Genomic DNA, 288358 nt, shown 5'->3' on the forward strand with positions numbered 1-288358 from the left:
TTTAAAGTGCTAGCTTCAAAATGTTATAGGAGTTTATCAGTAGTTTCATATTGCAATATATGCCTCTTGCGGACTGGATTACGAACGTGGTTGAGTGGAAAGTTACCCAGGGCCTCAAATCCTCCAAGTTCTCTCCATGTCATTTTTATATTTTTATCCATATAATTGGATTCATTTGCATTCAAGAAAAAAAACATTCAGGCCTCATTATCTCTGCACATGTAAGGTGCAACCTCAGGCTCTTTGGACAGAAGTTAGCCAAGCTGGAGAAAGATTTGAAAACGTTATAACTTAAAAATAAGACAGTTTGAAAAGAAACAACGACTCTGTCATCATTATTCAACCTGCTCTAGAAAACTGGGCACAAGCTTCTGAAACATGGAATGCTGTTCCAACCGAGGAACTGGACAGTAAAAATGTTGGATGTGACAAAAGCAGATGACTGAAAAACAGCAGCTGAAATTCTTTACGTGCAGACACATTAGACTTTTTTTTAGCATCTTAGTCTTAATAGGCCAAGGGTGTCAAAATAATTTTTCTTCTCTTGCCACATACACTTCAATTTGATCTCAAGGGGTAATAGCGTAATAACCAATAAATGACTACAATGTCATTTATTTACATCCTTTATTTCCATAGAGGTACACGTACATTATAAAAAATACATTTAAAGAATTATCCTTTTACAAAACATTTTATAGTAAAGAACTCATAGTTCTGGATTTCTGTGTTGTGTCTAGGGATTAGCATCATTAAGGTTTTGAAATGGTGCCGGTGCTTAAAGAATGGAAAACATACAAACTTGACGTGCAAGTTGAACAGAATATTAACTTGAATAACATAAATACAACTAAGAAATAAATTAACCAGTATAAAATAAAATTCACAACAAACTGTCATAATTATCATAATAAAAAACAACAGAACACAGAGAACATGGCAAAATCCCAAGAGGCTGGGACTCTCCTCTCCGGGGATGCTGCTAACTCCACTAAGATGTGCTTGGCGTGGGGTCTTGCAGGCTATCAAAGACGGTACATTTCTCTGCTTTTAAAAAAATTTATCTGTGCCGCACAATATCGCCCTCGAGCACTTGTTGCATGTTGCCCAGTCTGCATTTTTTGAGGTGAAGTGCAGCCAAACTTTTGAGCGTTTGGCCTTTTGAAGGTTCTTGCGTGACGTCACGTGTTGCATCAGCACAGCAATAGAGCTAAAGGGAGGTGATATAAAATTCAGTGGCACGAAATGAAGCACCTAAATCTGCATTGCTTTTCGGTCTGGTTACTACCGTTTGCATCAGCATTGGTGCCATTATGGTAACGAGTATCGGTACCCCTCCCTAGTTGTGTCATGCCCACAGCTCTTACTAAAACTGTGCCAGTATAATGGAAATTTTGGATTAACGGTTACCAATTAACAGTTCTATGCCATTGGCAAATTCAGCCTGTGGGCCAGATTGGACCCTCTGGCAGTTCATGGGCCGTAATGTGACACCCCAGATCTGGACGTTATATCTGCACTGCATGATCTCAAACTGGAGTCACGATACTTACTATTGTTATTCCAAGCTTCTAATTCAGGTTTCATGCATGATTACCCAACACTGGCATACATTTATTATACTCTGCCAAGAGGATTTTTCATAATTTGCTTTGCTTTTACCACCACTGCTTTGAGAAATTTATTTATACTGCAAGGCACACAGTCAGATTTTTATGTGTGTGTGTGTGTGTGTGTGTGTGTGTGTGTGTGTGTGTGTGTGGTGGGAGGGGTGGACAGGGATGGACAGGAATGGACACTGAGGGAATCAACCCAGTGCACTTACATTCCCAGAGCATCTCCTCTAACCTAATCCACAAAGTACACTGATATGTGTGTATGGAATGTAATTTTCAACGTAATGTCATTTGCAATATAATTTGAAACACTCTGCAATAAGGTCAAAGCAGAATCATTCACTTCTCCCTAGAAATTATTTTTCTCTCTAATAAAGTGAAACCCTTGTGAATCAAGTGATATGAAGTGGTTTCTTGACGTTCGGGGGATTTTTCCACCTGTAAGCGACTTAATGGGACATGCTCAGCTCTGTCTTCTGCCAGGTCATCCTCGCAAAACTCCCTCTTCTGGACAGATATCTGGCTCTTCTCCCTTGAAGAGTTTGATACTGCTTCGCTTCTACTCCTTTCATCAATGCCACTGATATTCAGCTCTAATTACAGAGATATGTTATATAAAATTTGTTTGGACAATCTTTTCAAAGGCTATACTGTGGGGAATTGCTGCACCACATACCAGCATCGCAATGTTCAAATGAAAGAAAAATGTATTTGTTTAAGTCATTTTTATTACTAATCTTAGAAGTTGTTACTTCAAACAATGTGTTTGCCAGCTGAAAGATGTCCACACTGAAATTATTCTAATATGGTTCTCTTTTATTGATTTGCTATCCTTTTATAATCCCAAAGTGGGAAATCGTTTCTCTGCGTTTAACCCATCCACCTTGTACACACAGTAGTGCACTCAGAGCAATGGGCAGCAACGTGTTAAATATATATTAATTAGGACAAATATCAGGATTATCTGTTGCTAAAACTAGAAAATATTTAGTAAATCTGGCTTTGATGGAAGAATGACAATATTTGCAACCTTAAAAAGTATGAATGAATGTTTTATTTTGAGTGATTAATCCTGCCATCCAAATTCATCACCATTAATTTAATGAATTATTTCATTAAATTAATGAATTATTTCCTTAGGAATCAATGTTATTTAGTGCTTCAAATTCCAACCCCACTCAGTACCTTTGTATTGAATCATGCCACCTCTATAATTTGTTCTGTATACTGTCTGAACGAAGACATTAAGACAGGGGGATTTTTTTAACTCATCTGTTTATTTTTCATTTTTAAGTTTAAAATTCTACATAATTAAGGGCGTTCCCGCTTAGAGTGACAGGCGGTAGCCTGAGCTAACATGGCAGTGGAAGGTATATATGACCTGGCCAGAATGAACTTTGTTCTTGTTCGTGCTCACCTCAAGAACAAGAACAGATGTCTTGCTTCTCTTGGAGTATGTAACGAGCTTAAGACTACTGCTCAACTGGAGAAAGTTCTATCTACAGTATACCAAAGTCAATGTTGAATTTAGTCACAGAGTCCAGCGTTGGTAAAAGAGAGAGGTGAAGCTTGACTAGATGACTTAGATGACAGAACAATGCTAAACAACTCACCTACTCGCTGAGCTATTAATTCAGCGAGGTAAGTAGTCCACATGCCTACCTCTACAACCCACTGAATACTAGTGCTAACATTGCTAAGTAACATTGCTTACCTTTCTTACCATATGTAATTTTACCCATTAACTTTGGTCATTAACTGTTTATTTAGAGGTTCCTTAGGAATACAACTGCTGTGCCTAGAGATGCTAGTGACTAAGCCAGGTATGTCAGGGACCACTTAACAAGTCGCTAGCCTTGACATGTCAGTCTTGGATGTTAGTGACAACTGAACATATCCAATGTACTGCCGAGGGATGTATGTGACTTGCTTTGCTTGATAACTTGTGATAGGCTTGGCTTGTTACAGTCCAAACACCGTAAAGGACTACCACAGTTTGCTCGCTATTGGGGTGTCATGTGATTTAGAAGTCCCACCCACCCACCCACCCACCCACGCCATTTAAGTGAACTCTGTGTTTTACTTGAATCATCTGACATATGAAACATATGACTTGAAGGCTCTGCTATGTTCTGCCTCCACTCTGCTTCACATCAGCTGTAAATACTGTACTTTTTTGACAGTTATATTATAGTTTTGGGATAACAACACATATATAAAAGAAATGAAATGTGATTTCATGAGACTATATTGACTGCCTGCTAATATGTAAACCAGCTCCATCTCCGCCATATTCGAATGCATGAATAAATAAAATCCAATATATCTAAATGTGCTGTCGAGCATGTCATCAATCTCATCATCCTTTGAGATTTTGGTCTTTTCATAGTTTGGAGCTTGTTTTTATTTATTTTTTCCTGTGAATATGTCTCCGTGCTGTGTAATGACTCCTGAATTTGCACCCAAACCGCTCTCCAAGCTTTCATTTCTAATCAAATCAAAATCAACTTTATTTGAACAAATATAAAACAAGCCCACAGAACCCTTCCCTTTCCCATACACATGCACACACACACGAAGGAGCACAGGGACAGAAAGAGCACTGATAAAATGAGTAACATGGCTGACCACAGATGGCCTAGTGAGGACCAGAGGACCGTCCATGCTAGGAGTCAATCACAGCACCCAACCGAAGGGACACATGGCAGGGACCATCCTGGCCCAGGCTGACAGAGGAGTCCATGCCACAACCATAGGCAGTGACCAGCCCCCCTGTATCCCACCGAGCCAGGACCACTGTGTAAACAAATAAAATTGAATAAATAAAAGTATAAATATATACACTGAATAGACCAATAGTTGGATACTTCTCTCTTTCTGGTCTTTGTCACGTGCAAGTAATTGTAAAGGATTTATTAGTTTTTTTTGGGAAGACCAGAAAGGAGAGCATTACAAGAGGCACTAATTCTTGAGGTGGTAAAATCTAGTTTTTACTACATTTTTAATGTGAGGGATAAAACCAAGCTCAGAGTCAAGAATAAGGCCCAGGTTTTGTACTTGTTGCAAGGGAGGCAAAGCCATTGTATGTAATTTTGGTAAAGGTTTTGAGCCTCAGGGCCACTAATTAAAACCTCAGTTTTGTCCTGGTTGACCTGCAGGAGGTTTTCCACGCGATTCACGTCTTGATATCTAAAATACAGTGAAAAAGGACATCAATCGGTCCAGTATCATTAGCATAACTATGAAAACCTATTCCGTATCTCCTGATGACTTCGCCAAGTGGCAGCATGTACAAATTAAAAAGTGTTGGACCTAAAATTGAGCCTTGGGAAACACCACAATCGAGTTTGTATCTCTCAGAAGAGGAGTGTTAATGTATAGACACATGAAATTGCCTGCCAGTGAGGTAGGATTTAAACCAGTTTAAAACAGTACATGAGAGGCCGATCATGTTGTGCAGTCTGCTTAAAAGAACATTGTGGTCTACTGTGTCAAATGCGGCACTCCATTAGAGTCCATTAGAACCAGGACAGAGAGTTTCCTATTGTCCATGTCACAGCCTTCAGAATTCTCGGGTGAGAAAGAGAAGAATGTTGAAGCGTAAAGTACAAATTGGTTAAAAATATTAACAGTAATATCGCGCTGCTTTATTGCTAAGTAGCAGGTACTCCCTGTATATTTTTAATTGTTAGGTAATTGTCCTCCCTCAATAGGGTGCCAGATTGTAGTCTATCCCAGAGCAGCTGTAGGTTATTCTCGGTCTTAATTCAGTTACTCATCTATGAGCTTTCATTCTGGATTTCCCACCAGCACTTTTAATTGAATGTCAGTCACAAGTAAGAGGTACTGTCTTAGTGTGTAGGGTAGCTTTTAATCAGAGAGCGATTTGCCCCTGGGAGGCCGGGTCAAAGCAATTAACTGAGGACAGAAAACGAAGGGTCGTGAGTAGCACAGCCTAAAGTGCTCTGTCATAGCAGCCTTGTGGACCAGAACAGCTGTCATAGCTGGAATAAGACACAGGTTGAATAACTACTATTTGCTGAGTAATTTCTGTTGCTTTCCAATTTATTTACTAATGGCTTTCACCTTATTTTACAGTTCTGAGTTTGGTCACACTGGTCACCCTTGAGAACTGTAAATTTGTGGTTTGCTTGGATTTGATTCATTCAGTGGAGGAAGACAGATGTTTTACTTAATATACCAAAACAACAGAGTAAGAATTTCAACATACAAGCAAAAACCTTAATCATCATCTTTATGACTATGGCCCAGACATAGTTACCCCACGATTACTCAGGGCTTGATATGACACATAGTTATATCATATGCAGAACTTCTCAGATGACAATGCAATTGTGGGGTGTATCAGGGATGGACCAGAGCTTGAGTACAAGAATCTGGAAAACAACTTTGTCTCATGGTGCGGAGCGGACCACCTTCTGATCAATACAGTTACAACCAAAGAGATGGTAGCGGGGAGTCTGTACAGGTGGTTCAGACCTCTAAGCACCTGGACTACATCTGGATCACAAACTGGACTAAAAGCAGTATCCAAAAAATGACAGAGCCCTGTATCTTCCAAACACAAGCCCCTTATGTTGGTTCGTTGCCTGGACTTAAGGCATGTAATTCCAGTCTTAAGACTCATCTCCCTGTTAATTCGGCCAGCCATACTGTTTGCACTGCTTCATTGTTGCTGGTATTGTGTGTTAATTGAATTGGCGCAGACTATGCATCCATCTCAAAGTAACACAGAATGTGTCAGAGCTACTAGAAGTCGCTCTACAATTTCACCGGGTGTTTCCTTGACAACCTAATGTTATTGTTTACCAGTTCTCTCATTCTCACATCCCAGCTCATCAGACATCTTGTACGGTCCTGCAGTCATTTGAGGTCGGTGCATGACACTTGTAGGAGCAGAGGAGCCTCTTTGAGGAAATTGGCTTCTTTTCTTACTAGGATGCTGGTTAGAGATTTTAGCGTGCTCTCCACCTCTAGTGCCTCAGTCATTTTGGTCCTTGGCCTATGTGCATGCACAAAACCACCTCTCTCATGCCATAGACTGGGAGTGCATCGGACATGCTGAACTGGTCTAATGACTCAAGGTGAAGAGCTTGTCTGCCAGGTGCAGTGATGAGTGTCAAAGCTTCAGATAACAGATTTAAGGGCCCCCATTTTCACAGGTACATACGCATTAACCCTGGAATTTGCTTTGTATTCCAGGTGTAATTTAAAAATATGGATGAGGTTTCTGTCAAGCTGCACATTGGCTGACAGGGATATTACTGTACTAAATATACAGTGGCGGATGCACTAGTTTGTTAATGGTGTATCTGACCGTACCGCTTAATCCTGCACTAGGGTCGCGGGGGTTGCTGGCGCCTATCCCAGCTGGCATTGGGTGAGAGGTGGGGTACACTGTATCGCAGGGCTGAGACGTACAACCATTCACACTCACACTCACACCTAGGGTCAATTTAGAGTCACCAATTAGCCTAACGAGCATGTCTTTGAAGGTGGGAGGAAGCCGTAGTAAACCGGAGAGAACCCACACGAACACAGGGAGAACATGCAAACTCCACCCAGAAAGGCCCGAGCTGGACTTGAACCCAGACCTTTTTGCTGGGAGGCATCAGCGTTAACCACCACTGTGCCACCCACATGAACTGAATCTTAAAATATTATTTTTATTTGCAAGGTCAACACATTAGTGCCCGTATGCTGTAAGATGAGTGGAAAATTCACCTGTAAATTCAGACAATTCTATTTTATTGTGTTTACCATCCAAATCATTTTAAATTGTATCAAGGATTTTCAGAATCCAGAGCCTAAAACCCCCAGAGCATTTTGTATATTCAATATTTTTTAGACCTATTCATACTTCATATCTTATACTGTTACTTCATTGCATGCTCATTTGTGTTTTTTCTCTGTTGCTGTATTGATGATCATGGGTAAAGAATTTCCCATGGGATCAATAAAGTATCTATCTATCCATCTTGAGGGATCAAGATTGCGAAGAAGATCTTACTTTCAAAACAAAGTTAATGGAAAACATTCATGCAAACGGAGATGAGAAATATCTTTCATGATGATCGTATTACTGGGTGCAGAGTTTCGCACAGTCACAGGGGCACATCCCAACCTCCGCGCAGCCCAAATGTATTGCAACAATTTGCAAATGTGTTTAGTTTTTGTGACACCACAATAAACATCCACTTTGCGCAGTGGTGGCGGTAATATTCAGATTATTCATTTAAATAAATGGACCAGTAACAAACTGCAGAAATAAAAGCAGTCCTCCAGTGGAGATGGTGCTTTAAAATGGCTTTCACTTCTTTCTAAATTTACACTTGCTGAAAATGAACATTTTAAGGGTTGAGGTGAGATTTTATATTTTTACATATATATATATATATATATTGCAAGTAATGGTACAAGACATGAAGAGGGCCATGAGTGTACTCATACCATATAACACTTTTCTACCCACCCTGCCAGGAGCAACCATAGACTGTATATAAATATGGACAACATAGTGGAGTGGTTAGCATGACAACTTGCAGTGATCATGATGTCACATCCTTTTTCAAATCAATTAACTAACTAACTGTACTTTCATGTTTTAATTTGGCCCGTCCACCAACATGAAGGAGGTGGTGCTCATGACCTATACTTCACCCAGTCACTTTTCGGGAGCTCTGCCTGCTTTGGCTTGAAGCTGTTGGCCTTCCATCCTTATACTGTCTACAGAAGCAACCTGCTTCTTGCCCGAGGGCCCTGGAGGTAGACAGAAATTGAACAGCCAGCCTGAACACTATTGGATGGCCCTCCACCACCTGGGCCACAGCCACTTGCTCTTCTATGGCAAGTTAGAGTTAGGGTTCGGGTTAACCAGTTGGTAATTGGTAAGGTCTTGCTTTAGTGTGTGAATATGTTCAATTCTCAAGTGGCTCAAGTGACCATTGCACCATCATCAGTAATGGTCACAATCACCACAGACAGAAATAATGTTGTTGACTGGAGGTGGACTGCAGTAATTTGTCTTTCAACCATTTTGATTTCAAGGACTGCATCTTCACATTATTACTGTAATCATTTTTGCCGCTCTTTCTCACCTTGAGGTGCAATTCATTGATAGCCATAATGCTGCTGCCTGTCTGATGTTTTGAAATGAAATCTCTGGTAATAAATAATTAATAAAATAATAATTATAATATAATACATACAAAAAAATACATTTCACCAGTTCCATGAGTGAATACTCAGAAAGAGCATATCTTTTTCTGAGTTTCGCCACACACAACTGATGCAGAATAAAAAATGTTAAATTTATTGCAACGCCTTTCACCTCACGGCTTCATTATGTTTATACAGACTATCTCAACAGGCATCCTGTATAAGCTGCGTTTATATTTGCCTATTGTGACCATCAAAAGAAGATCTGAGCTGTACTGGACACTCCAACTTTTTACACTTTTGTAGTATTAATTCCACTTACTAACCTCGAAGTTGCGATTTAAGTAAAAAATATGCAAGCTACAGCCCAGAGTCAGTGTGGGGAATATCAACACAGACATAGTATTTAAAAGTCCACACTATCAGTAATCATGAAATCGTACCATACATAAAAGACTCAATGCAAACAAATTACTTGAGTTAGTATATACTAAATGATTCATTGATTTATTATCGCTTGATTTTTTTGGAACCGTGTTAAATGTAATGACCTTCAGTTATTTGTGTTTCCTGCTTTACTTTAGTTCCCATTTGTGACTGTGTGATTGATTTCTCCTTGTGTCTTTAGTCTGTGTGCTCCTCCCCCAGTAGTCTCTCCTGAGCCTCGTTATCTCATCAGCCCATTGTGGTTATATATAGTCCCTTGTCCTTTGCCAGTTTGTCTGGCTTTTCCCAATGTGTGCAATCCTGTGTTCTCCAGCTGATTCAAGTTGTGTGTGTCTTCATCTTCCTCCCTAGCTTTTTCTACCTGCTTTCTGACCTGTTTCTCCCTGGATGTTTTCAGTTTCATATTTCTGATGACTTCTTTTAGGTTTTATATTTTTCTGACTAACTTTTTCCTCCGTTGTACCATCTTTTTGTGGGACTCTACTTAGAGTCCAACAAACTGTGTTCTCTATGTTGGATTGCCCTTTAGTAGACTCTAGAATTATCATTCCAAGTCCCCGCTGCACATTCTCTTTCTAAATTTGTCGTGCTGCATGTGCCATTTATTGTCTGTCCCCTTTTTTGCACCGTGATGGAGAACTTTATTCTGAGAAAGCTAATTTTTATCATGACCCTTTTTGACAAGAATAAATGAATTTAGGGTTATCCAGGGCTACCCCATGCTAGCTTACTGTTGGTGACCGCTCCTGAGTCAATTGGTCACCTTCCTGCTAGCGGTCCTTCATTTCCACTTCAGTTCCTTGTTGTAAAAGTTCGACACTATAGTGGAGTTGACAAGCCATTTTTTTTTTCAAACCAGGAAGAATCATGTTTTTTGAAGAAATTATCTTTATTTGTAAAGTGATTGCAACTGAGAGGAGTATAAAATGGCATGAGAAGTACTTGAAGAAATGTACTTGGTTGTACCACATTACTTTGCTGTGAACACTTGGTGCTTTATCAGCTGTAGCTATACGACACTCCATCACTTTGAGTGGCATCACAATCGCAAGTGCACCCGATGTTTGTGTGATATGCAAAATGATGAGGGCCAACCAGGTGGATCCTCTCACTGTAGCCGCTCTGAGCTGTGATCACTTTGCATTATTGCATTTCATTGCAAAATTCCTGTGTCTGTCATCACCTTCCAGTTTAGTGTGTGAACAGACAACTGGTTATGGTTGATTTCTATTTTGCGTTTCTTTTATATACAAATTTTAGTATGAAACTCTGGAGATTTAATGTAAGAGTAGCCTTTGGTTGCATAAGTGTTTTCTAAAGCCTAACAGGAGTTTGTTCAGGTTAATGAAGCAAAGACTCATAATGTGAGGAGGGCAGTTGTTTCCATTAAATTAAATACCAAAGTTCTGTACACCACATAATAATAATAATTATAATAATAATAATAATAATAAAACATGTTTTGGCATGATTATCATTGATTTAAATAAAATGGTTCATTACTTGAACACAATACTGCTCTGACCTCAAACACACAAAACATAACGTACAGAGAGCAAGGAAACGTGTACTTGTGCACATGAAGCTAACAAGGTAACACTTTCTATGAAGGTTGTATTTATAATGCCCTATGAATGCACTCATAATATTTTATAAGATGTCTTTAAAGCATTATAATCGCTCGAAATGTCTGCGTTTATTCAATGCCATCAGATATTATTTTAATATCGTTTTTATTAATATTATTATTATTGTTGTAGAAATGTCATTCCTTAGTCCATGACCCCTGACCTCTGACCCCATCCACCCACTTCCCTCCCCAGCTCCTCCCACTGTCGTAAAGCATTGACTGTATGTACTAGTCGTAAAGCGGCTTTTCTTTCCTTTCTTTCCTTCGCTGAGTCCTCTCCAGGACAGGTAGCTTGTCTCTCTGTCCTGCTAGTGTTTTGTGAGCTAATGCCTTACTTTGCTTACATGAAGCACATCGTTTACATATTAAAGCAATGATTTCGAATGGTTTCAATCATTAAACGCAAGAATATGAATACGATCTAATTTGTGAATTAAAACTAGCCGTGTCTGGTAACTTTTGTGTAGCTAGCTTAAGCCACCTACGGGTAATCTGCACTGCCTGTATGACATGCGGTAACATAATGTCTCATTAGGCTGCTTTAAACAAACAAACGTGATCTGTTTTTTGTGTTTTCAATCAAACCTTTCTGCATAAAAAACAAACCAGCTAGAGCACTAAAGATTTGCCTCTGTTCTTCTTATAGTTGCTGTCAAACCATCTCCTGACCTTTGACCCTGAATCACCTCACCAACCCAAAGGCACTTTTAAGATCCACATTTCTAGGACCACTGTGCCACTTTTGTGGCCTGTTTCACGTGTTTCATGTGTTTGTGTAATGTGCTCAGAGCATTGATAATCATTCTGATCATGTGTGTTGGTTTAAATGAAAATAAAGTGAACTAAATGCATTCCTTTTGTCTTTACTGTCCAGGCTCTCATTTCATTGTGCCTCATATTTGTTTATAATCTTATATCTACAACACCTCATTTGCCTCATTTGCTCTACTTTACTTAAAGCTGACAAATTACACCAATGATATTAACATAGTCATTTATAATATTGTGCATATGAGGTAAAGATGCCAGACTCAGTGCTTAGTTCATTGCACCTTTTAATTACGCATAGTAACTTATATCTGTTAATAATAGTGTCATATTCTTGTCACTTTACTTAAACTGACAAATAGCGCTTATGATACTGCATAGCTGTTTATATCTGTGCTGTAGAGAGATGTATACATTATTATAACTTTATTACATATACTTATAGCTGCAGATATAAAGGACTATAGTAGAAGTCAAAACTCATTATGCATCACTATACACATTTAGCAAAGCAAAGTAGTATGATGCATCATAAAATTAACAAGTGACTAGGCAGATATTGACATATTTATAATGCACTATTCAGATTAAAATTATAATCATTCATAACCAGTTGTCATAATGCATCATGAAGTTGGTTATGACGACTTGTGAATATGTATAGATGGTAATAATGACCATTATAATGCTTTATAGGCACCTTTTCAAATATTATGAGTGCATTCATAGGGCATTATAAATACAACCTTCATAGAAAGTGTTACCGCTAACGAATCTATGCTTTTACCTGGGTGCACCTCTGAAAACATGAAGAACCTGGCACCCCATAGTAGAAGGTGCTTCAGTGAACAGTGTGACACACAAAACATTTCTCCTGTAATAAATATATATTCATTTATTTTAAATGTAACCTCATTGTTGTTCACTCATTCCTGTGGATAATTTGCACCTGAAGAAGTCACTTTGTTCTACCTGGACGACTGAGAAACTTCAGATGCTGTTTTCTTGTCTCAGGTTGCAGACATTAAAAGTCAATGCACCAGTTTATTAAAAAGGGGAATAAAAGTAAAAAGTATAAAAGCTTCTTCCAACTGAAATGCACTACTCAAAGTAAGAGATTTATGCAAGGACACAAAACTAATTTGTGTGACTATTTCAGAGTCTCTGCACTGGACTTGTTGGCATACTTTTAACTGCAACAATTAACTCTTCGCCCTTCACTGTGACCACAAGTAGCACAGTGCCTTGACTAAGTGCTGAATGATGCACATTGGATTCAAATTGATTTGCATCCTTCCTTCCCCAGTAACTTCAAAATGTGTTGACAAGTTTCTTGAGACAGACTCTCAACCGTGGTTGCCATCTTGTCTCACATCTTTGTCCTTTGTTTATGTTTCTCCTTTTTAAACCCGACATCTTTTTCTGTTGCCAGTGTTCAAGAATAGCCCCCCCCCCCCGATATGTGTCTTCCAAGTATAGCTCTGCCTGACTCATTTGAAAGTCAAATGCTTGCCTTCACTTTTCCCACCACCCTTCAAGTGAGCTGCGGTGGCTGAAAACACTTAATCAAGCCTCTGCCACAGTGCAGCAATCAGAGATAACAGAGCAGGAATATGGGTCATCCCATGCTCTGCTCGGAGTTTACCAAGTGCCAGCAGATACACACTAATGATGGAGCCCCCGCCTTCACTGTTGTTGTCATGGATATGTTTCTGTCAGGTGTCTGACTGGGGTTATCGCACCATATCGAAGAAAGCGTAAAAAAAAAGCAGAAATGCTGCAGCGTGTGGTAGGAAAACTTGTTACTTACATAACTTGTTATGTACTTTTTTTTTATGGGCACTTAATAAACTTGGTGGGAAGGAACAAGTGGGACACATGCGGTGTGTAAAAGTGTTGAAACATTAAACAAACTGTATTGTGGAAGATTCCTTTTTAAATACTAAACCTGTTTTGAAATGTGCTTTTATTAAGACATCCATATGCTTTATTTTCCCCCAGGCCCTAAGGGTTGAGTTAAACTAGAAAATGGTCTATGCCAATTGTTTCTCTCTTTTTTTTTTTTTTTTTTTTTTACCTGGCCACTTTTAAGCAGATGGATCCCTCCATATGAGCTTGGTTCTGCTCAAGGTTTCATCCTGTTAAAGGGGGGTTTTTCTTTGCCACCGTTTTGAGACAATTTGCATTCATCTCATCTACTACCACTTGTCCTCACTAGGGTCGCGGGGGTCGCTGGAGCTTATCCAAGCTGTCATCAGGCGAGAGGTGGGGTACACCCTGGACAGGTCGCCGGTCTATCACAGGGCTAACACAAATAACCATTCATACTCATACCTAGGGTCAGTTTATAATCACCAATTAACCTAACGAGCATGTCTTTGGAGGTGTGAGGAAATCGGAGTACCCGGAGAAATAATAATATTACAAAGTGGTTTCAGAGAAATCTAGTAGATGGATTTTCTTTTTTCCCCCCTTGAAGATGGGAGGATTCCTCTTGGTTTAAATTCAGCTCTTGCGTATAATTACTTTCATTTTGACTTGACATAATTCACTTTGGCTCCCTTCTGCTCAGGAGGTAGCTAGCTCCAGCTAGTTGCTAGCAAGTACAATCTACACACCTTTTTCTTCAGTTTGATTTTCAACAGATGGTGTTTAATATGGGAATATTTTTTGCTCAAATGAACTGCCTGAGGGAGCTGATGGAAATGTCATATACAGTAGTTGCAGGTTGTAAAAACCAAGAGTCCCTAAACCTGCTTACCTGCTCTAAAGTACAGTGGTTAAGTGCAGGGTTAGAAGATACTAATAATTGGGTTTTGAAGCTAGATTTCGATACTGTTAAACTAAAAATGACCATACCATTTACATTTACAAAATGAAATGTAAAATCCCCAAAGTTAAGACAAATCACATGTTTTCTGTCTTTTGTCTCTGTGCAGTCAGACTGTGTCTATACTAATGTTAATGTAGTGCTAACGTAGCCATCAGGGAGTAACATTGGAAGAAGTGAAGTTATGGGAGGACAGACTGCTTTTCAAGTCCCAGCAACAATAGCAGTAGTGAGTTATTGACTGAAGTGCTGTTTAAATCAATTCAAAGCTTCACTTGTTAATAAAGAAATGAACGTTCAAGGCATCAGCTCAGCTTAAATGCTTTAGAAGTGGCTGTCAGCATTTCAGCATTAATGTCAGACACCAACCGCTCTTGTCCCTTTTTAAAATTACACAGTGTGACAATACAGAATTAGCTTGGAATTAAAATGAGTGCGCAGGGTGGCCTACATACACACTCTAGACCAGTGCTTAGCCTCACTCTAATGAACTGAATGTATGGTGTGCCAGGACTGTACTGCATCAGCAGTGAGGTGTCTTATCTTTTTACACACTAGCTATTTGAGGCCTAACATTTAAGAGTAACTACTAGAGATGGGATTTGCGGCTCATTGAAGGGAGCCAGATCTTGTAGATGTGTTCCTTTCAAAGAGCTCTTCAAAAGACTGGGTCATATTTATTTTTAAGATGCCAGTCGGAATGATTCTGATCCAACTCTTACCCTTTTACAGTGCTTATTTCAAGGACAAAATCAGAGCCCCAAATTTATACGTCTCACCAGTACAGTACACACTCCATACTCTCTTGTAGTCTGTCTATATTAAAATTTATGTATAGACGGTTGCTTTATTTTTGTACCTTAAAAATTTGGAAAACCTTTGTGTTGTCCAGATTCGGGTTCACATCATGCTTGGCTCGCAAATGTGTTTCAGTTCCCGTGCAGTTCAATGGATTCCATTCGTTCCAACGTCATGACTCTAGTAAGTACATTAAAGCATAGGCCTAGATGAGGCATGTACTGAATAATGATGGTTAAGTAGAAAATAATGTGAAGACTAGCATATTTTCATTTTGTCATTGATTTTTAGACTACACATGACATGTAAGCACCTAAGGGCATCATAAAACTTTCTGATGCATCTATTAATTCCATATTTTTGGTCTCTGCTAGAATATATTTATTGTAGTTTGACTTTAACTTTGAAGGTATGCAGTCAGTATTCCAGCAAGAATTTTTATTTGTATATCCATGCATTATTTTTTTTGTTTGTTTGTTTGTTTTTTTTTGTAATGGGTGGCTGACGCTCCACCCAATTGTCATATTTGAGAAAATATAAAACACACAAAGAAAGAAGCAAAGCTGGTGCATCACACTAAGAGGAAAATATCTGTTGTATTTTGTATTTATTATTGTATTTTGTATTTTTTCTTTTCACCAACAAAGAGCTACCACACAGTGAAATTGAATATGTCAATGTGACCCCCCTTTTTTTTGTTTTGTCCAAGGGCTGTTCAAATAGGAATGGCTCTCTGTTCCACCATCCCTCCATGCTTCTTTCTGTCCTTGTTAAACACCATAGGCCATCCATTAGGGCGTGAAAGCCCGTAGAGATGCTTTGGGATCCAGATTCAAGGTCTATAAGAGCAAAAAATATCTGCTTCAGTAGGAGCGGCGGGTGATGTCCCCTGCTTCGTCTTTGAGGACATACCCCAGGGTGCTGCTGTGCTCTGACAGAAGCAGAGACAGGTATAATGGACAGTTTTTCTTTTTTCTTTCTTTTCTTTTTTTTTAACACCATAACTTGGGTTGCAGATGTGAAAAACTTCGTGTGTCTTATTGCTCAACTATCTTCCACCCTTTTTATTGCATATAAATAAAAAGTTTGTTATCATACAAAGCTGATCGTGCTTTATCTCAAGAACTCAAGGCAATGTGCTTGATCTGCCAAAGAAACCCATCACATGTCATATTTTATGCACCTTAGCAGGACTATTTCAACAATCTTTAATGAGCAACGTGAATCTTGAGATAAAAACAACATTCAGACCTATGTTGTTATAAATTAGTATTGAGCATATTTAGTGTGACATGAACACAAAATATATCCTTGCCAGGTGGATGGTGAAGGAGGAGAGTGGGGAATAGGAAACAGGTTAACCAGCACTTGGGACAGGGCTGGACTTGAGCTTCTGGTTAGTATACATATGGATTATCCTTTACGCTTCAGTCACTGTGTTGCTGCTTGGTAAGTTGGACTGCGGTTCATTCAAGCATGGCAAGCGGTTAGTGGATATTCTGTGTTATCTCTGCATACATTTGAAGTATTTGATTTTGACTTTCACAAACAGCAAAATTTAATATTTTTGCCTTTTCCCTTGAAGGCATTTGGATTTGAAAAGAGAATTTAGTTTTATAATATTCACATTGATTTTTGCAATTCACAGGCTCTTTTGTTGTGTAGACAGGCCTCATATTAAGGCGTACAAAAGTAGTTTCGTGACTGACTGACAGCTGTTATCGTGTTGCCCAGGTGTTTTTTTTTTTTTTTTTTTTTTTTGCATGCATTGTTCATTCATAAAAGAACCTGTGTGTGCTAAGTCATCATTGTATTGTATTACATTTTACATTGTTTCCATCTCATTGAAAGCAGAGCCAGAAGTGACTATAGGTTCTTTCGCACCTAGGTTTCCTTTTGTCCTGGAAAATCTTATCACAAAGGGCCAGCTAAGAACACAGGCATCAACACATCCAGGACGCACTGAGGGGATGTTTGGCTGCTGGGGCTTGGTAAGTAGAGTTGACCAAGAACTGTTAGCGGTTCAATCTCTGGAACATTCCACCTGCCAAACTGCTCTCAAGCAAGACACTGAACCCCCACTTGCTCCCAGTTCAGTATAGTCACAGCTCTGGGGGAAAAGCTATTCCTCAGGCTGTTGGTCCTTGTCTGAAGGTTTCTGAAGTGCCTACCTGAGGGCAAGAGAGAAAACAGTCCATATGCAGGGTGGGAGTCCTTCAGAATGCTGCAAGCTTGATACAGATGGTGCTTCTTCTGGATGTGTTTAATGGTAGGGAGTGCAGTTTGTGTGATGTGATGGGCAGTTTTCACCTCCCACTGCAGTCCTTTACACCCTACTATGGAGAAGTTCCTATGCCAGAGTGTGAAAGTCGGATGGTTCTTCTTCAGTCTTCTCGGGAAGAAGAGGAGCTTTCTTGACCAGGATGGTCTTGGTCTCCAAGATGTGGGTCCCCAGGAACTTGAAGCTGGAGACACACTCAATGGCTGCTTTTATTGTATTGACATTTATACCTAATCTGTCATTGATGGCATCACAGCAGAGAAGCAGATCACCATGTATCCCAACCAGAAGCCATGGATGAACAGTGACGTCCTGATAAAGGCCCAAACACTGCCTTCAAATTGAAGATCCACAGACCTACAGCACAAAAAGGGACCTCAAAAAGGCCTAACACTGCTAAAACATGAAAAAATGGGTCACTTCTTCAACTCCGACCCCAGACGCATGTGGCAAGGCATCAAGGTCATCACCGACCACAAACCCTGCAACCTCACCCACAGCAATGGACATGTCCTTACTGAACGAGCTTAACAACTTTTATGCTTGCTTTGAGAAGGACAATGGAGACACCAAGACAACACTCCCTGCAGAACCCCTCACACTCTCTCTGACTGGTCCTGACACACCTGAAGGACTCCCTACAATCCACACTGGATCCACACAAGTTTGTCTACTGCAACAATGTGACCAGGTGCTGTACCTCTTCCCTATAGGCTGGCTCAATGTTGTTGGTGATGAAGCCAATTACTATGGTGCCCTGAGAACTTGATGATGGAGTTGGATCAATGCATAGGACTGCACCCACTGAGTGCAATTTTAATTGCCTCCTGTGTAGCAGGGCCTGTTTTGGTGTGTTTTTTGTTGTTTTATCTTTAAGGTACCTTAGCTGGGAGGTGGACCCTAGTTAGGCAAACTGGGTGCACCTGACCTGTCTCCCAGTGTGCGGCCTATTTAAGACCAGACAGGAAACCAAGGAACTTAACAAAATAGACATAGTGACATAATCACAACACATTGTTTTCCCTGTCATGGTGTGCAGACACAAACAGCTGTTTCAGTTCTGATACAGCGATGGCAATCCATTAGTGACAGCAGCTGTTACATTATAATGTAAATTATATTGGTAGTTATTGCTGATCCAACGTCCATGTGCCATTGTTCTGTATGAACAAAAAAGTAAAATGTCTTTATTGACGATGGAACAGGTGATGGAATGGCAAGATGAGAAGTGTACACACTTTTTGATCTTGCTATACAAAGCTGTTGCTCCTTGAATGTTGAACCAAACACAATACTCATTAACCTCAGTCTCTACCATTTGAAAAGCGAGAACACAGTTGCCTTGTAACAAATATTCACTGAAGTCAGCTGCTTGGCAGGCCAACAATCATTTCCAATAAAATGTCCATAAAATAATGCCATCATTGTGCCTGAAATTCAAATAACTAAAATTGCAAAAACTCAACATTTCCCTCAAGTGACACTTTTGGGACAAACATTGTTAACAGAAAGCAGACCAGCTTGCTTGGGAAGGTGAACTGGGGGCAGCTGGGTCTACAGCCACGGAGGGCTTCTGCAAACTCAGCAGAGTGTTTGTGAAGCTCGTGCATTTGCTTTGACGCCCAACATAGCAGCCTGTTACATTTACTCAGTAAGTGAATCAGAAAAGAACACACTGTCAAGCAGCTCAGCTTGACTCCTTAATCTATCTCATTTTTCAGCGAACTAAGAAAGGGGCTTGGTCCATCAAAATAACTATTTTCTTATCAGCTGTCTTTTTATGGACCTCTGCTCACTTATAAATGGTAACAAGTATTAAACATCTTCGTACTGTATCTTCCTCCTCTGCGCCACGGAGCTCTACTGGTGGTCGAAAACCATTAAAAGCACACCAGAGAGACACACTGTTAACTGGATGACATATTCCTCCATTAAAATGAACACACACAGTGAAGTTTAGTCTGGACTACTGTGCCCCGGTCTGATAGTGGCTGAAGTTGGAGCTCAACTTGCCCCTAGAGTTTCTACTAAACCTGATATAAGTAAATGCTAAATGTGAATTCCAGTGTTTTATTTTTATGACTGCAAATATGGAGGAACCTGTGTTTTGAAAGTAACAGAATGGACTTGTTTAGCAGATTATCCAACCTTTTATTCATTTTAGAATAGCATAAATGCATCTTTCTGCTCCACCACAAAGTTTAATACTGGTAACAGTTGGCACAGAAACAGCCAAGACATCTGAGAGACGGCAAATGAATATTGGTTCTCGTTGTTTCCAGCTAAATATCAGCCAAAGACACCACTCAATTCTCAGTTCCCTTTGTTACTTTCCATTTAATTTTTTGTCTTTTCTTCTGTGTTCATTTGTGGCTTTCCCACTGTGACCTTACAATCTACGGCACTTTGCACCCGTAACTGTGGTTTTGCTACACTGCACTAATGTGTTCCCTGCCCCTTGCTACTGTACTCACCCAGAGAGGAAAAGGAGAGCTCCTTTGCAAGTCATAAATATTGTTAAGTAATTTCGAAAAGGTTATTTAGTGACTTTCGTGTTAGCACGGGTTGAAAATTGGAGTGGTTGACATTTTTGAGATGGCCTAATGAGTACACATGGAAACACTTCCAAGCGGGCAAGCAAATTATGCTGTGTACATCATTACACGTAATGCAGGAAATATTTGGGAGAAAAGGTTTTTTATTTTTGCCTCTTGTCTGTAAAAGGTTGAGATTTGCATATAAATTGACCATTTTATTTCTCCGACTGCAGCCATTGCAGCCTTTATTTAATTTGTGGTCATTTTAATGAGTTCTGCTGGTATGGCACAATGTGGGACTACTTAGACAGTATATTTGAATACACGTTGTCTGTTTAGCCTTTTTTTCTTGATTAAACTACTGCATACCAACTTTTGTGGAAAAAGCAAAACAAAAAACATTGCAGGTTTTCTGTTTTCTACGCAAAGACTTCCAATAGACACTGTTCTACAGATAACTGAGCATGAAATGTTTGCTTTACGCTACAGTGGGTGCAGAATGGAAAGAATGAAGTAACAATGACGAAATTTAACCCACTATATTTCACAATACGGAGAACATCACACTTAAGCAATGATCCTGTATGAGTACTGTCAGTAATATTAATCACAATGCACATAAGAGGGAGAGCTGTACATAACCTCCACCTATAACCATGGACTTTAAGTCACAACTGAAACAATGAGACTTGGATAAATGCACCCAGCTTAAGCAACTGGGTGACGGAATGTAATGTGCGATTGCAGCTGAGGATAACTGATCTAGAGTCATCCTTTTATAGGAGTCATAAGGTCACACAAATGAATGGCAATCAAAATGTACTACAACAACACTGTCAACATTGTCAGAGGCATTTGGTTTATAAAGTGTATACAAAATGAATGATTTCATTCTTCTTCTCAAAGGTTCCCAAACACGTTTGATCCTAGAAGGAGCCAGATGAGGTGGCTTTGGAAAGAATATTTAGAAATCAATCAGGCAATGCAAAGAGGCAAAGGGAATCCTACTAAGACCCAGGACACACTGTAGAGATTGCATATTGTTTTCCATCATCCTTAAGAATTCCTCTGGGTGTTGAGAACTACCTTGCTGACTTATTTACCCTTTGTGGCAAAGATGTGCATCGACTGCATCTTAACAGGAGAGAATAACTGACACAAAAATCCTGCTAAATGCAGATATACACCCTGAAATGTGTTGTTTGCATCACCAAATTATCTTTACATGGTTTAGAACAGTAGGTGCAAAGAAACTAGTGTATTTAGAATAAAATAGGTGACAGACGCCACATGCCAACAAAGACAGAGCAAGTTGTTTTGTTGGCAAATCCTCTTATGAAACACTGGCAAGTGAGAAAAAGAATAACAATATGGCCTTGAAAATCTCTGATGCCCCTCTGTGAAATCTACTGTTAAAGGACAAATGAGGCTGTGCTCTCCCACACTGGACACTTATCAAATCCCTTGACCTTGCATACCAAAATATTTGGGCATGCGTGACACATCTCCTTGTGTTCTATGGTAACATGAAAAGTGGCAGAATGGAAGGTCTCCCTAAACAATTATGCGGCATACAGAGTTTGTATAATGAGCAATCCATAATTTACTTTACTTTGGTAAAACCACACTGTATGAACTCAGGTAAAGGCCCCTGAGACACAGAATGGAACGAACTGAGCTGGTGCATTAACAGATGTTAAGAAGAAATTCCTTCCCCAGAGCTCAATGAAAAGTAACAGCATTGTAATCATTCATGCTGGTAAAATTAAAGCTCTCTGCGTTTGACCAGCAGAGTGCTCATGATCCAAAGGGATATGGAGGGGAATAAGACACTCACAAAATTCAAATACATGTCATGACTGTAGTAGTAAATCTCTGTGATAACAAAGGATGACGGTTTGATTTAGTTTCTATAACTGGAACGTGAGTGTATTCCAAGATTTATGTACATATGGTAAGATGGCTAAAATGACTTCCTGCACAGAGATTTGCCAATAAAATGGAATTGAACCTGCCTTAGGGAACAAGGTCAGAGAAGTCAGAACTAATGGAATACGACATTTCCTTCATGTACCGGAGTGCTTGGCTATGTCCTCGTCAACAAAGGAGTTTTGGGTGACTTCCCAGATTCAGCCATTCCTTACAATCTGTGGAAAAAATCTGTTCTTGCACCTTGCTTGGTATGAAGGTCCAGCCAGGATTACCTTGCTTACAAATCAGGGCTTATATTTCCTGAAATACTTGCAGACTCACTTGGGCTGCCTCGATTCATATTCATTCACACATTTTCTGTAACTGCTTGTCTTCTGGAGGGTCGTGGAGGGGCTAGCCCTGGACAACCATTCACAGACAGCCATTCATACTCACACCTATGACCAATTCAGAATCACCAATGAACCTAATGAAATGGTGGGAGGAAGCCAGAGAACCCAAAGAGAACACACTAAGAACATGCAAACTCTACACACCAAGCCGATGGATTCAATTCATTTCAAATATCTGGTCTTTGAGATTTAGGTTCTGAAACTTAAATGATGCTGGCAGGACCTTCACACCAGCCAGTGACACAGTGGCTGACGTTGTTCTCAAGGAATGGTATTTGTAGCCCCTGACGCTAACATTAGCTAGCATGCAACTGACTGATATGAAACTGACATCTTCCGTTCTCACTTAGTAATAGACACTTTGTTATAAGTTGCTGTAACCTAGAAATGCGCAAAAAATTGCAATAAAAAAAAAATGGTAATGGAAACGTACATTTCAAAACACCTCAAATATTGCTAAAAAAATGTGCGCTCTCATGAGGTGGTTTTTCAAATGTATCGATATAAAAGTGTTTCACAACAGTGTAATAGAAACACCTTTTTTTGCATTTCCCCTTCACTGGCATCACCGGAAATGACGTAGGAGGTCATGTGACCACTTCATTTGAAATCCATTTCCTCAAAGTGAAGTTTTGGGTTATTGCGAGTCAAGGCTTTACATTCACAAAACACCTTTCAATGGAAACGCGTACAAGTCACACTCGTATTTTATCCAAATTTCAGAAATATCACTTTTTAAATTTTTCCTTTTTAAGCTGTCTTCTTGTGTTGTTCAAGAAAACATTTTGCACTACCACCACCTCTTTTTTTTCTTGTTTCTCCCAACTAATAGCTGGCATTTTCAGATTTACACACTTTGTTCTCTTTTTAATAAGTAGAATGAATGCACAATAAAATTCTAGCATTTAAATCCATCTGGCTTAATTGTTGCCTTTCATGCTTCTTCTCTAAGGAAGTGATATCATTAAACCATTTGAACGTATATATTTTGCCAATACAAAGTCCAATGTCAATTCTTTTTTTGTTTGTTTGTTTGCTCTGTAAGTACCCCGGAGGAGAAGAGCATTCTTAAAGAATGAAAGAGCTGATGAAATAACAATAGTCTAAGTTGGTTAGCTTTACACATAAGAAAAAGAGATACTGACCAACACCCACACTGCAAATCAAGAACATTGGTTTTAATTAACTCTGAGAGGAATTGTAAAGGCCTTCAGAGAGGCATGCAAAATGATTAGATGGCCCCGTTCATTCCTTTTTTAAAAATCACTCCTGAACTATTGCGTTTGCCACAGCTTTCTAGAACTTAACAAGATCAGGTGTCAGGTTTCATCATGTAAGATCCAATCTTGATTTTGAGTTGAAAGTACAGAACGGAAAATACTAAGCTAGAGAGAGGGATATCTCTCAGCGTGGAGAAAGGCTCTAAATCTTGAATCTTAGGGCTCCATCTGCTTCCATCAAGTTTTGCTTAGAGCCTTTTATTGCTAATGCACAGTGTAGAAACATGTTTCTCTGTCTGTTGAAATTCTTCTTTTGTCATCCACCAAATGCATAACAATATAAATTTCACACTTAGTACCTCTGGTCTCAGGGTATAAGGTGTGAACAGTCTGTGTTGGGGTGGGTGGAGTCCTTGCTGATGGAGGCAGCTCGTCCGCAAACTTGGAAATAAAAAAGATGGCGTTATTCTTTTGGGAGGTGTTTATCACTGAAGGCTGAATGTCCTGAAATGTGTGTAGCAGTTGTTAAGGTCATCCAGCAGGCTGTCTTAGGAGCTAATGGTGCTGGTGGTGGTCCTGTAGTCTGTGGTGTGCTGCAGGCTTTGCCACATCTGCCCAGTCAGTTGTAGAAGAGTCAAAGGCAGGTGTTTTGTAAGCACATCACATTATTCTATGGATCTCATAGATAATGGGAGAGCATTCCATAATTTGGGGGCAACAGCTTGAAAAGCCCTCATTTTGCCATGGGTCTTTGGGACTCTAAGTAATTATGGTCCACTGACCTTAGAGCTCAATGGGTGTGTAGGAAAGGAGGAGGTCAACAACAGATCTCAAAAAAATCAGATCTCTTGTTACTTCTGGTTAAAAGATGAACGGCTGCAGTTTGGAGAGTTTGGAGACGGTTCACGGAGGATTGATTTAGACAGATTATGCAGGTCTTTAGAAAGAGTTGTGACACCAAACTGAACAAGCAGGACTGAGAAGACGTCTACATTCTGAATATTTCAAATGTGACCAATCAGGCATATATAGCATTTTACAATTAAATCAATGTCCTCAAAGCAAGAGACTAGCAGTGGTGTGATGAGGAGGCCTGATGCTCTCAAAACTCAAGTTGATCTAATCTCAACTTTGAGGTAATGGTCAATGAATGAATAAATGCCTATATTGTCACTGCATGGCAATGAAATTTCCATTTCACGCACATAATCTCATTAAAACCAGACATTCAAGCTATTTTATTTCGTGTGGGTCTTTAGAGATGTGCATTGTTTCCAGAGGGCATGAGTAAGTAGAGGGGATGAGAAGAGTTTTGACCATAACGATGTTAACATGTGCATACATTGTGATGGATCTATGATGCAGTAACATTTTCAGTTAAGTTGGAGTAAATGAGCGAGTGATTGCAATTTATGGCTTATCTGTCTCTTATTTAATCTTTCCATTATCCAGGCTCAATGGGGACACTTTCTGCACTGCTTGCTTCCTTGGGGGGTGGTTTTGATATTTATATAAGGATCTGCTCGTTGACACAAAGACTCATCAAAGACATGATAATGATGTTCAGTCATATCATGTTTGGTGTAGACTAGGTTCAGTTTAAACATAAGACTTAGGTAACATCTGGACTTGTTGGAGAAGTGAACGCTTGACAAAAATAATCACTCCTCACTCCTAATCACATGTGCCATGGTTCAGCCACAGCTGTTGAATCCGGCTTACCTGCTGACTCCGAGATGGCAGATGGAGCCCATGATGAAACAACTGCAGATGATGGCAGCTCAACTGAGAGTGCCATAGCTTCAATAGTGGCCAAAATGTGCTGGCCCTAATCAGATAACGGTAGCCTTTCCTGCCAATGGTCAGTGCCTCTGTCCTGTGTTAATTTTATTTTATTTTTTGTCATACATTTAAGATCAAGCCAAACAACTGAACAGGTTGATGCAATGCATTCTTTTGTTGTTGTGTAATACTTATCAATCACTACTGCATAAGGGTTTACTGTGTTCTGACTCCGGTGGGCTCTTAGATAGGATTACCTTTGTACATTCTTGACTTCTTTCTCAGGATTTGAGTGGCCATGCAGTCTCATCCCGCTTTTTGGTGAATGGTGCTAATTAGCAGTGTTGACAGATGGCAAACGACAAAATAACGTATTGCTGCTTCAAAATTATCATATTTTGACCCAAACTATCGCATGCACTAAAACAACTTGAAAGTTCTTGAAAGAACTTGCAGTTCTACACACAAAGAACAGTTTTGTTTTTAAATGCACTAAGGAATAAACACACAGGGGTTGCTTTGTTTTCTTACCTCTGTCCATGTCTGCTCTGCAGGGCTCTTTCCTTTTAGTACTTCTTTCCTCAGAGTACCAACTCATGTGATTGTTCACGTAAATCAAACATAAATGGATGAACATATCATCTGAAGCTGCACTGGCACCGCAAGAAAGATTCTTTTCTCTTTTGGTTACATGGGAATGCCAAAACATCGCATATTTGGTCTTTTTTAAAAGTATATTTTGTGCAGGCCCTAAACCTCATCATATAGATATGTTAATTATCATATTTCTGGCAACACTGTTAATTAGAAAAAACTGACATGACATGACTTCAATTCACAAGGACGATGGAGTTCAAAAACTTGGCAGTTTAAATACATGTCATAAACACTGAGATGAAGCTCGTTTTTACATGATATATTCACTTTTATTCATTTAGAATTATTTTTCTTATTTATGTACTTGATATTTTGACTACTTTTTTATCTCCTATGTGCTACTGTCTTTAAACTGTCTGTTCAGTTAATGCTGCAGATTTCCCCTCTGTGGGATAAATAAATGGTTATCTTTTCACAACGGTAATAAATAATAAATCCAGTAACACAATAACCTGCTTCGTGCTACGACAGCTTACCAAGCGGACGCTTTAAATGAGGCGATTCTGTTGAAATAAACGGTTTTCTTTTTGTGTGTGTCATTTTACATTTCCATTTTACTTACAACTGACTCACATCATAGTGGAGTCCACAAAATGGTACATACAAAGGAGATCTGGAATACCCAGTTTAAAGCGTATAATTTAAAGGAATAATGATAGCAAACACTTCTCAACATTTCTGCAGATTAGCAGTTGTACCCTTTACATCAACAAGACTTAGACTGGGGGATTCACTGTCATTATATTTTTGTAAAATCTTATAAATAAAATGCCACCCAGTTATATTAAAACACACTTTTTTTTATTTTTCTTTTTTTTACTCCAGAGTTGCGATTTATTGCGAAGCTGTGTCAGAGTCAGGAATAGCAGCCTCTGTGTGTACATGAGGGCCACACAACAGTGGCCTTGTTGCATGTTATTGATGGCTTATTATCAGTGCTCCAGTCATTATAAGATTTAGCTGTGTAGGCATGGAGCTCAACTCCTCATTAATTCACTTCGCTCCCCGATCCATGCTGCGCTTTTGTTGGGAATGTTTTGACAAGATATGGATCTCAGAGGCGAAGACAAAGGCTTTCAGAAACGGATTTCAGGAATGACTGACTTAATTATGATAATAATTATAGCAGTGATGAATATTCAATCAGTTCAGCTGGTGCTCTATGAAAACCCCTGTGACGCCTCACTGATCTGTGTGTGTGAGGAAGAGGTACTGTAGCCACTGTCAGCTGATTTACCATTATTTACATAAAAAGGGAAGTTCTGCTTTGCCGCCGTGTTTTTCTGTGTAGCACTGTACGACCGCACTTGTTACTGAAGCCAATTTGAGAGACACATTCAGAATAATTAGGGACACATGCATTCATTTGGATGTTAATTTTATACCTACAAAGGAGAAAAACAATTGGTAAAAAAAAGTTTCCTGAATTTGTCCTTGATCCAACGCGTGTTTATACATAAACTTGGTATACATGTGTTTTCTCTGAGCCTCTTCTGTTCTGTTCTTTCCACCTGACAGACTGGGTACACCACATGCATTGTAGGCGCATTCTTCAGTCATCTGTTTGATGTTTGTCTGGTGGACACTGTTTTTTTTTTGTTGTTGTTTTTTTGTTTTTTTCTACGCATGAGGCCTTTCAAAGCAGTTCTGACCGGCGGAAGGGCAGGAGGCAGCTCTGCAAGGCAAACAAATACGCACGACCGTTGGAAAATCTGACAAGGTTGTCCATTAAATCTGAGATGGAGGCAGTGAATACAAACATGTTTAGGGCAGATACTGCAACGTCACGTTTCAAATGCAGCAGTCAGGGTGGCAAGCGTCTCCTCGAAAGAGTCAGACTCAGCTCAATTTTTTATTTTTTTTCAGTTTAAGCTGACGTAATGCCTGTACCCTATTTATGAACAGGGGCAAGCTTGGTAGGAGGAGGTCCGGGTAGATGGTTGGCTTACAAAGTCCTCAGATCCATCAGATCTACTCTGACTGAAATGGATGCTGCATGGTTGTGCTTTATTTCTCTTGCATCAAATTTTGTAGAACTACAGTTGAGATTTTTTTTAGAATATATTAAATCATCAAGTCCTCGTTCTAAGACTGTTATTTACTCTCTTAGTTACAGCTTTTATGCGGCAGAAGAAAACATCAAGTTCAGTTTTTAATACACAATAACACTTCTCAACCTCAAAAAATGTCCTCTTAATCCATTAAGGCATAAATAACCAGCTGTCTAAGTGACTATTTTGTGGAAATCGGGGGGAAAAATGTCTAAAAAGAAGTTAAATATAAAAAGAAAACACTGAAATTTATTTTTATTTATTTGTAGGTAAGCCAATGACCTTTTTTAACCTTAACCAAGTGCTGCGAGAGAGAGAAAAAAAAAACAGACGTCTTTGCTTTTTTTTTTTTGTTTATTAAAATGATCTCACAGATGTCACACAACTTTGGTAAAGATTTCGCGGATACCAGCACACAGTGACAAGGTCCGTTAAAAATCAGCTTGTCTATCAGGAAAGAAAGTGGGTGAACACTTTTTCTTTTAAATTTAAGTCCGCAAAAATACGAAAATGTTACACAAACACCCCAAACTTGACTTTTTCCATAATACAACATAACCTCTCTGAAGCAGCAGGATTACAAATGCTCTCTGAGTGACTAAAATCCCAGTGAAGCCTAATGTGACGCTGAATGTACTGGGCTGTTTGGGATTTAAGCATCACTCCGCACCTCATCCGACAAATTCTTTGTAATCTTTTCTCCGAGGAGCTGTTACGTCCTCAAACACCCGTGCTCTTGGATTCAGGTGTATTTTGCAATCATGCTATATGAATGGAAATGAATGTGTGAAATGAATGTGGATAGAATGCACAACACTGGTAAATAACAGACTCCCTGCATGGTAAGAGGCGGGTACGCGGCGTATAGCCTGCTGAGCCATCATCGTGTCCTGCCTGCATGACTAGGCTAATGTGATCATAATTGGCTTTGAGTGTGCCTCTCCAGCTTCTACTCATAAAGGATGCTTATTGGTTGCTTTTTAAGGAAAAACAGCTTATCCTCAGTGTGAATGGGTAATTAAATTGCTGGTAATTATGTATTGATCTGGGGCTTAAATGTTGTCAGCGCTGGTGTGTTCATCAGGGTTGTCCGTCACTCGCGCTGCTTATGAGGGGAAGAGAAGCCAGTGATACTGAAAAAGAGGAGAGGGGGGAGGAAAGGGGGCAACTCAGAAGGAACAAGCATGCTAGAAAAAGAGAGGCATATATATTTTACCTTGAACCTAAGGGTTAGAAATCTCTTGTGCTCACATAGGCGCTGCAGTTTCCTCAAATAATCCACTCATTGACTGTAAATCAGGCAGAGATTACCCCGAGGTTAGTTAGCCTGTTAGCTCCATGAACGACCATGGAACTGTCATGAGCGTTATCCGCCCCCCTTTTTTTTCCTTTTTACCTCTTCTCCCAGTGCATGCTGGGACAAACCCACCTCTTTGTGACCCTGAAAAAGAAAAAGACAGGTAAAGAAACTGAAGTGAAAGGAGAGGGAGATCATTGCTAAAACAGTTTCTGACTAAAATTGGTTATCTGGTCTCAGACACTGTCATTGGAACAACCGTTATGAGGGCATTTAGATTATTGATTATTATATTTCTCACCTTGACAGTCAAATCCACCACGCGGCCATCTATTTAGTTTATAGTGGCTTACAATGTAATGATTTTCATCATGTCTATACACTCTAGGCTCTCTAGTGTCTGACTTTAGACAGGAGTCAATAAATGCTAATAAATAATGGACACCTCAGCGTGGGGAATAACCGTACTATACTGAATATGAGTAAGTAATAACAGGAGACTGCTGAATTGTCTGCGCTCAAGAAAAAAAGCTCTCAAGGAGGACGTCAGGACGAACAAAGTACAACCTATAGAATCTTTTTTTAAAAAGTATTAAAAAAGGAGTGAATCCAATATTGTAACCGATTGCCCTGTGTATTTAGTAGATCTGCTCCCCTCAGGGCAGCCTTCGGGGAGATAGTTGGTTCGCGACCTCCCGCTTTTGCCCACTTAATTTTTTTACCGGTGCCGTGTCGTACCACACTGTGATGCAGCTGGTTAGGATAGTCTGCATCATTTACCAGAATCTGAGGAGAGAGGCGGTTCTTCTTTAGTATCCCCAGAAATGAGAGTTGCTGGTGGGTCGCCTTTACCAGGTTGGAGGTGTTCAAAGACCAAGAGAGGTTCTTGGGAGTTTATATGACACTACGGAGTTGTTCCAGCTTTAGCTGATAAACTGTTTGCTCACTGCTCTTACATCCATTGAGCAGACAAACAACAGCACCGTCGTCAACTGTTTTGTCGGGTTTGTTTAGAGGGCTAATTATCTCGCTGAGTTGGACTGACGTGTATCGTGTACGCAGATAGTTGGACTTGATAACAAGCAGTGGTGTAAATGCATTTTTCACAGTAGACAATCTGGCCTTCAGCACGTGACTGCATTGTGAATTCTTCTGCAATGTAGAAAAATAAAACGGGCACCCTATAGGTAACCTCTGGTCTCAGCACAACACATTAAACACATGGGGGCCTCCTCGCTGTAGCCTGTGACTACCATGTGGTGCAAGGACAAAGCATTGTATTCGCTCAATAGACGGAAATGATTTCCATTAAAATATAATCAGAAATCTAACTGTTATGAACGTCATCTGTTCACACATGCTCCCCTCAATAACAGTGACTGTTTGTCTTTGTTGCCTATACTGATATCCACTGACTCCATTCACACTGGATCTATGAGGTGAACATTTTTTTTTTCTCTCAGGGAGAAATAACTCCGTGGTAGCTGTCTTATAGCTGCTGGTTTCTTTAGGTGGAGTGGAAGTCTCTCCCTCCCCCTATGTCTCCTTTTCTTTGCCTTGCCTCTGTTTGTTATTGATGCAGACAGTTGTAGACGTGGCCGCTGTGCCTTTCTTGCCTAGTGCGCCATTGATCTGTGTTTAGAACCTCTTTTGGAACCAACTTAAAGGAACACTGAGAGGGCTAAAACGTCTCATTCTAATTAGCTTAAATGCCTCAGACGGGAATCTTACGTATTTTCTTTTTTTGAGACTGCAGAGGTATATTTGCGTGAACTATCTGTAAATACAGCTAGAATATCACAAGCATTGTGCATATGTAGTATTGGCGATGAAAGCCGACTTACTACTGTCCATTTTGATGTACTGTCATTTACCATTGGAGGAACATGGCGTTCTCGTAATTTGTGTCAACAGCGCACAAGCAATATGTGCTCATTTCACAGTGTTTTATGGGACTGGTGAAAAAGCTAATAAGCCACGCTGTCTCTTATTTCACTCTGACGCATACTTATAGCAGCGCATGTTGTGACTTTTGTGCACAGCCTTTGAGCTACACTGAAGTCATTATAATGATTCCAAACAAGGCTTTTAGCCCCCGTTAAATTACTGTAAAGGAGCTGTAAGTGTCCCGGTGCAAATGGAACTGTAGACAAAAGGCTGTTTCATTTAGTTAATGCACATTTCACGACCAAACTGTCAAAATACAATTTGAGCCGACAGATAATGGAAGAAAATAAATGGGAATGCGTTGGACGGAGGAATGTTCAAGATCACGAAAACAAGATGGGACACGACCAGACGTACGGAGTCTCACATGTAGTCAACAAAGCGAGACAATAAATGAAGGGGTGATGAGATAAACAAATGCAGTATCAGTCAGCAGCCTAGACAGGAGTGATTATGGTTGTCAGTAGGATGACGCTAATAAATGCAAGTCCTACAGCACCGGGAGTAGCAGTTCACAGAGACGGAGGAATTTCATGCACTCTGACCTCAAGGCTTGGTCTTTGTTGTGGCCCGCGTGCAGTGATTTGTTTTTGTTGTGGTGTTCTAAACTTTAGACAGCCCTCCTACCGGAGAAATGCAAAAGTGCCCTACACTTCAGTGATATACCACACAGTAACTGTAATGATGTGAATATGTTGCTTGATTATGATAGAACTGAGACTGAAAGCATTTGGTGCGTTTGGAAAGACTGCTGCCAAGACAAAAGATAAGAACTCATCTCACAGTCTGTTTGGCTCTGCAAAATGTGAACGGACTTTGCCAATCTAAGAAATTGTCAAGTGCTTCTCAGAAGAATTTCCACCATATGTGATTCAGATTAGATTCAGATTTATGCAATATTTTGACTGCATATTTGGATGGTCAGAGGTAATGGTGACCCTCCATTCATCTTTACACTGTACATAATGATCAAATGGTGTGTCATTTCTCATTTAAACCATAGACCATTTGGGTCACCTAAACATTTTTCAAAAAACAACTACGATATATAAACAAATACCAACTGGGTTCCAGTATGTTTGGGGTCCCAGTGATGTCTTATGTTTATTTAGCACCAATGTCTAGAGGAGAATATTCTAGGCTCTTGGTATTTTACTGAGGGAAGTGACAAAAACATCTCAATTCCCAGAGCTTGACGGTGAAGAAAAAAACGGGGAAGGTATATGCAGTTTCACCACTTGACAGTTTTTGTCCTCTAAGACTTTCCGCCATGCTGACAGCACTGTGGCGAAGATGCATTGCCCCGATCCTATGCTACTCTGCTGCAATCCATCAGAGGTGAAGGGGATAGAGTTCAGTTTGTCACTCTGTTTCTATTGATCCGTCGTCTTCAGTACAGAGTCGATTGGCTGTCAGGGTATCAGTGTCTGTGACCTGCTGACACACTGGCCTCTGTGGGGCAAAGAAACAATTGAATGAACCACTTAACAACGTGGTGCCGGGATGGAAATAGAAAAAAAGAGCTCAGTAATTGAAAGGCGTGACTAATTTTGTGGTCACCACATCTAATCTTGTTACTGTCATTCAAATGACCTGTGTGAGGCTTCACGAAATTAGCTGTTGGTGATTGATGTCCACCCCAACCATGTCCTGACAATGAAGCCATGAATCATGGCGGGATTGTGTAATTGTCATCCATTTGTACTTATGTGCGATCACGTTTGTCAAACACGGCACCCTCTAATTAATGCGTGTTAGCTTGTACTGTCATTTCGCACAGTGACCTCCACGCAGAAGGTCTCCCGTACAGAACAAAGCCAGTTCGTTTGTGTGATTATTTCATCTTTAATTGGCATTAAAATGCTTTTGATTTGAACATGCAAACACATCTGTTGCAGTACCTCTAGCGACATAAAGGAAAATGACTGAAGTCACATACCAAGAGGAGGTGGAGAAACCTGGGGTTAGGAGTTTTACTCTGAGACCAGTTCAACATACAGACCCACTCCCTTGACCCTGCAATTAGTGGACAACCCTTCTTGCGGCCTCAGCCACAGCCGCCCCAAGGACATGAGGGATGACCCTGAGTCACACAGCAATCGACACAATTAATGAGAAAGGGGGCTGTCTGAACTGTCATCAAGTAATGAGATGAGATGGATCAGGATCTGATTCAGGTGGTGACTGCTTTGTCAGGCACATAGTAGATTAAACTGAACAAATATACCAGAGGAAAAAAGGCTTAGTTGGCTACCACTGCTTTAGTGTCAATGCATTGTAGACTTTTCTACACTGTAGAAACAAAATTGAAGAAATCCAAACCAGCTTCATGAGGTCATCAGGTGGACTTTCCAATCCTTGCTCATCTCATCTTATCTTATCCCAGTTTTAGTTTAGGCCAGAGTAGACTGGTCATTGCCCTCCAACCCTCCGTCACTCTGCCTCTTTTCTCAAACGACCAAGAAGCAGAGCCTGGAGGTGAGTTAAACACAATCGCGACCCCACCGAGCTCAAATCAAATGTCACTGCACATTGTTGTGGTAGCCGCACTGGTAAAGTGTGTCTTAACTGAGTAACACTGTCAAAGTCAAAGCCGCCTGGGGAGTCGTCAGTGTTCAGTTTCAACACAGCATTTGAAGGTTTCTTGCACAAATACTTGAGATGTTCTAGATTTCCCAACCTCTGTGCTTGAACATAATTACATTTTTCCGGTTGTAATGTGAAATGTTACAGCAGTTCAATGGGCATATTTGCTGCTTCCCAGAATTATATGAGCACAATATTGATGCTTTCAAAGGTGGCACCTTTCAATTGAAAACCAGTCCAGGTGGCAACCTCATTCTGTCTAAGATTGTACCAATTTCTTCAAGACTAGCACTGGTTACTGTAAAGAATGTGGAGTTTTTTCAAACTGCATATTATTTTATGTGTTATTTTGCAGTTCAGACTGTGCTGTCTGTTGACAAACACATTTACACCAATCAGCCACAACATTAGAACCACTAACAGGAGAATTACATAACATTGATTATCTTCTGGCAAACTTTAGGACCTAGCATTCATGTGGGTGTTACTTAGACATGTAGCACAAGGTGTTGATCTGTTTGGGATCTAGTGAAATTGGTCAGGTCAAGTATCTGTAAGATGATCCACAGAGGCCCCTCCCCTCAACCCATAAAAACCAAAGACCCCATTAACAGCAAGATCCATGTCCATTCTCTGATGTGTCACAACTGTTTTGGAGGCACAAGGGAGACATTATTAGGAAGGTGGTTATAATGTTATGCCTGATCGGTGTGCGTATGTTTTGAAATGTTGTTCAAATAAATATTTTCTTTTTAAATAACATGCTATTCACTTGTTAAATAATTCAACAGCCTATTTAGTAGCTGTCACCTTTAAAATGTTGCCAGGAAAGATAATACTGCTACTATACCACCCAGGTGGGATATTTAAGTAACACAAAAAGGAAATATACTCATATACTTAACATTTTAAATTGAAGTCTCCCATAACATACAACTTTTTTCTGATAAAGATACCTGTAACCTGTGACAGTAGGTAAAAAAGGTAAGTGATGCCAGCATTAGCAGCTAATGTGAGCTGACCCAAATCCCAACGATTAGCTAGTGGATTTTGATCTAGAAACTGAGGAAAACACTTACTAGTGTAGCAAGGAGCCAAAGAAACAGGGCTTCCAATGTCTGACTGTCTATGTTTATGACTGGTGTGGTAGTGGACGTAATTTATGTGGCATTTCTGATTTAGCATTAAAAAGAAAAGAATGAGAGTAGGGCGGTCATAGCAACTTTCCCAAAATGTGTTCACAAATTTCAAATTGGAAACACCATGAACACGTAAATAATAACAAATCAATCCAGCATCCAAAAGTGATGCTAACAGTTCTTGGGGGAAACAATTTGCGATCGTGCTAGCAAGTTGGGGACATAAGCTTGTAAACTATTGCCCTGCTCAGGTCAGTGTAAGTGTCCGTCCAGTTTTCTCTCGGTGATCTCATCAGTTTTATCATCTGATGTCAACGATGAATCGCTCACACATGCTCTTTCATTCAGATGAGCAATTACTGAAGGAGTGCAGCCAACATCATTGACACAAAGTGATGAATTAACGGACCAGATGACAGCCACTGCCTAAATCAGTCAATATGCCACCCCTGGGAGATGGAGAGACATCCGTCTTCTCATGACGGCTGACTTATTTACTGATCACTGACCACTTGATCCTGAGGGAAAATGTGTTGATTTGCTATGGAGGAAGAGACAGAGACCCACTGTGGCATGCAAATGAGACTGAGAAATGATACAGGGATACTGGGGATATTCAGTTAGAATGTGGTTATCCTAAATCCCAGAGAGAGGGGAATCCTCTGATACTTCCACTCCATCTCAAATATTTCATTCTCACTGGTATAAAGTTAAGGATAGCTGGTTTTATGTGGAGCACCCTTTTGAAAACACATATTTTTCTAGCAGAAAAGGTACAAAGAGGGGTGAAAAATCTGATCATGACTCACGAGAATTACAGTCATTTCATAGGGTATGTTGAGAACCATCAGTGAAACAGAAATTTAACATCTGACACGAGGATGGGGTAAATTTGTGTCGGCTGAAGTCTCCATTATAGTCCCTCTTACATTATTTCTCTGTCTTTGCGTGGCCTCCATTACAATAAATCTTTCAAAGTATGAAGCAGAGAATCAAGCAAACTAGCAAAAAGAATGTGCAGACAGACTGAGTTCTGCTGATTTTTACACCTGTTCCCACTTGGCCAATCACTGCTGAGTGTTGTCATCCATACAAAGCCCCTCTTTGTACAGATATTATTATGAAGATTTTTGCATCTTTCTCATGTCTAATTGTAGTTGCACTGTTACTGATATCCTCTGAGTTGACTTCTGTGGCACTGGCTAAAGTTTATAAAATGTACTTTACCATTTCACTCAGATCTGTGTTGGGGGATTAAAAATCCTGCACATTTAAGGAACTTACTTAGAAACTGACTTCCACATCCTTGTTATACTTTCTCCTCATGAAAGACATTTGGAAACGTACCTGCAAGTTTAAAATATGATGTTCGGTCTCAAGGAACAGATACAATTAGTATATCTCACTATGTGAGATATTCCACAAAAAAACAAACACAAAATATTTGTTATTTTCCATGAACTGATGTTGAGAGGCTTTTTTTTTTTTTTTTTGATCAGACTAAGACATCACTCGGATTAGCTATATTGACTTGATTACGTTATTAGCTTTCATTACTTCTGATTCATTAAGGATAAAAACTGCTATGAAATCTTAACTCTTTTTTAATCATTTAATCTCTTAAACCATTTTTATTGCTGTTTTTTTTTTTGGAAATGGATATTTCTGTCCTTGATGACTCAAGAGGGTAGTAAGTTATTTTGACAGTGCTCTGTTGACCTATTACAATATATATTTTCTTCTTAATTTGGAACGTTATGTGATTGACTTTGTTACAAAAAACTAACCTAGCCAAAATTATGGCCAATGGAAGATGAACAATTTGCCCAAAATGTCCCTAATGATGAGGGTTAAGTAAGTAGTAGTATATATTGTGTGTGTGTGTGTGTGTGTGTGTGTGTGTGTGTGTGTATACAGTATAATTATATTATGTGTATGTTTATATAAACCTTTGTATATTCTTTTTTTCTGTATAGTTTGTACAGTTTACTTTCACTTTGGATACTGTTTTTATGTACTTTTGTTATTTTTTTGACCCCTTTTGCTGACTGTAATTCCTCCTGTCACTGTGCAATGACGCTACAGAATTTCCCACGGGATAAGTAAAGAATATACATCCATCTTACTATCTATCTATAAAACAATACACAACAGTTAAGCCGTTGGGAGTATTTCCTTTGGACTGTTTTGGAAGCGCTTGTCTTCTTTTTCATTCTAAAAATGTGTGGGACATGAAGACAATCTAATCTAACCTAGTCTTTATTGCATTGCGATGGATCTGGTAGTACGATACAATGCACAGATGAGGCACATTTTTACAACCACTCACAAACTGAGCAAATACTGCTGATTCTCTTCATGTCGAGGTGTGGGCTATATTAGCAGATGGGGAAAAAACCCACACAAAGAATTTCAGGCTGCTTCCCACTGCAAGCAATGGCGAGTGCTTGCACCAATGGATCATGAAACGGTGAAGTGCCGGAGCAATTCATATCCTCTGCAGCCGCAGCTTGCAAACGAGGGAACTTGAGGGACCTGATGCAAACATCTTTGGAGCCAGTCCGTGCTTTGGTGAGTTAACCTTTAGAGAGGTAGTTGTAATGTTTTGGCTTATGTGCAAAAGCAGCTCAGTGCAAATACCTTTCGTTGTGGTATCTTAAACAGTCTGCTTTATATTCAACACTTTTCTGTGGCAGACGGAAATGTCACAGCTTGATCTCAAGATCCAAAATTGTTCTGAAATGACAGTGTGTGCGTGGCCACATAGAAATACCATCATCTGAGTCAATTCCATAGCGTTTTGTTTTTGGGTTGCAACTAGGCATTATGTATTCTGGATTTAAAGTGTCATTTTCTCCCACTGTATCACTTGTGAAAGGATTTTCCAGCATTAGGTCGCTTGAAAAAATAATAATAAAAAAAGGAATATAGCTTCATCATAATTTCTCAGCCTGCATCACCAAACCAAATAAGAATGATGATCTAGTTAACTGTACCTCTTAGGCATATCTTACAGAGAAAGAAAAGTTTCTACAATCTTTTTGACGCTGTCTCTATAAAAGATGCTTTTCAGGCCGCTGTCAGATTATCCCATTGGACATTTGTCCACATAAGCAGATTTTCAATAGCAGCCCTGATTTCCTGTAAAACACAATGGAATATTTTCAGCATCTTTTGGGTAAATTTCTCCCGCTTTGTACAGCTGGCGGTTGTCTCCTTGGGTCTAAACGCTGACGGGGCACTCCACAAAGGCTCTACTGTAAGTGGCAAAATCTGTACATGCTTCAAAAAGGAAAAAAAAAATAATAATAATCACATGGGGACATGTGGGGAACGCAAAGGCTGATGAACAGCTGTGCCGCAATAGAGGTAAACGTAATTGCTGACAAGTGGACATACCGTGGGATACTGGCAAACCATTTTATCAGCGCACATGTGCTCCTCAGATAAGGAAATGTGAGAGACTGTGTCATAATTCACGCTATAGGCCGGCGGCAGTCATAGCGCCAGGTGCAAGTATTGTGTGTCTTATCGTCCTTACAGGAACACGATAAATTAAAAAGAAAAAAAAATGCCATTAGTTCATAGACAAACAGCCGCCAGCTATGGTGCGCGTCCCGTCCTCTGGCTGCCATCCACAGTCCAAATCTGAATGACAAATGACATCATTTGTCATTGCCTGAAAATGACACATATAGGATGAGCAGCATGGGCTGTCAGTGGCGCACAATGACTGTATGCTATGTATGTATGGCTATTTGCCTTTACTCCATATTAGGTTTAGCCTGACATTCTAATATGTGCTACTATTTTCACCTATTTGGTTGCACCGATGTTGCAGTGCAAACTGTTGTTTGCTTAAGTTGCTCTGAAAAGCTAGCTGCTGGCTAACTCCACCCGATACTTCAAACGCTGCAAAATTAAAGACAAACAGAGTGGACTCCCAACAGAGGTCCGCTTGTCAGATTCTCACAGGGCATAGATGTCAGTGTGGATCTACTTGTTCTCTTTGCTGGCGACTGAAGCCAGCGTTTTCTAAGACAGCTGGAGGTTGCCATCAGATTAACAGCGAGGGGAGACGGCAACTGCATGAGAACGTGTGAGGATTTGTCCAGTTCGTGTGGCTGCTGTTGTAGGAGACGTCGTTAAGCCACGGGATGACTCACACTGATCACGACATTTTGTTAAATAACGTTTGTGGTGTTTCTTGCTCACAAGCTGCTGCAAGTACTTTTGGATATGTGTCTGAGAGGCGTCAAACTGTGACGAAGGAAATATAAAGGGCCAGTATTCAGTCTGATTAAACAACTGTGACAAAGTAGGTTTGCGTGCTTTGTGTACTCACCACATGTCCCTTATTTGTATCAGTTTACCACATTATTTTCATTTTGTCATAATTTACCGTTCCTGCCGTAACATTTCACCACTTACTATCCCGGGTTTGTTTGTGTTCGTGTTATGTTACAGTTTACACCAAAGCACGTGAGTAAATTAAAATAGACACACAGTCAATAGCAGTGGCATTTTTGTCCTGGAAATTCTGTTGGTGCCATGCAGAAAAATCTTACGATGCAGTCCAGAAATGCCATAATCAGTGCAGTCAGTTGTTTAAGTTGAATGCTTCCATGTTTATGCAGAGGTGGACCTTGTAGACCATGTTTGACCCTGATTTGACCCAGGGCGCTGCCTTGATCTTCTCTGATTGGCTGAGTGAAAACCACATGGTGCTGGGATGCAATTCAAAATGTGTGCAGAAGTTAGTAATTTTGGTTCCTCACCCTGTGAAGGGTTTTGCTTTATTGTTGCCAATCCTATCAATTCCTTTAACAGAGCTGAGCATTATAAATGAGGGACCTGTCCAGACAACTGGTTGTCCTACCAAACTCTGGTTGAGCATCTTTCTAGAAAGCTAAAAAAAATTCCTTCATATAGTGTAATATGTTGCAGTTTGAAAACAGTCTGCCGTACTATCCACACTGGATTCAGGCGTCACCCTGCATGGATGCACATAGTGCTCATAACGTCCCTAAATCACTGACACTATCCACCACGGCGTTATTCCATTCATTACACAGCACAGCTGCCATGCTCATTACTGTAAGCTATATGAAGAGGCTGGATCGGTCATCACTGGCAGTAACGATGACATAAGATCACTGGAGGCACTGTGGCTTTAAATGTTTCTTTTACCAGCCCCGAAGTGGGAACATTTAGTTTATATCTTGATACTTCTGCGTACACTCTGAGATAAATTAAAGACAGAGGCACACGCTTGTCAGCAGGCAAGGCCGCCCCGAGGTCTGACAAACTTTAAAGTACAGTGATGGCAATGGGCTTAGTTCCCAGTCACAGTGGGAGACCTCCTTCCACTTGAAACAACTCGGCACATTCAGTTCAGTTACATGTTGAATGAGTAAAAGAAAGTAAGACATAATACTATGTTGCCAGACTTGCCTTAACTATTGGGGGTAAATATTTAAATGAAAGAGCTTCCCCTGGCATCACATTATTTCATTTTTTCTTACTGTGATGTGAACGTGAGTTAACTTAGCTAGGAGGTCAGTGCGTCTAGCTCTGTTGTCCCCAATCATGCCAAGTGTGGAGTTTGTAGGCCCTCGGTGGACTTTAGAATCACTTCTAACATAGTGAAGAAGAGGGCTGCTGAATTAAATATGTATTGATTTCATATTTTGTTTAAAAGAAGCATCGATAGGATGTATATTTGTGTCATGTTAACACTGTTTTTTATTTCATCATGATAGTTCTGAACGTCTTTGTTACATTAATACTTTGCTATATGTGCAAACTGGAATTTGGTTGTAAAGGATTCAAATGCTGAGTCAAGGTTAATGAGGAACAACAGGAGTTTAGAAATGCTGTGCTCATGAATCCTCCAATACAGCAAATCTATTCGCTGATATTTAGCTGTAAATGCTGCTTAAAGCACTTTCCACATTACTACAATGTGGTTTTAAATCTTTTTGATCCTGACATTGTGTGTGTGGAGTCCTGAGTTTTTTTAACAGCTCAGAAACTAACTTCACTCTGATTCTTGTATTGATACCATGAGAACTGCCCGGCTGCAAATTCCAAATAAGTCAGTTTGAATTTGTGTTTGTGCAATAGATTAATGTCCATTAGAATACATGAGTAAGATGCATCCAGAATAACTACTTAACATTGATTGTCTGTGAATGGCTTGATGAGACACAAATTTTAACGTCATGCTCATGCGTGACATTAAAAAGTGTCCTTATGTTTCATGCTTTTTGTCATTTTCCTGATTTTTCACCTCCCTTTTGCACTTGAAACTATTATTCAATGTCATATGGCATTTGGCGATGTCTCAAGAAAGATGCTGGAGCTTGTATTTAACACTGATGATATTCCCATAAATCAAGAGGATGTAAAAGCCTTTCAGCCTAAAAGCTGAAAAGAAATGTTAGATTAAATACCTGTAAAGCCACATAAATGTAAATTTTGAGAAATAACTTTAAATTCCTCAGGTTGTTAAAACCTACATCATAACACAACTGACATGTCCACACTGTCTTCAGACTTAGTTAATCATCCCAAACTAATACATTTCATGGTTTCCAACAGTGGACTGCAAAGATAAGGGGGAAAAATAGCATATTTCAACTGTTTATTTAAATTGTACATTGTGTTTTCTTTCTCTTTTTTTTTTTTAAATTCTTTTCAATTTCGGGATATGTCGGATGTCTTTTCAATTTACTTTACAGCCAGAAAGGTTAGAAACAGTGCAACTCAATGGATTACAAACCATTCCTTTACATATCCAACCAGATACAGTTCCTGTATTCAAAACCAGCTCTGTACCCTTAGTACATTTGCAATGCAAAACTATAAATGTCTTAATCTAATTCAAAACGTTAGAGTTTTGTTCTTGTTTCCTAATAGAAATGCCTGGATTTCATTTAATTTCTGTCATACTGTTTTTCTTCCTTCTTGAAAATCACTTCATGTTATCATGTTGTGCTCCATTGAGCTATTCTGTGTTATGTTACAATGCCATTTCCTTCTTATGGTGTAGCTGGTTTAAAGTGAAAAGAAAATACTCGAGTGTCTGATAAATTGAACTTAAGTCCACTGCTTGATTAAATGCGCAGGCAACACGATGATCCAACAGACTGAAGTCAAGAATCGCATGCCTCACATCAGTTGTTCGTTAACTATCAATTTACCATCCTGTCACTGATATTCCGGTGTTCTCTAGCTGTAATATAATAAAAGTGAGTTCTCCTGCTATTTGAAGGCAGAAGATGAATCAGCCAGCAGTCTTGGAAAGCATCCTCTAAACACGTCCAGAGACGCAACGTATACACATATATATGGAGAGCCACATATTATGAAACCAAGCTCGGCCACAGCCCTGATAGGCTACTTTGTTGCTGTGAACGCTAAACACCGCTAAGCACACGCTAATCCTGGCCGGTCCTTAATCTCCTGCAGACAGCACAGCACTGGCTGCACGACCGTGCCAAAGAGACCCTTTACGCGCAATCATCGCTGTAATCTCGCTGTCTGCGTAAAGGCGCTGCACTCCTGGCTGACCTAACTGTCTCCGGCTCTCCTCTCGGTGGGCTCTGTGATACTTCGTGGTGTTTGTGCCATCTAGGGTTATCCGCCGCTCCATTGCAGTCTTTCTGGCGCAGGGTGTTCGCGCCTCTCCATCTGCTCGCTCTTGGACAGCGGTATAACTCCCGAACCACTGAAAACAAAACCTAACTTTTATTTTTTATTTTCTTCGGATGCACCACCGCCTCCTTTTCGGCGCTGATTTGGATACGCGTCCAGGAGTCACCGAGAAGCAAACATTTACAAGGACATGGACACACGAAACTACGGCACCGCGGGGAGAAAACAGGAAAAAAAGACACCAGTCTGTGCCGCGTAACTACACTCTCGCATGGAAATATACAGACGAGCCCGCACGGCAGCGAGCTAGTTATTTTTACTTGAAGGGAAACTACAAAAATGCTGTGAAGCTCGGTGTCGCAGCTTGGCTCCCGGCAAAAGCGCAGGTTCTCCACAGCTTCTGCTGGTAAATAAAAAAAAAAAAAAAATTGTCAAGAGCGAAAGAAGAAGCGATATGCGGCTGGACAGGCAGTTGGTTTTGCACTTCGTCTTCTGGAATTAGTGGAAGAATGGGAAGGGAGCGGCTGTAGCCTCGATCCAAGGGGGGAAACAGAATATATTGTATAAAGCCTGCGGTGGCACACAATGGATAGTTATCCGACGGTACAGGTAAGAAATAATCTTAACTGTCTGGTATGTGCCGGACTTGTGGCCGTCGTGCACCCCGGAGAGATTAGATCTGCGCTTATAGTTTATTGCGTGGCTTTTTCATACATCTGTGCTTCATGTTTTAGTTACAGTTCGTTCTCTAATCTGTCAACACTAATGCACCGCTTTTGATTTAAATACAACTGATCTAACGACCCGGCGGCTTTAGAGCCGCACATCATAATGACAAGGCGGTGTGTTAATGGGATGAAGGGTGGCTCACACTCTCGGACAATTACAGGTATCCACGGAAAGTAACCTGGTCGGTGGAGATTTCAGTTGGTCGCGGATGTTTTTTTTTTTTTTTTTAAAAAAGGTTTATTGTGAAGGGAAAGGGATGCTGCGTTTGCACGTAGATCAAGAAAGCTTGGGGGGGTAGTTGTGTCCGTCGCATACTAATCCTCGGTGTGTATAAACGTGCGCGTTGTGTGGGTCTGCCAATCCAGTGTTTTTGTATGTGTGTGTATGTGTGAGTGAGTGAGAGAGAGCGTGAGACGGGGAGAGAGAGAGAAAGAGGGAGGGAGGGGAGGGAGAGATTAGACTATCTTTTCAAAATGTTCCCCTGTGATTACAGTGGGTTGAGACGTTTATTAAACTCCCTTTAAGTTGCACGAATAGTCTGCTGAACCTCCAGAGGAGAAGACCGAGGCTTTTTATCACGCGTTCAGCGTGTGCCATCAATTCTATTAAACTCCCTTCACCTCCTGAGAAAATATTGGTTTGTGCGCGCACTCAAACGCGTCTGGTTAAGGGATCGATGGCCGCCATGAGGCACCAACGCCAACACCCACTGTAATCACCTCCCTCTCGTGGATTACACGCCGCTTGCGGGATCGCAAAACAGGAGAGAAAAGAAAAAAATAAAAAATAAAAAAAATAAAAAAAACGTGCCCGGAGGGTGGTTGACTGCTGCTCGGCCGGTGGAGGCTGATCAGCACCACGGACAGCGCAGGGCAAGTCAAGCTGCGGCAGAAGGGAGTTCTCACTCCCACCGTGGGGCTTTTATCGACATTTCAATAGCTGTTCTTTCCTAAAAATAATAATAAAAAGACGTAGGTAAAGGATTTGACTGAAGTATGCCAAGAGGCTTTCCTTGAGCAAAAGAACAAACAAAATATACTCTATTGGACAGATTCAACAGTCTTTATCACGCAAACCGAATTATTCTGACGCAAAATGACTCACTGACAAGTGCACTCCAAATTCAAGCCGTAGTATTATTTCCAGAGCCACTCTAATTTCTTTCAGCAGATCTTCCTATGCAAGCCTGCAATGAAAGTGTCTGAGGGGAAAAAACACGGAAATAGCTCATCTAAAAGGAGAATAACACGACAAATACTTTGTTTTGTCTTTTGCACCATTTATCTATCGGTGTCCATCCAACACATACTTGAAGTGCTTGATCTCCATTTACTACAGTTTATTGAAGCTCCTGCAGTTTTGGTCTTTCTAGTTTTGCAGAAAATAACAGGTCATATGTAAAGCTTAAAAATGCAATAACTGATGCAGAGAGCCAAAGCAAATCTGAAGTAGCTAAGTAAACCCCATCCGAAAATCCCGCTGACACTAATGCACAATCTGCACTAACAGAAACAGCTGGTCTTTAAAAATCCAGCTGTGACACAGAGCGTTTCCCCATAGTATGGCGGCGCCTTCGGGTCACGTGACTAAATAAGGCATAGGCTTGAAAAAAAAATCATCCAGTATTGTTGTCTATTCAGAACTCTTTTATTTATTTATTATTTTTTGACAACACAATTTCACAATAGCTTTAGAGATCATAGGTGTAATGGCTGTAGAAAGCAATGCTGGTTTATGTAAATGGATAATACCGAATTACTATGCAATACAGTTTTTTTCTTCTTTCATGTGAGTCTTTGGCTTTTTTTTGTGCAGTTTTAGTTCCCCACAGTGTTAACACTGCGTATGGACAGAAATCACACGCTTTTGTCTTCTGACAAGGAATTAGTGAGAGACTCATCACCTGTTAAAGTTGTTAGCAAATGCACTTAGCTAAAAGTTTTTTTATTTATTCATTTATGGAATGGTGTGATCCACTTCCTTTATGTTATATTTTGATCTCTACCAGATTCTATTGTTCCAGATTCTATAAATATAAATAAATGCTACACTGTCATAATATATATGATGATGATAAGTTTATATCGTGAATTGACACGCAGTGTTTCTGGTCCCCTGGTATTTATACTGTTGGTTCAACATTCACCTTATTTTTCATCTCTGTTTTGGTCTCCACCAGTTCCTAAGGGAGATGCATGTGAATTCTAGCCTAGCTTGTAGCCTTGTGCAAAAACCGAAATGTTACCACGAGACTTGTTGAAATGTTAGAACCAAAGACACCAAAAGCAATCACATATCATCCACTCGCTGATTTTCTTCCTACTAGCCTTCACTTTGTTACTCATTCACAACGCTTGGAGCAAAGGGAAACTTACACCACCTCTTTTGTTGTACCGGACTTGTTGTTTCCACATTCTGGGAAGTAAAAGCAAGTTTATTGTCACGGGGATGAGGAGATTTGCACAATCCTTTGTTTGAGGCTTCACCTATTGTATTTTTGAGAACAAGCATCTGCTGTGTTGCTTTGACTTCTATCATTCTTTTTTTTTTTTTTTTTTTTAAATCTGTCTCTTTAGACTCCTCTTACATTATGGAAGTAAAATACTACATTGCTGGGGTACAACTTTATATTATATTTCCTCGAGAAATCTACTTCTATATTCTGCAGCCACTACAATTAATACGTGCATAATGTTTCCTGAAATTAAATTTCATTTTATGATTGTCATGACCTGATTCTACTTAAACTAGCACTGCAAATTCCCAGGCAATATAGCTTTTGTGCTCAGTACATTACTAATCGTGTTTAATTTGAATTATTGCAGCAGCTTTATGACCTGCTGGCCATTAGCTGTTTTAGGCTTTTTGTGTGTTTTGCCTGCTAAATATGGCCTTTGGTCCTCTTTAAACTAGGCGTGCTTTCTGTTCCAACCAGAAAACAACAGGAGCAGGAACTGCTCAAATTATATTTCCCTCTGTTTGCATTCGTTGTTATTCATGCCGTTTTTGTTTCTCATTGCTAGCAGTCACAACAGTGCTGTCATCGGGGCTCATCTGATATCTTGGTATCGCTAGCATTTATTGTCTGTCAATGCTTGATGCCGGAGTGATGCTGGAGGGTTAATGCCTTCCGTCGAGACTGCTTGGTGAAATTGATAGCCTCGCTGTGACAGATGAGATAACCTGCAATCGCAGGCAAACGCAATTTACGGGTGCAGCAGATGGATGCTAAGGACGCACTCAGAAGTAGGGCAGTTTTACCTTGGGGAATAGCTCGACGTGCACAGAAGGCTCCCGCAGAACGTTCGAAAGTTGTTGTTTTGCAATGGAAATCATGAGAGGGAGAGGCGCGAGGAGCGAGAAGGGGAGGACTATTTTATTAAACTCTGCTCTCTGTGAAATAATAGAGGGGGGATCAATTCCTGCCAAGGCCTGATTCCTGTGGAATAGCTCGGATGGAACGCAACTGCAGTTCAAAAATTAAGTGGAAAATGACTTGGGATTTAGCCTTAAACCCTCGGTGGTGTCCACGCGCGGCTAGAAACCCAGAGCTTGGTCCCTTTCCAGAAAACTCTCCCCTACGACTTCGCTCGCTCACCTTCGCCAGCAGAATGGGCTCAGAAAACACAACAAATAAATAAATCCGAAGTGAACGCGAGGCGAGGCAAGGACGGGCCGGCATGCAAGCAGTCAGATGCGTTTGAAGTGTCGTGAGATAATGAATATACGGCAAAGCGCTACTTGGGAATAGAGCGCAGCTGCGGGGCATTTTCATGGGCTTCTTCACCTCAAATTGCCATGCATTACAGGGAGACATTTCCCTAATGAATTTAATCATCGCTCGCTGTTGTCACTGAGTTGGTCTTTTGTTTGCATGCATGCCTGGCGACCGCGGCCCAGCTGCTTGAGTGCAACATATGTAACGAGTGAAGCCGACAATTGATGCTGTGTTTAACGACATCAGCTGTATGGGTGGAGAACTCAGATGTAGCTCCAGAGAACGTATTATTACTCCCACCCTTAGGCAGCACGCCACTCAGATATTTAAACGCACTGCGACCTAACATCCAGTGGTTCAGCTCATCCCAAGCCATCTGAGTTTGGTTTAGTGTGGGTGATTGTGGAGGCCAGGTCACCATGCAGCACTCCGCCAGTGCTTCTCATAGAGGTCGGGGTATGTTTAAGCTCACTGACTCTCCCGCTAATCTTAACCCAGATCCGACAGTGTGCCTCTGCAGGGTGCAGTGTTAAGTGTTGTGTTGATTTCTGAACATGCCAGACAGCCCGTCCTCAACGCTTCCTCTCCATTGTCTCCCTCTGAGTGGTGTTTTGGTTGGTTCTTTGCTGACCACTGATTCACACAGTCTCCTCAGAACAGTCTGCTGCTTGAACTCTGAGACGCATCGGCACAGACTCTAATCTGAGCTGCTGTTAATTGTCGATTTCCGAGGCTGGGAACTCAAACTTCTCTGTAGCAGTAACTTTTAGTGTTCTTTTCTGGTGTACTCATGAGTAAAAGCTACAAACAACACTTCTACTGACCTCCATGTTCTATAGTCATGATGGACTGTTTCTCTTTATACTTCAACAGTTAACACTATAATTTGATTTACTGGAGTTGCTGAATAGGGACATTTGCTGTATCCTTACACCACCCCAGCAAAACCCGGCTGATGCTCTCAAATACATTATGACACAGAAACACAAATGTAATCAACTTGCAAAGCTTAAGTGCACATTTGTCTCCTTAAGGGAGTCTGTCTTGTCTCAAGTCCTTATTGTTTCTTAGCCCAACAGGTTTCATTCCTATTCTGACTGCAGTCACCGTTTTTATCTCATACTTTATCATAGTACTAAATCATTCAATGTGTAGACGTGTGCAACATGCTTTTACTGACTTGCATTAGATATATGCATGACGCTAAATAATAATTGCCCTGGTCTTTGGTCAAAGTCGATTTATTTAATGTTTAAAAAGGAGGACTGGTTTCGAAAACTAATGCCGATTCAGGGCTCGCAGGGAATTCTGAGATGCTCACACAACAGCTGCGTGTACAGAGATGCACATTCACATAAAAAGACAAACCTCAGGCGTGGATGTTCTGAAAAGGACAATTTGAACCGGTGGCTTTCAGCGTTTAAAAATTTGGAGGATTTTGTGCCAAATGCCTCCAGATTGTCAAGTGTGGGTTCTGGAGCTTCCCACCAGCGGAACTTGAATGGAATAACCCTGAAGCCTTTTTTTTTTTTTTTTTTTTTTTCAAATTCCATCTGTAGCTTTGCTTTCATGTGCAGTAAGTCACATAACAAGCAGCAGCAGAGTGTAAGTGTGAGCCACCTCCATGTTTGCTGCAATATAATATGAATACAAGCTATGTTGGGTAGATAAAATACAGCTGGACTCAATTCATGCTGTATGTTTTATTAATCTCTGCAGGTTTAATGATGTCTAGACATTAGGTCAGATTAACAATACATGTAATATGGGTAAATGTCTTGTGGAGGTGAAGACTGTAATCAGCGTTGGCTGTAGATCGTGGGGTCCTTCAATTCCTTTAATTGCAAACGCATGAAGTAAAGTATCCTTCATGTACCAAGGCTGCAGTATTTAATGCAGAAGTGTAGTTATCTTCCCTTTCACAACGCTGAAAGTGATATAGTTGCCTCTCATGCACGTAGGTAGGTTAGTTGTATATTATTTGCTGCGACCCTACTAAAAACTGGGTTAGATGGCTACAGATCATGACACATTCAACAAAGAAGCTTCCTGCTACAATCATCAGTCCAATGGGGAGTTGATTATTTTCAGATCAGCTGATGCCAAGTTCAGTATGGTCGTTGTTTTCTTATTATCTTACGGCTGTAATGTTCTCCCTGCACAAAAAACACAATTTTCTGCTGGACATTTCTCATTCCGGCTCCTTGAGATTCAGCCTGGGGAAGTGAACAAGGACACTTAGTGTTTTTCAAAAGTTTCCCAAGTGTCTGGTATCCTTGGTGCAGAACGTGCTTCTTCGTGGGCTGCTGTTAGTGACTCAATATTTATATATATCTATATGTTCTTATATCTATATGCTCCTTCAGTTGTTTTAGAGGAACAAATATTTAGTGATCACGCTTGCATGCATGTGACCTTTCAGTATTTACTTACACAGTATGTCATATTGTGTTAGCATCTCATAAGACGAATATTGGAGGTCTTAGCAATATAAAATGCTCAAGAATGTGACGATGAGCTGTCTCAGTGTAAAACTACCTCTATAATGCATAGGACGGCTGAGAGTATGCCCAGAAAATAAATAAGAACAGAACTGCTGCACACACACTTCCCTTTGCCTTTGGGCAGCAGCTTAACTTTTTCAAAAAGACCCGTTTTGGCTGCTCTTAGTCCACCTGCCTGCACTGTGGCTTCTCCTCTCTGGTCACAGCAGGAAGCGCTTGACTTCAGAGAATATCAAAGTGAGCTGCAGAGTCTGGAGGGCGCGGGACCTACAGTCAGGTCCATAAATACTGGGACATCGACACAATTCTCATCTTTTTTGGCTCTATACACCACCAAAATGGATTTGAAATGAAACAAAAACCAAGATGTGCTTCAGCTGCAGACTCCCAGCTTTAGTTTGAGGCTATTTACATCCAAACCGGGTGAACAGTGTAGGAACTACAACAGGTTGCTAATGTGTCCCATTACAACAACTTATACAATCATAAATCACACTTTCACTTTTTAATACTTGGTTGCAAATCCTTTGCAGTCAATTACAGCCTGAAGTCTGGAACGCATAGACATCACCAGACGCTGGGTTTCATCCCTGGTGATGCAGTTGCCTCTACTGCAACTGTCTTTACTTCCTGCTTGTTCTTGGGGCATTTCCCCTTCAGTTTTGTCTTCTGAAAGTGAAATGCATGCTCATGTCAGCAGTCACATCATCAATAAATACAAGGGAACTAGGTCCATTGGAGGTCATGCATCCCCACGTCATGACACTACCACCACCATGCTTCACTGATGGGGTGGTATGTTTTGGATCAAGTCGGTCTTTGTGTCATCCGTCCGTATGATGTTGTTCCAGAACTGTAAAGTTCTCTGTATTCACTCTGGTGAAGTCTCCTCTTGATTGTTGACTTTGACACACATACACCTGCCTCCTGAAGAGTGTGCTTGATCTGGTCAACTGTTGTGAAAGGGTTTTTCTTCACCAGGGAAAGAATTATTCGGTCATCCACCACAGTTGTTTTCCATGGTCTTCCAGAGCTTTTTGGTGTTGCTGAGTTCACCGGTGCATCCTTTCTTCCTAAGAATGTTCCAAACAGTCTATTTAGCCACACCTCATGTTTTTTGCTATGTCTCCGACAGGTTTGTTTAGATTTTTCATCCTAATGATGTTTATATCGCTGATAGTGACAGCTCTTTGGATCTCATGTTGAGAGCAACAGCAACATATTCCAAATGCACTTGAAATGAACTCTAGACCTTTTATCTGCACATTTACAAACTGTTGTAGTTCCTACACCGTTCACCTGATTTGGATGTAAATCCCCTCAAATTAAAGCTTGAAGTCTGCAGTTAAAGCACATCTTGCTTGTTTAATTTAAAATCCATTTGTGGTGCTGTATAGAGCCAAAAAGATGAGAATTGTGTTGATATTCCAGCATTTATGGACCTGGGTGATATTAGACAGGCGACGGCTCCCTTCCTCTGTGAAACACAATTCAGAACATTAGGATGTCGCCACCGACTGACCAATGCGACCGTGGGGACACAGGACGGGGGTGGTGACTATGGATGTGAAACTTGAGACTTCAAGTCGGTAGTGGGGCATTTGGCGGGGCAGAGATTGTGGAAGCAGTGCTGACGACAGTATGTCTGGTGTACGGCTCAGACGCTTGTCACTATCAAGACAAAGCACTTAAAATACATGATTTATGCCGTGGGTCAGATTACAATTTACAGGGCCTACATTCATCAAAATTCATCATATCCTCGCCTCGCCGTGTTTCATCTCCTTTCCATTATTTAATTTCCAGATTCAGTACGGCGTTCTAGTTTCACTGTGTCCCTTTTCTCCTCTCCCACATGAATTCTCTGTTGTTGTTGTCGTTGCACTTTTGAATACAGCAGCACCCGTCATTTAATGGCAGGTTCATTTATCAGCAGTCAGCAGTTCCAGCGCACTGATGCTACCGGATTTTTCTTCTCTTCTTTTACATTTATTTATTTTACATACGTAAAAAGCCTCTGAGCGGAGGATTTCCAGGGATACGCTGCGTCTCATACAGGACAGAAGTATACTTTGTGTTCTTTAAGGGAGATGGGACAGTGTGTGTGAATATGAATAATGAAGTACTGTAGATCTGAGGTTTATAAAGACATTAGATTGTTACATGCTGAGTCTGTTCTGCAAATGACACTCCCCAGTTGACTGTGACATGGATTGCTGTCAACAGAGTTTCGGGGTGTAATGTACCCTCGCCTGTTACAGTAAATTGCAGCTCACAGGCTCCATGTATCACAGCCTCGCAGGGGAAAGGTGTAAGGAACGTGTGCCAGCGTGCCTGCTATAGCTGTGATTCGCCCTGATGCAGGACACCGTTCTCGCTAGTAAGAGCTGCGGCTATGCTGGTTAGTTTCTCACGGTCCACTATGATTTTGCCAAAGGGACAGATGCGTGGACCTCAAAGCATCCTAGAGTTACATCCTAGAGATTAAGCACTAGGTTTTGAGCAGGCAAGGTTAGTCGAACCCAAACGGCATCAAATCAAGGTCTTCTCAACTGTAACACAGTCTTCCTTACCTGCTGTGCTTAACGTTTGCAAGCAAAATGCCTCACAGTTAAAAAGGTGTAAGTTGTCTTAAGAGTGCATACAGTACGAGTACTTTAGAATTGCCAGTCGGCACTTATGTGGCCCTCCACAGGGCTGCAACAGATCCTCCTCCTGCCCTCTCCCAGAAGGGTGCCCCCCACTCGTGACGTAGTGAATACGACGGTGCCTCCAGAGTGTCATGTGTTACAATCACTGATTGTACGGTTGTAAAGCAAAGCAGCTGTTTCTCACCCGTTGTGTTGTCCATAATGGCCCACACTTGTTAAATCCCTGAGAGGCGAACGAGCAGAACGCTTCTTCGCCCACTCACTTCATTTGTGAATGGAAAAAAAGGGTTGAGAAGATAAAAAAAAAAAAGTTAAGGAGCTGAAATCGAAATTGATCACATCATACAGGGACTGCAAAATTAGCCACCACTGGACAATAAACTCAAACATGCAGCCATTAAAGTCATAAGGAACCTCAAATAAGAGAACAGTTTGACTTGATTTTAGTTTCGTGCACATTGTTTCATGAAGCAATGCAGTGGTGGTAGAAGGTGTTGGCTTTACCTGTTGTGGGAACACACAATCAGTAGACAATCATTATTACACTTTCCAGGATGTGTTTATTTATTTTTTTTTTATTTCCCTAGCCTCCAGGATTAAAGATGAAAAAAAAAATAATATAGCAGAATGTTGTTAATGAGCAAACCGCTTGTTAGCTTGGGAACTGACTGGCCTGCAGTAACATTTATTTGCTTCCAGTGTGTTTTCTCTGGGAGATAGTTTGAAATAATCCTGATGAATCTGCTTGTGTCTACGTGCACATATTGGTCACAGTGCGGGTGGTAATTAACTCAAAGTACATCCTCTGTGGGGCATTCCCCACTCACCGCTGTCACTTGTGCAACTGCAGTCTTTCAAAATATCCCATACACCGGTTGAACATCCCGCATTGCTGTGACATCCCCAGTCTTCTTTCTCCAAATATGTAGCTCCAAATTCTCTCACAGCCGCCCACATCTCTCCCCATTTGCAGCGTGAGAAAACACAGCCGTTGCTGAAGTTATCACTGACAGCATGACAGCAGCTCCTTCAGGACGGCTCTTCTTACTCGCTCATGTGCACTGGGCCCCAAGGTTTAGCAACAAAAACTGTTTAGCTCCAGAGATCTAAAATGGAGAGCTCCTCATGCCGCCGTTGAGTGATAACATTCAGGCTCTGCTGGGGATGTCGCCGCTGTAAAGAAGCTGTAATTTAGAGAGGGGTTGGAAGAGCTTATCTTCCTAAGCCCCTGAGCAAAATAAAGAAATAGTGAGGGGAAACACACACATGGAAGACAGAAGCAATGAGTCATTGTTGTCGCAAAACAGTAAAAAGAGTAAAATCTCTGCCTGGATGAAAGTTCTGTGGTCGAAAAGAGAGACATATTGATTGTTATTCACAGGATTTTATGGTAAGACACTGAGAGGCACGCAAAATGGGACCAAAAGGTCAATTGCTACTACACAATGGTGACTGTTTTTTATTCTGCTGCGAGGGCTGTAGCAGCAGGAAATGAAAGAAGTAGAAAAGAGATTTGATATTTGGCTTGTCTCGCAATGACAAAACTGTTGTGCTGCCGGGGAACCGCTGAAAACTCTGTGTCGCAAAAGCAACATTATTCTTTCCATGTTCTCCCTCGGTTTCATTTTATCCTTTTTGAATGCAGCTTAGACCACATACATCCTTGAGCGCTACCGGAAGCCTCACAAGGTCTGTGCGTGCGTTCGCGCAGAAACACTATCACCATCAACATGTACAACTCGTAAGGGTGCAGCTTCAAGTGCTCATCATAATTGGCTCTCGAGATTTCAGTTCCAGAGTCATTTATGCCCTGTTATAAATTGCAGTCATTAGGCTGAAAATGTCCCATTCCTGCATTAAAGCTGAAGTTTCCTCTCAGCAACGTCTCAGATAAATTGATAGCAGGTCTTTTAATCTCACTGTGCTCCTTTCGGATCCTCCCCGATGATTGCTCTGGTGATGGGTTCTTTGCAAAGCACTGTCCTTGTCCCACTGCAGCGAGTTTACATCTCTTAGTCAGCATGAACCCACGGTATGCGCACATTGTTCCCACGGCGCTGCTTTCGAACATCAACCTTTTCTTTTGCTTGTTTATGAGACATTCGGTTGGGAGAAATTGCAGAGGATTAGACTGATGCGCTTTTTCGCCATGAAAATTCTGCATTACAACAACACACATCAGTGCAGTTAGTTTTTCCAATTGTGGCTGGAGGTTACCGATAGTCCTGCCCTTATCCGTGCTCACTATAAAGCAAAAAGGAAATTTGTGCCTGGTGGATATTTTGGTCATGACTACAAAAAATGCTCTGACACTACCGTCCACCCAAACCTCCTCCTTGGGAGCTCCTCAGGAGATTGGGGTGGATGGACGGGTCCTTTTCTGGGTGACCATGACTCATTTGTACACCGACTTTAACAAAGTCAAAATTACATGGTCAAAGCTTTTTATATATATATATAGGTATAAATGACATCTTTTCAGTCAAGTGATTCAGTTGGTCATAGGAATTATGATGGGAGGAAAGGAGGAAGTTGTAATTATAGATTAGAAGTCTAAATAAGGACTTACAGCTATTTGAATCACCTGACTGAAAACATGGCACATTTCTCTGAAAAAAAAAAATTATATATATATATATATAAAGTTTTACCTGTGACTTACCTTTGTCTCAGACCATTTGTTCATCTACTACTGTCACGTCCTTTGTGATTTCTTCACCAGTTTACGACCAGTGACCGACTCTCCTCAAAGCACCAGATGCATTTAGATCCACCTACACATGACTTACTTTATGTATGTTGTACCAGTGAGCCAGAATTGAGGCTGTGGGACAGCAGAAAGTTCCCCAAAACAAACGTTTTTTAAAACAGAAAAAGATAACTCACCCAGGCAAAACAACAATTTACCTATTGAATAAGTACACTGATTGAGATATTCTGTTTAATTTCATCCTTCCTAGCACTTGCAGCACAGAGATGTCCTGAAAACTGCATGTGGTTATGTAAATCTCACTCAGGTATTAGCCGACATTGTTGCTATAACATGAATGCAGACATTAAGCTCCCCACAACTGCAACTAAGATGTGTCGGGCTGCATGGCTTGTGTTCCACATGATTATATGAAGTGGTGTAATTGTGCTGTAATTAGTTATAATAAGCTGCTGGCAAGCACATTCTGGGATGCAGGGAAAACTGCCAAAAATAGGAAAATTAGGTGTGAGCTGAGAAATGTAACGCCTTGGGCCTCTGATGATCATTTTGTGCATCTGCAAATTCTAACACAAAACAGCATGTTTTACTGACGGTGTAAAATAAAAAAAATAAAAAACTAAGAAAAAAACAAGAATAAAAAGCAAAACACATCCTTCAGTGCTGGAGCCCAGCGTGTGAGACTGGATACCCAGTGTATCCCTGCTAATATCTTCTGATGAACTCGTGCTCGTGATCTTTCTCATCCAGCCTGCGCACTTTGCCGTGATGGCACTGAACTGTTGTTGTTGAGCTGTTGGTGTTTTGCTCGGAACCAATAACCAGTGCCAGTGTTATGTTTTTGCTTCTGCTGGTGGAACAAACAAAGGCAAAAAAGGAAAAGGAAAGAAAAAAGACACACAGCCTGAGGTGATGAGCCCGTATAATCCCACAGCAGGACGTCCTTTAGATGTCAATAGCTGCGACACAGCTTCAGTGTGTTGCTTATATGAAGTGGGTTCTAAACTAGAGATGCAAAGAGATGGACAGAGTCTCTCAAACTCAAAGATGGTGTAATCATTTCGATAAATGACCACCAAATGAATATTTAACAGTGTTAAATATACTGCTTTACAGCAACAGCTAAGAGTAGCCGTCAGTTCTTCCCAGTACACAGGCCACAGAGAGTCCAAATCTGTTTCCTGACTTCCTTGCCGTAGTGTCCTTGCCCTTTTTCTGGTGCTAAAAGCTCAACAGTGTAGTGCTTTATAGCGCTTTCCAAAATTCACTGGTCAGATGGAGCGGGCTGAGAGGTGGCCATGACGTAGTTTTCTTGCTGCTAATGTGAAGGACTCAGCTTGAAATTCCACCACTTTGCACGGATACACACTACCACCCAAAACCCTGCCTCTTTAAGAGCTGACACGGCAGCATTCAACTAACAACGCATTAGGTCTTCAAGCTCTGATTTATTAGTGAAAAGGGGCCACATGCCCTCACGCTGTGTCACTACCCCCACCCCTTCTGGAACTAAGGGACTGTTCACACCTTGCATTTAGATCTGATCTGGGCGATGTGAGGTAAAGACAGTTGTCAACACCCGCAGGATGCATTGAGAATACATTTGAGAGATCAAATCTCTGAGCACATTTAGAGCTGGTCTGCTTGGTCAAATGTGTCCACATTCCTTTGCGGATGTGACCGCAATGCGTCCTAGGTCACACAAGTATTTAACATGAGTGTGATTCTGGGTTAATTACTGATGTGCTCATGTTGATGTACGAGGAGCTGGATGCGGTTAAGTAGCTTCTTTCTGTATTGATTTTCCTTTATTACCAGAGATAACGTTGCATATGGAAATTTCCAGGGTTGGAGTTATAATCCGAGTTTTGTGCAGAGTCATGACACACGCACATAAAACAGCACTGTTATCGGTTCTGGAGCAGCTGGAGTGATCCATTAGAGACGGACGCTGTTAAAATATTCTACTGCATCTAAGCACTTATTTGCATACGGAGCTTAAAACCGAGATCTGGGGAATCCAATTGCAAGTGGCCAGATGTACATAAGTACAGATGTGAACACACCGACCCAGAACACATTTAGGATGTATTTGAGTGATCCAATCTCAGACCACATTTGTAGGTGGTCTGGGAAACATTTGACAACATTCCTTTGGTAGTGTGAACACACAATGTATCCTGGGTCACATTAAAGACCGCCTTTCTCGACAGGGGTGCGGCTGTGCAAGGCTAAAGTCTTTTAAAATATCCCATCCTTGTAACTAAACAAATAATAAATAGATCTAAACAAGAATTAACAAATGGAAGTATGTGCTAATTCTTGTATTCTGTCATCAAATAATGCAACGGCATGTGGTTAATTACCGATGTGATCGTGCTGATGTATAAGAAGCTGCTTGGAGTTAAGTGTATTTTCTCAGTTATCAATGTCTCTATTCACCCTTATTACCAGAGAATTTTTCTTTCACTGCTTCTAAGAACTCAGCGGTGAAATTACAGTGCGTAAGGAAGTGTTCAGGGTTCGGTTATAATCTGAGCTTTGTGCAGGTATCAGAAAATAACTAACGCCAGGGCGGAGATCAATAATGAATAGCAACTTAACATGTGTGCTTTCAGTGAGTGAGAGAGAGACTTCAGAGCTTGTTCCAGCTTATGTATCGTTTCCCCGCGATGCACACACAACAAACTCGACAATAGAGATCCATTAGAGACAGCAGATGCCATAATATTCTACTCCGCCTGAAATGTTGTTGCCTTTATTTGCATACAGAACGCAAGGACTGGGATCAGATGCCAGGTTGGGGACACATGTGGGGGCGCATTTTAATGCCAGATGTGAATATAGGTACTTTAAGCTGGCCACTTGTGATCAGATTGCCCAGATTGGAACCACTACTGCCACCATTTGAAAAATTATTTTAACACTAAAATATAATCCCCTAAACATTTTGAACAGAAAAAAAGAAAACTGAAATGATAAAACAACATATACACCGATCAGGCATAACATTATGACCACTGACAGGAGAAGTAACATTTGGATGATATTTAGACATGTTAGCCACCTAGACCAGACCAGGAACCCCCACCCCACAGCAATGACACTCCTTGATGGCAGCAGCCATCCCCAGCAGGATGCAGCCTGACACAGACACACACACAAAAACGGTTTAGGAACAACTCAAAAACCATGACTATGACCACAAACATTGACGTGACTTCCAATTTCACTAGATCCCAAACTGATCAAGTATCTGTGGGACGATCCACAGATACTCTCCCCGCTCTCCCCTCAACCCACAGGACTCAGAGACCCCCACTAACATTGTGTTGACAGACACTACATTACACCCTCAAAAGGTCCATGTCCATTCTGTGATGAGTCACAGTTGTTTTGGAGACGGAAGAGAGACCTACATAATATTAAGAAGGTGGTCATAATGTTATGCCTGATTGGTGTGTACTGTATGTATATTCTATATATGAAAAACTTGAATGAGAAATATTAGACTGGCTAGTGCTGGGAACATCTCACTCAACTCCTTAAGTCACATGATCATCATCATCTGACACATCTGCATGAAACAAATACAGTATAAAATGAACATGAAACCAACATATTGAAGGGTAATAACCCCTCTGTTTTTTTCAGCAGTTGAGAGACCACAAGTGAAAACATATTATGTGTGCAAATTATGGTTTTGTTCCACCTGTATTGGGGACAAGGTTCTTCAGCCTGTATTCATACGTTGTCATTGTGCCAGGGCACAATACTATAGTAGTCATGTTGATTCAGAATTAACAGAGGACAAATGATAGCAAGGAAATACTTAGCTCGGTCCAGTCTGTCCTTGGCAAACAGATCACCCTTTTACATTTTTCTTGACAAATGAGGTTTGTGCGGTTGGGATGGATACATACTTTATGCATTTCTGTCATAGCTGTGATTCATTTAATATTTTTTTTTTCCCCCAACAGCCTTGAGCTTTGTATAGGATTGAGCTATTCTCTCTGAAATCACCCTGTGAACATACCAGGAGATAATCAGTGAACAATGCCCTGCAGGACCCAGGCTGAGCTCCACTTGGTCCGCATGATTCAGCTTCACTGAAAGGCAAATTATCCCGCAAACTGTTGCTTCATTCTTCTGCTCGAGTAAATTGCTTCTCCTCCTGCTAGCCACAATAGCTGTCTCACTGACAGGGACTCTGCATACGGGCAAGTCAAAAGAAAAAACGTGTCACTCAATCCATCCATCATGCAGCTCATTTGAGAGGAACAATTTTTTGCCAGCACGCTCTTCGCTGCGCTGCGCTGCATGTGGGGCGGCCCTGTGGCGTCAACTAGCCCTCGCAAACAAGGCACCCGCTGATCTTAGGCAAGCTCCAATTCTGGTCTGTGAAGCCAGGCTTTCATCCACAAGTGATGCTAAAGGAGCCCCATGCATCAGTCATCAGGGAGCACCAAGTTGTCTCAGTCACAACAAGGGACGCCAGTTGATCAAGTAAAGTCCTCTTCACTAATGCCAGCAGCAGTTCTTTTATATTTTCAAATAAGCCCTACATCACACTGAAAGATTTCCCCAGCAGACGTGTCCCCCCCCCCCCTCAAAAGTAGCTACCCAACTACAGCTGCATTGGTACTGATTTGGTAAGAGGAGAGGAGCTAGGTCATGTTTGAGAAAAACATCACCTCTCCATGGAAGCTCCAGCTCCGATAAACAATTCCTGTTTGTTGCATTATGGGAAATCTATGCACCAGAGTTTTTGACCGTACAACGCATAAAACTTAAAACATTTTCTCTTCTGGTACATTTCCCGGGACCTTTTCTTTAAAATAGTGTCTCTTGTGAAACCCTCAACATTTTGGAAGTGCAATACTGAGTCACCGGTTTGCCTTTAGTCTTTTATGGCGGTTTAGACACAGAATGTAATTGCTGGCTTAATGACTTATGTTGATCCTTTCATTAGAAAAGCTACCATCAGTCAAATTAGACCAATCCAGACATGGCCCTGAAGCAGAGCACAGCCCTCGCTTCTGACTAATACCATTTTAAAATGTGTATAAGTTTTTAATCCCAACATTCATTGACCCTGTTTGATGGATGATGCTCTGAAAATTACTCTTCCAAACACATTAATCAAGGTCAAAATGATCAGTACGCCCAAGCTAAGAAAGACACAGTGTAAAACTAAAGCTTGATTTATGGTTTCTAGATGTAGCTGATGGTTTCTAGCCTATTCAAAAGCACCAACATGCCCAAAATGTTAGGTCAATATTTTGTTTGTACTTTCACAACTGGATACGCTAGTGTGGTGTAAAAAAAAAAAAAAAAAAAAAAAGAGAACAATTCAGAAAACAAACCACAGCAACGAAACATTACAGCTGTTGAGCTAATATGAAGCAAATTGACAATGTCATGTAGTCCACCGGAGGGCAGACACGATAAGACACAAACGCACCGTCTTAGAAAGAGCAACTAAATAAATACAGTTTGATTTTCTTCAAATCAACATTAAAAAACACACCAAAAATGATTTACTTATCTAACTCGAAAATGCCAAATTGCACATGAAACTGTCATCTAACTGTGTTCATAGTAATCTGTCACTTCACGGTTCTAGGTATGACACATCCCTAGACATTAGCGTATAGACTCAGCTGTGATTGGTCCAAAATACCTCTGCATGTTTACTGGTCTCAGAGGCTAACATGAGCTGAGTAGTTGGCAACTGCTGTTTTAGTGGCTCAATTAGAACAATGCTGACACACAAGTGTCGACTCCGATTAGGCCTGTTTCAAGAGTATAAACCAAGCTCAAGGCTTCAGTCAACCCATGACATTTAAATGTGGTTACACTAGTACTGTTCAGTAATAAAGTTTGATGGTGTAACTACAAAATTAGCCAATATTTTAATATTGTTTAATCCTGAATATATTTCATAGTGGCATACCTTCTGAAACAAGATATACTGTACCACAGTCATATAGTTGGGTTGTTCACTTAAAACATAAATGAATGTGTGTATATTTTTTTAAATGTACCAACAATTAGGTAGGGTTTTCTACAGAAACAGATGGAGAGAGTACCAGAAGGATTAAACACACAAAAAAACAAATGCTATATATGTAGACCGACTAGTTTTAGTGGCAGTTTCTCTGCTGGATGAAATGATCGGCTGCCTCATTTTGGAATGAGTCGGTGACGGGTTAAAGCCATTAGAAGAGCTTTACTTTTCCTTGATGAGTAGTGTTTTCCAGCAGCCACAATAAACCCAGAGCATAGTGGCTGAATACTGTTCTGCGATAAAACTGGATGTACTCCGAGGTTCTGTGACACTGACAGCCTAGCCGGTAACTGGCTAATAAATATTACACAGCTCCAGATCTTCCCAGACATGGCCACGGGAACACACAGCGTCTTTGTGCCGAGGCCTGAATTGATAACTGTGGTAGTTTGGCTTCTGACAAGCCCGATGTTCAGCTATCTCAATGGCCCCCTTCTTTCACTGACTCTCCCCCAGCGTCTGCTCCGGTACCCTTCAACGTGCTTAATGCCCCTGGCATTTATGAATGGGTAGAATGCCCTTTTAGATTTGGTTGCAAGCATTTGATTATTTTTATTTAGTGGCAGTAAGAAAGACGCAAGAAACACATAATACATAAATAAAGAGTTACGAGGGTAGTACTGGTGAGATATCATTATCATATCAGCCTTACTGCTTTCTTTTACTAACTGTGAACGCTATACGGCACACCCAACAGATGTTACATCACCAAGATATTTCCCTTCACTTAGTCTCAAGTGACTGTGTAAACACTGTGTTGGGGTGATAATTTAAAGGTAGGAGGAACAGGCCTGGAGTGTTCTTTATAATAGCTCTGTGAACAGCTGTTTGGAGAAAAACACAACACATTTCCTCACATTCAAGTGAACAGGTCCAGCGGTGCTGATGAAACAAAAGAGAAGCCCCAGATCTCCTGCTGCATCAATTTGAGAAGCCGGATTATGATTAGAAGTCAAATGAGTTTTCGCAGGGTAGATTGAGCTCAATTATCTGCATTAATGGAACTTACTGGTGACGGTGGAAATGGGAAATGAGATGGATTAAAATTGGCCTTTGGCAGGTGCATAGCAAATTATCTCACAATGGTATGGTAGCAGCTGAAGCACGGATCACCGTGTCCTGGTTAGAAAAAGGTTTTTGGAGCACAGTATGTCCTCTTTGTCACCTTTGGCCATAAAACGCTGTTACACTCAACGGAGCATGTTTGAAGTAATATGTGAATACGCAAAGCCGCAGGGCCAGTTTTTTGGAGTGCATTATCTGGATTTGCTGAAAGTGGGTTTAAATGAATTAATGTTTTGCTTTGAAATAACAAATATTAGCAGTATGTTAAGCTACCGTCTATGTATAGCTTGCCATGTAGCTTGTTTTTAGATACAAAAGAGTAGCTGTAACTATCTCCAATTAAGAGAAGCCAATGCTCAACCAGTTACTTTTAAAGTAGCTTCCCAACGCTGGCTGTCACCTTAAAATTACATGAAGTATTTGTCATTTGTAAATGAGTGTAAAGTAGTGTCATTGCATCATTGTTTGACGTATTAATGCACCTCAAAGGTTGCAACTCTACCTGGGTCTCATGTTAAAACTGTGAGCCTGAAACTGGAGCTAAAGCAGCTTAAGGTCTTAAGGTCAGATCCAAATATATTTTTAATAGTTTACTATTAAAATAACAGTGGCTAAAATATATATTTTCATCCAAGCGGAACGATACAATAAGAAATTCCAACCATGTTTTTAGGAAATTACTGAAATGTGGATCAATTTTATTTTTGTGGGTTCTTTTACCCTTTTTTTGTCTTCAGCAAGTGTAATACAAGTACACTCAGGATGAGATCAGAATACTGATCTGGCATTACTCAACCTAACAAAGGTCTATGTCTGTCTACCATTATGTAAAAGTAGTTTTAAGTATGTTTCAGCAGAGAAGTGGACAGTGGCTGTGAAACATGCCTGGGGTTTATAGGAATTTATTTTGTCAGAGCTGTTGTTAGGTGTTGTCAGGGGGGCTTTGAGTTTACGGTGGCTTCCCTGGAGCTCGGTTTATACCTCGCTCAGTGCCATTTCCTGCCATGACCTTCAGCAAAAAACCCACCAGAATCTTCAGAGTTCATTTCACATATGTCACTACGCGCTGCCATGCAAGGAATGCATGTCTCTGCCTGAAGTCTGTGGGCGGTGGTGTGTCTCTGATTGGCTGGATGGGGTGTGTGGGAATGGAGAAAGATAAAAGGGAGGTTGAAGCAGTGCAAATCTCTTTAAAAGCTAGAGATTTAAAATGAGTATAGGAATGTAACCAAAAAACACGAATTCTCAGCCAGGTACATTTCCTATTGCCTCAGAGTGTGTTTTATTTTATTTTTTTTTCTGCTATGTCACTGACAGTTTCTACCCTAAGGTCCATTAGAATAATGGGCCTTACATGAAAACCTTAGATGACCTGAAATGCTGTATTTCAAAAACAGAAGCAGACAATAGAACTAAGCATATCATCCCCATAGCACTAAGTAAAGTTAATTGATTATTCTAAACTGGTGAAGACCTATCCAGGACATACCCCAATTCTTGCCCAATGTCAGTTACGAAAGGCTCCAGCCCCCAGATAATTATCACTTCCCCAACTATTGTTTGCGTTCTGTTTTTCCACTAGCATTTCTCAGCTCTGGCAATGTAGAATGTTATACATCATTTGGGGTTTCAAGAAGTACTCATGCACAGTTAGTACCTTGATGGTGGTCAGAGGAACCTAATAAATAAATGGCTGTAGCTGGGGGTCAAGAGAAGAATTTACTGTAGCCACATATAAGAAGGTCCACCTGAACAAATCAATAACAATTTATTCTATGCTTAGGATTTTGGCACTGCTTCACCATGCAATTAATGGTAGTCTGACTGTGACGCAGTATGGTATGTAGCTCTCTTCAAAGATACCATACACTGCCTCAGAACACAGGAGTTGTTGGTGTCCCACCGCCTTGAATAGTTAGCTTGTTTGTGTCATTGCGTGACGTTGCTGTGTTAACCAGTTAGTTCTGATCCAAATCAATGCGTAAAAACAGCAGCCACGCAGCTGCAGACCAGCATCTCCCAGGTTGTGGAAGGTAAAATGACTGCTTCTTTCAATGAGCCTGGTGGCTGCGAGGGCAGCACAGATCGATATAACAGCTTCAGTTCGCCATCATAAATATAGCATATACAATTAAACTGACATTGATTTTTTTTTTTTTAGGTACGCCTTGTTTTAAGTGGCTAAAACGCATCTACAGTTCTTTACACGACTTCCGTGCCAATACTCAAGCTATCCCTTTAGCTCTCCTGTTACTATCATTCCGCCAAGCAGGAAATTTGTCTCGGAAAATTCAGCCAACACTTTTAATTAAACATATCCAAAGATTTGTGTTGTTGGGTACTTAGTGGATCCGATACCTTATGGGAGCGCTGTGTCCCACATGAAGTACACACCCGGAGACAACAGTTGGAATCTTAAAAGCCAATTTGGAGGACGGCCAGGTCACTGCAGGAGCCAAGGTGACCCGCCCTTAAGTGTCTTTTTGATACTGATTCTGTTGATAACTTTCTGCTAAGTGAGGAGAACAAAAGAACATGACTCTCCTGTTGGCTACTTTGCAAACAGACACCATTTGAATTGCGCATCACAAGACTGGTATTGAATTAAACTGCAAATGAGCCACGATTTTCCAAACTGCCAGTCCCACAAATTTGTTCTTGTTTGGTGGAGATTTGGCAGTGATTTGGAAAAAAATTAAAAGAAAAGAAAGAAAGTAATGGTGCCGATGATCACACACAGATCAAGGTGTGCATGTGCACCTGGACTGCTTCAGTGTGGAAAACAATCACACTAATAGCTATATGCATATGGCTATATATGGTGATATCATTAGCATCTTCATTTAACCGTAGAATGGAGATTGCTACTCCCCAAGAGCCCAAGTGAGTGTTTCCATTATGTTTACTACAGTGGTAATAAGAGGTATTACAAGGATGTCAAATGTCAAGGTATTCTGTGTTCAAAAACGGGTCAGCTACCTGGATTCAAAGTAATCTGTAGCTCTCTCTTCTGATTAATGGTTAAAGTAAACACACCACTGCTAAAGAGACTCTTTAAATGTCAGTCAGCTTGGGCCCACTACTTCAACCTGATGCTGTGTGTTAGCGCTGTGCATAGCTGCATGTCCACTCAGAAGGGATAACATTGATTTTTTTTCCCTTTGGATAACAAGGCTCTACTGACTTGGGTGCTTGTCTGAGTTCGATTCCTTCCTCTCTCTGTTGGTTGTCGGTTTACATCTCGGAGACGCACATCAAAAATTCTAAATGTCTTTGCGGCGGATGTCTTTAAAGACAGAGGACTCGAGAACTGGCGCTGTTCACTGCAGGTTGATTAATAACAAAGTCCCCTACGACAAACCAGATCTTCAATCAAGGAGACTTGTCGAGACAGTATAAACCGGGAGACACGCTTTGATTGATTAAATTCAGACCTTTTACCAGCAAACTGAGTTTTCGATGGGGTTTTCACAGTTAAGGAGGGAGTGGTAGTGGCAGCCAGCAATACTTCATAGCATCTCAAGGCAGGCATTTTAATTCTCTGTGACGCGACTCTGCAGACGAATTCGTGCAGTTTAGCAATGCAAATAACCTAATTATTTGTTTTCAGCATCTACACTGAACAGATGCAAATGTTTGTATCTGTTCATATATAACTATATTATCCATGCTATATTTGCATACTGTCTGAATCGTAATCATAATATACTCTATGTTATGATCAAATCCAGGGGACTTGTGGAGTGTGAACATGTGATGTAATTGTCCAAAACTGTTAAATACGCAACATTCAGTGCAGTATCCAAACAGTTGCTGTCTGTTTGCGCCTGCACACATTCCCACTTCACCAGCTCCTGGGCGGAGCTGAGGGCAGGTGGTTAGAGAAGAAGCTTTGGGACCTCTTCTATGTCCACGAGGTACTTTAAGCAAGCACCAAAAAAAAGAAAAAAAAAAAGAAAACGTTGCATGTATGACTTTTTTTTATTGTCATATCTACACAGATCAGGCATAACATTATGACCACCTTCCTAACATTGTGTAGGTCTCCCTTGTGCCTCTAAAACAGTTGTGACTCGTCAGATAATTTACTGAGGGTGTCCTGTGGTGTCTGGAAACATGATGTCGTTAGTGGGGGTCTTTGGGTCCTATGGGTTGAGGGGAGGGGCCTCTGTGGATCATCCCACAGATACTTGATCAGTTTGGGATCTAGTGAATTTGGAGGCCGGGTCAACACCTTCTGCTGTTCTTTATGTTTTTTTAGGTGTTCCTAAACTGTTTTGTGTGTGTGTGTGTGTGTGTGTGTGTGTGTGTGTGTGTGTGTGTGTGTGTGTGTGTGTGTGTTTGTGTGTGTGTGTGTGTGTGTGTGTGTCCCGTTGCATCCTGCAGGGGATGTCTGCTGCCATCAAGGAGTGATTAACCCATTTAATGCTTTATATTCCTCTCAGCTCCATGGTACAATCCAAAGCATGAAGAAGCAATCACATGTGAGTGAACATTTAGCTCAACAATGACAGGACAGGTGTCTTTTTTTGTTCTGGTCACAGAATCAATTTTGGTTTTCTAAAACCACATTCAGATTCATAAATGCCTGCTGAAGAGCAATTTGTAGCTGAGACAGTGACTGATTTTGGGCGGAGCAATAAATGACATTATCATCAGCATAAAAATGATAGCCTTATGGGACACCTGTTGGTAATGAGTGGTGGAGATGTAATGCTTTCAGCTAGATAATTTGAAGAAGGTCACTGCTACTTAGATCACATTTTTGAAACTATCTTTTGAACTGTCTTTTCTTTCATCAACATTTTTCCACTTCAGCCAAACCTCTAATGTGTTATTAGCGATTATGATTATTACTTTAATTAAAGGACTGCCTATCTTTCTTGCCTTGCTGCTTTGGAGCTACACTTTTTCTAGGAAGTGGAACAATATGAGTACAGAGACACACTAAGACATTTCAAGCACCTTAGATATCAATATTCAGTGTAAGGAAAATACTCAAGTTGATAGTCATGCACTGGCCGAGTACTCACAGTTGCTTTATACCTAAAGATAGTCTATACACCAGACTGCTGACTGGCTCACAGCACTCATCTTCCACCAGCAGAGAGACCAGGCGTGTCACCCAGCAGAGTGGTGTCATCTGTCTGTTTCCCAGCATGCCCAGCACTCAAATCCACTGCCAGTTTCCGCAGCCTGGATGTAGGCAGTTATAAATAATTGAGGGCTGTGTGCATTGGGAATACATGTACCAAAAACAATGGAGGAGCTGCTCTGTTTAGGCCATGCCAAGCAACATCTTGTCATTACACATTAACGAGGAGCACGGCTCATAACCTGCTCTTATCCTTTGAAAGCCGGTTTATTTTTTCATGAGCGCCGGGCCTGGAGTTTTTGTTTTTTTTAAAACATGGATTGTCTTTGAGGAGATTTTTATTTTCTTTCTGAAGTTATGAAGTGACTGGAAGCCTTCATGAGAAAGTGGCTGATATCATAATAAAAGGGTCAGCTTACAAGCATGCAACTTTTATGGCTTTATTCCAGGCCTGAATAGAAAATATACTGTTTAGAGTGCACGGTGAGTTCAGAAGCAGAGGGAGAGCTTTTTCACATAAGACTATTAAAAAAATAAAGCAGAGTCCACACACTGAGGAATAGGAAGGCACGGTTGCAATATTTCAGGACTCTCTTGAATGGAGCGATGCCTGTTTGCACAGGAAGGAGCTGTTAAACAAATGAATGGAACCCAGTTGATGTGTCATGAATGATCTGTCTCCGCTTAGCTTTTTTCTAATGACTCATTACAGACTCATTATAAGACTACATGCCCAGTGTTTGGTGTCGCCGAGGCTCTGACTACATTCCCCACAAAATCTACGTCCATTTCAACTACACTTTGTGGAAGGCAGCAAAGAAATACAAAATGGTGGCTTCATTATTTGTCACGTGCATGTGTACAGCTACGAAATTGGAACAACATAAAGTGACAATTCCTAAGAACTAAATGAAATAAGGTAAAGAATAAAACATATGAGCTGTAAATAAAAATGGAGGAGGAACTGCTCCTCAAAATTGAAGCCAAAGTAAGTGGAGCTCCCCCTGGTATCTGGTCGCAGTATAGGTCATAAGCTCCACCCCCTTCATGTTAGTGGATGGAACTTGGGTCAAACCGAAATGTTAAAATGCACATCAAACATTTTTTTTTTCCAAGGATAGTATCTGTCATTTTAGGTGGTTAATATAATCTTGATGCATGTTCAACCGTCCTTTTTTCTGATTGTTATGACATCATGATGACTGCAGGTTGCCATGCTTGGCCTGCACAACCGCTATGTAATTTAAATTTTATATATTCTTACATTAAATATTCTTTTTATTTTTAGTTATGATCATGCTTACATTTGGTGGTTACTGCATGTCAGTTTATATCTCTGTGTAGCTAACTGACAGTAAAGAAAAACATGCTTTCCAGATGGAAATGCCTTCCCACCTCTGATGATCGACAGGCGATAGCATCCTCTCTCAAGCTGCTGCAGCCTTTTTTTTTTTACAATAAATCTGCCAATTCAGAGTTGCCTTTGTTTAATAAAAAACATCGGGGCATGAAGTATCACGTGTGAGACAGACATTTCAATAAGTTCAGGCTCACCTGCCATACATGACATGTCTCAAGTTGTAAATAAAACCATTTATTTGGTTTAAACATTACATTATCTTCAAACACGTTCCACCCTCACCCCACTCAAAAAAAAAAAAAGAAAATATGCCAATCTCCTAAGCAAAAAGCAATTGGGAAGTTGTTGTTTTCTCTTTCTTCTGATAGCAAGGGTGAATTATGGGAACGTCCCAGGAGAAACGACAAAATGGAAGCGTAACAGTAGAAGGCTTTTAAATGAGGGAGGAAAAGTGAGAGTCTTTGCTGGTATGGATGGTCTCTCATGAGTTCCATTACCTCGTGTCACAGTTGATGTTAATGGGCTGCTGTTGCCCAAGGACACTCATCAGTTCATCTGAACTGAATAAGAGTGGATGAAGGTTTAGCATTTGGAAAAAAAAAAAAGGTTATGGTGTAGAATTCGGTTTATTACACAAAATGAATCAGTCATTAATCGTAATCTGTTTTAGAAAAGGGGGAGTCTTTGAGAACAAGACGGTCAATGTTATTCACTTCACCTTTTTTCGCCTTTTGTTTGTTATAATCTTCCCACAGACAGAACCACAATCTGACACAATCTCAGTAAATATTCTTAAACAAAGAACAATAGTGAGCATGCTCGCATGTGTGAGTGTGTGTGTGCATGCCACCTGCATGCCAGGAAGAATGTCTGACAGATTCCTGGAAAAAAAGAAAAAGAAAAAACTTTTGTTGTCTATTTTGCCTAGACGCAAGGGCCGTGAACATCCACTAGTGATGGATTCGTCTATGGTTCCCTCACTTTGAATGAATCAGCCCGATCAACAGTTCCCATCCATTAACAGTACTACAAATCCGCACGATGAAAAGACTCATTTCCCCTGTGGGGTTGGTGGTTTTGTCCCAGTATTGAATCTTCTTCAGAGGTCTTGGATTGAATTAGTGTGACTGCCCTGTGGTTAGTGTACTCTGAAAACCCTTGCCTCATTCGAATTTTTTATTGTATGACAAAAGGGCCCTTTTGTAGCTCAGGTCATTGTCTGCATATGTGGTACATTTTTAACCCTGTCATAGATTTGACTCTTTTTTTAAACACTGTAGTGCTATACAGTCAAACTATAACTATCTAGTAATTTCCCATTATCACCCATGCTTTGAAACCTCAAATCTGAAGGCCTCAAACCTGGTCTCAGTCAGTCCCCAGTGGTTCTGTCAGACTGTCCTCAGACATTACATCAGCAGCAAGAATGGCACCGTGTGTCAGCCATTCACCAGACAGAGACCTCAGGTGTTTTCTGTGGTGCTCATCTTCACATGCAATCAAATCAAGTTATTCCATTTCCTCCTTTTACAAGTTCCATTATTCTTTGCACTGTATTCATTTGTGCTCGCCTCTGTGAAAGCCTCAATCATTTCAATCAATATTTTCACAGTTTTTTTTTTTTTTTTTTTGAAAATATTCCAGTAGGGTACGAAGGGCGGCGTATCAAAGAAACCCACAGCAGCACAATGACCTAGTACGGCTGATGCTGTGGGAGCAGGAAAATGTATAATAGCTGCATGTGTGCATAATAGCTCCTCCTCCTCAGTCAAATTACATACGTCCGTTTCACAGCTTGTTTGTTTCTTGCAGCTATATTATTAAGGGAAGCATCATTCCGAAAGCAAAACACCAAAATATCAGACTGTGCAATCACCCCAGCATGCAGCCAACTGACAAAGAAATAAACACGCATTAAATATTCTCTTTAAAAATGATCCTGTTTATTATCAGCCGCTACGGCTCGGATGGCATTGATTTCACCTTGTGAGCCACTGTGTGTTTGTGCATGTGTTTGTGTCATCGTGGCAAAATGCGGTCCTACTTTCCACTGTGTTCCTACATTACCTCAAATGACTGAAGTATCGATATTTTGATTTTAGTGCATAAAGATCTGGTATTTGGAAGTATCGATATTTTAGTATCGTCCTGCACGTCACTGGTGCATGATGTGGTCATGACACGTTACAGACGTGCGCTTCAGATAAAAATCAAGGCCGAATTTGACGGAGGACATCGTGCACAAACACACAAAACTATAATAAATACACCTAACTAGCACATATGACAAAGAAATGTAGCACACCTTTACATGTGAAAAGCTGCCAACAAAAAAATAGTTGACTTTTTTTTATTAGTTTGCTTTACAAATAACTGAAATAAATAAATAATTGATAATTGCGCGATTAATCAGTACATTAACTAAGTGATTAACTAATCATCTTTGTCTCTAATGGGATTAATTAGTCATTAACTGACATGGAGGACCTGGATCTAGATAAACAGCAGTATGCAGGTGGACGGAACTAATTAGGCGTTGCAGGATAATTAAAACAGGGGCAAATTGAGTCATAACTTCACTGAATCAAGTCTTGAATTCTTTAAAAGGAAGAGAATGTTAAAGAATGTGAAGTATCTTGCTGTTTAACTTTCAGTCATACTTTTATAGTCTTTTTTATAGTTTGGTCAATGACTACCTTTATCATTCAGTTATGTACAATGACAATAAAGGCATTATTTTCTATTCTGTTCTACACTAGTTTGAGGACATTTATCATTTACCAAGTCCAGGATCTGCAGACTTGCAAGTTTGAACACGTTTGATTCTAAAGTAAGGACTCTGGAGGATGGAAGGCTCATTCTGCAACTGCAGCACACTTGAAGATACATTCTGGGATAACTGGCTGCATCAAGCTCCCACAGCGTACCTCCCGATGCAGCCTCGATGAAATAGACAGGCCAAGTACACATCAGAGTATTTGGACCGTTCTTGTTTGGATGGCTACTTTGAACTGGACTGTGGACGTTTCACATCACATCACATACGTCCCATAGACTTCATACACAGAAAATAAATAAATAAAGTTGTCAAGGTCCATAAACTAAACCTTCATCAATTAAAAATTCATAAGAAACAGTAGAGATAAGATAAATGCCCAACGTTTCCAGTGAGGTCAGAAAAAGAAATTAACTGAAAAGTTTAAAACTTTTGTAAAATAAAATAATAAAAAAAACTTGTAATACCTTAATCTTAGTACTTAGTACCCAGCAAAGAATAACTTGCTAAAGTAAGATAGCTAACATGTCAGATGGTTAACATTATTAAAAACCACCTTGTCTGTGCAGCAATGACACTGAGAGAAGGAGAGAAGTGACATAATCTTGTTCACTATATGAGATAATTAAATTTCAACAATTTGATATTCTGATGTCATCAGTGTTCACAAGAGATAATAAGCATGGTCTAATAACGGAATTGTGCTATATGCAATGAATATTTTCTATTATCCACTATTGTTTGTTCAGCTTTAACACCTCTACACAAAGCTAAATGACGTTGTAACATTAACGCAACAGACTTTGAAATTTTACTCACATATTTCCTGAGCACTTGCTGAGTGTGGGACTTTTTGCTCTGTTTTCAATCATCTTCTTTTTTCAGGTTAACACTCAGAGATAATGGCACAATGGAGCCTGACTTCAAATCTGTGGGAGGCGCTATGGACACTTAGCATGGAGGTTAAGAAGGATGAAAAGGAGCTGAGGCAGCCCAGCTGGAGTCTTAACTGCTGCAAAAGTTCACATTTAGAGGTAGCTGCAATTTTAAACAAAGTTCAGTCTGGTTATTGCTCGCCTGCAGACAGGCAACATGATATACGGCCCTCAGCTTGCATTGCTCAGATACAATGCAGAGTAAAAAATAGCCCCTATCTGTCTAGACTGTGCTTGAAAATGCTCCATGTAGCCACATAGCCTCTATGGGCACTTAGGCGTACCGGCTCCATGCAGCTTTTTTTTTATTTCGGATTGTTCCATAGTGAATGTGAGACCTCAAGGGCAGACAGTGAGCATTTTATTCAACTATTGCAGACAATCTGGCTCGTTTAGAGCCGTTTATGTGCTCTTTTATAGTCAGCAGATGTCTAATTGAGGTTAAAGGAACTATGGATGAATAAACTTAGCCTTCAGGGGGAACACACATCTCTGGACTGGGATTTCACTGCTAGACGTAGCTTGTTGGATCTGCGCAAGAGCGAACTGGTGTATGTTTAATTCAAGAGTGACCACATGCGCTTATGGAATGCAACTGAGCAGTGTAACAAAAGCTTTTGTTTCTCCACTGCCAGTTTATTCCACCATGGAGGTCGACTCAAGGTTTTTGAGTTCCGCAGTAGGCCGTGCAGAATTTGAAAGATGTTCGCTTGTACAACAAAGGAATGAGCTCGTAAGCTCTTACTAAGTGATTGTGATTGTGTAACATGTGAGTCAGACTCACTAGCATGTGCCCTGTTGAGTGCTCGTCTACATTCAGTGTTTCGCCGCAACATGAATTCTGTCTATTGTTGCAGACATTTTTTCATTTGCTGCGTGCAGCCTTTTCACAGATTTTGGTAGGACATTTAAAAGCACGCTGTTTTACACTGAGTTCATGAGAATGACTTCATCATGCACATTGGTGGAAAAGAAGATTTCAACTAACACTAAGAGAATCCTCTTGTGAAAATGCAGTACTAAACTATACCACTGTCTACAACAGCGCTTGACTTTAAATGTGATTTGTGTGTGTTAGTGACAAAATATAAAAAACCTATAAGGTATTGCTTCACTTGCAGAATCATGTTTTTGTTTGCGTCATCTAAAGACCCCTTCATGGTCTATGTCGACGTGACGTCACGGCATTAGTTGGCATTTAGTAGATATAATAAGCTTGAGGCAAACACTCAGTGCGTTTACATGCACGTGAAAAAACTTATTATTGCCTTACTATAACAGGAGAACTTAAGTGTATGTAAAAACGTTACTCCGTTTAAAATCGGAGTTGATATTATCCGATTGAGAGACCCAGATAATGCCATCGGAATCGCAGTTTTCATCGGATAATGCGTGTGCGCATGCTCCACAACCGCTGCGCTGGCGTGTGACCCCGGAACAAAAGTCCAAGAAAGCCGATCGCAGAAGAAAAAGCAGAGAAACGGAGCCGCCTGAGGGATAGCGCGGATCTTACCTGCACCAGAAGTAGCGCGAACATTACGTACGAGATTAAAAAATGTACTATTATCCGTCTGGTTGTTGTTTGAAAAGCCGGTCTGCTGTATGAACGACTCTTGTTTATTATATCACGTTATTATATCACACGTACGTATCCCGCTGAAAAGACACGTATCGCCACCTAGTGTGGAAGACGAGAACAGTTATCCGATTTTCTTGCGCTGCATGTAAACTGGGACAAGGACTGTAGTCAGAAATTTTGAGCATAGCTCGATTAAGCTTGCATGTAAACGCACCGACTGTCACTGCCAGCCACTGCCAGTCCTAGAGACTTTGGTTGAACGCGATTAAAAGAAGGATTGGGGGAGACGATCATCAACAACGCTCGCGTTTGCAGCGCGCACTTGATATCAGGTAAGATCAATGTGTAATGCATCCTGAGTTTGAGTCTGGGTGACCTTATAGGTTAGACTAAATTGTGACTGAAATTACGTTTAATTAATCTAGGGTGACCCGTATCCTGTTTTTCACAAACTCATCTGAGTTTGTGAAAAACAGGAACCTTCAGTGAAGCACACAGACACACACACGGAAACGCAATGTGAATTCGATGTGAACATGTTGAGCCTCTGGCAGAAGAAAATTGTTCAAAGTTTGAGTTTGACAGATTTGTAGGTCTCAAAAATAGGACAAGCGGTGGAAAAGAGGACGTTTGGTCACCCTAGTTAATCATTATTTGGGGGATTCTTGTTAAAGAGTCATGCTAATGCTAACCGCTAGCTAACGCTATGGTGGTTATGTGTTTGAAAGGTGTCCAAAAAAGCGTTGAATAAGGTCAGCTGGACTTGTAGAATTTCTTGAAGACGTTTCGCCACTCATCCGAGTAGCTTCTTCAGTTCTCGGTACTCGGATGAGTGGCGAAACGTCTTCAAGAAATTCTACAAGTCCAGCTGACGTTATTCAACGCTTTTTTTGGATTACCATGACCTGGATGACTGAGAACCTTCACACCTTGACTTGTTTCTGTAATTTCAGAGTAATTAGTTACATTATAATATTACTGTCTTTGAATTGTAACGCATTACATTACTTTTGCATTGGTTTTAAGTTACTTTTACTAATAGTTTTGCAATGCACTACAGTAATTGCATTACTTTTGTAATGTGGTACTCCCAACACTGCCATTGAGTGAGAGTGTATTAGTAGCTGAATGTAGTCCCATCAAAATAACAATTACAGTCTCGGGTCCCGAGTGTATTAGTAGACTATATGTGTTTTCCTCATCCATTCTTGCCCACACAGTCTGTTGACATGTTGTTTCGCCTCCAGCTAAGCCCTGCCCCTTAAAATATGTCTCACTGTTTACAAGCTGTGAAGGGGTTATAGTATACTTTTGACTGAAGCATGTCTATAACTTGTGAACGCTGCTCCAACTGTAGTTAAAGATGCAGTGTGTCACCACTTCCTGCCACAACCCTGATTGTCTTGGACCACTGTGGAAGTTTACAAAATGATGATAAGTAACTGAGAGCTGCTTTGCTTTGCCTTCCTCTCCTCTGTAGAATGGTTGGGCTTCTGAATCTTTTGTTGAAACACAAATGTCCTCCGGATCTTTCAGAACAGTGCAGTTTACTGCAGAATATCTCAGTTCATGGTTTGAAACATATAGTCACAAAATTAGAATAGCTAAGGTAAAACCTAAACAAGCATTGACATAACGAGAAGTATATGACAGAGGCATAGTTTATGACCAGGGTTGATGGACGGCTGTCACATGTTGCAAGCCAGTCTCTGTCATGGTTTCAGTTGGTTCAGACTCCGCAGAGCTGACTTTATTGGCGTCGAAGTCGTCCGCTGTGGGATAAATTGTCAGGAAGGCTGTGTTGTGGCAAATATCCACCCTCTGCTGTTCTTCAAATTTCCAATATTTACTGTCAGTTTCCACAAATTCACACAGGCAAGTCGCAGCCGCTAGAGAACACTAATACTGTGGAAAGCAAAGGAAATGAAATGGGAAAAGAAAATACTTTGTTTTTGGTTAAAAACAAATGCCAAACATATTAATTTTTTTCTTCAGAAAATGAACTTTTGTTTCAGTTTTGCATATTATTTTTTAGATTCTAGATTGCATTTTAGATTACATTGCAGAAAGACTCAGCTTCCTTCTTTGTCCAGACCAAAGACAACTCAGGTTAACTGGAGACTTAAGTGTATGGGTTAGCTCTCCGGCACCATGGCATCTTGTCCATGGGGACCCAGTCTTCTTGCTCTGCTCAGTGCGATCTCCAGCCTCAATGACCTGCAGAGGATGAGTGTTTAGATAATGGATGAGTGTTTTCAAGGTTAATTAAAGACGAGCAAGTCTATATGAAGGCTGGTTTTCCTCAAGGTAAAGTGGAGCCAAACCAATCATCATTGTCAAACCGTGGCCTGCCTGAGCATTCTCAGGCTGTAATTTGGTTCTTAAAGGATTAAAAGGTCAGAGATATGGCTTGGTGGTAATCCAGTAGCATTCTTGTGCCGCAATTGTAAAGCGAATTCTCAAAGGTGCACACCATTAGTTAGAGGAGATGTTGAGACATCTGACGCTTGATGTTAATGTTTACTTCACTGCTGTATATTCAGCCTGTTGCCTCTCCACACATGCTACAACCATTATAAACCAGAATTCCCTTATAATTAAGTTTGGACCTTTCCTCTGTTAGCGTCAATGGATGCCTTTTCAGATGAGCGTGCATTGCAGTAGTACATTTGTTGTATTTAAGGACTGTCTTTCACATGATCTTCACCTTAAGTGAAGTATTTCCACACACTTGATGAACTGCTGCCAGTTTGCTGAAATGACTGACTGGGCTCCTCACCTGTCTTCTCCGAGGTGTCCATGTTGTTACTGTCACGTGATGGGCAACTAGTCAACCTCCCGCTTAAAGCGTCACAGTACAGCAGTAAAGTCGACTAGTCAATTACAAGCCCTGATTCATTTAAAGATTTAGAAGGACAGAAAAGATTAGAGGCAAACTCTTCCCAAATTTAATCCCAGAAACACACAAATGGCAAGGGTACATCTATGAGCCAGTTGAGCTGAAAAACATCCCGAAGCAAAATGGACGTCTTAACTCCACTGTATCACAGTTTAGGGAGTCATGACTGTTTTGCTGTGAGCAACTAATTCAGAAGGACATATGCAGTGTGTACGTTTTCCATGGTAGAGTTGTCGTGCACATATATGGATATACAGATGATAGAAGCCGTACTTAGCTCGGGTAGTTAAAGCGCATTAATTCATTTTTGGCCACTTGCACGCTGACAAATTAAGCTCTCATGTTCGTTCAGAGTTGGGTTTTTGTCAACTTGGTGGATGTAACTCCAGTCACAGTTTTAATTTTAACTTTAATTTCCGCCATCCGTCTGAACTCCCAGGAGAAATATCTTGCTTTTCAGACGCTAAGTGTTCCACTGTGTTCACCTGATAGTTGCTAATTTTTTTTCTGTCTGCTGTTAGGCACTCGACTGTCTGGTGTCGATGGCTTTATCTGGGCTTTTCTTTGAATATGACTTTCTGTCGGAAACAAGGCTGTTAAACCAAAGCAATGAGCTGAAAGATGCTATAACTCTTTGTAAAACTGAAGGTAATTCTCTGCATTTGTCCCAAGCAAATTTTTTTCATATGATGTTTCAGAAAATTGTTTATTTCTGACAATGTTTTAGTAGCCACAAGTGAGTATAAAATAAATCCTGTGTCTGCTTCTCCATGGTTCTCCAGTGTGCCACAGGAATAATTCATGTTTTTAGAGCATTTTGCGAAGGGAACAAAGTCAGTCATAGATGAACCATTTGGTTTAAGTGAGTCTAATCACAATATAGTTTAACTTAAAATCCCCTGCTCCCAGGATGTCTGGTACAGCTAAACAGTGTGACTGTGGGAAATGTAGCGACAGATGCTGTTCATGTGGGTGGTGTGCTTATGGTTTGCCAAATAATCTTTCACTTCAGCGAGTGAGAAGTGAGAGGAAGCATCATGTCGAGTGTCCTTTAAAAGCAACTGAAAACTGGGAACTTGTATTTAAATAATCTAGTGTATAATTCAATGAAGTGGTGTTTGTGAGTATTTCAGGATATGTTTATGCCTTTAGGAAATGTCGGATTTTGACTGCACAGCTCCGAATTTGTTTGTGGGTATTTTTGCTTTGAGTCTGTTTTCTTGGAGGCAGCACCACTTGTGCTCTCTGGTTAACAAATGATGCAACAAGTTATTCTTAGGAAAACACAATGAGAAAATTCACCGGCCCACGTAGCAGATGTGCATAAATTCCGCAAGTGTATATGGCTCCATACTGTCATTCACTCCCCAGAGTGAAGTAACTGCTTCAGTGCCAGCCACATGCATAAGCAATGCTTTATGCACTGGCAAAAGGTCAGAAGGTACAAGGAAGCAGCCTGCAGAAGGAGTCTGATGTGAAGGGCAGTCACTGCTGGGTTCAGTTGGTTTTGGCATGTCTTTTAAGGCAAACTGTCATAGGAGAAAACAGACAATACAGCTAAAGGCAAAGAGCAACTGTGCAGAAAGAGTCCTTTCTTGTTTATGAATTATTATGTTTACAGGCATTCTATTCATTAGCCTCCCTCCCAATGTTTCTTGCAATATGTGAAGCTTGAACAGCATTGCTCTGTTTGTTTTATACAAAAGACACCTTTCAAGATTCCAAATATGACTGAGTAGGTGGACAAACCTAACAACGGACCGGCCACACTGATGGACTGGCGTTGCCATACATAGTACCACGCGAAAACCACGTACAAAGAAGTCTGAACGGAAAACTTCCAGTGTCTCTGTAACTTTCGTTTTATGTAAAGGTCAAATGCAAAGCTGCAGTGGGCGAGGAAAAACATTGTCATGTCGTCAACATATGCAGCAGATCAACAGGGTTTCCTGCACATGGCAGATTGTTATTCGGGTCACGCCAGCAGTATCTGTAAAGAATTATCCAAGGTTGCCGAGCCAATATGTTCACACTGTGCTGTTTCCATGCCAGATCCTGATGTATGGGATTGTCTCAGCTCTGTTGTTTGAGAATGTTCATATTTAGAGAAATTGTACAATACGTAGTAAGGGATAAAATCAACACAATGTAGACATTAGATGCCTGCTGCAGTAATCGATTAAGGGCCATGTATTGAGTGTGCTCATGTCCTAATGTTCTAACAAAATAGTTTTTTGTTATAGTCAGTAAAGAAAAGAGGCCACTATCCTGGCAAAGAGCGGATAATTCCTTCCTCCCTGCACGTTGGAAGAGGCTAATGTGCATTGTATACACAGAGATAACACAGCAGAGCATGAGATTTGGCCAATAATTGACTTCCAGAGGTTGTTAAGAATTTGATATATAGCATCACATGACACACACCACCAACAGATGTAGAATCACTGATGGAGTGATTCCAGTGGAAGTTCATCAATTTCAAATGAGACGGTCCATTGTGGTACATCATATTATTGGAAAATGCATCAAAGCAGGGTGACTGAGATTCCTGCATGCAGTAAAGCCAGAACAGCGTTTGTTACTTTCAGAAACGTTGTGGCTTAAAGATGTTAGGGGGGGAACTGGATTGAGTACTGTATGTGGTTTTGCCCTCTAAGATACCAGTATGCCTCAGGCTTTATGTAACCATTTTAATTTTTTTGATAACCATAGCAAGCAACCAACAGATCCCCGAGGGCGCGCAGCAGCTACATTAGAAATAGAGGATTTTCAATCTTTGAAGATGCTAATGATGTGCCTTTGGGAGAAACCAACATGTGTACAATTTAGATGACAGGTAGCTACCAAGGTAGCTCTACACCAGCACATTATGCTGTGAGACATGTTGCCTTTGAGAGCACAGTCTTTACTCTAGGAGATGAAGCGCAGTAGCAGTTTGCTTCATCAGCTGGGCTCACTTAAATTCATTTCTCCCGTGTTCCCCTGATTTAGATTACATGGTACAAAGAGGAAACATGGAGAAATATATGCATGTTCCTATAATTAAATGTTTACCGCTATTTTGAGAAAACTGTATCGAAAGTGATTCCAAGACACTTTCATATCCTGTGCCAGGTGAAACTATTAATAAAGCAATAAGCATTGGTTTAGTTGTGTTACACTGTATGTTAAAAAAAAATAAAAATAAATAAATTAAATTAGCTGAAACTTGAAATACCATAAGTAACAAATACCACAATATCCAAGCAAATCCACCACAATAGGTGTTAATGTGTTATTCGGGTCATGCGAGTAGAATCTCTAAAGAATTGTCCAAGGTTGCAGAGCCAGTGTTTACACTCTGCTGTTTTCATGCCAGATCCTGATGTATTTGATTCTCTCAGCTCTGTGTATACTACAATATTAAACTTCAGCTAGACTTTAGGACCATAGGACATCCATAAATTATGATGTGCACACCCTATAGACAGCAAAACCCCCAACTCCCGTTGCCAGTATCTTTGACGCTAGGGCTGCACGATTCTGGAAAAAATGTGAATCATGATTTTTTTTTTTGTTTAGAATTGAGATCATGATTTTTTACATTTTTTTACAAAATGTTTCTAGCACTGACGAACTTTAACTCTGTGGGTGACTCTCGCCACTACCACCTGGAGTTTCCTCGCCATCCATTTAAACTCTCTTTACCGCTGACTTCTCTCTGCTTCTCTCACTGTTTCCACACACTCCGCTCTAGGCGGGCTTCCTCCACTGACGGAATCACGTGTTGTGACGCTTTACCATAGGTTGAGGGAGGAGTCAGCGGCAGTGCTGCCTTTAGGGGCGCTTGAAAAAATCCAGGAAGGAATGGGAGCATTTGTTTGTGATGCCACGCTTGAAATAAAATGCTTAAGAATCGTTGTGTTTCGAAATGAGATCACATGTATGTGTGAATCGAGATTGCGATTTTTTTGAACGATTTATCGTGCAGCCCTAATTGTCACCATTGGTAAGTCACTCCAGAGGAGAAAAAAAGATTAAGCTTGTTTTATATCATTGGCTTCCATTAAAAATATGTTGTAGTTGTTGTAGCTAAGAGGGCAATCCATGGTTCCAATAATGCAGGAAGCATCCGTTGCTGCATACTGTCGCCTAGACAGGTGCAAATCACCTTTCCACGGCCAGTGCTGAACACAACCATAGCCGCACACACACACTCTCTTTCTCTGTACCTGGATAACTCTGCCTGCCACTGCCAAAGGACTTAGTGACAAAAGTCTGCCTCACCCTAGCAGCACCTTTCTGTTACTTATTAGACCTAGGACCTGCTTCAGTGCATTTCTAGAGCTGTAGTTTAAATCTCCTTGGCGGAAGGGGAAGTTGTTCCTTTTAACAGCTAAGGTACCACACATTACTGAGCGTCGATTTTGATATCCAGCATCAATCTGCACACCGCAACTTGAAAGTGGCTCCTCATGCAAAGTGTGTCTGCTTGTCTGAGAGTAACTATCTATGTACATGTAAATTAATGAGCTCCCTTCTACTTGGAATCTAATAACAACCATAAAATAATGATGTGCTGCAAAACGCTGATGTGCGCCACAACAAAGACGAGCGTGCTGCGTAGCTCTCGTTGCCATCAGCGCTCTAATTGTCCATGTTAGCCTCTGACGAGCGGTTAGAAGGACGCAGTGTCACATGCGATGGCGAAAAACAAAGCACTGACCCTTGTAACCCCTCGGGGTGGAGTGGCTCTGTAACATTCTCCATCCACAAAAAGAAATATCAGATTGCAAGTGACCTCAGCCCCGCTGCTTGAAATCCCAGTGCCGCCATAAGAGGCTTTACTACAGACCAGAGGCGGGTGAATAGGGATAATTTAATGAAACATTAGAAGAGAGCACTCCACAGTCCTTTAACAAATTGCTTCGCCGACTGCCAAGCTCGGCTCAATTTGGTTTGCCCGAAGGAAGAGTGGAGTTAAAACAGGATAAAAGAAAAAGAAGAAAGAGCAGTTATTTACCTGCAGTGTTGAGGGGTGGCTATAACAGGGCCTCAACACAATTTAAATATAGGAGATGAGGCTGTACCCTGATGGCTGAGCTTCCCCTGAAAGGGTTACCCATGGATTTATGACAACTTTCTGCAGGACAGATTAAGTCTGATGGCAAGCTGTTGACTTCAGAGCGGCGAGAGCAGAAGGCGCACTTCCTCTTATCCACTGCCACCCATGGGCGTAAACAGGTGGCTGCTGGGTACTGGCATCTTTAGCTGCCAGTGCTGGGTGAGCAAAAGCTGGCGTTGTTAAGATGTTGGCAGGACCCAGGCAAGAATTTTTTTTTGGCATCACAAGGTACATTCACCCTTCATTACCTCTTTGTGCTGCAATGCTATAGTGTTCTTAAGCTTAGGGTTTAAAGCTGGCCACAGAGCAAAGCCTTGAATTAGCTTAATGGGAAGGGTCAGACACATGACTTAAACCTCACGTGGAGAGAAATCACAAACAGGCAGTCGGATCCAGTGTTACAACTGTGCCCGCGCACTGCGTTCACAGGCATGTATAGATTTAATTTGGTACGTCACTCTGTTTTATCTGCTTGATGTACCGTATAGTTGTGTGCTGGGAATACAGATGCATGATGCCTCAATAATGAGGGCAGAGAAAAGGCTCCGAGCCATAAAAATATGTTTTTTTTTCCACTCGATTTAGTGGGTGTAAGGCAAAGATTTGTTCCAAACTGTAAGGAGTCGTCCACCAAGCCACACAGAAGGCAAAGAAAGCGCTTTCTTTTGATTGGTTAGAGTTTTCGTCTAGCAAAGACAATATGTCACGTGCAGAGGGAGCTGCATAAATTAACAATTGTCAACAGTAAACATTCATCTCCTGGTCAAACTTTGACCTAGAGCATGCCATAGCTGTTCTCTTATGGATATCTTGTGGATTAAGGGATTATTAGTAGTTTGCACACCTCTTCCTCCGAACAAAGCTTGCTAATCTGTATGACTGACTGACCTGACCTTATGTTTCTTCCCCCCACCGACCTATTTTCTTTTCAGTGACGCTGTTGTGTTAGTGAGTGCGGTCTTATGGCGAGAGGACAGGTGGTCGGAGATACCGCGCTCAGATTGTAACAGACACAATAAAAGCTTTCCACTGAAATGGGCAGGTGATTTACATACAGATCATATAGAAGAACTGGTGTCATTTTTCCTGAATTAGTTTGAATTGTTCTGCGCTGCGTTGCCTCTGATGCACAGGTTAAAATCAGGATTTGTAATGTGCGGTAGCTCACTACTCCCGTCGAGGCTGATTGAGACACAGTGTGACACATTAGCTCTTAATGAATGTAACGGACTTGTTTCCGTGGATTGAATTGAAGTGGCTTTGCAGAGTGAAGGCTGGAGCCGAGGCCACACACAAAAGGTTTCAAGGTGAAACAAACCATCTATAACATGCTGAGCCAAGCAAGTTCATGTACGATATGATATGATACGATACGTTAGGGTACGATACTGTATGATAATGATGCGGTGCGATGCGATACGGTATGGTCCTGTATAATACCATGCATTACTATATAATGTGACTTAACAATACTTTTGGGGTATGGTATGATGTGAGGGCAACAGGGATATTGTTAATGACAGGAAGGCAGCCAGCTACTGCACACAGCATGACAGATTCAGTGATAAATGCAGTCAAGGCCCAGACAATAACCACCTCCACACCTTCAGCTAAAACGGCCAAGCTGAGAGGCTACAACTTTGGAAAATAGCAAAGAGAGTTCATACATCATGCAAAGTGTCACTTCATCTCTCCCTAGAGTTGCCCTTATAAAGAACCAAAGAAAAATGACTACTTTTTGCAAGAGCGAGTCTAATAGTCGGAACAGGAAACAACTTATGTTATTTCTTTATCACGCATGTATAGTATAAAGTTGAAATGCATTAAGATTGAGATTGAACAGCACATATTTTACAGTAGATCTTCATCATCCCACTGACATATATATGTTTATATGTTCCTTCTTTGTGCTATTTGGATTGACTAAAAGTAGAGTAGAAAGGAGAGTTACATGCCATTTAATCAGTGTGACTGACAGCTAAGACGTGATCAACAACCGACATGCTAAGAAGGCTAATGATGAAGACCGGGGAATATGTGCATCCGTTTGCCTGCGCGAAGAAGCCGTTTCAACAAATCCTTTGACTGCAGCTCTAGATTTTTGGGCATTTCTTCCTCATTACCTTCTGATGGTTTTTCCTCCGTGTACCATATATCCGTGTGTGTGTCACGACACCGGGACATCAGAGGGAGCTTGAAGTTCCCCATGAATTCGTGGCGTGAAGTGATCGCTTAAGAGGAGGAAAACATGTCAGTTGGACTACGTTGAATCATCAGCGTGTTCGCACTTTGGATTCAGTTGAGGAGTGAGATAGATATAGATGAACAGAGCGAAGGTAGTTAGAGATTTAGCCATGACCCCTGAGTTACAGCAAAGACTTCACTATTGGCTCATAAATCAAGAATTGTAAATCGACTAGTCTATGGCCTTCAGCGTTGCACTTGTGACATGGCCTGTTTAACACTCCCTGCTTAGACATATGAGTGGGGGTGGGGGTTGGGGTGGGGGTTGGGGGCTTCAACCCATTAGTAAATGCTTGCAGCCTAGAAATCTGTCAGCATGCTTGCACGTACTTTTTACATATCTGTAGCGTGTGTGATGTGAATGAGTCCACAGGGTTTTTTGTCAGGTAATGCTGACAAGCAGAACACGGAAATCACATTAAACCTTGCATGCGTCGTGATCAATGTGCATGGCTGGCTGCGCAGACAAGTATTAAAATCTCTCTATGGCAGCAGTTTGGACAGCACACCTTTGATCAAGAAGTGTCCAGGAAGGCAGTGAAACCATAAGCAGGCTTCTGTTCCATGCGTGAGCCCAGGAGTTAGACACAGATTTAACGCTTTCAGGTGGGAGATATGTTGGATTCATGCTGAATAATTTGAAGCCAAGTGGTCTGAGTGTTGCACTCTTGCTGTAGCTCACTAGCGGCGTTGCTTCAGCCCGATGTACTTCAGCCTCAGTGGAGAGCGGGAGAATACACGACCGAGATAGGTTCCTGACAGGATACAGTGTTACATCATTAAACACCCCAGTATGATGAGGAATAATTGTTTCTATATGATGGTGTAGTAAAACATCACTCGGCGGTGGTCAAAATGGACAGCTGCTAATGAAAATTAGCTTAAAATGAACTGCATTGTAGTACCTGTTTAATTCCTAATGTGCTCTCACACTAGGTGGGGAAGAGGGCAGAGCAGGTGTGATAAGAAGCTTAGGTCGCAGATAAACCTGTTCACTGGCAAAGCCCAGTGGAGCTGAGTGTTGAGTAGTTTATGTAGGCACTCTTAATAAACCACAATCATCCCCTGGACTTCTTTCTCCAGCCCTTTTTGTCCGTTCGTCACAGATTCGGTTGTTTTTGTAGAGATTCATTACGTCTTAGTGCATCAAGTGTGATCACATAGACAGTTATTCCTGCAGGCACCCTGAGGTGACATGTTTATTTTAAGTATGTGCAACCTTATAAAATGTATCAGCATGAGAAAAAAATGAAATAATAAATGGTGGATTTATCTAAAGACTGCCTCGAGTTTATCATCATTTCGTAGAGTAGACAAAAGATTATGCTCTCACCTTTGGGAGTAAAAAGTATGCAACCACTAAGAGTGGGTGCAGTCCTGCAGATAGATATATATGTATATATAATGGAGCTGCAGAATCTCCTGCAAAGAAAAGAAAGAGGTGTCTAAAATGATGCGGTGGAATGACGAGCAGCAGACTGGAAAATATGAGAAAGAGACAGGGTTGGGTGGGGGGGGGGTGGACTCAAGCTGATGTGTTTATTTGCCGCTGCGGGTGCCCAGAAGAAATCTGGGTGGGCGAATGCATTTTAAGTCCCCCAATGAATAAAAAAACTACACACAGTCTGTCGACTTGCATAAAAATATTGAGAGATCAAGCACACCCTTCGGATGCCATGTCATTTGGTGTTGATGGTTTCAGAAGTTCATGCTGGGCTTCGGAGGGGGGGTGGGGGGGTTGAAATCATTTTCAGTCATATTGCAGTTAACTGGTTTTATCTGGAGTTTGAAGAGGCCGTGTAATGTGTGATACACAGAGATGAGCTGAGTTGTGAAGTTGTGAAGTCGGTTTGACAGGTGGTACGATAGTGAAAGTGCTTCCAAATGCAGCTGACTGGAGTAATAACTAAGGGCAGTCAAGAAAAAGCACCAATGCACTTTTTAAAAAAAAAAAACACATGTCAAAAGAGTAGATTAGGATTGTCAGTTTGATTTCTCAGACACCAACAAACCCAATCACAGTGCATTAGCTTTTTTTTTCTCACCAATTTCAAGCTGGACTACACCACAAAGGCTTTCGTGGCTGCTCGACGTGCTGCATGAATCATGCAACACAATCAAATCTTTATTCACCAGGGAAACAATGAGACAAGGTCGTCTATTACCAAGATTGCAACATTATTATCCTTTCACTGTCTCATTGAAAGAAAGAAAGAAAGCTTAATGGGATTCGTTGTGGACCTCTTTCAAACCGTTATCCTCCGAGAAACAAAGGTGTACAATATGAAAAATAACACAAAGACAGCTGTGCAACGATCAGCCATAACATTATGACCTCTGACAGGAGATGCCAATAACATTGACCAGCTTGCGACAATTGAACGATCTGCTGGGAACCTTGGACCTGGTATTCATGTGGATGTTACTAGACCACCCACCTAGGGCAGACCAGGTACACCCACCCAATAGCAATGACACTAGCAGTCATCCCCAGCAGGATTAATGGTTGATTAATGGTGTCCTCAATAGGGAGAAATACAGGCAGATATTTATCCATCATCAATACCATCAGGGAGGCGTATGATTGGCCCCAAATTTATTCTGCAGCAGGACAAAGATCCCAAACATACAGACAGGAATTGTCTTCAGCGTGAAACAGAACAAGAAGTCCTGGAAGTGAGGACATTGTCCCCACGGAGGTCAGGATGGGATTACACGAAGCGGCTGAAGGATTTGAGGGAGCCTACATCAACAGATCATCTGTGGTTGGTTCTCCAAGATGTTCCTTCTCTACACTCAAGTTTACCTAGAAGAACTGATGCCGTCTTCAAGGCAAAGGGGGGTCACACCAAATATTGATTTGATTTAGATTTCTCTTCTGTTCATTCACTGCATTTTGTTAATTGACGAAAATAAGCTATTAACATTTCCACTTTTGACAGCATTCTTAGCTTGGATTAAAGTCATGAACAGCTGGTGGATGAAAAACGTCCCACTTTTTTAATATACATTTTTGGTGGATATTCTGTGGTTGTGCAGTGAGAAGGTCCGACTTTCAGTCCACTAATGGACACCGGTTTAAACATGTGTGCACGAGCTGGAACCCTCTTAAAGCTGCCTCTCCGAGCTCTGTGGCTTTACAGTAGCCACTCGGAGAGACGGGTTGCCGGCGTTGCCGTGGCCCAGTGGACGTCTGCTCCGCTGGACAATGATACATTACACGGCCATAGCAGAGCACTTGAAGGAATGAGACTTCAAAGCAGCAACTGAGATAGCAGCTGCCCAATCAGATCTCACTTTAGCAGGATAATAGCATTCGGGTCCCTAGAGGCAGAAATGAGGATGTGCCATAAATTATGAATTTCCGCGAGAACCGATACGGACGGGCGGTGTCATGCAATAATTGGCACAGCACTTAGCTCTGAGTGTAGCTGGCTGGTGGTTGAGTGATGTACGCCGTGGGCACCTGCCTGGAAAACACGCTGAAGTGATTCGCAAAGTCAGCATGCCACCCAGAAGGACCCTCAATTATCACGTTGACCCAGGACTGCATCATGGGGCCGCATCACTCCTTTACCTGAGGGCCGGCGCCGTGGGGGGCAACAAGGCTTCAAGGTTACAAGAGGCCTCGGAGAGATGAGCGAAGCTGATGGTGCAACAGTGAAATCATCAGAACCATTAAAGTGTAGATAAGGGAACAGTAACTTTGTGGACTCACTGCTTCTTGCCCAGCAGCCTGACTGTGATGATATTGTGATGATACTGAAATGTGTTTCTGAGTAACGCTATATAAATATACTACGCTTTGCTTAACTGTTTTTCCTACTTAAAAAAAAAAAAAAAAGGAGTACAAGCCACACGAACGTCCTAGACCAGTGCCAGGTTCTCATTCTCTCCCGCTTCCTGTCTCTCCCTCCGCAGACGGAATAGTGAACGGATGAGGCGGACGACTTCTTCCTCGGCACACACGCAGACCTCACCTTGCGACGCTCATCTGTGGGAGGGAAGAAAAAAAGGAAAGAAGCACTTGTGATTGTTTGTTACCCGCAGGAGGAATTCAAGGTCAGTGTACAGTCCTCTCTCTCTCTCTCACACACACACACAGTCTGACTTTAAGGAAGTAAACAGATAGAGTGAGCTTCTTTTTCTTTTCCATGGGCTGTTTGTATTAATATGAGACAGGTAGTGAGTGGATGACATCTGAGGTATGAAAGAGCACTGTAATAGATTTTCAACCTGATCATTTCATTTGTAGTTGACCTCAGTGGTCTTCCCTCTGCTCCCTCTGTCCTTCCTCTCTTCGTTTTTTTTTTGGGCCTCTCTCTTTTTTCTTTTTTCATCTCACACTTTTTTCCTCCTTATTACTTTCCTTGCTCCTCTCTGCCTCTCTGTGTCTCTCCCTTTCTTTCTCCTACATTTCCGTCCTTGCTTCCATTGTTATGTTTCGTTCTTTCCTCCGTCCCTTCCTCCCTTGTATCCTTCCTTCCTTCCTTCTTATGATCTTTCTTCCTTACCCTTTCCTTATTTCTTCCTCCTCACTGCCTTTCCTTCCTCTCGTGTGTGCAATTCCTTCCTTCCTTCTTTCCATCATTTGTTCCTTATGAACTTCTTCCTTTCTTCCTATCTATCTTTATTTCTTCCCCTTAATTCCCCATTTAGACCTTTCCTTAGTTCTTCTCTCCCTCCTCCCTTCCATTCTTCCTTCCTCCCATATGTTTACTTCCTCCCTTCATTCCTCTCACCATTTCTTTTGTCAATCTTTCCTTTTTTCCTTGCATTCTTGTTGTTCATCCCTTCATAATTTATTTCTTTCCACCTCCTTCCCCTCATTCTGTCGTTCCCTTTTAGCTCATTCCTAAATACCTCATTTGCTTTCATCTTCTGCCTTCCTGTCAAACTCCCGTCTCTCTTCTCTTGCTTCTTCTCACCTGTCACTTCTTCCATTTCCTTCCTTCCTTCTCATGATCTCATAACATTTTGTTCCTTTCTTTCTCTCCTTTGCCCTCTCTTTTTCCCTTCCTCTCTGTCACTCTCCTTACTTCTTTCCGTCCTCCTCGCTGCCTTTCTTTACTCTCTCCATTTATCAAATCTTTTGCTGCTTCCTGCACGCCCCCAGTCTTTGTTTTCTTCTGCTTCTTTTATTTCAATCCACCAAATGTCCGCCTGTCGTTCCATGCTTCGTTCCCCCCGTCATTTGTCCCTACCCTTACATCCTTCTTTCCTTCACCGACACTGCTTTTACTCATTTCCTTCTCCGCTGCCTTCCCTCCTCTCACCTGGCAAACCCCTCGCATCCTTTAATCCTGTGTCACGGTTCTGTCCCCAGCCTTCCTCTCATTTAGTTCAATCCACTGTTCTTTTCTCGTTCTGCTCCCGTTGTCCCTTCTTCTGTCTTTCACCCCAGCCCCAGCCTCCCCTCTCCTCCCTACATTTCTTATATCCAAAGAAAATCACTAATCAACCCTTCCAAACAAACACAGGGCTGTCCAAGGATTTTATCCCTGTGAAGTCAACACACTGGGTAGAATTTGGATTTTAATTGCTTCCCCATAGATCCCTGCCTCACAGAGAAACTGGGTTAATTGCATAAGAAGAGAGAGACACTTTCATTGATTGCTGCCAGCCACAGTTACTGCAGCCTGCGTAGTGCGCCGTTGCAGGTTATTTAGTCACAGACATGGAGGAAATGTGATCGTCTGGATGCCTGGCTGTTTTCTGCGAATGATGACATCAGTTTCAGAAAGCTTTTAAAGTGTCAGTTCTGCAAAGCCGACCTGACAGGATCCTGTGTACTTCCCCAGCCCACATGTGTCAGCGTCGGTGTTGTGGCTGCGATGTACAGGTTCATCACACTTAGCAGAGTGGCTTTGAGGTGAAGGGGGGATGAATTATACAAACTCAGTCCTCAGCCGTTACTCTTATTGCTTCCTTTACTTATTTAGGTTATTCCGTCTTTTTCCACATGCAGCTGGTGGGAATGAGACATTCAGCGCACACACGCACACACACACACTCACACACACACACACACACACACACACACACATACGCGCACACACACACACACACACACGGCTCTGCAAGAATCAATCACACCTGCAAACACATGTTTCCTCCTCCTCATTCTCTTTCCTCTTTTCTTTCTAACTTTCTGTTCTCAGGTCTTTACATCCTCTCTCCTCCTTCTCCTCTTTCCTTACTCTCTTGCGCTCTTTCTTCTGTCAATTTTTGCCCCCTCCATCCTGTCTTCATCCCATTGTTTGCTCATTCCATCCTCCATTTCATTTGCCCCCTCTCATCTTCCACTTCTCCCCTACTCTCTATCTCTCTTGTCACATCTTCAGTTGTTTCTCCTTTCCCTTTCATCTACATCTCTACTTCTCCTTCCTTCCTTCCCTCCCTCGTTATTAACATCCTCTGCCTTTTCCCTGTCCTCCTATCTTTCCTCATCCCATTTCTTTTTTTGGGTGCCTGGCTTCATCTTTCTGCTACCCCCACAGCCTCCTTCATTTCGTCTTTTCCTCTTGGTAAACGTAGACGGCTCTCACGGAGCCTGTGATAGCTGGAGATGAGGTTAGGGCCGTGTCATTCCCCCTAGGACTGACGCCTGGCACAGGGTCCTCGTGGAATATTCCCTCAAATGACGTCAGAGGCTCAGGATAATAATACCTGTTTTATGGGTTGAGAATCCCAGGGCCGTGTGAAGGACAAACAGGGTGAGCAGAAAACCCAGACAAACCGTAAACAATGTTTCCTTGGCATGTTCGTTCGAATATTGTATTAGTAGAGATGTGAGTGGACTCACAGGGGATTTGATACGGTGTTATCAAGCTTCCATATACTCCGGAATGATCAAAATATTTTGCAGACATCCTTGTTTTTCACTCACAACTGATCCTTGCTAACACACGATCATTCACAGTGAAAATCTCTGTAAATCACTACGGAAGACATGCACAGTGTACGAAGCCTCTCTAGTCATATTTATTAACCATCAGGTGTTCACAACAAACACAACGTAGACAGTTGTAAACATAACAGCAGATATATATATAGACAATAATGAGCCATGTGGCATATAGTCATAGAAATAGCTAGCGGTTGCTTTTGGAGCTACACAACTTCAGACAATCTAATTTCTTAACTCTCCTATTATCCTTGAGGTCAATTTGACCCCAGTCAATGTTCATCATTCAAAAAATAAGCGTAGAGGGAAGGTCAACTCACTGGTAGCAAGGGGTTATTTATGTAGTCAGCAAATAAACAAAGTGCCTGACACAAAAACTTGGTCAACAAGTTTATGTAAATCATTTTCTTGAGGGTAAAAAGTGTTATATTTGAGGATAATAGGAGGGTTCAACAAGACTTATTAATGATTCATGTTGGATGATAAAAAAATTGTAATATTTGCCAACATGACAAAAAAAAACAAAAAACCCATTTTGTGTTAAGTTCAGTTAGTCAGGTGCTTTTCAAAAGTCCAAAAAAAAAATTCAAGTTATTACATTTTTGTACAAAATTGTATTGGGCATCAAAATGATTTGACATTTCACCTGAGACCAGAGCAGGCAGACACAACGGTTAATAGAAAAGAAATGATTAGAGATGATTAGAAAGAGATTAGAGGACAGGAGCTTGGTGGCAGAGAAGAGAGAGTAGAGGACATGTCCATATAGCCTGTAGCAGCCTATAGCAGCATAACTAAGGGATGGTCATGTCCAGCCCTAACTATAAGCTTTGTCAAAAAGGAAAGTAGAGATGGCGTCTGCCTCCCGAACCCAAAGTGGGACCTGGTCCTGCAGGAGAGGAGCCTGACGGCAGAAGTTTTCAAACTCTAGGAACCATTTGACAACAATACCACAAATAGCACTTCTGCATTAAATAACTCGCTTAATTATTATTATTATTTATTTATTATTATTTTTTTTTTGTAGAATATACAGTATTTTATCTGTGGAATTCATTTGTGTTTTTTGAGGAGAAACTGAGCTTCTGTATATCAGGCAATTGTGGGACAGATGTAAATTCTACAGATAGCAGTAACAATAACATGATAGGTATAACAGCTAATAACCCATATTTGCATGTTCTCCAACTAGGATCCACATAAAAATCTAAAAATATAAAGCTTGTTAAGCTGTGTGAGTAGAAATACTCATAAAACACTATTAGATTAGATTCTTTTTAGTGATGTACACTGTAATACTTTAATAATGAAACAAATCTCGTTAATACGTTTGTTAAGCCGCTGAGTACCGCTGTGCTGTAGCTTGTTTTTATTTTACTCACATAATGTTGCTATAGTATTGTTGATCTATTTAATCCATATGAGTTTGGATTTGGCCTTTATAAAATCACACCCACTGGTTTGTAGCCCATGTGTCCTCTCCAGAGAAAAGAGACATTAATGTTTTGTTAAAGGTCAGAATTAAACACTTTTAGGTTGAAACAATATGTCTACAAAATGTTGTTCACAGATAACATTGCTACCTTAAGAGAAAAGACAAAGCTATTTTGTGTGAATGCAGGTGTTTGACCTTAATCAATACTTAAATAACTAATCTATATGAAGGTGAAAACCGTAATGTAGCATCATAAAGCGAACATCCATATTAATAACAGATCAATAATTTCGTACTCAAGGAAATCTTATCTCCTTGTCAATGGACTAATCTTCTCCTTGTCAATACACAGAGTCCTTGCCCAGAGCAGGACAGTCTCCCGTCTATCACATTAAAACAGACTAATTGATGTGCCAAATAAAGACCTTCCAACGGTGCACCTCCCACACACACACAGACACACTTCCATGGTATGAATTTTAATAATAGCCAATAGAATATTGATGTGATCTCAATGTGTCAGTCTCCAACATATTGAGTAAGTGGAGGGTAGCTCTCAGTGGACTGGTTGGATTACGCCGTAATGAGCTGCAACTAGCTGATTCCGCTCTATTCTGTCATTTGGTCATAGCTTTGAAGTTACAATGTTATTGGACAGATTTAATGGCAAAGAATGCATTTCGACTATATTTATAGGCCAACGTTTAACATGCAAGGAATTAGATCAACATTAGTGATATTTTAAAGCATGTATTTTTGGGGAGAAGGATACATTTGAGGCTGTGATTGATGAGTTTATAATGGATTTTTTGTTGGATGGATGTTTTTGTTTTGGAATGTGCTACAGTTATTTTATGAATTTAATGTCTTAAACCGGCTTCAAGAGTGCACAAGATAAAATAATACTAAAATACCCAGTAATTTCTGGTCCACCTTTTCTGGTGCTCTTTGTGATTATGATGAAACTGCAGATGGGCTCATTCTTAGCTACTATTAGCTATTACTGCTGCTCCCCACTCCTTGGTGTGGGAAGTGACCAGGTCAAAGCATGCTCTGTATTTTTGGAAAAACACATTCCATGAGAGCTGAGTGACAGACCTAGGGTCATGGTGTGGTAATGTTAGATAACAAAAACAATTAGAGTACAAAGGACTGTGGTTGAATTTTTTGTTGACTCAGTGTTTTAGTTATCTAACTTTTCATGAAAGTCGAATGTGTTCTGTGTCTGTTACCTTCCCTAGCTTTCAACAGTTTTTTTGCTTAGGACACAAACTTTAGTGCTGTTTGTTGGCACTGGGTTGTGCCAGTTGTAATCATCACTCCATGTTCTCCATGTTCGTGTATCATTTGATTCCTAATACCTGGAACATACCTAGCTCAGCATCCACAGCGTGGAGTGCTGCTGGAACACTGACGCACAGCTGAACACAAAATAGAACCATATCCTCAAGAGGGAATAGGCCTAGTTTCTGTGACAGGAGGACAATAAATCTGTAAGGCACATGAACCACTGCGATGAAAGAGATAAAACATCAGTTCTTTCATTTTTGTGCGTTGTTTTTTTTCTTTGAATAAAAGCGAGATGCATTGTTTCCTTTGCTGATATCTTGTGAGAGTGGGTGTGCTTGGAAATCTTTCCTAAGAGATCTGTGAATGAAATATGGGGAAATATATAATATGCTTTAACAAACCGAGTTCAAAGAACAAAACCAAACTTGACAGTCAAACAAAATCTTTTACATCCACGTCATACACTGGCTGATGAAACTGTAATGGAGACTCCTCTGTGCAGCTAAGTGGCCTTTTTTTTTTGCCTTTTCTGACTGAGCTTTGATCAGAAAATGTCGGGATGATGAGATCCGTGAAAAACTCAGCCTCCTACATCTGTTTATGAACTTGTCCCAAAACTGTCACGGTGGTTGATGAACAGTAGCACGAGCTCCAGGGAGCTAAGGTCTGAGAGCTGGATTGCATCAATCCCTTACTGAAGAATATTTCAGTGGCCCATGTAACTCATGTTAACCTGCATCACAAGCTCTAAGTCAAGGCTGTTGTTTCTCATGCTTGCGTCATTGCAGTTGAGACAATGATGTGTGGTAAGGCGGTGCCTGGGGTTCCACCATATGTTTCCATTACAGAATCCTGTTGTGTTACAGTGTGTTTCACTCTGTATAGGAGTTTCTGTTTGATTGATGCAGATACAGTTTTCTTGCTATCCCTGACTGTACACCTAAACTAGAACCTCAGGCAAGAAGCTGTCATAAAGGAGCCACATGTGTGCTTCACATTATTGTTTTATTGGCGAGTGATTCTGTTTATACCCTCAAGTTTCATACACTAATGGATTTTTTTTTTATATATATACAAATCCTTGGCCTACTTATAGTGCGTGTAATAATGAGATGTATCCATCTGTGAAGTCCCCAGTATTCACACAGTCAGTGGTCTATAATGTTCTCATGCACCAACTGTGGAAGTTCACAACATGAGAAATGCCGTACTGCCTGGAGTCATCTCCTTTTCATATAAATTATACCAAGAAATTTAATTCCGCACAAAATATCAAATGGACAGTGTAAAAATGATTGATTACCTTGAAACTAAGGATGTCACAATACCTGGCATTTTGTAATCGGTATACACAGGGCCCATACACATGCACAGTAGAAGTTGTACTGACTAGTAAGTTACATGACACCACAGGAGTCCTATCTGTCTGTCTGTCTGTCCATCCATGACATGTCATGGTGTGGTTGTGTTTTTTGTCCTTGATGTCACTGAATGCACCATGCTGAAAATGGAAGTTATTATTATGGTGAGTTTAGAGTTTTCTGAGTGAGAGTTGCATAGTAGAAGTGTCTGACTGATGGTGTTCATGGTGTAGCTGTGGGCTACAGTCGACAGTAGCTTTGTTCAAGCCTCAAGAAACTTGCCGAAAAGCTGTAGCTTCCATTGTGTGAGTTGCAACAATATATATTCAGATTAAGAATATAAACTGCCTTGTTGCAAAGCATTACTTTTTACTGTGTTTTCATTACTAATGTCGACTCGACTTTCACTACATAATAGTTGACGTCAAAAAATCTGAATTCATTCAACCCATAATGTTAGCTGATGACCTTGACGTTATTGAGCAGTATCCAGCTCGCACTGAGGGCTATTGTTAGCAATAACATTGCCCTTTGTGGATGCTTTGAATGGAGCATTGCTTCAACAGAGGCATCTGTTGCAGTTCACAAACACAGAAGGCAACATTCCAACATATGGGTATTTTGATGTTATAGTGTTAAACATAACTTAGCTCTTACCTTGAATTCTGTGTTAAGGTTCACAAGCCCGTTTAGATAAATTTAAGTATTTCTTCCTTTCGTTCAAAATGCTCCTTGATATTGTTTGCATTCTTCTAGCATCTGTTTCTCATCCTTGGTCTTCTAACTGAAATGCCAAGAAAGAAAAACAACAACAAAAAACTACTCTAGTAAGTGAAGTAAATAGATAACATGGCTAAAGGCATTGTCACAACAACTGAGCAGCTACTTGAGAAAGTAAAACTGCACTATAGGATGCAGCACCATCCTATAGTGCAAATCACTGAAAGTGTAATGAGTTAAGCTGATCTTTAAGGGTTTAGCTGGGTTGAGATGGTGAATCCAATACCCCTCTGTGCAGAGCAGTGTGTTCAACATATCACCACCTGTTGGATTCTGTATTACTGTTTGTAGAGATATGCAAATGTCCTTTTGGAAAGCCTTTTCTTTTTAATTGTTCAGTTAACCGTCCTTACATATATAAATCCCATATGCCCTTGCATTTTATAAAAGATTTGATGTTGTACTTCTTGCACACATGGACATCTAAGCTCAATAGCATGGCTACTAAAGAGACAGTTCAAGATACTGTTTAAGGAAAAACAGTTTTTCAGATGTTTATACCTCAAGTGTGAGGAAAATCTGGTGCAACAAAGCTAATTATTTCATTGATTGCACTGGATTGATTTACATGCCAGTGTGAAAAGGGCTGTTGATGCTGCAATAATAACCTGCTGGGAGAATGGAAGGAACAGGAGTATGTCTCACCGTCCAGACTTGAGCATGTTCATATTATTCCAAAATGACAGGCCTCGTTATAGGCACACATAGGCACACACACAATAGAAATTCAATTAGCTAATGGTGTTTATATCATATTTCAGGTTCAACAAGTTAAAACCACTTTTCAATTAGCTGAATCAAATGTTCTGATGCTGGATTGTATTATGCTATAACTGCACTTGCAACCAAAGGCTCGCTACTGGGAGTTTTTTTTTTTTTTTTTTTTTTTTTTTTTGCTTGGAGTACACATCTACTTCTAATCTGTGGGGCCATTAAAGGCTCTGAGTAACTAATGAACTTACTCTCTGCAGCACCTTTGTTTTTTACTTTCCCTGTAAGTAGAGTTAACAGAATCAGATGTTGATTTGAGTCAGTGTGATACTGATACTAGCTACATGCCTGCCTGCGTGTTTATAGTTTCAGCTGCTGTTGCCAAGAACTGATAAGGTCAGATCACAATACTGACAGAATTACTGAATGCGGGTGTTTCTTATTAAGGGCACTGCATTAGATCAGCTGCTTGTAAAAGGAGAGACTTTGGGCAGTGGAGGAAACGTTTACTTATCAGATGCAGGTCACTGAACAAGGAAATCAAAAAGAATAATTTTATTAGCATACAAAAACAATTGCTGCAAATAACACATCCAAGTAACTATGCTTAGAGCAGTGGGCAGCCATGCAAGGTGATCAGGGCTGACCTGGGGGGTATGGGTCCTTTTAGGCGGATTTTGAGTAATGTTCATTTGACAATCTTTTATTCAGTTTTGCTTTGTCGACACAAAATGAGTTGCCAAGGGCAACAACAACAACAGTGACACTCCTTGATGGCAGCAGTCATCACCAGAAGGAAGCCCCTTTACACACACACACACACACACACACAAAAAAAACAGTTTAGGAACAACTCAAAAAACATGAAAAACTGGACAAGGTGTTGACATGGCCTCCAAATTCACTAGATCCCTAACTGATCAAGTGTCTGCAGGGTGATCCACAGAGGCCCCTCCCCTCAACCCAAAGATCCCCACTAACAGCATTCTGTTTTCTGACAAAACAGGACCCCCCCAGAAAGCCAGAGTCCATTGAGTCCCAGCGGTTTTGGAGGTGTAAGGGAGACCTACACAATATTAGGAAGGTGGTCATAATCTCTACATACTCTGTCTGAACTCATTGTTGTGATGTTGAGACATTTACAAAGATTACGTTTTAGTCGCTGCTTTCACACTGCTTATCCATGGAGTTAACCCATCAGCTCTTCATTATCTGGAAGGATAAAATCCTGCAGACCCAGCTCATATTGGTCAGTTACTATTGACACAAAACATTAGAATGAGAGAACAATGTGATTGCAGAAAAATATCAGTTACTTTGATGAGTCCTGACAGTTTTGGAGGAAGAAGGTAGACCTACACAATATAAGATGGTCATAATGTTATGCCTGATCGATGTATGTGCATGACGTTAAGGTGTCACCATAGCATTTGGTGTTTTTTCTTTTTTTTTTTGTGATTACACTTGAAGAAATTTTTCAAAGGTATTGACATTAATGTCCCTCCAAACTCATCATGGACTCTAAGGGGTTTTGCTATAATCTGAATTAACGTGTCTTCATTTAACAGAAGCACCTTATTAAAAGTTAACTGGTGGGATTTCTTGGGGCCACCAGCTGTTCCACATGACAGCCTCCCCACACCACAAACATGGTGAAACTTTGATGAATCTAAAGTATCAAATGTGTTGTGCTTTAACCCCTTTATGTATGTGTGATATCTAGTATTATCACTGCACTGTAGGGCATAACATTTGCAACCCTTGAGTGAATGTGTCCCAGATTTTGACTCTTATTATTTGGGAGACATTGCATCTGTTAGAAATCCCTAATACAGATATGACATTTTTGTATTGCACTTACAACAACACAAGAACAATCCTACAGTCTCTACACATGACACTCAGCACTGAAGAAAAAAAATGGTCTTGAAGTGATCATGGACCTCTGACTGTTCAAATTAAAACACAGATTTGTTGTTGGTTACCTGGCTGTCGAGACAAGAACCCTGCCAATCACGTGTTGTTGATTATTGATCTGTATCTACAATCAAACAAATCTGTCCCCAATATCAGCACAGCTGCAGTATTTATATTAATTGAAATGCTTCCAGAGGAGCAGCTAAGTGATTAGATGAACAAGAGAAATCCAAATAATTAGCCTACACTGGCGTAATTACCCATCAAACTCGTGAACAACAATTACCATCAAACATTCATTTTGTCATCTCATCAACCTTAGCCAGACAAGGACGCAGGCTGCCAAGACGCTGAAGCTTTTCAAACTTTACTGAAGTGCCAAGTAATTTCATGGAGACGTACTGAAAGTATTCCAGCGACTCTGTAATTACGCGCGATGTTGTGGTTACCACTCAACTCCAAAGGCTTCAGACATCACGTGTTGTCGTGCAGAAGTGGAGTTTAATTTCATTTCAATACAGGAATGGCCTTTCAGATGGTTATTTTATGGATGAATAATCTTGGTATTTGCAGGATTGATACAATTTCCCTCCGAACAAAGTGAAAGAGAAAATGTAATCAGAGCGGTTCAAAGGAACAGGTACATTGTAAAGTGGAAGTGCCGATAAAAGAAAAACCAAAAACTAAAAAAAGAAAATCTCTGGCAACGTGAGATGGAAATCATTGTTTCCCAAAAGCATTTCAGCTCACAATCGCTCCTGAGCAGTCACCAAAACCGTATCAAAGACTTAAACAGAATGTGAAATTAGGGTGGCATTAGGTCTTGACGAATCTCTGCGTTTACCCCTTTTCAAAACTGTGAAGGGGAAACTTTAGCTATCATCAAAAGCGCGCTGGCATCCATCTGAAAAAAAAAAAAAAAAAAGAAATTAAAAATAAGCCTTCCTTGATTAAAAAGTATTGATTGAGAGTGGAAGGGCAGCTGGGTTACTTTCTTTAAGTCACGGAGTTAGAACAACCTAACTTCCAGTTTTCTATGGATCCGTGAACTGCTTTTTCTGTCACACTCTGACAGTCTTTTAAAAAGGACCATCCGTGATATTCACCGCGAGGAAGATTCAACGGCATTTCAGATACGTGTGACGAAGTCACCATAGGGAATTTCTCTCTCTCTTCTGTTTTCTCCGCGTTTGATACAAGTAGGAATACATTAACATGAAGAATGATTAGAATGTAGATGCATGTATTCAATAGGAACAGACAGAGGATACATTATGCAGCCTCCACAGTCTCTTGAGTAGTGCTTCGAGTAACAGTCGTAGGATGTGCAGTTAACGGAGAAGATTGGACAGCTGTTGCGTCTGTCAGAGCCGATATGACTGAGAGCCTCTCGTCTATCTAATGTGTTAAATACGTCTGTTAGAACTGATGTGTTGTCGCCTGTCAGCCTCCAGCTGTCCTCAGATGCACCCTCCTTCAAAAAAGTTATGGATTCAATATGAATTGTGAGGAAGTTAAGATGGAACAGATCGGTATTATTCAAAGGTTGGTTGGTCTGTTTTAGGAAGAATCTCAGTCATCCAGGTCGTGTTATATCCAAAAAGCTGGAATCAAGGGCAGAGTTTGTTGAAGATTTTTCACACTCCAGTCTGAAGATGTGAATGTGCGAGTGGTTTATCTTCGTTGCAGAGTCATGTTAGAGTCGTGCAAGTTTCTGAGCAACACTCATGGGTATACCATATGTCAACCCCAACTCTCCACAAGACATTTAGAACTGCTTCAGTGCTTGGTGAGTGGGGAAATGTCTTTAAGAAACCCTTCAAATCCAGTTGCTGTTGTTTCCGTGTGTTTTGTCGTACATCCTGCTGAGCTGCAGCTGCTCGGGGAAAGGTCACTGGACTATCGCAGGGCTAACACAAGGAGAAAGAAAAACATTCATGCTCACACCTGTGGCCGGTTTAATTCGCCAATTAACCTAAGGTGCATGTGGGAGGATGCATGCAAACTCTACACAGAAAGCTGCAAAGCATGCTGACATCCACGACCATTTAAGCACCATTTGAGGTAGTTCAATAAAGACAGATAATTGGCCAGTAAAGACCGAACGTCACTGAGAGAAGTGGATTAGAAACGCCATCAAAGAGCGGAGTCCAAGTTGAAGTTAGCACATAGGGACTTGACTGCCTGGAGTCCAGACACTGAGATTGAGGCTGATGGAGACTTCAGATGAGACCCCCTGGACAGCCAAGATGAGGTGGAGATGTGGAGGACAGGGGGGAGGAGGGCTGCATGAGAGACGGTATGAAAGCCAGTCTGACAGGATCGCAGTGAATTTGCAGACAGGGGATTGGGACGGATTGGCCCAGAGAATGTGGCAGTTATTTTGACAGTCTGCAGAAGCGATGAGGAGAATGGAGCGGTATAAATAGCCCAAATTGACCATGAAGGGAGAGAGATACAATCTTTGTTATTGAACCTTTGCCTAAGCTTAATTTGAAAGGATCTAAATTCGATAGAGATTTAATTATAATGTAATTTACTGATTACATTACATTCACCAGAAGATTAATTCGTGGGTACACCATGGACATTACGTCTTGAGGTTGACAGCCTGCCCAGAATGAAACTATATTTGCTCCAACGATAATGCAAACGCAGCACATAGTGACATAAGAGGACGTTCCTCCAGGACCATGGAGCTACAGGGAGACATGAGACTAAGTTCAGTACAGGGCATGTGCAAGCTTATGCAGACAATACAAAGCATGACCGTTGCAGAATGGCGCAGACAGCAGTGCAAGAATGAGACCCAGTGAAAAGACAATAAAATACAGACGGTGAAAAACACTAAAGAGACAGAGCACCTATAAAGAGACGTCATACAAAACAGAGAGAAGCGCCGACTAATAAGCAGACTATCACAGTATGAGTTAGGCTGCATGTAAACATGTGACTGATTCGCAGCGTAATAAGATGCAAAGATGTGTCCAAAGAGTGGACAGGTTATGAGTATAGGTTAAGCTGCTAAGCAACAGCATAAAGTCAAAGGTGAAAGTAAGGTAACAGTTTGGATGGGCTCATCTGGTTGGAAAATGAGTCCTGATAACTTGAATTTGAAAAAAATAAATAAATAATCAAGATAAAAATGAAAGTGTCAAATGGGGACAGTATTCATTAATTTTTATGATCATGGGGGTTTTCAATTATACTTAATAGTGTAATGAGAATAATATAACCCAAACTGCTGCCTGGGTTTAATGATGCAAAATGAGTGTCACCAGGAAAACATTGTTTTCTAAACATTGCTCAGCACAACAGGTGACCATTCAGATTTCACAGTCTTAATTACATTGCAAGCAGTATCACCGCTGGATGTACGTGCTTGTGGAATTTGACACTGTGATGGAAGCGTTCACACTAACGCCTACCTCAGAAATGGTTCAACTGTTTCACTTCGTAAACTTAATTCGTATTTATTTATTAATTTATAAGTGCTTCTTTTCTTCATCATTCTGCCCCTGAAAGCCATGGCAGAGACCGGACTAGGATGTGAAACCATTTCCAAAGCACAGTAACCTTGATAATGATGCTTTCCAGTATGATCAGGGACTGACTAGGAACTCAGGAATCACTCTAGCAGAACTTCATAAGTCCTTGGAAGAGATGGAGAACCCTGAGGGAATAACCCCCTTTCAGGCCTTTATCTAGAGAGATGCCAGTAAATTAGGACATGTGACAGCCTGGAGTTTGCCAAGTAGATTTTAAAGAACTAAAAGAAAAAGATTCTTTGGTCTGAAGAAGAAAATTGGGCTCTTTTGGCGCAACACCAAGCACTACGTCTGGTAAACAGCAGACACTGCTCATTACTTGGGCCAGACCGCCCTGTGCAGTGAAGCGTGGAGGAGAAAAGCTCCACACCGGGGTGATGGTTCACTTTTCAGCACCCTGGCAATGACAGCTCTGGATGGGCTGTCTTTAGGGACCCAACCAAAGTCCAGGCCTAATCCCATAGAACATTAGCAGAAAGGCTTGAAGGTAGCTGTTCAAAGACACGTCCCCTTCAGTCTGATGGAGCATGAGAAGAGAAAAGGAATGGGGAAAAATCTGGGAAAGAAAAGCCTGTAGAGACTTGTCTAAGATGAGTCAAATCAGTAATTGCTGCTGAAGGTCCGTCATCACAACACTAGAGGTGTTAATGCTCTCAGTCCATGCTTCTAGTTTCGTGTTTTCACTTCATTTAGTCATTCTGATTAACTGGGTTAGATCAATTCTAAAATTTTATACATTAAAAATTAACATTTACAAAATAAAAGAGTATAACCACTCATTCTGGGGAAAATATTTCAGTATTTGGAAACAAATTGTGAGTTAATAGTGACATCTTGAATACATACATTAACTGTGTACAGCAAACAGAAAAATATGCAGAAAGTATATTTACTTTATGTAAATATGACTTCAGTAAATGGTGTCTGGTCTGGTCTAGATGGGTGCTACATGTCTAAGCAACATCCACATGAATTAATCCCAGGTCCAAAAGCTTCCCAGCAGAACAATGAATTGTCACAAGATGATCAATGTGATTCACTTCTCCTGTCAGTGGTCATAATTTTATGCCTCATTGGTGTATGTGAGATGGATGTGATTTCCACCGTGACAGGGCGTCCCTTATAAGGAAGAACTTTTTATGTACAGGAAACAGGAAAACCTAGACTTGTCGAGGACAAGGATGCACAGTTTTTCTTCTTCTCTACGAGCTCTGATGTGAGCTGAGTTCAACAGTTCCTGTTTCCTAATAATCTATGCTGTTAGGAATGATGTTGAAAGCTGTTTCCAAAAATAGTTATTTTTAATGTGGTTCCAAAAAAGGGTAAAACCAAAACAAAACAAACTGTAATGTGATTTTTATGCATCATTTACTCAGGGATACTGACTAAACTTGTCATGGTTGTGAGTTTGGAGTATTTCCTGTGACCCTGTTCGGTTTCTATCGTGTTTCCTGTTTGCTTTGTAAAGTTCTTCCTTGGTGTTTCTTGTCTTGAGTCTTTCCTTTCCTTTGATTGGTGGATTGGTTTCTCGTTGTGTATTCCGCCCTCATTAGTTTCACCTGTGTCCACATGTATATATAGCCGTGCTGGTGGCTTTGTTCTCTGTCGTGTCGTCTGTGCTTTTCCTTCTGTTCTGTTCTGTGAGCGCACCTGTTGGTTTCTTGTCTTCCCAAGTTTTCGTTTTTGTCCTTTCCTTTCCTGTTTTTTTTTTAGATTATTTTTTTCTGTTTGTGTTCTTGCGTTACACTGCCCCTCAACTGCAGCCTGTTTTGTTACTGTTTCGTAGTTTTCATTGAATTTCTTCTGTTCCTAGCCCTTTTAGTTTAGACATTTACCAAAATACCAAAAAATCTGCACACACACGCAAAAATAAAGTCCAGAAGGTTAATGAAAGGAGCAAAAGAAAGGGCCTTTTCTTGTCTACAGCATGACCTGCACTGTTGACAAGTCGCTCACTCTCTGCGCTTGTGGACTTGTGTACCGAGGTAGACTCGTGGCGCTTGGGCCAGAGAGCAGAAAAGCAGCTTTTATTGTCCTGCCAAAATAAACAAGTGGCTGTCCGCCTTGAAGGATGACTGGCTCTGATAAGTAGATGCTGTTCTGTGATGATGCTTGGCTGCTGACCCCAGAATACAGAGCACGTACGAGGCCAGTTCTACTCGCTTCCTCTGAGAGCGCAGAGCCGCTACGTTGCGCAGCTCCGGTCGAAAGGCCAGGACCTCACAAAGCAGACCACGTATCTTTGGCCTCAGACCACTTTTGTTGTGTGCCGCAAAAGTGATCTCCCCCAATTTTCGCATCACTTTTCTTATTGAAGTTGCGGATAAAACTATTTAGACTGAATATCGTTTGATATAATCCATGGTCAACTGACGGAGCCCCTTCATATTCTGTGGCTGTCTCTGACTACTCGTAAATAAATGTGGAAACATTCACAGAAAATACATACATTTAGATACATTTCCTAGATTTAGTATTCAAAAAGAAAGCGAGGCACAACACTGTTCTTTTTTTAGTGCGTAGTTCAGTGAATACTGACTAAACCTCCCATGTTTTATTGATCAAAAGAGCTAATGATAGAGGGATGTGTTTTTCTCCATCTAATTACCCAACAACATATATTGTACTGCCAGACAACAAAAGTCCCGCATCATGCAAATGTAGAGCAACTTTTTTTTTTTATTATTTGCCTCATCAGAGGAGCTCACTCCGTGCTGCTGCCGGAGCTAAATATAGAGCCAGCCTTGTTTCTTCGTTCATGTCTCTCTGGGGTGTTTCTGGTATTTTTTATTTATTTATTAATTTTTTTTTTTTTCCTTTTGCGCTTCAGCATCTTGTTTTCGCTATCAGCAGCTGGATTTACAGCAGTCGGCAAAGGGAGTGCGACATCTTATCAGCAAACATCAGAGAGTCATCAAAGAGAGCGAAAGCAGTTCAGGCGTATTTTTACTGACTGACAGCATTGTTAATTTTTAATATATTGCAGAGGGGAGGGGCAAAAAGTTGAACCGATGTGACGCGGAAGGAACAGCGGCCCGGCATGTAATTTGCATGCCGGTTTGTTGGGTACGAGGCACTTACGTAGGGGAATTTTGTTTAACGGAACGCAATTTACGATTCAGCGCCAAGTCAGCGCTCAGGCAGCAAGTGACGGATTGACAGAAAAGCATTCCAATGCATTCCATATCATATTTGCATTTGAATTATCTCCTGGTTTAAACTGAACGTGTCTGTTATCTCTGTTGTGTAAGGAATTCAGTATTGATTCATCGGTTGTATAATATCAATAGAATTAGTATCTCCTTTAACAGTGGTTACCAAATGTGCAAAAGAAAGTCCACCCTGATATTCTGCAGAGCGCCATAGCCACAGAGAGCATGCAATATTATACAATATTCATAGAAATAAGCATAATGTTATAAATTGGCAAAGTGTTCCTTCAGAGCTGAGGAAGTAGCAGAGCCCAAAGTCCGACCTTTACCTTAGTATCATCGTGATATGTGTTAGGGGGTGACTGAGTGAATAAGCCTGCAAATAAAAGCAAGTGTAGTTCCTTTTTTATTTTTCTGGACTTGCCTTTAGTAGCAGGGTAAAAGAGCTCATAAGTCTGGTGGGAGCTGAATGTTGTCTCACAGTTCCCTTGCTTTCAAAGAAGCTAGCTAAGGTATCTGATCATCTACCTGGGCTCCTTCTCCCGGAGGATTTCCATGTCCTGCTGGTGGGAGACCGATGGGAAGATCTGGTTTGGGAAGACCTTGGGATACCCCCGGACTGGATGGGAGATGCTGAGTTGAGGGTAGGACTGACATGCTTAAGGATGTTACATAGTCCGCGAGAAAGGTGGAGGGCTACGAGAACAAAGGACGTCATTTGGTTCTCAAGTTTCTCGTGGAGTATAATTTACCTGGATAGAAAAAAACTTTTTTTCTTGTTTTCACGCTGCTAGGTGTGAGAACAAATTTCTCACTTCTCACAGAGTATGTAACAAGCATCACCGTCTGTTATCCAGCCATCACATTCCATATTCTTGTGCATACAGCGTCATTCACACAACACTTCTATATGGAGTATAATGAATGCTAAATCCACTTAAGTTCACCTGGAGTGAAGCACTATACATGATCTTTGTCTTTTTTTCTTCTAACCAAATATGTAGTGAACATTCAGAGCGATTCCTCCTTCTCACTAGGTTTTGATAGTTCTGTTGTTGTCGTATCCTCATCAGCAGAACACTTCCTGGTTTGGGTGCAACCAGCTTTCACTGGCCTGACATGGACTATGACATATCAGACAGTTTCACTGAGTCTTTGCCTGTCCTCTGTTAGTCTCCACATGTGCAGGACAGCGTTTAGAGACGCACTGAGCAATGACTATGACAATAGAAGTTGGCGGCAAGGAACACCGTGTTTGTGGGCAAAAAAAAATGAGTGACACATACAGCCCCGCAATCCAACGTAATCACCAGGTACCACAATCAGAGGTATGGCCGTTGTAGTTAACAGCCTGAAACATTTAATTGTTTCTCCACAGTGATGCACCTGCCAGACTGTACTGTTGTGTGCAATTTCCAAGCAGCAGCGTGCCAAGGGAATATAGACTGTCTGTCTGTACTCACATCCTGTACTTCTGTGTAATGTCATAAAAATGTATACTGCATAAGACTCTTTATGAGCAAACCAATTAGAAATTCTTTCTTATTTTCTGATGAGTGTTAACTGATATTGGATGTGGTTAGCAGTTCAGTAAAAGTCATTAAAATATTAATTTTTTTTATTTCAGAAGAGGAGGATGAGGTACTGTAACACATTTTTCCCATGTGACTGCTTTTTATGTATTTCTGATCAAAAACTGACCTGATTAATCCAGACAGGAAGCGCAACGTGTCATTACAGAACAGCTTAAAATGGATCCATCCATTGCTCAATTTATACTTAATCTATAAACTTGACAGGACTTAACCCGAATGATTTTTTTTTCTTCTTATTGAAAGACAATACCCCGACTTCAAGTTAATAATCTTGATGTTAATAAAAATGTCTTGATGTTAATTAAAATCTGCCTCAATGACAAATGTATTCATTAGTAGCACTGTTGAAGGGCATTCAAACAGCTGAATGGCTGTTAAATATACCCGGTTATGAAGTGATTCTTTTATTAGATCACTAACATGAGACAATTGATTTTTCCAAACTGTCAAATACTAAACTCGGAACATCATCACAACGTGCAACACTGCGGTTAAAACCATTCTGGTTATATGCTAGAAGAGAAGGGGAATTGAAGTGCCTTTGTGCCAGGAGTAGAAGTAATAAGAAGCGGAGGTTACCAGCATTCATACAGTATGGGCTGACCTTTTAAAATGCCAGCCTTTTGTCGTCTAGGACTGACCCTCTGCCCCAAGGAGAGCAGTTTCACGGCTGCAGCACCACCTGCGCAAATTCAAGTGCGCTCTGCTGCGGTGAGCGTACTCCAAGATATAACGGCAACTTCTTTGAACGAGGGTGGGGATGGAGGAAAAACCAATCCACATTTGGTCATCCGCATGTGAACAGATACCGCTTCGTCTAAACAGGGCGGTTAATGCAGTTTGGCACAGCGGTGCAACGGGAGATAACACAACGCCTTATTAAGCTTGTTTTGGAAGTCTGTTTTTGGTGTAATCCCCCTTACCGTTCACATCCTGCACAACAGAAACTAGTGTATTAGAACCTGACAACCGACAACAACAGGAGCTTGAGGCCTTGTTTTTTTTCTTTTTTTAATGTAAGCCTCGTCTCAATATTCTCCCACAACAGATTTCACAACCACAAAGAATTTAGGAATTTAAAAATGTCTTATTACCCGTGCATACAAAATGCAGATCCATACATATTCTAGCTTGTGTACCGTACTGGAGGGCTCAGCTTACACAGTCAATTACTGCATGCGGCTTCAGCATATATCATGCATGCAAATTAGACTATAAATACACCAAATCATCTCTCTGATGCATCACCCTTTGGTCGTGTTTCACAGTACGCTGTCTTCTACTGTCCTTCCCTGTGTCTCAATCGCGCGCTATGAGACTGTCTCTCCTACGTGCATTTTCAGAAATAACTTCACTGAATGAATATTATTGTAGACATATAGCACGCACCTCTGTTCGACTACGAATCCTCATCGTAAACCTCTGAAATCAAGAGGCAGCAGAATGTTACTCATTTGCAGTAATTAGAGACAGAGACGCTAGAGCAGATCTACATCTCTGCAGCAGCAGCAGGAGTTTCGCCGTTTCCTCACAATAATTGGATTTGAGTGCTTCCTTATTTAGTTATGTGAATAAGAAAGATGTCAGCTCGTCCTAATTTCATCTGAAACATCCAAAACAAGTTTTGTTTTACAGATACAGTAACAGCTCTGGAAAATCATAACCGCGGCTATGCAAGTTATCCTTTCACCGTAAACCCTGAAAACATCTATGCTTTGACTTTTGCTTTGTTCAACATTGTCATCAGAGAGTATGGGAGAACTGTTTGGAAAACGTATTTGTCATTTGCAGGTGTAGAGGCGTCCTGGGAAAATCAGACAGTAAATGTAGTTTTATCTTTAGATGGTTTCTTGTTTGGTGAGGTTCTCCAGAGCCCCCAGGCTGTGGGTGATATGCCGTTTTCTTTTATCACCATTAACACAGCTGGACAGTGTACACGGAGCTTTATTTTTCTCAATCGCATGCTCACAGGGAGGGCTGTCACGCCCCCGCATGTCCCACTGTAAACGCTGACAGGTAGGAAAATAAATGTCAGGCTGAGAAGATCCTGGATAACTCCTGAAATGTTGCACATGGAAATAAGAACAGGAGCTAACGAAGAAGTAACTATATAATAAACAAAATCCTGAAAAGTCCTAAAATAGGTCAGAGTTTTATATGCAACATAAATTCGTAGGATAAAACCGCTTTTCTTGTAGTAGTCACGATAAATAGCCTACTTTTGCTACTTCCGTTGCATCACATATTTGTTGTCATTTTATTGTCTTTACATTAGCTGAATATATTGTTTTTGTGTTAATGACAATTCATTAACACTGTTGCTAGGACTGGAGCGCAAACAACAACTCGAAGCATGTTTGCAATTGTCCTCCTTAGCAATTATGGTCTGAACAAGCACAAAGCTAGAAGGAGACATTTCAGCATTCTGTAGCTAGTGCGCACGCAAATGCTGTTTTAATGTTCTATGCCATTAGATGTTTGTGCAGGGTTAACCAGGCTTTTATGATCTGTTTTTATAACTATTCTCCTCTAATTTGTTGTAAAATATGACGCCCCCACCCACCCATGTGAGCTGCTTTATCGCCCAGCGCTCCGTCCTTACACACTTTGTAATCTCCCGGGAAGTCGCAGAGTCGCAAGTTACGACTGTTAAGCATCGTGATGACGATTAAATGGCTGCTGGTTTGAGCTAAGGTAGCATTAATTCCTTTCAAGCTGATTTTGCTCAAACACGTATGAATTATGTAGCAGCCCACTGAAGCAGTCCACAACTGTGTGCTGCAGAGCTAAAGATAGAGGCAACAGCGGGTCAAGTCTACCTCCCCTGCACTGAGCCTACAGTGTTGTAACAACACGGTAGGTTCACCGCAGAGAGGGTTCAGTGGCTGTAGGAGCGTGTTCAGTGGTTTGTCATCTCTGGCTCAGAATGCAGGCTGCGCAAAAGGCAATGCAAAGCATTAAGCATCTGGAAGAAGACGTACATTATTGACGACATGTAAAGCACAGCGCTGGAAAAATAGCTCCTACATTGAGTGAGACAGTGTGTTAGTCTGTTTGTGGTGTGTGAGTTCAATCCAGATATTGCTGCTAAAGTACAAGCGCGCACTTTTTTTCATCGTTTTCCCTGACTTCGACGTCTCCACGCGCAGCATCGTCTGATATAATAAGGTGACTTTAGGGAACTTTGTGTCTTTGAAGACGTAATTCATTAGCATTCAAAAGGACGGCCCTGGTTCAGGAGTGGGGTAGAGGGACGTGCTTGGCATTCCTTCTGACCTCAGGTCTTTGAGAAACCTCATTTACAGGTAAGTTGTCATGTGCAAATCCCTTCAGATTGATAGTGTCATGGAATACTCAGCAACCTGTCAAGTTTCTATGGCAGGCCTGTTTGCAGAGGGAGATGGAATGTGATATCCAAGGACAATAACCAGCTTCTTTGATAATCCAGATCCAGGTGATCATAATGCTAAAGAGTCGGCTGTACAACTTGTGAAAGACAAGGCAAAGTCAGTGTAAACTCCCAGAACTTATAGATTTCCTCGGCCCACAAATCTCGCGCTGTACAAGCATCCCACAGACTGTCAGGGGCCGTCTGACTCACTGTGCGGACTTTGAAAGTTAAAGAGGCAGCGCACTGGTTTTACATGTCAGAGACGATTTAGTAGTCATGGTTTGTTGAAATCTGTCTGGGGAAAAAAAAAACAGTTGTGTAAAATTGCCTGTGGTTCAGGAGGAGCTTTGTCAAGCTTTGTAAAGAAAGTTACTCAGGTTTCGCCCCTAGGTATATTTGCCCGAGTGTTGGATTAAAGACTAAATGTCTGGATAACATGTGACTTGCTTCCTTTTTAATCACCAGCTAACTGCGTGAGAAAGTAGTGTTGGATTGTTCCGAAAGGATCCTTTAAGATGGAAGCCAGTCTGAATTTGTCATGCGCATACATTTTCTGTGGTCGGTCTCGTCTGTTACTTCACTTTAGGAACTGATCAAATCTGGTAACAGATGGTCAATGATATGAAAACTGATATATGAATAAATGGTATGTACACGTTATTCTTTGTCTTTAGCTGCTCATAAATTCACCAGCATCAACTAATCTGCCATACTGTAGCAATCTCAGACTAGTTACTGGGATTTAAAAAAAATGGTCCTTGTAATGTGGAGCCGGGGTGCATACAATCATTTTCATAAAATAAAAAATCTGAAGTGCCGATCTCGCTGAATTAATAGCCAAGCTCAGTGAGTGCTGTCCTGTCAGGTTCGTCCTCTCTTCTCATTTGTCACCTTTGCGCTATCAATAGATGAAGCAGTCTCAGACTCTGACACAGATATAAGGTCCTTCATTGTATCAAGAGTCTTATGTTTGGCTCACTCTGTGTTGCTTGGCCGTCACATTGAACACAGCACCAGGAAAAACTGACGTCTAACTAAAATTAAATATCTTATATCAAGGCAGTATTTGCATTGTATTAGCATTTGACTGGCTTTAAGTGTTTTGTTCCTGAATTATATTAGAGGATAAGATCAGAGAATAAGATATTTTGAGTTACTTAGCAAGTTAGTGCTCAAAATGACGACTGCCACAACAGGTTTTAGATGAACAAAGACAAGTGGAAAACTACTTTGTCAGGTTAGATTTTCTTATTCCAAGCATCTCATTTTTTTCATCTCTTTAAAAGCAGATGATGAGGAAATGTAGTTCATTGCTTTAGTGCCAGTCTCACTACATGGCACAGCAACGGGACGCGACGTAAAGAGTGCTGTGAAGTCCCAACTTTCGCAATTGAGGAAAACAGTTATGCTCATATTTTCCTTCTATTTACGCAAATTTATTAGTTTTAAGTCTAAAAACACTGGTTTGCAGATAGCTGTGGGCTAGATATTATGTACTTGTTATGAAAAGTCAAATCTTCCTGTTCTTTTGACAGGTCGTTTTGCTTATTTTAAATAATATATCCCTAATATCAAGCAGATTTTGTATTACTTTTTGTTTTTTTTTTTGAGCTGGATTCCCGCAGCAGGCCGTTATAGCCTACAGGCTGTTTAATTGACCTAAATAGTAAGAAAATACATGGTGAACAAGAACTGATTTGGCATTACATGCACTCTTAGTTGAATACCAGGCAACATTAACACAGTGGGATCCCATGCTACCTTTTTTTTTTTTTTATCCCCAGAAAACAAAATTATAATGAGCACAATAATGATTGCAAAAACAACCTTCAGCTTCTTAGAATAATAGCTGTACTACATTAATGTTAGTGCACTGGATACACAAGCATAGATGTATGTATTCACAGCGGGCTTGGTTCAAACGGGGTGGAGCTTTATGGGCCCTCTTTGAACTGGTCTGTTGCTTTTCTGTTTTCATCATCAGATTTGACATGCCAGATGAATTAATTTATGACGTGTGTACTTTATGAGGACACTCGTACACGTTTATACAGTGTGAAAGAGTTTTAAAGCCTTCAGGTCGATGGAGGGGTTTTGTTAGGGCCTGTGTTGAAATGAATGGCCGATTTGTCTCATAAGTAGAGCATCTGATCAGAAATATTACACGAGTACCAGGAGCAACGCGTGGCTGTAAGATGCGAAAAGGCAATTTCTCAACAGACTTCATCTCCCCTTGAAAGTAATGAGAGTTTACATTTGGCCCCGAGTTCTATTAATCAACCATGATTCCCTTGTTTAATTTAAATGCACATTGTGCTCAGAAACTCATACGCGAGATGATTAAATATGATCTAAAGGAGGCCTTGCAGAAGACCAGCCGTGGCCTAGGTTTGGGAACAGATGTGTTCTCGTTGGCTCACATCAGACGATTAATGTGGCTGTTTGTGTGTTTTTGTACTGCACCTGTTGCCATTTCTCGTCACCAAATGAATGCACTGTGGATGTTTGTCTGCATCTGTGTTTGGTTTACATGTTGTGCTCTGCGTTGTTATGGTTTTAAAGCGTTGTTCACAGCGTCTCCTGATGTTCCCATGCTCCTTTATTCTCGCAAATGAATTCTTAGTACAACTCGGACCCTGGCAGATGGGATGTTGGCGGCGCGATCTTGCTCGTGATTAAGTGACGGTAAATACTGGACACGTGGAGCTTAAACACTCATTTAAATCATTTGTTGGCTTCTTCCGTCCACCTCAATTGATCCTTTAGAGAGCGGGCAAAAGACCAGACCGCACTCTTGATTGATCACTTGGACGGAACTTCATTTGTTTCCTCTTAGGGATTCCGTAGCTCACACCTTACTGGAGACATTTGGCATTGCGTCAAGAAATGGATATGCATCAAGAAACCATAAGCCACCGCAGAGGCACTATAGTGTGGCGGAGAAACGGATGTAACGTGCTTCACTACGTTACTTCAACCATAATCAGGAGTGACAGTTGTTGGTGACCTGCGCGACACGTGTGGCAGCAGTAGTTATGCAGCGTGAAATTCTAAGTGTCTGTATTCTGGTTGAACTTTTACAACTTCATGCCTGTTTGCACTCAAACAATGTTAAACCCACCGATAGGCAGAGTGGGCACTCGCGCTGCTGTAGGTGGCCTTATGGAGAAACGGAGAACAGCGCTAGCAGGCGACGCAATCTCATTAGGGGAAACCGTGTTGCCAGAGTGAAAGCAGAGGTGTACTTGGCGACACCTAACCACTGCAACCAGGGCGAGTCGGGAAATCTCTGTGGCTTAGTAAAACCCCAACATGCGGAAAGGGCTTGTCAATGGGATTCTGGGAGGATATTCTGCAACTTGTCACTGTGTCACTGATTCCATAATTGACTCTTTGTCTATTCCACCCAGAAGTATGGTCCACAAATATTTTTTCTTCACTGAAAATTACAATGGCAAGACAAATCAAGGAAGTCCTTTAGAATTGTCTGCACTTATTTATGAAATACTTTGCATTTGAACCTAATCTACCAATCAGTGGAGGTTTTTTCTCTGTTTCGAATGCACCGCACAACCATTAAGTGTGTAGGTTGAGTCTGGAGTTGCGTGTTAGAGCTACTTCGCCTGAATCCGCTGTGTTCCTCGCCAATAAAAGAGATCTCAGAAGCTTTGTGATCCACCATTGTTGATTTGCATAAACCTGGAGAGGATTACAAAGTAATCTCAGTGAGTTTAGATGCTCAGGAGTCCACAGTTTGACAAACTGGCTATACATGGAGAGGATTTAGCGCGGCATCTACCCCTTCTTGGGAATAGTGGAAGTGGGGGGCTGCTTAGCTCCCTGTCGGACTTGACAGCTCACTGTTGTCAAGGGGGAAATGGACACCCGAGTTTATCAAGGTAAGGTACCTTGATAAACTTAGGAGAGGTGTCCCAGTAAATCTACAGCAGAGTGGCATCAATCAAAATCCAGACTTAACCTAATAGAGATGGTAATCTACAAGAGCCGCTCAGACCAGACGCCTAACTATCTGTTGTGGAACTATTTTATTTTATTTAGCCAAGTAGACTGCCCCTCATAGGAATGTTATTTGTGTTGATCTTGGTATTATTGTCATTTTGGTTTTGTGCGTTTTTCTAAAACAGTAGAAATAGACGGGAAAGAAATGATAAGAAATAACATGCAGTAAAAGTTGGTCTGAATGGGAATTGAGAACTGCTCTTTTTAGGACCAACTATTAACTCACAAATAGACTAAAATGAACATCAAACCATGAGGAAGTTCAGTCTGATTATCTATATTAGCTGCAGATAGTTCTGACTTGAAATGTCCTGGACTTGAACTATCTATTGCTCGCTGTTTTCTCTCTACAAATAATGAGGCCTGTTCTGTCTGTATCTTGAGAGGAGGCTGGATTCAGCGAGTGAGACATCAAGATCACAAGACCATCCATCATGTCTCCACAGAGCTGTAGACCAGATGTAATCCAGCTAGGAGCGTGTTTTAGGTGTGGTAACAAATTACTTTTGCGCTCAAATGTTTCTTACAAACACGCTAACTACACAGCTGCTTGTAAGCTTTCAGTTGCAATTAGCCTGCCTGTGATAGATAGTGATCGTTAAGTCACCGTCATTGTTGGAAATTAAAAATGAAATTAACTGTTCCCAAGACAACTGGTTTCATGTATGTATGTATGTGTGCTTTTATATATATATACAAACAAACCATCTGTCGTATCTAGTGTGAGCTTCCTCCTTCAACTGCTTGGAAACGCTCTCCCTGTAAGTGTGGATGAGCCATGATGTAACTGTGAAATGTTTTAATAAGTTGTGCTCTCTTTGGCCATGCCAGGGATCAGGACCCGCTTTAAAGTCCTCATTCTTGGCACCGGTCCTTATCTGAGATGCAGTAGTAAATTTTTACTTGATCCTTTCACAGCTTTTAAGTGTTGGCAGAGAGATGAAAGCACCTTTTTTATTTGCAGTGGTGTTGGTAGAAGTAATTTGTTAACTTAGAACACTAGGAGCTGTCAATCTGAGCAAGCGTTAAGCATCATGGATCTTTATTTGACTTAATTAGTAATGGAGTGAAAACCAACGCCGAGTAGTTGAGCTTTGGACAAACTCAGCGAAACTATTTAAGCGGTATTTAAGGAACTATTAACAGTGTATTCTGTGGAAGTTACTGGAATGAAACATTGCTGTTGGTGTTTTAAATTCAATTTTACAATCTTGCGAGTGCCTTAAAATAAGTTCACTCGCCTCCAATGGCAGTAATGTCAAATACCTTGGAGAAATTAGAAGAAAATGATCTGGATGGCTGGATACCGCTGCATCTCAGAGAAAATGGTGCGTATTTGTTGTCTCATGATTTTTCTGAGCAGGCTCTTTAAAGAAGCATCACGTCGTTGAAAGTATCAGCAGGTTTCTAATGGGGACATCACCAGATCGACTATTTTTAATGCATTAAACAATTTGCCTCTTTTGCCATTGCTAGACCACTGTGACGCCATACTTGTTCCCAGTATCACACTGGCACACTTGATTTGGTGACTCTTCTGGTCCATTGCCGTGAGATTGCAGCCTCTGTCCCACTGCGGGTCAGCCAGTGGGATTTTGTCATTTATTGTTCCAACACAGTCATGTGATTAGGTGAAGACAGATGTAGTTTTTTAGAAGGGCCTTGTTTTAGCTGAGAGATATATTGTTCTGTGCAGACAGCTCTAATTGCAATGGGTATTCAAAAACTGCTTTTGTTTATTCGCCTCATGCAGCCTGAAGCATGAAGACACAGTTTCTTTTTTTTTCTTTAAACCAGAATAAACATTCTGAAACCTTAATGTGTACCTTTTTCTCTGTGCTTTTATCTTCTTCTCATTAGGGAGAGACGCAGTGGGTTCTTGGAGGACATGTGCTCTGACATGGTCACAGAATTTTAATGAGGAGGTGTATTCATGCCGTATTATTACACCATTCTCCATTTCCTCCTTTCACAAAGTTAACAGATTTTGTCAGGCAGGACTCCTTTGAAGCCTTGTCTTAAAACCTCATGAATCTGGATCTGCCAATGTTTGACCTCTCTGCGCACCTTTTATATATTTCTCCTCAAACAGACCCACCCATCCTCTAATACTACAGACTGAAATCAAAGACTTGGAGGGATGTAATTACCAAAGGGGAAGCATTTTTTTCTCTCTTTGCTCTCTCCTGCACGCTAAAGTGCACTTTCAATGTTTGATGTTTTAATTCCGCTGCAGCATCATCTGGTACGGGATGCCACATGGAAGGCAAATGTGTCACTTAGCATTATTATGACCAAATGAACAATCACCACAGATAATTGCTTTTCGCTGATGTCGTTTACTCCTTTGTGCCTCTCCTTGTCTTAGGTGAACAGAGACAAATGTGACACAGAACGACAAGGAAGAGGTGTTGTGCAAATCTGACCCCACTTTCTTGACGTGAATCAATATGTGTTTGGATACCTGACCTGACCAACCTACTGCTACTGTGAGTACAAACGTAATGTAGTTTGAAAAGAGAATTTACTCATGTTGACGTTTGCCAGTGGAAAATTTCAGCAGACCTATGGGCAGAGAGTCCCCTTACTCAATCACTATACTCTTTGGGGTATACTCTGGGTTTTTCCATTCTGTGGTGGTTTTAAATCTACTCTGATACACTTGTAAAGCTTCTTGAAGACATTTTGCCACTCATCCGAGTAGCTTCTTCAGCTACAGTAAGTTTCCAATGAGCTACATCCACAGATGTCCCAATTAAACCTCAACGTCCCACCAGTTCATAATAACTTAAGATGACTTTTGTAAAGACTAAAACTAAGAAGCTACTTTGATGAGTGGTGAAATGTCTTCCAGAAAGTCCAACTGCCTTTGTCCAACGTGTCTGCGTACACCGTGACCTGGATGACTGAGAGCCTTTACAGACACATAAATACAATGCTTTCAAATATGACCATGAGATGTTTGCCACTCCACCAAAGAGTTTCCACAGGATATGAAATACAGTACAAATATAATGACACAGGTGATCCAAGCAAACATCCAGTTTACTTTTCTGGCAAGCACAGTCGGAGCACAGTGCAGACAGCCTTTGCAACATTTTCTGCTATTAGGAACAGGGCTGAGTAAGAAGGACTTGGATGCCCCCTTGTAGATGCAGAATTCGCCTCAGGGAACAACTGAAGCAGATAAGACTAACTCCAGATTACAGCAAAGCATTCAGTGAAGATGCAATATTAACTTTAATGATAAAATTAATAATATTTTCAAGTTAAATTAGAATATGTACAGGTTAAATCTGGATAACCAAGCAGTTGCTCACTATAAACAGGTGTAGGAAACTTTTGCTCCCTCCACTTCTTTTTACAGGAAAAACACAATGTCCTATCGTGGTGCCAACAAGGCTAGTCGAATTTTTGCTTGATCCCATTTACATCTAGTATAACAGACTATCTATATGTAGATAAATTTGTCTGGAAACCTCAGAAGCATTTCGTTTGGTGGACTCTTATGGAAAGTGTGTTTGGCCTCGGTGCATTCGGATAGTGTGTATTTTGTGATATTAGATCCAGACTGGGTTGATGCCGTTCAAAATACAAGGGCAGAAATTTTGCAGTATTAATGCAATAGTGGCAACCAGGTGCGAATGCAAAGGCTTGTTGATCAGAACTCAGGGGGAATGTCGCATGTGGATGGCAGGTGTGAGAGGAGTGTTAATGACAGTTAAAGGTATGACATGTGACACATTATACCATTGTCACCACACATAATCGCATTTAAATCAACATTATTGAAGTGTATTGTTCAAGTCTCTCATCACACTGAGGTTCATAACAATGAAGTGGTGACAGTTATCCATCAGTCCATGGGTTTATAGTATATGCACTTAAGCAGCTGTTGTGGTAAGGTATATTTCTCTTATTTCTTATTATCCCTTATTTCTCAGGAGTTACGGTAAACTGAACCTCTGACTATAAAGTTCCGAGACTTTAAAGAGTGCAGGGCCCACTACTGACTGTACACACTTCTAACACAAAAGGAATCAAGAAGTGGCTGCATAAAAAATGCCATGGTTCCAAAAGAAAAGCTAAAACTAAGCAGATATGAAGCAAGGCCTTCCAGTCTTCCATGAGCCCCAGATGTTCCTAATAAGAACTTAAACTGCACACAAGTAGTTTAGAATTGAAGAAGCTACTTGCATGAGTGATATAACTCAACAAGTCCAGTTACAAAGATGCAACTGAAGCTGACCTATGGTAATTGCCAATTTCTGACAACTTGGTACAGTTGTCAGAAATTGTCCTGCATTGTCTAACTGCATATAACCTGGTTTCTCTGCGTAGTTACTCGCGTGCAGGGTGGGTTAAGCACTTGGCTACATTGCATTGCAGGCACAGATGTGTGTACGTTCAGCCCCAAATACATATGAAGGTTTGTGTCAAAGATTGTGTGTCATTTATGCGTTTACACAGATGACTCCTCTTTGTATTGTCACAAGATGGTCAATGATATTTAGTTGACATGTCAGTGGTTGTAATGTTTTGACTGATTGTTATATACAATGTTCTGCTGGGAAACTTTGGACCTGGCATTCATGTAGATGTTACTTAGACATGCACCACCCACCAACCAAGGTCATAGTCTCTACATATCTATCTCATGTTAAGACATTTACAAAGATTATATTTTACTCACGTTTTCACACTACTTATTCATGGAGCTGACCAATCAGCCAAACAAGATTAGAATCCTGCAGACACAGCTCGTATCGGCCAGTTACTGTTGACATGAAACATCAGAATGAGAGAAAAATTCTTTGACTGTTACACATTGGCTGATGGCAGCAGATGGGCTGGTGTGAGTGACACAGCTAGAGAGGGCTGTGGTGAATATCTAGAAACAGAGTGTTGAAAAAGGAAAAAATGAAAAATAAAAATTGCCCATGAATGGCAGTTCTGCAGACTGAAGCTCGTCGTTGATGAGAGATCTCACAGGCCGGGCTGTTTAGAGCTGACAGAAGCCAAACAGAGAGCTTACTGACTTAAATAGCCCCTCTGTTGAGAAGAAACTCGCTCAGAATGGAAGAAAAAATAAAAAAAGTCCTGCCTTGAGGTGGGCCCATCTTGTAATGACTACTTCCAGGTAATGCAGCTTGTCAAAAAAAAAAAACAAAAGGCATCCCACACTGGTTTCAGTTCAGTGAAGTTCAGTGGCCTCCACCTTTGGGAGGTGGTAGAATGAGAGATTGGCATCAAGAACAGGCGGCTGACACATCTGCAGCAATGATGTGATGCAGTCATGTTGAGACGGAACAAAACCTCTGAGGAAGTTTCCTGACACGTTGTGAAAGAATTGAGGCTGTTCGGAGAGAAAAAGGAGGCTCAACCTAGTATGAGTATGGTGTTCCACATAAAGTCCACATAAAGAGATTCGACGATTTTTTTTTCTCTCTCTCTCTCTCTCTCTCTCTCGACTGTTTCCATGCCAGCTGTGATGCCTTGTGTATAGTTTGTGAGTTTAAGTGATGCCATATCACTTAATCTTTTATTCGTATTCGTAACAGAGTGTTTATTTATTTCTTTCATTAAAAAAATAGAGGCCACAGAAATCCACTGCTGTGTGTCCTGCAAGCTCTCCTTCACTTCTATAGACAGTTGTACCAGTTTCAGTACAGTCTCAATGATGAAGTGCTGCCTTAGAGAAACCTGTACTAGACATTTATTCATCGCTAACGCAGAGAGACAGACAACCATTCAGACTCACACTTATGGCCAATCACCAATGGAATTAGAATCACCAATTAGCCTAATGAGCATCTCTTTGGCCGGAGTACCCGGAGAAATACCACACAGACGCAGGGAGAACATGCGAACTCCACATTGAAAGGCCACAGACGGCCAGTGAATCCAAGCCTTCTGCAGTAAACACTTCATAACCAAAAGCACCATTTTCTTGATTAATCTGGCTCTGAATGTGCTTCTGGTAGATAATCAGTTCACATGTTGAATAATTTAGCTGGCAATCATGACAGAAACAACAACAACTTTAACAGAATATGATGATAAGCGATGTGAAAAGGTCACATGGGAACATTGGTTACCACAAGGAGAGGGTGCTACAGGGGTAGTATGATAAGAAAAGAAGAAGGGCCGTGAAGCAGATAAAAACTTTTTCTAGGATTTAAAATATGTCTTAGAACAAACAGTTATCAGTGGGTGTTGACTGTGTGCACCTTTTAGTTAGGTTTCTCTTTAGTTGGATTAATCTAAAAAGTACAGTTGGCTCCATTTGCTTGCAGTGTTGGCATTTAACCAAAATAAATAAAAAACAAAAAACAAACAAATACATGACTAATCTGACAGAGGGTCAGACACCATGCAGCAGATTAGATAACCCAGTGGCCATGTTTGTTCTTTCCATATGAATGCTTTAATGAGCGTTGAAGGTCATCGTTAACTGAGGATCTATGGATGAGTAATATCTTCATGCTTGAGAAAATCTCTTTAGCCTTTTTTAAGACAAAATATGTCATAGCTTCGTTTCCCAGTAATATGAGCTAATCTTTGAAAAAAACACTGCCACATATGGAGCCAGTGTTTCTCCCTGTACCTACTCTAGATGATCGGATGATATGAATCACTTCAGCAGGACAAACAGTCACCAAAACCCAGAGCGTACTAATTTACCAAGTTGGATTAGAGTCTTAAGCTGTCTCCCCAAACTCTTCTCCTCTTCTCATTCCATCATGCTCTCTCTCTGCGAGAAAATTGGCATCATTTGCTGCTGTCAGTGCAAAGCTCATTGTCCCCTATTATCCCAGGGACAAAGCTGCCATGACATTGAGTTAATCCGTGCTTGTTTCAGTTTTGTTTCAGGGGAAGAAAACAGATAACGAGTTCAGGTGTGTGATGGCAAGGAGGCGACACACCCCAGGCAAAGCCGATGACAGTCATTGCAAGTGTTCAGGGAAAGAAAAAAAAAAGATAAAACACAATCCGCCAGGCATGGAGTTGATTTCTTCCAAAATGTCAGACATATATAGGATATTTTTGCTCTTGCGGGTTGATGGGATGCCTAAAGACTAAAACCTCTCCCAAAATTATGCACACATACTGCACACATAAGACAGAGGTTTTCATAAAATCTAAGGGAAGAAAAGTGAAGTGGCCTGAAACTGATCTTTGAGATCATCATCACAGCAGGAAACAAATTTTAAGCTCTGCAAACCCAGTAAGAACAGAATCTTTTGGAGTCTGCAAACCCATATGTGCTGCTCTGACTTTTCATTGAAATGTAAAATATAATGTGCAAAGCTGACTGTCTTAGATAAAGCTATTTCCAGGAGTCTAATTATAGCAAGTCCAAATCATATGCTGTACTGTGAACCTAAACTAAGCTTACTTAATTACACCCACAGAACATACTTTAATAGAAACCAGAGCTGGTGGTGTGAGAGACAAGAAGGTGGTCAAAATACAATATGTCTTCAAAGTAATGTTTATCTAATGTAATGTTTTTCTGCATATTTTGCTTCTTGGATTTTTTTTTTGTGTTACAGACTGCTTCACAGTTTATGAACAGGGTGACGTTTTTTCAGGGGCGGGGCCTAGCTGGAGGCAAAAGAGCTCAAACACTGTAGCTTGTAAAAAGCGGTTAGCATATTTCAACGGACTGTTTTTGGCAAGAATGGACGAGGAAAAGGCATATTCCAGAGGATATACTAATTCACTCACTCCCCAGACCTTGAGTGTTATTTTAAAAAGTTGACTCTGACTGATGGGATTATATTCAGCAAACCTTACACTCCCACTCACTGGTTAGACAAATTGACCAGAGGACACAGAGGGGACAAAGTCTGAGCTGTCTTTATCAAGTGAAGCCTCTCCAACAAGGATATAACAAGAAGTAGACCGACTGCAGAGGGTAATGTAGTAAATGCAAATTCTGCTTAGACGGCCCTCAGACATACAACTAATGTTGCGTTAGCTCACGGTTAGCATTAGCATGAGCATGTATCAAGAATCCTCCAAATAATGATTAACTTAACGTTATTTCAGTCACAATTTTGTCCAACCCTTAAATTGTCCAGGCTTTAAATGATGATGTATTAGATATTAATCTTACCTGATATCACATGTGCACTGCTAACAGAGAGTTGATGATGATTGTCTCACACCCATCCTTTCTTTTAATTGCGTTCAACCAAAGTCCTCTCCCACTGGCAATGGCTGGTATTCCATAAAACTCCAAGCTAGTGTTTTTGCTTCTTCAGTTTTGCCCCCCCAAAATACAGCAAAATAACATTTTCCCAGTTGACACTGACAGTGTTTTCCTCGAGCTTCATCTGTTTTGTCTCCAGATGACGCTGTAATATCACAGTGACGTAGGCCATAAGGGGGTCTATAAAGTCCAAGAACTGCCTTCTAGAAACACATATATAGTTTTATATGAGCTGTTTTTAAACTCTTTTTAAGTTCTTGTTCAATACATAATTTTGATTTCGCTTTGAATAACATGTGTCTGCCTACCTGGCAGCACATGACAGTGTTCAAGTAGCAATTGTAACTATGGGTACAGACCTAATGCCACCCTGAGTGTAATGTTGACCCTGTGATGTCGGCATGTTCCTGACTTGTAGCTTGTTAGCCTTAGCGGTCGTTCTGTAGGTGGCCCTTTCGGTCATCCTTACAACTCATGGTTTCTGGTTCCACCTTATTATGAGTGGAAGCTCAGGTGACCTTCACTGAGCCACTTTGGTGTTGAATCACTGTTATTCCGCAAGGCCATTTGGTAAGATATAGTAGCAGAGAGCTGGATCTTGACCAACCTCAAATTTGATTCAGAGAACCGGCAGAGCAAACAGGTGAATTCTACTGCATCCACATGCAAGACTGATTGCTCTAATAAACAAGAGAAACATATCAACTATTGATCTTTAGCCGTATACAATTTCCAGTAATGATCATCGAAGTAGGATAAATGGGGGAATGCGGAATCATAGCTCCAAACTGTATCAATAATGACCTCTTCATTGCAGAAGAAACTCATGATAAAATGTGTCTTTTTATTTTACCAGCAAATAAAGTCATTCATTAGAAACAGAGGTCACATGATGTGCTTCCTCAAAGTGAATCTTGAACATTTGCATTGAGGAGAACTTGTTGAATCTACCTCCCTGCCTTCGTCCCATCTCTGCAGGATATCAAAGAGATGATAGTGAGTTAATATCACCCTGTGATCTATTGATTGCACTTGTCAGCTTTTACAATCTGGGCTCATTTATTGGTCTGCACTCCCTCCGTCGGGTTTCCCCCGGAGACGAGGTGAGCCCGTCCTCTACCTGACAAACTGCTTCACCTTCGTCCATCTCGCCATCGCCACCACCAGCTTCTCTTACAGCTGTGCACAGGAGCCCTATCATGGTTCACTAATCCTCCTCATTAAGCCAGGCCCCAAGGCCCTCATTACTGTACATCTATTCCCGCTTGCCTTGTACTAGACTCATGGCTTTCATCTTTGGCAGCATGTGCAGATGTCATGAATTTGCCATGTGCGATATGGTATGTGTGTCAGGATTTTGATGTCTCTGTCAGCTCCAGGATCAGATAACACAGGGAAAAGCAGCTGTTCTTGCTCCATCTTTGGCGGAGATGGGAAAATTGCACGGGCTACACTCAAGACCTTCACATAGGCCACAATCAATGTTACATTTATACTATAAAGCTGGCCTTTAGCGTTAGTGTGTTTACCTTTCCAGGTGCTAAAGTGTTTTCCTTTGGACTCAGGTTGATATCTCTTTGTAAGCTTTTCAGCTTTATGGGTCACGGAGATAGTTATAATACTGTGTCAATTTGTTGTTTGATATTGTTGGTTAACCCTAAGGACAGAATCTGCTATTATTCTGAACGTTTTCCCTTATTGCAGTATGCCAACCTCACCTTGAAGTTCTCAAAGCGGTAAAAACAAATACTTTCTTATGGCCTGAAAACTAGAGTTTTCTCCAGAGAACATAATTCTGTCCGCTCTTCAGCTTGTGTAAAGGTTGTGGCAGAGCGGTAAATGCTCAGGGGATCTATATTAACCTCCCTTTGAAGTCACCCGTACAGCCTGTGAGCTTTTTGGATTTCCTTATTAAAAACCTTTCTGATTCATCTCAGAAACAACTGAGACCAATTGGAATCAGACCTGTCTAAGGCCAACTGTGTCGGAAAATCCAGGCAGCGCGGCATGCCCATCCAGTTGCATAACGTCCTTTGACAAATGGTGCTAAACGTGCACTGACAGGCAGCGAAGGATACATATCACCCGTTCTGACTGAATCGCAAAGTTGAGCAGCTTTGGCTCTCTATCAAGAAATAGGCCCAGAGTGATGGGATGTTCTATTTATAAATGACTTGTAGTAATTTTTTTTTTTTTTTTTTTTTTTTAATCCCTGAGAGGGAAGGGAATGGGTGTGAAATACTGTACCACACAGGAGTTGAACGTGTCTGACAAGGCATTAAACTGAAGAACCAAGGGTGGCCTAGGTGATAACAGCTAAAAATTACTCAACTGTTGTCTTCATGTGACACATAATATGTAGCAAGCCACTTTTATTGAGTGGGAACCTTGTAACACCAACTTGTATTTATACTTAATGTTATTTGATGTTCCTGCATGACACTTTCTTGGATGCAATCCACAGTGGTTATGTGCAACAGCTACAACATTGTTTGCCTGTAATTTCATTGGTTGGGTTTTATGCTGTCATGGAGGAGCGCCATTGAGTTGGGTCCCTTCACAGTAAAGTGGCTCTAATTGTTTGTAGGACTATCCGACCGTGTGCTGAGGTATTTTTGTCTTTCACAATCGGTTGAAGCGTGCTCCATAGTGGAGTGTTGCCAGATTCATATTCTGAGTGATTTTTATTTTGAGTGTGGCTACGACAGGCTAAATATATTCTAGCAACACTGTCTATGTTTATGTGAGTAGTGCTCCCAAATTGCTTTTGTGAAACCAGCAGCACCACAGCTACGTCATTTGGCGGACTTTACTTGCCAACCAAGAAAGTTCACGTAGATCTTTACACACACATTGTATCCAAGTTCATTCAGCATTAACAGTGAATGAGTATTATTTGCTGTTTTTCATAAATATAACAGAACTTAGTCTTTGGTTATGTTCTACTTTCTTATTTTATGGGACTACAGGTTAGGGAACCATGGCCTTTATTGGCTGCACCTTTTCTGTTGCAGTGTTGCACTCTGCTTGTCTGGGCCAGCCAAACATAAACTCCAACTGGACCAGTGGAGTTGAAAATATCGTGGGTACTGCGAGTCCTATGCGAGGCTACCATACTTCTAAATTTGGTAGACTTGGTGTCAACACAAAGGTGAACAGTTACAATTCAGTTTGAATTAAATCTGCCTTTAACACGAATATTATTATTTAAAGTTTGAAATAGAGTGCCCACTATCTAATGACACTGTGCCTATGACCAGTAAATAAATAAATGAGAACTTGACTGAAATCAATGTTGCGTTATCATACCATTGTACACCTGCCAGACTTGAAAAATTTGTGGGATGATCCACAGGTGCCCCTCCCCTCAACCCATAGACCTACACTGCAGTGGTCATAATGTTCTAACTGATCAGTGTATATGCATTGAGTAGAGAAAAAACATGTCTCCCGGATTCCAAATATCTATGGTTCAGTTGTCCATTATATATTTTCTTTGAATATGAAGAAAGGAGCATTATTCAGCAATATTAGTAGTATTTAACTGCTAGCTCACGTGGCGACAGCAAAAGCAATGTGTCAGAGTTATCTTCTCTCCATTATTGCGGCGTATTAAACATCTCACTGAATATGTGTGCATTCCCCCTACAAGTGCACAAATAATTTGAACTTTACAAAGGCTATTGTGTTTCTCAGCAGTGGCCGACAAAGTGATTTCTGTATTGGAATAACACCATGTGCTCTGTATGAACAATACCAGACCATGGTTGAAAGAGCATCTAAAAATGTACACCGTGTTTCTATTTGTCTCAAGTGCCCCTGACTCACATTGGTAATTTCTGAATTGCTCTGCTTTCACCTAATTGCACATAAAGAAACATATACGCAGAAAAATGTTGAACGTGTAGCCCCACATAAATAAACACTATGATAAGTATGGAAATCGGGCTGTTATGACCAGGAACCAAACTGGCCCTTCAATCAGCCACATGCAATCACAACCAAGTATGTAACCACATTCAAATCCCCTCATTGTTTCATTCATTCATTATTTTAAGTGTTTTTTATTTTATCAATTTGCCAGCGCAAATGGATTGCAAAATAATGATTTGGTCCAGTGCTTCAAGGAAAGAGAGAAGAAAGAATCCAAGTACTTCAAAATAAATTGGCACCGAACTCTGGGAAATAATACGCAAGGCCGAAGATCACCAAAGATATTTTATCTGACAGATATTCTCTCAGTTTGCAAATTATCAATTATGGTATGCAACACCAAAGCTGATGTTCTTTAAAGGCAAAAGAAGTAAATAAATAAAAAACAGAACAGCAGTGTACAGACCCGAGGATTTGTGGAACTCTCTGTCGGTACAGATTGTTCAAGATCTATTCATAAATGTTAAAACAATACTTTCAGATGCATCAGAGACCTCCACTGTTGTCTGTGTGCCAACCAGTGACAGGTGATTTGTTGGATTTATATATGTGAAAAGGCTTTTTTTGTAGAACAGGATGAAACATGTCAAAACTATGAAACAGCTACATAAAAGTGTAATAGAAAGCAAATTATCTTTCATATTATACGTTCGTCAAAGCAGCCACAAGGTTTTGAAGGCTGTTGGTAGTATGCCATACAGCTTCATGAGGTCGCCACCTTGAATGGTTTGCAATTAACATCATAGGACGCTGTGATAACACTGGTTCTCAGGAGGATCAAGAGACCAAGAGAACGCTCTCCTGCACTTCATTAGTTTTGTATTCAGATGCTTACTTACTTCGCAAAAGGTCAACTATTAAAGGGGACTGCATAAATCACACGCCCCCTGAGCGGCTGCAAGCGGGGTGTTTACGAAATGTTTTGCATTGTATGTGCTTCTTCTACTACATGTGACATTTTGATGTGTTGTTTCAATCTACAGTGAGTAGCAGTGTTGAGTTGTTCGGAAACGAGATGATTCTAGGTATCGAATGAAAAGATACAATTCCCGGTGTGGAGAGGCTAATTTTCAGCAGGTTCTGCGAATCCAAGCATGAAGATGCTGGACTTTGGTGTGATCCTATTCTGTCCTAGCATGTGATTGGCATCATAATATTGTGTTAAAAAAAAAGGAAGAGCCAATTGGGTGGTGGGGGACGAGGACAGGTGCTCCAAATACCGCTTTCACACTGAAAATAGCGCATTGCCGTGGCATTTTCTGACCAGGATCGACCCATCTTGGTGGGCGCTAATGGGCTTTCAGACTGCCAGCAGTCACAGGTCTGACCTCCCGCTGTGAGAGCTGCATGCCTGTTGTTTTTCCCCTCACTCTCATACGTCATTGCGTTGACAACGTCATTGTTACACATCGTCCAGGATGATGGACAGCATGGACGTCAGTGTTGTTTCGTACATTTCGCAAATTTAAGCACAGTAGATAAACACAGTTGCACGTACACAGTTCACATCAGGAAACCCCAACCAGTGGGATTTCCCAAGCATGATGTGGGGCCCATTTGATTTGTTTGATTCAGAATAATGGAAAAAAATCTCTACCCAACAGAGATCGGACTCATGGAGATTAACAGGAAGAATGATCTTATGGGAGTGCACCAAAACTTTGCTCTGTTTTGAGATGTGAGTGAGCAGCTCTCGCAGCCCTAGAGCTTCCAAAAAGACATGCAGTGTAGTAATACAGGGAAAAATTTCTTACGCAACGTGCAAACCATTTGTAATTGCCAAATTCAGATTAAATAAAACGCTCAGAGTCTATGTAGTAATAATAGACAAAATATTAGGCTCTGAGTGAAATAAAGGAAGAGCCGTTTGGGATCCTAGCCAAAAGACACAAATCCAGACTTCACATCAAAAAGAAACAAGGGAAGAAAAAAAAAGACTGAATCAGAGGATGTGTCCACACTTTTGACTGCTACTGTGTGCATTAAAGGATTTTTATGCTAATGGTGATCCTAATGTAGAAGTTAGCATTAGTATGAAATGTGCAAATTGTGAGTAAAAATAGATAATACCTCATGAATTAATACAAAAGACAATATTTCAAAAAAATGTTTTATTCATGGTTCATAAAAAAATCATACATGCATCTGCATAATCTAAAAGGAAAACCATCCAGCAAAATAACACTTTTTATTCACAATGTCAACAATACACTGAATTATACAATAGAGTTTAAATTTAAAAGGGATTTGAACCAGATGAGTTCAGAAGTTCATGGAAAAAGAGTCAGGAACAGGAACAGAAATTTCTATGTATATCCATTTTCTCTAAATGTGAAAAAGTGAAGCCAAAATATTTCAGAAATGGCGCCACCATCTTCATTGGTGGGTTGTTCTGTAAAACCAGCATTAACTGAGCGGAAAGTGAAAAAAATAAAAAATAAAAATAAAGCAATTATAGCACATCATTTAGCACAGTTTACTGTTGAACAGCTCATGTTGTTGTTTTTTTTTTTTTTTTTACTTAAAATCACATCACAAAATACAATCACTTTAGAAAACCCCCCAAAAAATATATATATAAAAAATGCACCAACTGGAGCTCCTTTGTTAAAGTCCTTAACTGCACTTACAGTCTATTTTAAGAAGCACCTACCAGAGGGGATCAGAATATTGTTATTTAATGTCCAGATTTATTCTCCTTTCACAGGTTACTCACCTCCGTGCTTGCGGCCTCTTTGAGAAGAGCCAGTTTGAGCTCTGCTCTGCAGCAGACTACCAGATGTGTGCAGCGTTACCTGGGGTGCTTTTCCTACTACTAATTTATGCTTTCCATTCTCACACTTGTGCAGCCCCAAAAATTGTTCTCATTAATGAGGATGTTTCCACCCCTTGAATTAATAACAATGAGGATGTAGAATCTAAAATCTCAATGAATGCTGCTCCATTTTCCTCCATAAACTGCTGTTTTCTACCTCATTTATATTGCAGTTTCAACAACGTGTTTTCGTTTGCCGTGGAAGAACACATGCAAGGAACCATGTTTGCCAGTTTAATTCAGTTCAGTTCACCTTGTCCCCATGGGGCCGATTTAGTTCAGACGCACCTTTGTTTCAGCTGACTAAATGTCCCCAAGGCAAAGACTTTATAAATTTCTTAATGGATTGGTGTCTTCCTGTGGTATGTCACAGCTGAGGCCAACAGCTTAGAAAACTAATGACCAGGTAACATAAATGCACTAAATACGCAGTCATTTAGAGTTATCTTTGTGATCGATTTTTCTCAGAAAGAAAAATTTTCATTCATTCATCTTTTCATGAATGTCTAACTTGCAATCTACCGACTTGACATCCACCCCTGCCTTCCGCAGTGTTCGCACACACGACACAACTCATGAACTCTGATCTTTCGAAACGTTTCCACTTACGAGGCTGCGAACGCCACAAGAGTGGGCTGTTCACGTGAAAGTGGAAAGCTTGACCCCATCTGATAGCAGCCACGGTACCGGCACAAGGTACCAGATTGTCTATCCGATATGTGCGACACTGTGTGTTTTATAGGGCAGCACAGTACAATGCGGAAAAACACTTGACTGTGCTGTTGCAAAAGAACAACCAGCCTGACCCTGAACACCTCAGAGGCTTTAGTGACATGAGTGAGGAGATGGCGTTCACTGACACTTGGCAGACTGTATGTAGTGATGGACAGAAGAGCAACGCAACAACATCCTAGTTGTCACCTGAGCTCTTTGGAGTTGTATTTGTTTTCATCAAAATGGCTCTGCTGCGTTGAAGGACTGCTCAGTCCACACAAGCCCCACACTCTCTTACCAGACTCAGATTCTTCTAAGAACTGAGTCTGGCTCCGTCCGCCTCGTGCTTCACATTCACCAAGAGCAAAACAACACATCTGAAGGCCTTACGCCAGACTGTCAGAATACTTCAGACTTACTGTCGTTTGATAAAGAGACTGATAAAGTAGTTCCCTTTTAGTAATATATTGCAGTGAAGACACATTTACACTGTCTTTGACTCAGAGCAAACAACTTTTAAATCAGAATCTCTTCCTAAACGCAACCATTCCACTTCAGAGTATCAGTGTATATTCATATAAGTAAGATTATTACTACAAAAGGTAAAGGTTAAACTGTTTTTCACACTGTGATGGTTTGATTTTGAAATGAATGTGTGTGGTCTGCATGGATCAGAGATGGACTAAACTCAGCTCCAGATATTATCACATTATCATCAGTCTTTCTCCTCTCCCTCACCACTGTACGTGGTACCAAGTTTCCAAGTATTGTTTTTTTTTTTATTATTATTATTGAATGCGAGCAGTTAGTAGAGGCAGAGGAGTTACATAAAGCCGCCAGCCCCTGAAACGAGATGTCAGTAGAGGGTAAGGACAGGAGAGAGTTCTGAAGCTTTTTTATTATTATGATTTGATTTTGGTGGAGGTTTACAAATTAATTCACAATGGGCGGCACGGGCAATGATTATGTATGTGGATGCTCAAATCTGTCTTCACTTGCTTTTAAAACACATTCATCATGATGTACAGAAGAATCTTCACCTTATGAGGAATTTAACCCGGCTCCTCATGATTAGAAACAACACCAACGGTACGAATGGTAGGCGTACTAGATGAACACAATTCATTTTATCTCCAGCAACATTACTGCCAATTTATTTCCCTCTATTATACATTACCTCATAGTAAATAATAGATAGGAATTATAAGGAAAATACAATTCAGTAATGTTTAATGTACAGTTGGTGCATCTTTGTATGATGTTTTATAAACTGGCAGCAGTTGAGGCAGCATGGACTTTTCTCATTTCTATTCAAACGGTGCACAGTAAACTGTATTGTTTAATGATTTCAGTCAGCTCCACTCTGTTTAGACGGACATGACAGATGAATAATAGACAGGCATTCCTTAGCCCCCCCCAACATACTTTGCTGCTGGATTCTTCTCTTCAAGCTCTTGTCGGGAGCGATCCTTTATCAAACAAGGCACTTGCCAATATAAATTAAGACTGCTTTTCACATTACAAAGTACTGGGTCTTTATTGGAATACTTTCATCTGGACAAAATAAATCCTGAGGGCCTTTAAAGGCAGGTGAACAAAGTACTTAGCCTCAGTGAAGACAATACGCAGCTGCACGCTGATGTTGGGAGCTGTGTTGTAGTGACAGTAGCTGTGGTCCTGCCAAATGAATGAATCAATTTGTGGCATGAGGCCACTCTGCCTCAGGGATGTTTTTTTCCCTTGAAATTCTCAGCCCCATCTGTTTAGTTTTTTTTTCTTCAATTTTACACTACATTTCATTTTTACGTTTCCACATGTATATTTTATATTGGTATCTTCTCAGCACCCGAATGCTACAAAAGTTACACCACCTCGGGGTAAAAAAAAAGATGCCGAGTATTCGTGACAACCACCAGCACCGTGGGACTTGTTTTAAAAAGTTAGCTTGGCTCTTTGCTGGCCCACACATCCACCAACCTCCCAGGGAAAAGGGACTCCAGATGGCCAGTCGGCATGTCATCCAAATTGGAGTAAACACACTTGTACTCCTCCACGCTTAGATGTCAGGGATGACATAGTTTGTAGTTCTAAACAGGCCATAGAACTTCTTAGCCCACTTCTGGAGCTATAATGAAGGGACAAGGAAAGTTGCAGAACGAACGCTGAACAGGTGCTGTTGTTTGCTTTTTATGCTGCCTCCAGATTATATCATTTGTTTGTCTGAAAGGACGCTTGGTCACATAATATTAGGTGACTGTGTTTTCTGAGTTTTTTTTTTCTTGACCGAGAAACGCAAGGGTCCCTGAACAATCCCACCTTGCCGTTTTTCATGTTCTCAATGAACACGTGATGTGACTGGGAAGGTACCATGGACAAAATGCACCATGTGCTGTGAGGAGAAAGACCTACTGGTTAATAAGAATTTGGAAGTTGTTAAAGAAGTAGGTCCCTCACCTAAAGAAAGCAGTCACTGAAAAAACACAAAGTATTGGCATTCTCTCAATCTAAACCATTCAGTTTTTTTGAACTAACCAAGATGTTTGTGCCTGAATCCAACCAAACCTTAACCAGGAGTGATCATTAAATTGCTTTGTAGTTTTTGAACGTACAGACATTGTGTCATCCTGTATATATGATGTCAGTTTCAGTGTGTTAGTCCAGAGAGTTTCTGATGGCATCTTTAATTTGGAAGATTATCCTAAACGTATCATCCCTATCACACAGTTCCACATTTTATGGGTTTTGTGACTTCCAAATATATCTTATTAAACTCAAGTAGGAAAAAAAAAGTGATTAACTGTAAACATGTGACATATCTTACAATACTGGCAGCAGGGTTGCTGTTCTATATCATCCTTCTCACTTGTATGCCCAGGTTACTAAACATGGGAAGCAATTGTAGCTCTGGTTAAAACCTCTTTTACACCCTGGAGATCTGGCATTTAATAGAGGTTAATGTGTGGTGACAGCGGACGAGCGGAAACACTGTGGTTGGTCCAGTAGGAAATAGCTCATGATCCCCAGAGGATGAATCGTCCTCGCTTCACCTTTAGTAAACGTTAAGATGTTGGCACCGTCGTTGCGAGGGTGTTAGCATTTTACCTGTGTGCAACCTCAGAGAGCCGTTCACAAGCCTCCCCGACAGCAGCGAAGTAGCAACGCTGCTTTTACATTCTTGCTTGCGACAATTCAGCATTAGGCCCGTGTGCTCAAAAGCAGCCAAATACAATTCAGGACACACTCCTCACCTACCTTGTAATTTCCTCCCGTGCGCTATCTCCAGCACCCTCGCTGTAATGACAAGTGTGTGTGCTTGTTGCCTACCTTTGATGCTCTTTAAACTGCACTGGCTGGATGAGTGGTCACAGATATGGCGGGGGAAACCACATGGACTGCGTAATGACAATGTGTGCGAATTCGATAAACCCTTTTCTCACGGGCACTGCAGCCACCCTTGCGGAAAATGTGATTACTCTTCTCCACAGGAGGAGACGTTGTTGCGTGTGGGAGGGGGGGGCACAGAAACATGGCTTGTCATTGAGACCCACGTTTGTCTCCAGCCTCAGACCTGCTTACGACGATGACACGCATGTAATGTCCAAGGCGTTCTGCGGAAGAGCAACGTGTGTGTGTGTGTGTGTGTGTGTGTTTCACCCTGTGCTTTGGAAGCGGAACGTGAGCCAGCTGCTAATTAGTCAGTGATGTGTAACGTGGGTGACAGCCTGTGTTGTAGTCTCTTTGGTGTAAACTGACTATTAAGTTGAAGGGAACTAAAATGCAGAATGAATAAAACACAAACATAGTGTGGTCACAAAGCAGGTTTTTAGTTTAAGCTAGGAAAAAAAATGCCTGCCAGCTGCCAGCCCAGCTGTCATTTATAGCCTCACGACTGAAGGATCTCGCTGAAAAAGAAGGAAAGTAGTTCTCACTTTCAGTGATCAACATTAGCCGTGCTGGTATAAAACGCGTCTTTAAAATCAAACAAAAGTTCTTCACCTTGATTTTTAAAGATGGCTTGTTCTGTCTTCTGCGAGCGTTGAGGTCGTATGAAGGAGAGACTGATACACTTTTTTTTTAGGTTTTATTGGAGCAATGAAGTATGTCACTAAAAGGACAAACTTTTTCTTTTCACAAATGTAGATCCTAATTAAATAACCTGGCTTCAATGACTGCGAGATTTCATCTGATCTAAAGTGTTTCCTATTTTTAAAACCAGTTGTCTGCAGTCGGGGTCTGACTGAATGAAGAAAAACCTTGGGAAAAATTTATAAATAACTACTATAGCAATTACTTGCTATATGGAAAGGCTGAGTGGTAAAAAAATAAATCCGGAGTAAACACGAGCCCGCTGGAAGAACAAATCTGCAAACTTCTTGCATGTATTTTGGTCATTTCCCAGGGTGATGATGCTGTGAACTGAAGGTTTTTCTTTTTATAAATAATGTTTTGTAGCTAAAAAGCTGAAAAGTCTGCTGTGCTGGAAAAAAATCTGAAGACCGTAGACATCTGTGGTTATTAAATGTTCTTTCGCTTATGGCAAAGAAATATTGAACCGGGCGCCATCTTCTTGGTGAGGACACGCTGTACCTTCCCCAAGAGCAGCGATAAGAAGACTGAAGGAAGTAATTGTTCAAAGGAAATAATGAAATAATACAATGAAACAGAAAAGTAAATGTCAGTGCTGCCGTGTCGCACTGTAACTTTATTGTTATGAATCTCCATCTACCCATCCTTGTGTTTTATTGTGTGTTTACATGTTGCAGAAATATGCAATAGATGAATAGAAGCTGATCCTTTTGGGGCGTTTAATTAAGTTTAATGTCAGATGCATGAAGCATTGCCCGGGGTCTTTTTTTTTTCTTCATATTACTAATTTATGCATCCCATTCTCACTTGTTTGGTCCTTACCAAGGACGTCTCTATCCCTTAAAGGAGGCTGCTCACAACACCATTTTAACTATTGACAGGTTATCTGATCTGAGGGGACAAGCGGTCATGTTGTTGTAGTAACAAAACATGAAACTTAAAATAAACAGCACAAATAGGACTTATCCTACTGAGGACGAACAAGATGTTTCAAGATGTTGTAACCTCTGTCCTCGCTTGCTTTCAGAGATGGGATTAAGATCCTGTGTGTTTGCTGGTTTTGTGGGTAAATGCCAATCAGGGGGGCCCTGCTGGAGTTCGACACAAGCAGAGCGTCTGATGAAATTACATTTTTCATCGGTTTGCCTTTTTTTTCGTCGTTTTTTTTTTTTTATGAGGGGGGCAATTTCTTTTGCCAGGCCTTAACGCTTTTCCAAGTGAATTTACGAGGGAAGCGAAAGAAATGGGTTGTTATTCATTTTAATAATGATGCAATACTAGGATTTATCAAACCAATTCAAAAGTTTCCCTGGGAAAGTAGCCTTAAAAATGTCCACAAATATCTTCATTCCGCAGAGGGTATGGACAAACTGACATTAAAAAAGGTTAATTTCAGATTACGATGAGAAAACCGGTGGGTAATTCTCAGAGTTAGCCTTAAATAATTAGTTTTACTGACAATTTGTGTTTATTTAGCTGAGTTTTGCAATCATAACCTCCATTTATGCGTCATTCATGTCTTGTCCAGGTGTCCTCTTGCAAGGCTCTCAATCCCTATCTCATATACCTAATTATTGTAGCCCTAATACCAATTAAAATGTTCTCACGGTGATTTACAGAACTCTGAGCCTGGAACGCCAAGAGCAATAACTAAAGCAACTGTGGCATGGAAAACATCTTCTACAGAAGGAAACTATGAGCGGGAACCTGCCCCATACAGTGGGACACACTAGAGAATAGATGGGAGGAGAACTAAATCACAAACTATTAAAACATAATGAGCAGATGGCATAGATATCATGGCTGTACATAGTCTACTCAGCATTGAGCCGAGTATCTACATTCACTACATTCCTTATTATGACCAATGGCCACATTTTATTGCTTTTCATTTTAAGAAATGCAAATTAAAATTCTGTATGTTTACATTCAAGTGTCAGGTGGTGTAGTTATGGAGCCACAAAGACCACTTAGACAGGAGGTGGGGGTGGATGAATTTGCATTTGTTTCAAATCAATGGTGTTTTTTTTTCTTTAGATATTATATCCAATAATCAAGGTTTTACCGTGGTGACATTTGCAAGGCTCATTTTAACTCAAACCATTATCTTTCTTTTCACCACACTGTGTTTATGGTTTATGGGCCGCATATGAACATTTAACAACACGTTTCCCAAAGGAGCAAGCCAGCTGACCATTTTGGAGAGAAAAAGTTTGGATGGAAGCAGACTGACTCGCAATTGAGAGTCTTTAGTTACAGTTAGCAGAAGAATAAATTGTTAGTGACAGTCAGCATAGCCACACATGCCCTGCTTTTCTGGTAACTGTACACAACCTAATCAACCACTGTGCACTACGGTAAACTCGGTATAGGCTGCAATCATAGGGCTCTATCCATCTTTGAAACGCTCCGCCATTTCTGGGCTTCTGTTCCGTTAATTTAAACACAAACTTACTTAATACCTTCGTCAAACTTAGGATTTGGGCCAGTGGGAGTAGAAGATGCACTACAGTCATTCAGGGATAGGAGCAGCGGTGTACGCAAAATGCATTGTGGCATAGTTGGCTTCCCCTAGTCGAAACAAGTTACCTTCCCATGCGTCCTCAATAAAACAGGCAAAACAAGGACACATCTGGACATTTGGATGCTTTGAATTGTCGTTGACAGACCAACATTACATTAGGCAGAGTAATAACTTTTCACAAACTCACAAGTACAGACAAGACGCCCTCGAACTCTCTTTTTGAGAACTCCGGGATTGCTTTTGGGACTGCTTTCCAATGGAGGAAGTTGTCAAGGCTGGTATATCAAATTTTCCTGCAGAATTTTCCATCACTGAATCGGGTTTAGCAACATCTGAGGAGACATACTTGGACATCAGCATTTGCAGCAGCCAATAGGAAGCCAAAGGGTCCCACATGGGCTAGAGTTTCTAAAAAAAAATACATCCACGTTAAAGCTGGGGTCAGCAGTAATCTACTCTCGGAGGAAACTAGAAGTGGGACTGCAAGACAATGTTAAATTTGATACTCAGCAGTATCCAAGACCTGAGACTCAAACTCAGTATGGCTTACACACTGTGTGCATACTCCCTGAATACAGTTTGTTGTACTTTCTAATGGAGGAGCATTCATTTCCTTGAGTACTTAGGACCCTGGGTTGTTATCCTTCTTGACTCTGAGCCCGGATTTGATTTCATCTGTCAAAACAGGATGTCTCCTCGATATTTTATCTAGCCACCGTTTCATTAAGCTTCCGATCTGACATTCTGATTAAGTTCAGGCCCAGCGGTTCATTTGTAAATGAACCACTTACGGATCAATCTGGTGGCACCTGACACAAAGAAACAGGAGCAAACTGATCTTAAACGCATTATGAATATTATTAATAGACTTGTTGTTGTTATAATGAAACTGTGCTCTCCTGGCATCTTTTAAACTCTCAATTCCCTCAGTCACTTTGCCAGCTTGGATGTGCATCACAGCAGGTTATTTCAGTGCCTTCGAATGTGATGTGAATGAAAACAGTTAATAACAGTGGGTCAATGGCGTGTTATTTGCATTCTCCTGCTGCTGCGTCTTAAAAGATAATAACGACTTCATGAATGGGGTAATCTCCAATGAGCGGCATCAACCCGCCATCCACCTTCTCAGATAATTTCACCTTAAACATTGCAGTGCCGCTAAGGAAGGTTTGAACAGAGTTAAATTCTCGGGGTGGAGTGTGCGGCGCATTCTGCGCTGGAGTTGATAACACCACGAATGAAAGGCAAAACCCAGCCGGGGACCTGCGAAAAAAATTGGGGCTTGGGGCATGCTTTTGTGGTGTCCCCTGATCTTTCAGAAAACTGTTGATGAGCAAGATGTGCCCTAGAAATCAAAGCACCGCTGGGGGTGCGTTTGTGAGTGTTCCACTCATCAAGCAGGCATCCTCTGAAGGTGCACGAGGGAGTGGCGGCCAACACAAACACGTCGATAAATCTAAACCGAGAGAACGACATGTGTCATGCGTTCCCCAGACAGAGGAATGAAGTAAACAGTAGCGCAAGTGTGTCGACGTGTGTGTACCGTATAAGAGGAGGACGGCAGCATCAGCTAGAATGGCTGGATTATGCGGTTCTTGCGTGGGAGGGCAGAACGTGAGAGAAGCGGCCCATAAACTCCTCAAAGGATGCGCACTGAGTGGAATTTAAAGGTGTTTACTATCAGTGGAGGAAGTCATACATTCCCTTAACACGGTTTTCATACGACCACACGTTCTCACCCTTGTTTTTCACCCAGGGGCCCTTTTTTCTGTTCATTTGATAACATTCTGCATGTCACATGTAAAAAAAAACAAAAAAAAAAACAAAAAAAGTAATTTTTGTGTCCTCATCTGCTCATACATGGAGCTGAGCTTAAACAGGCATGCATTCACAGCCACACTCCTCCTCCCACACATCTTTGCAAAGCAAACAAATAACGTAGCTCGCAGACTGTGTGTGTTTAGGGGGGAAAACAGCTTGTGGAGATGGCTGGCCACACACACCAAAAAAGGGGAGAGGGAAAAGAGACAAATAAATGCGTTAAGTCATTGCAGAGATTATAATGTCAGTTGGGAGATGGGGGGGGCTTGCACACACCCTGCTGTGCTCTATTTCAATAATTTTCCATAAACCAATCTAATCCCCCCTCCCCTTCCTCTACTGCGCTTTAAGGAGATTTTTTATAAGCTTTTGTTTGAGAAGTAGATAATTCCTTATAAGTCATAATAGCACTGCCTGAGTTGTAAAAGGTTTCATAGCTTAGTGGCGCGATTGGCTCGCAGCAATTAGGTATGATGGTTCATGTGTTGTTCAGAATGTGCTGCAGATGGCCTTCTTTCTGACCATGTCAAAATACAGTCATTTAGATTATAGACTTTATAAAGATGGCTCCTTAAAAGCTGAGGCAAAGCAAGTAGAGCTCCCCCTGGTGACTGGCTGCAGTATAGGGCATAAGCTCCACCCCCTCTGTGTAATAAAAAATTGTTTTTACAAAATTCTTTTTTAATGTTTTGTATTGGTTAGTTGTCTATAGAACAGGATGTAACATCATGATGACTACCAGTTGCCATAACAACCAATCCTTTAATATATGAAGCCTCATTCAATACAATATTCACCAGAGGAGGCATGGTGCATGAGACTGGTGCACGGGATATGACCACCTCTCCTGTTAATGCAAAACAACGGTGTAGAATGTGGGCTCTGAACACTATTTTCTCTTACCTTCTCTCTCTAGGCTGCTTGTTCATCTTGCTGTCTGAAAGTGAGGTTTCTGAGTGTGGCCTTGAGGTATTTCTGAGGGACCATATGGCACAGTACCACACAGCATAGGTAAGACTGACCCTGTTTTAATCTTTTTTTCAGTTTAACACAGGAACAGTTTGAGGCCTGAAATTACTGAATAGTCAAGACCTTTCTTATCAAAGCACATACAAAGACACCTCCGGCTTGGGCACTGATTTACTGTTCACAGGACCTTTAATGTGATAAACGAGATGGAGGCTTGATAAATTTGAGCCTTTAAGACCTGATTGGTGGATTTGTTCTTACCCTCTGTCTTCTGTCCAGGAACAATGCTTTGAATTGGCAAGATTAAAGAGTGTAGCGTTATCACGAATTAGCAGTTACACAAACCCCAATTGCCTCTTAAAAATGGGGGTTAGATGTAGTATTTTCTTCAGTTTTTCTCTCTTTCTCTAATAGCTTTTATTTTACACTCAGAAAAGCTCCCCCTGCTCCCTGCACTGTGCACAAGGCCTGTTTCTTAGTCTGTGTAACAGCAACCTAACAGGAATTAAATGGACTAGATTCGACTACCTACCCAAATAATGTGTATATCATATTTCTCTGATGCAGTGGACACTGTTATTGTGGTCGGTCGGTAGAGGGGTTTGGTCACTAATTTTACACAGGATCATTTTACTCAGCATTACTACCGCTCAGTTTGTGAAAGCGGCTGTGTGTGCCTCGATGGTGTCATGCTGTTCTTCAAATTCTGAATAAAATGCCGACAATCTGGAGGCGTGTGAGAGCAAATACATGGCCATTTACCTGGAAGGTACAGCCAGTGGATATTCTGCTATTTGGATGCATTACGGGAAACACCTCCATCAATTTTGCATGTCAGAGTCACGTCACAGGGAAATGTTCTAGTCCGTCGATTAAAACAATTGAATTGTGTCTCCTGAGGCTCTGGATTAATCTAACGAAGTTACTCAAGTAACAGAAGATGCTATTGGCAGTGTGATCATTGACGTGGTTACAGAAGCCACTATGTAGCAGCAGAAAAAAAAGAGGTTTTCCAGTGAGCTGAGTTCTGATTGAGTTCATTCTCAAGGTCATAGTATCTTTCTGTATGTCACTTGTTCCTGTTCATTGAGACTGTTTGCCTCTTTGACCGTTTGAAATGTAAAAAGTAAAAAGAGCCATTTTTCTGCTGCAACTTAACCGTGACAATGCCCCTCACAAAATAATCCTGACACAAAAGCAGCTCTGGAGCTACAGAATATTCAACATCCATTTGGTGTAAAGACCTTCTCATCCATGTGTCTTAAAGGTTCAGAGCGTTACCAAAATTAAAGGAATAACTTGACCTTTTTTCTCAAATGAGAAATAATATAGCAAATACAACAACAAACAGGTACAACACACAGCCAAGTGTCTTACAGCTGGGAGCTGAGTAAAAATAAATAAAACTCATGCTCCACTTCTAATGTTCCTCCTGTAATAGTTTGTATCGCATTAGCTTTTCCTCCATAAATGATGTAGTAGTGAGGCTAACTTGTATGAAGCCCAGAATTACAGCTTGTGGTAGAGGAAATCTTTTCCATTTGTCATTCCCTGTAAAAATTGTGTGGTGTTGCCTATTACAGTGTGGAAACACACACTGATATCAGTGCCAAGCTAGCTTTTGGATAGACAGATGAGCCCATGTATTATGTGCTAGAGTTAGCTTACCATTGCTAATAGCAAGTTCTGAAGCCAGGGAGAACAGCAAGTGACCCGACTGTCAGTCACACAAACATGTGGCTTTGAGGGATTGGATGTTAGCCTCCTAACATGAGCAATCACTTCTGAAGTGACCACAAGCACAGTTGAGTCTGTAATGACTTTAGAGAAAGAAGGAAAGGGCTGATTTAGAGTGAGAGTGAGCATTGTGAAGGGGCAAAGAAGATTCATGGAGGGTGGGCTTGGCCTGCAAGCCTCTGTTGGCTTAGACTGTGTACCCCGACCTTGGCTTGAAGAAGAATCATATCTTTTCATGCTAAGATAAGCTAAGCTAATCTTAGCATCTCCTAGCTCCACTTGACATTTGAAGAACATATGTGAGTGTGGTATTAATCTTCTCAGCTCAGCAAGAACATTCCAAGAATGTCAGACTCCTTAGGAAGGTAGATGGGTTTGAGGATAACATTCTTGTTGCACATGCAAGGTCTCTCCTTTTTTCAAATTGAAGTTTTTTTCTGATGAGGAAATCCTCTCTCAAAAGCTCAAAGGTTGTAGAGCAGGGTTGTGTTGTGGCTAAACAATTTGAAGCAAATGAGTTGGTCAGTTGGACCTCGCTGTGGCTGTGCTGGGATAAGTAACAATGCAAATACTGTGCACCATTTATTAGCAAATGCAGGGCCTATGTATCCTACCTAGGAATGTGACACTAAAGAGGCTGCAGGTGCAGCAGAGTTGACGATTATGGGTTTGATACTGTGATCACTGCTTTACAACGAGACTTTCAGCTGCTAATGACGATGGTACTGTTCTAAAGGCGAGTGTCATTTCTGCGTCACAATGGAAGTTGTCCTACTTTCCTAACTTTGAATCTCCTGCATCATTATGTGAGTGCTCTGCTTCACGCTTGTTCTCTCAGGAGTAAAGAGATGCTCAGGAGGACACGGAGGAAAAAGTCACCATTATTTTTGTGTTTGGCCTGTTTTTTTTTTCTTCTTCTTCTGTTTTTTTTTGTTTTGTTTTTTTTTTCCTCTTCTTTGGCTTCGATCGTAAATAAAGCTTGGAACAAAACAAAGCTTAAACTCGGGCTGTGGGGGATTTATTTTCATCCAAAGTATGTCTATGTTAGCGCGCACTGTACCTGAAGGGAATGTAGTTTTGTCTGGCACTCGCATAAAGATAAAGAACACGGGAGAGAGGAATAAAAGTTAAGATTTCGGTTTAAGGTGTGACTGTGACCCTGTTGTTCCCCATTTTTAAACATAACACAGACTTGGACTGGATGGATTCACTGCATGTAACTACTTTACATAGACATTCCCAAACAAATATCTCTCTGGAGTGACTCACAAAGGCATATTTTGTGACATGAAAGGGGTGCGTCATATATTTTCATTAACATCTTTATCTGGCCAAAAGGAAGATCCTGAGAGGGAGATGAGGAACTACAGTTCAGTGAAGATATATTTTTAGACCACACTGAGTGAGAGCTTGATAAATCATTTTTGACCAACAGTAACGAGATCTGACAAGCTCCAGCTCAATAAAGAAGTTGCCTTCCACCCAGGAATGTCCCAGGAAATCCATCATGCATTGTTTCAATTAGTTCCCCCTTCATCACATGATCCGGAGGTCTGATGTCTTAATGGAAACACTTTGCGAGCTCACTGTAGATGTTAACTTTCAAATTACTGGAGCCATGTTCCAGGCAGATAACATCTACATTTCTGCTTTATTGCATTTCTCAGTGACGGAATTAAGACTCACGCTATGTTGAACCTAGGCGAGAGCACAATATTTTTACATTCAACTTTTTACATCAATCATGTGTAGTGTGGGAGGGATCACTCATAGTGAAGGAAGCCAACAGCCTTGTTCTTACATTGACCAAGAGAGTGCACATGCAAATAGGCGAAACACATGGAAATCAAGAGTGTGTACAGTGTATACAACAACAGGAAATTCTCAAAACATATTCAAATGGAAAAATGTACAATACCAGAATTTGCTGGTCAGCAGTGGTGTCGGAAAGTAGTAGTATTTATTCATATATATATGTTAACAAAGATGCACTCATTTGCTTTGTCACTTCTTGATGAAACAGGGAAACATGGTGTCGAGTATTTGCATTGTGTATCTATATTCAGTTGCGTAGTATTTGTTGGAGACGTGTCGTCAAATGGACGAAGACTTGATATCTGGACAGTGTATTGAGCTCTCTCGCATACATTCAGTTTCATTTCTGAGACTTTAGAGGTGAGAAGATCAGTATTAGCCTTTGGGTTAAGTACGGATCGGGAGTCAGAGCAAACGTTGCTAGCTTAGCTTAGAGGCACAGGGGAAAAGCACGGCTCGGACCACACACCAAAAATGCACTTAACAGTTCCTCTAATACTCACTAGTTAGAGGAAAACAACACATGAGGGAAACAAAGAGAAGACAGACAAAATATCGGTCATATTTTGTTACTATGAATCCTAACCTGCCAACAGAACCTCATATCCTAGGTAGTTAGATAAACCTCCACTTTCTCAACTACAAGAGACTACTTAGATTGTGTTATTAGAGTTGCATGCTGCATGCATGCTAAAGTACCTGTGATTTGGTGCACATACTGTTCATTTGCTCTGTTCTGTTTTTCCAATCCCTTGACTCCAAATAAGAGATTCGTCCTGAATACCATAGGAGGGGAGCACATATAGCCATATGGCACGGAAATATACACCTAGTTATGAGTTGGAAGTATTTTCAGCCTGACAATATAATGAGCAATGACAACTCCTCGCAGTCACAGCGGGGTTTCCTGGTTTGTGTACTCGCACGGACGAAAAACAAAACCTGTGCTCACCATTCGGAGTCGAGGCCGTAAACGCAAGTCCTGTCGCGCTCTCCGTGTGAACGCAACCTTGCGGCTGTGCGGCCACATGCATGGGCTGAAAGAGAGAGGCAGGTGTGATGACAGGAGGGAGGGCTGGTGTTGGTGGCGATGGGGAAGAGGTGGAGATGTATGGGTGGGGAGGTGGGTGGGCGGAGGGGGGGTGATCAGGAAATGGTGTAGGGAAATCTAATTTATTTTTCATACGCTGCCGAGATGGAATGTCATATATCACGCTCTGCAGCAATTTTGTGCCGGTCCCAGGCTCGCACAAGATGAAAGAATAGTGATCAAAGATACAGAGAGGGAAGTCAGCTGCTGGGGTTGCTATGGGATCCACTGAGAACAATATAAGCTGTGTTGAATTAGTCATCCGGTATACCGGCATTGTTAGTGTGCAGTGTGCTACAACTCATCTGGATGTTTGAATTGATGTTGTGAAGGATGTGAAACTTTTTCCTCTTTTATTTTTTTAAAAAAAAAGAAAAGTCATGAATGTATAACGAGGGTGGGAATGAACTGACTGGCTGCAGATCCAAGGGAAGAGCAACCATGTCAAGGTGAACGGACACTTTGACAAAGTGCTACGTTATTAGGTTATTAAGAAATGAATTGTGTTTAGAAATGACAGGGATTCTGTCTGAGGTTGAGACCTTTTAATTCATAACATGTATGACAGGTTTCGTCAGCTAATTTAGCTTCATTGCTGAGGTTTATTATCCTTATCATTTGGCATGACTGAACAAAATAAGAAGCAGATATGTAGCAAGAATTATGTTAACCAGATTCATCACAGCTTTCAGCAAAAAATCTGCAGGGCCAATCAAAGCATTGGGGCAGGATTTATGCGGTGAATGACAGAAGAGTAACAATCGTACGCCTCATCTAATCTTCTTCATCTCATCCAAGAGTGCAGAGAAGTAAACTGCTTGTCAGTATTAATGTTGATATAAATAAATGTCAGTGAGAAAAATATTTATGTATATATTCATATGAAGTAAGTAATTTACTTTAAAAGATGCAACTTCACACATCAATTTCAGTTCTGGTCATTTTAATGATCCACCAGGCAACATTTTTCCAATCTTCTGTTGTCCAGTTTTGGTGAGCCTGTGTGAACTGTGTCTCAGTTTTCTTTTCTTAGCTGACAGGAGTGTCACCCAGTGTGGTCTTCTGCTGCTGTAGCCCATCTTCTTCAAGGTTGGATGTGTTGTGCGTTCAGAGATGGTATTCTGCATTCCTTGGTGGTAACCAGTGCTGATATGAGTTACTGTTACCTTAAAAATGTCACATTAACGTTTTTTGCATTGTATGTTACAGGTCTCCTTCATCGTTTTGAATAATAGTAATTTTGTGTTGCAGTAGACTCTTGTGTGTATCCTTATGGCTTTGTGTTTTTCCTAAAAGGCTAAATGTTTTTCCACAGTTGATATAAGCTGAGGCAATGTGTTGACAGCAATTAAAAGAGACCGAAAGTGTTCTTTATTTGTGTTTTATCAGCCACGCGCATTGTTCCCGTCACAAACCACTTTCGATATTTCTGTAATAGCCGTTGCTTGCTTTTTGTTTTTCTCCGCAGTAGTCATTAAACCCAAAAACGCTTTTGAGATCCACCCGGAGCTTTCAAAGCTATAAAGATATAATGGAGTTGTGAATGTTGTGAATGTTAATAGACAGGCATCATTTTTTTTAAGCCTCCCCGGGGTGCTTCAATTGTTCTGTACCCTTCATTTATTTATTTATCTATTTCATTTGTTGCTTCCTTTAGCTCCTATAAAAGGATGGTATCCATTACGGTGCCCTGCTTGACTCCACAACTTCCGTGAGAGTGAGCGGCATATTGTTACCTCAGATGCGATAGTGACCTCTGTTTCGGAAGCATAGCATCCATCATGCATATTAATGCACAGAGCAAGTCAAAGCTTTCCCTTTCAATTAGTGTTTTGATTTATTTCTTCATTCTCTCAGCTGGTCATCGATTGGCTGCAGCGGGCCTCTTTCCAACCTTTCGCTTTTTTTCTGCCTCAAGAGTTTCCACCATCTAGTTACACACCAGAGATCAAGCAATTACAGTATCTATATCAGGCTTAGAAGCTCTTTCCACTCTGCTGGCGCCATGGAAAATGTCCTGATCTGTACCATGTTCTACTTTATGATTTCCAAAGGAGATATCGAGCTACATATGGAGGCGTAGAGTGCATTCACTCCCAAAATTGTCCTTTGAGGGGGCTAATGTTCTCTAATATTTAGCTATTTATTTTGCTCATGTAATTTGCTAGCGGGTACGTTATTATCTTCAAATGAGCAGTGGATTCATTTTCGGGACAAGCAAAACTTAACCTCACTTGCAGATATGGTGGCTCAGTTTGGCTTTCAGTAGACAATAGAAGATTAATTGACTGTGATTATTAGTATTTTTTTGTGTCTGCAATTCCGCACACAGATTATCAAGAAACGGCACTCAGCAAACCCACACATCACTTGTCTTTCGCTTCACCAAGATGAATATGAACTAAATTATTGAGGATGGAGAGTGGGTGTAACACTATTTTTTTGGTCTCTTCAATCCACTGTTCAATAGCATTTATCTTTAGACACACTTTTGGTTTGTGACCCACAAATTAAAAGTGTGCGTAAAAACAAAATGAAACAAAAAGAATCAAATGAGTTCAAACGCAGACAAACTTTTAACGGATTCAAGATTACTTGCAGTTCGCTTGACTTCAACTTAAGTTAACATTTAACTTTAAATGTGTGAAAATGAGGGGCATGAAACACCATGTTTTACATTTTTCCCAAGTGAATGTATCTGCTGTAAAGTGGCTCAAGAGAACGTTAATTACTTTATTTCGTCCGGATCTTTTGAGAAAGTTTGAGTTATAAACGAGGACCACTGAGTTTCTAAGAGGTATGCTCACCTTGAAGACAAGAGTCCTAGCATCGCAGGCTTTAATCCGCTGTGCCCACAGGCTAACCTCTAATAGGCAGTTTATGCTTCTGTGTCAATTTGACACAGAAGCTACGTAGCTACAATGACGGCAAAGACACTTCGCACACCTTACACAGACCCTAACGCCGTGGCCTGACGTGCACCACAGGAGCCGTGATTGATCTGCTTGGTAGTAGCGTGTTTCTTCTTTAGCGTATGGCTACTTCTCCATCTCTGCAACCTTCAAATTGATTGTTTTGGATCAATAAACATTTATATGACTCGTCGTGGGGAAAGTTTCAATTGCCATTGTTCGAATCAAACATGTACACAGCTTTTAATGGAAGCTCATATGTGAATTAGCTACGTCATGCTCAGGAAATCCCACCAATCGACTTATCATCATGTGAGTGTTGTGATTGTGATTTTGTATACTTGCAAAGGGGAAAAAATTGCAGTGCACCAAACAACAGTGCTAACATTAGATATCCATGGTGTCCATTGTTTACCTCACAGTGTTCCGGCTTAAATTTGTAATGATGATCATGGTAATGACGTATGAGAGGGAGGAAAGCAACAGGCACACAGCTCTCACAGTGGGAGGTCAGACCCACGACTGCTGGCAGTCTAAATGTCCACCAAGGCGGGTCGATCCCGCTCTGAAATTCCTGCGGCAACGTGCTATTTTCAGTGAGAAAGTGGTATAAATCACCCTCAGCTGTGTCCATCTGCTGCTTTGGAATGAGCTGGTCAGATTTGTTATGACCTGAAGGCTGTGGACCAGAAAACTGGTAAAAGACCTAAAATCCCTACATACAAATGTCCGCATTGGAAAAGCACTGCCACAAAGCTCTGTGGCATTGTCACTATAGCAGCGACCCGTTTTACATTACACATAGTCACCTGTGCCATGGTTGACCAAATCTTGGTGAATCCATCTATAATTGGTGCCTTAGAAAGTCCAGAGCCACACTTGAGAAACCCAACACTGGGTTTTATTGGTAACATCGCTCCAAATGATCGCGAGTACAAAGCGGTAATTAAAAGCAACAAAATTGCATCTACAGTGACTGTAGTAAACTGGGTCCCAGTGAAGCCATCGAGGTGATTAGACAGAGCCTCTGTTGCAGCACATCTTAAAGTCCTGCGGAGATGCTGAGTACACAACACAAACATTTTGTAAACACTCCAACGGCATTGCTTCTATTATGACAAGTTTATGTTAGAAGTTGACATAAAGTCAACACACCAGGCAAGGTGACTCATCCAAGCATTACATAAGTGTGAATTAAAAATCTACCACATTGATTTATATATATTTTTTTTTCTTTGAGCCCAGCAGGGAGAAATTGTAGCCCCGAGAAGAAATTGTACCACGACTAATGTTCTTACTGCATCACTGAAGATGAACGTTATCATTGGAGCAATCAACCAGAACAACAACAAATACATTTCTTTATTTGCCTGATTTAATTGCTTGCTTGGGATTGCTTTGAGTTTCATTAAGTGATTACACATTATCATTAATCAGCTTTGGTCCACAAATGAAACTCCTCCTTGGCAGACCCCATCAGCTAATCAGGCTCATATGAAGCCTTCGAAAAAAAACCGGGCTATCTCTGGGCCGTGACGCTCAAGGAGAAGAGAAGCGAGATCAACACTAAATCAGTTTTTGAACCCCCCCCCCCTCCCATTTTTGGTGTTACAAATCCCCAGGAGCTGAACTAAAGCTGTTAAAACAGCCTCCATAAGCTTTTAACCGACGCATTTTTATTTATTTATTTATTTTATTTTTTTGACTGGAAAGAACAAAAAGTCAAAAAAACGGGAGAGATATCTGCTTTTGTGACGCCATTTTTTAAATGTTAGCCGTAGCATCGCATCATCACGTACCTCCTCCTCCTCCTCTACCTCCTGTCTGTGGTCCATGATGTGAAGCTTTCTTCTGTCTCACTACGTTGTTCCTCACCTGCCTCCCGTTTCTGCTTAGCTGCTCCTCTCTCACTACGGCATCAAGTGCAAAAAGCTTTTGTTGACAAGTTCGAAAATAGGATTCTGGACACATTCCATTGCTTCTAATTGCATCATGGCGTCAGCATTATTTTCATGCTTTGGAAGTGTTTGAGGGGAACGCATCAGCGTAAGGTCTTCTTTTATCCTCCTGAACACATTTTCACAAGTATGCTGTGAAAATGAGCACTGGTAGATGGGAATGAAATAACAAACTAGAGCTAAAAATGCTTCAGGACATATTTTTCTGTACAATTAACAGGCCCTCTTGATGGATCAGGATCATCTGCTGGGAAGGGTAAGATTTACCTCTCGGTAAATCTTCGGGGTTACAGAAGTGAACAATTAGGAATGTGCTACTGCGACATAAAGAGGATGCAGAAGCAAGCGTTTGACTTTCAGCTTCAAACGAATGTGCAAGGGTGGCGTATCTTCGCTTTTGTCAGGAGGATTTTCAAAGTAAAACACCAGTACAGTGGGTGTGATCACAATCTTTGTGAGACTATGCAGAATCGGAGCGCAACAGAGGGAGTCGAAATTGAAAACGCGGTTCCGATCAAATATTTGTGTGATTACATGCTCAGAGATCAGAACCACTCGTTCAAAGTGTAAAATCTGAAGTGACACGAGAGCTAGAGTAGAGAACACAACAGCTTTACCTGGTATACTTCTTTCTGTGGTGGACTGGGTTTAAAAGTTTAGATTTTTGAAGAACAGTACCTTAGTGATGTCCTTCTGAGGATTTTAGCTTGTCAAAGGAAGCTGTGAGCAGCCGACCAGGGTCGATAAATGGATTTCAGGAGGCTTTAGACTCTCAGAGCTGACTTTGGCATTGCACACGCTTCTCTCTCTCTCTCTCTCTCTCTCTCTCTCTCTCTCCCTCTCTCTCTCTCTCTCTCTCTCTCTCTCTCTCTCTCTCTCTCTCTCTCTCTCTCTCTCTCTCTCTCTCTGACGCTCCCTTTGATTGTTATGTTTCAATCAATGGGCCTCAATGACTGGGTGTCTCTGGTCAGCACAACCATCCCAGTGGGCCTATCGAGTTGCATTGTGGTGTTTGCAACAATGATCCTTAAAACAGAAATTGGATGTTAATGCTGCGCACAGCAATATCATACTATGCAGTGAGATTTAACTGTGACACAGAAAATGTTATGTAGACAAAATAAGTTATTCATTCAGATTTTCCTGCACCCAAGGTTTGTGTTGGCTAGGCTAGTTAGCTGGTGGCTAGGGAAGTGTTGGTTGAAAGTGCAGTCGCATGTCCCATCACTTCTTACCTGCTGTTGTTGGCTAGGCTAGTTAGCTGGTGGCTAGGGAAGTGTTGGTTGAAAGTGTTGTCGCATGTCCCATCACTTCTTACCTGCTGCTAGGCTAGTTAGCTGGTGTCTTCTTGTTGGTTGCTTGTTGGTAGCTGACTATTAGCCTGCTGGTTGGCTTTTCAGTTGGACGAGGCTTCTAAATGTGTTTTGCATCGGATCATGACACAAGGGATTGTAACATCTTATCCTGTGTTTTTATGAATTGATATGCTGGTATATGCTGGTGAATAACTTCAGCTTCCTGGTTCCTGGTCCTTCATCTCATCCACCAATCAGAATGCTGGCTACATCAGGGAACTGGTCTAAAAGCGTTGTTCTACCATCACTCTAGGTAGCTGTGTGTGGAGTCAGACTTGTCTCAGTGTCAGTCAGTGAAAATGGTTGTTAGTTGCCTATTAAGTATTGAGCTTTTGCAATATTTTAGTTTTTCTTTAGAAAGGTTAGGATAATTGTTTGTTCATTCTGTCTTGAAATGCTACATTTAGGGGTGCTACTCTCATTCCCGCTGATTTGTTTTTGAGACATTCATTGTATTCGGTGAAGTTCTTCCTTTGTTCTCATTTAATTTTGTTCGAGCTGCACCAATTGCCCACTTCTGTTCCTCCTGTTTATGTGCTTTGTTTTACTTTTGAATCATCACACTGAACCTGTTCCACCCCTAGCGAGCTGGGTTGTAAAGGTATTATTTCAGACATATTTGAGCTGCACAAATTGATATTGTTATATTAACAATGAAACTGTTTGCTCGTGGAGAAAATACCACAGACATGGATAATTAGCTTTCTGGTGCGTTTTAGCATCATTTGTGTCATTGCTTTGGTTTTGTGGCCCATGTTTCAGTGAGAACCACCTAACAGAGCTAAAAATGAATGAATATTTGACGCCAGATGCTAATGTTGATCTGTCTCTTTAGAAGCGGACCAGAGGACAAACCTATTTAATACAGCTTTAAAATGTTTCTCAGTTTCTCAAAATGTTTTTTTTTTTATATAACATTAGGTGGAAACAAAAAAGTTACACAAAATACACACAGTTAGAGCTAGAGCTCAAATTAGTCAACTAAAGCAGAACAACAACAGTGCAGTAACCAGGGTTGGAAGAGCAGCCAAGTTCAGGTCTCTGGTGTAATTTCCTTTTACCACTTTGTGCTCATAATGAAATGCAGTAGCCCTGTCATATTTGCTCATAAAAATATCCAAAAAGTGTTTGCAGCTTGGCTAAGGTGAAGAATACTGAAAAGTGTTTTCTTTTGTCACCTTGAAATCCTACAGACACCAATAAGGCCCGACTACACCTGAGCATTAGTGTGCGGCTACAGTGGCCCTAAAGTGCAGTGAAGAGGTTCTCTGAGCACTGTTAATCGCCAGCTGCATGAGATATACATTTATATTATATCTGGGGGCCAGCCTGATGGTGAAGAGAGGGAGGCAGCTCTGTGACGGGTACGCTTAATGTACAGAATATGCAGCAAAGTGCATCTCACATCAAAGAGAACTTTGGGTATCTCCAAATCGGTGCCCCGCTTTAATCATGCATCACTCTGACTTCCTTTTATTATCTTTTGTTATTTCTGAAACTAATTAAAGGGGACCCTTATCAGACTTTGAAAGCGAATCACGTATGGAGTGGGAAACAAAAGTTAATCCTATTATTGTAGCCGGAATATTGGCTGACTGAATCGCGTGCAGATTATTTTTGATTCTGATCTGAGTCAGCTTCTCCAGCAGCTCATCTTCAAAACAAATTTGAAAAATCCTTCCATTCCGTCCACAAGGGAGAGCCTCGGCATCAGACATGCCCCCAGTTTGACAAAAGGCTGGCAGACAGCCCGCTGATTGGTTTCATGCCCTTCATGTTCTCCTCCCATTGTGTGAGCCTGTCCTGGGCATATTTCTCTTAAATGACTTCCACCTGTCAGCCATTTTGTGAACAGTAAGGCTGTAGACTGTATGTGAGCAGCCCTATTTCAAAGCTGCTTGTCTCTCATTCAGGAAGCTTAAGCTCTTTAACACCTGCAGTATGAATTATCTAAGAGTCTCCCATATGGACTGTCTGCTGCATAAACGCACACATTTTGTTTTGCGTGAGCGTTCGAACAGCCAAATGGAGACTAATGACCCGGTATCCTACCTGTCACCACCTGTGCTGGATTTCTCTCAGTTTCTAGACAGGCCTAGTTACATTTATATTTACTTGCAGTTCTTACAGTTTGTGTTGCGGTGGCAGATGGGCTGGATTTTACTGCCTCGGAGTTTTTGATGTTGGGTAAACTTTGAATTACAGATGGCTGTGCTAATTCCTTCCCTCCCGAACACGTTTCCTCTGATTGTCTAGACATTTAAATTGTGCTCTTATTGTTTAGGTGGCTCTGGCGAATCGATTCCAACTAGGTTAAAATGCAAATTTTTAAGAAACACGGCCCCCTCGTGTTCTGGATTAGCTTCATACCGTAAAAATGTTTTAAAGGGTTAGCCTCGCCTGGAAATGTGTTGGCATTATAGTAAGGTTTCCTGGCAACCAATGGGAACTCTAGGAAGTTAGTTGTACCAAAAGAAGTCCTGCACATTAGTGTGTTACTATGCAATTTTTGTAAGGGAGTTAAAACAGCTGACACTCGTGAACCTCTACTTCAAACGTCATCTTGAAATTTTACTGGACGAGGCAGCAGTTGACAATTACTTTGTAGCTAAATAAATAAGATTTAACTATTTTTTTCTGGTAACATGGATTAATTAAGCCTTGATCTTTTTTTGTAAAAAACAAACAAAACAAAACAAATTTAACGTCCTTTCATTGACTTTTGTCTTGGGGCTACTTTTACAATGACCAATTCAAAGTGATCTATCTACAAATATATACAAAGTTCTATCCATCCTTGTTTTTAAATTTCCAATAAGAAACATTGTTGCACAGCACCTTTAGAAAAGTAGCGCTGTCCCTTTAAGAAAGGTGGTAGTTGTTGTTGTTGGTGGTGGTGGTGGTGTACATGGCTGTGTGAGATGAAAAGTTAGCCTTGTTCTGGAGGTGAAAAAGATAAACGAGCCCCTGGCCTAAACCAAACTGCACTCCACCTGAAAACGAAATCCAGTAATAACCACACTAAAAAATGGTCTGTGTGAAAAAAATAATGGTCTGACAAGCAGAACTAAGGACATCAAAAAACGACCAGTCCAACAAAGGAGCTTTATTTATGCCTCCGACACATCCTCCGCCCGTGAGTGCTGACCCGTGTGCCCTTTTGCAAACGCTGAGATGTCATTTTAAATCAATGGTTGACCTATCTGCACTTTATGTCGAGTGTGAGGAAGCGTTGCAATGTAACATGTTCATTTGGAAACATTAGAGGCGACCTGACACTGCAGCATGTGAAATGGGAACCAAATTTAATCCACTGATTCAATTTGTGTCTATGGTTTTGTTTGAGAATGGAGTTAAACATCCTCAAACAACATTTGAAAGTGAGGACTGTCACATTGTCTTTTGGCAACTTGAATGCATTGTTGGAAATTCCACCTGTTGAAGATCCCCCTTGTTCTAATTTTCCTAGACGTGAAGGGTAAGATAACGATGATGGAGATATTATATTATATTATATTATATTATATTATATTATATTATATTATATTATATTATATTACATGGTGAAGAAGGACACGGCTCATTGTCACTTCTGAGTGGATATAGAAATTACAACAATAAACATAACTGAGATTGGAGGAACAGGAAGGATCTGTCTTAAAAGTGTCTTAAAAAGTCATGTGTTTGCCAGTCACTCCTTACAAAGCCAAAAGCTAACTGAGCCACCTTGGCTTCTTGCGCGCAGTTTCACAATTTTCTGACATTTTATAAGCTATTCATCATTAATTAGCCCCAGGCTGCTGGTTCAACCAGTTCCATTTCTTGCTATTCTTCTCGTAGCCTCGACCCCTCAAAGGACCCGCATTGACGTCTCCCTCCTTTTCTTTTCCTTTCCATGCTTGAATTATGATTTTCCACAAGGCTCGGTGCTTTTCATGACAGCTCCTTGTTTGTCCCTGCCTCTCTGTCCTTCTCTCAAACTCTTTCTCTTGTACTCTGCTAGCTCTCCGCTGTTTGTTTGACGGCTGGTGCTGGTAATCAGCTTTCACTGGCAGCCTAAAAAAAGTAGTTCAGGCAGTGAGCAGTATGTATATATACATATATGTATGTATGTATGTATGTATGTATGTATGTATGTATGCATGTATGAGTGTGTATGCCAGTGGGTCCATCTGAATGTCAGCAGGGATCGCTGTCTTTAGTGAGAGCACATGAGAAAGTGAAACAAAATTGAATTTTTGAGGCTGTCAACCAGCGCACTTTGAGCAGCCTGTCAAAATCTAATCACAGATGGCTTGATCAGACACCGTATCTCGCACGGGGTAAAAGGGTTTCTGCCTTCCACATGTAAAATTTAGAAACCTTCCTCCCACGGTGAAAGGCAGCCTGTAGGCTTCCACATACGACGTGCGCATGAGTGGCTCTGCCGCCGGGCCTGCGGTGTACATAGGAGCTGTAACTAGGGTGATGGATGGAACTTGTTACTCACAAGTGATTTGCATCATCTTCGCAGTTGCCACAAAGCTACCGTGGGAGCCATCACAAACCACAGTTTTTTTTCCCCCATCTTTTTCATGGTAACAGACCGTACTGTCAGGACACATCTGAAGTTGTTTCTCTCCTCTCGTTCGTCTTTAGCCTCTCAGACGTGGTGGGGGAAAATAAGAGATCGGCCTCTGACACCACCTTTTCCCAGTCTTCTCTCCGCTCTGTTCGGCCCTCCTCCGCACGGTGATCCGCTTTTCCTTGTGAATGTTCCCAGGCTATACATCTCTTTCTTCCTCTTCCTCCCTCCCGCCCTCTCTACTGTATCGCGCTCTCTCTCCCTCCCCACTGCGATGGCTTCGTGTTGTGGTGCACCTTCAGGCTGTGTGTGGGATGGTGTTGTGGGCTGGCATCTGGCAGCCTCTGATAAGAAAGCAAGTGAGTTGGTGCTATTCCTTCTTTAATTTTTTTTATTTATTTATTTTTTCTTTTTGGACAGCGGGGGTTGTCCAGGGATATCACTTGTTTGTTTTTTTGTTTTTTTTTTTACTTTTTCTGGAAACATGGTATACTCCAGTAAGAAATGAATGACAAAATTCTGTGACATATCTCTCGGATGCTGTGCCAAATCTTTCTCAAATCTGAGCCGCATTAGTTGATTTTTGATTTTTGATTTTTTGCCTTTGTACTTGCAAAAGCAGAAACTAAAAATAAAGAGCTACATTAGGATTCATTTGGAATTTCTTTCCTGATAAATGTAAATGATCAGCTATACCTTTTTACCTGATAAATTCATCAATCTGTTTTGACCTGTTATTTATTCCTTCTTCTTCTGTTACTACTTGCTGATCCTGAGCCATGTGTGTACTAGGTTTATCACAGGTTTTCTGCTAACACGTGAGATTTAGGTCTGCGGGTATAGAAAGGAACTGGGTGCTTTCAGCTTAATGGACTGTAATTGAGTTTACGTAGCACCGGACTACTCTGAGACAACGTAATGTTTACAGGTATTTATTACATTTAAAAGGCAAAAATATTCATGTTATTTCCAGTTTGTCGTTTCACCCTGTGATGTTTAGTTAATATATATAGTCCACGGATTACATACACCCATCAGGCGTAACATTATGACCACCTTCCTAATATTGACTGGAGACAGATACTTGATCAGGTTGAGATGTAGTGAATTTAGAGGCCAGGTCAACACCTTGTACTGTTCTTCATGTTTTTGAGTTGCTCCTAAAGTGTGTGTGTGTGTGTTTCAGTGTTAGTTTCCAATAATTCCTGAGAACATTTAGCTTTTAGGCTGCTAAAATGTAACTGATGTTGGGGGAGTAACAAGAAAGTCCGGGTTCGAGTCCAGCTCACCTTCCTGGATGGAGTTTGTATGTTCTCCCTGTGTCTGCGTGGGTTTCTCCGGGTACTCCGGCTTCCCCCCACCTCCAAAGACACGCTTGTTAGGTTAATTGGTGACTTTAAATTGACCCTAGCTGTGAGTGTGAGTGTGAATGGTTGTTTGTCTCTGTGTTAGCTCTGTGATAGACTGACGACCTGTCCAGGGTGTTCCCCGCCTCTCGCCCGATGACAGCTGGGATAGGCTGATTTAAGAATGCCCTGTTTATCACATAATAGGTGCGTTTGCATGCATGTGAAAAAAATAAATAAATTATTGCCTTTATTGGACTATAACAGGAGTACTTTAAGTGCATGCAAACACATTACTCCGATTAAAATTTAAAATCATAGTTCTCATTATCCGATTAAGAGACCAAGATAATGCGATTGGAATTCGATTTTCTCCGGCATGTAAACGGTGAATAGCAGTTTTCAATCGGATAATGCGTGTACGCATGCTCCACAACGACTGCGCTGGCAAGTGACTCCGGAACAAAAACATCCAAGAAAGCCGGTCGCAGAAGAAGAAGGTAAACGGAGCCGATAGAAACTGGGACTGTAGTCAGAAAGTCGAATTTTGAGCATAGCTCGATTAAGCTCTGCATGTAAAGGCACTGTGTATCTCACAAGTGAGGCAACGGATGGCTAAAGTTTACTATTACAAAGGCACACACTTTGATGGTGCCCTTGAAGAGTGTGGAGTTTAGATCTTCCAGATTACGCCTCGTCTTCTGGCAAGATGAAGTCCCTGGAACAGGCTCAGAGCTTCAGGTGCTGATTGTGAGCAGATAATCGGAGCCACAGGCTGCAGTTTATCACAGTAAAAATCTCTTTCCAGGAATTAATTGCTTACCTCAGTGGACAAACACTGCCACATTTGTGTATTAATTTGTCTCCTCGGCTTACTTTGTCAAATAGCATGCATGCCCCTTCTTAATGAATATATCTCCCCTGTTTCCACTAGCTCCATTTTTAGTCTGACCTAGAGTTGTGGAGGGGTGCGGGGGATATCGGGACTAACATTATTTGTCATTGGGCAATTAACTCCAAATGCACCTCTGGGGAAATAGTGAAGCCTGCCTAACTGCTCAATAACGCTAACGATCTCCATGACAGGCCTCATATGTAAGGAATGTGGGTCACCATTGGACAGCGATTTATTGTGGCATCATGTATTATTAAGAGAAATACCAGTCTGGCTAGCTGTGTCACTTGCTGCCCTATAGCTGCGTTGACCACTTCAATGGACGTCAACATCTCAATTCCTAACATTCTACAGGATTTTATAAGCTCATCATATATATGTATGTATTGTTGATGTTGGGGGTTTTATTAATCTGAAAAGTAGGAAAAGTAGGAAAAACTTCCCAATTTTGAGAGGAAGCTTTACTTTTTATAGAATTTCTAAGACTCATCTGCAATCTTGTTAAACTCCTACAACTTGGTTAGATGTTTAAAACATTTTATATATAGCATTAGCTCCAGTCAAACCAATGGAAAGCAGAAAAAAATACATGATAAAAATATTCAAGCTTTGTATTTTTATTTTTTCAAGCATTGGCCTTGAATTCATTCTCAGTGTAATCATAAAATATATTATCACCTACCAAATACATTTTAGGGATTGTTATCCATCTCTCATCCTGAGGGCTCTTTGAATTCAGAATCTTCAGAATCCGATTTTCTTTGTGGACATGCAATCACACATGAGAACATGTACAGAGATAACACACACACACACACACAACCCTTGCCCAGTGCATCTTACCCTTTTGCTCCATCTCACGCTTGAAAGGTTCAGAGTATCTGGCCAAAAGTCAGGAACGGTGTGATGTGCAGGCAGGGAGCCAACTAAATATTAAATGAATAAGAGACACAAGTGAGCTTTTTCGTTCTTTTTTTCGGGGCTGGATAAAAGGACCAAAAGCATGAAGAGAAGGCAATGACTTGTCAATTATCCATTTATGTCTGATACAGAGCACAATCTGGGACTTGCCTAAAGAGATATGAGAGGGGGTTATGTGATGGATATAGAAGCATATCCACCACTGGAAATATATGTCAGGACAGCTTTAAACTGATTTGTGTGGGAGCTGCCTATAAGTGCACAACAAACTGACTCATTCCTACATTTTCTCTTGTTTTATTCTGTATAAAGGTTACACATCAGAACATCTGCAGCCACTCTAATTAACAGAATGATGGGGTCATTTAGTAATTTAGCCCCTCAAAGACCCTCAAGAAAACTATGGCACCTTTTAAGGAACAGCTTTTGGAACCTAGATGCTGAAGCAGTGAGCAGAACTGGCTCACTGCTTCACTGCCGACCTAAATTTGAACTGTTCATTGGTTTAAAACCTCCGCCACCAAAAGAAAAAGAGGTTTGAAACCCAAAAGGGTGTGAATATTGTTGATTGCAAGTAAATATTTGAAGTAGGAGCAAAAAGTTTGTGGGTAATCACTACCACCACTAAAACCACTAAAACTTAAGATGTAACACATTGTTTATTAGGCCTGGGCGATTTTATCAATTCCGCGATATATATCGATATTTTGTTTGCCAGAATGTATCGACTTTTTAGCCGCGAGTATTGAAACATTAAGTCCCATTCAAATCCCCCGTGTTCCGTCTGGCACTCCGCAAGCTGCCCATTTTCCCCCCGTTCGCATTGCGGGAAGAGCAATTAGGTCATCCAGCCGCTAGTGTCACTGTAGAGCATTTCTAGCAAGTCACCCGTCTAGATACTCTTCACACACGCCGACATCTTCCTCTTCATGTTTACGTTGTCAGCGCGAGGACATTCAAGCAAAGAACCGGCACAGGATAGCGGGGCTTCATCGCGTTCACAGCTATACGCTATGCGTTCACAGTTATGCGCCTAAAGCCCATAGATATAAGACTTAGATGCCGTCTCTGTACCTTGGAACGGTGCGTCGACATGGCCGCCATCTTGTTCAGTGGGAAGCCGTGTCTACTGACTATTAGTGAACGGAGGCAGAGGTCTATCAACGATTAAAATCATAACTCACTGAATTTTCAACGATTTTCAATCTGATCGGTTTATTGTAAATGTCATACATACATTTATGATACAATATAGATTGCTTAAATTAAAAATGCAGATAATGTGCAGCGCCATTGAAAGGCTTGTCGGCATTTGTCAAAACGGATTGAATAAAAACGGCGATAACGATGTGTTTTATAATAATAACGCAATAGAGTTTATGATATAATGAATAAAAATAAAACAAGATGTAGTTACAGGAAGAGTATGTTATAACACTTAGACTTTAATTATCCACGAGGGAAATTACTTTGTCAACGTAGCTCCGTTGCACATAAAAGGAAACACTCAAGAAACAAAAACACTAGAAAATTCAAATAAAATAAGATTAGCATGGATCGTGTCATCGTATGGTGTTTTCTTGTCTGCTGAGGGATATACATCATATATATTTTATTTATAACTAACTAACATTTTATGGACAAAACAACTCCATCTGACCAACGCTGTGTTCTGTTTATGTAGCTACAGTTCAGACACAAAACTTACGTTAGCAGTTAATGTTACATATGAAACTGATAGGCCACTTGTTGCACTTTTTAACTCTCCATTGTTCATGCACTGTATTTACTGTTCAAAGGCTTGTAAGCTACAGTTTGCACTGTTTCAATAAATGAAACTAATTGTCTCATCACATCTTTGATTCATTTTGTCCAGCATTTCCAAGCTGTAGACTCTGTCCAGTCAAAGCCATATATTACGTAATTAATGCTTTCAGTTTTCAGTTCAATTAATTCAAGTCAATGGAAAAATCACACGGTCCCTTTAAAATCTTTCAGAAAATTATGTAAACCTATCGAATCGTATTGAATTAATTGTATCATATCGTCTATTGGATCGAATTTTGAAATATACAAATATAATATACAAAAAAAATAACAGCACACTGAGGAAAATAGAAATATAGGGACATTCTGTACTGTATATACGGTGTGGAATGGGAATTAAAGTTGGTAATAAAATATAATTGCTAAGATTAGAAAATGTACACAGTGAGGTAGTTTGTGCAAAAAAGACAGAGCACAAGAAGCAGATTATTGTGCAAAAAAATTAATAAATAAATAAATAAAATCTCCAAAACGAAGCCAAGTCTCAGGTGGGAGTTATTGTTAGCTCAGGCTAATTGTTGTTTTCCTCACCATTCTTCAGATGAGATGGAAAAGCGAACAAAAACTCACAAAAGGTATTTGTCTTTGCTGAATTAGGTTCTCAGGGGGGTCTCAAGTGTGCTGCAGACTTAAGTTGTTTGGGGGTGGAGATCCAGGGAAATAATGGTGCCCGAATATACTCATTACCAATCTGTGCTCATGAATGAACATAACTTGATCAGGGAGTGTAGGTAGGCAATGTGAGTGTAATGCATAAAGCATTGAAGATTTAACAAAAATTTACATTAGATGCAAGGTCCATTATTGACAGTAGTCAGTTTACGCTTAGTGAAGTTGGGATTTTGGAGGGCCCACTAGAGATCCATGGCAGTGGGCAGGATGCACATTTTGTCCAGTTGGTAGTTTTCTTGTTTACCATTCAATTGTTGGTTGCAATTGCAAAATGAAAGCTCCAAAGTGTCGCAACATGAGGACAACAGCTAAAAACTTTGTTTCTCTGAGGGAGTAGTGGTTGGAGTAGGGATCCGATCTGTTCCAACCATGTACAGCCAGTTTGTTGCCACAGCTGCTAGATGATCAAAACATGCAAAAACTCACGCGTATAAGTATGAAATGCCAACAACCAATGGCGATTTCAAACCAAACTGGTCCATGTAAGAGGAGCAACATCGAATGCGTGTCACCTTGCGACAACCTCCAGATGTTTTGAGCAGCCAACATCATTACGCTGGTTGAAAAGAAAATAAAGCCCTGTCAAAGTAGGATCTTAATCATGCTTCTTGCACGTCGCCGCAGCAGAATATTCCCACTCCTCAGCGCAGCCCGCCCTCCAGAGATGATTCAGCTTTACTTCCATTGGCACATTTGGTGCTGAATATGAATTAAGCCTGAATCAAGCCTTAAAGACGTTGAAAACCAATCATGACGAACCTCCTTACGTTGCAATTAAGATTTCACCAACTCGCAAAACTGCATTTTTTTATTTTTTATTTATTTATTTATTTTTTTTACCTCTTTCTCATCTGAAAGCCCCCAGCATCAACCAGTCCAGTTCTGTAGCTTTAACACTGGATTTCCATAACATTATTTTGGAATTTCAGCACGAAAAAAAAAAAAAAAGATAATTGAAGAAAATGTAATGCCAAGCAAAACAAAAGAGATGAATGGACACAGTTTAATTTACTGAAGGTTAATTAGGTCAGAATTATTTTTTACCCTTTTAAAGAACAATTCCAATTTGTTGCAGTTCACTGTTGTTCATACAGCCGCCTCTTGTGCTGCTGGCATTCATTATTAAACAAGAGAAGGTTTTTTTTATCAATATCCCAAGCAGGGTGTGTGAAGTGCAGTTTGATTAACTGCCGCGGATGTGACCACGCAGGTTTGTTTTCGGATGTCTGCTAATACGTCTGACCTTTTATCCCCACCATGGCGGCTTGTTAGAGGAACACCTACTGTATGTGCTTTATGGATGGAAACATGAGCGCTCAAAGATAAACCAAGTGGAAGTTACATTATCACACACAACTTTTACGTGCACCTTCACACTATGCAAATGTTAAGGATGTTAAAGATGTTGACATGGAAACTCTAAATCTAAAATACAGGCTGCACGAAGAATAGCGTGGCTCGACCTTTCTCCAGCGCACACAACTTGACAATGTAACTTGTTAGAGAGACACAAGACAAAGATGCTGAAGTGAAGTGAAAGGAAAACGTGTGTTCTATACGATAATTATTGTACTTCGAAAAGGTCACCAATCAAAAAGCTTACTGAACACACACGCATTTTATTTATTTATTTATTTTTCCCATTCAACCTCACATATTCCAAGGATATCACAGTTTCAGATTCCATTGTGATGTAAAAATGTCCTCAAATCTGATCAAAGTAATCGTAAGCCCAGCGACTCCCTTTCACTCTGGGACCATTACATTTTTACATTTTCTTCAAAATCATAGTAATCCAGTCAGAGTAGCGAATATGCTACTAGCCAATTCAGGATTATGGCGCCAGCACCTCACTGTTTCTTTTCAAAACCCCTGGCATAGACAGCGTTGCGGGGGTAATGTGCGATCTGATATTTAGAGCAGCCCTAAAGACTCACAGACTCCGACTCACAGCAACAGTTCAAATTTTTCATTTAAATTACTCCGAAAATTACAGCTGCGAGTTTGCAGGACTCTTTCAGATATATATGTTACATTATTGATTTAGTTGAACAAAGTCTAATAAAGAGACTGAGAGAAAGTGAGAAAGAAGAATAATTGCTCAAGGTTTAAAGACATCTTCCCTACATATACTGTAGCCGGTCCTTAGTTTGCTCTGACTTGTGCAGTGCTATGCTGTAGGCTTAAGCCTGACAAAGGTCTGCTTGTATCTCGCACACGAGACGCCTGTAAGGACAGATAGCGGAAAGACAGGTTCACAGCTGGTTGGTGTAATCCTCAGTAGGTGGCTGTCACTGTTCTAGAAAGGTGGAGCCATTCAGGTAATTTTGTTTACATCCAGCAGACAGAGCCGCTCGCGTGCATGGCTTCCTTTTTTTTTTTTTTTTTTTTTGACTGAACACAATGATTACTTTGGTTGTCATCCAGAGGAGGTTTCAGACACCATGCGCTGCCTCCATTTTCCACTCTGATAATCTCCACATTCTTCCACATTGGCAAGATTCAGGCTTCTAAACCCCACAAACAATTTCCCACTTCCATTTACCTTTCAGTTAATTTCACAAAAAATCCAAAATGCCTCACTGTAGGCGAATCACATGAAGAGAGAGAGAGAGAGAGAGAGAGAGAGAGAGAAAAAGAACATCTACGTCAGTCATTTTGCATCGACGCACCTTTATACGTGCCGGTGGATAGCAAATGGGAGAGAGGGAGAGAGAAAGCGGTTGTCACAACTTTCTGGGCATCAGCAACCGCAAATGATGTAACATGACATCAGTGGATTGTACGCGGCGTACGCTGGTTTACCGAGCTGTCATCCCTCGACATGTTTTATCAAAGCGTAGCAGAAGAAAGAGGAACATGTGCTGCTGCTGAGTCCGGCTCTGTCTGCGCTGCACTCCCTCCATGTTGATAAAGGAGACAGTGTACTGGAGGACAGCTGAACACGGCTGACAACTGAGTGGAGGCTTTCAGCTAGGAGTGGCGTGTTTTTTGATTTTCCACAATAAATAGATGAAAGGCGTTTGTGTCATTGATTGAGGACTAAACACAATAAGAAGCACAGGTGTGTACGACATAGCATGTCCACAAAAAAAGCCTTGGACTGGGCCAAAAGAAGACGACATCACAGTGACTGTCCTCTCCCTCAGGGCCGCCACTACCTGTGTAGATTTGGATTTTCTCTGCCAACAGATGGCAACGCAGCTGGGCAGACATGTTCACGTGAAGGTTACCCCTGTACAACAAACTCCCTCTCACAAAACACAGCTTGTTTATGACAACCTCAATATCTCTCCGTTGTGTGCCTGAATGTTTTTGTCAGTAGGCTAACTCTTAACTTCCTGCAGAGAGCTGACATCACTAGCTAGACAGGCTAGCCTCTGTTCTAAATATCCATTACCGTAGCATCTGCGGCTCAGCGCAATCTCCCGTTTAAAAAAAAAAAAAGAAAGAAAAAAAAAAGAAAATGTACAGCGTGGTTTCAAGCAACTGAAACTTCCGTGGCAGGATGTAAAATGTGTTCATGCTTGTAAAGAAGTCACGGTTAGAAACAGATGTCAGCGGTTACAAGTTGCTCCTTGATGCCAGAAAATGGAGCAGTTAAGGACAAATTTGTGTTTGGATTAGAATTAGTTCAGCTCAGTTAAATTGTGTCGACCTGACTTCAAAAAATAGTATCTGAAGAAAGCATGGCAGCCTCGTAGTACTCACATGAACTAAATGTGCATCCAGAAAATAGCCATTACCCTGTGAATACACATATGTTTAAATGTTATGAAACCGAACTGCCTCTTTCAGTGTTTCAATCTAGGTTAAGCTAATGTCATGGACAGATAGTCAATTATCTGATTATGGTATTTTAAGATGAACTCTAGAGGGGAAAACATTAGGTTCCAGCTCATATTGATGGATTCAGAGCGCAGTGTTAACCATTACACCATGGAACCTCTCCTTAGTCATACAGTAGTTACCTAGAGGTCAACACATAACCACTGCTACTCGTTCTCTGTAACATATCTCATGCACGTGGCCTTCATTTCTTATCAGACATGGGGTCTAGCACCTCGTCTTCAAAGCGCGCAGACTTGGCTAAGTCATCACATTACAGACAGTGACATGCAGTACACTTGGCCAATCAATGTCCATCAGTCGTCAGATGTCTGCCTGCTTTGTTTCTACTGACAGGAACTGAGTTCCATAAATACACGTCGCTTTTCAGGAAATGGATGAACATAATTTGATCAATGTCATATAGAATTTCTCTGTGTCAGTGTGTATGTCCATAATATGTGATTGGATAGAATGTGTAGAGACTGCATGTGTCGACTGTGTGGATCTAAAAGTGGCGTGATATTATTCCATACAGCTCTCAGGGATAAAAAGGATCAGACAGTCTGTGACTCTGTATGTGTAGTTATGAGACTCATAACTACACATACAGAGAAAAGAGATGACCTTCAACTCAAATCTCCAATAAAACCCTACTGTTTCTAAGATACATATTTGTGTGTGGGAAAAGAATCGAGGGGTAAAATCTGGATTTATAGAACGGTTTGTCTGAGACTACTTAAAAGTAATGATCAATAGATGTGAGCAAGAAATACAAGCTTGTTTACTCTTTTTTTTTCTGCTGTTATTTTGTTGATGTCAGCGCTGACCGACGCTGTTATCACTTCAAGCTTTTTAGCCGGTGGCCAGTTCTTATAAGCTTTTATATTGGCTGTCCTAAATACATAATGAGCCATTTTCTCCTCCACTGTCGAAGGATGTTTTTACATTAACCGAAGCAACGACGGCGCATCCTGTGAGTGCGAGTGGAGCTACCTGTTTGCTTTCGATGACGGGAAGTAAATGAGCTTCTACCTTGAACTTTTATTAAGGCCACGACCACGTCAGCTGGTCATCTTAGAGAAATGGCGCACAAGATGAAAAATGCATGTGACGCGAGTTAAAATAACATCTTTGCTTCGTCTCATGTGTACATTCAAATACACAAATGTCATCTGGCACACAATGCCGGCGTGATTCAAGAGTTCTGTACAATTGTTTGTAGCCCTTCTTAGCTTCCCTAGCTATTAGTGGCCGTTCCAGTTTTTTGAATGATGAATTCCCGAATGCGACCTGCTGGTTTGAAGAACATTTCGTGCCAGCTGGCTGTTGGGGTCACTGGAGTCTCTGCTGTGTGTTTTTGTCCCGACAAAGGTGACGGGCAGCCGTCGAGTCGGCATTAATATTTCTTTCCTGTCAGTTTGTTGTGTCTTTAGTACCTTTGAAAGTACCTGGACATTAGTCCAAAGAGTGGTTATTCAGTCCTGAGTAGGACATTATGTATTTGGTAATGCCAAATAATAGTGTAACATTATATAACGTGGTGCATTAGTGAGGGTTGTGTCACAGTTCTGCTCTGAGCCGTGTGTCTTTATCAACCTCCCTCTGCTCATGAAGCGTGCACGTAAATAGTCTTGTATTTATATAGCAATTTTCAACCTTATTGATACTCAGAGCGCTTCACAGTCACAGTGACACGTCTCCCCATTCACTCACGCAACCGCACACTGTCACAAACAACCAGCACAACCCGAGTTTTATTGTCTTGCTCAAAGACAGGTACATGAAACCGCTACGTCTGTGGATCAAGGACAACCCCCTCTACCTTTGGAGCCACAGAGTCAGCCGTACCTGCTAACATTTGCTCATGCGACCATCACTCGTCGAAATTCTGACAGCTGCAAACCTAACGTCGTGCTTAATTTTTAGTCTATACACCCCGTCCACTCAGATTTCTCTCTATGTGTGTGAAGTACAAAGTGATACTCAGCACAACTGACTGGTCTCCGCCTAGACTTTAAGTGATGTACTCACAGAACAATACGGACACAACAGGCGGATGCTTTCAATGGCGTAGTCCCGTGTGGTGTAAGATCTGCGTAGACCTGTCACAGGAGTATAAACCAAGCTTTACTGTTCACCACTCAGCTATCACTACATTTTACAGGTTCATGTAACAGAGAATACCAAATGAATAATAGTGACCACTATTCACTTCTCTCTGTCAGTGCCAGTAATGTATACAGTGTGTGCCTGTTGGTATTTCAGAGAGCATTTTATCCCCTACTCTGAAGTGTCGCTGGTGGTGCAGACTCGGTAAAGGCCATGTGTAAGTGGATATGGACCTCAGACACTGTCCAGTGTTCTCATCTCTTTGTGACTGAACCCCCTTCCATCTCCGAAAGGTCACCTCTGCCTCTCGTCAGCTTGCTTTCCTCTGCCCGCCGCGACGTTCCCCGTAAATGACACGTGCTTTTAATGGCTAACTTTACTAGACTGAAAATAATACTGAACTTTTCAATTGCCTCCAGCCATCACGACTTCAATTTCTGCAGATTTGGAAAATGCTTACCTACCACAACTGTCCCTTTTCAGCAGAAAGGAAGATCTAAGGAGAATAAAAAAAAGGCAGCTTCTTTGGGTTTGCCAGGCTTTTCATGTAGAGTTTTTAGATGCCATCCATTAAAATGAGTCCATGAGAGAAACTGTCTGTCATCGTTGACAGCTCCCTCCACAAGGCCTTGTGGGGATTAGCTTCTGAGTGCTGGGAGGATCAGAGCGGTATGCATCCAGTCTGCAAGTATTTGCCGAAAAAAAAAAAAATCTTTTTCACAGAGTTCTCTGCTGATTATATCCCAGTGTAATGACTCCAACATGTCAGCTGAGAGAAGGTCTAGCCGTCGTATGTATGTGATGCAGCATTGCATATTATTTTCGGAGCTTGAGAAATATGTATGGTGGTGAATTTGGCCCAAGGTAGCAATCATTAAGTAGACCTTTCTGTTAACCTGATATTATTTAGTCAGTTTTCAGTCGGCTACAACACATTCTTATATACGTATATCGACTGCCACAGTGTTGTACAAGCTTGTTGTAGGCCTTGTTAACTTGTTTACATTAATTACAATATATTGGGTTTTGTTTTTTATCATTGGTGTTGCATTTATTTTGGCTATCAAATGCTTAAATAGTGGCATGGCACTGTCAGCTGTCTATAACATTGGTCCTATCATGAATTCAGATCGGCATGTTGGAAATATCAATGTTTCCCTTTATTATTTATTAATTTCTTAAGAGTTGATGAATCCCCGTCTCCCTCCCTGACAGCTAGTTCATTGTAATTATGCGTAATGCACAACCCTGATGCAGCAGCACTCCTTGATATAATTACAAACTGGATCCAGAAACGAGAAGGGTTACTCATACTCTCTCTATTGCCTCTTGTAATTATGAGTTATTGAAAAGCTAGTCTACACATTAAGGGGTGTCGCAGGGTAGTCAAAGACTTACACTTCTTCACAACAATGAATGATAGCACTAACATGTAGTTAATATAAAAAAACATTACAACTCTCCCTCCCCACTGTTCCTTGGAGTCTGCATAGATCTGAGGAGAACCCATGCACACTGCAAGGTGTTTTTTGCTTGTGTGAAAATATAATAATAAAAAAGAAAGGCTGAAATTAATTTCTAGATTTTTGAAGGCATTAAGAATCAATGATAAAAGTATCTGGGGAAATTAAGAGCTCACTGACTGAAGACAAGTGTGGCCATCCATTTGAAGGAGTCAGTCAGGTGTGATGAGATTTCCTCATGGTTGGCTAGTCGAACACCTTGCGCAATATTTTTCTACAAAAAAAAAACAAACAAAAAAAACTAGGTACTCTAACCCTCTTTCACGTGACAAACTGAGTGAACACAATCATTGATTATTGTAAGTACATGCACCTGCCCTGCACGTGAACCACTTTCCAGTACATGTATGACAGTATATCTGTAACAGCTTATAAGCGCGTGCGTCATTAAAAATAACTTCTTAGTGCGGTCTAATCCTGAGCTTCATTCAGACAGTGTGAGAATCACACCTTCTTTGCATTGCAAAGTATATGCACATGGAGAATATTAATGTGAAATGTCTTCAAGACAAGTTCATCACGTTAGCGGTTTTTAACCATATGGGATCATGGTGGACTTATATTTGAGCTGGATCAATGGGTGCATTTATGCTGAAATTGAACATTGTGCTCTACTGTACTGGTTGCACAGAATAATGCAGGGTTGTTCAAGTGTAAAACTGCTTATATCAGCTTTAATCTGATGTTTGTTTTATCTTGTTTTTTTCAGGTTCCCTTTGTATGAACTAACATGGACAAAGTGGTCATCAGCCTCCTACTTCTGGGAACTGCAGTAACGATGGTCCATGCATGTCCCAAATACTGTGTCTGCCAGAACCTGTCAGAGTCACTGGGGACTCTGTGCCCCTCCAAAGGCCTGCTCTTCGTGCCACCGGACATCGACCGGCGAACTGTCGAGCTCCGATTGGGTGGGAACTTTATCCTCAAGATCACCACTCAGGACTTTGCGAACATGACAGGTCTGGTGGATCTCACTTTGTCCCGCAACACCATAAGCGGCATCCAGCCGTTCTCTTTCATTGACCTAGAGACCTTGAGATCCCTGCACCTGGATACTAACCGTTTGACTGAACTAGGACCTGATGACCTCAGAGGACTGATCAACCTGCAGCACCTGATCCTCAACAATAATCAGTTGAGCAGTATCTCTGATTCAGCCTTTGATGACTTGTTACTGACACTGGAGGATCTGGATTTATCATATAACAACTTGCGTGGTGTGCCTTGGGAAGCCATACGGAAGATGGTCAACCTCCATCAGATGAGTCTGGATCATAACCTCATCGCCTTCATTGCTGAGGGGACTTTTACGGATCTGGAAAAATTGGCTCGCTTAGACCTCACCTCCAATCGTCTCCAGAAGCTCCCTCCAGACCCCATCTTTGCACGCTCCCAGAGCAGTGTGATAATGAGCACCCCTTACGCCCCTCCACTGTCTCTAAGCTTCGGTGGAAACCCGTTGCACTGTAACTGTGAAGTGCTTTGGTTACGAAGGCTGGAACGTGAGGATGACATGGAGACCTGCGCGTCTCCAACCAGTCTAAAGGGACGCTACTTTTGGTCGGTTCGTGAGGAGGAGTTCGTCTGTGAGCCGCCTTTGATAACGCAACATACACATAAGTTGCTAGTGCTGGAGGGCCAAACAGCTAGCTTGCGATGCAAAGCTGTTGGTGATCCAATGCCAACTGTACATTGGGTCGCTCCGGATGACCGTTTGATCAGCAACTCCTCTCGAGCGACTGTATACGAAAACGGCACCCTGGACATAACCATCACCACCTCCAAGGACTATGGTACCTTTACGTGCATAGCTGCTAATGCTGCTGGGGAATCTACAGCCTCCATTGAGCTATCAATCATTCAACTCCCCCATCTGAGTAATGGTACAAATCGTACCACCCAGCCAAAGTCTGGACTTTCAGACATAACAAGCTCTACCAAGATCAGTAAAGGGGAGCCCAAACCACCACCAGAGAAGGTGGTGTCTGTATCTGAAGTGACTTCTGTCTCTGCTCTTATCAAGTGGACTGTTAGCAAATCAGCTCCAAAGGTTAAAATGTATCAGCTTCAGTACAATTGCTCAGAGGATGAAGTCCTTATTTACAGGTAAGAATCGTTAATGGAACTCAATTACATAATTTCTGATCAAAAGTGGCAAATTAAGTTGAGGTATAATCTTTAGCTCCAGAATATCTGCACCTCGGTGTCTTTAGTTGCTAATGGTTAGCTGGATGAGTAATTCCAGCAGTCAGTTTCTTAGAATTGTTGCTTGAAGATCAGCATCCAAATTTCACATTTTTTTATTTCGATAATTTTTCCATAAACTGACAATTGGCAATGCAGCTGCTTTGACATTTGTAGGGATAGCGAAACCCCAAAGTGAAATCCTTGCCCCGAACCATTAATTAGAAAACCAAGAAGAAAAAGGGATTATAGGCCCTCGTTTTAATGTATCCCTCTTAAGCTGCTCAAGTCCACAAAGTGTAAGCTTGGATGCTGTAGCTAGAGATCTTTGAGCTCTGTGAAATCAATTTCCTGTGTCAAATGAGACATTGAAAGCAGCTACATTCAACCAAGATAATTGGTAGGAAAACAGCCTTTGATATTTAGCATTAAATCAGTTTGGGGGTATTAAAAGACAAGAACTATCAATCAGATCCATTTTGCTCATGAGTCTTGCATATAACTCTGGGATAGGCGGGATAGGTCTATTTGACAGCTCTTGAATTCCAGCTTTTGCCTTACATGTCATTATTATTCACTTATTCATGCTTCGTATTGCCTGGATGGATCCCTCCATCCTTTCCCATAGTATGATAAAGAGCATATTTATGGCATCACAATAGCATGAAGATCAGTGGCATGGATAGCGTTTCCAGCAGTTTTGTGAGCTCATTCTTAAACACTGACAACCTAGCTTAAAATCCTTTACCATATCCAGTGATTTATCCTGTGCTAAAGACTCCACGCGATTAACCTGGACTATTTATTCCAGCAAAAGAGAAATCTGACGAAGGTTAACGGACATATGGAAAGTGGAATTACGGAAAGGGAAAGGGCTGATTATTAGATAGGAATCTGAGATTAGAACTGTACTCGGTATTGAAAAATGATATTACTTTGTCCAAACACCGCTAATGCAGCTCGCCACCCCTCCAAATTCAATAATAAGCTGTTTATCTGATTTCCTTGCCTGCACACCCTGTGCCAGCTTTCCATGCCAGATAAAAGAGAACAATATTAATTTTACAAACCTTTTTTTTTCTGCCCAGTGACAGAAACATTGGATGACTCATGCATGTTTCTAGTAAATGGCCTCATGAATGCTCTCTAATTCCAACAAAATTGCAACAATAACACTAATGTGAGCTTTATAAACAACATCTTACCCTCATTCATTGATTCACAGAAGCAAAACTGTTTCCCTGAAAAGCGATTATTTTAATCGCATTCCTCGTGTTGTTGTTTATCACGAACAATAAAAACAGCATGTATATTTTTTGTGCTAGTTTGAGGCATGCACACTTTCTCATTTGGTTAATAGCTTTCATATCCTCAATATAGCAGTTCTGATGGTCATGTTGATCTTTAATCTTGTTTCCGTGCTACTGGTAGCCAGTAGAGTTCCTACTTTCAAATTGTACTTGTTATCTGAATTGCCGTACCAATTATATTATTTATTCCATAATTTGCCATTGTATGTAGTTAATATAGTATAAAAATTACCAGTTCTTGTGCACACCAGAGGAAAAATAAGGAGCTGGAAGGAAAAGACAGGCCTGCTACTGCCTTCGAATCAACACTTAATATGACTTCAGTGCTCACACATGAAAAACTGTGGCCGCCAACTAGATGCAGATCTAGTTCCATGGTTTCCTACTGCGTGCACCCAAGCCATGGCATGATTAAAAATCAATCAGAGCCATGTGGTGCAGGGGAGATATTGCATGAGTTCCCTCGAAACACGTGAGAAAACCCAGCGTCTTCCTGGTTATGGAAAAAGGCAATTAAGGATGAATAATGAACTGCAGCCCCAGTGGTGTCTGGGCTCTGTGGTGGAGGCAGTTCAGAGTGATCAAAGCCTTGGATGCATGTACTATAGGAGAACACAAAGCCAACAAAGGAGGAATGACTGAGTAATCTATTTATAGATAGCTCTATAAGCTTGACTGAATCTTCAAGGGCCCCTTTACACCGAGATGTTATACAGTGATGTTTTTGTGCTTCAGTATAATCACAGATTTGTATTGCTTTAGGATATTGACATAAGCTATAGTCTATTAGACAATTATCTAAGATCTGTTTTTTTACATTGATCACCTGTCTGTGGTAGGAAAACTAATGTGTTTCATACACAAGTGTCCAATTTTTCTTCTGAAGATAATGAAATATCACATACCTACATGTTAATGGCTGTTTCTGCTGTCGCTTCCAACACGGTTGCGTTCATTTTAAATTTGTCTGGCTTTATTTTGATTATGTCAAGTCAGTATGTCAGTATGTGTTAAATGTGGTGAGCACTAATGCTCCTATACTCATGTCATATTTCTTTCGCAACACGTAATTCCTATCTTCAAATTAGTTGCATTAGCCCAGCCTTACTTGGGTATAAGTCAAGTTTCTGACTAATTTCTGATTAGGAAACTACTAAGTGAAAAAAGTCAGAAAACCACCCTGACCAAACACAAAGGCATTAGTCCTCAGTGGGGCTTTGTATGCAACTCCTGTAAATACAGCTAAATTCCTTCACACAAAAGGTCTGGTCTAGGTTTAAGGCTGCAGTCAGTAAGGGCCAAATGCTAGAGAGCACCCCGTGCTTACATGTCAACAAATGCTAACATTGATTTTACCACTTAAAAAAACAACAAACAGTTTACAAAGCCACTATTATGAGGTTTTGATAAGTGTATGGCCACCCAAGCTCTGTGCTTAACAGCAACAGGACCAATTACATTAATCAAAGAGCTGCATGTTCTGCACGGTGAAACCTAAATATGTGTACAAGATTGGCAAGTCATGCGCAGTACACTAAAATATTGACTTTCAACAGATGGGCAAAGAAGAATTACTTAATTAGTTGAGTGCAATCTACATTCCAGATGGATATGTTTGGGTGGATGTTCTCTCAGCATCGCATTGATTGGCCATTCTTCTTGGACAAACAGCTCAGTGCAGAATTGACTTTTAATTTTCAAGTTGAAAGCACTGGGGCGTAGTTAATCAGTCACATTTGAACATCTGGACTAATAACAGACTGAGCTGAAACAACATAATGCATGTTAAATGGAATGTACATGAGATTGCGTTTAGCCAAAACAATATTTGAAAAGTAGCTATTCAGTACTTATGCCATTACTATAAATGGAAAATCCTTTGATTTGTTTTTTTCAGAATGACTCTGTGCATATTAATAGCTACTTAGCATTTATAATTTTTATCCGACCTAACATAAAAAGCTAATTCAGTGCTGTTTTCAACTCTGCATTTCTCTAGCCTGGTCTTGAACACCCGTGGAAATAATGGCATTTTGTTCTACTTCTGTTTTCAGGATGATTCCCATGACTAACAGGGCCTTCGTGGTCACAAACCTTGTCCCAGGGATGCAGTATGACCTGTGTGTTTTGGCCATCTGGGATGACACTGCCACCACCCTCACTGCCACCAACATTGTCGGGTGTGTCCAGTTCATCACCAGCGAGGACTACCCACAGTGCCAGTCGCTTCACAGCGGCTTCATGGGTGGCACCATGATCTTGGTCATTGGTGGCATCATCGTGGCCACGTTGCTGGTGTTCATCATCATCCTCATGGTCCGCTATAAGGTGACCAGTGGGATTCAGACCAATAAATTGCCCGCCGTGAGTAACACCTACTCTCAGACCAATGGTGGACTCAACAGATTCAACGGCGCCCCTCCGCAAGTCAAGTCCACGGTGGTTGTCATGCGAGAAGAGATGGTAGAGTTCAAATGTGGATCCCTCCAGAGCAGTCTCTCTTCTTCATCCTCTTCATCTAACTCCCTGGACAGTCAAACTGGAAGAGGTGCTGGTGCTGGAGACCGCTACAGCGTGCAGGACAGTGAATGCAGCACCATGCCAAGCAGCAAGTTCAGGAGGCATGGGCATGGTGCCAAAGCACGGCCAAACCTGGACCACCTTTTAGGGGCCTTCACCTCACTGGAGCTGCGAGGGGTGGGGAGGGACCACCAAGGGACTTCAACCCCCAGCACCACTTCCACTGGTATGAAGACAGTGGCTGTGGCACCACCCACTGATAAAGAACCACTGCTCGGGAGGGCCGAGTCCACAACCATGCTGGGACGCATCCTGGGGCTACCACAAGAGAGTAAGCCCAAGAGGAGCCACTCGTTTGACATGGGTCATGTAGGGGCTGCACAGAGCCGCAGCAACTATCCTCGCAGGATCAGTAACATCTGGACTAAGCGCAGCCTGTCCGTCAACGGCATGCTGCTGCAGTACGATGACAGTGAGGATGAGAAGCCCACTTTTGAGAGCTCCGAATGGGTGATGGAGAGCACAGTTTGAGTTGGGGTCGTGTGAGAGATTCATGGCAAAACAATAAATCTATATGAGAAACTAAAGGGGCTTGAATGTAGAGGGAGTGCTGTTCCAAAGGGAAGCTGCCTTTGGGTACTGCATGAATTTCACCCATGTGAATACTGTTAAAAGTGATCATGTGAGAAAAGACCCTCAAATCAATGGATTCCTGGCCATGATTTCTCTGAACTCTGACAGTGTTGACTGTATTTCAGAAATGTTCCATTTTGAAACAACTTGACCCATATGGGAAAAAAAACTCCCAATCCACAGGATACATGGAAGTATCTCTGAGAAAAAATGGGAAAGAAAGGTAAGGAATTCAAAGTGGATTTACTATCATCAAAAGGACCAAATGCCAAGAGGATTTGCCTCAGCTTTGGTGAACTGGATCACAATGTCGTGGACCCTCGGCATGAAATGGGACAACTGCAAAAGTAGAAAGAAGGACCAGAAGACCTAGTAGAAAATTAAGAAAGTCATTTTTACTTTCATCTGTTTTTTTTCTATCATTTTTACTATTTATTATTTAAAAGTGATTCATCAGCAGGCGCAGCTCTGGAATGAGGTTGTAGTCATCGACAACGGTCAAAAACACACAAGGGAAGCTACCACCTCTAATACATCCATCTCATGTGCTTTCAGTCATATTTCTTTCAATCCCAAATCAACGACATGCTTAATTTACAGAAGTAGTCCTATGGTCTAGTTATCAGTGAACCACAACAAGCCAGTCTGATACTTCTACCTCAGGTTAATGTATCATATGAGGTTATTTATATATGAAAGCAAATGGAAATATAATAAATGTTCAAGCTCCAAACGCAAAGTTCTTTGCTTGTTGGCAAATGCTTCAAAGCCGGTACGTTTCCAGCTCAGGTTACAATCCTGCTCTGACAAAATGTCCTTGAGAATGCTTTGATTCTCTCCCCATTGGTTAGCGCTGGTGACAGTGGTCCCCATAGGCGAAAGGGCCGGTAATGTCAACAGAGTGTTCCCCTCAGGGTACGGTTTCAGATGCCATCAGGAGATGTTACAGTAGACTAAATGGTGTTTAAAATCCATCAAGCCCACTTAATCATTTGCTCAAAGCACAGCAGGGTGTGTCTTTGGGCTGTGATACTGTTCAGGCTGCACGAACAATACGACATTTGCACATTTACCCCACTTAAACGGAGAAATTTGTTATTTATTATATTAGCCTGGCAAATGTCATCACACTGCTTAAGAGCTGACTTTACACTGGGAGAGAAAAAAAAAAAAGGAAAAATAGGAAGTAATTATGGGCCAGCAGCCATTTCACCACATTGCATGATACAGGACCTTTTGTTGGTTTATGTATTATTCAAAACAAATTTATCTGAGAACCATTTTATTCTTTAGTTCTCTCTCATACAGGGCTGTACATTGCAGTAAGATATGTTGAACTAGTCACTACTTCAATTACTGCCTACGGTCGACTGCAACATCCCTACATTTCAATGCCTTTCTTGATATTCTGTGAGTCTCTGCTGCATTTCAAGATGTCGAATGGTCATCTATTTTTACTATTGTTTTCTTCCCTGCAGTAGGTGTACTGTTATGTATATTGGCATTTTTTTTTGTACAATAACTGGGTGAGAATGTAAAGGGGGGAAAATTGTGCAGTAGTACTTTTATTTTCATGTGAAGCAAACAGTGAGAAGGTGCTTTACTGTTGTGTACCAACTTGGTCATTGTTAGTTGGCTTACTGAAATGGGATTATATGTGTTACTGAAGGGAAGTGGAGGACTGGTTTTTCTTAAAGGGTTGGGTCACCCGAATGACTAAAACAGATATTTTCTAACCCACCTTTAATGGTGTTTCTTCATGTAGACAGTCTTGGTTTTATTTGTCCTCTTTGCAAATGACTGGAGAGCACAGACTCAGACTAATGGACTATTATCCTACTGTCACTTTTCATAGAATGAAACCCAAACTAATCAGCCCAGAAGTCACTAATTACAGTCATTTGTTTAAGGTAGTCGACAAAAATGCCACTTTTGTTGACATCCCGTTATCCAGGTCTGCTCTTAAATGATCTGATTTATGAATGGCACCAAAAAGAAAATATTAATCATCAGCAACCTCACATGTATCTGGACGCCCTGAGGACGGTGCGACACGCATGACAAGAGTCTGGATATTAGAGCATTACCCACTGTAATTCTGATATTCTTGGAGACAGTTATTATAATTAAAAATATATATATTTCTAACCCAGTACACTCTTGGCTAAAACATTAGTTTGTGACAGTTTGATACCAGAATACTGCCAACAAAGACAAATAATAAGTTAAAAGAATACGTACAGCTGCAGCTACAGCAGATACACAATAATACAATAATAATAATTACAGCGTGCTGTATAAATCCACAGACAGGGCCACAAACAAGATAAATGTGTTTTATTTCAGGGTAATTCTTTCTAATAAGAAAAAATCATAATAAACAGTTTCTTGTTAGAAGACAGTGATGTCACTATATAAACTTCCTCAGTGTCATTGTCCATGTTTAGGATCTCATTTTGACTTAATTCATAACTTATATCAATTCAGAACTAGGACCACTCAAGTTTCTTTCACTCTCTTTCCACTTGAAAGTGGAAAGAAAGATGAGTGTCCTTTAAAGTTTGAACTGAACAGTTCCTCCAACATTTCCTCTGGAAATTGACAACTTTTTCACAAACTCACCACTTGAACTCCAAAATATACAATAAAATAGTTTGTTTTGTGCCTGTTCCTGGCAGCTGATTACACATTCGTCAAAGGAAACGCTCTAAGAAAATGTTTCACTCCAAGGCTTTATCCTTTCAACACACTGTCCTGCACAATCTCACTTCTCCAAAACCAAAACCAGCTGCCTGACCTGACTCCAGAAGAGGCTCATGGGTAAATATCTGGTTCAGTCATCAGTTTAAAGCGGCCCTTTGACTTGCTGTCTCTACTCGTGACATCATGTAACATCCCCGTACACTCTGCTAACTAAGAATATAAATTTACGTGTGTACGTGACTCGACGTAGTCATGATCCTCACAAAAACAAGACAAAAAAAAAATAATGTTTCTGTGTTAAAAGATTTTGCTACAAAATGATATAAAATATTGATGAATTCCTATGAACCAAAGTGGCTCTTCTGTGTTTTGTCTTCTTGTAACATTAAGCGCTTTTATAATTTATGTTACTGTAATAGTTTTGGATCTGATCCTTCGAAGTGTCGCCTGCGCACACGGTGCACGGAGGCTAATGGAGTGTCCTTCCTCTCATGCTGTCTTTGTTTACAGCAGATGAGCCAAGGGTTTTCCTCCTGAGGTCCAGCTGCTGTAATCAGGCCAGTGGCTGCTGACTCACCTCAGCACTGCCCTTATTACAAATCACCGGTACATGCAGCTCCTAGCCAGAGCTCATAATAAGGCTTTAATTCATATAATCTGTCAGGAAAGGTGCTTACGGCAGCACAGAGTAAATATAATCTCCACAAGGGGCAAGCGTTGCATGATAAGACGGCGATACGCACCTGCTGAAGGCTCAAGAGGAGCATGACCGCTGGTGGTTGAACAGAGGAGCGGTCCATCGTCGTGATGCATGATAAAATATGCAAATGTTTGCTTTGAGACAGCAGTTTGTCAGAAGGTAAGTGAACTCCGTGACTCACACTAATCACGTATTCATAGTTTTATTTCTGACATCAGGTGAGATCGTGTCAGGTTGTTTGATTAGCGGCAAAGGAAACAAAAATAAGACCTTTGACAAAGCTGACAATGCTCATACTATTTAACAGGAGTCAGTCAAACCCACTTTGTTTTCTGTCTGTCACAGTAAACAACAAAAAAAAATGTTCTTTATTAGGACTTAAGATGAACAAGAACCCTCCCTGCAGGCTACCTGGTTAGCATAAAGTGTCACTAACTAAAACAAAGTGTCACACAGCTTCTGGAAATAATAATAATACAAAAGAACAACATGTTTTCTGCTGCTGAATTTGGAATATTGAAGAGAAGAAATTTTTGGAACTGCAGCTGTGCATTCAACCCACAAGAGGAAAGCTGTAAGACGGGGGGGGAAAAAACAGGTTTCCTCAACACCCACTGGCCCACATACGGGCAGAGCCTCGCAATTCAGATGGTGCGAAGATCCCATCATCACTGCTACAACAGTTCCTTACGTCAAAGTGAAAGTGTTCACACCGTAAAAAGCAGCAGTGTCTTACTTTTCATGTCACCTATAGGAGGGAAGTGATTGATTCACCACGCGCCGCAAACTATTTTCGCCGGGTCCATCCGGCAAAGTGGTTCTTTTAAAGATTAGCGGCTGGATGAGTGATGAAAGATGAAGCTGCTCTCCGACCCTGTGCGCATTCTGTACACACAGAGCCACTGTCGGACCTGCTGTCTCCAGACGTGAGGTTTCACACGTGTTCTCTGCTGCTTCACTTGTCAGTGTACGGGGATTAATCAGGTGCTGCAGCTGTTTGGATACATTTCAATTTTCCGGTGCCACATTTTTGCACCTCTGCATGGGAATAACATCAAACATGCCATATGCAGCTGTGCTGCTTCTCTTTCAGTTCGTCTCAGGATGCTCATTTACGCCATTGATCCGTTTACATGCGGTTGATCCGTTTACAGTGTTGTCTCCTGTTAAGTTAAAACGAATTGGGCTCATTTAGGCTCTGAAAAAAAATTGGCATTCAAGCCAGTCACCTAGACTGAGATCTTAATCAGTTAGTTTCTACATGGAGGCTGGTATGGGTGTGTTTGTGGTTTAAAAGACATTGAACACAGCATTTGCATTTGTGTCAGTAGATGTGTATTAGCGCACATCACTACCAACACATCCATCAGCTACTCATGAACGTCAGCAGCAGGTTAAACTGCCATCTCTTGTGCTTGTGTCCTCTGTGGATTATGTCCATTAAAAAAGAGCAACGCCACACCAGAGTACCTCTGTGCAAAACACCTTTTTATTCACCTTATCTCCAAAACTTCATTCAGTCATTATTCACAACGTGAATAGGCTGCTGATCTTCTTTTCGAGTGTTCCCTTCAGGGATCACCGCAGCGAATCGTCTGCTTCCATCTCACCCTATCATCTGCCTCACACCAACTACCTTCATGTCCTCCTTCAGTACATCCTTAAACCTCCTTTTTGGTCTTCCTCTAGCTTCCTTTGACCAACCTGGCCCTCTCTGATTTTATCTCCAAAACATCTCACATGAGCTGTCCCTCTTATCCTGTTCCTATCCATCCCGGTCACGCCTGGAGAAAACCTCAACATCTTAAGCTCTGCTTCCTCCTGTCTTTTCCTCAAAGCCGCTGTCTTTAAACCGCAGGCTACTGATGCTAGTAAAAAAAATAAAAATAAAAAAGTTTATTTCTTGGTGAGCTTTCTGTGACGGTAAAGAACACAGATGAACGAGTGTAAACCAGCAAAACCTGGAGTTAGTCTGTGTGATTTTTTTCACGTCAGTGGGAACCCAAAGTGAAAATGCATTTTTTTCCCCATGTGATCTTGATCAAAAGAACCAAATGTAAGGTTCACAAAAGCCCTCGGTTTAGCACCCATTTGTGTTAGCATGCTAATTTCTGCAAAATGCGAACGCTGGGTTCACATTGTTGGAATTTCTGAATCTTTTCAATCTGTCAGTTCAAGATCTGTATCAAGGTTCAACTTCAATTATCTGGCAACACAAGGTTTTTGCCAGCCTCCTCTAATTTAAATCAAACATGTTTCAGGTTTTCAGATCTGTGTGATTACATCAGGATTTTGACAATAAAACAGTAAGAGTAAGAGACTCCATGTAGCAGCTGATGGTGTTGTCAGGGCAATCATATTCTAGCCCCCTAGGCTAACGTTAGCTGATAATGGGGCTAGCTTATACCCCGCAGTGTGTGTTGCAGTATCATTTTCGAATCCTGTAAAGTGTGCAAGTTTGAGATCAGAGGGAAGAATACATGTCACGTTTCTCCTGACGTGTGCGTGATGCAACCCGAGTCGAAATGGGCTTGCAAAATCCCTTAAAGTCTGAGTCCTGCTTTAAGTACGGGGGATTTTGCTGGTGCAGTGGACACTATTAAAATTTCATTCGACCATGAAAAGTCTTCATCATTCGGGCCAATGCCATCCTTTGATGATGCCGCTGGCGTGACTGAAAAATGGAGACAAGACAAAACGCCCCGTGGGTTTACAGGAAGAGTCTCCAGGAACGCCGTACCTCTCTCATGTGTGCCGGCATCTGGTGGTTCAGTGCTATCCTTCAGTGGAATTAGTGGTTCGATATTCTGCTGGCATGGAGGAAAAAAAAAATGCAAATAAATACGGCGTTAACCTCATGTTTGATGCATGCTGAGGAGCCGCGTAGATTTGTTGTATCGCTGCTTTTTGACTCCGCTGCCCACAGGGAAGGCTCGCACTAATTATCTCGCTCCTCTTTCATCTCTGACCTTCACCGTCAGTGTTTTATTCCAAAAACTACAACCAAAGTTTTATTTTGCAGGCCGCCAACCCCTTTCGGTTTTTCTGAAGTTTCTTTTCTTTTTATCCCCTCCCTACAATTTCTTTAATGCAGCTTTTGCACGCTGGCAGCCCCCTGGTGGGTCTATCCATCAGCTTTTATGCCTGAACACGGGCCGCAGCAGTCTGTTTTGCCTTTTCATGGAGGCGAAGCGTGCCGCGCTTGAGGTCACGCAAAAACGCTTGCGCGGGGCGAGAGCTCGCGTATTCCACGTGAGAGCGCGCGTGCGTCACACAGAGCTCTCTGAACGCAAACTGCATCTATCATCTGACTCTGCTGCCTCAATCCCCGTCTTCACGTGGATCCTGTATTTGTCTGTCAATAATCCGTAGCGTCTGAGGGAAACGCTAACTCAGTGCGGATGTTCAGTTATTGCCGAGACAAAATTGCGTGGCTGGAGAAAAGGAGAATTTGAGGCTGCCAGGTGTTATTTTGTCTCGTCTCTCGTCTCCTACCCTCTCACTCACTCTTAATAAGCGTCTCATGCGATGTCACCCTTTCTCCTCCCTCCCTCCCTCCCTCCCTGTGACAAGCAATTAAGTGATACCTGCTGGATTGAGTAATAATGCGTGAGACTGCAATAAAAACGCTCCTGTGGATGGCTTGGAAATGCAATCACATCACCGCATTATTGCGTTAACTGTCATTTATGGTGCTTTCCTATGTGGGTGTCACACATTATCGTTAATTCCCATCCTCATATATCCCTGGCTGCTGTCATGAATAAATAATGCTCCATATTTCTGATGTCAAATGGAGCTCAGGAGAACATCAACTTTAGCAGAAGTTGAAATGCTCTTGCAAGTAATCAATATTTTGTTCGGGTTTAACACAAAGTCAGGCAGCTTCACTCCTTTGTTTCCTGTTTAAATGTGTACAGTCTCAACCTTGAGTGTTTCCTGAGTCGGAGGAGGAGACTCAGACCCACGTCCGCTTGACTTTCCCTCCAGTGATGTACCTCCATTACTCCTGAGCCCTCCTAAACTTTCCGTGCAATTCAACGACTCTCTTTCCACATATCCAATCATCGCGCTCCTCGTGCCGCTTCAGCGCCTCTCCACCTCAATTGATTCTCCCTTCACCACCTCCGACTACTCAGCTCTCAGCTCAAGGACTCCCGCAGTACTCTGAGTTTGACCTTATACGTGATGAGAGATTTGGCACCAAAATCGCCTCTGTCTGCCGTCGATAGCTTTGTCCGGCGAGCATGTCAATACTAGCTACTCCGGGTCTCTCACAAGAAAGACGCAAAACTCTTATCTTCAAAAACCTGAAATATAAATCTCCCCCTTTCGCAGCCTTATCAACAAACACACATTTCAATAAATTAAAGTCTGTTTGTGTACATGGTTTTAAACTTTTATCTTTACCTCGTTGCAGTCGTGCCAGCCCAAACTTTAAATGCTCACCTAATGCGTCGCTCACTTGACAAGTAATCATCCCAATCTGACAAAGGCTTAAACATGTTTGTGTTTACTGGAAGTACCCGGGGGAGGATAAAATGCAAAATCCAAATTTAGTTTCTGCCAGACTGTTTGAAAAAGCCTCAGGTGAGACGACCAGGACATCGTATTCTGTCAGAAAGTCTGTTTCAAAACTGAAATAATGCAGCAGGGCACTATTCAAAGGCTCCGATCAGTCAGATAGCACACCTGTCTGTGACAAGACTGTTTACAATTTTGATAAGTTGTTTTTTTTTTTTTTTTTAAACAGACAGATATTATCTAATAAGAATCAAATTCTAAATCACGGCCGTTAAGCGCTGTCTCGACTTAAAGCTGCACTGATGCACAATATTTTTAAATGAACTATGGTTCAAGCGATGATCTCAACTATGGTGCTTTTTAGCCCATGTTACAGTCATATGTTAAGCCCCCTTACTGTACAGCAGCAGGGCAAAGACAGAGCAAAAATACAAGAGAAAAAAAAATTAGTTATTTAGTTAAGTTAAAATTAAAAATTAGTTAAGTTATTTAAACAAACATATATTATAAATATTAAATATATTAACGGGACAAGAAATATTTAGTCACTGTACCGAGTTTAAGCGACTAACAAACTATGGTCTGGTGACCCAAGTTATGGAGTTAAGTGAAAAGAAGCTTGGATAAGTGGTGGAGACTGGATAAACACTACAGACATTCATGAATATCATGAATGACAATGACAACTCTAGTAACAGTATTGCATTGAAATGACACGAGGATGAAAAATAGCTGAGGTATGTGTACTGTTCTTGAGAGAAGACCGACTGCTTTAAGGTATAGGTCTTCAACAGGGGGTCCATGGCCCCCAGGGGGTCTGCTAGGGGTACTGCAGGGGGGTCACAAAATCTTTGGTTGATTGGATATTTTTCATATATTTTTTAATTTTCCCTTCAATAATTGAATTTCTTTAAATGCACATTAACACATATCCAACATATTGTAGAAAAGGGATAAATCGAGGTTATCAGTCAGCACTTCACTCAGTCAGCGATACAGATCCCGCAATTGGCCAAGAGCCTGTTCAGTCCCCAGATGAAATCCCAGATGCACGCTCGGGTATTAGCAAAAAAGAAGCTAAAAGTGCAGCTCACTCCCATCAGCAAACTACCGAGGCCAAAATGTTTCAGTGATTCACTGTTCCTACTACATTTAGCTGTGTTTAAAGGTAAATGTATCTATGTTTATGGCAGTTGCACGGCTAACCTATTGTTGCACATGTGTGAAATTTGAACCTATGTATTTTTTGAATAGCTTAACATTGAATGCAAAATGATGATAATAATGTATATTTATAAACTGCACTAGACTGAGTTTAATAAAGAACACGTATAGGAGGTAGGGGGTCCCTACTTAATCTCGTCATCAGTTGGGGGTCCTTGGCCTGAAAAACGTTGAAGACCTCTGCTTTAAGGGGAAGTGCTGCCTCTTGCTTCAGAGTCTCAGTCTCGCACAGATGCTGAGAGGAGTTGTTCAGTTGTTCAGAGGACGGTCCAGGATGGAGCTTCATCAGTTTCACCGCTCTCTGCTTGTTCCTCTCTGTGATTCCACCACACCAGCAGAACACAGAAGAACCAGACAAACACACACACAGGTAGAGTGTATCCAATCTGCCATATCCAGCTGTAATCCAAAGAACGAAAAAACAAAACAAAGGTTCATTACAGACTTGAAATTGAAGCACCAGTGGTCCGTGGAGGAAATAAACTTTTTCCTTGCTCCATGGTCCCAGACAGAAATTCAGAATAAACAAGAGGGAGCTTTAAGAGGAGGAGGCCAGGAAAGCAGATGCATGCAGCGCGGTAATGGTGTTGCTCTCTAGCCCATAGACGAGTAAATCCATTTTCAGAAAGTTTACAAGTTGAAGTTCTGAACAGCAGAACCGTGCCAGAACACGCACATAGTTAACGTTGGTGGAGACAGGGCTAAGTACAGACTCTTCTGCCAGTGTTAAGCAGCAATGCTAGAGTGTTAAAGATGAACAAATAGGCACATTTACTAATTGCTGTTTTAACGTGAAGCCTTAGAGAGTCACTGCCTGCTACTCATGATCAGTGAAAGTTCCCTTCATTCTTTTTCAGAGCAGCTGGCACTTATAAGAAGAAATACCTCTTATTTATACTGACCAGGCATAAAATTACGACCACCTTCCTAATATTGTGTACAGATATGATCAAATCTTAGCCTCCTGAGGAAATAGAGATGACTGAGCTTTTTTGTACACTGACTATATGTTAGCTGATCAGTCTCGTTTGTGATCCAGGTTCTTACAGGTCTGAACCACCTACACTTCCTCATTGATGGTTATGGGCTGCAGGTGGGGCCTGACCTCCAGAAATCCACTACCATCTCAGGAGGTTATCCAGGTGTGATGACTTAAGCAGATCTGTCTGCTTAAGTCAGTCTTAACCTCCTGATTAAGATTGGTCCCAGGCTTCCCGGTTCCTCCCCTGATCCACCTTCATCTCCAACAATTCGTCCGTTGTCCAAGTGCCATCAATCAGGTTATTGTCTTCATCAATAATCCCATTCAAAAGCCTTGTCCTGCTGCCATTCGAGGCAGCAGTGCACTGTGGTGAACAGCTTGTCTTTTTGTCAGTATGTGCTCCAAGATTGTAGTGTTTAGCTGCATGTTTTTGAATAGAGTCTTTGTAATGTTTTTGTGGAGAGTAGTGTTCCCTTCTGCTCTACATTGGAGCTAGGGAAAGGTCAAAGCTGTTTGCCAGATGTCTTGCATTCATGTAGAAATTCCATTAGGGTGACCAGATTTGAGTTTCTGAAAAAGAGAACCTTTCAGCAAGACGCACACACACACACACCCACACACAGAAACGCAATGCAGTTTCGATGTAAACATGTTTGAGTAGAACAAAATCCCAGACAACTTTTTTAGGTCTCAAAAAGAGGACGTCTGGTCACCCTAATTTGAACTGATCATGTACACATACACTAGGCTTAGGGCTGCTTCTCCCATCTGTTTTATGTTTGGTAGTTCCTTTATGTTACATTTCTTGTGAGTAGCACCCACTTATGCTCCTCCTTTTAGAACTCGTCGCCCTTTTGTTCTTTTTAATTCACACCTCTTTACAAAATGAATAGGCCGATGTTAATGCTGTCTAGAAATAGAGCATCCCTTCCCAAGGTGCAGTGAGCAGGACAAGAAAAGCAAATCATCTCCTGAATGAGCTGCTGAGAGACCAAGTAGCTGAGCTGTGCTAATGTTGAGAGAGTGGCTTTGTGAGTTAAGAACCAACTTACTTGAATATTTATATATAATGATACACATTATTGTTATCTAATGTGAGGTGAGTTCAGTTTATACTCTATATAGAGTAGTTTTATTGGCACACTTTTTATGAGCAATGTCTTGTTTTGCCTCCCCCAAGTTCTGTATTTTGCATCCATTCACAAACAAAGCACCAAGCAATGATATGTGAAACATCAGGAAAAGGATAAAAAGGATAACACTGATAAAGGCTTCCTGCAGCAACGGACACCTCTGCCGAAACGACAAGAAATAGTATCCAAGGTTGTATTTGAATGAAAAGTGTTATGTCCTGATTTGTGTCAGAGCTGTGCTTTGAAAAAGACAGCGCCGCAGTACGACATCTGAATCGCAGCGTGATGCATCTCGGAAGCTCACCTCAGCTCACCCCTCTGTAAAACACTGTGTGAATTTTAATCAGCAAATAGAGCGGAGGAAGTGTGCGTAACCTTCAGCCATTTCTCTCAGCGGCTCCCGTCCCCAACGCGATGCCGTCCACCCCCGTGTCACCCAGCTGGTTGGGATGATGAATGGGACTGAATCATTGGGTCCAACTGTAGCAGGTATATGCGGTAAACATGTTTGCCCAACTCATGCATAAAAATTGCCTCTGTAATTGAGGGGAGACACTTTCTTTCTCAACAACAGGCATTATGAATATTTTATGGCACATTTTCAAGTCATAAATTGTTCAGGAAATAAGTTCCGTCCGCAAATTGTATTAACTGAAATGGTATTTTCTCAGGCTTGTCTGCCAGGTGAGCAGTCATCTTCAGGTTATATCTGTTTTGTTTACTTTAACCAGCGTTTGAAATTGGATCGAGACCAGCGACGCTTAAGATTTATTCTGGTGTTTGCACACGTTTCCCGAAACAATGAAAATGAGCATGGAGATGGATTTGAACCTTTGTGTTTCCGTGGTGTTCAGCTCAGATGAGACACATTTGAACTGTTTATTTGTCATTTTTCTCTGTCATATGTCTTTACTACACAAAATAACTCGCTGATAACAACGCTGATAGCCTTTTTCATTCCTTCGACCACTTACCTTACAATATTCCGTATTTGTTTCTCCATCCAACCAGAAATGTCAGTTTGCCTTTCGGACATGCACCTCTGACCCAGCCATACAGGCTGTTGGCCTAATTGGTTTGTGTATAATTCACAGATGTGACTGGAATCAAGAAAGTGGGTATAATGCAGCTACAGTGAAAGAAAAACAATGACTGAGGTGCATATTCATGCTGTACTGTGGGCATGTCCAAAACTTCTAAAACTTGTAATAACAGTGCAATACTGTAAATATACTGAGTGACGATTACAGTACATTAAAGCCAAAATACTGGATTACTTGGCGGCTCATTAGTGCCATTCTCAACCGAGCACCCGGAGAACACGTGGAACCTACATTCCTGGTGACTGACTTCCTGTTGGATTCCCAGCTCGTATGAATGGGCTTAATTTAAACAATGACACAACACTTTCTGTGTGTTACTTGATTGAATGAATCAAATTCTTGTAATTTATTCTCACTGAATAAACAGTCAGAGTTTTAGCCACAGTTTCTGCAGTGACTGAGTGCAGATCCTTCTGGAACATGTGGTGAACGCCTACGCCCCCTGTCACTAGGGGCTTGATTAGGAGAAAGGCCTCACTTGTTCTTGGAGCCAACAGCAAGTCAGACGGGAATCTGTCTACATGCTGGCTAATGACGCTGTACGTACGCAAATGCACATGCTTTACGGGCACAAAATAGCAGTAGCATGTGGACGGTCTGCGGATCTCAGCAAGGAAGCTTGGAACTTTTTCAGCGAATATAATATTAGGGTTTAGGGACCACAGGTAGCCTCAGATATCACTCACCAGAGACTTAGGTCACTGACTTTCAGAACCCAGAGAGAAATGTCAAGTTTCGTGCCCACACTCATCAGACTCATGAATGACTGGGCCATTTTATCTAACTACTACCCCTTTAGGATCTTTTAATTATCTATGTACTTAGCTGTTTGCACTTTTTGCAAGGATGTCAGATACTTACTTACTCTTAATTTTTTACTGATTACCACTAAGCTGTGCTTTGCAAGTTATTTTATCAAGTCCTTTTATCTACTACTTCTGATATGTTAGATGTGGATATCCTAATGGAAAAATAAAGTTCTCTGAATTGAATTGAATTTATTATGTACAGATGTTTCCCGTTCTCTAGTGTACAGTTTAGTGCAAATATTTTCTCCTATATGGGCTCTCAATAAATAAAAAAATATTTCATTGCAATCAATGGCATGATATCCATAGATAGCGTCAGTTAAATGCAAATGAATTCATCTTTCACATCTTTTTTTTAAATGCACCTGAAAGGGATATTTTTATCAACATGTCAGCTAATCAGAAAGCTCTCTAGTGAGCAAAGAACTCTCTCAAGTGTGTGCTTGATCTGCTGGTAACTCCGTTCATGTCGACGGTAAATGCGGAGAAGTTTGGTCTTGTCGAGAGAACCATCTGGCAGGGCTTTGAAGCAGAACTGGCTTTTCAAAAGACCTGTTTCTTCATCCATTTCTGCTTTTTTTTCCTACTTGCTTTCCTCTTCTTTATTTCTTCTTTAGAGATTTTTGGCACTTTTGACAGTACAGGGTTTATTACTACTCTGGTCTCCGGGGTAAAATTATTTGTTACAACCCCTCCTTCAGATTTCAGCATTTAAATACAACCATAACCCCAACACATTATAAAAAATGGCGTTTTGATAGCCCAAATTTCTGTAATATGATACTTTTTATAGTGCTTGATTACACAAGAAAAGAACACAACACACACAAAACCAGTTGTCATATAGGTCATTAACAGGTTTCCAAAGCAAATTCAAAACCATTATTTCTGAACAATGTTAGAACTTAGAATGTGACTAAGTGTGGTATGGTTTTACCAGAGAGATGGACAATACAGACTGTTCCTGTTTAATGTCACGACCCGCTATTGAGTCACTATTTTGGTTCTACGATCACCGGGTGGATGTGGCTCAGTAGGTATGGAGCGGATTGGACAAGAACCAGAAAGTTAGCAGTTACATCCCTGCCATATGGACCACATGCTGACGAGTCTTTGTGAAAGACACTGAACCCTGAGTCCCTCCTAGTCCTCAATGTGACACTGTGACCTTAACCAATATAGGTAGAAAAAACGGTCTGCCTGCCTGCTCACGTCTGCACAAATGTCCTCTTTCCTCTTGTCCTTGGATATGTGACACATGTAGAGTCCACAGACCATCAGGCTACTGAAGGTCACTTACTCATCCTCACCTTTCAGCGACGTTGTGACATTTACACATTAGAATAACCATAACAATACTTGCAGATTCTGAATGTCCTACCGCTGTGACAATTATACCTTATATGCCTACTCACTTACTTTATTGATTTCATTTTTCAATGCTCAAAGTAAGTTTATTCCTTTAGTTTCAGTTAAGTTTTGATGTTTATCATAGCTGTGTGACGGGAACTCGCAAAGTCAGACTTTGCACAGCGTAAGCTCTGCTGTGTCTATGACACTAAACTTCCTGAATCTTGAATCCATTTAATTCCCTGTTTCTCCCTGCCTGGAGTAGATTAGAGAACACCGTAATCTCAGTCCCTCTCTGTTAAAATGAGACGCACGTAAATAAATCTGAGCAAAAGTAAAAGTGTTTACACATTGTTTCTACATTCCCACAGACGTATCCCTCACGCAAGCGGTGCTGTGCGATAATGATAGAAACCCAAACAATAACTAATGATCCGTTTCGGAGCGCAACAACACGGACACACTAATGAGAAATCTTCCAAGATGCGGTGCCACAGTGTGCCGGTGTGCCAAAGAAATGAAGACATAATGGTAGTAACACACACACACACACACATTGGAGATCCTTATTGTTAGCGCTGCTGCATTTAGCAAGTCTCCGTGGCTAATGAGTGCTCTGATATTTAAATCATCACATCGAACATCTCAACTTCGCAGGATGAATGACTTTCAAAATTGTGCACAATGTATTTTTAGACATGTACCCCATAAACCTCCCTCCATTTTTCTTTCTCACTTGTCCAGAGTAGCATTAGAGAAGCATCTGTGCGTGAAGATTTGAAACACATCACTAAATCCACATCCACATAATTATCCCGTCCCAAAATAGAGTGTGGAGCATACAAATGATTTTCCAGAGCATACGTGGGGCAAATTTTCGAGCACTAAATATGTCCCCTGCAAGGTCTAAATGGAGATGGAAACACTGTCTTGAAGAAACAAAGTGAGTACAAATTGGCTGTGTATTCTTTATCACCATTAGCTGTAGCAGCAGCAGCAGCAGCGGCAGCCAGCCTTCCAGTCCCCTGAGACAGTAGCAGGGTTTAGTGAAGTTTCTCCCAGACAGGTCAGAGTTAAGCTGCCACTACTTCCTGTGCCCTAAAAGCATACCCTGCGGTCATGTCTGAAGTCCCTCTGGACTACCTGTGGAGGCTGCTCACAAACACACAAGATAAGTCAGAGAAACAGGACACAACTTGGACTGGGTAGTTCAGTACAAGAGTTTCTGGAAAGACTCACTGGGGAAACCGTACTGCATTTAAGTCATGTCACTGTAGATGTAGCTAATAGCTCACATGCTTGATTCGTTTTATATTTATATTGCTGATAATTGGAGCTCAGGGTGACAGAAGGCTGGAGTCTGTTTAAACAGGCAAATTGACGCAAGGCAGTGAAACACCCTGAACACCCTGTGTACCTGAATCATTTTCTGTGGCTCCCTTTGTCTGTTTAAAGAGAATATTAATTGGATATTTCCTGCTTTATTCATTCAGTAACAATACATACTGTATCTGTTGGGGCTGATAAATGTTTTTTTTTCTTTATCCGTGAGTCAGTTAATTGACGAGGGAAAATATGGTTTGAGATGTGTTGTTGGATTTTTGTGCAGCATTTGACACAAAGTATCATAAGCTGTTACTGAATAAATGGAATTTTTGTGGATGGCCTGAAAGGGATTGCACTGTTATAATATTATTCATCATCTTTTAATGTTTGCTATTGTTAGGTAACAGATATACAATATGGTGTCCCTCATGGTACTTAACTAGGATTAGATAGTATTTATTTTTTTCCATTTTTGCTAATAATTTTTAGGATCAGAGCTGCCACATGGAGAAGTAAAAATACCCTTAAGACAGCTGAGAAACTAAGTTAGAAACACACACATACAATATTATTTTTGACAGTTAATTTATTTATGTCAATCAGGAATTAAGGGGGAAACAGACTGGAATGTTTCAGTCATGTAAAACGTGCATGTAGGTTTGGGTTGTAGTTCATGTCACTGTTAATTACTGCGGACTGTCAAACTGTCTGTTCTTTATTTTCAAAACAGAAACCTGCTGGAAACCATCTGACTTGACTGAGGTTTGTCGTCTGACTCTGCTCTCATTCCCTTTCTAGGTGAGGCACAGTTCATCTCACACAAATCGCATATTTTTTCAAATATACCGACCACTGTCCTGAAGCAGCAGGACAGAGGCCGTTTCAAGACTCTGTGCACCAAAGATCACTTTTATAATATATGGTTATGTACTTATATAGAACTTATTGGTCTATTGCTGGAATCTTTTTACACATATCTTTACTAGTACGCAATATTGGTTTCCATTAACTATAATCTTTCCCTAATATTACCTAAGCCGACCACATAAACCATAAAATGACATCGACATCATCTGCAGGTCAGTCGACACACACAAAACTACACACAGTAGAGATTAGGATTACAGGTCTTTTATTTATTTATTCACACACACACACACACACACACACACACACACATATTTTTAGTGTTACTGCTGATGCTTTGTATGTGTTGGTCTTTAAAGTTTAAAGCATCAATACGACGATGGGATTTACATGGTCGCATACTTTCCTTATCTCCTTCAAATAACATTGGGATTTAACTAGACAAAACATGTGCACATGCTCCAACTGCGGCGCTGGCGTGCGACCCCGGGACAAAAACATCCAAGGAAGCCAGTCACAGAACAAGAAGGTAAATAGCGTCAGTAGAAAAACCACCTGAGAGATATGCCATCTTATTTGCACCATAATTAGTGTGCACATTACTTAAGAGATTAAAAAAAGCTGTACTGTTATCCACCTTGATGTTTGAAATGCCAGTCTGCCATATGAACGACTACTGTTGTTTATTATTTGACGTAATAGGTCAACTGGAAAGGGGGCTGTATTAACCCGCTATGTAAACGGGGATTATGGGACGGCATTCAGAAAGTTGAATTTTTAGCATAGTTCGATAAAAGAGGATTAGGTGAGTTCTGACTTTAAATGACTTTAATCTCAGAATTCTGAGGGGAAAAAAATCAGAATTTAGATTTCTGACTTTTTTTCTCAGAATTCTCAAAAGTCAGAATTCTAACTTTGAACTCAAAAGTCAGACTTCTGAGATTAAAGTCAGAATTCCGAGAAAAAAGTCAGAACTCGCTTTTTTTTTCTCACCATGGCCCTAATCCTCTTCTGTAGTTAGCTAACCAGATGTTGACACTTTTTTCAGGTTTATCGTTTTTCCCACGCCACGTCTCCCCTGAAGTCCTCTGGTATCCCCAAGGGGCTGACTTTTTTCTCAGAATTCTGACTTTAATCTCAGAGTTCTGACTTTAAACTCAAAAGTCAGAATTCACTTTTTTTTCCTCACCGTGGCCCTAATCCTCTTCTGTAGTAACTGAACCAGATGTTAACACTTTTTTTCAGGTTTATCTTTTTTTCCCACGCCACGCCTCCCCTGAAGTCCTCTGGCGCCCCCAAGGGGAGGCACGCTTCATACTTTGACAACCGCTGCTCTACGTAGAGCATTAGAGCAGTATACTATAGGAACTTCAGTAGTTTTAAATGATGAGTATACTGAAGCCAAAAGACATTTTTGACCCACATTTTCAGTACTGATAAGATTTCTACCAACTTGTATTTATCTTGTCTAAGCTGAATGAACCAGTCATATGTGAAATAAGTCTGTTAATTGAATATTAAGTGAACCTCCTTTATATAATTTCTAAACTACTGTTCATAAATGATATTAGTGAGAAACATGTACATTTTGAGGTATGATCTATCTTATCCAATGTTCTGCTTTGTTGGTTTACTGATAATACTGGAACCTCGACTACTTCTATTATTTAACGTTTTAAAGTAATTTTAATGTGACATATAACATTAGGGGCTTTTCAAACATCGGCCTTACTTGTTAGCTGGGGGTTAGTTGATGTCTTGTGTCTTGGAAACTGAGCAACAGTAACTAGGAAGCGGAGTCAAGGAGAGTCCATCAACTCAGCACAGAGTGTGTGAGTACTACACACCGAGTATTGAATGACCTGACTCACCAAGAAACCAGGTGATCTACGTGTGAAGCTTAGAGCCGTCAGCTAAGTCAAGTTCACCTTTGGCCTCGTACTAAACATTGGTTCTCTCCACCCACAGGTCTTTGTCTCTGTGGTACACTGATACCACGTTTGTCATTTATCACCTCCCCAAACTAAAGATGCACAGAGAGGATTCAGACCAATGGTTTAAGACTCACCGTCAGCGGCGGTCAGGTCAGGACCAACAGTGCTAGTTGCTGTTAGCTGTGTTGCTAGGTGAGCTACCTCAGCAGCCCGCCCAAAACCACACTCAACATTTATACTTTTTTATATATATATTTATATTTAAACGGAAACCTGACCAGGTTTCTGTGCCTGGATTCCAGTTGTTTCTTGGTAATGCAGTGATCCATTTACTTCTCCTATCTTTGGGAGTCAAAGATATCTGTAAAAATATATCTCCGCCTGCTTTTCAAATCTGTTGATGCAATCAATCACACAACAGCTCTTCACCTTTTCTTAATTATTTTTACAATTTAGACACTTTTAAAGAGTATGTTTCAAACTAAAGCGGTTAATCACCATTTTCATCACCACTCAGTGGCAATAACCATGGAGACTTCGCTTGCTGTTGTCACGTACATACCCTCCATAATCTGAGAAGGGATGAACGTTGGCAGCCACATGCGGCGCTCGAACGCAATTAGAGAAAGTTGACATCAATCAAAACAGAGCAGACACTTTTGTTAAGAGGCGTCTGTGCTGAGTTTTGATTGGACGCTGATATTTTGGTTACCACGGTAACACTAAGTAGAATTTAATCCACACAGCGTCTCTGTGGAAACAACAAACTAACTGTATTTAGAGTCAAAGCTTGAGTGTACTCGCAACATTAAAACAAGTCTGTGTCCAAAATCGCCTCCCATATAGGGTCTTACTGTATATGGCTCCTATATAGGGCCCTTTATAGGGGTTATGCCATTTTGTAGTGGTGTCCGAAACTTAGTGATCAAATTACATACCCTACGCAGGGCACTTAGAATTTCCCATAAAGCATTGTGAAAAGTAGTGACGATCCAATATCCCATCATGCATTGCATCTATAGGGGCGCTGCCGTTAATGGCAGTTAGTGTCTGTTAATGAGACACATTTTTGAAACTTTTTCTTAAACATCATTTTATTTTTTATTTTTTTTAGTCAACATCACACATTTTTGTTTACAAAATCATCACGTTTTAGTGAAACGTTAACTATAATGGGTTAACAAGGGGAGCTGCAGCAGCTTGACACATAATGATATGACAGCAGTGACGTCATTAACTGCACGTCAAACAATGATAAATGTAGTGTTCAAAAGCTTTTGGGATTGAGCTCAATATATAGCGAGACCCTACATAGAGAGTATGGGTTAGAGAGTGAGTGAATGATTTCAGACACAGGGATTAGGTTCCATGTTATACATTCCTCAAAGTAGCCACTGAAGAGTACCGTAATGTTGACTACGACATTATGCAGCAACACACGGTCCAATCTGTTTTTGGCTTAGTGAGAGCCATCGTTTATTTTTCAACTGGATAATGAGCCAAAACACACAAACACACACCTGTCAGGACTGTTTGACCAGGTAATGGAATTATCCATCAGGAGACCTGTAGTCAATAATCACACATCCTAAACCCAACTGAGATGGTTAGGGATGAGCTACACTGTAGAGTGCAGGGGAAGAAAGCAGTCAATAAGGGTAGTGCAGCATGTGCAGGGACTGCATCAAGACTGGAGGAAGAGCAGTGGTTGAGAATGAGGAGATGCTAATGTTTAAATGGTTTTCTTCTTTGTTTTCTACATCCAAATACGTGTCAATTCCTAACATAGATCTACAATGTCAGAAACACCATGTTCAAATTTAAATTTGCTTATTGAATACAGCAGAGTTTTTTTCCCCAAATAACCTTCTATTACACCAATCAGCCCCCAATGAATAACAAGTTTGTTCTCCTCATAAACTTGCCTTGAATTTTGAAAACCAACTGTTTTTTTTCTTCCTCTGAAAAACAGGCATAAAATTATTAATCACTGCTTAAGGTTCACGTTAGAATGTGCACTACAAATTTGTCTTTGTTCTCCTTTCCTCATGAGCCAGTCGCAGGCAACTGAGAATCAGTGGTGCATGCTGGAAAAACTGCACAGAGCTGAAACCACAGCTTGATGGTGAAGCGTTGTCCCACAGCGGCCCACTGCGTGTGACTTGTTTGTTCCGAATGTTCTTGTGGTGTCTATGTTTTACGCAGCAACTTTTCCCTGCTCAGGTTTTCAGTGATGCATAACAGAATGGTATTTAAAATATCTGAGTCGACTTTTCTCTGAACTAAAAAAGAGCAGGTCACACTCTGGATTTTCAAATCTTTGCAAAGGCATTATGCTCTCAAGTAAAAAAGTTCAGTGTTTCCTGACAGAACTGGGACAAACGGAGAGGAAAGTATTATTCTGGCAAACGGCAAGCAACCAGGAAACTAAATTATTGCTAGAGTGAGCAAGCTATTTACAGACTCCCTGAAATATGACAAAAGATCAGCGCAAATCTCTATTCCAAATGATGCTACTTAGCTCTGCCGATTAAGTCGTTTATCAAAAAGGTCAATCTAAACATTCATCAGAGGGGTGCTTAAGAAAATCAATGCCAAATTAGCATATATTTGGGTTTGTTGAAGAAAACAGTCGATTCTTCAATAAAGCAGGTGGTGTGGTTTCCAAATGGCAGTAATGAGCAATGAATTTAAAATTCAATGAGCAATCACAGGTTTAGTCTGTGTGTTTACTAAATTAACCTGTGATTAAACAGCAGTGTGGATGGAGGTGGTGCAGGATTGGGAAAGAAAAAAATGTTTACAACTGAAATCATTTTCAGGAGATTATGGCTGACCAAAACCTGCCGCTCCTCGAAATGATTGTTATGTTTGCTATGTTTGATTACTGTGCCAGCTGATCTGCCGGAAGAGGGGTGCTTGGGGTTGCAGTTGTAGAGATGACTGACATTTAAAGTGCTCTTTTCATTTCCTTCCCTTAACCAAACACGCAAGAGTAAAAACTGTGGGGACTGGAAAACAATAGGCGCTTTTCCACTGTGGACATTTTGACATGACACAGCAGGAAAAAAACACAGGCGTAATGATGATCGCTGCATTACAGTTATTGGAGCTCCTGCCTTTGTGCTGGTTCTCTTACTGGGACGCGTAATGGAACAGAGTCATCATTAATACCCCCGAAAGGTCAAAATATCTGCTGTGAAAAAAGTTGCGGAAATGGGCTGTTTGAATTGAGCCGGATCTTGTGCATCTGTTTCTGTCAAAGAGCCGTAAGAAAAGATTGACTCATTTTGATATTTATTTATTTAATATTTATTTAAGTTGCCTCAAAATAAGAACTGTGATAGAGTAAGATTTGGATCAGAATCATTCAAACCTTGGTATCCCACTCATATATACTGTATTATCTTGGTAGCATATATGAATAAGTCTATATAGTCTAGATCAGGGCTAACCATGGAGTACAGAAGCCCTAAGTGGCCATGCATTCATCATATTATTTCCTCCGTTTTCCTGTGATAACTCGAGATCTACTGTGGCAACGGCAAAGCAGCACAATGAGAGACAGTTATGCTAAGAGTTATGCTAGCTTCCATGCTAACTACCGGCCTGGCAGCATAACATGGCCTTGTCACACATACTATTATTATTATTATTCCTATGTTATTTAGTAAGTTTGTTTCATATTACTTGGTACCCTCGAAGTAGCTCTCAGTTTCTAAAAGGTTGGTGAGCCCTGGTCTAGATAGACAGATGTTGTATTTATTGAGTGAGAAATTCTGTAAATGCTGCTGACCAGGAATCTGATCTGGGTCCACTGCTATTCCCACCTCTATACCATCAACAACATCGTCTCTTTCATTGGAGCAGCAAAGTAGGAGCTTGTGGGTGCAACTACGACTCAGTTCCCATCGTTCATTTTAGAGAGCTGGTCAGTAGATTCAGTACGTTCATGAACGTGACAACTGTTAGCCTATCAGGCATGTAGTAGTGTAGTGTAGTGTAGAAGGATGTACTCATTAGTGGACTGCTTGGCGTTTAATGTGGAAGGCCAACTTGGGAAATGTTGAACTTTTTATCCCGTTTACTTTTTTTAATTTTTTTTTATTTTTCAATAGATGAAGATTTTGCACACAAAGGATATGAGCTGATAAAATACGAGTCTCTCTTGCAGTTTTAACTGCCAAGCAGTATATAAAACAGTTAAAACTAGCCCCGCCTTGACCAACTGGCAGTAAAACGCTGCATGCGCATTCAATCATCAGTCGTAATAACCCAATAATGTAGCACAGCACTCACAAGGGACATTTTATGAAGGGAGACGTACTTTGCACAGTACATTTTACTGACATTTTTAATGCACAACCTTTACTCGTTATTGTTATATTCCAGTGTTGCTACTTTCTGAAGCTGAGCACTTCCTCCGGCACTTCTGAACACCCCCTCCCCCTGCTGCTTCTGCCGTAGTAATGTGGTTAGTGAATATAATATCTGTTGCACAATTCCCCTTCTGGAAACTTGTCTCCCACTGGATCAGAGCAACTGTATCACTGTAAGTGTTGGCAGTATTTTCTTGTTGACAAAGTTTAAGTGCACAGATATCTTGGGCCTGTGTCTGTTGTACCTGTGTGAGCTATGAAGCTGCAGGGGTTATTAAACAGCTAGGGAGGGGACATATATTCAGACAAGCTTAGGGTAGAGCTTTTTTTTCGTGTTCCCTTGGATGAAGCTCTGCCATAACTTCTAAAGTAACAGAAGTGTCTATGTGCAGAGAAATGAACACCACATTCAAGATGCTGTGGATGTTTGGAGGTTACTACATGCCTGACTAACTTTGTGCCAGCCTGAATATTATCTAATAAACAACGACAAATATGCAAATAGTTGCCTGTTCATCCCAGTTTAAGAGTACCACAATCTACATCTAAAATGATGAGTTGAATTACCACCTTTCAGTTACTGCTTCAAAATAAACTAAACATTAGTCATAAAAGAGATTTAGTGCAATGTTCAAAAATACATTCAAATGTATTTTCACTTGTGAACTTAATAACTGACAAGTGAGGATATTTTTGTATACAGCCTACTTTTCATGACAGAAAAAAAACGAAACTTTTTGAAACTAGAAAAATAGTAAATTCAAAACAAGAACTAAAATGAAACGCTGGAAAAATGAACTAATTACTTTGAAATCCAAACATGGGATCATGCAGTAAACCAAAAAACGGGAGCTGGTTTGAAAGATATTTCTTTGGATAAATCCAAATAGGTCTGCTTACAGTCCTCTGCTCTTTTCTATCATCGAAATAAAGAAGAAAGACAGTGAATTAGCAGTTATGTCAGTTCAGTCTGACAGGTAGTGTAGTGTGTCCACTGCAACAACGGTGCTCGCTAACTTTTCCTCTGGGACAAGTGGCGCATTTATTAAGTCAGCTTCAAAAGTGGAAGAGGAGCAGAGGTAGGCTGCAGAGGAAGCAATAGTTTAAGCAGGGCATCCGGTATGAGATTGTCAGTTTGTATAAAAGGGAATTAACTGAACCATCAGTAGATGCGTAGTAGGATTGCGACTCTGGGACCTGCCTGGAAAAAAAAAGCAAAACACTATTTTTTTTATTTACAAATAGTTAAACAAATGTGGGAAATTTAAACTATGTTACAACACAAATTGAATTTGGCCCATGCATTTTCTGTTTGTCTGCTTGTTCAATATTTTAATATTTCAAATTGTTTTAAGCAGTTACAGGACAGGGACAAAGCAATTGACACGAGAACATTGAACAACGGACTGTGTGTGTGTGTGTGTGTGTGTGTGTGTGTAACGGAGTGCTGTGTTGTGTGGCTGAATATTAAGTCTGGAAGGAAGTCTGTAAATGAGAGATACATATAAAATAAAATAAAGAAAATATAAAGAAAAAATGCAGGAACGAGAGATAACAAAGAAAGACAACTAAAAAAACATTGCTAATTTGGTATTTTGTGATGATATGGGGATACCATACAATACAATGCGATAACTATCACGATACCTGAGTCACGATACGATACATTATCACGATCTTATGATATTGTGATATATTGCAATAATCTACATAGTTCACTGATAAATTCTATGTACATCAGATGACAATGATAATTCACTGGATAAACTGAGTCAAAAAACAATATTCATTTAAATTATCCATTTCCAGTATATTCAACTTGTACAGAAAGTAGATCAAGTTTCTTGCCACTTAAATGTCAAAATACAGTTCACAGTTGTCTCCTTGAATGAAAATGTGTGTCACTGTTTGAACACTCCACTGAACAGATGTAAAAATAAAATGCCTACACATACGTATTGCCTAAGTACTGTGTTATCGGGTGTGGTTTGCTTTGGATTAACAGTTTTTGGCGGCTGTGGCCACTGCTGCGCTAATACATCATGGTGTCTCGTTAGGTGAGTTCGCAAGCTGGTCGCATCCCATGAATGTCTAACTGCAATGAAACACAGTTTGCTTATTAGTTCCTGCCTCCAAACGTCAGCTTTGAGTTTTGATTGTATTAAAGTTTTTCCGCTGCTGCCATCGTTTCTTCGACTGCCAAAGCCACTCCACAAGGCATTGCTGTAGTGACACCTTGTGAAGTGGAGGCGCTGAAGTCGTTCACGACTTTTTCTTTTTCTTTTAAAATCGATACTGAGACATTGAAAATAAATACTGTATCGGAAAAGAAAAAGTATCGTGATACATTACCATGTTGATATCGTTTCCCACCCCTAGATAAAAGTATAGTAATATTCCAATAATATATTACATATGGCATAGTATGAAAACACCAAATGAATACAGTGGTAGTGTAATATATCCTTAAACATTAAATTGTGGGAACAGGGAATTAGGTCCCTTTACAACTTTAGGGCTTTTTTTATTTTAATTAAAAAAAAGCTTCCTATGTGTATTACATCCTTCATTACTTTTGAGATAAATAATAGTTTTCTTAACATGTAAGTCCACCTAACACACAGATGACTTCACATCCCAAAAGCCCTTTCCTATAACTATACCTTAAAGTGTAAATGTCAAAACTATTAAACCGAAAACTAACTAATTAGCTATTATTAACATGTGACAGTATGAAACAACAGTTTGTACATACATTCATTTTATTATACAGTACAGATGTGAGGATGGTGAACAACCATCTGTAGTCTAAAAGCATCTATTGACTGGCTCTTTAAAAGGAACGATGGGAACGAGTTGCAGTTATTTGTTAATTTTTTCCACCAAAATGCACAGGCAAGAAGAGCAGACACAAGATTCATCCATGGTGCTTATTTGATAAGGTGGGATGAGAAAAAAAAATATATGGTGGGATTTTAAAGTTAGAATAATTCTGATCCACACCTTACCCTATACTTTATCCAGATTAGTTCCTGGGTAAAATGGCAACATCTTTAAATTAATGTCAAAATGAGCCAGTCTTTTGAGTGAAAGGAAGAAAGATCCTTCAAAGAGCCGTGTAGCCCATCTCTATTTTATAGTGTTATAAAACATTGAGCTTACCTACAAGTTGCTCTACACAGCAAGACAAGAATGATAGCGCTGCTGTTCTTCTAGTGATTTCTACATGGGTTGTCAGCAGTAACTAAGCGGAGCAGTTTCTGTCTTTTTTCCAAGGGATTTGGGAAAGATGAAATGTCGTACACAAGAACTGAATGATCAAGGTTGAATGTTTACAGAAATCCATCGACTGAGCTACTTGAGGTAGTAGAGTGCATCAAACAAAAGCAGAGGAAAACCTTCCCTTTCTGCTTCTCTGTTTGTGATTCCTGCTGTGCTGAAACCCCAGATCAAGCAGGGTTGAGTGTTTTTTTTCATCCTTCGTGTCTTACCCCCACCACTCCTCTTTATGAGGAATAAATTGAACCGCCCGCTAAAACCCTTTCTAAGCCGTGACTAGTAATGGTGTGGTAAGCGGGAGGTGGGGGGATTTTTGCCTTTTCCATATACAGAAACTCCCGGGTGTATTATTTCGCTTGTTATGGAAAGGTCATGTCTCTCCGGAGCGGAGATGCAAGGACGGCAGAGAGTGAAGGTTTTCAATGAATGTCAACATGGAAATGCTTACCGTTGCACATAATCTCATGTTTTATTTTATGTACAGAAATGCAGCAGAAAAACTTGCAGCTGTGGTTCGGTTTGTTCATTTTAGTTTCAGTTCTATAAAAAAAAGAAACATAACATAACAATGTCATAAACAAATTCAGCCAGGCAGCTCATGTGAAGCTATGTAAATGTAGATTTTTGGTGTACAGGTGCTGACCACATTGAACCAAATACTAGACATGGCCCAGCAGGTAGTAGGGGCTGACAACAGTAACCGACAAATGAAACTTGGTTTGAATTATAAACAAGATAATGACCTAATAATACTTTAGAATTTGGCTTTGAAACATCTGATTTGTACTTACAGTATCTACCATATTCCATATATAACATCAGATCTGCAATACATCTAGGTCTCCCTTGTGCGTCCAAAACAGTTGGGACTCATCAGAGAATGGACATGGGTCTTCTGAGGGTGTCCTGTGGCGTCTGGTAACATTATGTTGTTAGTGGGGGACCTTTGGGTCCTATGGGTTGAGGGGTGAAGCTGAGCATGCATGCGCTGGAGGCGCGGCTGCTACGTTCAGATCAACCCTAACAAACCGACCTGGCGAGGAAACACTTCTAGTTTCGGGGCGATGACGTGTGACAGCACCTGAAGATTCCTTGAAAGCAGCCTTTAATTCATGTGGTTTTCAGTTGAACCTCAAATTTCATGCCCTCTAAATGTTAATATGTTTGACTTTGACTGTTTTGCGGCGTTGAGATTGCACTGATTTACAGCTAATATCCCTATTGAACCTCACCTTTACTTTTTCAGACAAGTCAGTTCAGAAAATTTCAGGTCTTTGAAAATCAAGTGCTGTTCAATTGAAACTAACTTTCACAATGAAGATAACTTTTCATTTCGTGACACAGCTGGAAACTGAAAGGTGTCTTAGAGAATGCCAGAATGTACGCGAGTTTCAGAGCAACACGCGGCTACTGAAACACCATTGTTCGCTCACTAGCCTGGAAGCCGTCCTTAATTCCTGCGCCCCTTAAACATTTTTTGCACAGAAAGTTGGTCTGGGATGGCTCCGTTGCAAATGGATTATTTTTCTCTCTACACCAGGCTTATAATTCTATTGTCAGGGTTCTGCCTCTTCCTCTGTGTTCACTGGCAGCTGATCCCTGGGAGGTTTCCGCTCCCTCTCTACACCATTCTCCCCTGGTCGATTGAACTCACCTGCATTCTATCTACTCATCAAACCACCATAGAAGACCTAGTCCCTGAGGCCCTGGCTTCACCAGACTGTTCGTTTGCATCAGGGTCTTTACTATTTGTAAGACTGTTTCTTGTCTGACTCTTGTCTTTCCCTCACCCATAATGTGATTGGCTGGGCTCTAAAATACTTCTGCATCCAGTCCAGCTCCCTCCAAATTACAATGCCAGAAATTACAGTGCCAATTTTCTATTATTAAACCGTACAACTGCTTGGGTTTATCTGCATTTGGGTTTTTGAGGAAACGTCCATACGTGCTATTTCAAAGATCGGATGTCTTTAGCTTTATCCCACACTTGAGACATATTTAAAAATGATCATCTAATCAGTTGGTACATAGTATGTGATGTGAATCAAAATAGGTGAACCAGCTGTAGGTGTTACATGAAAACACACCATTGGTCTCCCGCTAGTCCTCCATGTGATTGCTTCGGTTTCTTGCTTGTATTATCAGACACCCACTAGTTCACAATACAAGGCCCAAACTTGCAGCTGAATGACAGAGATATCTCATGTCATGAGCAAGTGGGTAAAAAAAAAATAAATAAATAACGGTTCACCCACCATCAGCTCACCTTTCTAAAATTACCTGACACTTATTTTTTTACACCCTCCTGGGCAGTGGAATTTTTTTATTTTTTTTTTTTATTTCCAATCTTCAGGGATGAGAGGGAGACTGCTTTTTAATCAGTCTTCTGATACACCTGGTGGATTGGACCGTGTCAGGGCTTGTACGTCGCACACTATCCTAACCTATCATTTTCTGTAGCCTGACCTCTCAAAAAGGCAAGTGCGAGGGGGGGCAATCAGAGACATTTTGATGAAAACAAATTAAACTTACCACTGTTAAAATGATGTACATGTGCATGTTGCTAATTGGTCCAGTGCATCTTCACGTGAGAACCCTCTGCACATAATGAATCCAGAAGAGAGCAACTCCAGATCGAAATTCCCCCGCTTAAAAATTTGAGGGCGGGGTAACTTCAGTCTAGCTTCCAGTCGACCACTGAGCTGCTGACTGTCTATACCAGAGCCCCTAACAATACATTTAAGTGGATCTGTCTTTTTTGTGTGTGGAACAGGAGTGTGGTCCCTCTTTTCTCCCACCACACTTACTATATGCAAGCAGTACCTTTTTTTTTTATTTATTTATTTCATCTTTATTCAGCCAGGTAAGTCAATTAGACTCATCTTAGTCAATTGCCTCTGAGTCAGTTAGAGGCAGCAAACATAGAAAAATACTTAATACACATAGGAAGGTGCACAATTCATTATAAGATAAAACACAAATTAAAAGTACAATATGTGAAAACCATTCAGGAGATTAGTGTCAATAGTGGTCATGGACAGTTCAATACAGCAAATTTGTGAATGCTGAGAACACCGAGAGAGTTTTAGTTTCTGTTGCAAATGGTTCCAATCATTAGAAGCTGCAAACTGAAATGAAAAACAGGTGCGGGCTCTGGGGATGATTATGCAGCTACTGGAACGTAGGTCGAGTTCAGTGTTATGCAGCGAAGGTAGCCCAGGGTTTTTGCCAGTTATGGTTTTCTAAATGAACCGGTACCAATGAATCAACCTGTGAGAGTGGAGCGAAGGCCAGTTTGATGAGGGTGTACAGGCTGCAGTGGTGGGCATTAAAGAGGGCACCGATGACTAAGGATAGCAGTGTGGTAGGCGGCGTCCAGTTTGTTGAGAAGGTTTTTTGGAGGCGGTTTACAACGTGCACCCTTCAGTTTTGTAAAGGTGGCAAATAACAGGTTGCACATTTTCACTGCCACTTTTTATTTGTTTGCCTTTTGAGGTTTGGGTTTCGGAGGAAACGGCGCGATGCGGCGCTGCTGAGTTGACCTCTGCTGCGCTGAGCTCTCTCTGCTGTCATACCTCTGTGCTGCGCTTCATGGGATCGCCTGCCTGTTAAATAGCGTGGCCTTGCTGTAGACTGTCCTTAGCAGAAAATCAAAAGCACAAGTCACTGGTTTGCATGCGGGGAAGAAAAGGAACAATGAATACCTTTTTATTTGCCTTTTCTTGGCACTTTGTGTGGCTTTCCAGTTGTCTCAGTTTAACTAACCTTAGGTGACAATTAAACTACTAAATACTAAAGTAGGATTTGCTTTTCTGTAAGGCTATTTAGGGGGAATTCCAGTATCTGGTTCAGTATTATTTTATGTCATCCTATGCAAACCTCAGTGAAAGCATCTGGTGCAGATACACTAAATTTAAAACAACACAGGCTAAACTGAGAGGAGCTGCAGGAAAACGCTGAAAGAACCAGAAAGCGCATTAATGTTCCCTACAGCATCTCTTCCACCTGCTGTAGGTGGATGTGGTAATCCCTGCATCATACCTGCCTGTTTCATACGCTGCCCTCACTTTATTTATCCAGGCTTTCAGGCATGCCGGCACAGCCGTGGGTTATTTTGGAGGCTTCTGACAAACAATGTCAGTGTGCTGACTACTGACTGACTGTCTAGTGTATTTTCGGGGACAGGTTAAAGCCATGTCGACACAGAATGTGTGCAGCGTGAGTGGCACACAAGCGGAGCAGCAGCAGCAGTGGCTCTGGGTGTGTCTACTAGGATGCCTTCCAACGTGTTAAGGAGAACTAGATACAACCTTCAAACATGGCAGTCGATCCTCTCCCAAAAAAAGCTGCTCGCTGGCACATACCGTGCAGCCGAGCTAGCTGACAGATGGACGCCCCAGACTTTCAGTTTACAGTCTGCCACACATGAACATAAAATCATAAAATAGCCACGGCTCTTTTCTTAACTTTCGAGTGTTATTATTATGGGGGAGCTGTGAGCCGGTGGCTTGGGAAACTGCTTTCGAGCTGTGGGGTCACTGGTTTGATCCTCACCACATCCGATGTGCCTAAAGCAAGGGTTAAAATGCAGAGAACAAATTCCTTGTATGTGTACATGATTTGATTGGCACAAATAGCGTTGGACTCATTTTCCTGTGGCTGAGGTGGCGGAAAAAATGATTGAGTGTGCGAGTCATTCATCAAGCAGGTGACCTGAGGCTACATCAAGCTCCCATCTTCACTGTATTAAAGAATCAATATTATGTTATTATTATTATTTTTTATTTATTTTTCTTTTGCGTTGTGATTGTGCTGCTCTCGACACAATTTCCATCCACACACACATCAAACTCTACCCCAGTTCCACTCAGAAGCTCCTTATTAGCTTCAAGTGGAACCTCTGGATTTTACTTTCAGACAGCTGCTGACTTAAAATAATAATAATAATAATAATAATAATAATAATAATATTTAATATTAAGTCCATGAAACTCAGATACACTGGTTGTTTCAGACCCGTGGCTTTAATTAGGCAGCAGCGCTTTAGCACCCCCTGCTGGTTTCATAATGATCTCCCCCTGACAAATGGCTTCACACAATTCGATTTTTTTTTTTTTTTAATTTTTATTAATTTTATTACATTGCACAATAGAAATAAAACATTAAGTGAGCAGATGTGCCAAAAGTACACTGTGGTACGATATGAAACGACAAAGTACATCATGGCTACTTAGAACCAAGTCCAACGCAAGAGAACGCAAGGACAGAGGAGTGCCAGATGAAACTGAAATGATGGAAACAAAAGCTGCCACCTCATTAATGATGAATATAGTGGCAACTCTATATTCAATTACATTCAGTCTCCATTAACTTAAAGCTTCCTGAAATGCACTGTTACTATCAGAGCTGGACAGCTCAGCCTGGTACAGCATGCGAGTATCAATATGCATAAGGGTTGTTTTGTCTTGTTACTTCATAGCATACATCCCTTCTAACCCTACGATTCAAATATGTGGTCACGTGACACAATATTTGCCCCCTAGTAGCAGGCAGTCCATATACAATTACCTTGTCGAATGTAGGAACTTTGGTCATTTTGTGACATCACCTACATTTTGTACTGTAGGGTCATCTCCAAAATGAATTCAAGCTGGAAGGCTATCTTCAAGATTCCAGATTCGCTGCAACCCTTCATTACCCCGTACACCTCCACTCTTCACATCCAAAGCTTGTCACAGTACACTCCTTCATCCATCCACATCTCCTGCATTCTCTCTTCTCATCAACCCCTGTCCAAGCCTAGACCTCAGGAGGCCCATGTCCACTCTCTGATGACTCAGAACTGTTTTGGAGGCACAAGGGAGTCCTACATAATATTAGAAAGGTGGTCATAATGTTATGCCTGATCGGTGTGTGTGTTATGTTTACTCACCCGATTTGCACAAATATTCCAGCCAGAGTTTAATATCAGTTCTGCTGAATATTGTTTGGCAACTCATCACCAGTCTGCATCTCTTCCTGTTATATCACTGTACAGTTTCACATCTAAGGATGCACTAGATTGCTGCCACATTATTTTTAGCATGCAGAGCTTTGCACTTTCTGTACATTGCTGGGCTCAGGAGCAGCCCGCCTCCCTTCTACTTCTCCCACAATCATAACTGAAAACAGCATGCTTCCCCCTCAAGCACCTGCTTCTTACTGATGTCGGCAAATTCCAAAAGCATCAAAACACCCTCGCTCTCCCTCTCCTTCCCCGCTCTGTCTTCACATCCCTGACCGCGGCTCGCTCTCACCCGCCTTTTCCCTCATTCTTGCCACATCACCCCCCCTTGCCTCATACTCTGAGACAGATAATCAATACCCGTGGCTTGGCGTTCCAAATCTTATTGACTTTGTTTTTCAGGAAGACTCCATAAAGAGTCTTCAGGGAGATTCTGCCACTGCCCGTTGCGTCCCCTGGCATTAAAGCCTCCTTCGTTGTCGACAAAGACAAGAGGTTGGGGATGAGCTCCAACTGCTTGCCCGACCACTGGAATACCAAATAACAGTGGATGGAGACAGCAGGATCCATTTTCCACCTGCAAGACAGACAAGGTTTAGCACTGTGTGATGAGAATTTAAACAGCCCAGGCCCTGGAGAGATCGAGGGAACACTTATAGTTTCCAGTCGTGAAGCGGCATGATGTGTAGAGTGTTTTCACATTGACCTTCCTGCTGCATCAGATACACATTAGAGCAAAGAAAGTGTGTAAATTTGCAGTTGAAAACAGTCTCTGACAGATGCACTCTATCCTCCTATTTGAGTAAAGATTAAGATCTTCAAATAAACCAATGGACTTGGTTGAAGTGAAGTAGATGATGGTAAATGCCTCCTCTTATGTATCGCTTTTCTGATCTTGGAATTAAAGGCAATCTAGACTTACCAGCCCCAGGCAGCCCTCCTCCTCCTGGTGTGTTTCCAAATTCCACTACAGTTTAATTCAATTGCAGGGTGTCACCAAGAGCTGATGATACCTTCACCAAAACACCAATAATCTTGTCATAATAATAGTTAGTTGTGTTATAGCTGCACAAAGCGGTGAGTATTACTCCCACTCTGCGGTGGTCCTGTTACATTAGCATCAGGTAGGGTGTCACAACAAATACAGCCTAGAATTGAACTCTAATGATTCATTTAGGAATGTGAAAAAAGATTCAGGTTTTAGAGTTTATATGCTCAATATAAAGTAACATGTTTTCCTGTACAGTGAAATTCATCTTCACACAAATGGCTAACAATACAAAATCTTACAAGAAGAATATAAAAGAGTCAAGTAGTCTGTGATTCTTAACTCCTGTTAGCTGTTTAGGTCTGACGGCAGTGTGGAAAATGACTTCTTTATTCTTGAAGTCCTGTATGTTTGAGGGCTAAAGTGTAAACAGTCCTTGATGGGGTTGGGTGGGGTCATGTGGACTCTATGCTTGTAGATGCTCTGCAGAGAGGGCAGTGGAGTCTTGGTAGTGCCCCCGTACCACACAGTGATGCAGTTGACAATGCAGCTGTAGAATTTTCCAAGGATCTTGGAAGGCATGCTGAAGTTCCTCAGCCTCCTCAAGAAGCAGTCACTGTTGAGCCTTCTTGACCAGGTGAGGTCTACACTGATGTGGACTTCTAGGTAATTGAAGCTGCTCACTCTTTCTACTTCAAGCTCCTAGATAAATAGTGACTGAGGAGGGCTCCTCTCCTTCCTCATGTCCACTAGCATCTCATTGGTCTTGTTCATGTTGAGGGTCCTCAACATCACCATGTGACCAGACTGGCCACCTCCCTCCTGCAGGCCGTTCTGTGATTCTCTGCACTTCCCAGTGAGGAGATGAAAATCAGTGATTGCAACACATGTCACTCTGGAAGCATTACCAGGCGTATTCTCTACATCGCCCTCTGGGTGACATCACCCAGTGGAGGACCTATGAAGGACCGTTCAGGGACAAGCTAGTCATTCTAGGCTACATGCATGGTACGAAATGCTTTACAAATGCTTTAATAAACATGTCCTTTGTTTTTGGAATGATACTGGACTTTCATCTAATGTGTTCCATAAAATACCATTTTCTATCCACTCTTAAATATTGGCCTCCTACATCAACACCATTAGCTCCTAATGTCAGTAGACAGAATGTAGTCATCATCTTAGTTGATGGCACCAATATATTGGACTGTGTTATATGCCCAACAAGCTATAAAGAAAGAAAGAAAGAAAGAAAGAAAGAAAGAAAGAAAGAAAGAAAGAAAGAAAGAAATCTGAGCCTTTTAAACAATAAAGATTAGGTGGCGTCTATATGGTCTATTAAGAGGTTTAATTTTAGTTCTTTCTATTCGTACTTTATATGGTATGGTGGTATTTTGTGAAATATATTCATTGCATTTTTCTGTTAAGAAAGCTTTCTTTGGTTGGGTTATGAAATAAACACATCAGTGCAACTTTCTCTTTTGAACTTAAATTCTGTCTCCAGCTACTAATTAAGTATTCATCGTCAACCGCCCCCATGAACTATGACACTGCACCAGTTTCATTTAACTACCTGTCATCATTAGGCTGGTAGCAGGGGTTATTTGTGCTGCTGCATAAAGGGCACGCACTCCTTATCTGGACACCGGATGCATAATCACGAGGCGCAGGATCACCTAAATGTAACTGTAGGGGATAGTGGGCTGTGTTGCACTGTGAAGGAGGCCTGTGCAGTGATGACGCAGACAGATGTGGATACAGAGAACACAGGCAAGATCATCCCCGGCAGCCTACACATCCCCTATACTGAACATGTGGGATAATCCCATTAAGAGAAGGCCACAGCTAGCAGCTGTCATAATGACAGGGAATGGACCAGGTGACAAAGCTTTGCGGATAAGAGAGGATCATGTTAATTTGCTTTAGCACAAGATGCAAAGGATACACACCGCTTTGAAGGATGCTCAAGCAAAACACAGAGCACGCTTGGCTAGCCCCTTAGGAAGGGGTGGGCGTGTGCGTGCAGAAGCGGAGCATGGGTGGTGGCGGCACGTGATTTGGTGAACTAATGAAAGCCCCCGCTGTCAGTCAAACAGCTGGTGGAACTCTTCACGGTGATGTGCACCTCGGGAGATCAGTTTTGACTACATCTATTAATCATCAATCACGCTTTATTTTCCGGCTCTGCGGTCTCCGAATTTCGCCCTGAGAGCTCATGCATGATATTTATGCAGAGAGAATTGATTTTTTCTCTTGACAACTCTTTGCTACACGTGTGACGCAGGCTAAGTCTGGCACGCTGTGTTCTTGGACCGGTATCTGAGGACTGTCGCGCCACAGCAAATGGAAGCGTCACGGTCTGAACAAACATAGCAGGTGAAGTTTTGTGCTTTGTTATGATCGTATTTTTACGTGAGGGCGCGAATGACTTTGTTCCTGAGCCTTTCTCTCCAAAATCAATATTCTTCTTCCACCCTTCCACATGTCTGAGGACTGGCGAAAATTTGCTTATTGCACCTTTAAAAAACTTAGTCTATATTGCCTGTGAGGCTCTCCAGTCCAGTTATGAGCTTCCACAACCCCTGGTGGCATTACATTTTAGCTTTGTTGGCAAACAAGCAGAGAGAGGAGTGCGATGCACACCAGGCAATATAAAGATCCAAAAATATACCGCACACTGTAACATTTTACCCCTAATGTCCATAGGAAGCATAGGGTGGAGGATATATGAGAAAACCATGAGTTATTTGAGATTCACGGAGGAGGGAGTAATCCATATAGTAATATCATTTTATTAATGCCTTGAACAGAATTCCATTAATGATAAATGTTTTCTAGCTTATTGAAAAGAAAAAAGGATCAATTTAGATGTTTAGTTTTGTCTCTCTCTCCCTCCCCGTCTCTGAGGCAGCTGCCAGCCTGAAATGGATCTGTTTTTATCATCAGCTTGCTCTTGCAGGAATAAATCAGTAGTTAATCATTTCGCCTCAAGAGATATTGGCTTGGAAGGGACAAAACAAAGTCCCGTACTGCCCCACGGTATTGACCAGGGAACATTGAGACGAGTCGATCCCACATTAGGAAGAGGTTTTACACACTCTATCCTGATAACAGTGCCCGCCCCATAGCCCTGCAGTATTAAACATACAAGTATAGAAATGAACACTTAAAACGTTTCCTTACATCTCCTTATTAACAAAGTGTTGAACTGCTAGTTAGTCTCCTGAGGCACTTCAGTGACAGTAAACAGTTTGCCTCTTTGATAATACAGCACTGTATACACTGATCATGCATAAGAATATGACTGCTTTCTAATATTGTGTAGGTCTCCCTTGTGTCTCCAAAACAGTTGTGACTCATCAGAGAATGGACATGGATCTTCTGAGGGTGTCCTGTGGTGTCTGGTAACAGAATGTTGTTAGTGGGGGCTTTGGGTCCTATGGGTTAAGGTGAGGGGCCTCTGTGGATCATCCCACAGATACTTGATCAGTTTGAGATCTAGTGAATTTGGAGGCCATGTCAACACCTTGTGTGTGTCAGGCTGCATCCTGCTGGGGATGACTGCTGTAGTATAATCCACATGAATGCCAGATCCAAAGGATTCCCAACAGAACATTGCATTATAACAGTGTTATTTACTTCCCCTGTCACTGGTTTTAATGTTGTGGCTGATCGGTACTACTATTTCCTACATTCTACAGCAAGACCTAGATCATCACAATACAACACAATAAAATTCCATGTGGTGAGTAAAAATCAGAAACAAACTCAAATATGTTCCTTCTTGCTCACTCCTCATTCCTTCAGCCAGTTCCATGAGGTCATCATCTGGAGCTTTTCCAGCAGTCTTTAAGAAGTTCCTATATATAATTCTTCCCTCATCCAACTCATTTCAAATCACTTTGGCTGGGTATAAGGTCAGGCGATAGTGGAGGCCTATCTGATGCCACACTCCAACACTCTGCTAGTTGTTCAGATTGATCTTGCAGAGACTGGAACTGAGCTCTCAGCTATTGTCCTTTTGAAAAGCAAATTTTAAAGAATAGCGTGTTTTGTTGTCTACACTAACGTCTTAAAAACAACCCAAGCATCTGATCGGTACTATCCTCAAGAATTACACACAAACATCCAATACAGTGTCATTTGAACATTCAAAATGGTTTATAATTGTGTCCAGAAAAACTATTAGAGGTAATTGACCACATTTCAGGCATGCCATGGTCCTGGAGTTCTGTTTGGTTTTTATAGAAGATTTATAAAAAAAAAGAAAATACTATAAGAATCATAGAGTTAAAAGAAAGGTGAGATGTATTAAGTGAAGTTATGAGAACACTGTTTTTCTGGAATAATTAATGTATGCAGTAGGTAGTTACATTTTTAAAATACAACATCTGTAACAACAAACAATGAGAGGACTAAACTGACTTGTTCCCTGATGTGAAAACACTTTAAGTGTCTCTGTCTTTCCACTAACCTCCCACTTGCGGTTACTAGGATTACACACAAACGTCAATTTCAGTGAGTGTTGGACCATTTCATGCCACCCAAGCCTGGCCATAGTCACGTCGGACCTACTTTAAAAAAAAAAAAAAAAAAAACTTCTCCGCCGGCTCTAGAGTCACTGGACAATGACTAAAGTCTCCAGTCTTTCGCAGGAGGAGGATAATCTGAGCGGCCGCCAGTGCTGGGTGCCGACCCGCCCTGGTGGCCAGGCTGCCTCGGCTGGGAGCGGTGCCACGGTTTAAATTCTCACCGTGACCTTCCCTTCAGGCACACGTCCAAGTCAGAGATTATTCAACAATATGGAGGAGAATAGAGTTGAACAGGCTGTAACTTTGTTTACAACAAACACAATGACAGAGTTGTTGGAGTGTTTCTTCTACTTCAAGGATTGTCTTCTGTGAACAACTAAATCTTCTGGTATAAAGGAGGCTTTCAACTTCTGCTTTTCTTCAGTTGAATTTAATTTGAATGTATGTTATTATTATCCTAAAGTGGGCACCAACATCTCTATTGGGTGTTAAAGATGCTAAAGTAACTAAATAAATTAAGATAACCCGGATTACAAAAGTGCAGGTGATTCGCCTGTTGGTTAATTTATCATACTAAAAATCACATGTTGCAGGTTCTGTTACCTCTGGAACTAAACATCCCTTGGGTCATTGCTATCGCGTTACAAAACAAGCTGCCCATCCACAGTACATATGCCATTTATTGTAAGCATTAAACATTTATTTTTAATCTTTTCATGGTAAAATGTTCAGTGCACAGTGTATTTCTTTCCAATAATGTTGAACTTTCTTACTTATAGACCAGTTTGATTTCTCTGTAGTAAGTGTAGTCTTTTTTTTTTCTTTTTTTTTTTTTACCATGCCCATGGTTCTGGGATGGAATTGTTTGTCTCCATCCCTTTGGTCCAGAATGAAATACTGAATTAGATTATGAAATGCTGTATGTATATTCACTGTCCCCACATGATGAATCCTACTGGATTTTGTCACCCTGGACTTATGATGCAGAAGTTTGCACACTGTAAAACATTTCAAGTGGTTAAAACATAGAAACAAAAGTTCACCTGCTGTGTTAATGTGACTAAACTCAACCTGAAAAAAAACAAAAAAACTCTGTTATAGCTAATAATCATTTAATGTTTTGAGCTTAGGTTAAGGTTACATTAAAAAATTCATAATTACTCATAATAATAATTCATAACTCATAATTACTCACTATTTCAACTCACGTTTCCACTTTAGCTAAATTCATATCGTTTGTCATTTTAAGTCGAGAGTAATGTAGCAGTATTAGGGGATCTGAATATGTGACATGAAGAGGGATTTCTAGTGCCCTGGATTTTTCTGATGTGCTTTGGAGTTCCTGCTCAGTGTATGAATTTTTACACAAATAAAACTCACATATTTTTGGTCTGTTTTAAAAATGTAAAATGCTTGTGTGTAGTCCACGGTGCACTGTGAGCAACCGCAGAGAAATCTCTCTTTAATGTTGGCCTGTGAGAAAATGTCTCATGGGACATAAGGGATTATTTCTTTACCGTACGTCACTGATCACTGGAGCATTGGCAACAAGGATGAGGGATGAGGGACGAGGGACAACACCGCACTGAGCTGTCTTTATACAGCCTTGTGCAGCCTCACAGAGTTGCTGACGTACTTTTTTGTTATTTTTATACAGTTTTTTGGTAAAAGTAGATACAGTGACAAAGTCGTGGATGTCCTTCATTGGGAAAACATATTTCAGAGGTACCCTGCTGTTTTGCCATTGGTTCTCAGACCTGGTATCACCTGACTTGATGTATGAAGCTATTCAACTTTGCTCTGATGAAATGCATATGTGGTTGTTAATTGGCAGCAAGACTCTGACCTCGTGACTCGCCCTCACAAGGACAAGATGTTCTCACTTGATTTTGTCCACACTTCTAATCTCATCAATGGCCCTCGAGGCGCGCTAGGAAAGTCTTACGAGAGGTTATGTTTCTTGCTTGAGACTGCATTCTCACACCATGCCAAGCAGAGGTCAACCCAATCCTGCAGAGTCAGGAGACACGGGGGTAACACCGACATCCTTCCCCTCGTATCAGGGCTGCCCTCCGATAGGGTCATCAATCCTCCTTCGGGCGCCGTTATTTTCCCCTCCTGATAAAATGGATCGAGAACCTCCTGCAGGGAACAGATGGTCAGAGTGGAACATAACCTGGGGCCCTTCTAGCCAAGGCTACTTTTCCTTTTCTCGTTTGTAATTATGCCTTAAGTGGAACAGGCTGAAGTTCTGAAGTGGCTTGCCAGCTTTCAGCTTTTTGACCGGAGCTTCAGCTGGTGCTGCTGGGCGTAGGGTCAGAGTCACACACTGAGAACCTTTGCTAAGCTGTGTGGGTTGAGTTTATTCAGGTGCTGAAGTGGGGCAAAGACAACTATATGTAATCTGGAAATAAGCAAATAGTGAGTATTACACACATTAGGTGTAAACAATTGTAGAGGGGATGCTGGAAAAGGACCAAGGTTGAAATGATTATTAAAGCAAGATAGAATAGAATACAATGGCGAGGATTTATTTGCCATTTGCACAGGAACATTGGGAGTTTGTGCGTTTCCCTAAGTCATAAAACAGGCACAGATAATAAAAACAAATATATTTAAATACTAAAGTTAGAAAGTGCACTCATAGACACAGCACAATATATATCCAATATTTGTAATAAAAACAAAATGTACCTAATATAGGCACAAATCAGTATCAGCACATTAGTTACCCATATTGGGAGTTAAGTTTAAAACACTTTTTCACGTTCGAGTTTTTCGATCTGTACACCCCGGACTGAGTCATGACGAATTAGAATGCACACACTCACACACAGGTACACACACAGACAGAAAAGTAAAACACAAAGACAAATAACGAGGCACAAGAAAAAAGAGATAATCGCTGTGATTCTTCCAGGAGTAACAACGAAATGCAATAAGTGACCTTGGGCTCACGAGGACCTCTCAGGGAGTCGAGTTTGACAAAGGTCTGAACTGGAAAAATGCAATTTGTCCAGGGCAAACCCTTCTGAGTGCGCGACGATTCACGTGACGCAAGGCTGCGTACGTGAGAGACAAGCCGATGAGTCCGAGACCTTCTTGTGCCCCGTTATAATTGATCTGCCATGGGATATAGCGGTGTTTAAGGTGCCATTACTCTTTTTAAATCTTTTCCATCAAAACACACGTTCACAACACTGCCACAGGAAGTGTTAATTAGCCTCTTTTCATCTTTTAGACTCGCTCTCTATCAGCAGGTCATTGACTGTGCAGCCTTATTCCTTGCTAGAGGATGTCCAGTTTTCTTTGTTGTTTTCTTCATCTCATTGCCCAATAGCACATAAAGTCCTTTACACTTCTAATTATATTTCTCTGCGTTCTCTTTTTTGTTTTAAATACATCTGTTGGATAATGTAATTAAATGAGAATGACACTCCTTATCCTTATACTGAACAGGGTGATTCTTCATACATTCCTTTGAAAGTCACCAGAGATTGATTCAAATACTGAAATAAAACGTCGCAAAATGAAAGATGCAAAATGTTACATATTTCATGTTTTTTTTTTCCATTTTGAAATTCTGTTCCAGTTGTGGTTATATGTATAAATAAATGCTTCTGTTACAAGCCGCGGGAATTTACTACATTATACAGTGCTACTGCCAACATTTTAATGTGTAAACCAGACTCTATAATTTACTGCCTTCTGAATTAAAATGACCCTTGAATACTAGCTCCAAGAAAGTACTCTTCTTACTGTAACACACGGCATGATCCACATTTATTAAGTCTCCTTTGTGCCTCCAAAATGGTTGTGACTCATCAAAGAATGGACATGGGACATTCTGATTTATGCAATGAGCAAAAATCACAAATATGTTCCAAATTATTGCTCACTCTTGACCTCTCAATTACATTTTGGAGAAATTTCAAACAAAGTTCACTTGACCTGACAGTGTAGAACATGTTTTTGCTTTGGAAGACTATTGTGGTGTGTGACTGCTCCCTTCCCATCTCGCCCTTAGAAGATAACAAGTTTCCCTAGGGTCGTGACTCACCAAGCTCTGCCTAGTTTGCGTTGACTGCTGAACCTCTGGCACCGGTCAGACCCCTGTGCGCAGTTTTTCAGCCAAGTCAGCACGTTGAATCGGCAGCAGAGCAAGCTCCTAAGAGGGATGACACTGATTGGCTGAGAAACAGAAGTGACGAAATTAAAAGTAAAGACCGAGCTGCAAGGGCGCACACAGAAGGCTCTTCTAACATCTTCATCTAATCTGAATATTCAAATACACAAATGTTTTATGGAAGTGGAATGCACTGTAGACAAACAGATCAGCATGTGTCAGAGGGTCCACCTCCGTATGGTGGTTTGTATTACTTGCTTCATAACCTCCAGCTAATGGTAGAGTTTTCCATTTCCCTCTTTATATGAAAAATTCAGATTATAGCCTCTTTCTGGTATGGAGGTATTTTGTCTTGCATAGGTAGTTCTTTGATGTCGATTTAGTGTGTCCATACCTTAAGTCATGTCTTTTAGAAATCTGCAGGTGAACATGATCTACACCCCACTCCATCCGTTCATAATCTAGACTATCTGTTCGAGTCATATGCTTTATGGATTACATACAGACCAAGTATTGATTTATGTTAATATGAACAAGGGAAACTAGTATGCAATCCACTAACCTGTCCTGGAGCCAACTTTAAGGCTTACAAGAGTAATAAGAAAGTAGTAAGGATGAAAAAAAATAAATAAGTAGAAGCAAACCCTGACCTTGTGAAAGCTAAACTCTGAGCTAGCATAAGCTCTAGTGGTTTGATGGAGAGAAGTGTTCAGCTGCAGGAGGTGAGAGGTCTGATTCCAGCATCAATACATTTTCTCCTTCAACTCAGTGTCTGAAGCCTTTTGTATTTATGATCAAAATGCTCTGACGCAGTAATATGCTAATGTACAGAAGTAGACTGTCACATATACTTATGAATCCGAACTCATGTAGCATACTGAGAATTTCACTCATTTCACCCATAAGCTTTCAATGATGGTCAGAAGTCTATAGTTACACCCTAACCGAAGAACCATTAGAACGTTCTCAAATGTGAACAAGGTCCAGCAACAGCCAGTCATTGCAGAGCGGGCATGCTTAACAACCGGAAAAAAAAAGAAAAGCAACCGAAGTTTTTGGGCTTCCTTAAAGACATTTCACCCCTCATCAGATTAGCTTGTTGAATTTGAAATGGCAGCTGGGGAGTTAGATTTTTATCAGAAGCTAATAAAAAGCCAAACATCTGTGGGTGCTGCCAGAGACTTGAGTTTCAGGGTTTAAATGGGGGTGAAACTTTCTGGGGATAAATGTTAAGACTGTGTTGTAAATCAATGGCAAATTATATCTCAGTCCACCTCCCCTGATCAGAGAAGTGTTTTCATATTCAACAGAGAAGTCTTCCTTTACTCCCCTTTCAAACCACCTGTCTTCTCTCGCTGAAATGTGTGAAGTTCTGCATATACCATGACCCAGATGGCTGAGAAACCTTCACAGGCATATGACGCTCACAGTTTTAAATTATCTTTCATGATCGCATTAAGGCATAACACTTACATGTCCAAATGGCAACTTGATGAAGGATTATCTGAATGACGGTACTCTGTGGCAGGTCCAACATTTTCTGTAGCTTAGCTTGATATATTTTTAGAACGGCAATTGTTTCCACTGTTATTATGCACTGTATAAACAGACAGTTACCCATTATCCACCTCCTTCTGTCAGGCGCTGTGAATCCACCCTTCCTGCTGCCTAAAATGAAATGCTATCTCACAATGTCCACAAAGGTACAAAATAGAAAAGGCGAAGAAAGTAGTGGTAGTTCTTGAAAGTCTGTGTGGGCATAAGAGTGAAAATATAATGTCAGGCAGGGTAAGGGTTTCTTCACTACCAGAGGAGGGTTGAGAAGGGGTGATCATTTGTGCTTGGATTTGCAAACTTTATGACATGTGGTCTTATGCATAATGGTCTTTTTTACTGCTGTAGTCTCATTATTATTTCTATATCCCAGCATGATTTAACTTCCACTGTGTTCTAATACTTTGTATTTCACAGCTAGGGCTCAGCAGATTGACCATTTCAACAAGGATGAGATCAAAAGCCTTTTGGGAGATCAGAATCAGCTTAATTGACCACGTACTTGTCTGTGATTGCCATCAGCGATTTATAAGTAATCATACAGACACAGTAGCTAAAACAAGTTCCATTATGAACAAAAGAATTGTTGCATTTCACAAAAGGGGAGGGAGCTAAACGCAGGACACACACACGGGGGCGAGGCAAGATGAAAAAACACCAGACAGTTTAATAAAACTCGCTGCAAAGATAACAAAACGCACTTCAGTGATGAAGCAGGATGAGCGAAACAGAGTCTAAAAGGCAATCCTGCTAAAGATAATTCAAGAAAAAGTAGTTGAAAAGTGATCCCGCAAGACATAATCCAAAAAAAAAAAAAAAACTAAAAGGAGTCCAAAACAAAACACAAGGTACCAATAAACTCTAGGGGACAGGTGAAGAAGATGAATAGGAACCACTAAGTAATAGCTAGGGACCACAGATGAGAACATCCAAGAAAGAAAAAAAAAATAAAAGAGGAACTCACAAAAGACAGGGGGCGATATAGTATATACACAATGAGGGATTGGGCCACAGGTGAGGTTACAGGGTAAGGAAAATATAAAATAAAAACAATAGAGATATTACAAAAAAAAAACTCAAAAAATTGACAGGACATTTATGTGACGTCAATGGTGGAGTTAAACTGTAAAACCATAATGTACAGTATAATGAAAGCAATGTCATGTATGACACAACATGTCAACTACATCAATAACTCTATGCTTCAATAAGAGGAGATCAAGGTGGTAAAGGAGGAAACATGAATAAGAAAGGTAATAATTTGGCGGTTAGAGAGCGATGGTGTCACAGAGCTGAATCTCAGGCGATGATGGCAGATAGGGACAGGATCCCCCCAGGGTCTAGAATCTAGATGTTTGGGGTGACTGAAAAGTAGATGAAGTTGGCAGGTGGCTGAAGGCGACCGCTGATGAAGACTTTTTTTGGGATGACCATGCAGAGGTGGAGATAGGGATGTGGAGGGTTATGCAACAGAAGGCCTGCAGACAGAGTGACTGTAAAGCGCACAGGGAATGATTGGCTGGGAGATGGTGGGCAAATACTTGATTGGACGAAAGTGGTGACGTCCCAGTTGAGGATGAACCGATTTTGACAGTGTGGAAAATGGAAGAGATAAGGAAATAGAGCTATAGTTCACATTCACCAGAGGGGAATAGATTGTGAGAGGACAGGTCTTCCTTAACTGCACTTTCGCCTAAGCTAAGATTCCTATTATACAAGAGAGATTTTTCTTTTTTTCCTTTTCTGCAGTGTTATGCCTCCACTCCACTAAGTGTCAGAGAAAGGTGTGTAGTCCACATAAGTGCAATGCCACATACACACTAATAGTAAGACAAAAATATCCTATATAATAGTAAAGCACTCACAGCTGCTTTTACTTTGATACATTTTGATGTATATACGTCCATATTATTTCTTAAGGTTTTGAGAACTGGTCTTGGAGTTGAAGTAGAGTATTTTCACAATGTAGTATTAGTACTTTTACTTCAAGGATCTCTGAACCAATCTCTAAAACTCCACCATAGAGCAATGACGATATACAAACGATAACTGAATCGACTTGACGCAGGCTTTGAACACTTAGTGTGATCTCCAACTTCCAATCACTCATACTTCACCTGCACTTAGTGTTCTATAGTATATTAATCAAATTGACAATGCTGCATATCCTATTGGCTCATCTCCCAGAGTTTTTGTTTGCCTACATAGAGATCAAATGATTCCAATGAATGATCCGATTCATCCGATCTCATACAAACAGACACACGGTGAGGAATTTGTTCAGTGGCCACTCTGGGTGTGACAATCCAATCAGCTCATTACCTGCAATTGTCTTGCACACCTGAAGCCTATCCAGCTATCAAGCCATGCACTATATCTGCCCTGGTCTCTTGGCCACTTTCCTTGTCAGTTTCTTGTGTCGGTCTGTGTGCTAATAAAGATCCTGTCTGAGAGACATTGTTCTATCCTTTGTCTTTAGACTTAAGAGACCCTGCAGACTCTATGCCCTCTCCCCTTGAGAGAGGTAAATCTGTCAATTACTTCTGTATTGTATGTTCAGCTTACAGACAGTATAAGTCTTACACCTGTCTTGACTACTTAACAAAAGCAACAGTTTTTTTCAACTCTTATTGCAATGTATGTATGTGGCAATGTATGGGCTGCACGGGTCCTCAGCGTCTCCAGCAACACAGGACTGCCTGTGGATGCGCCTGTCTGTAAGAAATATATATGTGTGTGTGTGTGTGTAACTGCCATTTTCAGCCTGCTTCCTACCTGACCTCACCTTGCCAACACAAAACCAATCACAACTCTTAAGTTGAGCCTCATCTTAGTGACAAGGTTATGGTGCTCTCTCTCTCTCTCTCTCTCCTGAGGTTAATGTCTTCAGTTAGGCCACTAGCAAACAGACATTACTTCAGTGAGTAACTGAACAACATCTTATGCCTGTATGATAATCTGCGCTTTCTTCTTTCAAGCTCAACTTTCTGGGTCAACTGAAATACATTTGGTTTAAATTAGTCTTGCCGGTTGATGTACATGAAACCTTACAAATAGTCCATGGATGTCCATGGATGTCAATTGTATGTGTGTTTTCAATATAGTATGCAAATGTATTTAGTTTTATATGTGCACATGAGGCTATTTCAGATGTCTCTAGTGGGGACCTCAGGAGTGCCTCTCCCAACATCAGCAAAGGACAAAAATATTGATCGCCATAGAACTTTATGTCCGCTACCTATTTCCTCATTTTCTCCAGAGCAGTCAAACCAGCAGTGGTGAATCATTTAATTGTAAGGTTCTGATGGTGTAAAACAGACAACTCACATTTAAAAACAGAAATGTAATTAAAATGATTGACAGTAAAAGAGCCAGACGATTTCAGTGCTTTCTGAAGTGAAGCCAGTACAATAAGTTGAGGTTAAAAGCAGATTATGAATGACACATTTGAAGTAATTATTCCTCAGGTTCTGAAGAAAGCTACATCTGGATTTGTTTTGAACATGTGCCTGTCAAGGAATGTAAAGAGACTATAAGGCGTCAGGAGCTACGGTGAGAGTCTACGGGGAGTAGTGAAAAACATGAATCATCTACATACAATCTTCTCTCCAAATTAATAGTGACAAGAAAGCAGAACTTGTTTTCCTCTGGATTGTTTGAGTGAAGTACAAACTACTTTGTGTGCGTGAATTTCACCGGGAGCTGTCATGCCTCAGGACGTCGGTGAACCAATTAATCTAGCCCTTAATAGACTGTATGCTTGTGGATTATTTCACTGATTGGAAGGTTGGGACGGCTGCAGTTAATTAGCTTTAAAGGGTTCGACTGACACCCACATCTCTCTTAACTCCCTAATTTAATTTTCAGTCCTAATATAATTATCGCACAGACCCAATTATTGATCGACTGCAGGTATGCTGACATTCAACAGAGAGAGTCCTGTGCTATTCCTGCCACTCACTTCAGAATCATTTTTCTACTGCTGAAATACCAACAGCAAAAATACCAGACGCTCCCGTCTCAGTCTGTCCACGCGCTAATAGAAAAGCCACATGAAGACCATATTAAAAGAGCAGAGGAGCAGACAAGGCGTCCAGCACAGTGATGGGAGCTAATTGGATCTGACAGTGAGCTGATAGGTTGACATGGTCCAGGTCATGGTGTTGCTGGTAGTCAATGACTACTGTCCAGGACTATGTATAAAACAGAACCCTTCAGACCTTCAGTTGGCTGTGTACTCCATGTATTTTAGTTTTTAACATGGTGATGATTGTCATTCACATCCTTTATGACTCATATGTCTGTATATACATTTTAAAATATGAATTTCACTACGACAATTTCATTTTCTGCAATGCCAGTAGTAATTATTGTGTGGAATTACACAGAATTGTACAATAATAAAGAGTCCAAAATGTTTGTTTAAATAAAATATTCACAGCAAATTTTGGTGTTCTCCTGGACCACTGGCATTGCCTGTGTAAGCCACATTAATAAGTACTGGTACTTATTAAATAGTGTGTTATAATTACTACATCTTCCTGCGAAAGAATGATAAATATAATAAAATTTGTGAGAATATCTGATATATTGAATCTTCTAGATTTCTAAGCAAGTCACAGGCAATTAAACAAGAAAACCACTGCACTTTTGCTAGATGTAAAATAGTTTGGGAGCCCAAACATTGGCATTTAAATTTTATATATATATATATATATATTTTTTTTTTTTTTCCTTGCCTAGTAATATCACACCCTTATGTGGCAACCCAGTTGGTCACCATGATTCATTTTGTCATCTGCTGTCTTCATACCGCTCAGTGATTGGCTTTCTGTCACATGTGTTTAATCAGTCAACCTACTGCGTGTGTGTATGTTTGTGTGTGTCTCACACACACACACACACACACACACACACACACATATACATACATACACACACACACACACACACACACATACATATATATACATACACACACACACACATACATATATATACATACACACACACACACTCCACCTGACACCATAGTCAGGCAGAGAAGCTTGTTCTGTGTTTTACCATCATGTATCACCCATCTAGGCCACACCCAGCACCACAATCACAATGCAGAAAATTCTGATAAGAATTGAATGTGGCTATGTCGAGCTTGTAATGATGATGAATGACACCATCTAAACAGGAAGTGATGACCAGGTGAAATAAACTTAACAATTTATCTTAATCAGTTTACCTTCCTAATTTAATTGGTGAATGAGCACAATATATGTGAAAAGGTAATTCATATGTAACTCCATAACAAGCAGCTGAAAGGTGATGTGTGCACTTTCTATAGTTCTTCATCTGTTGCACTTACCACTGCATCACTAGATTTGTCCTTTTTTTTCTAAATTAGAAGTGTAACTCAAACAAATAGATTTTTACATATTTAGAATTTTATTCAAATACAAATATTGGATGCTTTGCACACCCCTGCTTACCACCAACTTGCTCTCTTTCCTCCTCCTCCTCTGAATTGGACACCACTGTCATGCTGAACTACTTCAAAGAGTTGTCAACAGTTGCGTCACTTGGCTGTTGACAAGATGCACCTATGCGCACATACTGTTAGTTGTTAAATAGCAGTGTGCAGCAAAAATACATAACTGTCCAAGGCAGTCAAGATTTAAGATTCAAGAAATGTATTTGCCATTTGTGCGTATACATAGGAACTCTTGTGCAGTCGTTCAGAGAGTCAGACAAAAAAAGACGCCTTATTCTATAAATAAGAGACATCTGTATATATATATAAAACCTGATATAAAAAGATGGCAGCACTAGTTTCCTTGATACTAACTGATGTGATAAACAACTTCGAATAAAAAAAAAAACACAGATACATTAGTAAATCTAACTATAAACATGTACTTTTCCAAACCAAATGAAAATAACAAATGTCATTCCAGTAAACAAAAAAGGAAATAAACACCTCTTACAAAACAACAGACCAATTTCTCTTCTGTCTCACTTTTCAAAAAAAATCAAACTATTCACCCATACACTTGACCACTATAGAAAAACAAAATTTGAGTAAAAGTGAACATCAATATAGATTTAAGACTAATCGATCAACTACAATGGCTGTAATGGAACTGGTAGAAAAAATAACAAGAGCAACACAATAAGGAATACAGGCATAGAGAATTTATAGATTTAAGAAAAGGCATTCGATTCGACACCATCAACCATGATTTACTCATGAGGAAACTGGGCAAAGGATCAGAGGCCAAGCATACTCATGGATCAATAACTACTTAGAAAATAGATACCAATATGTACAATTAAATGAAGAATGGTCTGATTTACTAAGGGTTACATATGAGGTCCCACAAGGTTTGGTCCTGGGTCCAAAGTTATTTATTCTGTAAATGAATGATCTCTGTAATGTGTCAAAACTCCTGCATTTTTTAAAATTTGCGAATGATACAAATTTACTTCAAATCTAAGGCACCTTCTGGAAACTGTGGAAAAAGAAACCTTGAAATGATGGTTTGACATTAATAAATTGTAATTAAATTTAAACAAAACTAAATATATAATATTTTGATATTGTAAAGCCCCAAATCAAAGTCTAATCAAGATAGATGACACAGAAAGAGTTTGTGAAAATACATTTGTAAGAGCTATTATAGATAACAAATCAAGCTGGATATCACATGTGAATCATATTAAGAACAAAATATCTAATCCATTGCAATATTGAGCAAAACAAAATACATTCTCAACAGAAATTTATTACATCTGTTGTACTGCTCTTTCACAGACCCATACATCACTTATTGTGTGGAGATCTCTAGATACACATACAAAATAATCACAAATTCAATTTCTATATTACAAAAGAAAGCTTCAGAGCAGATTATCATGGACATACAAACCTACTATTCATAAATTCACAGGTCCATAAATTCATTGATCTGGTCGACTTTAAAACTGCGCGAACTACGTACAAAGTAAACAATAATATGCTTTCAGAGAGTGTCCAAAAGATGTTTCAGGTTAGAGTGTCTCAATATCATCTAAGAGGGATTTGCATGTTCAAAAAAACAAAGACAAGAACCAATGCAAAACAAAGATGACAGTAAAAGGTGTAAATTTATGGAACAACGTACACACGGAAATTAAATTATGTAATACATTTAATAGATTTTAAATTATATTTAAAAATATTATTAGTCAATGTAAATCAGCGTTATGAACAAAGAGGTATTCATCAACTTTGGAACCTTTGGAAAACATTGTGAGCATGTGCTTCTGGTTATGTTTACGTCAGTTTTTGTTCTGATGAAAAGTGGTCGACATCTATCACCACCTAATGCTTTGGCCGTCACACACAGTCACTGTTACAGACCAGGAGCATGGTAAAGCAAGTAAAATCATGCACACTGACTGGAAAAAGAGTTTTCTTTCAAATGCACACGACACAGATGTTATAATTCAGTTTGTCTATGACTGTGCACATTATGAAAAAAATATTTGTGAGAAGTTGTTTAGTATTGTTTATAAGTTCATCATAATTCGCATGGCTGCCACACAGCGACCAGTGACTGTAGAGGTCTTGGGGAACTGTTTAACGAAGCTATTGACAAACAAATTTTTTTTTTTCTTGGAGAGTACTTAACGGGAGACAATAAAAGATACAGAAACATTTAAGACTCTAAAATGTCAAGAAATGACATTTGCAACGCATGGTAAAACTTGAGAGACGATGTTCACTTTAACAGACAGTGAAAGTGATGCTTCAGCGATAGTGAATGTCTGATTTAAGTGAAAAGAGTAAAAAAGGATGAAAAGTCAATAATTCTACCTGTGAGGTTATTAGTTTTTCCTCTCATCTTTCAACACGTTTATCTCAATCAGCCGGCACATTGTGCTCTGTTGAATTGTGCAACAGAAATACGTTTGCAAACTTTTACAAAGTCAATTGCAGAATGGAGTGAAGAAGAACAAGAAGACATCACTGTGAGTAGAGTGATTAACATGACAGGGCTGGAGGAAGTCAGCGGACTGATTCAACACTCACCCTTTCCTGCTGTTCATTGGCATAGTTTTTGAACCTCTTAGCACTGTTTGGAATAGAGAGAAAACAGCATCAGCCACTCTGAGACTGTTGGCTCTAACCTGCGTTGTGCAATTATTCTCTCTAACACTTGTCTCAATTTTATTGCTTGCTTGATCGACTGGAAAGCCTTTTAGCTCAAAGGATTTATCTAGAGGATTTACATTTGTAAAAAAGAATTTGAAATGAGTTCCATGACAATACAGTGGATCATTTAATATTTCCTCATTCCTCACCGCTAATTTGGTCTAAATCAATTCACCTAAGAAATACTCTAGAGCTTAGGGAGAAGCCGAGAGTAAAATCTACCACTCGCACCCAAGAGATTTCAATGAGATCTCATGAATAAACGCTGCCAACCTATGAGTCAGGCGTCTATTGTCGTGCACATCCACTCGGCAGCGGCCACTGAAGTGCTCAAGTGGTGACTGTATCTTCTATTGGCTCATTTAACAGGGAACACTCTCATGGGAGCTAATTAAAGAGCAATCAGGTGAAGTCTTACAATTTCTAATTGCTTCCCAGGGGCCCAAGGGTTACGAACTTAAAGAGGAGTGTAGAAAATGAAAAGGGATTTATACTGTATACTGTAGGTAGTAGAAAAATATTTTTGCAGATGGAACATTTGCAGGTTAACTGTAGCAGGTGAAGATGAAATGTGAGGATAAGGAGCTGCTGAGGCCAATGTAGTGGAAGATTCAAAATAATAAGTTTACCATGTACCTAAATCATAGTGTTTAACACATGAACTATGGGAGATGTAATCTCAGGTATGCATACAAGGTAGTATAGTCTACAAAATCAGGAACATGCCACAGATCTCAATCAAATGTCCAGTAAACTACAAAAGTGATGATTTATTGTCTGGTTTGCCACATTTCCAGCACGCTTAAGTACCAAATGCATTCTAGGTGAGTGTGTTACAGGTTGTTTTCTTGAGGGGACGGGCAAGGTCAAAACCCAGATGCCAAAGGTTGACACCAAATATTTGTTCAAAGTGTCCAAACTATTCCATGTGCAGAGGTAAACAGTGGCAGCATTTTGGAACCAATAAAATGTATGAAATTGTCTGGGGTAATTATTTATTTACAAGCTCTGCATGCCAGGATTTGGGCAGGGTATCCCAAGATAATGAATATAATAAAATTATAAAAGTCAATTTAATGACATTAAAAAAAAAAAAAGGCAGACAAGAAGCACTGCAGAGTCAGAGCAGGATCAATCCAGATCAAAGAATGAGGGAACAAGACAATAGGTGAGACTAATAAGAGCAGAGCAAATAATCATACAGGTGAGAAAACACAAGCGAAGCAAACTAAAGACAAGACACGGGGTCAGGGATCTCTACAAGTTTCAAAGAGAACTGCAGACATCCAAGTCTCTTCACAAATGTCTAGGCTTCAGTTAGGCTTCAGCATTCAAGGACAGCTACAGAACTGTCATGAAGTCCATGTACTACCCTGAACCTCAGGTTGTCTCACAGTCTCGGGTTGTATTTGGTATTACGGAGATGGTTTTCTAATCCTCCCTTCATTTCTGACAGGTCCCCCTGCTCCTACTCCTCAAAAGCTCCCCTATCACGTGATGCTGCAACCACCATGCTCATCATTGCACTGTTATCATCCAGGTCGTTAGCAGTGCTTTATGTTCATCAGACATGGAATTCAGTTTTCAGACCACAGAATCCCCATCAATTCAGAGTCTTGTTTTACAAGCTTCGACTGGGCTGTCATGGCTGTACAGCAGTGTAGTGGCTTTGCCAAAAGGGCTTTGACTGATAGAGGACTACTGAGATGGTTATTCTTACAAGAGATCCTGCCATCTCTGTGAAAAGAGAGTGTCAGATGTTCTCTGCAATTACTGAGATCAATGTGCTCTTGGGAACCCACAAAGCTTTAGAAATATTTCATACCCTTACCCTTATCTATGCCTCACCACAGTTCTATCAGTTCCTTGCACTTGGGTCACATAGGACCTTCTAAGTTATTCGTATCAGTTTGTCATAGATGGTTCTAATCACGCTCTAGACACATCCAAAGACTAATTAAAGCAAGTAGGGCATCCTTGACTACAAGATGGAGAGCCACAAAATGGATCTGAGGTGAATGCATTTCAGAGTTCATCTACCTTTTCTTTGTCATTCTTGGCTATTAGTATAGAGTAATGAGAAAAAAGACATAAATTGTATCCCATAATAAAATATGTAGTTCTGAATCAACTATATAGTTTTATACCGTTTATAGTGATTTTAAACACCACATAATGAGGTTGTACTGACAAGCTGTCCACTTCTTTAGACCCAGCTTTACAACAATCATGTTCAGCCTGGAGTACACTTGAAAGCTCTGACTTTGATTAAGTTAGCGGCCTACTTTAAAATACCTCTGGGCGCACTGGCCTGTGCTGCAGCACTTTAAAATGTCCCCTGGCTTTGGTTAACCCGGGAAAAATAACTATGAGAGCAGTGAAAGTGACAGAGACGGCACAGGTGTAGCTGGGAGAACATATGCTGAGAGTGTAGGAAAAAGACAGAAAGAAAGAGAGCATTTCTATGGGGGTAGAAAGACAGAGAGACGGCAAATTTAGACTCTGTGTCTTTGTTGCTTTGCATGCATAATACAGGCCAGTGTAATTTGATGAAACCTCTTTGCTCTCATAAACTGAGTGTACGCACTGCAAAATATTATCAGGAGAACATTCATTATTAGGCACTCTACAGGAATCTGGGCTCAGGGTACTGAGTGGTTATTTTCTCATACAATGCCTCTCAGCCATTCAGCCTCAGCATCTTCCTTATCTCCCCCTGTTCTTATGGGGCCACCGCCGTCATCAATGGTGTTGACTCATTTGTTTTCCTCTTCAGGGGGATATTGTTCACCCGGAAGCCAAAGGTGACGCTGATAGCCTGATCTGTCTATGCCGTATTTCCCCCCCATATTTAAGCAGTGAAAATGGTAACATTTGCATAATGCATTTGCACAGTGCAGCTGTGATGGTTTCCATGCGTTATCGCCACCTGCTTCAGTAGACAGAGGAACCGAAATTATGTAATTCGTGTGAATTATTCCAGCGAAACCTTTGCCATTCATCTCTGTCACCCTCAAAGAATTACTGTCACAGGAAAAAAATGTGATTGAAAAAAACAAAACAAAAAACAACAACAATGTGACACTTATCTTCGGTTTCTTCTGCAGCCATCACTTTGTCACCAGGTAGCAAACAAAACTTGGAAGGATTCACTGTACCCCATAATATAGTTCAGACCAGCGCTGCCACAGTATACCGTCTATAGTTCCAAAAATGACAAAGGCCTGATGATTTAATGTTCATTTGATTATTTTGTGACATTTAGTATTGTGCTGTTCACAAGGAAACTTCCATATGAATGGCCTCTTGTGGCCTGATTTCACGTGACATGGCCAGAGGTCAATATATTGTAATTTAGTCCTAAAAAATATGGTTAAAAATCTTTATTATGCATTTGCATTTCCTAAATTCACCCATTTTGTGCACGACTTCTTATGCTGTAACAGCAAACTCCCGTCTTCCATTGGAAGGCAGCAATAGTAGCTGTAATCATTCCAGGCTACTGTGGTAGATTGATTTTATTAAAAAGCTGATAATGCCAATCAATTCAAAACAGCTATTAAAATCAATCTAAAAATGATAAATGAAATCAATAATTAAAAGAACAGTGAAATGGGAATTAATTGATGAGAACATGTTATTAATGCAGTCCTGTCCTAACTGTTGATTTAAAATTAATGTGAACAAGATTAAAATTGTGATATGGTTAAAAGACACAAGTTTTTTTGAAAGAGGTTAAAAACTGTATGAGCTTATCTGTCATCAACCTGTTGGAACTGACAAGTCAATCGTGATCGATTAGTTATGCCTGCAGGGACCGTTAGAGGGAACTGGAAAGAATGCTCCTCACCCGCTTGACTGAGCTACCTAAGAGGAAGCTTCTGTGTTAGAGCGTCTTTATTAATTAATCCCTTTTCAGGTATGTTATGAGTATTTATGCTCCTCAGTTTTGGGTGTTGGTTAACAGTTTGTTTTGTGTATGTTTCGAGAACACTTTCCGTGTGTCCTGAGAGCTTTAGAAGCATTTTCGTGGAGGTCTAATTCCTTAATTGTTAGTGCCACGGCAGCTAGCTTAACTCCGTGCTCTGAGTAGGCAGGACAGAGTTGCGCCATGTTACGTTTATCTATGACGCATGTGCGGTGTATTTTGCTATGCTAATTTTTGTACATTGTCCTATTTCATGTTTAATGTAATTTTGTAACTTTTGTAATACTTTGAAAGTATACACACTCGACTGAGCTACCTGAGAGGAAGCATCTGTGTCAGAGCGTCTTTATTGATTAACCCCTTTTATTAAGATGGGGCCATAACACTATGACCTCTTTTTCTTCTTCTTCTCCTACATGTTTTGTTTTATGTCAGTTGACAAACAGCTTTACAGTGCATTATATAGGACAGACCCTGTACATCTTTGTTAAGGCATCTTTTCTCACATGGCATCTTTACAGTTAATAGGCTTGTTGTCATGGCCTTTAAATATTGTATAATTTTTACTTGAGACAAAACACATCACATAATGTGGAAACAACATGACTAGCTTTATATGAGTTCATACAATTAAAAAAGGTTTGCTGTTTTGACTCGTGTTAATGTATGTTAAGTTTTCTTTAATAGTATAATTGTATGTAAGATAAAAGGACATTTGTTTGCAATCTACTGTTTGATTTCGGATGACTTGCACTAGGGTAGTGGACACAGTCCAAGCTTGGAAATCCCACTGTAATAAATCGCAAAAGTCGGCCACCACAACTACTCATATCTAGCAGCTATGACATCATCTGATGCATGCAGCCCGAGTGCTCGTCAAAAAGAGACAACTCAAACAGCTGTCCAAATGTTAATACAATAGTCATCTTCCCCTTTGCACAGCACATTCATTGCGTTGATTCATGGAGGCACACTCATGCACTTGCATGCACACACACAAACATACTTGGAGGGAGTAAATGCTTTCAAGTCGAAATGATCCCAAACTAGGACAATTTTGTTTTGTCCTGGTTTGAGAAACTGTAGATTTAAAACCAAGGAGGGTCACATGGATGAGCAAAAAATGAACCATCTGCATGTTGAAAAAGACCTACTTATGGATGGCCAGGATGAGAGTGAACAACTTCCCATGTGAACAACGGAGGGTTAGGGTTATAGTTGCTGAGAATGCCACTTCTAAGTCTCAAAAACCTAAAGGACATGATGTAGTTAGAAACCAAAAGAAATACCTAAGATACTAGAGGAGTTCTGGAACCGCTTTGAATGTAATGGACTAATCACAGTGATGGAAAGAGGAACACCAGCAGTAAAATACATTAAAATGTAATGTATTAATTCTGTAGGACAATGATCCCAAGACAACAAAGAAGAATCTGCCTACTTAGACTCGTCTGCACTCCACCATTCCCAATATTAACGCTGAGGATTGGTGTTCTCATTTATTATCCAATTCAAATTTAATGCAATGAAACAAAACGCAGAGGGCAAATAATGCCCTAATTCAATTTAATGGACACTACTGTGTCACACTGTGATACGAGTGCGATCCATACTTATTATATATATGGATTCCACCAGTTCTCCCTTCCCTGCAGCACAAATGTGCAAAAGCCAGTGTGCGATTCACTTACTGCCAGGAATCATCAAAACTATAACAAGAAAGAAGTGATTTGAGACAGAAGAAAAAATTGCCTACAGTGGCTGGATCTGTGCAGAAACCTCCTCTATCATAGTTAGAATTGAGCAGTGATCATGTGGATTAAATGCACCGGGCCATTTGTCTTTATTTGACTGTAATTCCTATGGCGTGCCTTATGCTGTGGTTCAAGAGATCAGAAAAAATATTTCACTCCAGCTTACTCTTCACGCCCTCCTTCTTGACATGTGTGCATTCCGAACATTACTTTTCAAGTTCAGTTTCCTGCTGTTCATATCTGATTCGAGTGTGTAATTTCATAGCAGTTGGCCACAACAGGCTTTCATTTCAATGCTCTGCATGAAAGAGCACACTTTACATCAGGCTGCGTAGCTCTGGCAACTCGCAACCAAACGGCATACAAAAACTCGTCAAGCACGAAAACTCAAGCAGCTCAAGTGGGAGGTTATTAACAAAATGTCTAAACCTAATAGGCATGAAGATGTAGTCATTACAAAGGCTCTTCATGTATGTGAAGCTATTACTGTTACCACAGGCCAATGACTATTAACCTGTCTGCTCTGATTAAGTGCAGCTATGAGAGAAACACTCAGACCGCCACAAGAAGAGAACACCTGGTTGGGACATGATGTGCATTACTGAAGGTTTTGGCACAAAATGGAATTTACACCAATCAGTATTGTTGTTGTTATTATTATCATCCTGTTTTACTCTCTTGCATTTAAAACATGCCTGATGAGGATGTCAGTTCATCCTTTGTGTTGCACTGATTCTCAAGGCAGATGGATAATTTACAGTGTTGTCGCCGTTAAAATGGTCAGTCTTTCATCTTATTTAAAGTAGGGATCAGAGGTCAACCTGTGCGGTGCTGAAAAGATGCCTGCAGCCTTGAGTAGGTAAAACAGTCATAGTCAATAGTCACATAATTGTTAAAAGTTTTAAAAGGAGTGGCAGTTGCTTGCCTTTGAAAACTATTGGCGACATCTTAACCAGATTCATGACAGCATCACACTTGGAATGATCAGTTAACAGCTGTCATTAGAGCGGTCCAAGCAAAGGCTGACCAAGAGACTTCTCTGCTGCAGAGACATCGGAAATCATCTATTATAGCACCTCAGTTCAGAGTCCACAACAATATTCCTGAAGTTCGAGCAGGTTTTTGTTGAAATCTGTCTATGTCTCATTAGTAGTACTATAGAACAAAAGACAAGCTGAGGCATCTCCCTGAATGCCAACCTGTACTAAAAACTTTTATCTCAAGTGTCATAATATTAAGACTTTAGCCTGCATTTATTTGATTTGTTGGCTTTGGTGTAGGTGTTCATTTAAAGCTTTGGTTAAAATAGTGTATTTTTGTTGTAACGAAAAACAGAAAAGCTGAAAAATGCAAATGAAACATTGTTAACCAACCAGACCATTCATAACCATTAAATTAGGATAAAATGGAGACACTGAGTAAAACTAAATGAAGGGCCATTTGGGAGCCATTTTGGAGCCATAAGACCTGACAGATCTTCAAAAAATGGACATACATGAAATCTGTTTGTAATTGGCAGCACACAATTCTTCAAATCTCCGGACACGAAAATTGTCCAGTCCCTGTTATATGAGCAAGTATTAACACCAATGCAATTTAATGCTAAAACGAGCACGTAAATTGCTCTATGTGGAGTAAACAGCAGGAAAAAACAGATGTGAATGTGGTCGTCTTCAGAGAAGACATGGATTTTGCTGTTTCATTAAGTCTATCCAGTCCAGAAGCTGAAATAAAGCTGCAGGTAATGTGGCAGCAGTGTACTTCATCATGGCAAGGTGTTTTGACTTCTCAAAAAAAAAAAAAAAAAAGATGTCACCAAAGGACTCAGGGAGATAATTTGAATCCCTGATAACAGAAATCCTTCCTTGACCAACGGTTTGTTGTTGCTGATTCTGTTTGATGTGACAGCAGCATTTGCTGCCAACATCTGTACTCTCTTTAGTCAAACTTCAAGGGTGACTTCAAAGTAACGTCTCTTGCACTTTGATAAAATTTGACTTTCTAGCAGTTCAGACAATTTATACACTCATTACCCCATAACTACGTAAATGATGAGAGGCTCAGATCTTTTATTTCTCCAAGCTTATGCAGGTTCCTTGCATCTAGTCAAACACAAAATGCCTCACCCGTTCGGTATGACGGCTTCCTAAATCGATCTTTGTGAAAGTGTCTAATGGAAAGTGCCAACATAGTAAATGAGGAAATACTTCCAAACTTAATGAAGGCTACCATGAGATCACAAAAAATTGTCAGCAGCAACAGCCCTCACAGTTCATGACGGCTTATAAAACGTTGACCTGAAACTAGAAATGATCACCAGGTGCACTGAGCAGTATCTCATGATTTATTGAAGTATTGATCGTGTTACTCAATTTTAAAATTGGGTCCAGGGGACGTATTGAGCAGCAGATGAAGGATAAGTATTTTAAAAAATCTGCCACTCACTCTTTGCTTCCGTGCTTGATCTGCAGCCACGTGTGGTATTTCTACCTGATTCTCCGTCCAGATAAGAGCCTGTTTATAAAGTGGATCATCGTACACATAAATGTGATATTCTTCAAATCCCTCTTTGCCGAAGTCACTTACGATTATGTACTCCGAAGTTGTTGAATAATTGATATGAAGGCATAACACAGTTTGTAATGTCCAGACTGGAGTAAAATAATATGACTGTTTGTTCTGAATCACGCCGGCCGTGTCACAGCCTCGTTTGTTCCTCTTGTTTATGTTTGTCCTGTTCTTTTCCCAACGGCACGTCTCAATCCGTATTCGCTGCAAATACAGTAGCGAGCAAACATTTAGAAGAATTTCTTAGTGATTTACTAAGACCATTAAAATGTTTCATTAGGCTACTCCGAGCGAAAAGGGTTTACTCAGAGTAATGGGCATATAAACAAGTGAAAGCCGGTGCTTAATGAAAAATGGATACACTTCCTGTGAATACAAAGCATATTTCGAGCATATGGCTACCTAGTGTGCAAGCGGTGCTGTAATTGTTTTCCATGTTCAATAAACAACTGCGCTTTTCTTTTCCCGTTGTTTTTCTTGGAAGTGTTCATATTACCGTATGTGCTGCAGGTAATTATGTGCAGAGGTCCACCGTGGACAATGATGTCTTCCAGGAGAAAGAGAAAACTAAGGTTTAAAAAAAAAAAAATAAAACAGTTCCTGATTCCATAAACTGTGGAGCGGTTTGGTAATCATATATGTGTTATTATGTCTGATGGAAGGTTGGGGATGTTGGAGATTGCTGCAGTCAGCAAAACCGATGAGGAGGCTGCCTTGTGTCATGAAGCCCCCTTTAATGGAGGATGAAAATGTAGCCGAACAGCGGTGACAGTATGCAATGAGGCCTCACCTAGCTGTGTAAACATTGTTAATTGCATCGGTGGCACTGTGCTAATGGCTGTGGAGAACATCAGTCAGTTTGATGGTGAGGTGGTGGTTGTATTTACGTCTCTGTAATGATGATTTAGGTGTGTTTATTGTGACTGGCTGACATTTGTCTTCACCTGCAAACACAGTAACTTGCCTCAGTGGGAGTGATGGCAAAACGCCATTTGACAGGTGAAATGGCCACGTGTCACCAGCAGGATGCGCTAGTAATCCCAATTACACCAATCTATGTATCCAATTACAAAAGAGGTTTATTCCAAGGACACCAAGCAAGTCTATACAACAAAAAAGCCTTTGTGTTATATTTTACTGAAGATTTTAAGAAAATGTAGAACTAGCAAGTGAGGAGATACACATGTCAGGCATAACATTACTAAGGTGTTGTAGGTTTGCCTTGTTCCTCATGAACAGTTGTGACTCATCAGGGAATAGACATGGGTTGGTGTCCTGTGGTGTCTGGTAACAACATGTTGTTAGTGGGGGTCTTTGGGTCCTATGGGTTGAGGGGAGGGGCCTCTGTGGATCATCCCACAGATACTTGATCAGTTTCAGATCTGTTGGAAGTCAGGTCAACACTTTGTGCTGTTCTTCATGTTTTTTGAGTGGTTCCTTAAGTGTTTTTTATGTATGTGTGTGTGTCAGGCTGCATCCTGCTGGGGGTGGCTGCTGTTATCAAGGAGTGTCATTGCTATGGGGCACCTGGTCTGGTCTAGGTGGGTGCTACATTGTGTCTTAAGTAGCAGGTCCAAAAGTTTAACAGCAGAACACTGAATTCTCACAAGATGGTCAGTGTTATTCACTTGGTGTTTTAATGTTGTGGCTGAGTGTGGACTATATTCATTTCTCATGGATTTACACAAATCCACTCTGTTTTGCGAGTGCCTCCTGCTGTCCGTAAGAAATTATGCAGATGTAAGGCACTTCTGCAATCCTTCACATTGTCTACAGGAGAATGTATTGTGACATGAACACCGTGTTTCCTGTATCTGTATTGATGGTATCCGCGGGTCATTAACAAGCATTAAAAGTCATTAAATGCATTTTGCTAAAATTAAGGCCTTAACTGGCATTAAAAATCATTAAATAAGATTTCAAGAGGCATTAAACATTTTAAAAATACTTTTGATGAAAAAATATTACCGATTTATTCTTAGTATATACCTAAACACCTGAAATGTAGCAACGTGCTCTGAGTGTGCGCATTCTCTGAGCGGACTGAAGAAAACGGGCAGAAAAACAGAGAAATGGGGAAGTGCGATTTCCAGCAAATGTGGTTGGAGGAGGAATGATTTCGAACCTTTGACGGTAAACCGGGATTTTGGAGGATTTTGCAGCGTGTTAAAAGGCCTTTAAGTTTGCACAATGGGTGTAAACGCCATCGAATCCCATATGCTATCGAAGAACCACAATAATATAATATTATATACTGCAACTGGTATTTGTCATAAAAATTATACAGATTTTTTTATTATTTACTGTGAAAAGTCCTCCTGTCTTAATGCATGAAAATGAAGAAAATGAACAGGTGACCTGCAAATGCTCACAACACCAAATGAATCTGGCTGGGACCTGCTTGTTCAAAGCGCTTTATGACTTTCGGAGTTGTTGGTGTTTGATAGTGGTCAGTGGTCAAAAAATAGTTTGTTTTTGTTTATTCATTCTAACATCCTGATTTTAGTAATGAAACTAATATTGTCACGGGCGTATGCTTGGCCCCTTCCTCTTGGTTATCCCCTAACAGTAACTTCACTCTGTCCGCATACTCTACACTCACTAAACCTTTCGATATGCTAGCTTTAACTATTCTATTTATTCATCATGTAAGATGCATCAGCTATATGTTGTACTCTTGTTTGCCTCATGTGTATATGCTGCATGTATGTATATTTATAATGTAAGTAACAGATCTGTTTCATCCTGTTCCTCCTGCTGCTCTCCTCTCTTTCCTCTCTCTCCTCTCTCTTTGTTTCTCTCCACCTGGCCAGCCTCCAGCAGATGGGCGGCCCCCACGTGAACTGTTCTGCTCTCCCTGTTAAAAGGTAGTTTGTCTTGCAAATTCACTTGCAGATTCACTCTATTAATAACCTTAACACATTTATTCCAGTCCTCTTCATCACTTTTTGGGGTTCCCTGGAAACACATTCCTGGCCCTTTGGCCCACACACAGGATATTTTTGCATTTGCCGGTGTTTTGAGTACACGCAGTGTTTTGCAGTATTTGCAGTGGAACATGTGTTGCTCAGTTCATGAAATAATTGTTTTAAGTTGCTCTGCGTTCCGCTCATAGACTGTAATAAAGATGGACGGCGGAACAGCTCCTCAAAAGCAAGGCAAAAGAAACAGAGCAGAGCTCCCCCTGGTGGCTCAGATGACTGCAGCGTAAATCATATCAGCTCCACCCCCTCCATGTAAGTGAATGGGACTTTGGCCAAATTAAAACACCAAAGTACACTGGAGATATTAATTAAACAAACAGACTCTGGCTCCAAGATCATAAGATGGCGTTGTCCGTATCCTGAATATAGCGAATATATAGTGTGAATATATAGTGTGACCAATGCAATGATGTGGGGACAAATAGTCCATCTTTATATACCGTCTATGGTTGAGCTATCGGCCATTGTGCTTAATAGACAAACAAGACATGTAGAAAGATGACATCTTCCCTCTACTTTGCCACGATGCAGAGCAGCAGTCAGTCACTGTGGCCACACTAATTGGCCCCTGCCCTGGTCTCCATTTCTTATTGTTCCTTATGTACCCACTGTTCCTATTTCTGTTCACATGTGGCTGCTAATGTACCAGAAGTTTAACGATGTCAAAATACGAATTTTGACAGTATGTCATGAGTAAGGTGGTCCTTAAAGAGCAGCCTAAAGTTTCCACCTTAATATGACAGGATTCTTCAAATAATGGCACGGCGAAAGGAGCGATGGTCTGACCGATGTTAACGCTTGATTAGAGCTTCAGTCCAGAGATTTCAATCAATGAGGAGGAACGTTGAGGCCAGGCCAATTAAATGTGAGGGGGCCATTACATGAGAAGTGATTGCATCGGCAGCACAGCTCCACTCTCGACAAAGGGAGCAGTGATCAATAGACAACCTCTCAAAACGAACCGGCTTAAGATTGTAGATTTTGAGGCAGGAGTAAGAAGACTGAAATCCTTTAATTAGCTTTGAGTTGTACTCCATGGGTATGGGACAGGGATGTGTAGATGGAGAGAACTGTCTAAATGGAAACGATGGGCAGTATGCAAAGATATGTTGATGGTTTATGGGTTTTGTAAATTATTAGTGGACCGGAGACAAGACAGGCTAATAAATGCCCTTCAGACTGAATGAAATATTTGCCTGCCTATCATTACATGCCTAATATTGTGTCATTCACTTAACTAATATCACATTAGTGTTTGAGCATTCATGTCATAGCATCAACAGGCTAATTTCCTGCCACCACGAGTGGCGGAATAAACGCACCAGTGCTTCATTTACTGTTCAATAAAACGGACCAGACCTACTTTGAACCTGTAATTTCCACAACAGACATTTTTATTTTCAGTACGGCAATTTCATGCTCTGCTGGATTCGTCCTTGGTTGTGACCCGTTGGCCCGCTGTTCCAAGCTGCAGGATATTCCCTTCTGCAGTGTTTTATCCGTTTTGCAGCGCTTTGACAAGATATTCGTGCAAATGGGAGGGATGTTTTGCTCGGTTGACATGAGGAGCAACGCGTTGGCGGAGCCCCTGCGTGCTGCTCTTCTCATTAATCGGCGGGATGTGGAGGCCTCTTCGGGATGCCGGCTTGTACATGTAACATAAGCAATATAAAACGTGCGGCTAATTGCATACCTCGACTAAACTGTTTGCCGGTTCAGACAGTCTAATTGGGTTTGAATTGGTGGAAGGCACTTATTTTCAGGCCTTGTAAATATGTCATTTGCAGTTTTACTGAGCCCAAATTAAAAAGCGTGCAAACATGCAAGTATTATCCAGGTTAATTTATTTATTTTATTCTCAACACTGAGAAGACTCCGATGCTAGTCTACGTATTAAAATGCATTTATTCTGTATATAAGGGACAGAACATACTTTACATTTTTAGTTGAAGTAGATTGTGAACAGATTTAAAACAAACTGCAGCTTGGAACCTATGTAAGGGGAAGGATTTTCTAATTTTATTCAAAACTTTGTGAGTTTCATGCAACACAATGTAGGATTCAAGCTGTTTAAAGACCAAACAGACTGGCCCAGTCTGAAGGAATTATCCACAGAATGTTGTAATTGGCATTTGTCCATTGTTTCTGAGATGAGATGAGATGAGACTTCACTGATCAGCAAGCGGGAAATTAGTGATGGGGCAAGGCAATGCGAAAATACATGTTTGATATAAAAACAGAAAAAGGTCAGAGAAAACAAACAAACTAAAAAGTAAATATAGGCAAAAGAAACATTTACAGTCGCTGCATCATGAGTTATGTACTCATTATATACAGTTTGGTGAAAAACAACCAAAGTTAAGTTGTCAAGTGCAAAAAAAAATGTTGGAAAAGGAGTGGAGGCTTAATAAACACTATGCACATCCACCAATATCATGAATTATGACTACTCCAATAAGAGCACTGCTTTTACGAAAACAAATATTCTGCAGAAATGGCACGATTGGAAAGAAAAACAGCTGAGTTATGTGTACTGCACTTGAGAAAAGACTAGAATTATTGCGCAGGATGAAATGATAAATAAGCACATTTCCTGAGATGCAGGAGTATATTTTCCAGAGGGTGTCTGTGGCTCTTTAGTTGTGGAGGAAACGCAGCCGAAGAGCTAAGAAGTGCTGAGGTTAAAGAGTCTGACTGTGGTAAGCGGAGGCTCTGTGGCTGCAGAGTCTTTGGCCGAAGGAGCCGCCTAAGGCCCCAGGATGTGTGAAATGTCAAAGTTTGTGTAAGTTTGGCCTCCTCTCACACCTCTGCTCCACTCAGTCCAGAGGACAGCCCAGGGTGGTGCTGGCCTTCAAGGTTTAACATGGTGTTCAGTGTTCTGATCTGCTGCAGCATTTATGTATAACGGACTCTGTAATGTAGGACGATCTGCTGTATTTTCTCGTCGATTGAATGCATTTCAGCGGTTGCGTGAGGAGTCTTCCTCCTCATTACAATGCGTGTGAACATCATTCAGATTTAACAGTGTTACATCATTGTATCAGACCAGTTTATTTGCCGCTCTCTGAGGGTTCCTCCTGTGCCATGAGATGTTGCTTGTTGCTCTGTGCAAGGCCGTTGTGGGTGGCATCTTACAAAGGAAGAAGTTATTTACATACAGCTTACTGGGGTCATTTTAGCAAAAGTGCACTCGAGTTTAACCTCAACATTCATATCATATCCCACTAGAAGTTTTCCTCTTGAACTTGCTGGAGGTTTGCAACAAATTAATTCAAAGCTGTGCTCTGGTTTTGTCGATTCCACAGTGCCTGGTGATCTCAGAATCTGAGTGATTCAAACATGTCAGGTTTATTTGGCTACTGATGGATCTGCACTTTAATGTTACTTGTTAAAAACAACAAAAAAAAATCAATAAAGAAGTCAAGAAATAATTGTCTTTTTTTCTTTGTGTGAGAGCAACTGTGTATTCATAATCTGACATTATGTTGCACTTTGTGAACAGAAGAACAAGTACAGTTCAGCCTAATTATTCCTCAGTAATCCTCTAGATCAGAGATGTCAAACTCAAGACCCGCGGGCTGGTCGTGACCTGCGGGCAACATCAGGCAGATGCATCAGTCAGCCCTCCTCCCAACTTTATTGACATATTCATCACAGTCTCCTGGTTGCCTCGGGAGCCGTTCAGCGTATCAGTAGAGTACAGCAGAACCCCAGTACAGTTAAATACAATAAATAAATACAGATACAAAGATTCTTGCACAAAGACAAGGTCATGCAGGACCAACAGGCTAACATGGTTAGCCTAGTGTTCCATGGTAGCACTCAGGGTAAACAGAAAACTAAACTAAAATATAAATGACAACTCAGCTACAGCTAAACACCAGTCGGTTAACATAGACACTAGCATGTGAACACACTGAAAGTGTCTGTTAGCCAAATAACAGCAGCAGGTTTAGCACAGCCTTAGCATGCTAATTCAACCGTGATTAGCTCCGCTCTCTCATTAGGAAACCATACTGTGGACTACTAATCAGACTACTAATCAGCATCGTGTGACACGCCACGTGCCAAGTGTGTTGAATTTGTGAGAAAAAAAGACCATTTTTATTTGCAATAAGTCAGTGGAAGACCACACATGTGTCTTTTACTTTCAAATTTGCTTTCAATTTACGTGTTTAATGCGTGGCCTTGGTTTTATTCTAAAATTAAAAACTTATTACGTCTTGGAAAATTCATATTGCCGTATGATTTCTGATGTTACGCCTGAAAAGACAAATTGTGTCTCATTTTAAATAAATATCTGTTATATTGGGAGCTGATTGTGATTTGAAGAGTGTTTAGAGGAGTGACAGCGGTGTAGTCATCCATGTCACCTGAGCACCGTGGTGTTGAATTTGTAGACCACAAAATTGCTCTGAATCCAGATGAGGCGTTAACAGACAAATAAATAAATGAATCTGGCTACTCCAAGCTAGGGAGGTTTTAGTTTGAGTAGATGTTATTCACCTTGACATACATTTTACAACACAGACAAAAGTACTCAAGGTTAAAATCACCAGTGAAACCCCGAAACCCTAAATAAATCAATAATATGCTTCTCCAGCCTCGGCCCAACATGAGTCATGGCTGCTGGAAGAAAGCTATCTTGTTCTGTACCGTGAGACTTTAAACCTTCATTGAGAAGGAGGAGTTGAAACTAAGTGTGCGAAGGAGAAGAGCTGTCAATTAAAATCAAGTCAGCCATGTAGCAGCTGTAGCGGCCTGGTGTTCAGGGAGTTCGGGTCAATCTCGCCAGTCGGCCTTCCAGACCATACATAAGTCAAATTAATGTTATTTCTTTAAAAATGTAATGCCTCAAGTATATTTATCAAATGAAATGAAATGTGAGCTTTCAATCCTTGTCCAGACAACCGCTCTTTGCTTTGTGTCTCCCGTGGGGATCCCTGATGTGCATTCCACTCTTGCTCACTTCACCACTCGAATACAGAATTTAATGGTTAGAGCATGTCTTGACATCCCCACCGGAATTCTCAATTTTGCACGGGATGAGGAGATAGTCAAGAGATCCGGGGTTTGCCCAAATGTCAGGCCAGGCATTCTTTTTATTTATTTATTTATTTTATTTAGCCTTTATTTAACCAGGTCGGTACCATTGAGAGCAAAGACCTCTTTTACTGGGGTGACCTGACCAAGTGTGGCAGCAACACAGTTTCAACAAGAATTAACATGAAAACATAACATTAAATCACAGAGTTGCATAACATAGGAATGTTCAGCATATGACATATGGTATACCACTGGAAAATGCACTTCATTTCTAAAAGTAGCTTTCTCATAGCAAACCTCAAAACCTCTCCCATCATTGTTTTGTTTACCAGTCCTGGCCTTGACCAGTTTGTGTCCCTTGTCAAATTAAAGTCATCAGTCTCTCTTTCCACCCCTGCCATTACAAACCTACAGTCTTGCTTGTTTTTGTTTAGTTTTTTCTACTCCCACCCCAGGGGGTAAGGCTATCCAGTCCACGTCTCTCACTTGCCCTCTGTTCTTTCCATCTCTATCTGTCTTAATCAGTCCTGCATGCGTAGCAGCTTTCCACTGAGACTGCACTGCAGAGCTGATGATCTGGTGTGAAGGTTTCGGCGACACGGTATGTCCTGCTTTTCATCTCCGCCGAGCTGCATGCGCTCGCATTGGGGCGACATAACAAAGTAATCTCCCACTCCGCAATCTTAAATCCGGAACTTGTTACAAGTGCAAGAGTAAACACTATGTCAGCTTGGCCTTTATCACGAGGAAATGAGGTGTCGCTATGGTTGTCACTGCCACCGCTGTATCATTTTCTAGTGAAAATGTTACTGTACAATGCGACGCCGCTTGTACTTGAAACAATTTGTTCTTTAACACCATATTTGTTTGCACAATCAACAGCATGTTACCTCCGGGAGTTTTGCTATTTGTTTTCTTCAGCCTTTTATTCATGTGCCTTGCTGAGACAAATGTCTTTCATTTCTGTAATGGATCTGTTAGAAGGAGCACCGTGTTCCACATCAGGCCTATTTTAATATTTCTATTGCAGATAGAAATGAGAAATTATCCTTTGCTAGCAGCGCAAAGGGAAACAAGTACTGTGAGAGGCAGATAAGTTTCATTTGTAGCATTTACATGGCAGTGTTGGAGTCCCTTGACGGCTGGGGCTGCAAAATATTCTATCTCCACAAATAAACAATGCTAGTTAATTTACAGACAGGTCTCAGATAATGGCCGGGGGCTGTGGTCAACACACACATATTTAGCCCACGCGTTTAGGGGCTCCTGGTGCTGGTTTTAAAATGCGCATAATCATTAAGAATAATATTCATTTGTATCACTTTAATTTCATAAATCTACTAAACCAAGGCACTTTCAATACTAATCAATTCTATATTGATTCAGAGCAAGTTCTGAAAATATTTTCAGTATAGCCACTGTGTTTTACGCCCCAGGTTGCTTCCTCTTTGTTAGGCGTACGCATTTTAAATGAGTTCATGTTGCAAAATGTTGGCCTTCTGCTAAGATTGTGATGGTTGGAGCCATTTGCCCAAGCTTCAAAACCATCATTACAAATCTGTAATTTCACAGGCTATGGAAGCCAAAATGTAGTATAAAAGGGAGCTAACATGTGCACAGTTGCAGCCAAAGCATTCAGTCCAGCTCAATTGTGAGTGCACATGCCCTGGACTCCAGCTGCTGCAGTCTTGTCCAGACAGTTTTGGACACATCATCTAGTCTTGTCATTTCTAAATAAAAACTAACTCACAGTATTCTGTCTATTTTTTCTCCATAATTTAGTTGTGCTCTTAGCTGGCCAGATATTACATTGGACAGGACACAGCAGGTTCATAAAACATGGCTTATTGTAGATATTTTGACTGACATAAGGCTCATCCAGACCACAGTAAGGGCCGGGGCTTTGCCCATCTTCACTAATAAAGACCATGCCTTAAATGATGCAAACACGTTTATTGGTCGTGACAGAAATGGATGGAGGGATGGGGGTACGGGATGAAAAAAGGGTTGAGGGGCTGGGATGAAAAGGGATGGAAAGGTTGAAGGGGAGACAATTTGGGGGCGGAATGTGTAGTCATTGTCTGCTGGTTCATTTAATGAAAGGTGGAAGAGGAAAACAAGAAAAGAGATGGATGGGGGTTGAGAACTGAGATGAACAGAAAAAGAGAGAGTAAGGACACACTTTAAAAGCTTAGCGCGGGAAATAGAACGACATGGGTCATGGTCTAGATGCCCGACGTTGCACCTCTTGCTGCATTTGCCGTTAAGTGACCTGTTTAGCATTTCCTGATTAATGAGTAATGAGGTACACTCACATTTTTTTAAATGCATGACATGTTATGTTGAATCATTACATGTATTCTTTCTGTGTAACATTTTTTTACTATTGTCCCAAACTTCTCAGAAATGATCGATAGGTCTTCTCCCAAAGAGAAGGTTGTCTGTATACCTGCAGAAAAAAAGGTCACAGGGCCACATCTCTGCAAATGGTTTTCATTAAAGTAGCCATAATCCATATACTGATGCCTGCAGGTAATTTATTGCCACCGCGACCAGCTCAATTACTTTAGAAAAACGCAGTCTTTTATTTGACGCATTAATGAGCAGCATGGGCAGATGGGGTTCATTGCTTCTCCCATCCATTTTAACAGGCCGCTGTGAGGACTGGAGTGTTTGCGGACTCTTATCAACTTCGACATTTCATTCTGTGCAGCTTTTTTTGTGATGAATCAGGTAGTGTGAGATAAGCTCTCGCCGTATTGTGTGTCATCTATCTATTTTTGCCTGTCTGCATTACAATTTTACAATTTTCTTCCAAGTATTACTGCCATATCTCAGAGTGATTTTTAGGTTATACATTTTTCATTCGCCTTCGGGTTTTCTGCTGACTTACTTCCTGCTTGAGTACTGAAAGATTCCTTCAGTTAAAGTTTGGAGTTATATCAGAAATCTTCACCTCTGTTGGCGTCTTTCTTCTTCAGGGAGGCATTCATTTGACACTCAGGTGCCACCTCGGAGCGTTCTGTTGCACTGGCGGTGGGATAGGAGGACGGTGTGCGCACACGCATTTTATTTTTCTTGAGATAAAGGTGGGGTGATGGAAGGAAGGAGCACTCATCTACCTTATCTCTCCCCTCCTCCCACGCACTCATCAATGTTTCTCCTCCCACGCCATCCGTTCCATTTCAATGAGAACAGGATTTGGAGGGCTGCGTTGCTGCTTCTGTCTGAGCTGGGCACTGTGATATCCTTGTCCACACCCTTCCTCCCGACATGCATGTTGCCCTCATGATTCATGCTCCATTGACAGAGGCCACTGTTAAAGACCCAGGAGTCACCTGGATGATGGTCGTTACAGAACTCAGCTATATGGACTACTGACTTTTACTCCTATCAGACAGACCGCACCGGGAAATATATATTACATATAATCTGAGCTACAGGGGGACTACTGTTTAATGGCCGCTGTGTTGTAGCCCCTAGCGAGCCTTATTTGTTCAGACGGAGTTTATGTTTATGGCCATTCATAAAGGCAGTTTTGAGAAGTCATAATTTCCAGTTCAGCTTGCTGCCTTTAGGGTTTTTTTTTTTTGCTTGTTTTTAACAGCTGGAAAGTGAAGCACAATTGCCAAGGTCAGAACTGAAGCCAAACCCCAGACAAAGTCAGGGTATAGTATGGTAAGAATTGATAATGTTGTTAGCAAATCGCAGAATCACAATCGGCAACAACAATACCTCTCAATACATTGAGGCTGAGCTACGAGTTATGTTTAAATATGCAACTAAAGCCAGGACTGGATGTAACCTCTCTGGCATGGGAGCGCTCTGCTGTAGCCCCTGGCACAGACGATGAATATCTTCTTAAGGTTGAATGAAAACAAAGCCTCGATTCGTTTCACCCCCGAGTCTAAGAGAAATGTTAACCTTTTACGTTATTCAAGACAAACAACGCGGGAAGACTCATCCGTGCTTTTATAACAGGTCGACGCGATCGCTGCTGTGCCCTTTCAGCAGCTCTACCTACCACATCAATTAACAGGTGGAAAATGATTCAGAACTCTGCTGCTTGGCTTTTAACCTGAGAAAGGAAGGATTTATAACATTAGCTCTTTTAAGAGGAGGGGTCCTTTTTATTGGGCTGTACAGCTTTCAGTGGCAATGTACGAGAATAAATAGAAGGATGTAAAGGTTCAGTCGTAGCCAAAAGCATTGTATACGATTCTGCACCACAGAAGATCCAACTTGAACCCTAACTAAACATTGTTTAGTTTGGCTTTTTAGCTGTTCTTTAAAATGAAGTATTTCAGTTGTGTTGGTATGTTCTTTGTTTTTCCCTTTCAATCATTTCCACTGTATTGCATTCAACTCTTGGGTTACTACATAATATCTTTTACATACTAGATCATGCTTAATGGAAGCACGCTTTAATCCAAGCAGCTATAAATGATCATTCACTAACTATACATCAAATGACAGTGAGCAGAGAACAGACTTATCTGCATGGCTTCACAAAGCTTAACAGTCACTTCCTACAGTAGTGCAGTATTTTTACAAAAGCGGCAGCTATCAAGCTCTCGTGGCTGGGAAAGCCGTCTCATCATTATGCGATACTGTAACAGACAACGTGGAAGGAAATGAAACGCTTCTGAACAGCATCAGGTTAATTATCAGACAACCACTGATCACTGAATTCACACCTAAGGCGAGGAAATGCAGGCACAGGAATCAGACTATATACATATATCTAGGATGGTCTTCACTTCAGCCGGCATCCTCCTGCATGCAAACTGCACACAGAAAGGCCCAGGCCAGTCTCCTGATTTAAACCCAGTACCTATGTGCTGTGGAGCGGCGGTGCTAACCCCTGCAGCACTGCGCCGCCTCGGCCCTCCATGACTTTTCTCGCATTTGAAAGATCAGTGCACTTTCTTCACTTTCAGGTCATTGCTCAGTTTCAGTTTGCTGTTTTGGTTGACTCTCTCTGTGGTCACAGTGCGCCAGGCAACTTGTTTTTAGCAAATGCTTAAATAATTCACAGAATAATACACCCACTTGGCAGTTCAATAGGAGTGCTAGTGAAAACGAAGGTTTGAATCATTTGCCTAGTTTTACCCATAATGACCTGGGAGTATCTTGCTTGTGTTTTCTATTTATTTGTCTTGTCCAATACACTCACTTGCCAGTTGATTAGGTACACTAGTGAAAACAAGTACATTCTAATACAACAGTCCTGCCTTAAATTCCCCTTTGTGACTTTGTTAAAACAGCCTCAAAAAGGTGGTATTCCAACTGGATGGTTGTTTCGGTGGATGTAGTTTAGTGAGTAATTCAATCCACTTTAACAGCACCGCAAAGTCTTTCTGTGACCAAAAATAATAGAAAAATGTTTCGGTACCAGCCAATACAGTTCAACAGAAATACAACTATAGCCTCCAAAACCAAATTACAGTTTGGTTTTGGCTGGTGTATTAGAATGCACTTGGGTTCAAATAAATACATACCTTAATTTCCCAACATAATTGAATTTTTATCACAGTATGTGTAGTAAATACACACAAATGTACTGCAAAGTTACTGCTAATGCAGTCTGATATAGAACAAAATTCCTAATCTTTCTTCATCCAAGATGAGTTGATGTTGACATTGTGAATATACTTTGATTCATGTGAATCGTATTTGTAGTAACCCTAAACTAAAACCCAAGATCCTCCCATGGACTCTCCAACTGAGGAAGCAGAGAGAGTACGTTTGAGCACTTGGTGCTTTGTTGCTGAGGTAACCAAATTAGCCAAATGATTCACATTGTGGCAACAGCACGATCACTCCCTTGCTGCTGAGACACATAATGTCAATACTTAAAAATGTTCTAGGTAAATGGTAAACGTTGCTACCAGTGTTAAACACATTTTCTAAATTTCGTTGTTGAAGGATGTCACTCTTCTTTCCAGCTCCCGAGCAGTTCAGCGGTCAACCAACTGTACACAACAAATATTTTTGAATATTTTTTACTCTAAATCTCATGGCTGGACCTATGCTGTGTGAGGAAATGGACTGGGCAGTTCCGAGCCCTCACTGAAAATGGGTACCTTTTGGATATTTTATCACTCAGTGTCAATTTTTTTCATTTTCTCTTTGAGGCAAAGTTGGAAAGGAAATATTTAGATGGTTGGGCCTTACTGCCATCCCCTCGAGGGTGGCCTCCTCTGCAGACAAAATGTCCTGTCCTGTGCTGCATGTCAGTACATCCTCTTCCCTGAAAATGTCTTTTGACTTCCCCCTCTCCAGTAGTAATGCATGACCAGATGTACAGTCTGTTCTTTCAATAACAGCAGCTTCCTTTCTCGCATCTTACAGCTAAAGCAAGCTCAGCAAAACTTTCTCCTGCAAAGTGGTTACTGAATAGGCAGCGCCATGAAATCAATACATAACACTGACCCCAAGACACATTTCATTTTTGCCCCAGTTAAGCTGAACTACAGCAGGTGGATTTGCCCCTCCGTGCATGTCCAGTTTATGCGTTTTGAAATCCACACCTGGGCCATGTAATGTAACCGATCCATGACAAGTGGGTGCAAATAGGTTAAAATTATATGTAAAGAAACATGTAAATACAAGCTAAAGGGCTTTACAGTCACATTTACTCATCCGTGTGAACATATGTGTGTTCGTTCTCACAAACATGCTCACATTTACACACTAGTGCCCAGGAAGCAACTTAAGGGTCTTCTTAAGGACACTTGAGCACATGGCCAATGTGCCAGAGATCTTTGGTTAACGGACAAGATGCTCTACCTACTGAGACAGCGCCCTATCCAACTTCAGTAAGTGATGGAGAACTAACCCAGAGTGTGTGATCCTTTGAGCCAGTTTCTCCTCTTCTACTGCTCATGCTCATTTGTATTTTTGGTCATACTAGTTCCACAGACACGGTTTAGGGATAGCACCATGTCTGTGCTACGGTTCCTTTCTTAGTCTGCTGATTATTTTCAGAGTAACCAATTAATTGAACTTACTACTAAATATAACTCCCTTTTTGTCATTAGTGTCTGAACATCTCATTGAAATGTTGTCTTATAATTAAATATTTTAAATCGAAATACAGTTTGTGTATGATATGGAACCACAACACTGAACAATCCAAGTGGGTGCGAGTGACCTTTGGCAAATAAATAATACAGGTTAAATTCCAATTACAGTCAGCACAAGGTCCTGGATTTACAGTATGCCTGTTAGTTCACGACAGAATACTGTTTAATTAATTGCTAATTAGCTTGAATCAGTTTCTTTCTTCATTGATTTCATGTTAAAATATGTTGGGAGAAAATAATTAAAGCATGAAGCTTGAAAGATTAATGGTGGAAGTTATATTTATTATTTAGTGGTAAGTTAGATAAAATATTAACAGGCTACTCAGAGTATAATTAATGGATTCATTTACAGACAAAATTATTTGTTGAAGCCCTTCCGGTATTGGCATTTGCTCTCATAGACATATATAAATGTAGACGCCACATTGAGCGGGCTGATCCGTTGCTGCGATACATCAGCGCGTCCTCCATATTGAATGTGGCAGATCTGCCTCGTAAACTAATAAAAGGAAATGGACAGAACTTCATAAAGCGCCTTTCTACAAAGTGCTTTAAGTTAATGCCTGGATGATTCTAAATGTTTACTCCTTATGTTCAGGAGTAAACAGTAAGCACCAAAACCAACTTATGTATTTTTCTAATGTCTTTATGAGTGTTTACAGCTACTAATGTGTGTAACACTGTTACTGTGATGATAAATATAAAAATATTTATTTTTAACATCTGATCTGTGTCTGTCCCACTAAACATCTACTAAACAGACGTCTGATGGACCGTGTCTATATTGCGTCCGTCCATCAATTCTGGACGACGACACAATGTGTGTACTAGGTCCGCTATTTGGACGTCTAACCATGACCCGATTTAGACGTCAGTGTACCATTCAACAGTTGAACATCAGACTAGGTCACCTTTTTGGAGGTCACGAAGACGTCTAAGCAATTTTTTAATCAAAATTGTTGTTACCAATATGAATTTTTAGGAATACAAATTTGTGCTTAAACACCATTTTTTCTTTAGTTTAATTATCTATTTATTGAGTACATGTTATTATTTAGTTGTTTTTTTTGTTTGTTTGTTTAATTTCATATTCTCCCTCTGTATTTCTGGAATCAGGTCTGGCTAAGATTAACCACTAGGCTAATATTAGTTCTGCACCACAGCCGTACCATAACAAATTATCACACCAAAAGCTTACTTGTCACATAGGACATGTATTGAAGGGGTCAAATAATTCTATATAATGGAATTTTTGGAATTAATGATCATACAGACGGTGAAATAATTGTACAAATACTATCCTCCACATACCATAGATATACTCTACAACCGTTATTATATAATAACCACATCCTGAAATGTAGATGAGACATGAGAGTTTTCTGAAGAGCACTAACGTTGATTTTGATTTGATCAATTTTGCATTCACATTGATGAACATACTGTGTGTACATATATATAAACAGAGTGGCTCTGTAGAATTTTAATGATTGACCAGTCACAGGAGTTTTGGCGTGTTGTACTCGTACAGACGTTTTAAACGTCTTACAGCTAAATCCAGACTGCTGTAAAACTACGATTAAAGTTCATAGCATTTAGTTCTTTGCCTTTGTCTTAGTGGACTATGAGGAGGATTCCTGCTCTTTGTCATGCTGTGCAGTGAGTCCTGCTCAGTTCTTTGCTCTGTTCTCAGTGGGATTAAAGGTTACTTTGTCTTAATCTAGGCAAGTTACAATAAGAAGTGGTGAGATACATCACTTGTCATGTTCAGTGACCAAGAGATCAGGGGTTGCTTTGTGTTTCAGGTCAGTGGCATTTGTAGGCTATTTGAAATGAAGTTATTGGATTATGTGAAAGGACCTTCCTCTACACCTCCATAGCAGCCTCCACCAGCTGCCTGTTAGAATTTCTTTTGTGGCTGGTCACATTATGCACAGAGATACTTTCCCAGTATTCCCACCACACATCGGTGGCGACATGTTTATGTGGAGAAGTGTAACACCACCTACATCTAATACTCAAACTCCATTAATTAATTCTAAATGAAAAGTCCAGTATGTAGGATTAAAGTGATCTCTTAAGGAAAATGAAATATAGTGCAGCTAATCTTTCCATGAACATATAATCACCCGTAGCTACAAATCGTTGTGTTTTCATTAGCACAGCGCAAGCCCTTTCATCTCTATTTATTTTATTTAAAAAAAAAAAAAAAAGATCTGCACGGTTGTCAGTGGCGGCAGACCACCACCTTCTCCTGTTGGAAATGGGCCATGAATTAAATGTGTTTGACATTTTAAGAGGAGTTTCATCTTCACAAAGATTCTTGGTGGAAAACAACAACACATGCCTCTAATTCTCCGATTGGTGGAGCCTTGTATCCATATCAATATTGAATTGAACTAGCTGGTGGCACTTTAGCATACCCTGCTGGTGACTTGTAGTATAACATCATTCAAATGGCTTGTTACAATTTGGGTCCTGTGTTTGAATCAAGTAAAGTCATTAAAGTACATTTAATAATGTCTAATGACGACTGTGTGATTTGTCATAGTTGTAAAACTAATGACTTCCAGTTTTCATACACGTAAAAACGAAGACAAAAAACATAATGCAGCTATCATAGTGAATTGAATTTCAAGAAATGAATTAGGAGCGGGTGCTGTTTGGGCTAATTGTTTCAGAGTTTGGGGACTGCAGGTGCAAATAACAATGTCCCCTGGGTGTCCCCTGGCAAAGGGTGAGTGGAGTGTCATGAATGATGCTTTAAGCCTTAGTCTTGTTTAGAAACCCAGCCCTAATTGTGTGTAGTCTTAAAATAAATGTGTGGTTTTTAAAAACGTTTGGGTATATAGCAGTACTCTAGATGGACCACAACCTGCAATGCCTAACCCAAGTCCAAATCACAACTCCAAAATGGGCCCCTGTGGGAAAATCTATCCAGCCCTGCACATTTAAATCACCCTTTATAGGGGCATCAATCCATGCCGATAGATGGAATTTAATTCTTCCAGGTTCTGAGTAATGTTATTTTCTATTCAACCACAACAAAGTTTCTTTCAGCCTATGCAGCAGCTACACGAAAGAAATGGGTTTGACGGAAACCCCAGCCTGTTCCAACTGCTCCCTGCCCAGCCAGAATAAGGTGGCAGATGTGGTTCTTCAGTGGAACCTCGAGCTCATTAAGATGCTGTCGTCGATCGATTGGAGGGGTCCACTCAAGACTGTGGACAACTAATTATTAGGATCAACTATATCTTCACTTTTTCTGTTGTCAGTGGCTTTCCTGCACTTTGATTGAGATTTGAAGCCCTCATTGAAGACTGACGACTAGATCAGTATTTTCTGAAATGAAATGTGCTTGTGGAGGAGGTCTGAGAGGTACTGGAGGGCCAGGGAGTGGATGGATTAGTAGGTAAGGAGGAGGATTTTGTAGGAGATGCAAACTTTTACAGAGAGCCAGCGAAGGTGGGTAAGCGTGGGGGTGATATGCCGCCAGAGCTTGGTGTGGGCGAGAACCCTGGCAGCTGATTTCTGGACATCCTGGAGACTCTCCAGGGGTATGCTGGGTACCCCCAAACAGGATTGCGGTAGTCCAGTCCTGGTGATAAAGGCATGGATGAGAGTCTCGGCAACGGTGTTGGGAGATGTTTTTGAGATGGAAAAAGCCAGATTTAGTGACATATTTGATGTATGACTGGAAGGAGAGGGTAGAGTCCAAGATTCAGAATAGAAATGGAGCTTCTTTCAGCCAATAATATTCACATTCAAATAGAAAATTATGTGGACCAAAATTCACAATGTGTATAATCCACACTCTAAAACCTTTCAGTGACATTTACAGGGGCTCCTCTTTCTACGTGTCTCTTGGTTCCCTCACTCTGCCATAGCACCCACCTGCAGTTCACATATTTACACTGCAAACAAAATCCTTGTTAAAGCAACAGACTGTCAAGAGGTGACTTATCGCCATCTGTGGGCCTCCATTGGTGTATGTCTGTTTGGGTCTCAGGTGTGCTGATGAGAGCTGCTGCAGGCGTATTATTATATAGGCACTCCTTCTACAACTAAATGAATCTCTCCTCTATTTCTGTGGTCCAGGTTCACTTTGCAGCTGCTCTCCCGCTCATCGTTCACCATCGTTGTTTCGCTATTTTGATATTCTTGCTACCTTCCGTCATTTCCTGACACTTTTCCCACCATCTCTTTTCATTGGCTGTTGGCAACACATGTTTGCAGTTGGGCCAGTGATCAGTTCAGTGAACTGATCACTAGATTATAGATTGATATAATGGGTGAACCGGAAAGGGGGCTGTATTAAAATGGTATTGTCCTGCTGAAAAGACACATATCGCCACCTGGTGTGGAGGAGGAGGAGGAAGCATAGCTCGATTAAGCTGTGCATGTAAACACACTTAGTGATCGTGCACAGAGTGGAAGATAACAGCCAAATGTGAGCAAACACCTTTTACATAGCCAAGATCTAACTTCAGTGTGCGGGACTGTCATAGAGTCCTTGCATGCTTATCATTTTACAGAAAGAATACATTTCTTAATCACTGTGGGTTGTCTTCCTAGCTAGATAAACTGCACAGGAAGGAACAGTCTTTAAGTGATTACATGCTCAGTTTTCAGATTGAAGTCCACAGGGGGCACTGCTTTACTCAAGGAGCTGTCAGTCACAACATATACAATCCATGACCTTGCCCTTAAGCTCTCATTATCATTGTCATGAAGGCGCCTCTGTGTGAACATGATAAATTCCTCAACTTGTTTGCAGTCATCTGCTCGTTTCCCCCAATTAAAGGTCAAAGGTGGGTAAGAGGCATAACATATCATTTTACTTGGCTTTCTTTAATTTTGGAGTCTAAAATGTTTGTCCAAAATTGCTGAGTTTAATGTGCATATTATGTTGAGCAGTGAAGTTTATTATAGGCTATTTTGAAATTTTCACTAAGTACACGAGGTAGACTGAAATAGAGTGAAAGGAGCCCATTTAGCATTCACGAGATAATGGGGAATGTCTACTGAGCCTTTTTGCTAATTACTGCAATTTGTGCGGGTTCTTTTTTTCATATTAGATTGACACTGTACTTACTTCAAGAAAATATGTAAATGAGCCCAGCCACTGATTTGCATAAAGTGCTGAAAAATAACATCTGATCTTGGACTATTTAAAGGCTTTTTCACACGTTTGGATTGGAGAGCAAAGCAGTGCCAGACTAATGTTTTACACTGAATCCTGAGTACTGGTTGATGGAGCTGCGGCCATTCATGGTGCAGGATCAGGTGAATAGCGTGATGTCATCAGCTCAACAAAATGATGAGTCGAGTCAAGTCAACTTCATTGTCAATTCTGACATGTGCAACACAATGCAGGATTGACATGACCATCCTCAAAGGCCTACGATGCAGCAGCTAAACAAAAACTAAACAAGAAACGTGCAAATGTTGAGAATATATAAAATATAAAAGAGAAATATATATATATATATATATATATCCTGTATTTACAAAGTAGACAAAGGAAAACATGACAATATACAATATACATAAAGTAACGGATGCTACTCTGAGTTGAATAGTGCAGTAAGTAAGGGTGCAATGAATGAATATATGTATATACTGTACATATGTACGCAGTCTTTTAAGCCATAAGGCATAATGTCCAGTGAGTTGTGAGCAGTAATCTAGTGTCCAGTAGCAGTGTGTGTTGTGTTGTGGGGTGGGGTTGGGGGGCCATGAAGAGTCCTTGGTGTGAGTTGATGAGCAGTAGGGGGAAGGGGGGCAGAGCAGGTAGAGAGTTGAGTTTCCTGACATCCTGGTTGATGAAGCTATCCGTCACTCCGCAGTCTCCTCCCTGATGGCAGCAGACTCAGGAGGCTGTGTGACGGGCGGGTGGCATCACCCGCAATGCAGAGCGCTTTGCGCGTGAGCCGGGTGTTGTAAATGTCCAGGAGGGATGGGAGAGGGGCACCGATTATCCTTTCAGCTGCTCTCATTGTGTGCTGGAGGGCCTTTCGGCAGGATGCGGTGCAGGCTCCGTACCAAACAGCGATGCAGCTGGTCAGGATGCTCTCAATGGTGCCTCTGTGGAAGGTGCACATGATGGGGGCTGGTGCTCTGGCTTTCCTCGGTTTGCGGAGGAAGTAGAGGCGCGGTTGAGCCTTCTCGGCCAGTGATGCCATGTTGGTGTCCCGGGAGAGGTCCTCTGTGACGTGCACACCCAGGAACTTGGTGCTGCTCACCCTCTCCACAGCAGCACCGTTGATGGACAGAGGAGCATGCTGGGTGTGCGCTCTCCTGAAGTCCACAACGATCTCCTTTATCTTGTCCACATTCAGAGAGAGATTGTTGTGTGCGATCCACATAGCCAGGTGGCCTTACCTGACTTGATGTGATGCATGACTAGCCGCTCGAAGCACTTCACCAGGATGGGAGTAAGTGCTACCGGACGGTAGTCGTTGAAGCAGGAGGGAGACGACTTCTGCGGGACCGGGATGATGGTGGTGGCTTTAAAGCAGGTTGGGACAACGGCCTGACTTAGTGAGATGTTGAAGATGTTCGTGAAGACATCTGTGAGTTCAGCTGCACAGTCTCTCAGTACACGACCACGTATGTCGTCTGGGCCCGGAGCTTTGCGTGCGTTGACCCTGCTGAGGGATCTCCTCACACCGTCCGGGCTCAGCGTCAGCACCTGGTCACCTGGAGGGGGTGGGGTCTGCAGGTGGGGTGGGGTGTTGTTGTTGTCTGCCTAAAAATCGAGCAAAGAAGTTGTTCAGCTCATTCATCACTGAGTGATGTAATGTCGTGAAAAGTTAATGTAGAGGATGAATATTTCAAAAAAAATGGTTTATTTAATAGGCATCAATGGCTGCTTCAGTTATATTTAAACCATTTTAGATCTGCTAATAAAGAAGCAGCATGCAGGAGACGGCTGACGGAAACACAGCAGCAGGGGGTGTGAAAGATAACAGCTCGTTGCTGCTTTGTAGCCATGAGTGAACTCTGGTATTAAAATGCATATTAACCTTGTATTTATCAGTGGTGCTGGTGCAGTAGTCAGTCTGTGTTTTCATGTCTTCTCTGTATAATTCATATCCCTGAAAAGGAATGCCTCACACCTACACACCAACAAACAAGACACAGCAAGCTGTGTCGATTCTCTTTCAGTTTATGTGGATCATTTTTATTTGGGGGTATATGAGAAGGAATGCAATGTGACATTCTTACATAAAACTGCCACCAAGAGTCTGCAGTGTTTGTGATGAAACTTTGGCCTCTTGATGTCACAGATGAAAACTGAATAAATTGCAAAAGTTTTTTTTTTTTTATCCTGAGGATCCCATTCAATTCTCGTTAGAATATAAGTCTAGTGGATTTCATTATAGCCATGTTTAAACTGCTATGGAATAAAAATAACTCCACACTCAGTTGGGTAGCCCTACAATCACTCAGAGCCATTTCTTTGTAAATAATTCCACTCAACAATCCCAACAGAGCAGCTTTCCGATGTAAAAATGTTGGAATGTTTTCAATATCCATTCTGACAGGAGCCATGAACTTTCTGTGCTGAAGAGCATCTTGACCGCTGGGTGTGTGCTGCCACCTTCTTTTCAGCCATATCTGCCCATTCTATTGTTTTAAATCACAAAGTTTCCCATTTAAAACAGTGTAAACCATTAAAAACAAGCAGTGCCACATCAACGGTAGTTTCTGCTTTTGTCAGATAATGAGCAAAAGCAGCAAAACATATAAAGGGCACATATACGAATGTTGTGTCACAGTGTGCTGCACAGAGTTTTTACATGCAGTTCCCTTTTTTATATAGATGAATAGAAAGTGAACATTAAAAAGACAGAGGATGATCAGAATCTTTGGAAATATAGACACAGATCAGGCCTAACATTATGTGAGAGTGTCCTGTGGTGTCTGGTAACAGGAAGTTGTTAGTTGGGGTCTTTGGGTCCTATGGGTTGAGGGGAGGGGCCTCTGTGGATCATCCTACAGATACTTGATCAGTTTGGGATCTAGTGAATTTGAAAGCCGGGTCAACACTTTGTGCTGCTCCTAAACTGTGTTGTGTGTATCTTTGGCAGGCTGCATCCTGCTGCCATCAAGGAGTGTCATTGCTGTGGGGTGGGGGTGTCTGGTCTGGTCTAGGTGGGTGCTACATGTCTAAGTAACACCTACATGAATACCAGGTCCAAAAGTTTCCCAGCAGATCATTGAATTGTCTCAAGATGATCATGTTAATTTACCTGTCAGTGGTTTTAATGTTGTGTTGATCGGTGTGTCTGACTTGCTGGTGGTGCAGAAAAAAAAGTCAGGATGTCACATATCTGCTGAACAAAAAGAGTGAAACATTTTGTATATGCTTGTTCTGCAACTTTGGTTCTTGAAATGAAAAACAAATGCTAAAATGTGACAAGGGAACAGATTGTGTCTACTTCATATACCCTTTCTGCCGGTTCTGCCCCTAGCTTTGCATCGTCTACACAGCTGGTTTTCATCACACAGAAACTTTACTGAAATAAAAACAAAAAATAACAATCTGTGTTGCCTCCCAGCCTCACAGATGCCCGTCTGGCACCTCCACATCCATATCTGCACTCCCCTGGGATTCCTGCCACCTGCAGCCGACGGTCCAACGCACAGTTTAAAAACCCTCAGATATTTATTTTTCCTTTGTTACTAACCTAAGTCTGACACTTAGGGACGCCGAGTGATAAGTGATAAGTGGCAGAGCTCAGGCTTGTCCCCGTTCAGTCTTGCACAGGAGATAAAAGGACCTGGAGGAAAAATGGCGAGTGGGAGACTTCTTTTGCTTTTTTTGCTTTTTTTTCGACCGCCCTTTCCTCAAGACCTTGCCTGGTCATTTACCACAGGCAGCATGTGGCAGCAATGGAAAAGCAGCAGAGTAAATTGGAGACTGAGCTCAGGATTCCCTCCGGTGATTTCTTTAGGGGACAAGCCCCTGGGGCAAAAGAAGTGTTCGCTAATCCCAGTGTGTGTGTGTGTGTGTGTGTGTGTGTGTGTGTGTGTGTGTTTGTGTGTGGTGGAAGCAGCAAAGCAGTTCAGGGGCAGGTAGGCAGCGAGAGTAGGGAGCTGTGGTGTGGTGCCGTGTGCATCCTGTGTCTCCGTGTTTGTTTTGGTGGAATGATAACTGCCATTTGTATTCCGTCATAGCTCCAGCCAGACCTGTGCCAAAGGACACCCACACAAAGCCTCACCCATACACACACACACACACCCACACACAGTCTCAGCCTCTGAGCCGGCCTTTCAAAAGCCCCTATTCCCCGCAGGGCCCAGAGCAACATCACGACGTATACTTCCCTCTCTCGACCAGCAGGTTGGCAAAAGAAGAGATCCTTCTGAGGCAGAAGGTCAAACACCTTGTCATCCCCTCACACATCATCCCATATCACCCACAACCCCTCGCCTCAACTGGGCAATCTGTCTGCGCGCTAATAGACGGCGGGAGGCGGGAGTGTGCTATCGCTCTGCTGACTCAAACCTCCCCGCAAGCTCCCTCCTTTTCCTCGCTCCAGCCGGCCCGCGCTCCACCACCTGTGGGGCTGGTTGTGTTTCATGTGCATCTGTCACATACGTGCGGCGCCGGGGCACCAGAGTTATGGAAGAGCGGCGTTCAATATCAGGGCACGCACATAATTCAGTACTTTTCCAGCGGGATTCCTTTGTCTTGTCATGATTCGGTCCCAAAGCCTTAATATCCCCAGAAGCTTTTATGAAGATTTCCCGTCATATGGAGTGCACATCAGCAGAAATAAAGGTAGCGGCTGAACGTCCCCCGGGTTTAGAGTTGCTGAACGAACGGAAGCTTCGACTCTGATTGATGAGGATCTCAAATCTACAGTATCTGTGCCGTCTTGTGCATCACATTTACATGCATATGAGCACATGTCACTTGGTAAGATGTCACTTTTAAGCTGTGGGACTGGGCTAAATCTGGGGCAGGCGTTCTAATTGAAACTGTCATATACAGCGGTATTCTTTGAACTTCCCACACACTACAGCATTAATCTAGGCCTGTATTGATTAAGCATTTCACTGTTGAGTTGAGAGAATAATGTTTTTTTTCTCTCTCTCTCTCTCTAGTCCTACTTTTAGCACACTTACTAAACGTTTCCAGTCATTCTGCAGCATATTACATGCAAAAGGTGCATGTAATAAAAGTCATTTTTCAGTACAGGCACATGGAACAGAAAGCGGCAAATGATCTTGTGATCGGAGGATGAACCAAAGTGAAATCTATGTATATCAGTAATGTTAAATGTGTGTGTGTGTGCGCCCTGGAAAATGCACCTGACTGTATGAGCTGTCAATAATCTGTGCATCGTGACTGATCTGGACATGTGCAGCGTGTCATGACTCACTGGTGTCTCAGTAATAAATCAGACTTTGGTGGGATAATGCACAGATTGCTTTAAATTATGCAGTGTGAGGCATTTTATTCATTTATTTTATGGTGGACTAATTCATTCATTCATGATTTACTTATTATCAACCTTGGCAGTGCTGGTGGGGATAAGTAAGTGATTTACTGGGTTTAATAACAGGTCAACCCGTTCAGGAGGAACTCTCCTTTACAGAACTGCTTCGGTTCAGATTCATGGGCTGCCTGGTGTGAACGTCTTTCTTGAGATTCATACACAGTATCTCTGTATGATTAATGTCTAGGGTTTAACTGGGCCACTCCAGAAGACAGATTATCTTTGTCTGAACTCACTGAGGGAACAGTAGTAGATTCATGTCATTGTCCTGCTGCGTGACCCAACTTCTAGTTGAGTTTGACTGGACAGAGCACACTGACTTTATCTTGGACAGTACGTTGATAAAATGTCCCCTCCCACCCTCGATGATGGCAAGCTGTGCAGGCCCAAGGGCAGCAACGCAGCACTGAATCATGATACTACCACTGCCGTACTTTACTTTCGGCATTGGTCATGCATTGTGCTACAGGCCACCACCACCACCACAAAATAATAGATTTTTGGAGGGAGTGTCAGTATGCTCAGCGTGCTCTTTGGCAAGCCAGTGATGGATAGCTGAAGCTATGATAAGTGCACGGTTGACCCATACTTGTACCGGATTTAGCATTTCCTTTACTTTTTACTTATTTGTGTTTTGTGCACCATATTTCCGTGTGTTTCTAATGTTCTGAATCAATGACAATGGAACACATTGAGCGAAGGTTAACTGAGGAGGTTCAGAGGTACAAACATTTGTATGACTCATCTTTGTCTTTGTCATCTTCGACAACATTTTAGTGAAATTTTGAAGAAAGTGTCAGAAGCTGTTGTTGAACATAAAGCAGGAAGTAGAAACAAAAATGAGCCCGGCTGGCAAAAAAGTCACAGCGCCGCCTAGAGATTGGGTGGTGTTTTTACAGAGGCAGCCAGACTGGCAAGTGCGCAAGCAAAAAATGGCATACACCTTCTACCTCCCACAGAAGTATAAACCGTGCTTAAGTCTTTCATGCTTCATTCAAATCAGCAACTCTTGCTTACAAGTGATGATGAGTTCTTTTTGTTAAGCTTCAGCCTACAACTCCAGATGTGTTAACTATTAAAACTATGAGGTTTTTTAGATGCCATTGATGGGGTTTATATGAGTTACTTCTTCCCTGATAAATATGTCCCCAACATCTGTACTGATGTCAGAGGAATTCTTCCGAACAGAATCGGGCTTTGATGTTACATTGAATTTTTAATTCACATAATCAAAGGGGAAATGGGAGAAAAAAATAGCTCTCCCAAATCAGATTCCTGGAACAAATAAGGCTATTCCCCAAACAATCAAGAAACCAACTCACAAAGACTTGTGATTTTTCATCTTTTGGAAGCAAGCAATCATAAACAAATAATGAGTCCATTATTTTGTTTGGGTGCAAACCCAATTTATGCCATGTCTGAGCGAAAACACAGCTATTATACAATCCTAAAAAAAACAAAATAATGAATGCGCTCAGCTCAGAGAGCAGCGATGTCTCCTGACGGAACATGTCTGACTGTGAAAGCGTGTGTTCTGCTGTAACTGTTTAAATTACTGCTGCTTCTTCCTGGTCCTCCAGCTGTTAGTCTTACAGCGTCTTGCTAGCAGCTGATTTTCTTCCCCGGTCCCCTCGCTAATAACCCTTCTTGACTGTCTACCTTCATGCCATCACAAAAGGCCACAACATTTGGTCTCTGTCTTTTCCTCCTCTCCTCCGTCTGTTCATCCAGACCTTTCCATCTGTCCCCACACCTGTCCTGGGAGTCTGAGGCACAAGACTGAAAACTGTTGAAACTAAGTGACACAGGCCCAGCTCATCTGATGACCTCTCTCTCTCTCTCTCTCTTACTCTGTCCTGTTCTTTTCTCCTACTATCAATCTTTCCCTACTCTATCTCCTGCATCTAACCTCTTCTGTCTTTCATCGCCTTTGTCCCTTTGACTCACTTTGAAAGAAAGGTTGAAGGCATTTAGTGCTGCTACCCCTTAGGCAACGCTGGAAAAACGCTCTTTTATCTGAAGCAATTAAAAGTCGCATTTAGCTTTTACCACATAATTGACAATAATTATTATTAATAATAATTAATAATAATGCTAAAATGCAGGAGGTTAGATGCTTCAGAGTTTTTCGCCTTTCTCTGTTACCATTATTTCTGGTAAAATATGTTTGTCATTTTCAACTGTCACAACTGTTTTGGAGACCTACACAATATTAGAAGGTGATCGTAATGGTATGCCTGATTAGTCTATACTGCAACAACAAATGCCTTTTGAAAGAAACAGAATTGCAACTGGATTATTCTTCTAATTAGGCGCTGAGAGTTTTTTTGCATTGTTTTGTATTATATATTACAATCACTTGCCAGGTCATTTGGTGCACTAGTGAAAATGAATGCACCCTAATATCCCATTCCTGCACTAAATCGCCATTTGTGACTGCTCTGATGTTCAGCTTATGGTGAAACGGTGTCAGAAAGGTGGTAATCCAGCTGGATGACCGTTCTTGATGGAGTTTGTGGTGCTGTTGAACTGTATTGAACTAAAGACAAAAGTGTTTTCTGTAACTTAGCCAACCTTCACTAACCTAAAGGGATTGTAAAAGGAATAGAAACATATGTTGGAACAACACCATACAGTTCAATAGTACTACAAACTATAGCCTCCACAGTGACTGCATGGTTATATGAACAGCTTCTGAGTACAATAACCGTCATAAAGCAAAGATTTAGTGTTATATTAGCTTTTCACTATGGTACCCAATGGACTGATACAAATGTATCATCATAACTTTTCCACACAACTTTTTTACTTCAACTACATTCACACAACTGACCTAACACAAATTCACTTGAATTATGCGGAAAACAAATAATTAGAAGTGTATATACAGGAATGTATTAAACAGTTCACTAGATATATACAACACTACTTTTCCAAGAAGACCATTTGTCAGTTCAAAACACAGTCCTTTCTCTCTAAAAACACCAAGCTTTAATTCAGCTCTGTTGTCAAACTGCTCCAATCCATTTTAGTCTTTGCCTTAACAGTGTTTCTGGAGAGCCAGAATTCATGCTGCTGCTGCTGTGCTAATTCAATAAAAAATCACATACCCACATTCATACACTTAACTTTGCAGTGCTAGGTGCCTGCTGAATGGTGCTTCCCATGTAATGGGTCCAAATCCTAATTCTTCTCTACTGTCACCACTGTGTAGGTTAGTATAATATTCAGCTGACATATGAATCCCTACTAAGCTTATAGCACGAAAAAACAGAGCTAAATGTCTTTATATCTGTTTCATATCTTCATTTTCGGTCCATTCAAAGCCGCTGGGTTTGATTTCCATTAAGTAGCTCTCAAGGGTCGTACACATAGGAAGCGACTAGCAGTAATGTGGCAACAAGAGACCATGGATGTTAATGAAACTCGTCGTAGAGGTGACAGGGAAAAGATGACAACTGCGACGCAAAGTGACTACAGAGCTGAACAAATCTTACCTTTGAGGCAACACAATTAAGGCAATGACTAGTGGGAGCTTCAGATAACAAAGACTTAAATGTAGACGGAGATTTAGGTTATCATCTTCATATTCCTCACTACTGACAACTTGTACTAATGTATGTAATGTAATGTTTTATGAAACCAGGTTGATGAGATCTGGATGGTTACACCAAGGCAAATAAATACAATGCAATGATTTTATGGCTTGGATTTAGAATGAGTTATATATATATTTTTTTTTCTGTGGCTACTAAACCTTCATTGGCTTATTTGGATTCAAAGTCAAGATTTTGTGTTATAAAATGTTATATATTCTATAAGCCCTCTGCACTATTTCATGTACATTTCATCTTTAGTATATTTAGAAACCTTTTGTCTCTGTCCTGAACATGGTTAGGACACGCAGCATTAATTTACGATCCTCCCGCGGGCAACTGTCTGTTATGAGTGCAGCCCAAATCTAATCATCAGACACTTGGCCCCACACCTCTACCTTCAGTCATCTTCAATCAAAAGTGCAATTGTCCCTTGAAACACTCACCTGCGGCTCATTCAGACCTTTGCAGGCCACCTCCCCTTCTTCCTGCACGGATTATCCTATCTTGCTCTCCTCTTAAACCTCCTCCTATGATGGCCTGTGGCTACTCAATTCTGAACCTCTGTGCTGGTGTACAAGGCTGTGAAAAGATTTTCTATCCTCACATCTGTTGCTTATTCTGTAGCTGTCACCACTTGCCTAAGGCCGACAACCTGTTGAACAAGCTCTGATCAGAAGTTTTGGCCAAAGTCGACGTCAGAACAGATACGTTTGCCACTAAAGTTTGTTCAATCTGCAATGACTGAACTGGTCCACCTACACAACCAACAACCTTAAACCCCTAAAAATAATATACAGTATAAAAAAATCAAATGCTAACCGCTAAGACCTAAGAGTATAAAATGCGATAAATAAATAAATATAATAAATAAATAAATAAATAGAATCAAACTTAAGGTCATAAAAAACACCATAAAATACTAACTACTAAAACGAGATTAAAAATAGATTAAAAAAACAAACAAATAGTAAATAAATAAATAGATAGTTAAGATTCAATTAAAAGCCAAACTAAAAAGGTAAGTTTTGAGCTACTCTCTTCAGCCCTCAGGTCTTCAGGCAGGCTGTTCCATAGATGTGGACCGTAATAGTAAAAGGCTACCTCACTGTAGGTTTTGGTTGTGACTCTAGGAATTATTAAAAGGCCATGACCAGAAGACCTGAGGGCTCTACAAGGTTTATGTGATAAAAGCAAATCTGATAAATAGCTTAAGACCATTAAGAGCTTTACAAAACTCTAAAATGATCTTAAAATCAGTTCTGAGCAAACCAGAAGCCAATGCAGAGACTTTAAAATGGCTGTAATGTGTTCCCTCCTTCTGGTTCTCGTCAGCACATGGGCGGCCGAGTTCTGTTACAATTGTAAGTGTGAAATATTTTTCTTTGGAAAACCAGAAAGTATGACAGTGCAGTAGTCTATCCTGCAAGTAATAAAAGCATGCATCAGTGTCTCTGTATCGGCTTGAGAGAGAAAAGATTAAAAAGTGTTGGACCTCAAATAGAACCTTGAGGGACACCACAATCCAATTTATAGGTTCTTAAAGAACATTCTTCTAAGGTTACATACAACTATATGTTGCTAAGATATGATTTAAACCAATTTAAAACAGTACCAGGTATTCTGATGTCTGACACAGTGGATCACTCAGTCTCACTCCCATTTAGACAAACGTTGCCATAAGGTCAAATAGGACCAATATAGATACTTTTCTCCTATCTATATTGGCCCTGAGGTCATTTAATACCTTGACCAAGAGCTATGTCTCAGTGCTACGGTTTGCCCGAAATCCCGATTGATATGGTTCATGTATATTTATATATTCATGTATTGGCTGTTTATAAAATAATTTAATTCATTAAAAACGGGTCTAGAATTTTGCTTAAAAATGGCAAATTGGATACTGGTCTGTAATTGTTAAGGAGCGTGGGCTCTAAATTAATGTTAGTTTATGTTAGCTTAGTTAATGTTAGCTTACAATAGAAAACTAGAGTCTGTGGTGTTACCAGACTAAGACTTAGTCAAGTAAGCCTCTATGGCTATAATGCACAAGTACCAAAAACTGCAATGGCCACTTGAGGCTGGATGCTCAGCTTTACAGCAGAAATAAACATGCTCACAGGTTGCTGGCTACATTAAACATAGCTTAGAAAGCAGCCATAATTGAACCACATTCCGATACTAGTGTAGATAGCCTGAGGGACGACTGGACATAGGGCGTGATGATGCAGACATACTTCATTTGTGTGACGCAAAAAAGTAGAGGGAAGAGAATATATCCAGGGAGGTGCTAAGGGTGCATCAGGGTACACAGTCAGTTTATCAGTCTGTTTAAAATTGTTCTCACCATTGATTTATTGAATCAAAAAGAAAACATCAGGGGGTCTCCTTATAGCTTTTTCATCAGCTATAGTGATTTAAAAAAGTAATACACAATAATTTGCTGATAGTGGCCAATAAACACGGCAAATGAGTTTTTCTAATTCAGGCACGGATTGTAACAGCAAACATGCTCAGGCAAAAAAAGAAAGGTGTGTTTTATTACTGAATTAAACTTTCCATTTGTAAGAAAAACAAAGTGCTCTTTCTTTTTATTACTTTTCTATCTGAAGTCCCTGCTGCCTAAAGTACCAATTCACATAGGAGATAAAAGTTAAAAATAAATGTTGGTAAAGGAAATAACTCATTCAAAGGCTAGACAACTGACAAAATAATTCACACACTACTTTCAAAGCTTATATTTGAGCATAGCCACTTTCGGCAGCCTGCACAGCTTCTGCCACCTTCTGCCACTACAGGATACTTGGCTCCTTCACCGCTGCCACCTCGACCTCTCTGCTCATACCTCTCTGCTTGTACTGACTCCCCAATGTTGGACTGACCTGGCCGTTTCCAGTCAGAACAGCAGTACCCTTTGTCCTTCTTTTAGGTTAAGAATCCTTTTCAACAAGTATCACACATCCATCCCTCTGAGTTCCCTCGCCCCACCTCTGCTCACTTTAATCACTCTAAGAGGAAAAAAACATCTCTCTTGAACCCTTTCCCCGGTGCTTGTCACTTATGCAGCAGTTTAGTGCTCCACGAAAAATGGTGAGGGCGCCGTGACTTTGAACTCTGCAGCACTTTGCAGTTATGAATGACTGTGGAATGGCTTTGCTGCTGTAGATGTCACACAAAATATGATTACAGATTTTGTTTTCAATGGAGGACAGTGATGGAGCCTCGCTGCTGCTAGAGCTCGCTCTCCCTTGCTCACTGTTTAGATTAGAAAAAGAATAATGTGGCTCACTACTCTGTTGTGAGGTAATTAGCTTGCCCAACTGAAAAGTATAATTGCCAGTCAAAAGTTTTATGGTCTTAATACCAGCAACAGTTTGATTGTGGAGGGGCTGTGTAGCTGTTCATCTTGGGGCGATGCTGCGGTGTAGCGCAGTTGTAATAATAGTAATAATAAACCTCTCTGACAGTTAGGTCTGTGACTGTGCTATGAATCCTCTCATTCTATTTTTCAGATATGGCACATTAAATTCTGCGCTTTTTGAAAGATTGGATCATCTACTGCAGACAGAAGTAAGAAAAGGCCTTCATCTAAAGTTTAGTGAGCATTCATTGGACAGAAATGATGCCTATCACAGACAAATTATAATCTAATACTGAGTCAGATTTTATGTACTTAACGTATTCGGTATCATCTTAGATTGGAAAAGCCATTTCAGATGCACGGAGATGCATTTGTTGACATAGAAATGACTATGGTTAGATACAGTACTATCCAACTGAGGTATTTTTTTTCTATCTATATCTGCTTAAATGTGACCCATGATGTAATCCCAGTGGTGTGTTACCAGACCTATACACTGATAAGAATTGAGCCCGGCTATGCGGGACTAATGTGGCACATGCATGAATTCTTTTTCAGTTTGACATGCAACACAGTTATGTTTAGCTAATAAAAATGGACCTTTGCAAATCCCCTTTAAGTCCAGGGTAGTGTCTGACAGACAGACGATAGATGTCTATAATTCACACATTGAAAAAAAAGCAATATATAGTATTATACAGCCTTTCTGAACCTCTCTCTCCGTGTGTCGAACACGAATACAATAAGCTCAAGATTACATAAATTGCTATCAGTTAAGCGAAAAATATCAGCCATCAATATTTCACTCCAGTAGACCAAACGCACACAGCAGACTCCATGAAGGCTGCATACCTACTCTTGTGTGCAGCGCCTACATAGCTGGGGGCTTGCAGCAACACAGCAATAAGCTGAAATCCCTGCTGACTGTTGGCAGGGATCCCAGGATTCTATATTTACAATCGTCAGTGTTTTTAAGTGGTAAACTCCAACTGACAAGCTGGATGCTCTGAGTTGCGCAGGGCAGCGAAGGGTAAAAGCAGAATTTAAATAAGGAATGGAGTTCCTCATAAGTCTCCAGGGAGTGTCAGGGATTTTAGAAAGAAAATTAATTTTGTTCAGTAGACAAATAGATTATGACAAATCCAGTGTACACTCTTTTAATGTTCTTAATTTGAAGTCAATAGACAGCAGAAACTGCAGAGGGGAGCAATGCAGGTGGACTTTGTTGTCCCCTACTCAGCTGTAAAGGTTTGGCAGTTGTATTGTGTGCAGCCAAAGTGACTTCCAGTAGAGAGTATGTGCTCAGAGGACATCATGAATTATTTCACATTTTGCTCCATGTTGTCCGAGTCAGAGCACAATGTTTTTTTTTTGTGTGCCACAGTACATCACTGAGGAAAGGCAACAAAAGAGAGGCAGATGCACAGCTTGGTTCAGCCAGGAAGCAGCACAGTTATCCAGATGCTGCCTGACAGAAACGAAAGCGTTGTTGCTCTCTGACAGCAAAATTGTTGTGGATTCCGTAGCAGACTCCAGCACAGAGAATGCTAATTTGCGTGACACCAGGACAACAGACAGTTTTATCAAATTCAAAGGGAGCAGTCAACTCAAACAAAGTGAACAATGGCATACTTTGTTATGCAGAGACATTGCATGAGCCGTTACTGGAATGTTTATTACCATTATTCTTATACTGTATTTGGCAATAATATATTCAAATGACAGCTTAATATGTCAGCTTAGGAAACCTGGCCTCTTAAAAAAGATCAAATTAAAGTAGTGATCCTACATCCTACATTCTTAATTTCATACTAATCAGGGTGTTGTCTTACAAAAAATAAATATTGCAGAGCATTCAGTCGACCCTTCGAGCATTCCTTAGTGCATTTAGAAGTACGCTTTTGGTCCTTATGACCTGCATCTGAGTCAGACTCTGACACATGTCAGTGTGTCTCCTTCCAGAATATCTTCATAATGTTCTGATTTCATTGTATCCTGCACAGACTCAGGGCACACTGTGACAGACGCAGCCGAGCAGCCCGGTGACACACCTGAGCCTGCGCTATTTCGCGATGACAATGCTGTTCTTTTCTTTCGAATCATCAGTGTTTATGCCAAACACAGCTGATGTACTGTACCAAAGAACTCTTATTCTTGTTTCATCTGTTCAGATAATCGAAACATTGTTAGGTAACTACATGCCTTTTTAGCAAAACTGCAATTGGCCTTTCGTATGTTTGGAGTATTCCCGGATCTTCTTCTATAGAGCCCACTATAGACCATACATCACTGATCTAATGTCTTTATCCATCATTAGAAATGTGTTTTTATTCTGTCTGGAATATTCATGAGACCACCTCCAGGAAGGCTGGCTATTGTTACATAGACCTTAAACTTCTTAATAATATGATCAGCTTTAGTCATTAGGGACTGAACGACTTCCGATTTTTAAAAGTCAACTAATATGTGAAGAAATGCGAGTCAACTAGTCGCCGATGATGTCACACATAAGAACACAGTGGAAGGTAATGCTTTGCAACAATGAAATCTATATTCTTGACCTGAATACATATTGTATATCGTGGCGTCTCACACAAAGGAAGCAACAGAGGCTTTTCTGCAAGTTCACTGAAGCATGAATACACGGCCTACTGTTGGGCATAGCCCACGACAACACAGTAAACACAGTCAGTCAGTGACAGTGTTTAGCACTCACTTGGCAAACTCTCATCTCTTCCATAACTTCCATCTCTCACATGGTGCATTCACTGACATCAAGGACAAAAACAACAACAACAAAAACACACTCTACGACCACAACAACAATGTCAACTAATAGAGCACAACAGAAGTGAACATAAACACATGAGCTTATCAGTATTGTGCTACAGCACTGAGCTGTTCGCCTGTGTTCTCTGAGTCATCAGAGTTGTTATTGTTACATGATCAATTACTTGTTGACTTGATGCTTAAAGTGTCATGAAACAGCACTAAATTCAACTAATTGACTATTCGACTTGTCAGTGGAACCCCTGTTAGTCATAGAAACGTTCAGGGTGATTGTAGAATCTCTTTAGCTTGACTATGCTTGGTATTGTCCTTTTCTGTTGTCTTACTCATGCAGCTCTTTGGTCCTCTTGAGCAGAATGACTGGTAATAAGATTATCTGTGATGCTATATCTGTGAAGGTTCTCAATCTTTCTGAAGTATCTGGTAACAAGCCGTAGTCATGCGAGTTCCTGATAAGCAACACCCGCAGATCTTCCTATTTGAACCCCAGCTACTCAGAACCACTTCAATGAGTGGCATAACATCTTTAGGAAGCTCTACAAGACCACAGTGCACATTTTTCAGTGTTTCTTTCATATACAGTGCCCCTGCGGCCAGTGTGACATTTGCACTTAACAGAACCAGATCCATCCCAGAATCTGGACACTCCCATGGTTAACAAGGATTTTTATTTGTCATTCGCAACCATACAGAAGCATGAGATACAACGAAATTATGCGCTCAAGGTCCTGGGTTGTTATCCATAGTAACTATAAAATATAGATACTCAATAACTATAATATAGATGCAAGTAAACAGTATATGATTCTAGTATCAGTGTCTAAACAAGATAAATAAAATAAGCTAAATAAAGAAAAAATATACTTAAAAATATAACGGCAACAAGCAGCATGAATAACCATAGTAGAGAAGCATGGATTATCCAAGTTGTACAGGGAATTTTAAATGGGCAAAACACTTGAGTTGTGTAGCCACAGCTCCACCAGAGTTCAACAGTCTTACAGCTTCCGGGAAGAAACTGTTCCTCAGTCTGGTGGTCTTGTTGCTTATACTCCGCAGCCTCTTGCCAGAGGGGAAGGAGACAAAGAGTGTGTGTGCTGGGTGGGGTCCTTCCTGATGCAGGTTGCCCTTTTCCTGCATTTGGAGGTGTAAATGTCTGTTGTTGTGGAGAGGCTGACTCCAACAGTCCTTTGTGCAGCATTCACCACCCTATGCAGAACCTTCTTCTCTGCAGCTGAGCAGCTGCCATGCCACACAGTGATGCAGGAGCACATGACACAGAACAAGATGAGGACTGAGTTCAGCATTCAGTCCAGGATGTCTCAGCCGTCTAAGGAAGTAAAGGTACTGGTGTGCCTTCCTGACCAGACTGGAAGTGTTGTTTCTCCAGCTCAGGTCGTCACTCAGGTGGACACCCAAGTACTTGTAGCTGGAGACCACTTCCAGCACAGATCCTCCAGTCATCTCCTTCATCTTCTTCACATTGATGCAGCGGTTGTTGCAGTTATTCTGTTGCTGTTGCATCCGACCACTGCTGTGTCATCTGCAAACTTCACAATATGACAGCCTGGGTATCTCGCTGAGCAGTCATACATGAGCAGAGTGAACAGAAGGGGGCTCAGCACACATCCTTAAGCACGCATCCAGTCTACATCCCTAAGCTAGATTCATGCTTCTGCTTTAAATCTAGGAGCTAGTTTGATGTGCAGCTCCCCAGAATGTACCCACACGTTGCAACGACTCAGACTGCAAGAACTGTAACTGGTCCGCTATGCTTTTCCTCGTCCAAATCTCTCACAGGCCTGACAGAAAATAGATTTTCCTTCTGCTTCCAACACATGATCTACTGATGAGTGATCAGGGTAAAAGTATTAACTGTCAGTTCCAACGTGATCTGGTCAGTTCATATACCTTACAATAAAGTCATTTCATATTATAATCAAGGTTGAACCTTTTTAAATATGTTATGCAATTGGATATCTCTACATTATGAAAAACGCAGTTTTCTCAGGGTGAAAAGCCAATTTTAGTGGACTTCGTATTATTAGCCACAAAGCCTATTCCTTTAATGCAACCTGACACGAAGCTTTCACTGGCTTTCCTCACTAATCTGTTATGATGTGTGTATATATAACAGCAATTAACAATGGGATGATGCATGTGGGTTTGAAATATAATGTTTCACCATCCACTTATCCTGTAAGAAATATCTACCAGTGATGGCTGTTTCATTGCTGACTTTATTCGGGGGAAACAAAACAAAAAGAAACAAAATCAACAAACTGCGTTTGGATATGTGTGAAGTGGGAGTGCATTCCTCCCACATACCATCAGAGGATAAGTCATGCGCTTCACAGCACTTAAAGGTGTTTGAGAAAAAAACAACAACTGTCTTTCACTTTTTGGACCAAGATCTGATTTGTATTTCTTCCAGGAGCAGATCTTTCTGTCTGGCAAAGCAGTGGGATGCGCGCTGCGTTCTGAAGGCGCAGGGATAAAGGAGGGATGGTGCAACATCAGTCGGCGTTTCAGACATCCCTTTTCCTGAAATAACTCAAACGTAGTGTTGCACGCAGACTTTGCATTGAGTCTTTAAATCGAGACCCAAGCTACTGGCAAACCAAAGTGAGATGAGACTGTGAGCTTACTTATTTCTAAAAATAATCCAAAATAATGAAGCAGCTGTAGGTGAGTCAGAAATATGCTTGCTGCTCGTCTTACCTGCTCTTGGAAGTTGTTACGAATTCAGACTCTTTCTAAAGTTTTTTGGCAAAAAAAATCTGATTTGATAAGAAGTCATTTGCCCTCAAGCCATGACATTTTCTATGTCTAACTTTATTTGTAGACAAAACTTGCTAGCTAACAGAGTGCTGTCAGCTTCTGCATATACTACCCCTGAGCAATGAGCCCTACACTCATTTCTCATTATAATACTTGGAAATTATACATTTTAAGCTTACAGTGTCATTGTAGGGCATAAAAAGACTTTTTTACTAAATGAAATTTTTCAAAATTTTTGATTATTATGGAATAATGTAAACATGTATTTAGACCATTAGAACATAAATGCTGATTCAGACATACACATTATCACATTAAACAACATCGGGCCTCTCCTTCACGGTACCTAATGAAACAGTCACACTCAATGTTCATGCAGAGGTGGACCTAGCAGACCACATTTCACCCCGATTTGACCTAAGAAGGTTGCATCATCTTCTCTGATTGACTGGGTGAAACCTACATGTTTCTAGACCTCAATGTATGTGGAAGTTACCAAATGGTTCCTTGCCCCGTAAAGGGTTAATGTGCTTTGTGTAAAAACAAGCTAATGCCATCACCTCCCTGAAAAGCACAGTCGATCACCTCCAGAAGCCTGAGCTGGCACCACCCATACGTGGTAGTGCAACAATCTAAAGCCCGAAGTTCTGTTGGGGAGAAGTGATACAGTGGGTAGAGAGGGACCAAAAAATTAGTACATGACCAAGAGTGAAATATGAGTTGGCAGAGTCTGGTTCTTATGAAACAACAAGGAGCCAGCATCTTCAGAAGCTGGCTGCTCGGCATCGCTCAATCCGCAACATCACCGCAGGTCCTTCCTACCTCCAGCTATGGGCCTGCCCCTAGTAGACCACACACAGTGGACAGTCACAACACAAACCTTAATATCCTTATTATCTTGTGCAAACACTTTTGATTGCATATCCTTTATCCTCCGATGTGCACCATGTCAAACTGATCTATTTTACATACATACATACAACTTCTGTCGTATTTCATTTTCTACTTATTTAATGCTTCTTTTTATCTCCCGAGTGCACTGTCCTTAAACCATCTGCTGCCACGACTGCCACAGTTTATCCCACAGTGGGACAAATAAAAGGATTATCTGATCGCATCTTAAGACAGCTTTAAAACAACATTTGTGTTATTGTTGGGTCAGATGCTGGAATGTATGCGTGACATACAGGAAAAACGTATATAAACACACTTCTAATGTCTCTAGCTGCATTTTAAGAGAAAATAAAGTACTTGTTGTGACGGTTTATGGAGCAAACATTCTGGCTGTTTTTTCATTTAGAGATGTTACTGACATTTGCTTCCATGGAAATTATTTATTTTAATCTGTAGCCATGCTAGCGGGTCAACAAGCAATAGTCACTCAGATTAGAGCTTCAGTGCTGACGTTCCTGGTATAACACATGCCGGTGAGCATCAGAAGCCAACACCTTTCAGATGCTGGACGGCAGAATTCCGTGTGGACCAGCTGTTAGGAAGTGAGAAACAATCCGAAAATTGCAGCTTTGCTTTCCAGTTCTCAATGTTTGTGTCACTTTTTCTCTGGACAGTATTTCAGTTTCATTGTCCATAACAGTGTGCCCTCACTAAAGTAAGAAGAAGAACAACAACCGGAGAGACTGTATGGAGCTATACAAGAACTGGTGAAAGAATCAGTCATATATGTATATGTACATGTTGATAGATTTTATGGGATAAGTAAAAATGTTGACAAAAATGGTTGTCGCAAGGCCTCATTACCATCACCACTAAAGTCCATGGATGTTTGGACTACAAATCATGGCAGTCCATTCAGTAGTTAGAACCACATAACAGCCAGAAACCAATAAATACATAATGCATGCTGCCATGACAAAAAACATGTATTAACTGAGCAAGTCTTTTTCAACCACACGAGCTTCATAAATCACTGAATAGCTCTAAGCTGTGACATAAGCTGCTGTATAAAATATGAATAATGAAACATTGAGGTTACAGGGTTCAAATGTAACTTTGGAGCAAAGAGTGAGTTCCATCTTTATATGCGTAATGCAACCTTCCTGACGTCTGAGAACAACGGAATCTTCACTAAAACATCACAGGACAGGTTAAATATGACATCGAGTGGTGTGCTAAGTTCCACCCTCCTCTCAAGAATGTTTAAATTGATTAATTAGAACAGACCTGGAGGCAGAAAATGATTCAGTGCTTTGCCACAAAAGCTGATGCCTGATAACTCGGTGTAGCAGGAATGTGATCTTACCTCTTCCTTTACTCATCTCATGACCCCTCCGGCTCATATTGCCACCCTGTAGGGGGTACTTATCCCCAGCTTGTCTGCCAATGATTTGGCTGCTTCCAGCTTTCTTTAGAGGTCCTCGCCAAGTGGCAGGGCTCCGAATCAAAGTGACAAGTTTCTGCACTGATAGACGTCAGACTCGATTATCTAAATGTGATTCCTCCAAATAGGAGTAAGGAGGGAGATGTTCTCTTTCCTATACAGATTATTCGTGTGCCATACTTACAAAGGAAGATACTTAGAAAATTATGTAGATGCAAGTTCATTAAAACCAACCTGATATCAATGCTTTTAGAACTAGCAAAGTGCCAAAGACTTCCCTATCTACATTACCGTCTTAGGAGTGCAGTTCATTTACCTACATGAGATCCACTGAATTCTGAGAGGCGATTAAGAATTCTTCTCTAAAATCTGTGCTTTAACCTTGTTTCCATCTTGAGCTCCGTGGCCCTCTGTAATGAAGAGGCAAATTCTTCATTTGTCCTTTTGTCTTTACACACCTTGCATGAATGAACAGGCAGATGAACTCCACACTCAATTACTATATCAACAAAGATGTTCCAGGTTTGTTCCTTTAATATAACATGCATCAATAACAATATAAACTGTCTCAAGACGCTTTACAAGATGCCTTCAGAAACCCCCCAGAGCAAGCACCAAGGCGATGGTGGCAAGGAAAACGTTTAACTTTTAACAGGAAGAAATATGGAGGGACCCATCTGCCTAAGGCCACATGTGTAGAGACAGAAAGAGTGAGAGAGAGCAGCAGGACGAACGAGACAAATATACCATACATAGATAGATCATAGATACACACGTCTTACTAAAGGGGTTATAGGGATATTGTATAAGAGGCATCATGGGAAGGTTGAAGGATGATGCTTTGGGGTAGGACTGGATTACTGCAGGCCATGAGTGAGCAAGTGGCAATACAAACATATAATGAAAAACAAATTAGTAATACTCAATATATACAACTGAATTATAAATGTAAGATTTGTAGTTAGAGATCACTGTGTGGGACTAGCTGTGCAAGACCAATCAAACGTGCCAGATTCCGCAACATGTATGTTACTTGTGCTACTATTTACTGTGAATATTAACAGCATCTCATAGCCCGGCATAGCCTACACTCATGGAATAATTTGTATTCCATGAGTGTCGTAAGCAACGAAGGGGCATTTGAGGAACACTTTTAGATATGAAATGACACTCTTCTCAGACTCTTCAACAGCTTTTAGCACCGGCATTAGTTCATTTAACAGAAACTGTATTTTCATTTTTCACTTACACCTTTTTTCAGGATTTGAACTTCATCCAACATTACATTTTTCATGTTTTGACTGTAGAAAAATGGACAGCGTGTATCCACGTTCTAATTAGAATTAGAACATTACAATTCCATGGATACGGTTGGCACCATCTTGTGATTTGCGTGCCAGAGTCTAAGCAGTAATATCTCAGAGTGGAGCTGCGTTATCGATGACCCGCCCACACTTCCTCTAGACTCACTCGCGTTTGTGCTTGGTTAATATTGCTCGCTGCTCTACTTACACCTAGCTTTTCAAAGAAATGTTGGATTATACACAGCACTTTTTTCCTACGCTCTCTCGAGACGTTCCTATGGGACTGCTTCACTCAGCGCTTGTCAATGACAACTTTAAAATATCAGGATGTCACATCCGACCGATGCCTAAAACAAAACTTCTCCAAATAAATTGACACTTTACATCAATCCCAATCCCATCCACTAACATGGAGTGTGGTTTGTGACCTATACTGCAGCCTGCCACCAGGGGGCGGTGGTCCACATGATTTGATAGAGCCGTATATTAGAGAGAGTCTGGCCAAGTAGGGAATGGACCGTCCGAGCTATCTCGCTATGCTGATTGGTTCTGAGCCGGTCACGTGTTTCACGGGCGCCATATTTGATACATCCGACAAATGCTCATCCATAGAGAAGTGGCAATAACAGAGAATAAAATTGGATTAAAAGTTAAAATACGCCACAGTGTTCAGCCTACGGCTCCAGCACAAGGTCAGGAAAACATGAGGGAAACGCCACCGTTTCTCTAATGAGCAAAAACGGAGAAGGTCATGGGAGCACAAGATTAAAAGAACTGGATGTCAACTGATTCTCCCCATCATCATGTGAGGTAAATATCAATTTCTCTCTTTAACGCTTGTTAATATTTCATATAAGAAAAGCCCTACCAACATTAACGTGTACCTTTATTTCAAAAACGTCCAACACCGCTTTACATATGAATGAAGTTAACCAAGCCCTATGCTAGCTAGTTATCTAGAGACTCAAGGCTTAGAAAAATAGCAGCTACCGTCATATATACTGTGAAACCCATGTGTGCACGTAATGTATGTCCATGTAGATAGCCAAATTTAATTGACACGTAACTTTGTCTTGGTTACTACTAAGTTTTATAATTATTGCTAACTTGCTAATGTTAAAACGTTAATGATAATTCTTAATAACTGTAAGACTGGTTTAATTTTTATTATTTAGTATTTATTAAATATTTAATATTGCAACTTAGTATTTAAATTGAGAGATGTTGGCAATAACATTTATAGGCCCGTTAATGGTGAAAATAAGCGATTTATTTCACCTTAGCACATTCGCAGTGTAACCCCTGTTCAATCTTTTATCTGACGTAGCAAACATGGCGCCCGTGGATTTGAGTTGGCCACTGTCTCTAACGGCTCTGTGATTTGGCTTTACGTTTGAGAAGCATACAGTTCACATACAGTATAAACAAAACATATGCTTATTAGTCACTGAAAGTATACAATCACACACTGACATTTTTCAGCAAGTCTCCTTTTGATTATGTTTCAGCTGCCACTTATATGAAATTTACCGCTTCAGCTTCACGTCCTCCTTTGTTTCTCAGAAGCCTCAAAAGGTGAGTACATTTAGACTGTCTCAACTGTGCCAATTTTATACTTTTTAACATCAGAGCACACAACAATTGTACCCTTTTCCTGAATGTTCTAAATATTTTTAAGGAGCAAATACAGAATGGTCACTTAACTGAGGCATATTTCCCCAATATGCAATGACTCACTTAGAATGCAGAAATGAATGGACACGCGAGCCAACGCAACCCTAACATAATCTTGAACAGCTTTATTGTGGGCCAGTGAACACAGGCCAAGAGGCTGCCTTCTTTTTGCACACTGATAAACACACCAAGGAAGGCAAGCAGCCAGACGCAGCTTGTGTGGATTTATCAGGTCACTTGTACAAACAATAGGAGTGCACTTATTGATTCACAGCAAGCCATCCAATGGATAACCACACAGCAAAAAATGGCATGCTTGCAAAACACTGGAGCAGTGACTTACATGCATACTAAACACAAAACACACAAGTGAGTGCAATCAAGTTGCCTCTGGAAGACCACAAAAAAAGAAGTGTGTGGAAATATAAATAATGAGAAAAAACATTGGTTTCTATGTTTTTTAAACTCATGTTTGCGTGAGGCTTTTTATGTAGTTCAGTGGTGATATACGGTGGCTCCCCAATCCTGCTGGGTGAAATGGTGCATAAGGAAAATATATGCTTTAAAAGGCTTTTTCAAGATATGCGACTCAAAAGCGACACGAACGCCATAGTACGCTTTGGTGTCATTTCAGCTGGCTGGGCACTTCTGAATGTGTGCTCCCCGGTGTGCACCGCACAGCTGGCACATGTGTAAACCGGACAAGCTGAGAGGCTCTATAGGGCTTTGCCCGTCTCTACAGATACCTCTGTGATCTATCTGTGTGGGAGAGCTGGGATTCCCAGATGGTTTAAAACACGTGTAGGGAAATTAAAGCAACTACTGGAAAAGATGACGCATTCTGCAGAAAAATGGCCGTGCGAGTCTGAGCGTAGACGGATCTCGGGACGCACTGGATGTAAGCAGAGCGGCATTAATGTGTTGCCGTTTCTCTTCTGATATCTGAGTGCTGGAATGCAAGCTTTCTCTGTTTTCTCAGATTTAGATCCCAGCAGGCCTAAGGGGGCGTCAGAGATCACAGGGGTTGCGCCAAAACTTGTGTGATCTGATCTGTTTTCACCCGTTTCACCAGTTTTTAACCAGGTTTGCGTGTTTTTCCCTACATGTACAATATGCAGGGCTTAAAGTATTCCAGCACTGTGCCATACCACTGGTATAGATAATCATTTGTGCTTCAGATCCATGTGGCTGAACAAACCGGTTTGGTTTGAGTTGGTGCAGGTGGACAGAAAAATACAGGAGAGTGGTGGCGTAAAGGGGAGACTTGTGATGCTTGTGAACTTGTTAAACATTAGTCATTACGCGTCTGAACACCAACACAGCACTGTAACTTTACATGGACTGAGACAAAATGTATTGTGCCATTGTGCAGCACTGTCATTACTGAGGTGACAAGAAAGAAGGACTTGTTGTCATGAACAGCAGCATGGGTAGTTAATTTGCTGTAACTATTTGTCTGTTAGAGGGTTGCGGGGGGCTGGAGCCTACCACAGGTGGTGAGAGGTGAGGTACACCCTGGACAGGTCACCTGTCTGTCACTGGCCTAACAAATAGGAAACTATTTTGACCACAATATAAGACTATTGAAATGACATATTAGACATTTGTTATGCACAGTGGTGTAGTGGTTAGCACTGATGCCTCACAGCAGGTGTTCGAATTCATCAACCGACTGTGGCGTTTCTTTATGGACTCAACGCTTATTCAACGCTTTTTGGTTTCTTTATGGAGTTTGCATTTTCTCCCTGTGTCAAGCAGTTAACGAAAATGAATGAACAGCATTTGTTATTTGAAGAAATGGGTAGTGATCAAGTACCTAGTAACATTACTAACGTTACGGCACTAGCTAGCTTGCATAAGAATGGCGAATCTCAGATATATATAATTGGGTTGTAAATGCTGATGCATTATTGTGCTAACCAATTAAATATTGCAGCTGGTAAAGGTATAGATGATTTTAGAGGACTTTATTTATTCCTGGGTAGTTTTCTTTTGGAAAGATCTCCAAGACAGTCTTGACGAATATCTCTCTCTGAAGTCGACTGACCCAATTACTGCATTCATCACAAAAGAGTAGTAAATGAACTAAGTTCATTCATTGTGAGCAAACAGGTCGTACCAAGTCTAGTCCACTAACATTACCTTTAATAATGTTTAATAATCTGCATGCTAATCATTTAAGGTGAGTAGAAAGTGGTTGATGTTAACAAAAACCTACCCTGCTCCTATTGTTGGGAACAAGTTCCATTCTGTTATTATTCGGTCTGCTCCTGGAAAAACACCTTGGTACTCTGTGTAATATTTATTTTGTCAGACAGGGCCAGTCTTTATGAAGTAAAGGCTTTCTGCTTTCACATTCATGTTTTTCAACAAAGTTAGTTTATCACTATGATTGGAAAAACTGAGATTTGTGAAAATAGTTCTCGATTTCCTACATCATCATCATTGGCAGAAAAAAACTTCATGGAACCCGACTGACCTTTTTGCACGGTGTGGTTTACGTGTCACCATTAGATATTAGATTTACACTTCTTGCATTTGCAGGCTTTACGTCCCTTTAACTGTTTTCGTTCGCTCTGACGCAGTCTTACTCTTGTCTAAGGAAAGTGAATTAACACAATAGACACATCCACGCTATACTAAAAAAGAAATCTAGTTCCATTCAAATTTTGCTGCATTGTGCAGACTGCATTGCACTCTGTATGACAGTCTGACCTTCACAGCAAAGAATAAGACTCACAAAGACATTCTGTTCTCCTCACTTTAATTCAGAATTCTTACTGAGGGGAAAAAATACTAGTGAAGCAAAGGTATGTTGATCAGGCGTAACATTATGACCACCTTCCTAACATTGTGTAGGTCTCCCATATCTCTCCAAACTAGTTGTGACTCATCAAAGATTGGACATGGGTCTTCTGAGGGTGTCCTGTGGTGTTTGGTAACAGAATGTTGTTAGTGGGGGTCTTTGGGTCCTATGGGTTGAGGGGAGGGGCCTCTGTGGATCATCTCACAGACACTTGATCAGTTTGGGATCTAGTGAATTTGGAGTCCTTGTGCCGTTCTTCATGTTTTTTGAGTTGTTCTGGTAAGCAACTTTTTAGAGTATTTCTGTCAAAAAGCACAGACCTTCTATGAAGTGTTACACAAAAAAACAAAACAAAACAAAAAAACTGTTTTTCAACAGTTTTTGAAAAATATATTTGGTTAACGTCCACCACTGACCGCTATCATGGCATGACTAAAGTTAGCTGTTATGGTTCTAAATTTCAGATCTTCACCTACTGGCTACATAAAGAGCGGCGCTCTATTTCCTGCACTGAAGGTTAGTTTTGGAGGTGTGGAAAGGCCCAACGGATGTAATTCCTAGGTGCAGGTCAGCACAGTGGGCTTCTCCTGTAGAACTGGCTGTACAGATATATTTAGCCTTTGTTTAAACACAACAGCTTCTCCCCTGGAACTCGGTGATAGCACCAGGCATGGGTTCCTAGAAAATTATGATGCTGCTGCAAAGTTGCCACGACTTGTCAAGCCCTTAAGGAGACGAATCTTTGTGTTCCTGTCCTGCGTTGTTCATTAGTCAGCTGCTGGCCATGGGCTGTGTGTGTGTGTGTGTACTGTATGTAGAGGGAGGGACACAATCGCTTGACAGCTGAGACAGCTAAGGCAGCACAGGAGGGGAAAAAAGCTGACTGGAGTGCTGCTACAAAATCTGCATCCTCATCATCATCCACTGAGCTGTATATAAAAATCACCACGGTTTCCGGTGGTAGTTTGCCCTGCTTCATGAGCTTGTTAGGGAAAAGTCACAGGCATCAGTAAAGTCTCTGTAGGGTTTTATCTTTGTGTTCACGGAAGGCAGGGTACACGCTGTCTTCAAATGCCAGCTTCTCACTGACTGAGCATATTTGGATGCTTACAGAACTAAATCTACATCTATGATTAGATTTTTGTTGACTGGCCAAACTGAAACATGTCGTACAATATTGCTCTAGCAGTCCATGTTGTGCTCACTTAACATTTTTTGCTGGCTTCTTTCATCAGATTGGTGAGTTCTTACTCTTACATGTATTGAAGTTTAGAACATATCTCCGTCAAAGACATTGATATTTTCTTTTCTGCTGGGGGGTATAATACTGTCTTTGCTTCATATGGGTTCCCCTGGCTCTCCAAGGCTGTTATCTGTACGGTGGCTGTGATGGTAGAATGTTGTTTTCTTGATAAACATTTGAGGGAACGGTCTGTTTTCATCATAGGTCAACCAACTGCATCAGTCACTCCCACTGGCTTTCCTCTCAAAGTTAAAATGAGTCACCAAAGCGTTTTTGCCTATATTTCCTACATCTGATTTTCATTAAAATACCATCTGTGCTAGTCCGCACTTGTGTGTGTCCCTCTAAGTCTCAAATGTGTGCTTACAATTGGCATTGATTATACAGCAATCATGCATAACATTATGACCACTGACAATTCAATGTTCTGCTGGGAAACTTTTGGACCTGGCATTCATTCATGTGGATGTTGCTTAGACATGTAGCACCCACTTAGACCAGTCTAGGCACACACACACACAATAGTTTAGGGCTAACTCAACCCTTCCGTCAACCCAAAGACCCCCACTCACAACATTCTGTTACCAGAAACCACAAGACCCCCTCAGAAGACCCATGTCCATTCTCTGATGAGTCAAAACAGTTTTGAAGGCACAAGGGAGATGTAGACAATATAGGAACAGTGGTCATAATGTTATGCCTTATTGGTACATACTGCATGTGGCATTCATTCATAAGTATATTTGTCTCTTGGTACTCACTTGGTACCAACCCATTAACTACTCTGTATGTGGATATTAATAATGGGGAGGCTGACAGATCAAGTGTTATTTACGTTTTGTTATCGACTAAAAACACTTATTCTGTTTCTTATTTTAATGACAGTCCTAATTTAAGGTTTCACAAAAAAATATTCTGTCACAAAGTGCATGTCAAGATAAGTAACACAACTAGTCTGTACACTGTGGTCCACCTGACCATCTAGCTGGGCTTCAAATCATTTCATTGGCTGCATGCAGTGTCAAGGGAGAAAAAATCAAATCAGTAAAAGGAAAAAAAAAAACAACAACAGCTAAAGATTAAAAACCAGAAACACTGAAAAAAGTCAAACTCCTACACTATAATGTTAATTGTACCCCGTGATGCCTGTATTGCTGCTTCCACTCGTCTCCTGGAGGATCCTGGCCCTGGGCTTGGCAGCAGTTTCCTGTCTCACATAGTGAGGTCATATGGGGAGTCATTTTGGCAGCTTCTGCCATCTGAGCTTGCCAGTCTTTTTCTCTCAGCCATCGGTACACAGTGCCAAACAGAGAAATGAAGCATGTTATCTGTAACTAATACGGTCTATCTCTGCTGGGGGATTATCTGACATCTCAGACCAGCTCTCTGCTGCACTGCGTCCACGGGCAGGATGAAATGCCGCTGATGCGCCGTGTCTGAAAGAGCACCGCGAGAGGCGTCAGGCCGAAGCCAGGGCAGCTGTAAAACTGTTTGATATTTTAATCAGCAGATTCGGGTATGGCATTGAGCAACACGAAGCGGCTTGGTGACAACCCAGGAGTTGTCGAGCCGCCTGCAGTCCCAGCAGGGGCTGCCAGTAAAAAACTCAGCTTGATCTACTTTTGACGGTGAATTTGCCCCTGTTTCATCTTCAGCTTAAAGTTTAACATGGAGCTTTAAAAAATTTTGATTGCACTTTGACTCATAATTCTGTTGCAGATGTTAATACTACTTTTGTCCCCAAATCGCTGCGTTCTACGGGTCGGCTGCAGCAGCACGCTCTCAGTAATATCTCCACGGACAGAGAAAAACAAACAGCGAACACTCCAGGCATGCAGTTGACAAAACTGAAGATCAGTGGGTGTCAATTTATTTACCAAACACATCTGAGTTGGAGCTCGGAGTCAAATAGTGTTTCAGAACATGCAGTTTGTTTGTGTTGAGTGTTGCCCTGGGGAAGGCTATGCCACCCTCTGTTATTCCTCTTTACATGGCAGCTGTTCCAGGGCTGTGGACTTGCTGGGGAACGCACACTAAAGTTGGTTGACACTCCCTCAGTGCTTCAATTTCTTTTGCGAATTGTGAAAACAAATTTCACTAATACCATAAAGTGAAGGCTCATCACAATTACAGAATTATGATATTTGGTTCTGCATTGACTGTGTGAGACACTTTTTATAGGCCTCCTTACGTCAGTGGTTTACCACCGCTGGTAAAATGTGTGGGTGTCAGTTCTCATCTTATACTCGGTGTGCTCTTCTCCTGTCCTCACATTATCTGGTAGGTGCTGGGAGGTGTTACAGATAGATGAAATATACAGGGGTGTCCTTTGCAAGCAAATCTATTTCACTTCACTTTTGACGTCTCACTTATTTACCATATCACAATTACTGTATGATTTGACAAAGAAATGTTACGTATTAGGATGGCTTTACTATCCATGCTTCTTTTTAATCATGTACAGTCACTTTCAAAAGTATTTCTTTTTTGCCTTTTGCACCTTCACTGTGTTATAGAATGTCTGTTCATAGTACATGCAACTAACAAATCTGAAACAAGGGCAACTGGACTTGTACTGTTTCTTGGTTGAGTGGTGAAACTTTTTCAAGAAACCCTACAGGTCCAGTTGTCCTTGTTTCAGCTTTGTATGTGAAGTTAATGGAGTTATAGCTATAGGGGAAGTTTCTATAGCTTTGCTCTCCTTAATGTCAGTTTATCCCATTTTTTTCAGATAGAACCTCTAAAATTCTGTCAGGTTGGGTGGGAAGCATCTGAACAGCCATCTTCAGCTTTCCCCAGATATGTTATATAGGGTTTAAGTCTGGGCATGATGCTGCCACCACCATGCTACAACTCCAACCATATGCTGAGTAACTACCATAGTAGATGGTAATGGTTGTTACCACCAGTTCTGGCAAAATGCATTGTTTTACGCCAGAAAAGAGAAGATTTCTCCCTGTGATTTCACCTATATGCTATCTATTATGGACCTAGTTTTTTGAATATTATCTGGCAAACTTCCAAATCTCACGGCTTTTATTCAACTTTACCATAGACTGTGTAGTAGGGTTAGCTGGGCCACCTTAAATCCGAGTCCATCTTAAGATAGCTGGGTTGGGATCGGTGAGCACCAGGTGTGGCTGATTCATATATACACATCTTGAAAACCCTCAGGCTGTGAAGTTGAGGTTCCCCATCGCTGTGGTGAGTTGGTCTGTTTGTTTGAGTTGCCTTGTTTGTATTTGTTTGCATGGAGATGTTACTTACAACTGACTGCCTTAATGTTGTAGGTCAGCTTTTCACTTGACTGCCAGCACACTCCCTGGGGTGATCGTGGCTGATGACTGCCTGTCCCTGGCTTAATGAAAGCTGATTTAATCTATTTCTTGGCTGCTAGGTAAAACACAGAGACCATGAAACCCTATGTGATACCTTTTTGTGTTAATATTTTTTTGTTTTTGCAGTGCTGACTGCTGTTTTGCCTAGGTTTATAGATGTGAAGAATTTTATGTATGGTTTTTGCTTTTTAGAGGGTTTTAATTAGTATTGTGTAATGTCTTCTTTTAACTTGACTTGGGCCGGACTAATTGAATTTTTTGTTTCGCCTAGGCCGTAACAGATACAGGAAGGAGGGTTGCCAGTCTGTTCAAGCTGGGGCCTTGCATGCTGAATAGCCATTCTTATTGTACAGTTGAATGTGGTTTGTGTGTTTGCACTTCTTCCTTTTTTATTGTTGTGTGCTTGAGTTGTCCCCTACGATTGGTGTCCCTCTTGTCTGCCCTGGATTTCCGAACTGTAGCTTTCCTGGCATTGTTTTAATTGAACATTAATTTGTAGAAATGTTGATGTGAAGTCAAATAGAGATTATTTAATAGAGGTAATGGTCTTGAATCTTAGAATTTTGTCAATGCTATTGTGAGATATTACTGTTTGGGATTCCACTTGCCACCTCTGAAACTGTTTTTCATTAATTAGTTTTATTTTATTTTATTTTATTATCATTGAACGCAACACCCCTGCTGACTAGTATCATGCCGCCTGGCGAGATGGTAACAGTTATGCTGCGCTGTCTCTCCGGTGAGTGCTAGCGCCGTAATCATTTTTTTATTCATCTTAATTTCATATCAAATGTTTTTGTTTTGTTTGTTACTATGTTTTCATTAATGCTTTAGCTCCATGTCGGTTGAGCACCCCACCTTGTGGGAGTGACACTATTAATTGTTCGCATAATTAGCATATGTGGAGCTAGCTAATTTGCCATTTTTGTGTTTTAGCTTTACAATGTGAGGGCAGGTTTGAGAGGTTATGAATGACTGTACACACTCCTGCCAGGAGTAAACGACCAGTGGCAGCAGTGCTTTGGCCATTACTACCAACACAACACATGAATATTTCCGCTACATTATCTCCAAATTGACATCTGTCTGTACGGAGCTTCTTGTACTCAGTGGTTTGATTTTTGTCTTGAGATACAGTTTGGATTGTGAGTGCCTTTTCTAAACTGTGTCAAATAAATGCATTTGACTAAAATAGAGCCAAGCTGAAAACACTTCTCAAGGATAAATAAAGCAAACACGACCCACTTTTCCCGTCAGCAAAGGGCCGCATACTTTTGAAGATGTAAGAGTTGCACTTTTAATACATTTTCATGAATTTCAAAACATCGCTCACTTCCCTTTATCATCATGGGCTACCGGATGTTGTTGTTGATGCATTTTAATGATGGGCCAAATGTAAACAATGTATATCAAGCATGTAAAATCGGGGTGTCCGCGGGGTCTTAAAAAGTATTAAAAGTTGTTAAGTCAAATGTTGGACCATTAAGATCCTTCATTGCAATTTTATAAAGTACATTTTGTTGTCTACCAAGCATTGACAAAAAGTATCCATGAACGTATAACTTGTTTTCCTCCTTGCGACTATTAGAAACAACAACGTTGACGCTCGCACTGCCAGGTCACTGCAGGGACCCTGCGCGTACCTGTGCACGTCCAGGCGGCAGAACCGAGGAGAAATGGTTCGAGATGGCGGAGTTTAAAGATTGGATAGCATTTCCTCATGCAGTGAAATCACACATGCAAGAGGCTAGCCATAAGGCCACCGCTAGCTCAAGAGAGCAGCAGCTCTCAATTTCATGTTTCTGCAGTCCTCCAGCCAGAGCCACGACCAGGTAACGTGACAGCAGATCCAAACACATCTGCGACTGTGACGTCTGCCGACATAAGAGGGGTAAATGGAAAACTCTTCTCTGAACAGGGGAGATGGGCACAGATATCATCTGGCATCAATTTCCAATGCAGTCTTAATTTCTGTCCCCCAAGACGTTTCTCCTCCCGTCCTTCACTCCTTGAAGCTGGAGTCTCTGACTGATAATGGGTCATTGTAGAACCATTGTTTGGAGAAAGAGGAGTCATGAATTATTTCATGTCCTTCCAATCAACCAATTGATTCCTGATCACAGACTCATCAAGAGCCATTACTAACATAATACCACTGTCAATTGCTAAAGGCGTACTTGTTACTATGGTGACTAATTTTAGCCAATAGTATTGGTTCAGATAAATGAACAGACTATGAACTGATGAACTCTCTGCTGCCAATCTGTGAATTCACCAAATAAAATGTTATAACATACAAAAATCTATATTTAATTCCACATTGAATAAAAACCTTTCATATTAACTTTTTACTGTATTTGTAAATATTCATATCTGTAAAGGGCAACATTTGAATTTGTAAAATGTGTGGTCACTTTACCATCGTGTAAATTGAACATTATCCAAAGAATTCTTTTACTTTAGGATTATCTTATTTTATGAGAGACATCCAGGCTGCTCATTAACAGAATTGAATCCTCACTTTTGTGAACCCTTATTGTCAGTGTGCTTGGTAGTTTTCCATCACTGCACCAGTGTCCTCAAAGTCATTATATTGAATGGATAGAAACAACAACCTTTTAAGCAAAATTAATATTAATTCTACAATAAAATGTATTAACATGAACTAGAACAGCTAGAAATGTGCTGCAGTTGTTCTTTAATGTTCATTTAGAGAAGCAGACATGGAGACAGTAGATTTATTTTTAATTTGTTTTTAATTGCTTATAATCAGAGTAAATGGTCTTGCTGCTCTTTTCTACCTATTGGTAGTCAAAGGCACACAGACACACCTACGCATTCACTCACACAAACACACACACACACACACACATTCACACACCAGTGCTACACACTGGGAGCAACTGGGGGTTCAGTGTCTTGCTCAAGGACACTTCAGCATGTGGCACATTCTGGGGACATAAC

General features: G+C 40.9%; 1 protein-coding gene across 4 annotated transcripts; it reads left to right on the plus strand.

Moving 5' to 3' along the window:
• Positions 1 to 41901: 41901 nt before the first annotated feature.
• LOC125023896 (leucine-rich repeat and fibronectin type-III domain-containing protein 2) lies at positions 41902 to 177622 on the plus strand. 4 transcript variants are annotated; one of them, XM_047611458.1, is made up of 6 exons: positions 41902 to 43357; positions 88109 to 88249; positions 116663 to 116783; positions 139322 to 139416; positions 168639 to 170035; positions 173478 to 177622. In XM_047611458.1, the coding sequence occupies exons 5-6, from the start codon at positions 168660 to 168662 to the stop codon at positions 174472 to 174474; spliced, it is 2373 nt and encodes a 790-aa protein (XP_047467414.1). In that variant the 5' UTR covers positions 41902 to 43357; positions 88109 to 88249; positions 116663 to 116783; positions 139322 to 139416; positions 168639 to 168659; the 3' UTR covers positions 174475 to 177622. The 4 variants fall into 4 exon arrangements, with proteins under 4 accessions (XP_047467414.1, XP_047467416.1, XP_047467417.1 ...); XM_047611459.1 differs by lacking the exon at positions 41902 to 43357 and adding an exon at positions 74128 to 74272; XM_047611460.1 differs by lacking the exon at positions 139322 to 139416.
• Positions 177623 to 288358: the final 110736 nt, after the last annotated feature.

The sequence above is a fragment of the Mugil cephalus genome, chromosome 17 (genome assembly GCF_022458985.1).
Source record: "Mugil cephalus isolate CIBA_MC_2020 chromosome 17, CIBA_Mcephalus_1.1, whole genome shotgun sequence".
NCBI lineage: Eukaryota > Metazoa > Chordata > Actinopteri > Mugiliformes > Mugilidae > Mugil > Mugil cephalus.

Coding starts and splice junctions, on each gene's coding strand:
- LOC125023896 (XM_047611458.1), top strand. CDS start 168,660: ATGGACAAAGTGGTCATCAGCCTCCTACTTCTGGGAACTGCAGTAACG. Junction 170,036..173,477: donor GATGAAGTCCTTATTTACAG/GTAAGAATCGTT, acceptor TTCTGTTTTCAG/GATGATTCCCATGACTAACA.